The sequence below is a fragment of the Amphiura filiformis genome, chromosome 7, assembly GCF_039555335.1.
Source record: "Amphiura filiformis chromosome 7, Afil_fr2py, whole genome shotgun sequence".
NCBI classification, from domain to species: domain Eukaryota; kingdom Metazoa; phylum Echinodermata; class Ophiuroidea; order Amphilepidida; family Amphiuridae; genus Amphiura; species Amphiura filiformis.
Genome location: NC_092634.1, coordinates 30,999,916 through 31,241,666, shown reverse-complemented (window position 1 = coordinate 31,241,666; position 241,751 = coordinate 30,999,916). Strand labels below are relative to the sequence as shown.

The 241,751-nt window shown below is 37.0% G+C and overlaps 4 protein-coding genes across 7 annotated transcripts; 1 reads left to right on the top strand and 3 right to left on the bottom strand.

Annotated features, from left to right (window-relative positions):
- Positions 1-31,816: 31,816 nt before the first annotated feature.
- On the bottom strand, positions 31,817-189,504 carry LOC140157020 (protein C-mannosyl-transferase DPY19L3-like). 3 transcript variants are annotated; one of them, XM_072180078.1, is made up of 18 exons: positions 189,426-189,504; positions 161,189-161,335; positions 160,397-160,700; positions 57,015-57,105; positions 54,701-54,825; positions 53,680-53,825; positions 52,538-52,661; positions 51,670-51,804; positions 50,470-50,601; positions 49,334-49,438; positions 48,232-48,305; positions 47,055-47,213; positions 45,945-46,212; positions 39,829-39,885; positions 37,615-37,697; positions 36,826-36,958; positions 35,550-35,705; positions 31,817-34,484 (listed from the first exon to the last, which is right to left on the bottom strand). In XM_072180078.1, the coding sequence occupies exons 2-18, from the start codon at positions 161,266-161,268 to the stop codon at positions 34,329-34,331; spliced, it is 2,328 nt and encodes a 775-aa protein (XP_072036179.1). In that variant the 5' UTR covers positions 161,269-161,335; positions 189,426-189,504; the 3' UTR covers positions 31,817-34,328. The 3 variants fall into 3 exon arrangements, with proteins under 3 accessions (XP_072036179.1, XP_072036180.1, XP_072036178.1); XM_072180079.1 differs by lacking the exon at positions 189,426-189,504 and adding an exon at positions 165,708-165,815; XM_072180077.1 differs by lacking the exons at positions 160,397-160,700; positions 161,189-161,335; positions 189,426-189,504 and adding an exon at positions 78,305-78,911.
- A 484-nt stretch (positions 189,505-189,988) lies between these two features.
- LOC140157019 (autophagy protein 5-like) lies at positions 189,989-217,224 on the top strand. 2 transcript variants are annotated; one of them, XM_072180075.1, is made up of 8 exons: positions 189,989-190,138; positions 207,149-207,278; positions 207,889-208,016; positions 208,957-209,035; positions 209,956-210,118; positions 211,064-211,155; positions 212,524-212,635; positions 213,048-217,224. In XM_072180075.1, the coding sequence occupies exons 2-8, from the start codon at positions 207,171-207,173 to the stop codon at positions 213,191-213,193; spliced, it is 828 nt and encodes a 275-aa protein (XP_072036176.1). In that variant the 5' UTR covers positions 189,989-190,138; positions 207,149-207,170; the 3' UTR covers positions 213,194-217,224. The 2 variants fall into 2 exon arrangements, with proteins under 2 accessions (XP_072036176.1, XP_072036177.1); XM_072180076.1 differs by having other exon boundaries at positions 189,989-190,143.
- Positions 203,618-206,482, bottom strand: LOC140157018 (D(2) dopamine receptor A-like). Its single transcript, XM_072180074.1, has one exon. The coding sequence runs from the start codon at positions 206,395-206,397 to the stop codon at positions 205,255-205,257; it is 1,143 nt and encodes a 380-aa protein (XP_072036175.1). The 5' UTR covers positions 206,398-206,482; the 3' UTR covers positions 203,618-205,254.
- Positions 217,225-230,071: 12,847 nt separating the features above from the next.
- On the bottom strand, positions 230,072-232,441 carry LOC140157017 (uncharacterized). Its single transcript, XM_072180073.1, has one exon. It carries the CDS (start codon positions 232,172-232,174, stop codon positions 230,381-230,383), a length of 1,794 nt encoding a protein of 597 aa, XP_072036174.1. The 5' UTR covers positions 232,175-232,441; the 3' UTR covers positions 230,072-230,380.
- Between the last annotated feature and the right edge of the window lie 9,310 nt (positions 232,442-241,751).

The following is a 241,751-nucleotide window of genomic DNA, read 5'->3' as shown; positions in this document are numbered from 1 at the left end:
ATACTGGCCTTTATATGGGCATTCTCACTTCCAGGACTAAGGTCTCATTCTTCATTACTGCATAAGAATTGTGCATACTGATGTTTGTGTTATGCAAAACCTACAATGCAAAGTTCATAATCAATGTTCAGATGGCGCTAGTCAAAATTGTGTTATTTTGTTGAACCTATATATCCAGAAATTGAGAATGCTCATATCAGTTTATGGTTTTTAATGGTCTAAATGTTATGGGTGGTTTAGGGTAATTTATCATAGATTGTGAATCCTAAGGCAGTTTCATGGTCACACATACCCGGTACATACAAAATGTTTCATTACATTGGGCCATTTTTTAGTTGGAAGTCTATAGACCCTGCACTACAAGCAGGTTGGACTCATCACCTGTGATGTATGTCTGCAATCATAGATTGAATACATTTCGCCTATTGCATGTTTCCGTCATATGCGGGGAGAGCCTCAAACTGGCAATAGACATGAAGGGAAGCATTACGTAACTTCACGCAATGTTATATGACTGGTTCCCATTCATGTATGCTGCCAGATCGGGGCTCTCCTCGCCTATGGCGAAACACCTTGGTCTGGGGCGGACATTTTATAAATGAATTTAGTAGAGCAGCAACGACACCACTTGCATTACATTCCAGATGTTAAATCTACATCATATGCAAAATTTGAGGAAAAATGAACGAGTCAGTTTTATTTTAGGGCCATTTGTCTATAACTGGTCTTTACATGTAGCCCTATGGAGAGAGTGCCCGTTGAGGGCGCTATAACCCCCATTTTAGGAACAAAAATGTGATTTTAAAAAAACTGACCCGTGCGAATGTTCTAATATTTTCAGAGTATGTAGTATGAACATGTAGAAATATAATCAAGTAGTTGCCCTACCTGCTCTTCTCCGAAAAAATAAAAAGTCCTATACTTCAATGATAATGAAACCTAGGTGGGAACCATGCAGTGGGTGAATACTGCTGTTTACAAAGATACTAATCTTACAGGTGCAAGTGATCAGCATAATATGAATATTCTATAGAATTACGATCCAGGTCTTTATCCCTGTTCTTTTGACATCTATGATTCAATGCCCCGGGTACCGTGTGAACATACTAGTACAGTGTATGGATTTCAACTGGAATAGCTCATTCTGGAAAGTCTCCATTAAAACATAAAAAGACACCTTATTATTAATAAAAGTTCTCACATAAAAGCCAAACTTTTTTTATAGCAGCGACGTTTCACATCTTATCAGGATGAAAAGTCACCTCCCTATTCCAGAATAATACAGCACTAATTTTTTGGCTTTAAAAATATTATCCTGTATAGCCAAATAAATCAGCTTAATCATATAGTCCTTTAGTTCGTTCTAACTAGCAATAAACATTTTGATAGTTTTGCAATTTAAGGGGAAATGGGCACCAAGCACATGATTTCTTACAATATAATTTGTAGTCACAAAATTCAAGGACTTGGCACGAGTCTTGGCATTTAAAATTTGGAGCATAGGCTTTGAGTTTGATCAGAAATTTGATATTTTATGATAATTTCTATAATTGGTTATAAAAGATTGTTATTAGAAAATCAAGTTTTCCAAAAATGGGAATGTATGTCTTGAAATCAGTTTTACGAGTCTTTGGGGTTGATTGTCACAGCATACAAAAAACCCTTAAAATGCACATTCTTGGCCACCTATTGCCAAAAATGGACTAAAAATGAAATTTTGACTTGCAAGACAGTAAGCAACTAAAAAGGATTTGGATTTAGCTATATTAGTGCTGTATTTTTCTGGAATGGCAAGTACAAAGTTTGATAACCATGGATAGAAATATTTGTAATGACAGTTTGATATTACTTGACATTTTGATCAAAAGTTTGAAATTGTGATCAATATTTTGAGATGAAAACTTTTGAGATGGTAGTCGACAAGCTGAAGAGTTTGAAATTGTTTGGTTGTCCTCGACTGACTGACCCTAGGTCTCTATCTGACCCAAAACATTTTAATTTATTTTTAACTTTTACATACCATCGCATTATAATTAGGGAAATGTTGTTTATTTATGTTGAGAAGTAATTTCAGACGACCGACTGACCTCGTCTTCCACAGCCTTAAAACTAGTCCAACCTATTTTTTCTTAGTTACTAGACCATCTAAGACTCAGATCACTCAAGAAAGATTAACCACACCTGAGCACCTACTGGTCGATTGTAGGAATTATTTGGGTTTCCTTCTTGTATATGCAGGGTGATTTACAGATAAAAACGGTCTTCATGGTCGGACTACGAAAAACCTGAGCGCTTGAGAAAATGTAACAAAACTTGATACCCAACCATGTGTGAGGGTTCACTATCCTATATCCAATCCATGCTGGTCCCCTTCTATGTTCTTCACACATGCAGAACAAACATACAGAACCAAAATGACATTGCGAATCAGATGAAGGAAGGTGGTGTTTCTGTAAATGTATATCTACAAATAACTGAATATCTGTTATAAACAAGCCAAATCATCAAATTCTATGTGCTGGAAATCTCAAAAATTTGAAGTTGATGCATAGACATGTGAACATCCATTGTGGTTAAAGAATTAAGTATTATCTTATGCCTATTTATTGACCATGTTGGAAATAAGCTCAAAAATATCCACGAGCCATTGGGGCTGAAAATCTACGGGCCCAGTATTGATGAAGTGGGTATCAAGTCTGATATCAACAGTACGTAGATGCTTCAACAATGTTGATATCAGCAGTAGATAGCTACTTTATCAATGCTGATATCAGCAGTAGATAGCTACTTCTTCAAAGCTGATATCAGCAGTAGATAGCTACTTCATCAATGCTGATATCAGCAGTAGATGACTACTTCATCAATAATGATATCAGCAGTAGATAGCTTTTTCTCCAATACTGATACCAGCAGTAGATAGCTACGTCACCAATGCCGATATCAGCAGTAGATAGCTACTTCATCAAAAAGCTCCAGAAACTAAAGTTCAACTGAAAATGATTTTTGTTCCTAATTTGTCTCTTAAATTTATAGGCCTGATATTGACTGAAATTTTAATTGATTTGCAGTGGTATTTGCCCCTCTGCCCCCCCCCCCCTCCCACACACACACCAGTTATTAATATGTGCATGGGAGCATATAAATTGTTTGAAAACTTTACATATTATAACGATGCAACGTTGAAATAAGTTGGGTAAGCGTAATGATCAGCTCAGCAGAAAAAAAACTGTTCAAACCATTAACAGGCCAACATAATAATGATGCTAATTCAAAACATTTGTGACCGTACACCACGAATGAGCTGTAAATGTCCTCAATTGAATACCTGAGTGGAAGAAGGGCCCAACTCCATCAAAACTGTTTTTGAGATATTAAGAAAAAACTCAATATTTGGAAAAGTTTTATAGGCAGAATGTTTTCATCTTCAGAGAACCTTTAATACATGAACATACAATATTACATACAATCAAAATTATATATAATGTTTCCATGGCAACGGTACAGGTCTTAATACGAGCTGGAGTTGGGCCCTTCTTCCACTAATATACTGCAAGTGCCAGTTCCGTAAGCAGATGTGTTATAAATAGCTACAGAAATTTGGTAATTATCCATTAATTGCACATGTAGAAGCATGTAATATGTTAGCAAGAAAGTTAATTGTAGTGAAAAGCAGATTTCATGGATGAACAAAATTCCAATATTTGTGGAAGATGGGCCCAACTCCATGGAGTTGGGCCTTTCTTCCATGAAAACCATGATTAAGTGTACTTGAAAGACTATTTGGAGAGTTGGTTTTGGCTCATCTTTCACACACAAGGAAGAACAATCTGCTGGCAATAAAATGCTGGGTCTAACTCATTTTTGTAAAAAATTGGAGTTGGGCCCTTCTTCCACTCAGGTATTCAATTGTATTCTGAGTTACAGTGTAAAATGGGCATGAAGGTCGTATTCATAGGTACTCAATTTGGTGCTACGTGTACCTCATTTAATGAGATACACGTAGCACCAAATTGAAATACCTATGAATATGACCTTCATGCCCATTTTACACTGTAACTCAGAATACAATTGAGGACATTTACGGCTCATTCGTGGTGTACGGTCACATTTGTATTTAAGATTTAAAGTACTGAAATAATGGTTTTCAAAATGGAAGTGTTCTAATAATGAAACATAAACAATGGAGGCCAACAATTTATAATTTGATGGGAAAACATACTGGCAACAATCCAATGTTCCTGTGAATTAAATCCTTGAATGGTCAAATTCTTTACAAATATTTTTACATACATGTCAAGTCGTGATTCGTAGCCATGGTAGTAGTGAGCACTACCAGCCGAATTATCAAATTCTAAGAGCTATTTTGATTGGTTAAGAGGGCTATATCATGTATTGAGCCAATCAGAGATATTAAAGAATGCTTAGTGGAGCTGAAGGGGAATAAGCTATTTAGAGTTAAAGTGCTTTTGATGGGTTACTCAGATGATTTTCACATTAGAATTAAAGCCATATTATAACATTTCTGTAAAAATAGATTAGCATTTATTTTCCATAAAATGTTAGTAGGCATGTCACAGTGGCTGCACAATACTTCTGCCACACTGTGCATGCAAGCATAACAGTAAATTGAAAAGCGCGCGCATGAAAGTTGTTCAATTTTGGCAAACATCCATGCCGAAAAATTAATTTCCTCATATGTGCTATTTATCACAATTGTTTGAATTTTTGATATATGGTGTGTGAAACCTTTCTGTGACTACCATCGGTTTTTTTTAAATAAATATCGTTTCGCTTAAGAGCTACTACCTATTTTTATGGATTGTTGAAGATCCTCATAAATCAATAAATATAGGCCTTTTGAAAAATCAAGATCTACCACCATTTAGCTGAAATACTAATCTTTCTAAGCATGTAAATTATTTCCGTCGACAAATCTAATGGCACACTTGAGGAAAAACGATTTGAAACAAAACATTTTTAAGTGAGTTTAAAGGGAGTAATATTCCAAACCACAATAGTTCTGTTATTGTGTGTGTCCAAGGCCACACCATTTTTGTATACGCTGTATAATAGAGGGCTGTTCCGCTTACCGCTTTCTCTTCCCATGTTAATCCAGATAACAAAATGTTAATTTAAGGTCTCATTGCAAATGAATTTTTATTTTTACTTTTCGGATTTGGCTTTGAGCAATGGTGACACATACCATATTTACAGAAAAAAATGAAAATTCTATTCCAGACACCGTCAAAATGTCAAAGTTTGTATATTTTGTATTATATTAAAGTAATTAACTGCAGATTCTTTACTCAACATCATAACAGGTTCATACCTGACAAATTCATGATGAATGAAAAGACTTTCATTAAATATCGAAAAAAAAAAATTACTCATGCCTAATTTACATAATAATATCATGAATACATAATTAGCTGTAATAAGCTAATTTGCATAATTGATTACTTTTTGTGTCTTTTTTGTTACCAATTGAAAGAACTTTGTATACATATGTTTAGGAAAAAAACCGCACCCTGATATCATGTACGGTTTTCTTTTTGGCATCAATTTTGCATATTAATTAGCTGAACTTAGTCATTTTTTGTTATTTAATTTGTCTGAAGATTGGCCGAATTGCTAAAATAGTATATTTGGTTAATTTATTATAATTATTCAATGATATATTTTTAAATTTTGTTTTTTTTAACGAAGTAAAAAAGATAGGCAATTAACCTGTGATACTTAAATTAACGTTGCTTTTTCAAGCAAGTGTCCAAATAAACCTTCAAAATCTCGAAATGTGCCAATTTTGTCATTATAGCAATTTGTGGCAGATTTGCATTCCATTTATGAGCATCTTAAAATTGACACTACGTCACAATGCATTGACCGATTTCAATTCGGTTTTTTGAATTTTGATGCTTTAATAAAGGTCATTCATGTAGAAACATTAAATAACGTGTTTCTGCTGCCCTTATTTTTGAGGTGATATACCTAATGTTAGCTTTTACTGTCAGATATGTCCCTTTTAATTTTGAGCCTAACAAGTTAGGTAAGCATAGAAAATTGAAATTTACTACTAGCGCCCATGCATGTTATTCCCGCCGTTGTAATACGGTACGATCCTCTGGTGTGTGTGTATGTGTATCCCGCACACTGTTTTTGAGGGTGTTCTCCTCAGCAAATGTTATAATATGGCTTTAACTAGTAAGTGGCACTATTTGTAAGAAAGACAGTAGTTATCAGTTGGTTAACATACAAGTTGCTCAGAAAGTTGAGTATGAGCCCAGTTGAATATGTATATTATTAAATAATTAATAATTGATAATTGATATTTTATTGCAAAGGTGGACATTTTATTCTGTTATTATATTATGTGTTCTTATTTTGTATACTTGTGTTTGTATTAAATTTGATTGAGAATTGGAAATAAATATATGTATTGGTCTTACTATTTATGCAAACCTCTTGAATGCTGAATTCATTGACAAGGGCAGGGGCAGGCAGGCATGGCTAGGGAACATTAGTAGTTTGTAAACTATGGACACTGGCCAATGCCGAAATTTTTCATGCAATTATGAGCTCTGATTGATAAATGTAGGTTAATGGATTGTGCCATTGAACAAGATAATTTTGGCTCATAATGAAATAGATTGACCCCTTAATAGGTGACCTTCTTACTCAAAGACCATGACGCCCTATATTTGACAAAGCTATATGCCTTTTTTAATTGGGCTCTTGTGAAATATATAGATGAACCCACGATAGATGACCCTTTTGCTCAAAACCATGACGTCCTGTTTGACAATTAAATCTAGATGCTTTTTAGGCTCATTGTTATAGATGACCCCACGATAGACAACCCTCTTACTCAGAAACCATGACGTTCTGTTTGACAATTAAATCTAGATGCTTTTTAGGCTCATTGTTATAGATGACCCCTTGATAGACGACCCTCTTACTCAAAAACCATGACGTCCTATTTGACAAATCTGGATGCCTTTTTGGCTTTGTTAAAATGATGACCCCGTGATAGATGAGCCTCTTACTCAAAAAAACCTTAATACCTTATTTGACAAAGGTAGATGTCTCACTTCCAAAGGCATGGTTCAAGGATCAATACGGAAACCAATAGCTTGGTGATATGCACTTTGAAGTGGGGGTATTATCATATAATATGGTTGAGTGACTTTTGACCTTAATTCAGGGAAGAATTGAAAACTTTTGCCCGGAGGAAATAACATGTTGAATTGGTTCACCAACGGGGGAATAATAGACAATATTAGTTGTTTTGCAACTATTTCTTTTATATCGTGTTCCTTCTTGGTCTAGTTTAGAAAGGTATTCATAAGCTTACATATTTTTGACTACGCTGCACGTTTCAATGATTTCTGCAGTGAATAATATCTAGCAACTTATATTTATGGGGATCAAAGTAGCACTATTGAACTATACCACAAAACCTGTTCAGCAGCAACTAAACATCCAAAAACAATTGTCATTAACTACTGAAAATATTTGGACAAAGTGTTTAATTATTGGATTGAATTTGGGAACTAAAAAAAAGTTCTCTAAACAGGTGTTCAACTGAGTTACTGCAACATCAACATTGACTGATTGGTTTGTGTAATACGTATGGTCGTATGCACATCATCTACAAAGCTCTCTCAATGACATACTGCGAAATGGCAATGTTTGACATGGTTATTGTAACTGAATCGAGAAGTTCAGAAGAAATACTGGAAGTATTGGATAAAGTCATTACAATATAGTAGGAAAGTTAGTGACATTCTTGAATCGGACTATGTAACTTAATGAACAACTTCTTGCAAGCAGTGCTTGACTTTGACTCAGTTACATCTCTGTAGTTCTATCAAGAAGCTTGCTTCAATGGTTATTTCATCAAGTTCTTGACTGAACCAATATGGTACAGTATTAAGACATTTATTGTAACATGACCATCGATATATAACTGTAACTACTTGCAGAGAAGATCCTAGCAATCTAGTTTCACAGGTTTTCATCAGCACTTAACTCGAACTACTGCAGAGAAGATCCCTACTATAGTAGTCTAGTTTCACAAAGTTTCTATCAGCACAGAACTTGAACTACTGCAGAGAAGATCCCTAGTATAGTAGTCTAGTTTCACAGGTTTTCATCAGCACAGAACTTGAACTATTGCAGAGAAGATCCCTAGTAGTCTAGTTTCACAAAGTTTCTATCAGCACAGAACTTGAACTACTACAGAGAAGATCCCTAATATAGTAGTCTAGTTTCACAAAGTTTCTATCAGCACAGAACTTGAACTACTGCAGAGAAGATCCCTACTATAGTAGTCTAGTTTCACAGGTTTTCATCAGCACAGAACTTGAACTATTGCAGAGAAGATCCCTAGTAGTCTGGTTTCACAAAGTTTCTATCAGCACAGGACTGTGTCTATTAGTTTCACAGAGTTTCATCAGCACAGAACTTGAAAAACTGCAGAGAGCATCCTAGTAGTCTAGTTTCACGAAGTGTCCATCAGCACATAACTTGATCCTAGCATTTTATTTTCACAACATTTCTATCAGCACAGAACTTGAACTACTGCAGAGAAGATCCCTACTATAGTAGTCTAGTTTCACAGAGTTTCATCAGCACAGAACTTGAAAAACTGCAGAGAGCATCCTAGTAGTCTAGTTTCACAAAGTTTCCATCAGCACAGAATTTGAACAACTGCAGAAAAGATCTCGAACAGTGGAGAGAGGAAATCATCCTGTGACTTCAGACAACACAAGAACTTAGATTGCAGCTTTGATTCAAGTAAACATGGCCACAGATTGCGACCAAGATAGGTGCATCTTTGCCCTCAGAGTTAGCTATGTGTTTCTTCAGTTAATGTGGTGTGGACAAAATGCTGTGTGGGCATATACTGGGTAAGTCATCAATATTATCTTATATAGTATGTCCAACCTTTTTTATCCGGCCATGATGAACCAAGCATAGGCCAGTTGAACAGGGGGAAATGCATCCAGTCTGGGGAAATAGCTGGAAATGCACCTAATCGGGCAGTGGCGTGCACAAGGGGGGCAGGGGCACAGGCCCCCCACTTTTGTTGGTCATTCGGGGGAAATCAGTCATTCCCCTGAAATGATTGATTTCACCCGCACCCTACACTCCTAATCAGACTCCATTTGGGGCCGGGGATTCGGGGGAACTGAACAACTTGCCCCCCCCCACTTTCAATGCTCTGGTAGAGGGTGGCTGCAATCCTACTGTCTATGCTGCAATATGCAATGGCAATAGCAGTTAATAACATAAAGAATTTGTTCACAAGAACACAGGGCTGTTAACTTTTCATAATTACTTGGAGTGAGATATTTTCCAAATCGTCATGCTATGAGGCAATGTTTTTTGCGACTAAAGAAATTGTTAGGGCCTGACAACGTGGCAAACAGCCTGGCAAAAACATGCTTGCTCCCCCCATCGGCCTGCCAAAAATTGTTTGCCCACTACCTCGGCCTGCTCAAAGATCTTTGCCGCCCCCCCCCCTCTTTGCACATGCCAAATTTTTGGATCCCAAGTTGCTAAACCTTAACATGATCAAGATATATATTGCGAGCACAGCGTCGCAGCAGGCAAATTTGCATATTTTGGCGTTTTTGTACTGTTTTCCTAAGCCTTTTTAGAACGCTTTATTTAAAAGCCCCTGGGTGTGTGCCAAAAATCGCTTGTTCTCCCCCTCTTGGCTTGCCAAAATTGCTCCCCCCACTCGGCTGACCAAAAATTATTGCCCCCTCCCATTTTTTTTTTTTTTTTGCTAGAGCACCCAACAATTTAAGAAAATGTGAGGGAGGGGGTAGATACAAAAACATTTTCTCAAATTATCTTTTTTCGTTAGTAACTACTTTTAACCATATTGCTATTGCAGTTGCAATACAACATCGTCCAATGCTACCAGAGATGCAAACATTGAAAAAACTGCTAAAACATGCCTTATTTTCACTAATTGTGATATTTTACTATCGTCATGATCATGGCATAAGAAAGTGCCCAAAATCTTGAGACACACAAAATGCCTGAGAGTTAACAGCCATACCACTGTGAAACACATTTTCCCTGTTTTCGAAGAAGATTTAATCCCTTTATTGATTTTAACCAAATAATAACCGTGATCTAAGCTTTCTTATGTGTATGTTTCATTATGTTTAGATCAAAATTAAAAAAGGCCTTTTGATGCACCCATAAATAAACATTGGCCCAAATATTGTAAGATGACAATATGTATTAGACAACTTGTATTTTAATGTAATTGGGTTTTTTTATAATCCAGGAATGAAACCATTCTTTGTACCAATCTGACCCACATAGACCTGACCCAAGTTCCGTCGATACTCATCACTGCAAATGTGTCAGATCCATGCAACATATCGGTGACTGCCCCATCTGAGAAAGGTTTACAACTGGACATTGTGCAATCGTCTAACTGGTATGTGTACGATTATTTCTACATCAAGACAGATGAGCAGGAGGAATGCTGGGGTGACAAAGATCTTGTAGCCTTCAGAGGACAACCAGCATCACCTTGCAGCGTCAGATTCGCTAGTAAGAACTTTCAGATTCACATTAAGACATTTGTTGTTATTAATGTATCGATTCATTCAATAAAAGATAAGAACATAAATAAGAACCAAACAGATGAAACTGAGTACTAACACTCTTGGTGTAACAAAAATAGTTATGATTATTGTGGTATGTTAGAAAGTTACGATAGTGTATTCACTGTGAGCCCATATAATATATCATTTGATCAAATTTTGGCCAACAATAATGCATTGAGCATTGCATACCATCTTCATTCATTAGGATCTATACCTGACTATGTGTACATTACAGAATTGCCTATTGTTCCCTCTCATTGCCAAAGCCACATTTACCATAAAAAGATTGAAACCAATTGTTTATCAACATCAACAAACACAAGCACCATTCTGATATATGAACAAATCAATGACCCATCTGTTCCTATTGCATTAAATGTCTCAAGGAGAAATGTAGTTTACATTTCTTCTGGAGCATTTGAAAGCCTTCCCCCAATCCAATACCTACTTCTTCCCATGGAAGAAAGAGATAAGAAGGAACCACAACGAACGCATTCACTTTGTCCACTCCCTTTACCGACATTTAGTTGACATTGTTATTCATGAGGATCTACTTTGATCAATACCCCGCGTTAAATAGGTGATTGGTATTGTATTCCATGTATTTACATGTCTTCTGGAGCGTGTGTGAAGGATGATTTGAACTAACGACCTTCCGTGCAAGCACCCTATAGGATTTTCTCTGGTGACGTGATCATCGGTCATTGATGGCCTACATCTTTTTCTTCTCTTTTGCCCAATTTTTCCGAACTTTGATGACTTTTTTCTCAGAGTTGGCAGTCTTTGGCACTGAAACGAAGTTAGCTAGTTACGATTATACACATATAAACTATTAAATTAAACAGGTTTTATGTACCGGACTCAACCGAACATTGTGCATTATTTAAGAACATTTTACATCTATTTTTCATCGAAAAAAGTCACCAAAATCTTACCTTATTTGCTAAAGATGAAACTCAGCAAAAAAACGGCCGATTTTGATTACCTTTTCGATGTTTTATAGGACATTTTCTACACAACACGATCAAGAAAATAGTTTGACTGTAGATCCCAAAACAAAGCTACTTTACATGTTCAGAGCATCAGTGAAATTCCATAATCTTACTTCTGGGTAGCGTTTGTTTGTTCGTGGATGGGTTTGTTATAAATTTTTTCCAGTAATGATTTCGCCAAGCATCGATCGCGGTAAATGGATCATACATAAAAGGAAGTATCATTGATAGCTTTTCTTTTCATGCGTCAATAGGTAAGCGGATTAAAACTTGGCCGATCGAAGTCGTTGTGGTTCCTTCTCATCTCTTTCTTCCATGTTCTTCCATATAACAAAATAAAAGCAATTGACGGAGTATTTCATGGGCTTCATGCATTACAAATACTTGACCTCAGTGGGAACAGAATAGAGAGTTTACCAAACAGTGTGTTTTTAGGTCTTCAATCCCTGCAGCAACTCTATTTACAGCGAAATGTTCTATCTGAACTGGCTCCCCCATTATTTGATAGTCTTTGTAATTTAACAGTATTAGACCTGGACGAGAACCTACTTACAAAGCTTGATGTCAACCTGTTTCAAGGTTTACATAGACTCTCTATTTTATCATTAATTACAAACAAACTAAAAGAATTAAAACCTGGTCTATTTGATAGTCTTAGCAATTTGACAGAATTATGGCTGTATGATAATCAACTGGCAAAACTTGATGTCAGCCTTTTCCAAGGTTTGCATAAATTGTCTGTATTAGAATTACAAAGCAACCAAATAAGGGAATTACAACCTGGCATATTTGATAGTCTTGGAAATTTGAAACAATTAATGTTGTATGAAAATAATCTGACAGAGATTGATGTCAGCCTTTTCCACAGTTTGCATAAATTGTCTATTTTAGCAATACATAAAAATCAATTAAGAGAATTAAAACTGGGCATATTTGATAGCATTGGCAATTTGACAGAATTATGGCTGCATGATAATCAACTGACTAAACTTAATGTCAGCCCTTTCAAAGGTTTGCATAAATTGTCTATATTAGCATTACATACAAACCAACTAACAGAATTAAAACCTGGTCTATTTGATAGTCTTGGCAATTTGATAGAATTGTGGCTGTATGAGAATCAACTGACAGAACTTAATGTCAGCCTTTTCCAAGGTTTGCATAAATTATCTATCTTAAATTTGCACACAAACAAACTAAAAGAATTAAAACCTGGTCTATTTGATAGTCTTGGCAATTTGACAGATTTAGAGCTATATCAGAATCAACTGACAGAAATTAATGGAGGCCTTTTCCAAGGTTTGCATAAATTGTCTATCTTAAATTTGCATACAAACCATCTAACAAAATTAAAACCTGGTATATTTGATAGTCTTGGCAATTTGACAGAATTATGGCTGTATGAGAATCAACTGACAGAACTTAATGTCAGCCTTTTCCAAGGTTTGCATAAATTGTCCATATTAGCATTACATACAAACCACCTAACAGAATTAAAACCTGGCATATTTGATAGTCTTGGCAATTTGACAGAATTATGGCTGTATGATAATCAACTGACTGAACTTAATGTCAGCCTTTTCAAAGGTTTGCATAAATTGTCTATATTAGCATTACATACAAACCAACTAACAGAATTAAAACCTGGTCTATTTGATAGTCTTGGCAATTTGACAGAATTGTGGCTGTATGGGAATCAACTGACAGAACTTAATGTCAATCTTTTCCACGGTTTGTATAAATTGTCTTTCTTAGATTTGCACGCAAACAAACTAAAGGAATTAAAACCTGACATATTTGATAGTCTTAGCGATTTGACAGCCTTAGAGCTGTATGAGAATCAACTGACAGAACTTGATGTCAGCCTTTTCCAAGGTTTGCATACATTGTCCGTCTTATCATTGCATACAAACCATCTAACAAAATTAAAACCTGGCATTTTTGATGGTCTTTACAATTTAACAGCTTTATGGCTGTATGAGAATCAACTGACAGAACTTGATGTCAACCTGTTCCACAGTTTGCATACATTGTCTATCTTAGCATTGGATAGAAATAAATTAAAAAGAATTGAACTTGGCCTATTTAATGAACTGTCACAGTTGGCTTTACTTACTCTTAATGATAATTTAATTTCAACTCTTGATTCTGGATTGTTTTCTACATTAATTGGATTACAACGGTTGGAACTGGACAATAACAATCTGAACACTTTAGAGCCTGGGGTATTTAAGTCTCTCGGCAACTTGACACAGTTGTGGCTGCACTACAATAAACTGACTCAGCTAAGCAGAGATATGTTTCAGGGAGTATATAATCTGGAGTATCTTACCTTAGGTGAGAATGAATTAACAAATCTTGAGTCTTTCTCATTTCAACATTTAATTAGCTTACTCTGGCTAGACTGCAGCAATAATAAACTTGTGTATGTCCAAAAAGATGCATTCATGCACACATCAAACTTACAATTAGTTGACCTCAGGTTAAATCCTCTTGGAAAGCTAACACACGAGTCCTTTAGTGAACTAGGAAATAACACAATACTATCAGTTGATTCTCCAGCAGTTTGTAAGTGTATCATTCATGAAGATACTGGTCCCCTTTGTGCTGCTGAGAAAGATTTGACCCCATACTTATCTTGTAAAACATTGCTATATAGGGAAGTGATCAGAGTGACAGTGTGGATACTTGGTTTGTGCACAATTATTTCAAATGTTGTAGTTCTAATTTGGGGATGTATGCAATTAAGAAGCACAAACAGAGATGAAATAAAACAAAAATTACTAATTGTTAACCTGGCTGGTGCAGACCTTCTCATGGGATTCTATTTGCTCATCCTTGGTGCTGTTGACCAACAATATGGTACATATTTTCCATTGCATGCTGAAAAGTGGAGGACAAGCTCGTTATGTAAATTTGCTGCTGTATTATCTGTTTTATCAAGTGAAGCATCTCTATTCTTCTTGACGCTAATTAGTCTCGATAGGTTCTGGGTATTTCAAAATATCACAAGATTCACCAGGCAAGGCTTGCTACCTACTCGCTTGTCCAAAATAATTGCAACAACGACAATTTGGATGTTAGCCATTGCACTGAGTACTATACCACTAGGCTTAGGAGATGAAGACTTTGAGTTCTCACAAGTTTGCATTGGGTTACCTTTGGCAAGACGTATCGAGTTTTACACAGAAAGAGATCCTCTTTCCATCTATCTAACTGACCCTGACAGAGTAAGCAATGTTACAATTCAAACGCTGAACCAAACAGGAACGAATCTAGCAACATACTACTCCATCAGTTTATATCTAGGGCTCAATCTTTTTTGTTGTATTAGTCTAGCAATTTGTTATATTTCTACATTTTTTACTGTCATACACACACATACTGTGGCTCCGATGAGAATGAGCGTCTCTCGCTGGAGAAGAGAAGTAAGAATGGCCCTGAAGATGGGAATCATCGTTCTTACAGATTTTATGTGCTGGATGCCGATAATAATCCTTGGAATTCTTGTCCAAACAGAGTACACAAAATTGTCCCCAACAGCATACGCATGGGTTATAGCATTTGCCTTACCAATCAATTCAGCTGTGAATCCATTTTTGTATGCAATAGGCCAGATAGTGTCAAACACTTTAGATCGTAGAGAGAGAAATCGAAATCAGAGAAATAAAATAACTGTTCCAATTGCAGAAACAAAGCTTTGATTCATTGTGGAAGTAAAATTTATAACACAATGACAAAGTCACTCTGGGTTACAAGCTGCTCATATGGTTTTTCTTCTGATGTATTTGAGCTTGCATGTTGTGATTACATGGTTATATGTGTAATAAAGTATGCACAAAAAGTAACTCAGCTGTTATAAATACGCCTATAGATTCAGAACTAATAATTGTTTTGACAATATTTCAACATAGCGAGAAGGATGATTTATTTACGCGCATTTTGATACCCCATTCGTCAAATGTCGTTCAATATTAACAACACAGTAGTGCTTTTACCGAAAAATACCCGAATTTAAAAGTTGCCGTTTACAGCAATCAATGGTTATAATGCCAGCACTGTAAACACGTAAAGCCCGCCATTATCTTCGCGCTTACTTCAAATCAATACAAATAACTGCAACTTTTAAATTGGGGTATTTTTCTTTCAAAATACTGCTGTATTTTCAGTATTGAACAAAATTGGACAAATGGGGTATCAAAATGCGTAAATAAATCATCATTCTGTTTATGTTGAAATATTGTGAAAACAATTATTAGTTCTGAATCTATAGGCGATTTATAACAGCTGAGTTACTTTTTGTGCAGACTTTAGATTATTCTTATCTAGTAAGGCGGTCACCGGCCGTCTTTCACGGTTTGTAAAAACAGAAGAATTTTTGGTTTGGGTGGTTGGAGGAAGATTTACCTTTTCGGTAAATCCCATAAGCCTTTGCAGATGACCTCTGATGTCGTCTCGCTTATGCGCACATCATTACGGCGCACTTCACAGCTTTCAAATACACAGTATAGTAACAATGCTCGCTAAACCATGTGCACATTGGTGTGCCGTTAATGACGACATCTCAGGTCTACCCGCAAAGGCTTATGGGATTTACTGAAAAGGTAAATTGTCTCCTTCGAGGCTTCGAGAATACTTGGCTCATGAAAGACATCACTCAGTATACTCAGAGAAAAAGAAGATAGAGAAGCGACACTCCGTACAATTAACGTGCAAACGGCCTATACCGATGTGAGGACAGAAAATGTGAGTCTCGGGCGTGGGCCAGACTGTATGAACGACGAGTGTCAGAACCACATAATTAACTGGTTGTGTAGGAGACTAGCACGAGAGTCACATTTTCTGTCCTCTGCTGACCTCCGGAGTGTCGCGGTCCTGGTGTACTTTGCTTCACCTCAAGTTCAGTAGTGACGTAGGTGCGTATTTCGCTGGTCCCAGTTTTGAATCACATGCATAAAGCACAGTGCATAAATGCACGCGTACAAGGCGATTTGATGGCACATACACTTGCGTCACTAACCGCAAAAAAGCTTTGACATCACTACCAAACTCGAGGTGAACCAAGGTAGGTGCAGTACAGCCTGAACTTGTGTCGTCCAGCATGTAAAACCAACAAATCCATAAATAGAAGCAAAATTTACTTTGAAGATGGCAATTTCCACATTCTAAAAAAAATGATTACGAGTCATCCATTGAAATAGTAGTGTTTTTTTCCAGAACTTAAGGGCTCAAATCATGCATTCCCAGCTTAATTCACATTCGAATGCACTGGGCCTTAAAAGTGTCAAGTCAGGTGTCCCAACAATAGATAGCATGGTGTATGTTTTTGTAGTAGAAATATTATTGTTGAATGCACTTTTGTATAATTTGTTTATAAATAAATACCTGCTTCAGGGGTCAAATTAACCAAATTAGCAAGTAAGAAGTAGTTCCAATGTGTTGTATTTGTCTAAAACTTTATAAAATAAATGTTAAAAAAAACTGACTATTGCTTGTGCTCATAACACCTTCTTGGTACATTTTTATACCTTTCCTTCCCTGTCACATATTGTGTCATGTGTCTGTCAATAGACCCCCTTTTTCTTTTTTGTAGAAATTTGCACCAAATCACGCATTTTGAACACTTTTTACATTTTTGTAGCAATGGTAGCTTCAAACTGGCAAATATTTGCTAAATTTTTGCCCATTTTTCATGGTCATACCCAATTTTTAGCATTTCCATACATAATGGCCCCCATTTTCTTGGAGCTGCCACTGAATGACACCCTTTTTTTGACAAAAATCGACTCCAATAGATGTATAGTAAGTATGTCACAGGTTCGTCACTTTCATATTCAAGTGCCCCCCACCCAATATATGGTCTTCAGCTATCTATTTATTTTTTAGAGGAAGATGTTTAGCGTTTGTAACATTCATTTCATAATTTGACAATTTGCAAGTCATGTGTTTTGTGACATTGTTTACGGTATCTTTTCACCTTGCAAGTCCAAGTTACACCAAGCTATAGGCTACAGAAAAATTTAAATTATTTGATATCAGGACATTCCTCGTTTTCAAAATGCAATTCAATGTGTCTGATGTGCTCTCAGGTCCCACAATAAATACATGAAAACGTCGCTATCCCAACTCTTAAATGTTTTCTACTAATTTCTATTCAGTTTATTTTATTCAGTTTATTTTTAAAAGCCCATCTACTAATTTACCTTAAATGTTTATTTTATCAGTTATTAATCATACTGATGAAGTGTGCGAATTGTGGAGGACGAATAAACAGAAAAACTAATAAACAGAGAAATTAAGAAAGCTCAAAACATTAACAGATGACCAAAAACCCGTAAATTGAAAGAGCAAGTGAGAGGGGTAGGAGAGGAGAGAAGAGGGGAAGGAACTTCAGATTGCAGAGGAGAGGGTGAACATGTGAACATAATGTACATAATTTCCTGTGGACACCCCACTGGCTACACCGCAGGCCCGCAACATCATCAATGGCATTACTAGCATGGTGATTTGCAAGTCTGGAGTCTTTTAAAAAAGTGTCACATTAATGTGGACCAGTTTAACATTAAAGTTTTTAATTTGAGTTTGGACCTGTTGTAAGCCTATCCTGCGTATTAAAATGATTACGATATGAGAGACATGAGCTAGAGGGGTGCTTGACCACTTCAAACACTGCTGTTCCATGTAACTTTTTATCCAGCCTAATTTCCCTTCCCCTCACCTCTCCTTAAAACTTAATTACAAAATAAAGTGGTCATAGATGGAGAATTTTGTTCTGCTCTCTTTTGTTCTATTTTAAATTACCCCATTCAGCATGATGCAACTTCAATTTCCTCCAACTTCAATGAAAAAGAGAGCTTTTCAAAAGTGACAAAAATTTACATTGACTTTTACCTCGAACCACACAGATTTTGAACACAGTTGAGTGAGCGTTTATCTGTCAGGCTGTAATGAGCCTGTATCTAAAGGCAGGGGTAATCGCCTTGAAGGAGGAAATATCCGAATTGGTCACTTTTTAAACTTTACCTTTTGACATTCAAATAGCTATAGGGGAATAAAGTTGCATTGTGCTGAATGAGGTATCAAAATATGCAGAACAAAATACACCATCTATCAACCACTTTATTTTGCAATTTAGTTTCAGTGTCACTGAATAGATTCATCATGTTTGTATATCACCAGATTGAATAAATTTCTTGTGCACAAAACTAGGTCAATAGACATCTTCAGAATGATGATCGTAGATCCTCACACTTCTGGTTTGCCGGATCTGTACTGATACTTTTTACAGGCAGTATACGTTATCAATGCTGATATCACTAACTTGCTTCATCAATACTAATATCAGCTGTATTAGACAACTCCTTCACTAAATACTGAACATCAGTTTCTTACAAGTCTTGTTTTTTGTTTTCTAGTGCACACCTTCATATAATATTGGGCTATTTCATTTAAAATTCATACTACCACTGTGCAAGATTTTGGAAATATCTTCCACAGGAGGAGTATGAATTTCAAATGGAATGAACACATTAGGCAATTCCATTTGAATTTGCTACACCCTCTGAGGAAGATCCAACCTGAATTTTCCACAGACGGAGGGTGAGTTTGAAATTGAGTTGGTTAATGTGCTAATTCCATTTGAAATTCGTACTCCCCCTGTGGGAGATATTTCCAAAATCTTCCAGGGGTAGTTTGGATTTCAAATGGAATAGCCCATTTACCCTAGGTCTAAAATTGAAATTGTTTTATGCATTGCTAGATGAAACATTAAGATTGCATTTTTCCCATTGGTGTTGATGCATATCATTGTATTAACCCTAACACCCAAAAATACCACAGAATACCACAATGAAAAATTCAGCGCATGTGTGAATCCCAGGGTCTGCGATGACGCAATCACCCTAAGTGTTATTATGCTCACGGAATTGCTGCCCGGGCGGCGATAACCCATGTAGCTACCGGTCCGTGATCGTGTGGTTGGCATGCGGGGGTCAAAGGTTCGAATCCCGGGGGTGCCAAGTGACTTCTTTCTTCATCTTCTCTCCTTTTTCGTATCTTCTTTAACTTCCAATATCAAAAAGCAGGGTTAAGTGTTAGGGTTAATAAAACTTTATACAAATGACTCTGAGTGACCCTTTTCACTAATGTATTTATTGATTTGTACTAATGATCTTTGTACTAATGAACTTCATTATTTACCTGACTTGTCTGTATTTACCTTCATTATCACTTGGATCAGGCATATACCCGCATATCAATAGTTAAACATACTAATTCAAACAGTCAAAACACGCAAACATAATTTCATATCTGGTCATCCTCATATAATACGACAAAGTCTCACTCCCTGATACTAATATCTAACAAAGAGAATTAAGATCTCTATTTCTTGTGATGTAACTACAACAGTTGCTAGGAACCAAAGTTACATGATTGAGATTTAGCCATTTATGAAATTAAACTTTGTACTATAGATAGTGTAAAATTTTTATCAGAAGTAAACTTTAGAAAAGTAGATAATTTGGTGATAGGTAGAAAAGTTATTTTTAAAATAGCAGATACTGTTTCATTTCATTATAACTTGGCACTTATGCATCTGCAAAACTGTCGGGTTTAATTTAATTTTCAACGTATAATGGCAGCTTCATATATTTCAAGTGCTGAAGATGAATTATCATGTCCGCTGTGTGTGGAGTTATTTGTGGATCCAAATACACCCAAACAGTTGGACTGTCCGCATGTGTATTGCCAAAAATGTCTCGCAAAAATGGTGAAAGGTGTATGTGTAATTACATGTCCAGAATGTCGTGTGTTAACAAGAGTTCCTCAAAAAACGCCAGTTAGTGAAGGTGGTGTAGCAGCTTTAAGGACGAGTATTCGATTGCGCAACTTGGCAGAAAATCATCTTAAACATATTCATCAGCTTATGAGCGACCCATCGTCAAAAGAAACAGCAAAGACAAAAAGCAGCGTACCAACATGTGAAGTTCATGATGATGAAAAACTGCATTTCTACTGTGTCACATGCAAAGTGTTGGTGTGTCAGGCTTGTGGGTTCTTAGATCATGATAAATCTACTCATGAAATAAAAGGAGTGAAAGCTATCTATGCAGAAAAACAGCGACACATGAAGGACAAAATTAAAAGTGCAAACATTGAAGCAAAGAAAATTGAGCATTCAGTTCAACAAGTTTTGAAATCCACAGCTGAAACTGAACAAGAAATTGATCATGCCATGGAAGTTGCTGTAGCCAAGGTGACTGAGAGCGGGAAAGCACTGAAAACTCAGTTAAGAGAAGTGAGCCAAAAGCAGAAGAAGGAACTGGACAGAGAGAATCAAGCTTTGGGGAATGTGATAGCGGAAGCAGGCAGAGTTATGGAAAGTGCAACACCTTATGAGTATGTGACTAAGCATGATCAACTTGAAAAAAAGTTTCAGGCGATACACTTGGGTGGAAAAGGCACAAAGGAGGTAGACCCTGCAATGCAAGCTACAACCTCTTATAAGTTTGTTTCAGAGCAAGTTGCTGGTTTGGGCAAACTTGTACCTGTAAGGAAAGTAAAACTGACTCAAGTTATTAATCTAGTTGAATATGCCAGAGGCAGTGTCAGTGGGCGCAATGGTGTTTTAGCTGTTTGTCAGGAGATGATCGAGAGGGTACAAATTTACCTTAAAAAGACAGGTGGATATAAGCATGAATTTGATCTGAATGTGGAAAATGCATGTGATGTAGCAGTGACTGGTAATGGAAAGTACATGGTTGCCACACCCACATCTATTGAAATGTTTGGTCCTAGAGGAAAGCATGAGAGCATCTTCTATGAAACAAAGGGCAGGGATGATGTTACGGCCAAGAGGAGTGTCACTACTGACATAGCTAGAATGACATCTATTGCTGTGCTATCTAATGGCAGAGTAATAGTTGGAAGTGAAGATAAAACTCTTGTTGTTTTTGCTCATAATGGAAGAAAACTGAAAACAATTGACCTATGTTATGTACCCCAATGCCTTACTGCTATGAAAGGCTCACAGGTTGCATTGTGTGATCCGAGAGGCTTGCAAGCATGGGATGAGCCAAGTAAATTGTGTGTGTTGAATGTGGATACATTAATGGTCCATCATAGTATTGATATTCCAGATATAAGATATGTGTGTTATGATGAGGTATCTGATTGCTTGATGATTGGGAGTCAAATACTGGGTGGGACTGGGAAGATACATCAATACTGTGCGAGTCCTTGGAAATTGATTACAACATTTGACACTGGTAAAGATATTCCAGCAGCCATGACCTTTACAGATACAAATGACCTGGCTGTTCTTTTTGGAAATCCTGATACCATGGATAATATCGAAAGGGCCTTGTCTCTAATTTACCACGACAGAGGAAATGAAATTCAACTGTATAAGTGCATTGGCTAAACAGGAAAGAGAGCATTGAATGACTGGTAGAAGTAATATGCTATATGTGACGTGTCATGTCAAAATCAGACACTTTTGGGCAGGTTATAAATTTTGAGGTTCTTAAAATTAGTGTTGTAGTCGAGTCCTCGTCATCTGAGTCCGAGTCCAAGTCCTTGGCGTCCGAGTCCAAGTCTGATGTCCGAGTCCGAGTCCTCAATGTTCGAGTCCGAGTCCGAGTCCTTATGTCTTCACCAATGCTTTATCAACATAGGCCTATAAGCTCCTATAACTTAACCAGAATTTTAGTTCTATTCTATAATCTATACATAATTTGCTAGTCCCACCTAGCATGCCTATTGTTTTGGGGCTGTGCAATAATTATGCAGAGCCCGGGGAGGAGTGAAATGCTTATCCCCTCTTAGCCTGCCAAAAATCACCCCCCCCCTGGCCTGCCAAAAATCTTTGCACCCCTCTGCACAAGCCATTTTTTTGGGATCCCAATTTACAAACCTTACGCTCGTAAATGGTTTAGATATTATGTTGCAAACGCAGCGAGCAGGAAAATTAGCATGTACGCGTTTCCGTACTGTTTTCTAAGCCTTTTTAGAGCGTTTTACTTGAAAGGTGCCCCATATGTGCCAAAAATTGCTTGTTCCCCCTTCTCGGCTTGCCAAACATTTGCATCCACCATCCATTCACATGTAAAGGTGGTACGGGTAGCCTATGTGCGGCGGTCAAGGGTCCCTTTTTTAGGCTCTCCGGCAGTTCCTTAAGACCCACATTTACATCATGCAAATCCTAACACTCTGAAAATTGTAGCTCTTTAGCTCAAATTTGGAAACATTTTGAATTTGTTAGCTCCAATGCCTGTATAATTTGACCCAATTTTAGTTCACAGACCACCACAAAAATGTTGAAATTTTAGTTCATCAAGCCCCTGTTTTGCTCCCAAATCAGTTCTTAGTTCCTAAAGTTCGGCCAAAATTTAACTTGAGTGTCCCAGGGTATTATTATTCATGTACATTCTAGACTTGCGTCAAACAAAGCAGTCATGTCAAAACAAACGGTTATGATTACAATCCCTTTAACCAATTAAGATATAACTGAAAGCAATCTTGCTTTTGGTTGTACTTTTATTTACAAACTGAATTTAGTTTAGAACTGAGTCCGAGTCCAAGTCCTTAGCCTCCGAGTCCAAGTCCGAGTCCTTGAAAAAAGGACTCGAGTTCGAGTCATGAGTCCTCCAACACTGCTTAAAATATATAGAGATATTTTGCTCCATAACGCCATTTTCGCCAATGAAATCGCACATTCCTTAGCGAAGATAATGAGTTTGTAAGTTATGGTAATATAAAATTGGAAATTGAGATATCGGCCTTTAAAAATATTATTGACAATGTTGAGAGTAGGAACTACCTTGAAAAATGTCTAAAAAAATACAAGATGCCAGTTATATTCCGGTTTGAAACTATCAGACAATATTTTTAACATATAATAACATCACAAATGTGATTGGACACTACGAATGAGCCGTAAACTTGGCAAATTGTATTCTGAGTTACAGTGTAGAATTTGCGTGTATATCGTATTCATGGGCATCTCAATTCGGTGCGACAAGTATCTTATCAAACACTGTTTAAACCAATCAATAATCCTATTGCTGAAGAGGATAATAAGCTTCTACCTATTTCTATAGAAATAGATCTTGTCTTTGTTTGCTTTGGCTAAATCCTGTTCAAGTGGTGGATAACAAAGCATTGTATTTTGTCTAGGTATATATAACCAACAATTAACAATGAGAGGACATTCCTGAACCTCGTTGACTTGGGGATGATTTGAAATGACCGCCAAGTATGACTGTTTGATATTTATTACCAGAAACGTGGAAAAAGAGACACACATAGAACCGAAAAACAAAGGTACAATTTTGTTGAAGGAACAACAAACCATAACCCCGCTTCTGGATATCGTTTGAAGTCAATTGATATACCATTTTAAAGCTTATGATTTATATTTTCTAAACACGAAATAAAACAAAATTGACCGGGGGCTGAGTTTACGGCTGATTCGTGGTGTCCAATCACAAATTCGCAACAAACCCAAATTGTGAAAAAATCACCCTGGGCAGATTTTTGGCTATTTCTCCATTTATAATTACGATCCTGCCCAAAAGTGTCTGCTTTTGACATGACACGTCACATATTTATCAGCAGTAGATATCCACTTGAGCAACATTGATATTACTGGCGTAGCCAGGGGGGTTATAGCCATCTAATGACAACCCCCCCCATCATGGTCGTCGGTTCATCATATATTGAAGCCTGTCGGAACACTAAGGGTATTTGTTTAATAAAATTGGGTCAATGGTAGACAAATTAGTGTGCACTGCTAATGCAAAGTGATGAAATAATGAATACAAGCAGCCCAAATACTTCCAATATTGGATGTGACCCTTTATTTTTGCCTGCTGATGTATAAACCTAAAAGAATGTAAAATAATTTTGGAAAATTTCTCTCTTGAGTCTTGTGCAAAGTTGTTAAATATCTGAACCACTGTGTAACATCATTGCATTCCTTTCAACAATGAAAACAAGTTATAGATTGTCTAATTCAACAACTCTTCCTATATGTTTGTACAGGAGCCAACCACTGATGAATCCACACTTTTACAGTAGGTTATACACAAATGCAATCGCCCTTACGTGTTACATGTGAGCGCGTAAAATTTGTTATGCCTGAAACATGTGTGCGTATACACGCTTGCAAGTTAAATTCAGTATTTTGGAGATAGCGGCTAAATATTGCCATTTTATTCTATAGTTTTCTTGCTGATATCAACAGAGTATTCACTGATCGATTTGTCAGGCTGAGTAGTAATGATTAACTGACATTCCTCATGAAATAATCATGTGAATTATACATGTATGATATTTAGCTTGTTTTCGTCGTTGAAAGGGATTGCATGGTTTAAATACTGCAATAAAACTAGAGCGAAATAAAACAACAATGTGTCTTTTTTAAGAAAAGGGACAAATTTTGTCTCAGCCTCCTGGTATTCTGACTTTAAAAGTTGGCACTTCAGCCACAAAGGTTGAGGGAAGTGTGAAAAATGCAATTAAAAAACTCCACATCGCTGTTTCTGACATTAAAAAAAATCAAGTGGTAGTGTTTTTGTCAAAAGCTGACAATCTTTAATTGTGGCTTTTTATGATTAGGAGATCATTTCTTTTTCCGGTCCATTGCCACAGGCCACAAATAATAATGTTTATATTCTTATTATATTATTAATGTATAGCGGGAAAATTTGTTAATTTGCGCTTAATAACTGTTTGTACTAGATGGCGAACAATTAATATCGCAAAAATATCACTCTTTACAATATCCTTAAAGACGGAATCTAATTTCACACATTCCTGCACCTCAATGACAGCCATAGCTGGGTTCCTGTCGGCTCCATCCCACCTGAAATGTAAAATGATACAGACTAGGCGGAGAATTTAAACTGCATTCCATCACCCATGTTTTATGTAGACAAAAAAATGGTGAAAGTTTATAACACAATACAGTTTAAGGCCAGAGTAATGGAAGACACATTCGCTCTACTGACCGAATTTGAGATTTTTGATATTTATCAACACTAAGATGTATTCTTTAACTTGAAACTGATAAATTACAACTTGCTAATATTTATTCGTATTTTTGCTTGATTTATTTCACTCTTTTCAAATCTAAAAAGTCACATGGCTCAAGACAGCTTAGTAAATTGGCGGAAATAATGAGTCAGAAATGCTTGCGAATCTGCGAAATATTGTGATTACTGGCAGCGATCACGCGTCAAGCGTGACGCTGGCGCAACTCTGCGCGTATGTCCAACGAGTCAAAGGCGATTCGGTATGTTGTTCACGCCAGCAAATGTGGTGTAAACAAAACAAAAAATTTGCAGTCAAAATGGCACTAAGATTTTTAATTATTTTGAATTTTGACGCACTGAAAGCAGACATTATAGATTCATTGGTGCAAAAAGATGCATATTTAGACCATGCACCAGATACAGCTTTTACAAGTGTGAAAGTCTTACCGTTTTAAAATTTAAGGACGTTTTGTGCAGAATTTTGACATTTTTTACTAAAACGTCGATTTCTCAGAGTTCACTTTTGACAATATTACGCGATTTCTGTGACAAGATAACTCGAAAAATATGCAAGCAAAGGGTAAACTTTTTGCACTATCCTTTAGAGTACATCAAAGTCTAGGGAAGGTTTTTTTATTTTTTCAAAATATTTGTTTTAAACAAAAATATACACCATTATGTGCAATTTTAGCTTAATAGAGTGACAAAATGGCTTTTTTCACATGTTTTTTCAATATTTCAAAAAAGAGACGAATTTCAAAAAATAAAAAACCTTCCCTAAGTTCATGTCTCTTCTTCATGAAAAGCTAACTAATTTTTTTTTTACTCCGAACGGATTTTTTTCTAAGTTGTCACAAAAAAACTGGGGTAAAAAAGTGAATTTTTGTGATTTTCTCAAAAACTTGAGATTTTTGAACAAATCTGACGTCACCATGGGATTCCTTGAATCATTTCCTTTCCAAAAATGTATAGTTTTATATACTTTGGACATACAATTCAGAAATAATGAAGCTCGAAAAGGTCCATGTTCTCTCCCATTACTCTGCCCTTAACATCGATTATAAACGGCTTTAATCCACCCAATTGGGCAGTCACATCATCAGTTTGGTGGGGAAGGGACCCAGTATAATAAATAGCCAAATGAATTCTGACCATCACTTGGCTGTTGGATTCGTCTATACATAGCTGCAGTTTTAACTTGTTTTGTATTTGTATACTTGCATGCAAGAATTTTAAATAAAAGTGTGTTCTATTGGACATTTTACGCTTCCTGTCATTTGCACCAGTACCATCCCAAACTCAGATAATTGTCAGCACATAAGGCCTATGTAATGAAAATATTAGTTTCCCGTCACCTGCCGACAATTTGACCTTAACTTTCATTATTTTCAAAAAAAAGTCAATTACCTGAAGATTGAGATGGAAATAATCAAAATTGAAACTCTCAAAATGTCTGACACCCCCCGCAGTTTTTCTTAGTTGTTGGGGTTAAGGTAGAAGATGTGGTAAAGAATGGTAATTTAAGGATTACCTCATCATTTTTTTAGTGATTACAAAAATTGCAAATTTCTTTTCATTTTAATAAAAACAAATTCAAATCTTTTCTCAATCTGTTGCAAAATGTCTGTAATGATGATCTTAGCATTAAGGGGGTACTACACCCCTGGCCAATTTTTTGCCTATTTTTGCATTTTTCTCAAAAATTATAGCGCATTGGTGACAAGTAGGATATGTATATTATTGGGGCAAGGACTACAACTACTGCACTGTAAATTCAGCAACTCAAGGCAAGTAGTTATTAATTTAATGATCAAATACTGGTTTTCCCTCATTTTTGACAGTAACTCCACAACTATTGTCTTTGCTGAAATAAAATTTCCAGTGCAGTAGTTGTAGTCCTTGCCCCTATAATATACATATCTTACTTGTCACCAATGCGCTACAATTTTTGAGAAAAATGCAAAAACAGGCACAAAATTAGGCAGGGGTGTAGTACCCCCTTAATACCTGTTTTGAGATGGTCTTTCATCAACAATAGGTAATAGCCAAGTAAATAAAAGTTTTGACAATAATAACATTTTCCGAAATAATGAATAATGAAATCATGACCTCATTTCACTGAAAAAAATGTGATGGGAAACTAATCATTTCATTTCATAAAACTAACAAGCAAACAAACAACACAGTCCATTAGAAAATTCAACTAAAAGTTTATTGTAACTTTTCTTCAAACTCAACATTTCACTATACAATAAAACCCCAGATCCATACTTCCAATTTATAATTTTTCCCAACAAGATAAAATCTTAACATTTTAAAAGATCTTAATAAATTTAATTTTCAATGTTTTTTACATGTTTGTTTTCACAGAGAGTATATCCAGAGAGTCCCAACTTAGAATTTGGTCATTTCAGTTGAAATCCATACACCCCTATAATAGAAGGCATGACCTTAATCTTCTACACAGGGAGTGTGAATTTCAAATGGGGTTATGAATGGGTGACTTCATTTGAAATTCACACCCACTGTGTGAGAGATTAAGGTCATGTCTTCCATAGGGGGTGTATGGATTTCAACTGGAATAGCCCATTGCCTGTGCATAATGCAATAGGAAATCCATCATACTGGTTTGTCAAGCATGGGAGCAAAATAGTGTACCTCTGGCATTTAATCGGAAAAAGCCTGAAATCAAACAATTTGCATCTTTGAGCTCGAGTGCTTCAAAGGTTTGAACACTGTTGGCATAACATATTACACACAATATGCAAACAAGCACTTACTTTAACCCTAACTGCTCAGAGTGCTACAAAACACTGCAGCACCAAAAGAATATGCTACCGCACATAGCCCGGGGGTGCCAGTTGAACCGTCAATGAAGTCATCACCGACCAAAATTTCGCGGTAAAAGGGTATCTTTTTAAGATAGGCCACGTCCCGTGCGGGACGCGAAAAGGGTCTCAATTTTGGTGTTTTCTGGAAAAAAGGGTACCTTTTTTACAATAGATATGTCAGCGTTTTGGGTTCATGAAAAATCAAAGTCCAGCATTTGACGTCAGCCGCTGTTTTCGCTCCTGATTGTAAACAACTTCTTACTTCCGGGTCTGTAAGTGTAATATATTAGTCTCGTGCCCGGTCTTGTACCATGATTAAAACTCGGTGATGTTTGTGCATGCTGCCGAGCGGGCTGCGTAGAGACGGGCGTAGAGACTACGAATTTTGTACAAGTACAGATACTGTGTAATTGGAATGGATTACGACATCCGTTTGACTGCTGAACCAGATATGACAGGAACCATGCCTTTTGGAAATCGTGAAGTGACATTTGCCATCGCTGTTTGTCACCCGCGCAAAACCGAAGTTAAACGGGGAAAAAAAGTGCTTTATATATTTCAGATTTCAGAGCTTAGTGCGGATCATGGATTCGGCCCGGGATTCAGCACTGAAATCAAAGGTAAATAGCTACGCTTATTAAGAAAATGCAATCACGTTTTTCATCGCTTTCGCCGATGTTTCTTGATTTCTACTCCCGGGGTTCTACTTCCGATTGTGTGCCGCGGGTTGTGTACCATTCAAAAACACACCAGTCCAGAGGGTGCAAAATTCGGCACACACATGACCAATTGATAAGCTTAAAGTTGGTAAGCGTACTAGAGTGCAGGTAACATTTTCCGACAAGTAATAATCCTCGGGTTTTTGCTAAAAAAATTTCAGATTTCAGAGCTTAGTGCGGATCATGGATTCGGCCCGGGATTCAGCACTGAAATCAAAGGTAAATAGCTACGCTTATTAAGAAAATGCAATCACGTTTTTCATCGCTTTTGCTGATGTTTCTTGCTTTCTACTCCCGAGTTTCTACTTCCGATTGTGTGCCGCGGGTTGTGTACCATCCAAAAAACACACCAGTCCAGAGGGTGCAAAATTCGGCACACACATGACCAATTGATAAGCTTAAAGTTGGTAAGCGTACTAGAGTGCAGGTAACATTTTCCGACAAGTAATAGACCTGGTGAGTGTGTATTTGTATGTACATTTTACAAATATTGATATACAATTTCTGTGTGTACTTTAGTCATTGAAAACTGTGATCATCCCAAGGGATCATACACCACAAATGACCAAGATGGATTATACATCATGCAAAAGTATTGTGAATTTAATATGGTTCATGTATTTATTGCCAAGAATAGGAAATAAAACTTTTCCACTACAAATAACCTGTTGGTGTATGATCTTCCCAGGATGTACTTGTACTAATTGGATACCAATGAAATGATTGCAGCTTGTTTGTTGTGTATGACCACAATTTTGTGTTAAGGATGATATTCCAGGCTATTTCATATTTACTAGGTAAATATTGCTTTCTACCTTCGTCAGTGAAAAGGGTCATTGGGACATGTAAGGTCAGTGATATGGTAATTTGTTTGCACCATGGCTGTGGTCAGTGATTTGGGTATCCTTTTTTCATAGCAGGTCAGTGGTAAGGGTTACCTTTCAGCCCTTGGGCATGTCAGTGTTTTGGGTGAAAAATAAAAGTGTCTGGTCAGTGATGACAACATGCAATGGTATATGAGTGGCACCCCCGGGGCACATAGACCCTGGCATCCCAAGCATGCCGAGGGGTGCGATTGCGCAAGAATCTCAGGGTGCTCCAAACTTGAGGGGTTGATGGTTTGAAACCAGGCAGAAAGGACCACAACATCTCTCTCCTCTTCCTCTTCTTTTCTTCTTTCAAGCACCTCTGCCCACGAAAGCAGTTAAGTGTAAGGCCTAAAAACCCATTTTTCCATTGTTTATTCATCCCGGGGTTAGGGTTAAAATAAATAAAGAGGTACACTATTTTGTCCTCCATGAGCGACACACAAACATGGCGGAATTCAGACTCTTTTGATCTAAGCTCTTTATTAGATTATTATGCCCACATTAAAATAATTTTGTTGCTGTCACAGCATGTTCGACATTCTGATCCAACATCATGCTGTCAAAACAAGACTCTCCCTGCAAATGCATGCGCAGTATTGTTTTAAACGTTCTCAGTGTGTTTAGAATAATTTCCGTAATATACTTAAAACATAAAAAACAATGAACTGATTCCATTTTATATATAATTTTCACAACAAACATATGGCACAAGAGTTTTTGTTTAAAATTGAGTAAAACTGAGTAAAAATTTCCTCAACTTTTGCATTAAACAATTTTTGCTTCAAACATTCCAACAAAGAAAGTTCATTAGGCTATAACTGCAGTTGAAATTCATACACCCACTATGGAAGACACAACCCTTGCCTCCCACACAGGGGGTATAGATTTCAAACAGAGTCACATCATCCATTCAGGTAACCCCATTTGAAATTCACACTCTGTGTGTGGAAGATTTAAGGTCATGTCTTCCATAGGGGGTGTGGATTTCGACGGGAATGGCCCATTTGTAAATTTGTTCACGCCACAAATGGGCTGGAAAGTTGTCAAAACTTATTAGAATATTTAGAATTGTTAGGTGTGCTAACATACCATCCGGGCATATCATACAAGTGATAAAGAGGGGTGTGATTGGTGCTTTTTGAAAAAAAAACCAAGGCAATGAAATTATGAGCGGAGCGAGCACAGCGAAGCGGAGCTTTCGCCTGTTATGCCGGGGGGTCCAGGGGCCCGCTTAAGGGCCCCTGGTGGGGGTCGGTGGGGGCGAAGCCCCCCGAAGCCAGAAGGGTTTTACACACTTGAGCACCACTGGAGATGCAATTTCATGGGGTAAAATGCAAAAATGAGAAACTGTTAAAATACTTCACTTTATAGTATAAAAACATTTATTATCTGTGAATACATACTTCCAGTATCATATCATTCACATACACATGAGAAGTTGCATCACCATTTTTGCACAGTACAGTGTGTCTATAAATCATCCAGTCAGGGTTCTAAAGAATTTTAATTTTAAAATTGGAGATTTTCTCATATCTGGAAACTGAAAATTCAGGAAATGTGACATCTCTGTTAAGTATTTAGCTCTTGGTCCAGGGCCACTCCAAAAGCGACAAAAAAAAAAATTAAAAAAAAAAATTAAAAAAAAAAAAAAAAATGTTTTTTTTTTTTTATTTGAAAATCCGAATTTTTTTAATCCCAAAAATCCGAAATCGGAAAAATCACACCCCTGGATAAAACAAACAATGACTTGAGAAGAGTAAAATTTTAGTCAATTTTGACAGTTATTTGTTCATACAGAAACTTTCAGCAACGTACAATCAAACATAGCTGCGCATTTGTGTTGTTTTCTTCCTTGTTATTAATTTTAATATGAAAAATTGATCTTATGACAATTTCATAGATTCATTGTTCACTTTTTAAGCCATTCGATTTATTGTTTTGCTTTTGCGGAATAACTGATAGTGCCTTTAGCATTCTATTACCTTCAAGACCTATTGTTGAAGATTGCGCACTGTGATTTGTCAAAACATGTCTTCGGCAGTAAAAACATTTAAATATTGGGTTTGGCTGCTCCTCACCCATTATTTATGTTTTTACATGTAAAGGATAAGGCATTACCCTTTATTTCTTAAGTAAAAAACTGTCAACTTTCCAGCTCTTTTGTGAGGGAGCCATACTCCAACTAGACCAAACAAATTCTTTCCAGGTTTATAATCATCACCAATTCTACTTAAATTCCTACTTTACTATAAATATTCTGTAAAATAAACAACAAACACTATAAAAAACATGGTAGTACATTGCAAAAATATGTACACACATTATATCTGCATAAAACCCAATATACATAAAACATGCTAATTGCACAATTTTAAATTTCAAACATATTATCCAATATCCCTTGTGTACATTCCATCAAATTGGTTATCATTGCATTGAAAAATGGACATAAAAAAGCTATAGTTTATATAGCGCAATTACATAAGATCAATGTGCTTTACAGAATGCAGCTGACAACTATGGCCCAAGATATACCTTATAAACTAATATCGATTTTTCCCTCAAAAAAGTAATCTTTACCTCAACTTCCAAACATATTAACAAAAACTGCATAATTGTGACACAATCTGCTCCATGGGGCCAAAGAGGCATTTTTTTAAATTGGCCTACTTTAATTATTCCCTTATATAAACATTAGGCTTACATATTACTGAAAACACTAAGGGTCAGTTCCTCAAAGCATGGCTAGTGGTCAGGGTATTGGTGGTATTGGATGCATTTTCTAGAAATTAGAAAATGCTTTAAGCATGTTTTAAACAGATTAATTGAGTAGGGTAAAGTACACTGATCAATATGCCTTTTGTTTGGAGCAAATCGGACATACGGTTTCCATAATAGTAAATACATCAATTTATATTTTCTTTGTATCCTATTGTTTTTATCAATAATCAATAAAGTTAATGAGCTAAAATGACTGGAAAGGCTCATTAATATTTGCATAATTAATGAGCTAATTTGCATAAATGATAATTAATTATGCAAATTAGGGGGCAGCTTCACTATATAATACATTAGCACATATTAGAAACAATTTGGACTAAGTTTGAGGCCAAAAGTATGCAAAATAAAAGTGATTCTAAAGTTTTGTGATAACTCTTTTCAAATGTATTTTATTGTTTTTTTACTCCATATATTTGCCTTCATCTCAATTTCAAATTTGCTGCCTTTGGTTTCATGGACAAGATTATGTCACAAAATTTACCAACAAATTATAAATCACATATATGTACATCAGCTATTTAGGCTCTAAGCACCAGATTGACTATTTCAAGCAACTTTTAACAAATCTTTTAAAATACTATTTTGTACTATAAGTCATACTCCTCTAATTTCAGCAAAACCTTGAAAATTTGTCAAGAAAACACACCACCGATTGACCTACATGCACCCCCTATAGAAGATCTGGTCTTAATCTTCCACAAAGATTGCAGATTTCACATGGTGTTACCCATTCAGAAATTCGGGAACACAATCTGTTGGTAGATTTGGTGGCATGCTCCCTAAAAAGTGAAACCTAACTTGGTTATCATGAGCATTTCAGAATTCTCACAATTCTAAAATTTTTATTTTCCAAAACCAGTCTGAAATACACTACACTTAATTATCCATGTTGAGTTCATATCAGACCCATGTTGAGCCCATAAAATAGCTATGTTGAGTTCACATCAACCCATGATGAGTCCAAATCACATCCATGTTGAGTTCATATCACACCCATGTTGAGTACATATCACATCTATTTTGAGTCCATATCATACCCATGTTGAGTCTATATCACACCCATGTTGAGTCCATATCAGACCTATGGTGAGTCTGTCACACCCATGTTGAATCCATATCATAGCTATTTTGAGTTCATTATCACACCAATTGAATCCATATCAGGCTATGATGAGTCCATATCACATCCCTGTTGACTCCACATCAGACCCATGTTGAGTCCATATCACACCCATGTTGAGTCCATATCAAACCCATGTTAAGCCCATCACACCGGGCCATGTTGAGTTCATATCAGACCCATATTGAGTCCATATCACACCCATGTCCATACCATAGCTATTTTAAATCCATATCACACCTGTTGGCTCCATATCACACCACATTGAGTACATATCATACCCATTTGAAGTCCATACCCATTATGTCTACATGATACCTGCCACCACACTCAACTTTAGCAGATGTCATAACACTTGATATATCCTGAAAGTCTTATTTTCAAACACTTTTCTGAAGTGTCTTGTGTATTCGACTAATTCATACTTGATCTGGTCACAGAAGCGTGGTGCCTTTGGTCGTTTCAAGCCTGGTTCCGATTCCTCTGTGGCGCCATCATATAACTGGAGGAGAAAAATATGCATAAATTATCAACGATTTGTTTATTTTGCATTAGACTAATCTACATTGTAGATTTGTTTTCTTGAAGAATTTGACACCTGTGTGGAGAGGGTTGACAGTTTTGTTAGCAATTTCAAGTATATTTTTAGCATTTTGTAATAAAATCAGAACAAAATACTGATAATTGGTACTAGTTAAAAAAAGAAAAGCACAGTGATTTATAGTGCGCTATACACAAGCATAATGCCTAGACGTTGATCCACAAGCCTCAGCACACTTCACAGGGTGTCGCTGATCACTATGGCCCCACATCATTCCATAAACCATTTAATAACAACCACACATGGACTTTGCAGCTTCAAGAGCACACACCCTAGACATTCCACATATGACCATCGCAACCAGGATCAGCTCCCCGAGTTTTGTACGGGTTACAACGAGACAATTAGCAGTAACTTCCTTGTCCAGGAAAATTTCAAGCGAACTCAATTTTTCACAAGAGCATACTATACCACCGCCAGGGTTCGAACCCGCAGCCTCTCGCACCATAGTGGAACGCCTTATCGATTGAGCTAACTTGACTGCAGCTCTATTAATAAATATCCCAATATGAATATGTTTGTGAAGGTTGTCATTCATCCAGGTATAATGAAATATAAAATTAGACTCGTTAAAACTATTCAACAGGACTCACGGTTTTGAGAGGCAACGGTTTCACACCTTATCCTAGGTGCATCTTCAGGGAGCGCAGGTGGTACGAAAGAGGAGTAAAAGAAGTGATCTATGTCAAGAAAGAACAGCCTTCACTCAACAGGGGAGACGGCCTGCGTCACAACTTGGCGGGGGCCTACAATTCCGTTATTAAGAACATTCCAAAGAAGTTTGGCTCTAAATCTACGACCTCTGGCAACACCATCTCGCCACTGGTCAGTGACCAATTGCCGACAGATCAACAGACGGCCCGAAGATGCACCTAGGATAAGGTGTGAAACCGTTGCCTCTCAAAACTGTGAGTCCAGTTGAATAGTTTTAACGAGTCTAATTTTATACCCCATTATGAAACTTACATGTTGATTGGTAATATCTACAATATCTGGTAGCCGAGTCCCGGGGTCGGATCTTGAGTAGCATATACTGTCTTCCAGTATGATGTAGTTGGTTCCTATCTCCTTATGAATAGCATGAACCTCCTCAGGCCCAACACGGCCATAGTATTGGTATACCTGGTAAAACAAAAGGAGGAATTGTTGGTTTCAATAGGGACTATATCAAATTTACAGTACAATTATGAAAATTATTTTTCTTAATCAATTCATTGAGCCTAATCTTTAAATCTGCAGTTTCCACACTAAAGTTTAGTCATATTAATTTAAATATTGACCACATTGGTTGGGGAAGGGGAAGGGGCATGTGGAAAGGAGCTTGAATAAACTCGACATGATCAAATGGTCTAACATTATTTTAATGCTAAACCTTACAAAAATAAGCATTTCTGACATAATTTTACCGGTTGAATTTCATACGGAGCATAGCGGTTTTTTTGTGACATTACCGTCCCTTATCAGAAAAGCAATTACCAATATCTGATCCATACATTGCTAGAATGTCGCACGCAGTTGACCTGAAGGCAACATTGTCGCTACGTCGCTAGCCATGACTGGATGCTAGTGTGATTGTGAAAATGCTGGTATACACCAGCGTTTGATTACTAGGCAGGGTCTTAGCTAGCCACCCGTCTAGCCGTCATTTTAGACCGCCAGTTTGCTCCTGGGACGGGCAAAATTAATGCCTTTGACAGATGCTATACTATAAATTGTATGTTTTGAGAAGCTAATTGACCTTTTTAGTAGACCCAATTTGTAGAACAAGGCCATATCAGCACATATTTGAACTCTTTGATATTTGAACTCTTTGAACCCCCAATGGGCTATAGATGTCTGGTAAATGTTTTAAAGGTCAAATTAGGACAGGCAATTTTATTCAAATGATGGGCAACCCTCAATTTCTAGCTAAGATCCTGTTACTAGGGATGTTTAAATTGCACCACTGCACGAGTATGATATGCCCTTAAGGGCTGCGAGGATGCAATAATTTTTTTTTTTTAATCTGCTACAGTCAGTCTACTCTGAAGTACAAAGTACAGACGCGGACGCACACATTGTGCCGACTTTGAAGGCACGCATACCTGCAGCAGACATGTAGCACTACGCACAACGCGCTGTATACGCAAGCGTTGTCACTTTGTGCTTCAGAGTGGACAAACTGTAGCTTGATTTTGTTTTACAGTTTAAGGGTTTGTAATTTTGCAGATGAAGTCAGTGTACAATCCATGAATGCTCCTACCTTTCTTGTCATTTCTCTCAATTCCTTATCTTCATAATGAGGATGATTTGTTAACCTCCTCCCAGTGCACAGTTTGACTCCAGCTAGCAGCTGCATACTACCGCTGAATACCGCTGTCTTTGGGGTCTGTTGACTGTGAATAAAACACAAATAATGATTAGTGATGTGAATCTTCATATTGAAGATGGTTGGTTAACTCTTCTCCACCCAGGTGTATAAATGGGTGACGGCGATGGAGTCTGGCCTAATCGCTAACGAAAGAGAGATGGGCACTCTGTCCTGTAAAAATACAGGTTCAGTTCCTTTACCTTTAATTTTTACTACTTGTTTTAATGAATTTCATTGATACAAAGACAGACTCTACTAATTTTCATGATTGGAGAAATTGATCAATCATAAAACACAAGTTTCAAACAGTTTGAAATTCATTATGATCAAATGAGCATTTTTACTACATCGTCAGTTCAACACTTTTTTAAATACTGGGATGGTTGAACATTCCTGTATTAAGATTGAGCATGTGAGGATTGTGAGGATTGAATTATAGAGGTTGTGCATATGACATATCATACCGTAAATATGGCGGACTTCTCAAATGCATTCAACAAAAGATTGCAATCTACTGTGACAGTTCGTCTCACACACATAGCAAATGCATTATGATCAAATAGGCTGATGGCAACATTTGATTGAATGGACTGCACTGTGCCATGATTATGGTGAAGGACACCGGTTCAAATCCTTTGTTTGGAGCCAATTGATAAAAGCATGCAGGGCGGCTATACTTACTTAATCCAATTCATGAGTTCTACAGTGTCAGGATCATAGAATTCCATCAGTTTTTCCAGCTCTGCTGTGACATCAGGCAGAACCTGTTAACATAAAATCAATGCGCATATAAATATCTTTTCATCAGGCCTACATAATTGTATCAATCTCTATTTACCGTAGAAGTAGTGATGTAACAGGATTAATTACCATATACAATGGGTTTACAGTATTTTTGAATGTATTGCCCTGCACTATACATTACGCCATACACATGATAAAAACCTGGATTGTAATTCTATAGAATTTACACATCATGCTGATCACTCACACCTGTAAGATTAGTGTCTTTGAAAGGAGCGGTATCGTAGTCATCATTGCACACATACACAGGTGATGAGTGCATCCTGATTATACAGGGTGAGTCAAAAAAACTGCAATAGAGCAAAGAATCAATATTTATGTAAGAACCAGGTCGAACTTTCCCAATATTGAAAAATTCTATAAATGCTACACTCAATGGCCACTTTCTGTGAAAATATGAAGTGAATCGTGACTACCGTTTAATTTTTATGAGTCCTTTTGCTGCGATACCCAATTTCGTTATTTGTCCACGAGGTACCATGTGTTTTGAATGAGAGCACACAGTCCACGGTAATTTCGTTATTTGTCCACGAGGTGCCATGTGTTTTGAATGAGAGCACACAGTGCACGGTAAAGACACCATATCTGAAACTGACTTTAACTTAAATGAGGTTGTTTTTGCGTTATATTTTTTTTTTTTTCTGTTCAAACAAACTTTCTAACATTACTTTAAGTCCTTCATACCTCACTCGACTCCAACACCAGTTTGGTTTTTTAATCCCAATATGTCCAACTTTTTGGATATTTTGAAATTCACTCCACTTCAATTTGCGCGCATTTCATTTTGACATTTGAAAAACTCGCCTACAAATTTGTATATTTTTGATAGAGAATAAACATCTTTAAAGTAAAGGTAAAATGAAAATAACAACAAATAATGTTTCTTCTCCTTAAACAAGACCAAGGGCAATAACACTTTGAGTGCTCCATTTTATTTTAATGCCAATGAGGTTAAGAAAATAGAAGTTGTTCCAAATCTACCTAACACAGAGTGGACTGACATTCAAATTTTAGATGTCTCTTGGACAAACATTAAAATTGGGTAGCGCTATAAAATGTGTCATCAAAACAAAACGGTAAATGCTAATTCCCTAATTTTTTCACACAAGGTCACTGATGAATATACCATATATAAAATGTTTTAAAACCTAAAAAGTTCAACTCGGTTCTTAAATAAAAATGGATTCTTTTCTCTATTGCACTTTTTTTGACTCACCCTGTAGTACAGCTGGGCAATACATTCACAAATAGTGTAAACCCATTACTTAGAGAATAAATGATAGGATTTTGTCTTTTGCCTATCCAATATCGTGTCATAATGGATGGGCTGGCCAATATTTTGAGTATTACGATAAAAATATTGGCAAGCCCATCCATTATGACACGATATTGATAGGCAAAAGACCAAATCCTATCATTTATTCTTATTCTTATTCAGTTTTAATGTAATTTTTGCAAGAAAAACTGCCTTTTTTCAGAAAAAAATAAAGTTACTTTTGTGAGGACATTCCCGTTGTTTTAAATGAACGAAACCATTACGAATATCTAAGCCGCATTTAATCGCGTTCTTAGTTCTCGCCGCCAGATACGCTTGAACGCATTATCGCGATCATTGAGGAGCAACAAGCGTGCCGCCGTTAAGTGGCGGCGCTACCCTGACTAATATCACTATCAACTATTGTGAGATATTATACACCAGAAAACCAATCAAATTACGTGAATTCTTTACAAGACGCACCCATTGAATAAGAATATGGTATAAATCCTGTTACATCACTTCTATGGTGAATTGTTCTGATTGTAATTGACTTATTCCTTAAATTAAAAATTAAATACAACTGATATAAGTTGATTGCAGACTTGAAATTATTGACATTTTCTACTTTTATCAACTGTCTTCCTGAATCAGTCATCACAACTCCTAAAACTTAACTCAAACAAATCTTTAGTACAATATTCCATCAAAATGGGACATCAAAATCAATGGAACATCAAATGCTGCAGTATCATAAAGTTTACACTAAGTTCATGAACTTTGTACTACACTAAGAAGTTGATGTTTTCAAGAGAATATATCTTTTTGATACTTACGATACTTAATAATGCACAGAAAACTATTATAGCTGCCATATGTCTTACACATTGCACCTGAAAACAAACAGAACAAACATTGGTATAATATCTGAAATGATATAAAGGGTTCACAAAATATAACTCCCCCTCTAAAATTACAAGAAATTTCTTTGCATAACTTGACATAGATTTCATTGTTTTGAAAAATCTAAAACCCTGTGAATAAAGGAATCATTTCCCTACCCTCCCAAAGTTCTTTCATTAAAAAATCTTTTTGTTTTGGCCAAAAATAATCACATTTTCCAACAAGAGCACCAATGGCGCTGTGGCTCTGTGCTTTATGGTGACAGTGAAAGTCAAATGTGCAACAGGTGAAATCATTTGAGTATATGTGACATATTACATTCAATGGGTACATCTGGTCGGTTGGTAGCTATCTCATTTGCAGAGCATACAATGATACATCAATCAATTTTGGGAATTACTATTTAGCCACATGGATCAAACGGGTGGAATTGGATGGAAAAGGGTCCAAATGGGTCTAAACTAATCAAAATGTATCAAAATAGGCCTATGTCAAGAATAGTGTTAGTCTGAATAAGGATTTGGCTCTAATTGGTGACTATACCCACCAAGTTTCAGACTAAATACAACAGTCAGAGATGTCACAAGCTGACCCAAAAAAATCCTGAACTTGCTAAGCATAGCGAGCGGAACTCTTGCCCAGCACGGCCGGGGGGTCCCCTTAAGGGTCCCCGGTGGGGTCCAGATGGTTTTTGCACATTTAGCACCACAGGAAAGGCCATTTCAGAGGGTAACAAGGCGGTTCTCGAACCACGAGTCTCGCCTGCTTTTGTGACCGCCTGCTTTTGCGATAACTTTTGGTAGAGAGGTAAATGAATTTGGCGGTTATCGGCTGGGCACGATTATCTGATTGATGGCAACTGTACCTACCAAGTTTCATGCCCATGCAACAGTTTTACTAATATGACCTCAGATGACCTCTGGTGGCCCTGAAATGACCTTCTAAAAATTTGGCTCTAAATGTTGACTGTACCCCCCGTGCTAAGTTTCATGCCCATATGACAGTTTTACTCATTTGACCTCAGATGACCCCTGGTGGCCTCAAAAATGACCTTCCAAAAATTTGGCTTTAAATGTTGACTCTACCCACCAAGTTTTATGCCCATACGACAGTTTTTACTAATTTGACCTCAGATGACCCCTGGTGGCCTCAAAAATGACCTTCCAAATATTTGGTTTTAAATGTTGACTGTACCCACCAAGTTTCATGCCTATACGACAGTTTTTACTAATTTGACCTCAGATGACCCCGAAATGACCTTCCAAAAATTTGGCTTTTAATGTTGACTATACCCACCAAGTTTCATGCCCATACGACAGTTTTTACTAATTTGACCTCAGATGACCCCTGGTGACCTCAAAATGACCTTCCAAAAATGTGGCTTTAAATGTTGACTGTACCCACCAAGTTTCATGCCCATCCGACAGTTTTACTAATTTGACCTCAGATGACCCCGAAATGACCTTCCAAAAATTTGGCTTGAAATGTTGACTGTACCCACCAAGTTTCATGCCCATACGACAGTTTTTACTAATTTGACCTCAGATGACCCCTTGTGACCCCAAAATGACCTTCCAAAAATTTGGCTTTAAATGGCCGGGGTTCAGGGGCCCACCTTACAAATTTGCAATCAAATTTGGCAATACCAAAGAACTATTTCATCAAATAAATCAAAACAGAAAGATGCTTCCTTTACGAGTTATCACTCATTGAAAGTGCTACTTTGCTATACTTTACATGGAAAGCGACTATCTTAAAGTCGTCATATTTCCTTAATTACATGACCTATCAAAGCTGTTATTTGGATATGTGATGCACAGTTGAAAATTAATTATTAAAAGATTTGGTGACCTCAGTTGACCTTTGACCTTGTATGTGACCTTTGACCTCACGAAATTGGATAAAGTAAGTTGCGCTGAAAATCTAATCAGGTCGAGAACCTCTGGCAATCAAATTTGGCAATACCAAAGAACTATTTCATCAAAGTAATAAATCAAAACAGAAAGATGCTTCCTTTACGAGTTATCACTCATTGAAAGTGCTACTTTGCTATACTTTACATGGAAAGCGACTATCTTAAAGTCGTCCTATTTCCGCAATTACATGACCTATCAAGCTGTTATTTGGATATGTGATGCACAGTTGAAAATTAATTATTAAAAGATTTGGTGACCTTAGTTGACTTTTGACCTTGTAATGTGACCTTTGACCTCACGAAATTGGATAAAGTATGTTGCGCTGAAAATCTAATCAGGTCGAGAACCGCTGGCCACGCAACTCCCCACCAAGTTACGTCACTGTACCCCATACGGATCTCCAGATAATCTGTTCACAAGGTATTTTGCTTAGTATGCATATATTATGCAAATTAGGTACTTAATTACCATATTTTACGCTCAAAATATAATCAGGTCGAGAACCTCTGGCCCCACTACTCCTCACTAAGATACGTCACTGTACCCCATACGGATCTCCAGATAAGGTGTTCACAAGGGTTTTTTGCTTGATATGCATCAAATACGCATTTAAAATTATGCAAATTAGGTACTTAATTAGCATATTTTGCGCTGAAAATCTAATCAGGTCGAGAACATCTGGCCACACTACTCCCCACCAAGTTACGTCACTGTACCCCATACGGATCTCCAGATAATCTGTTCACAAGGTATTTTGCTTATTACGCATAAATTATGCAAGTTTTTACCAATTTGACCTCATATGTCGACCCCTGGTGATCCCGAAATGACCTTCCAAAACTTTGACTCCAAATGTTGACTGTACCCATCAAGTTTCATGCCCATCCAATTTTGACCTTCAGAACAAATCAGAATCGATCAATAGGCCCTACGCCACAAGGTCATGACCTCCTGCTTGTACCCCTTTCCCAAAATTTGGCTATAAATGTTGACTGAACCTACCAAGTTTCATGCCCATATGACAGTTTTTACTAATTTGACCTCAGATGACCCCGAAATGACCTTCCAAAAATTTCACTCAATGTCGACTGTATCCACCAAGTTTCACGCCCATCCAGTAGTTTTTACTAATTTGACCTCAGATGACCTCTGGTGACCCCAAAATGACCTTCCGAAAATTTGGCTATAAATGTTGACTGTACCTACCAAATTTCATGCCCATAGGCCTACTAGTTGTTATTAGTTTCCGAAAGCAGCCATCGGGTCAAATAATTGATCTTTGTAACTTTTTTCTGATCAGGGAATACTAAAAAAAAAAGTGATTTCCCCACCCCCTGCTGACATTGATTGCTTGCCATTCCTTTTGATTTCTCTCAAAATTTAGCTCATGATTAATATTGCACAGCCTATAGTAAAAGATGAAACTTTGCAACTTGCAATCAATGATTTCTGAAACCACTAAATTTCAGTCACATTTGAATTCAATTATTATTATTATGTACATTATTATGTTCATTATCCAACATTATTTTGACCTTTTCTATTACTGCCACCCCCCTAATGACCTTGTGAATTATTCATTCATAACTGTGACGACCTTGAGACAATCCAATCAGAACGGATCAGAATCGATCAATACGCCATAGGTCATGACCTCCTGATTGTAAACATAAAACAAGCAAGCTGCTGTCCAAAATCATGGCGAGATCGGGGACCATCGACGTAACATCGATCAAATAAACCTTGGTCTTGAATTTCATAAGAAGTCCTGGCCTAAAAACCATGTTGTTTTTCAAGAGAAAACATATCAATCTTTGATATTCTGAAGTATAAAATTGTTGTGCAAAGTGGAACATCGTTTATTTAGACTGTTTTTGCTATGGAAAAATACGGAAATTGTTCAATATTGCGAAGTGGGGTAAAGTAAAATCTCATTGAAAATATAATTTTCCCTCAGCATCATGTCCACAATATGATTAAATTGACTTTTTAAAACTATATTCTAACAAAACTACAATGAGTGTGATGAAATACGAACATTTTTCATGACTTTCGGTCCGTGTTTTGCACAAAAATTGAGGTCACAAAAATATGTGCACTTGCGCAAGGAAAAATAGTCCACTAGGAAATTCATTTACCCGATTCATTAGTTCAGATTTATTCAAGATTCAGACATGTTCTTGACCATTTTTGACATTCCTCAACTATTTCTTTATTTAAATTGTAAAGAAATAGTTAAGAAAAGTTATGAAATAGTAAATAACTTCTGAATCTGAACTGAATCTTAAGAAATTACCCTCCGTTGGTTTCCGGCACTTTTACGCAACTTAAATTATACAGACCAAAATAATCTCTAGCACACACGGGGTACCACAAAACAACTCGTTCATCGTGGCTTTTTTACCAAAAAATCATATTTTATCGACAGTATTTGAAATCTACCTGGAGTGCAATCGATTAAATAATAAATAAGCAAAATTTAGAAACAAATTTCAAGACCAAATATCAAACAGACAAACATCCTTAGCATGAAAACCAACGCCCGAATTGGCTCTCTAATTGTTACTATCACTCAGGCCCTTTTAGCTTCGCTCAGAGCCAAAAATGATGCTTTCAGAAAAAGTTGCACTTTTCCACATCCTTTACATTTAATGTACAAAAACATTCTCGATACCAATGTTCTGATTTATTTAATGGTGTTTTTGTTTTCTTTAATCCTTATGTATACGATTACCCAGTCACCCATGCAATCATGTTGCAGTATAAAACAATGACTAATTAACATGTACGGGGTTTTTCTAGAAGATTTTATTGAGCCGGTGTTTCAAAAATGGTAAAATTAATTTAGGAGTTACAAAACATTTCTTTGCATAACTTTCATTTTGTTGATTTGAAATATTTAAAAACCTGTGAATAGAGGCATCGTTTTGCTACCCTACCAAAGTTATCCCTTCTCAAAATCTTTTTTGTTTTGGTCAAAAATAATCACATTTTTCCAAAATGATGCTTTAAAAAAGTTGCGCTTTTCAACATCCCATACATGTAATGTACAAAACTTTCTCGGTATCAATGTTACGATTGATTTAATTAGTTTTTTTTCCTTCACCTTTTTGTCTCTGAACTCTTAGTCACCCATGCAACCATCACGTAGTGCAAAATAATGATTTGTTGAAGCTAATTTTGACATAAATGAGGATGTTGAAAAGTGCAACTTTTTCTGAAAGCATCATTTTTAGAAAACATGATTATTTTTGGCAAAAACAAAAAGGTTTTCACACGAAAGAACGTTGGGAGGGTAGAAAAACAATTCCTTTATTCACAGGTTTTTAAATTTTTCAAATCCACGAAATGTATGTCAAGTTATGCAAAAAAATGTTTTGTAATTTTAGGGGGGAGTTATTTTTTGTGAACCCTTTATAGCTTGACATATATATACTGCATAAGCTGTTGAATGAACAGACCTACTCCCCATTCCAGAAAAATACAGTGCTTATTCTTTGAGATTAAAAAAAAAAAAATTATCATCTTCTGCCAAATGGAACACAGCTCAATAATGGACTGGAACATGATCCCATTTTTCATAACTGCTGGAGAGCCTGAAAATGGGACCCTTGACTGCAGCACATACAGTACCACCTTTACATGTCAGTGGCCTAAAATTTCAATAGGGTTATGTTTGCCGCAGAAGGTAGGCATGTTGCCTATGGGGGTCCACAGTAAGTGAGGGGTGTGTTAGCGAACTCAAAAATAGCGCGACTGTACACAAAAGAGAGTTTGCACATAAGCGCTGACAAGTTGAGCGCTCTGTGTAAGCTCAGATGAGCGATGTTGACAGGTCTGAACGCTGTATCGGTGTCAGCTGAATTCAAGTACACTTGGAGGGCACAGGCATGGAAGATTCCAGTCTGTGTTTATGAATCTATGGGGTTATGAGATAAAAAATTATGCACTTTCACTTGATACCAAAATCTGCATTTTGATGGGGTAAAGTGGGGTGATGAGGCTGTCAATCAGGTCACAAAATCACTATGCCGTAAGTCTATGTCTTGGGGTAACTTTGCAAGACCTTGACAATGCATAAAAAATACACTACCAAAAACTACAAAAATACCTTCCATATCTAATATACTCACAGTGATTTCAGATTTGCTTCCAAATTTTGCCAGAACAGCTTCCCACACAGAATATTCGCATATGCCCACAGCAGCCAACACACACATGTGCGGAGTCCATAAGAATTTAAACCTCATCACAGCCAGTGCCATGATCCCAAAGAACACTGATTGGATTGTGTGATAGACTAACTCTGGTCTATGCGATAGAAGATGAATGGTGCCCTCTTGATGGATGGGTACTTCAGTGTCGTCATCCTTCTTGGCTTCTTCTTGACGTGAGTAGTACCTGCAGAGAAATGACATGAAATAAAACATGTACCCTAGTATTTCAAACAAGGAGTGCCATTTTACAGAACTCCCAGTTGTGTAGCATAGATGTGCTAACAGCCTGCTAGTGGTTAAGTCAAGAAATGTTCATTAAAGACAAAATAGGACAATTTACATGAAACTGTAATATCTCTGCTTAAGTAGAGAAATTAGCTACATATATTGAACGGGGCTTCAACTTTGTCAAAACTGTTTTCCTTGTTTTTTGTCACATGTATCATTTCAAAGTTACATATAATGGCAATTTTAAGGACTTTCCTTCACAATTAAGCAATTTCTACACAATTTTAGTTTCTTTACATTTTCTCTGGGATCACTGTGAATGGGGCCTTTAACTGTAATTCTGTTACCTCCACAACCCATTATTCAAAATCGTGCACTGTGATTTGTTGAAATACGTCATGTGAAAGACCTTTAATTACAATAGAGTGGCCAGGGCAACAAACTTTAAGCTATTCTCGCATAACAGCCCGCATAGCAAAGCGTGATGCAGTATAAAGCACTGTAACACATTCTACGCAAAGCATTATGCTTGGTTACGCATTCAATATTTCCACAATACTCTATGTCACTTGCGCTTTGGCTATGTGTACGCGCTCCACCTTGAAGTAAATTATTTGGGCAAAAAAGTGATATTTTCTCTTTAAATCAAACTATTTTGTGGTAATAGAATAGAAATAGTTAAGGGTGAAGCATTATCCTTTACACGCTAATAATGTCTTTTCGGCATTAAAAACAATGAATACTAATTTACGTATGCATTACCCTTTATTTCTTAAACATGAAGTTCAAAGTACTCACTTCCAGTTTTGAAAGACAGCGATGGCAAGAATGACAAGGTTGCTGATTAGCATGGTGGCATACACTGGGAATACTAGTGTAGATGTCAGCCTTGTGAATGTGTCTAATGGTAGGAATTCAAAGGCTCCGTTGCTTAGATACATGAGGGCATCAAAATCTCTATAAAGAGGAAAAAATACCAAGGATTAGCATGAGAAAAATACAACAAAAACTATAATACATTTAAGTTCTTTTGAAAATATTGTAACTAACAGTTGAGGATATTATCTTCATGTAAGCCTCCGCAGAGTTATTTGTTTTGTTTGTTTGTTTGTTTGTTTACCCAGGTTGGTCCGTGAGGGACACATGCTAATCCATGGGAAATCCATGGACCGTTCCAAGCTCATACTATAAAACAGCTATGGCCAAAATACACAGGGCAATTTCTATTGCAAATGAGTTATATATATGATTCTTAAACACTCGAGAATGTTCCTGCAATCTTATTGGTTCTTACCCGTGTGATATGACACGATATCACAGGGTAAGCTGCAATGTGCATCGACGAGATCGCATTCTCGCTTTTTTAAGCAATGGGAGGCGCACTGCAACAACGGGACTGATCGATTTTAAGCCCTAGGTAATTCCTTGTAAAATGTAGAATTTAATTTGATTAAAATTTTTAATATTTTTATTATTTTGAATTGAAGTGTTTAAGAATGAGAATAAAGGTATTGTTTTTAGCCGCTGTCGTGCATCTATCGTCTCATATAACACAGGCGACATCATTATTTTTAGCGTAAACTTAAAATAATGATGTCGCCCGTGTTATATGAGACGATAGATGCACTCCAGCGGCTAACAACAATACCTTTATTCTCTAAGTATAATGACAGATTCACCTACACTACTCATTCACAACACTTAATATAGGATTACAAGGTGGGACCTCCAAAATAAGAGCATGTCTCTACTTTGTACATTGCTCAGGGTATCAATTTCACCTTGCAAATCCAAAATACACAGCGCAATCCGGTTGCAAGGTCCTCTGAGATGGTTTGCAACAGGCTTATTGCTTTGAAAATTGTATCATGTATCGTATGAAAACCCAAAAACATCCCAACCAACCGACCCTACCTAGCATGTCCATTCACCTATAGAACAGTGTTTTTTGCTTTGTTTTTGTCGCCTAACATACCTTGTATTTCCCCAGTGGAATTTGGAAAGTAGAAACTTGAAGATGTGCTGGTCTGCATCCAAGTTAATTGCAAACTGTAAAAGGACAAAAAAAGATCTATTCTATCAGTACGTAGCTCGTTACAGTAAGGTTGAATATTGTCTGCACATGTCAGCGCTCAGCTCGGTAGTCATGTGACAATGTCCTTAGCTTTTCAATCAGTGTGTTGCCTCTCATTATTATATACTCTCAGTATAGGGTATGATAAAAGCCCAATGGGCTATTACAGTTTAAATCCACACAAACCTATGGAAGACATGACCTTAATCTCCCACTATGGAGGTGTAGATTTTAAATGGAATCATCCATGCAGGCAACCCCATTTGAAATTCACACTCACTGTGTGGAAGATTATTGGGGGTGTATGTATATCAACTGGCATATCCCAATACAACAAAGTTATTGCAAATGTGACCAGTCAGTTGAAAGCCATATACCCCTATGGAAGATACAGGGGGTGTAGATTTCAAATGGAGTCACCCATTCAGGCAATCCCATTTGAAATTCACACTCCCTGAGTGGGAAATTGAGGTTGAGTCTTCCATGGAATAGCCCAAATGGTATGTAAGCTTGTCACACAAAAAATAATTCAACATGAAATGAAACAATAGAGCTAAATATTTTAGGAAAATTCATAACAATTACAAGTTTTCATTACTATAAGGCACAGTATTTTATACCACACAAAACTGTTACAATTTGGACAAAAACATCCCTTTTTCGGCATGTAGTATTCACAAAATTTATACAATTTCTTTAAAGCCACAGCTAGAAACAACAGATGTGGAAATTAGGAGTATAAACTAACCAGTAGATACCTGTTGTAGTCCTACTAATTCATGGCACATTGGATGGCGGCCCAGGGAAAAGTTAGCAAGTATTTGAAGTAATTCTTGGCCAAGGTGGAATGTACGTATTGCACACATGAAAGCATGTAGCAGTGGAAGGTGTGTGCATGCTAACTTCTGGACCACATTATATTTGTGTGTTTATCAAGGAGCTACAAGCTTGTTAAATATTCCAGCTTGGCCAAGAATTATTTAAAATATCAGCTACTACATACCTTGATAAACATATTAATGACCACTGCCAGGCCCAATACAAATATGATATGTAAAAGAAGTCTACCCAGCCTCACTCCTATACTACACGGCAGCAGCTTAGAACCCTGAAAGAAAATCGGTATCAATCAAATAAAAGAGATGAAATTCACACACGGACAACAAAAGGTGTACTGCCTGCACCCTCCAGAAATTATTAGCAAGACCACAAAATTGTATGCTAATTTGCACATTTGAGCCCATGCATAAAAAATGTAAATATCAGCAAAATGCTTTTATAATTAAAGTACACACTTTGAATCCAAGTTTCCAAGGCACAAATGACAATAGGTATGCTATTTTGCCTCTATGAGCAACATGCAAACATAGCAGAGTCGGCTTTCTTTGCAAATCAATGGTTTGGCTATTTTTCTGCCTAGCATGCAGAAAGGTCACAGGTTTGATTCCCATGTTGGTTGCATTATCTGATTTTATGATTTGCACCATCAATTTTATTGTCTCAATGGGTGGCTGAAGTATTCTCTTCTATTGTTATGATTATAATAATTTTCCTATTGTTATATGAAATTGGTCCCTAGTTTACTTTATTGTTCTGGTTCACAATTACCAATTTTATATTGAATATATTGAAGCATATTAACCTTGAATTTTCCATGAATGTCCCATATCATACTAGCAGTAGCAACAAGTGACAAAAAAGGCCTTACTGATCAAAAGTCATGAGCGATTGTGCAATGGTACTAGCGTTTCAATTGTGACTAGCAAATATATCTAAGTATTTTGGCTTTTCCGATCAAGAAAAAGTAGACTCCAAAATTGTGTCACAAAAATGCTACACTCATTGCAACTACTTTTAAAATATGATACAGATATTAGTAGTAGTTGAGTTTGGATTACAATTCCTTGTGCTTAACCAAAAGACTGAGAGTAAAATAGAAATAAAATTAATTGAATTGGGATATGAGTTGTTCCCTTTCTCAAATAAACAAACAATGCAGTATACTGCTCCCAAAAACAAAATGTGTGTAGCCTACAGGGAAAAACTTGCTTTTGTTAAGTTTTTTTATACCAAATTTCTGGTTGTAGTACATTGGTTTTTTTCAGCCTTTGAAAAAGAGAAGATATGTTAGAAACTCACCTGTAATTTGATATCAATTAGAGCAGATATTATAAAACTTAGTACTAGTGAACCAATGATCATTTCATTGAAGAATTGTAATATACAAAATAAGATGAGAGATACAGCCTGGACTTGTAGTAGTCTGGTAACCTGAAAAGAGAAGAAACAAACAAACATTTATGAAATAATGCAAAAGTTTGGTTAGTTGGCAAAAATAGTTATGAAATTTATGTAAAGGAGCATTTATTTTAGGTTTTTTTTTCATTTCATTTCATTTCATTTTAATTTTAAACATTCAGCTAAAATACATCAAAAAGCAACATTTCATTTCATTTAATTTAATTTTAAACATGCAGATAAAATACATCAAAAAGCAAAGTAAAATTACACAATGCCTACAAAAGGAAACACAGTAAAATAGACCCAATGGGCAGCCTGGAAGAGTCATTAGCATCAAAACACTGTCACCAAGAGGTGTGACTCCTCCAATCCACTATGGTATTTCCTGGTCCACAGCTTCAATACCCCCGGACCTTTCTCCAAGCTAGTCAGAAACCTAGGACTACATAATGTGCATGTACATACCCTTACTTTTAGATTCAGACTATTCAGTATTTTCTGGCTGTTGACACTTGACAGCTAGAAATGTCTGAATCAACTGAAATTGCCGAACTTAGGTATGCCATGATAGGCAATGTTTCCAGCAACACATTGTTTTAAACAAAAGGCAACATCAGCAAGTTTCAAGCAACTTGTTGTCAGGTAGTTACTCCATTTTGTTTCCAAAATATGAAAGTATAAGTATCCTAACGGAGAACCAAATCAGTACAATCCCCAGGTAACCAGTTAACTTAAGTCAAGTTAGCTCAATCGATAAGACGTTCGACTATGGTGCGAGAGGTTGCGGGTGACTGCTAATCGTCTCGTTGTAACCCGTACAAACTCTGGGAGCTGATCCTGGTTGTGATGGTTATTTGTGGAATGTCTAGGGTGTGTGCTCTTGTAGCAGCAAAGCCCCTGATTTGTTGTTAAATGGTTTATGGAATGTGGGCCGTAGTGGTCAGTGACAACTTGTAAAGTGTGCTGAGGCTTGTGCCAGTGCGTAGCACACTATAAATCACAGCACTTTTTTTTAACCAGATAGGATAATAGTTGTATAACTTAAAACACTTTGTGTAAATAGGCCTGTACCACTGGATGTGTTTCATTAATACTAACCTTATTTGGCGGTACCATATGTAAGGCTGTACACCCATAGAGAGCAGCAGCTTGAAGGAGAAAGATAAACTGTGCAAACTGCCATGATAAGACAAAGAAGAAAGAACTCAAGAGAATCCCACCTAAGGTGACAAGCTGAAAATAACAAGAAACAAGAAAAATAATAATCATATAAACTATTTCTTAAAGAAAACAAATTAACTTAATGGCTATGATATTGTAATGTTTTCCATTTTTTGTTTTTTAATGTACTCAAATAGCAAATTTACCTACAGGCCAATGTTGTGTCTTCTGTTCCTATATATATACCCACAGTTCAAAACCAAACCTGCCCCTGTTTGTAAATAGCCAGCAACTTTGGACGTCCACGGTTGCACAGTGTGTATCCTAATGTATGCCATGTTTGCAGGTAATTTACAAACATGCCCACCCCACCCCCTACAACACCCCCTGTAAGCACTGTGTGTCATCTGCCAACCGGGGACACAAACACACAGTTTGAATTTTTTACTGCCTAGCTGGGGACTTTTTGCAACATGTTTTACCTATCAGGGACTTCAACCTTACCCCACCCATCCACACTAGTACCCTGTTGGAAAAAAAATCAATTTTGGGCATATTTAAAATGGGGATGGGGTTATGTCGTGAAAGTTGTGACAACCAGGTTTGTCGCTGGAGGATGACCCTGGTTTTCATGAAGTCCCCGATTGGTATTAAAAACACAAAAAATATTCCTGAAGGATGGGAAAATAAACACACCACACTCCCTGTATGGCTTCAGCATATTACATAATTACCATATGAAGTTCTAAAACTGATTTCCATTTCTTTGATTTCCAAAAAAAAAAAAAAAATGTTGAGAACTTACTTGTCTCCTGGTTGAAGTTGTTGGTTTCAAGTAGTATGTGATGAGTGCTATTTGTAGATAAAGTAATGGGAACCCAAAACTTTCCCTCAGCGGTATGGTGTACTCAACCCTGGTGGAGTCACCCCTGAAATATTGTTGAGACAATTCATATTCAAGTTAGAGGAATGAAAGGTGCTATTTAAAACAGTGCTATTTTTGTACATTATGTGGCATTGGGCCATTCCTGTTGAAATCCATAGTGATACATCCCCTATATGGAAGACATGATCTTTATCTCTCACACAGGATTTCAAATGGAGTCACCCATTCAGGTAACCCCATTTGAAACTCACATGCCCTCTGTGTGATATTAAAATCATATCTTCCATAGGGGGTGTATGGTTCTATGCATAACCTTGAAGGTTTAGCTTCCTAGGTTCAAATACCAGCTGCTGCCATTAAATGTTGTGCATTGTGCATGTGTGTGAAAGGTATTATAAACATATCCATGCATAGGCCTACTATAGTAAATACCAGAGAACTTCAGCGGTGGCATGATGTTGCATATAAATGTATACGCGCGCCATGCAAAAGAGTCACAGACTCTGTTGCCACGGCAGGAAATCGGCCAATCAGACATCGACCAGGTTCCGATCAATCATAGCTAATTATAATTAGCAAATCAGAACCTCACTGGTATTTACTATAGGTAAGTCCCTTTCACTGTAGCCTCCAAAAATCACACAAGAACCGGGTCGCCTTGGGCAGGTTGGTTCTCTGATGACATTGTTTTTTGGAAGCCATAGTAAAAGCATGAAAGTAGCAAACCCTAAAAGGAACCTATATATTGTAGAGCTAACTGATAAACTCAATACTTTCTTGTTGAATATATAGAGAGCAGTGACAAGGACCCCAGCCAGTCAGGAACCACTAGCCTAAAGGTCCTAGGTTCCAATCCTGACTGCTGCCATTAACACTGTGCAGATTTAGATGCATTGCATAGACTCAACACTTATTTGTAGAATACATAAGTAGACCCTAGCCAGCCAGCCAGCCAGCCAGCCAGAACAACTGCCCAATCCATAACTTTGAATGTTTTAAGGACCCAGGTTCCAATCCTGTGTGTTACCATGTGTTTAGGGCAGAATACATTCAATACTTACTTGTTAAATATAAAGAAAGCAGTGGCAAGAACCCCAGCCATCCAGGAACCACTCAGTAACCAAGCTGTACAATACAATGCTACCACATACATGCCATGTAAAACAAATACTGAATCTATGTAGAAAAAGATGGGTTTCAAGTGATCCTGAAAAAAAAGATGAAGAAAACACATACATTAAATGCACAACATTTAAGCACTTGCAACAAAAACAATTTAATATCAGTCACATAACCCTAACACTCCCAGGTATTACAAAATACTATGTGATATATCCACTCCGCATGCATGCATCCCAAGTGATGCGATGAGGCAATCACCCGAAGCGATATAAATGAACGGTTTGATTGGCCAAGCCAGAGAAACACCTGTGGCTACTAGTTGCCGACCTTGTGCTTGTCAAGCAAGGAGTCTCGGATCCAAATCCGGACCAAAACAAACAACTTCTTTGGTCATCTTCTCTCTTCCTTACTTCATTCTTTCCTTTCCATTCGCCAAAAAGCACTCAGGGCTTCAGGGTTAAACACTTACAATAATGTTGTTTGTGTAAGACTGAATTGACCAGCAAACTACATCATGATACCTTTAAACTTGATGCAGTGATGGTGTTGTAAGCTACAGTAGTTGCTGCTCAACAAAGACCCTGACTAGGTAACTGCTATTGTCAAAATGTCACAAGTCCAATACCAGCCTATATGCTGCTAACAACAACTTATGTGTCATTCCAGTTGAAATCCATACACCCCTATGGAAGACATGACCTTGATCTTCCATACAGGGGGATGTAGACTTCAAATGGAGTTTCCCATTCAGGTAGCCCCATTTGAAATTCACACTCCCTGAAAGATTAAGGTCAAATCTTATATTGTTGGTGTATGGATTTCAACTGGAGTAGCCCAATAAGTCAAGAACCTGCTGAAGAATTGCAGGATTGAGAAAATTATCATTTTTGAAACTTTTTTTCATTTTCACTGTCTGCCATAACGATGAAGGTTTCTGTATTCAGTAATAGGTATATTTACCTGCACAAACGGTAGTGTCTTGTACAGCACAGCCAGTATAACTTCTTGGTACACATTGAATCTCTCCAGTACATTGATAGTTCTCCAGCTTTCTGTAACATTGTCCTGAGTTAAATCTACCAAACCTGTTGGACAAAGGAGAAGTAACAATAACTGTAACAAAGTCCTGTCTATTATGTGTATGTGTGTAGGAAAGGGAAGCATAAGCAGGGCCTACGTGGTGCAAAATCCTGCTCAACTCCTTGCAATTTGCACTTCTCTGTGCAATAAGAATTGGTCCCGCAATTTAATTTTTCTGCACAATCCACCAATTTCATGCCAAATTTCAGCAAACTATATAGTTTTTCTACTTGCTTTCTGCCATTTTGCTCATAAAAATGATCTGACAACCTAGATGAAAACCTTTTAAAAGTACTCTTCAAATCTGTGATGTCGTCAAACTTATGCGCAAATTCCAGCAAAAGTAGAGGTTTTCCATGCAATAACAGAAAATGACTTTATTGCCAGTTATTGCAAAGTCAGGATTAGGATTTAGTGTGTTTCTGACTTTCATTGGGCAAAATAGAATAATATTTTTAGGTGCGAACAGCACCTCATGCATTAACCCCGTTTTCAGTTCGTTCGTAACAAATGTTCCTTCATACTTTCACGCTGAGCAGTGGATTCAATCAAGGCTTGTCGTTGGATGATACGCCAGGCCGCAGCGGCGGCGATAATACTCTGAACTGCGGATGTTAAAAAATGTGTGGCCTATCGTTCCTAAGCAACGCGTGGCATAAGCGCTTCGGTCGGCGTACACATGATGCAACACGCTTTGACCTTCAGGAGTCAGTATAAGGGTGCACACCACCAATATCAGAAGCTGGGCAGCGATTAGGACACGAGGGCCGGTCTGCAAAGGCACTGTGCACACTTATTGCTCAGCCAATTACTCGAGCGATGCGATCAATATACTAGCCAGCGAGCTTCCAATTGCCACAGCGCATGCGTGAGTGTTGTCAGCGGTAGCCTGACAACAACATCCACATCGACGCCATTTTATTTTCTTCACGGGCTACAATGGACCATAAACAGACTTTCTACTTGACTATGAGACTGTGACCTTTTAAAAATGTTTTTCATAATTACAAAATAAATCTCTAAAATATTTGTAAAAAATGCAAAATCATTCGCAATATTAACGGCAAAGATATGCTTGTTTTTGTTTACCAATAATTACGAAATATTCGCGAAATTTTGATACTTATCAGTGACATTTTGATCAAAAAATTAATATTATACCGACCGTGAACCAAACATTTGCGGCGTGAACGCATGGCCAAGTATATTTACTTCATAGATATAGAAACACTTTAGAATGGAAAATTTGACAAAGTCGTGAATTTTGACCAAAACACGGAAGCATTTTGCGGCCGATATACCTGTTGAATTCAGCAACCCGTGGATAAAGTTCCGTGTAAATGCAGTGCCAATATTGAATTACCGAATTGAGCTAAACGTTTATCATGCGGTGTATAACTAAATTAATTTAGTGCAGGCCATGGCACTTCTGATCAAAATATTTTAATACCGTTAATATCAGCCCCAGTCCCAGCTTTTCATTTAATTTGTTAGTTTATTTTGGCGAGAAAAGAATCCCCCCCTAATTTTATAAATGTATGATTTAATAGTAGTGATACGAAATTTCCACTCTTCCTCGCTGACCTGTTTGTTTTCTTGCTGTATTTATTTACGTTTATAGTCGATGGGCAGTAGCGATGCCAAAGCTCGGATGGGGGGGGGGGGATCTGAACATATCCCGAAAATTTAACATCATAGCTATATAATAATAGTCGAAACTATGTTGTACTATGACTCTAAATTATAATAACAATGACCTTGTTAACACAGACAAAGGTACTAACGGTCGTGGTCGATCGCGGCACTTGAGAATGGCACTTGACATGGTTGAGGAACTGTGCAATCAATAATTGATTGGACTGTTATTGTGAGCAGTATAGGATAGAGGGCAGTGCGAATAAATGTCCCACTCCATCCCTCGTGAGGAAAGAAGGAAAAGAGGGATAAAATGAAAGGGATTCATGAAAGCTCAAGAGTTTTTCTCATGTTATGAAGGATTACTTTGACAAGATCAATTGAGAGTTTGTGAAATGCAGTTTTCTTCACCATCTAATAAATTTGTCTTTATTATACAATGATCATGGCAGTAAAAAATGTCAAACTTGAATACAATAAACTAAGCCCCTTCAACATGATCAACCCACCAAGTGCTGTATTTTTCTGGGATTGGGACTAAAACAATGACAAGACTTACCTTGTGATATTGATGGTGCTTCCAATAGTTGCTTGTAGTAGGAATAATATAGACCTGATTCAGTACGGAAAGATATCTCTCTCTCAACCTCCTGTAAAATACACACAAAAAAAAAAACAAAGGGAAAAAACTTGTTAGTTATGTACTTTATGCATTAAGATGAAAATTATACAACAAAAGCATCACTGTTTTAAAGCATTTGCAAGATTTGAAATAATATATTGATTGCCAGTTTAATTATGTGATGCCTATATATATAGTCTGTTGTACTCTGCACTAAAGAACTGCTTTTCAAAGTCCTTGATTTCTCTTTGGGGTATCCCTGACATCACACATTTACCAATATGAATTGAACATGGTGATATGTCAATTACAACAGCAGATCACATAGTGTCCAATCACAGACAAGTGCATGGCAAAGCAGTGTGCTTTTAAGCCTGCGACCTTTAAAATGGCTGCAAAATCAAGAAAGACATTTTCTCTTTAGCAAGATTATCTTCAGTAGATAACATAGAATATTCTGTTGTGCCCAGTTCTTCTTGGTGGACAAAATCACACACAAATCAGTTGGAAACAAACTCCCTGGGGTATTCCCACTGTTTTAGAATGCCTTTATCAATGGTTCATGATAATACTGCTATCTTCAGTAGATAACATTGGATGTTCTGTTGTACCCAGTTCTTCTTGGTAGACAAAAGCACACACAAATCAGTCTGGAATAAACTCCCTGACGTGTTCCCACTGTTTTAGAAAACTTTTAGCAATGGTGAGTGGCAATGTTGCTATCTTCAGTAGATAACATGGGATATTCTGTTGAACCCCAGTACTTCTTGGTGGACAAAATCACATACAAATCAGTCGGGAATAAACTCCCTGAGGTGTTTTCACTATTTTAGAATACCTTTAGCAATGGTTCACAGTAATATTGCTATCTTCAGTAGATAACATAGGATGTGCAGTTGAAGTCCTATCTTGCTTTCTGAAATCACACTGTTTTAGAATGCCTTTGGCAATGTCAATGACACATTCATATTCTCCCTGTTTAGCAACTTTACATAATGTTATGCCTAGTAAGGTTTCATTTGACTAATGTTGCTATCTTCAGTAGATAACACACGGAATGTTCTGTTGAGTGTTGAACCCCATATGTACTACAAATTCACCAACAAATTATCATAAGCATTCCCACTGTTTCAGAATTCTGTTTGCTTAGCAATCATAAGCAATGGCACTGAAATGGCAATATTGCTATCTTCAGTACATTGTAGATAACAGGGAATGTGTTGATTTCCCTACATTTTGTTTCACCTTAATGCTGGTTTCATACTCAATTGCACAGCGGTGACCAGCGGCAAGCCGATATATCGATCAATCCACCGCTTTTCCCAAGCGGCAGCATCGCTTGCAGTTGAATTCAAGTAAACTCGGAGTGGTGCTGCTGTGATGTATGAGAACAAAATATGATTTTGAAGCAGTGCAGACCGGCAACAATGGCTTTCAGAGTCATGAAGCATCACACTGTTCAGCGGCAAGCGGCAGAAAGTATGAAACCAGCATCAGTTTGGTATGACATCAATGCTTTTATGTGGTTGAGCTGCAAGCTTGCCAACAAACAGCCCTTGTATGCATGTGTATACACTCAGTGAGATCAAGTTTGGATGCGAGGCTCTATACTGCAACCAGACAAATATGCACCTCTGCTTCTTGATTGAAAAAAGCTGAAAAACAAAAAAATGCCCTATACACAAATCCGTTTGGTATTAATTATGACCTGGCATTACTGATATATGTTCCCATTAATGATGGACACCATGTAGCAGGGATATAGCAATGGCTCCCAGTTAACATGGTTAACGCTCAATGGATTTGTATACATACAAACAAACACATCAAATTGACAGCTGCCATTCAAAATCACAACTTTATGCTACTTCGCACAAAGCAATCATTACATTTGCTGGAACAGTCCTTATTGTGCTTTGGTACAGGAAAATAGTACCTTTCATTTTGAATGCAATCTTGCACACTGATTTCACCAGTGGCATAGGAGGAGAGAGACAGGGGGTACCCTTGTTATACACCTTGCCCTGGGTAGGGGGACTTATCATTGAGAAAGGGGTATTATCCATGTCCAAAGATTCACATTAATACAAGGTTAGACTTTTTGCCATAATAAACAGATTCTCTCAAAGATATCACCTAGGCCTATAGATCTAGTTTCATTATGTATCATTTTGCTATGGAATTACATGTCAAATATGCCCTGATTTTAAACCTGGAGAACACCCAAGTTTCAAAAAGTGTTGCCAAACAGAATTTGAACATAACAAGATGGGAAAAAAACTTTTTCTCTATTAAAAAGGTAAAACACAGATTCCATCAGAAACTTTTCACACACAGTTCAAATATCGTAATAGTTCTTCCCATGAAAACACTTTCCCTTGAAAACAGCATCCTATTTGCATGTGCAGCACCTGTGGCCAATATAGACTGTAGAAAAATAATGACTATTACCATATTATAATAACAAAACACACTCAATGCCAGACCCAACAGCGCATTTTTTGATATCAGATTCCACGATTCAATGCAGACAAAGGTATTTGATTTTATATACAAATAAACATGAGACAATATGGATGTGCTTTATCAACTAGATGGCACAACCCCATAACGTATGCTATGAACCACAATGGCCTCATCCCAAAGGCAGAGTCCCTATGACCTCAATTAAACAATCATAGTGCAAAATTTGACCTCAAGTTGCAGAGGATAAGTTTTTGTACCCAAATTTTCAAAGGTCATTCAATGAATGTACAAATATATTGGGGTTAAAGAACTGTGCACTAATAGATGAGAATGTTTTGGATCCTAGTGGTATCCCTGAAGGCGCACACTAATGATCCTATAATATCCCATTTTTTCTGGCAAAGTTCTTACCTGCATATTTCCATGTATGTAATAATGAAAATTGTTTCTTAAATTTGGGTATGAGGTTTCACTCCCAAATATGTGCAAAGTTCAGTAAAGTACATATGAGTTAACATGATAATGAACTTTGTTCCTGTGTTGTTGTGATTATTGAAATAAAGGACTCCCAGAGGCTGAGTTCCCATGAAAAAGCTGGTCCTGGAATAAGTTATTGTGAAACATTTTATTTTTTTCAACAATTTTGCACCATCGGAAACATGTGTTTTCATTGGTAGAGCTCTAATCACATACAAATTATGGATTCTTTGACAAAATATAATAACTTCAGGACATTGCTGTTACAGTCTGGTGTTGGTAGATGTCTGAAACATGGGTAATTTATACACAACATGGGAAAGCACGAAATAAAGCAAGCAATAGCATTTGTTGGTAGAAGAGGGGAATGTCTGCTATTTTTTCTTAGTGAAATCCAGTGGTATATCCAAGATTCTTTCAGGAGGGGGTGGCAAATTTCAAGGAGGGATTTGACGATACCATTGAATTTTGGCATATGACTTAAGAATAGTATCATGACAGCCAATATCCCACCAGGTCCAGGCATCAAAAAGCTAGCGGCTGCTAGCAAAGTAGCAAGTTGTACATTATGAACACCATGGAAGTACTACATTGTAGCTCTCTAGTACTTCCATGGGACACATACACATAGCTGATCTGCAGACCAATTAAATGAATTAATAACATACATTATCAAGATCAGATCCTAAGATCTATGAACCATATTTTTCACAGTTTATGATTTCATACATAGTTTGTCATTTCTCCACTGAACCCATTTCACCTATCTTCCAATGACCCCTAACCATTTGCATGAGGCCACCACCCAATGTTCCATAAATACAACTTTCAGAAAATCATCAAAATGAACTTTTAAATTTGGTGCATACACGAACTCCATACAAATTGTTAACATAATTGAAAAAAAAATCCAATTTAGAAAAGGTGCATAATAAATGGTTCTTAAACATATTCAAAGTTAAAACAACATGTAGAATTCTACACAAGATTTACCTTTTCCACAAATTCAAAACTATAAAGCTGTCTGCGATTGATAGACAGTTTAAACTTAGAATCCCACAGGATAGTTTAACATAATGGCATCATGCTCCTATGATCTCATCAGCACATACCAACCCAAACACTCTGGTATGATCACACAAACCCTGGATATAGTGCCTAATGTCTTACTCATGGTTCTAGGCACATATTACAAACATTGCCAGTCAGGAATAGCGTCAGTTACAGGTGATGTCGTATGTTTGCTTGTTCTTCTCTTGACAAAATCTAAAATTATTTTTTATTTCAATGTGTTGTCTGACTTGAGACTGTGCCACATGATTTAATACAGAGTGTTGACATTTTGTGATCTCATATAAAATGAGATGTGCAAACAAAAAATGATGTAAAATAAAGCATTAAGACATAAATAAAAATGTCTTTTCTCACATTCTTCTGGATGATCTGATTAAAAATAAAAATAAATAAATAAATGTTGGCATTTATACAGCGCCTTTCATGTGTATCAAAGTGCTTTACATTCAGTATGCTGTTGTTAGAATATGTTAGCTGCCATACAATGGCAAAGGCATGCTCATACCTTTGGGCGGCGTTCATTGAACAATATTCATAACAGCTCCCCATTTCACCCCTGGGTAGAGAGAGGCAAGCGAGGTAAAGGCCTTGCCCAAGTGCACAAGAAGATGGCCCTATCTGGGCTCGAACTTGCAACCCACCGATTGCAAAGTAGAGTCTGCACCGCTGCCTAATTCCATCATGATCAACAACTGCAGGGCACAGCTAATTCTACAGACATTACAAAACGATGCCTTGAGAAAGGTCAAAAATTCAGAACCAAAAATCCTCAATGCAGTTTACTTTTGATTGAAAATTCAATCAGGAAATTTAAGAGAGCATTACACATTTTGGTCTGCATGGTACAAGTAAGCAAAAACAATCAAACAAAACAATCAAATTAAACAAATATTCACAGAAGTAACATTTTATAGTTATCACATTTCATTAGTATGAGGCCTATGAGAGCAATTAGCATGATGACAACTGGAGGGTGAAGTTCAAATGCAGGACAAGTTATTATACAGTCCACTGAACCTTTTAGTTCTATGTAGGCCTACATGACTTTTATGGTTCTGAAAATATTTGTGATAATAAAAACATTATTACAACTTTGCCCATTTTGGATACAAAATGATTTGGTAATTTGTTTTCCATTTTTTTTTTAATCAACCAAAAATGATCCTATCAAGAGACTCTACATCCAGGGACTCTCCAATTCCATGCACAATCATAATTGATAACTACATCAGTTACAAAATTGGAATCCTTCTTCAAAAGTAGGAAAAATATAGCTTTTGGAATTCATATTTTACTTTAAACACAACAATTTTACCTGAATAGATTACTGCTTTACAAGTATGTAGGACTACAACAAACAGTCATGAATGCGATACAAAATAAGACTGTAAAAGTCTGATAGTTGTGGGTGACATCTTCAGATTAGCCCTATAACTTATAAAGCCTTTTGATTTTTGATAAAATTCCTTCAGAAATGATCTTGAAAACAAACAACATGTAACAACATCTTTAAAAGATAAGCATATGCATGGTAAACAAAATCAGGAAGAGAACAGAAGCCAGTAGCCAGTGGGAAAGGGGCAGATGCCCTCAACCCCCCCCCCCCCTGCTACTTTGCCACACTAAAAAGTCATTCCTGGTTTAGGCTCTACACAAACATGGTATTCCATTAAAACATCATCAGCAGAGTGGGTTCATCTCTCTTGGCAGTGATCCTATTTGCAGGAGACCATGAAATCACCCCAATAATACCTTTGTGGGTTCATCGTAAATTCACATAGCAATAGCTATCACAGGCCGTACATTCACAAATCATGACAACATCAGTATCTCAATATCTGCTGAACCAATACTAGGCTTGCTTGTACTCATTTAAATGCGTTTTGAATGCTGATACCAAATATGGTGATAAAATAGAGAAATTCCAACATTTTTACCAAATTTGTAAAAAATTCAACGCAAGTTCAATAGATGATTGCAGGTAAAGAGTTATCAATACTGTACATTTGACAACAATTTAGTGCTCATTTCTCATGTTGGTGATCTAAGTAGACCAACGCAAGGTATCACAACAAGATGAGCTAATGGTACAAGGGAATTACTTTGCAAGAGGCATGTTTCTCCCTTGCTACATAGTGTTAAGTCATTTCATCGGTAGAAATTGCAGGACATAAGGGTGCACTGGTCCTGAAAATTGACAGAAAAATTCAGTGCTACAGTCAGCTTTTTGAGACCAGGGAGGAACAAATTGTAATGTACTGACATCTAAATATGTTAACACCCAATTAAACTGATTCCAAAAATTCCAAAAACTGAAGAAATAAAAACACATGATTTTTGGCATTGGAAACGCTTACTTTTTCAGATAATTTGACATGAAGAGTATTCTTTCATGTGACTAAGCTATCAAAAGCTGTAGTCTAACCATCATCTACAAATTCTTTTACTGGCAATTGGCATGTGGCGAAATGAACAAACGATGGACCGTTGGTCTGCCCCCTCCACCCTTGGCTGTACCACTGGTAAAACAAAAAAGAAAATTATGGAAGAAATTAGTAAGTTACTGTATTTAACTACATTATTTTCCCTTCTCTTTAAAATATGAGGGCAATTTTTGCCATTGTTAAGTATTTGTTCACATTGGCTATTTTGAGAAATTTAGGGGATTCATCAGTCATCCTTAGCCCTTGTATTGCATTATTTTTCTTGCCCCCAGTTCGCCCACCCATCCCCCTTTTGAGGAAAAAACCCAAAATCACACAAATTTACATTTTTTGCGGCAATTTTGTGCAAAATTGCTTGATTTTCCCCCTGAAATCCCCCCGATAAAAATTCTTGCTGCCGCCACTGCTCCTTATAGTACTCTCCAAATGTATATATAAGGTATAACAGTACCTTGTAGGCCTTGTTATAACTTACACCTGCAACAACCGTCACAACCAGGAAAAGCTCCCCCAGTTTCCATATATAGGACAAATGTCAACCACAACTTTCTTGCAGACAATACTTATCCAAACTAAACCTAAACTGTACCGTCATCAAAATAAAACACACAAAATCTCCTGAACTACTACAAAAATATCCCTTGGCATAATCCTTCACTCCCATACCTCAACCCATTCCAATTATCCACCAAACCCAACACCGTTTTTCCTGTGATAACAAATGTAATAGATCTTATCGATAGAAATTTGATTGTATAAGGCTTTATGACGGCCACGAGTCCTGTCAGATGAAATCAGTTCTCACAACGTCTAATTTGTCTGTATTTGTTTAGTAATAGAAAAGCCAATCGAAACCCTGGGCCACAACCAGGCCAGAAACAGGCATTATTGTAATAGAACAGTCATCTATAAACGCTTATTGACACTAATTCTATGGCATTAGGAAACACAATTTGTTCCTGGAATTATTGACAAATCAAGATTTGACAACAGATATATTGAACATTTTGTTCTGCATTTTGTAACAAAAGTGTCATTTCTAAAAATATTTGACGAACGTGTTGACTGTGTGTTCTTGTGACCACTCTTGTCAATCATTTATTATAATTGAGAAATGATGACCAAATGTTTGTGTGGTGGGGAAGGCATGGGGATAAATGATGTAAAATCAACCAATTTTAGTTGGGGCCAAAATCAACCAATTTTATGCAGAATTGCTGCAAAAGGTGGACATTTTCATCATTTTGGGTTTTTACTGGGCATATGGCTGTAGTCTAACCATCATCTACAAATTCTTTTACTGGCAATTGGCATGTGGCGAAATGAACAGACGATGGACCGTTGGTCTGCCCCCTCCCCCCTTGGCTGTACCACTGGTAAAACAAAAAAGAAAATTATGGAAGAAATTAGTAAGTTACTGTATTTAACTACATTATTTTCCCTTCTCTTTAAAATATGAGGGCAATTTTTGCCATTGTTAAGTATTTGTTCACATTGGCTATTTTGAGAAATTTAGGGGATTCATCAGTCATCCTTAGCCCTTGTATTGCATTATTTTTCTTGCCCCCAGTTCGCCCACCCATCCCCTTTTGAGGAAAAAACCCAAAATCACACAAATTTACATTTTTTATGGCAATTTTGTGCAAAATTGCTTGATTTTCCCCTGAAATCCCCGATAAAAATTCTTGCTGCCGCCACTGCTCCTTATAGTACTCTCCAAATGTATATATAAGGTATAACAGTACCTTGTAGGCCTTGTTATAACTTACACCTGCAACAACCGTCACAACCAGGAAAAGCTCCCTCAGTTTCCATATATAGGACAAATGTCAACCACAACTTTCTTGCAGACAATACTTATCCAAACTAAACCTAAACTGTACCGTCATCAAAATAAAACACACAAAATCTCCTGAACTACTACAAAAATATCCCTTGGCATAATCCTTCACTCCCATACCTCAACCCATTCCAATTATCCACCAAACCCAACACCGTTTTTCCTGTGATAACAAATGTAATAGATCTTATCGATAGAAATTTGATTGTATAAGGCTTTATGACGACCACGAGTCCTGTCAGATGAAATCAGTTCTCACAACGTCTAATTTGTCTGTATTTGTTTAGTAATAGAAAAGCCAATCGAAACCCTGGGCCACAACCAGGCCAGAAACAGGCATTATTGTAATAGAACAGTCATCTATAAACGCTTATTGACACTAATTCTATGGCATTAGGAAACACAATTTGTTCCTGGAATTATTGACAAATCAAGATTTGACAACAGATATATTGAACATTTTGTTCTGCATTTTGTAACAAAAGTGTCATTTCTAAAAATATTTGATTTAACGTGTTGACTGTGTGTTCTTGTGACCACTCTTGTCAATCATTTATTATAATTGAGAAATGATGACCAAATGTTTGTGTGGTGGGGAAGGCATGGGGATAAATGATGTAAAATCAACCAATTTTAGTTGGGGGCCAAAATCAACCAATTTTGCGCAGAATTGCTGCAAAAGGTGGACATTTTCATCATTTTGGGTTTTTACTGGGCATATGGACGGGCAAGAGTTCTGATGGGGAAATTTCCCCCTCCCTACCCCTATAGCATCACCACTGCGGACCTCAAGTCCTGTCAGCCCAAATTAGTTCTCATTTGTTTAGTATAGAAAAGCTAAAACCAGCCAGGAAAGGGCATGAATATAACATAGTGGTTTATGTTTCAATATGACACATTCATTATGACTACTTGTAAAAGGAAGCACAAAATTTGTAAGCTGATTTGCTGACAAATCTAAATTTGAGTACACTCATCAATGCAGAGATTGAACATTTTATTGGCTTTATGAAATTTTGCATTTGATTTATACTTTTTAGCAATTATTATGCCAAGTAAACTAAATAATAAAAAAAAAAAAACTAAAAACCTTCCAAAAGTGTTTCTTATTTTTGCAAGGCTATTGATTTCTTATTTTTGCAAGGCTATAGAAAGCATCTCTACTTCCTAGACATATTTTAGAAAAAATACAAAATACAAATATAATTGAAGGAACCTCAAAAAAGGAAGCAGGAGGGGATATGAAACGTTTATTTTTTATTTGGCTTAAGTTTTCAAATAACAACTTTAATTTCTGCTTTTTTCTTTCTTTTTCATACAAAATGCAACCTTGTAGCAACATTAAATCTTGTGAAATGTTGTCAAAACTAGACAATTTTATATTAGCATCTCCGCAACATAAAATTTATTGTACAATGGATTTTATTTGTAAAATGTAACACTGGGTAATAATCAGTACAGCAAGATGCATTTGAAGATGTAATTTTACTTTCAAAATATGTAATTTTACTTTCAAAGAGGTAATGATATACTATTATCAATGCATGCAGCATTCTAATAGTAAAACCATAATAATAAATATATTCAAATTACTGAGATAAGTATAGTATTTTTGCTGATCTTCTTTAACTGATTCAAATTGAAATTTGATATTTTATACCAAAAAAAGGACTTATTGTTATTTTTATTACCAATTTATACTCACAAAAGCTGAATACTGCAGAAATAGCTCAGCTATTAAATCAGCCATTACTCCAAAATGAATAAAGCCTAATCATCACAAGAAAATAATTCTATTAAATCTAATCTGCAATAAAATGGTATCAAATTATCATAGTAATAACAATATCAAATTAAATCTATTTTATGTTCCAAATTACGTATAATCCCCTGGAGTGTGTTATTTAAAGATTATGCTATAAGGCCAAATAAAAAATAAAACATGTTTCACGTCCCCTCCCGCTTCCTTTTTTGAGGTTTCTTCAATTTTATTTTTATTTTTTGAAATTCAGTTATAACTTTTCAAAAAAATATGTCTAGGAAGTAGAGATGCTTTCTATAGCCTTGCTTATATAGGCTACAAGAAACACTTTTATAAGGTTTTGTGATAGTTAGAGGGGGCCTTTCTCTCAGAACAACAAATAAAAAGAGGCCTCCTCCTTTTTCCAGGCATTATTGTATACGATAAAACAGCTCTAATTATAGGTATTTACACCAATTTTGGGATAAAAAATAAACAATATAAAGCCCCCTCTTCCTCCTTTTTTTCAAAAAAACCGGACGTGAAACATGTTTTTTATTTTACTTGGCCTAATGAATTATAATGGAAAAACTTTTATATGTTTTGTTAGACTATTTTGTATCGTTGATTACTGTATACTCAGTAAAATTATTGTCAATACAAATCTTGTTCTTGATTCTGATTCTATATGGAATATGGAATTTACATATGTTACATTGTAAAGCGTAATCTGTCTGTAAATGGTTATTTCTGCTATGCCTATTTTTAAAATTGAACAATTAGGGTTGAGATCAGGGGCGTCAGGCAGCTTTCTTGGTCAGGAGAGGCAAAATTAAATTGGGGGGCACAGACGAAGAAAAAAATTGCAGTTGCATCATACAATACATTATACCGGTTTTGTATTTAGAGAGGCTTTATTGGGACGATGCGCGTGTAGCGCGCAATAATTTGTATTTTGCACTATTTTTGCCCATGATTGGGATGAAAAGGGCTTTATTGTGACAATGTCTTGCGCAAGTAACGCAAACATTTTATATTTTACACTATTTTGGCCCATGATCGGGTGAATTTTGGTGGAAAAGGGCTCCTTGCCCTTTTCTTTTCCTTTGCCCTCCAGATTTTCTCTTTTATTTTTTGTCAGAGGGGCACTCTTTTCTTTCATTTTTGTCAGGGGGGCAATCTGCCCCTTGCCACCCCACTGGCTACGCTACTGGTTGAGATTTCTCTTCAAAAATAAAATGGAAGTGAGGAATAAATATGCATAATTTATGCATTTTAGTGGTATTAGAGACTGGGTGGAATCAGTTAGTCATTTCTTGTTACCCAAAAGGCTATAGAGCAAATACTGTGACTTCCAAAAAGGATGGTTAACATGCAAGTTTTACAAAAACTTTCATTTCCTGAAAGACGTAAAAGTTTGTAGAAACTGGGCCTCTCCTGTTTGGGTTGTTGTCAAGTTCCTATTGGAATATCATTTAAAACAAATGAAACAAACATATCATGTACCGGTATTCAAATCAGATCACTAAAATATTTCTATCTTTTATCATATTCTTTTTACAATATTTTTCTTTAAACATTAAATAGTTACATGGATCCTTGACGTATAAGTGAAATATTTACACTGGCAGTTTTATAGGTTTTGTGACTCCAAATATGTGACAGAGTGCCAGACATTGGTAGTATATTTATTCATATTTTGCCACATCTGAAATGACAAGAGCCGCCTTTTGTGCCAAGTATAGTATTTGAATTTCTTGGAATCTTTGAAATCAAAGACTTTGAAATTTAAACATGATCCATAAAGGGTTCTAAAAACTGCCCGGAAAAACTGACAGGGACAGACTATTGAAAATGCATCTTGGGGTGGATATGTTATGCACAGTGTACATATTAACTCTAAAATGGCATATGTTGGGGTTTTTTTGCTATCAGAAGGGAAAGAAGGAATGGACAATGAGAGAAGATGAACAAAGAAGTCACTTGGTACCAACATGATTCAAACCTTAGACCTCTCACATGCCAAGCACAACATCACCGACCGGTAGCCACGGGTGATTGTGTCATCACATCACATGGGATGCATGCATGCGCAGTGGTTTTCCGTGTAAGATTTTTTGTGGTTAGGGTTAACATGGGTAAGTGGTAGTTGTTGAGGCATTTTTAGCAAAATATTGGTATTATATGTACTGTCATATAAGCACCCTCACAAGTCAACCTATATAAGGCATTAGACACAAATTAGTTTGATCTTTCGATAGACCACCGATGCTTGGTCGATCCTTATTATTTATGAAATCAATTTATTGACTATTGTAAATTGTGATAACATATCAATCCATGCTTGTATTGATATTGACCATACAAATTTAGCATTAATTCTGATTAATTAGTTGATAGTTCATTAATAACAAGCATCGAAGTAGCATCAATGGTCGATCAAAAGATTGAACAAATTTGGTTCTGGCCCCTAAACACGACATGGATTATACATCCTCCCACGAATGCTAAGATTATCCTCCCTGAATTCCCTCCCCTGTTTAAACTTGTTTGCATCCCTGTGCAAACCACTGGTTGAGTACCCCTGTAATTCAAAATAGTCATTGTTTCAATCTTTTTTCAAAATCCATCTTTCATTAGATAGAATGATGAATTAGTCTGAACCGTGCAAGTCTGCGCATTCATGTGAACATGGTGAACAAACACGCAAGCTGGAGTCATGATGCCAAGAGGCACGTAATACACATTAGTAGAGTTTATGGAGGGGAAAGGATGGCAACATTATGCCCTTAAGTAGTCTTGAGGGATATAAAGGGTTGTTGGAAGGAATGCCCCATGTAAGATCCTGTTGACTTTATGGTTGATTGATATGGGTTATATTTGTGAGAACAATGAACAATATTCAAGAGACCTGGAAAGTTTGAAGGGAGGACAGAATTCTCCCATCCAAGTTCACCAATAGTGCACAATTTTACTAACAGGGAAAGCTTTATGAAACTTTTACATAATTTTGATTGATTTGTTTTTCAAAATAAAGAAATACATTATAAAAATGTCGCTATCTCTGTGACAAATTTGGTTGAATTTCCTGGGAAGAACTAACCATTTTAGTGACTTTGATATCAAGACAGGGGTTCATCCACAACCATGGAGTAAAGTGGGATATGCAAACAATTTTAACATGGGGTTTGAGCAAAGATATGAGGATGAGTTTTAAAAAATGAGGGTGCATTTCAATAAAGGTTGAGAAACTGCTCAAATACAGTACATTTGGCTTGTTTGAAAAATGCAATAAAATGCAAGACAAAACGAAACTTTTAGTATTTGGCACCATTTCATCACATTTGGCATGTATAGCAAATACATAATTTAAGACTCCGAACAAGCTATGCAGAGCTATGTTAAATCATGCATGCCAAATTTCCTAGTACATACAACACATATTACATGATGTGTTTTTATATAGTTTTTTTTTTTAACTTTCACCTGTGGTTTGGGTTGTGGTCAACTTTCAAACCAACATCCTATATCAAATTAGTCCTCCATGTAATTTAATTATGTAATGTAGATATTGTTGCCAGTTTAAATTTGTGTAACTTTCATGAGTTTAACACTTGGCTTCATCATGTGCAAATGTTCCATAAACCTACAGCCCACTTGACATGTCATGTCATTGCCCAGCAGTATGCGCACAAATTATGGCAATTTCCATTGTTCTTTGCCCTGCAGTGTGCGTACAGCATCGTAGTTTGCTCAGGGCATGTGCATTTTAAATCGCCCACCACATTTCATATATAGTACAAGAAAGCCATTGAACAGTGTAGCAGTTCGTTCAAGCATATCGATAGACCAGTCCCTCGCCTTTGTTGATAAACAATGATGTCAAGTGGTCTATATACATGTATTAAAGCAACTCAATAATATTGTTGGCATATTTATATTTTCTACTAAGAGTGTGACTGAAGTCTTAACAACTTAACTTGAAAGTTCTTCACTTTCAAGTAAAAACAATTTTGAATATATCGCGCTGCACTACAAGCAGGTTGCACTCATCACCTCTGTATGTCTACAATCATAGTATTTAATACAACGCCACTCTTTTCAAAGATACTAATCTTACAGGTGCAAGTGATCAGCATGATATGGTTCAATGCAGAGGTACCATGTGAACGTAGTTAGTGCAGCACAGTATAATCAAAAATTGTTTTCACCTATTGATATGGCAACGCATCTGCACCCCTAAAGCAACTTGCAAAAGAGGTCATCACTAAAAATCATTTTTGTCCAAACATTAACCTCATAATCCTAACCCCAAATCCTAACCTTAATCCTAAAACCAAGAAACTGTAACTCTAATCTCTTAATCCTATCCCTAATCCTTATCCTAGTCCTAAATTCAGTGGCGGCGGGAATTTTTTTCGGGGAGGGGGCATGGGGGGGGCAAAGTGAATTTTTTTTTTTTTGGGGGGCAAAATCAACAAATTCTGTGCAAAATTAATGTAAAAAGTGGACATTTTCGCAATTTTGGGTTTTTACTGGGGAAATGGGGGGGGGGTTAAGAGTTCTGACTGGGGGGACAATTTTCAGTACTTTGCCACATTTGCCATAAAACCCACAGCTTATCATTCAGATCATAGAAAGTTGGATTAAAGATAGGCCCCCAAATTAACATTACCTGTAAAGGGGTAAACTGAGGGCATCATGCCAATAGAGTTAATTAGGTTTCCCCCACAGCACATGATTTGCGCGCACTATTGTGATGCGAAAATGAAAAGGAACCGAGATGGTCAGTGACTTCAATGAAGTCCCGCTTAATGTAAGGGTTGTGACCTTCCTGTTAACTGCCACACGAACCCCTTCACCACATATCATCTGAATCCGGATGCAAGCCCAGGCTGTCAACACACCAGCATGCAACATGTGTAAACTAGGAAGTAAAAGCGTTGAACTGGTCAACGATTGCAATTACAGCTAATGGGGTGATGACATTCCCCCTCACATCATCATGGACTGTAGAAATGTCTACAGTCCATGCTAAAACATGCAGCATATAGCTACTAGGGGTAAAATAGTATAGTCTGAGCTACTAACAGGTATTGGGAAGGAGGCCGGATCGCGAAAAGAAAGAGGAAGAGGAAGAAGGGGAAGATAATGAGAAGAAGGAAGATGAAGAGGAGGGAGAAGGATGCAAAGATGCATACTCTTGAAAGCTGTTCCTTTCAAAGTAAACTGCTTGTAGCGGTTCTAAAGCATATATATTCGCAATATTAAACTGAGGAAATTACCCATTTTTGTTATTAGAAGTGGACCAAGTTAGACACTTCTATGACCTCACAATAACTGAGGAGACTGCCCATTTTTGTCACTTACCCAAGCTTTCAACACACTGGTATACAACATGTGTGAATGAGGAAGTAAAAGCAATGAACTGGTCAGCCAACAGGTAATCATGCAAATGGGGTCATGACATTCTCCCTCACATGCTGCATGGTCCAGGAAGAGGAGGATGCAAAGATGTGCGGCTTTTAATGTAAAGCACATTCACATTATTAAACTGAGGAGACTGCCCGTAGCCAAGATGGGTGTGACACCAGTGCCCCCTGTGAGAAGTTCCTCCCCCCAGTGGGATGTTGGCCGCCCTGATATTTAAGATTGTCAGGCCTTTTTTTGTATTTTTAGCACATTTGATGATCATTTTCATCAAAGTTTGCCCCCCCCCGTTGCCCATCCTTTCAAAAAAGCGTTGGCTACACCACTGCCCATTTTTGATACATTCAAACATGTCTCTGACCTTTCAGTTTCAACAGCCAAACATGATCCTGATGATTGTCAGATCAGGAAATTAGCTGCTAAATGTACCCACTTGCTAAGGGTGTAAAAGAAATAAGGGAAAAGAGTGGAAATCAAAATACACAAAATATGGTGACAGCTTATTTCTCTGATTGCTAATGGGCTATTCCAGAAAATAGATGCACACCCCCTATAGAGAAGTTCGGATATCCGGACTTTTTGTCCAGTCTGAACTGTTGGAAATCCAGACTTTTAAAGTGCCCAAAGGCAAAAAAATCCGGCAGAACAATAGTTCAAAATCAGAAATCCTCAATTTGAGAGCTCATTTTTAACATTTCCGTGATTTTTCCATCATTTGATTGGATTTCCAAGCTTTTTCCAGTAACATTGGCAACTGGAATTCCAGTCGTTTTCAGAAAGCAGACTTGGAAATGCGGACATTTCTTTGATTGAAAATTTACTCCTCTATAGGGGGTGTGCACCTAATTTTTGGAATAGCCCAATGATGTTACAGAGTCCTAATGTGTACATGTATCCTGTTGTTCTTGTTTTGCATTTTATGCACAATGGATTGTGGATATGATGCATTGAATATCAGAGGATGATTTAAGGAAGCCCCATCATGCACTGTAAAAGTGTTATCAGTAGAGTTTCAACTGCCACTTTACTTTTCAAATCCCATTGAACTCTGTGCAAAAGATGTTGTTGTAGAATTGCCCTTGTGTCATTATTACTTGGTCGATTTCAGATCTAAAGTGATGTATGCATGAAGGATAATTCACACCTTCTGTAGATAACATAAAATGTGAAATCGACCAACTTTTTGAAGGTGTTTTTATTGTAAATATATCTGTCCAAATTCAAATTTTGCCATGCACGTGTGTATGCAGTGGGCGGGCAGTGGTGTCATGTTCACTCACACAGCTGTGCTAACCGCAAGACTTGCTGGGAAGTGCTTAAATCATCCTGATTGAATATTATATAAATTCAAGAATCACTACACATAAAACACACACACACCCCCACACCTAAGTGCTGCTAAATGAGGACATTTTTGTCTAGTGACCAAAGTACTTTTCCATGATTTTCCTTTTTTTTCATGACTTTTACAGAGTCCAATTGAGAACCCTGTCAAATTCTGGTCAGGGATGAACAATGGACATTTTCCTTCCTGGCCAACTCAAGAGAAGGAATAAATAGAGCGTTGAGAACCAGAAAGCTATAACTCATAAAAGAAACCTGTTTTATAAAGGTTTTTCTGGTTCTCAACCCTTTGTGATTGGCCCTGAAAAATGTTAAAATATGTTCATAACATGGGAGTATGTCAATGATGTGCAGAGAGAGACTGATGAATGGTAGTTTTGTAATGTGATCTGTTTATGACAAATCATTCTAAAATTGATTTCAACTTTTGCTATATGAAACCCTGGCATAAACTAGACCATAATATGCAAAATGGTCCTGAAAATGGACACCAGTACTCAGGAACCCCAGCTCATATCCTGGTCACGGATTACCATTTTTCGCCTCCTGAATCTGCCTTGACCGACTCCAGCGAAACTGTGATGGGTCCAAAAATCCTGGCCAATAATAGATTTATCCTTTATATAAGACTACTAGACACCAAATTAGCTTATTGTCAAGACTTCATTGAGGGATTAGACAGCTTTATTCTGTAAGCTGCATAATCCCGGTCTTCATACTAGAATAACTCTGAAGGTGTACTTGAAGGTAAATATTGAAATAGATCTCATCAAGCATAAAATCATATGTCCATGATATTCAGAGAAAGACAGATGAATGGTAGATTTGTAATGTGATCTGTTTACGCTAAATCATTTCTAGCACTCTTAATTGATTTCAACGACTGCTACGTCAACATTCTCTACATGATTGACATTTACTGACTGACTAGAGCATCGCAGACCTACTTACACTTTATTACATTATTCAAAACATTGCAGTTTGGATGTACAAAAATGTTTTGCAATCTTGTCAACCCTTGACGCATACCGGTAATCCGCATATCATGTCTGTACTGCAATACTTACAACACTATGGACCACGATGGTCTCATCCCAATGGCATTGTTCAATAACTTCAATTAAATAATCATAGAGCAAAAATTTGACCTCAAGTTGAAGAGTATGAGTTTTGTACCCAAATTTTCAAAAGTCATTCAATGAATGTGCTTATGTATTGGGGATAAAGAACTGCGCACTGATGTTCGAGCTTGTTGTGGATCGTAGTGCAACACCCGGTCAGACTGACACATCATTCACACCAAAAAAAGGAGTTAACACCCTACTCTTTTTGAAACTGACTATAATGGTTGATTCAATCATTTCCCACCAATTCTCAAAGGTTCCCCTTATTGTATAAATTGTCACATCTAGACACAAATAAATGGGAGCCACAAATAAATCCACCAAATCTGAAATCTTTTTAGAATTTCCAACACTACAAGGTATTACCTCTAAAATGGCTACCTTTAAACATGCCAGAAAAGTTAGGTTGAGCTAAGTATAGATCACCCAATCATCCATTGTTGACGTACGCACAAACATCGGACTGATGAGACAGACATCCTATGCCACAGACACACGTTCATTAATGACAGAGTGGTATAATTGGTACATCAGGGTGATCAAATGGAAAATAAAATCAACTTCAGCAGGGTGAAAGATACACCTCAAAATATTGCAATTTAATATTTAATTTCTGTAACAATAGCATTAAGGGGTGGGGTATGAACGTTTGGACAGTATTTTTTGTGGGACATGAGAGCACATCAGACATATCGAATTGCTTTCTGAATATGCAGAATGTCCTTCTGATATCAAATAATTTTGAATTTTTGAAATTCGCGATATAATACACATTTTATGGCAAATGGTTAAAAATTGATATTTTTGATATTTAACAGTCCTCGAAGTAAACTTAATGAATCTAATGATATGTACTTAAAGTGTATGTAGCTGGGATGAAAAGCCGACGATCAATTAAAAATGTTGACCTTTCATATTAAAGATATGGATTTTTTCCCCAAAACACCCAAAAAAAATTAGGTCTTTTCATCTATGTAATGATTCAGGCCTGGTAAATATGTTCCATTTCCCAGAAAGACACATGAAAGATGAGCCAAATTTCCCACAAAGATCATGAAGATAGCAGCACTGCCTACAAATTCTTATGTATTTCAACATTATAGGGGGAATTTATTGGGGTAGGGCATTTATTAGGAACAGTACAATATTTGGGTTTTTTGGGAAATTGTAGCTCAAGATTCACAAAATTGAGCCAATTTCTCAACAAATTTCTTAAAAAATAACCCATCTATAAACAAATTGTCATGCAAAGAGAAGCCTTTCTCACACCAAAAGACCATTCAAATACTAGTAATGCCCATTTCATTTCTGCGGCAAATCCCTGTATAGACTTGTTTGCATTTAGAAACCTCAAGTTCCCTTGTAGGATCTATGACCAGATTAAATAGACATCAATACAGGTGCTGACAGTATTTCCAATCCCTCAAAATTGTTTTGGAAACATAAAACACCCATGAACCTCACAAAATAAACACAATATTTCCCCTTTTCCCCAATGTTTATAACCTACTGGGCCTGCTTCACAAAGACATACAATTGAACTTATGCTTAACGGACCGTTCACAAACACTTGTTGGGGGGGGGGCCTGATTTTCGTGTCAAAAGGGTGGGCCTGAAATTTGTGAGACCTGCAAAGGGGGGGGGCATTTTGTGATGAAATTTTTTTCATTTTTTTTCAGGCCCCAAGTGTTTGTGAACAGTCCCTAATTTAACAGGGTTTTGTGCTGACCTGTAGCCAGGGGGCAAGTAGGCAGACCCCCCCCCCAATTTCGGCCTCCTTGCCCATAAATTAGCCTGTAGTCTGTTAAAATTGATATATTTGTAAAATTCATACCTTGAAACTTACCAAATCATGAAATGGCTTCAGTTGGGCTTCATTTTGATTCCTGAGGGGGGGACATCCCTTCTCACACACACCGGGACACTCTTGTGCTGCACAAGCATGGTGTGCAGGGATGACGTACTGAAGTCCATAATTTCTGGCTATGGGCCTGGAGTTGTGTGTGATATAGATCAAATGCAAGATCACTAATAAGAGTTAGTGAAATGGATCCTAGAAGAAGGATAACCTATGCCAAGAAACACATAATTCCACTGTGGCATCAAACATATTCAAAATGGAATGATTTTTGTCTCTTTATGATTTCTGAAAAAAATCATCCTCAAATTATTCAGAACTTTTATCATCTTAGGAATAAGGTGAACAACCTTTAATACTAACTGAGGAGTGCATTTACCCTATCTTCTGCAATGTTTACAATTTAGTACATTTACCTTCAGAATATATTTATAGAAGGAATGCCTGGGTAATGAGAAGGATTCGGTCAATGGAAGGCAGGCAAAATATGTGATGTTTGCAATTTTCATCAACTCTGGCCAAAGGCAGTTGGACGCATCAATGTTTGACTGACACCAGACATCATTGATAAAAGATAAAAAGATATTGAAATTTAAATAATGGCATTTTCACACAAAATCACATTGAAACACACCAATTGAGGAAGCCCCGCCAGAGCAGTTCTTCATCATTGGATTGTATTAGTGAGACCAAAAATTCATTTAGAAGTACTTCTATTGTTTCAAAGATGGGTTACATTACGGGGTCAGCTTCACTCTTAAGAAAAGAATCAATTTCGAAAAATATCCCTAAATTAAGCAAATTTCACAAATGGCTGATACAGAAGAAAATAGTAATTACCTTGAATTACCAAAACAAACAAAAAAGAGGAAAATGATAAATTTCACTCAAAAAAAACTGCCAGACTAACTGAAATAATATTTGACTTGCAAATTTCACAGTTCATCAATTTTACAATTTTTTTTTTTTTTTTTTTGGAAATCTTTTGAAAGATGGTTCACCCTACCAGGGTCACCTTTGTTCTTGAGAAAAGAATCAATTTCCTAAAAATATCTTGTAATAGTGACAATAATTGTAATAATAATTACCTTGAATTTATTTAAAATGATAATTACCTTGAAATTAGCAAAGAAGAGAAAATGATATATAAGAGACATAAAAAATTGGTTGATAGCTATTCTTACTCACCCAACCCTAAAAAGCTGCTGACCCGAAAGTTAATCCCATAAATTCAGGGGAAAAATAGTTGTCCTCTCTTGTCACTTTGCAACAAAAAATGATAATAAATTATTGTGTAATGGTTGTAAAGTTCAATTTAATTTCAATAATGTCCAAAACTCTGTCACTATATTGTAAATTCAAAAAGTAAAAAAACTTTTTTTGGCCCTTTTATTGCAAACATTTTATTTGCAAAGAAAACAATAATTACCTTAATATTGGAGAACCACAGCCGGTTTTCATTCAGCGTGTTGAGATACACAGCATAATTATATCCAATATACAGAGCTATCACTATCCCACTCAACAAAGAAAGTCTGCTCAACAGCACAGAGTGCTCCGCACCCGACGATTTGTGAGTTCTTCCATTCCTACAAAATCCGTTCACACCGTTGTGTTTCCTATTTGCACGTCCCGTGTTCGTATGATGGTGAGCACCCCCGTTGATACCACCGTTCATATGCTTTCCATTTGCACGTCCATTCAGATGATGATGAGCACTCCCGTTCATATGTGTATGCTTCCCATTAAGATGCACTGTCTCATTGTTATTATTATTCAGTTTACCATTAGCTTGTATTTTATGGGTCCTTGTTTTTCCATTCTGTAGTTTAATCACCTCCTTACCACTACCACTCTTCTTGGCATCAGTTTTAGGTTTGCCATTCTGCTGGTGATTTTTATGCTGTTTCCTCGACATCTTGATTATATCCTCTTGCGATCCACAGAAGAAGAATTTTTGATCAATATTTTCAAATTATGTACATTTCAAATGTATGCCTTTGGATATCTACATGACATACCTGCTTTTCGCCTCACCACAATCGTTCAGAGCATATTCCAATATTTCACATCCACAAAAAACAAACAAAAACATTCAAGTAATTCCAAAACAAAAAATCCAGTTTCTGCTGAACTGTGGGCTCAATTTCTGCATACAATTTTCGGTAATAGCATTCACTCCGTAGCTACCACTGATCTGTCCACAATATCAATAGTTGCAATACAGTCTAATTGTCGGTCAGTTCCAGTATTCTGCTGTTATATATGTAATATATCCACACATTTCACTGAAGCATAACATAGCAACATTTCCAATTTTCTTCTTTCATCTAGATGACTTACTCTCAAGTTAAATGTAATTTTCCGCCTTCAAATGATTTATACTTCAGTCTAGTTCTTGCAACATTTGCCCTATATTGCATCCACCTAACATTTCACTTTTCCCAAAGATTGACAAGCACACATTCACATATCCTTATGTTTCTCTATATAGTTTTCCACCTTGCAGTGATTTACAAGACAGTCTGGATCAGCCAACCTTTTCACAGGTTGACTTAGTTCTTACACCAACTCTCAGACACTCCTACACATGGTCGGTCGCTGTGTCGCTAAACCCTCCAGGGCCTGAGGCTGTAAACACGCAAATGATGACTCCAATTGGTGAATACAAAAGTTGCCTAATTATCCAAACTTGTTGACTTACGCTAATTGCACATTTGTGATTGACAAATTTGCTGTGATTATGATTAGATCTCTGGGTCTAAAGGTTTTTAAGTTTGCCTATTCACAGTTGCGAAGATATTGCATTGATCTCAGCCTCAACTTAGTGAAACTCACAGCCACGTGCAACGCATTAAGATCCTTCTTGATCAGGTGCACCTGTACACCTTTGTAACCCGTAGTCCTATATATAGATAGATATCTCTGATCAGGAGTTGACACCTTGTTGCTCATACCATATGTGCTACAGAAAAAAAGGAGTATATTCCCACCAAGAAATTCTGTGCAAAACTTGCTTATCTGACGCGCTACTCCTTCTATATCCTCGTATGGAGTTGCCGAACAGAACTTATTATTCCATGTATTGCACTTATATCCTCAGTTACTATTCCAGCAATACCAGGATGTTAGGAATGGCAATATTGAACAAGCTGATGTGTATTCCAATATCGGTGTGTATCTCCACTCCAATGCAAATGATACGATTTTGGGTGCTCATCCAGCAGGACTACACTATTACAATACCCATGTATTTACACACTTATTCCACAGCCACTGACAAATTCAGCTGTCCACCAAGTAGGACTACACCAGTGTTAAGACTACAATAAATGTGTAAAACTCAGGTAGCATTCATGTATCTACGGCTGATAGCTTCACATACACGTAACTATCCAGGCTCACAATGCCAGTCAGCTGCCTATTGAGAAAACTTGGCTAACTTTCCAAGTCACCACATGCAAAGTGAGTCTGCTGCGCTGTGCTGTGGAAAGTTGCCAGTATTGGCTCGGATCATTGGCTGAGCTGCTCCGTTGTTGGTGATCGGTGGTGGCTGCAGTCACACGTGACTGGAAAATAAACCATACAACAAGTTGAGCATATTAAATCAGGATTTTTGACTGATGATGAGACTTTAAATATGCATTTAGTCCATGTTGGGTGAGCCATGCAAAGAGTTGTCAAAAGTGAGATTAAGTCATGCGGGTAGGTGACTGGTGGTGTGTAGTGGCCAAGTGGGAAACGAGGATATTTTTGTGGTGTGTGATTCAGAGAAATGGATGATATAGTATGTATCACAAAAATAACAGATGTCTGTCACTAGTATGAAGATCACAATCCATATATGAGAAGGCAACTTCTGGTGACTTTTAAGAAATACAAGAGGTATATATGCATCATATGTGGTGGTTCCAAAATTAAAGTTCATATTAAAAGGGGTGGTGCAATAATTATGTGAACCCTTAGTGGTTAATTATATGGCAGAGGGAACAAATTTGTTTTAGCAAGCCTGGGGCAAGCATTTTTTGACAGTTAAGGGCTGGGGTATGAATGTTTGAACAGTATTTATTGTAGGACATTAGAGCACATCAGACATATCGAATTGCATTCTGAATACGAAGAATGTCATTCTGATATCAAATAATTTTGATTTTTGAAATTAGCAATTTAATACACATTTATGGCAAATCATTAAAATTGATATTTTTGATATTTAACAGTACTTGAAGTAAAATTTATCAATCTGATGATTTATACTTAAAGTGTATGTAGGTGGGATGAAAAGCCGACGATCAATTGAAAATTTTGACCTTTCGTCTTGAAGATATGGATTTTTTTCCCAAAACACCAAAAAAATTAGGTCTTTTTGGGAAAAAATCCATATCTTCAATATGAAAGGTCAAAATTTTCAATTGACCGTCGACTTTTCCTACTACATACACTTTAAGAATATGTCATTAGATTTATATAATTTACTTCGAGGACTGTTATATATCAAAAATTTGAAAAATATCAATTTTTTATAATTTGTCATACAATTTGTATTATATTGCGATTTTCAAAAAATGAAAATTATTTGATATCAGAAAGACATGCTTCGTATTCAGAATGCAGTTCGATAGGTCTGAGGTGCTCTCATGTCCCACAAAAAATACTGTCGAAACGCAATAAACGCTCATTTTAGATCCCTTAAACAAGGGTGGGGAAGCAATTTTTGGCACATTTGTTTTGGGCACCTTTTCAACATCACACCCTACTATAAACCAGTGCTAGGAACTTGCAATATGCAAATTTTCTGCTGGCATCACATGAGACAATTGAAGGTCATAAATTTTGGTTACCAAAAATCTGGCATGTGCAAAGGAGGGGCAAAGATATTTTGACACATCAAAAGGGGGATGGGGCAAAGATTTTTGGCAAGTTGAAAGTGGGCAAGTAATTTTTGGCCAATTGTTTTGAGAATGATCTCCCACCTCCCCGTACACATATTTTTTGCACAGCCCTTTTGACAGTCAGAACTTTTATAATCATAAAATCTTCACCATAACATTTTGGAACATCTTTGTAAGTTTTCACAGTAAAGTTCATGAGAAAGTCAAAACTATTATTTCAATCTTCACCCTCAAACTTTTGGTAAATCTTCAAGAGTATTCATAGCGATAATTCTCAGAAATCTTTGTCATTATGGTTCAATATGACACCACTGTTAAAAGAGATAGTGCTGTGTCTGTCTGGAATTTGGTTAAGTTGAGTTGTGAGGTCTGTTTTAGGGTGAAATGAGTTGTGAGGTCGGTTTTAGGGTAAAATTTTATGGGGTTGGTTATGTGGGTGGAAATTTAATTTCATCCTCCATTAAAGTTTTTTTAATACTTCCCCTTTTAGCATCGCTCTTCATTGAATACGAACAAAAGAAGCGTTGATTGACTTCAGATGTTTTATCAGGTCTATTTGAAATTTCTTAAACTTTGGAAAGAGAAAATAATTTTGATTTGGTTAACAAGGCAAATGATGCAATGAATAATTACAGCTTTTTGAATAGTAATGTTGATATCGCAGCAATTGATACACATTTTATTCAAAATATAAAACCTGGTGGTGTTTCTATCAAACATATGTGCTTTACATGCTAGTCATAGCCAGGAGCCATAGGCTTCAACATAACAAATCCATGTTTTAAGATATTTTCTCACAATATATCAAGAGCTATCTCAGGAACCACTGAACCAATACTAGGCTTGTTTGTACTCCTTTTTATGCATTTTTCATGCTGATTCCAAATATGGTCATGAAAACGTACAATTCTGAAATTTAGGCATTTTTAAAGAAAATTTTAACTTGTCTGCAGTCGACACCAGTAGGGAGGGGGTTAAAATATGGGAAGGTTAGTTTATGGAAGTGAGTACAACATATTAAATAATATGGCAAGAAATCCAAGCACAACATGCTAATTAATAACTTGTTATAACTATGAATCACAGATATTAATGTTCATATTTACAGATAATTTAAAGCACATAGAATTATAAAAATCAATGTCTCAAACAGTGCAATGGCTTGTTTGAAGGTAAAAAAGATTCATGCATTATGTAGGCCTATATTAATTTATTTACAGTGATATTTATATTGTCATGAGTTATGTATCATGTTATGATTAGTAATGAAGTGGTGACAGTCATAAATATTATCTGTACATAACATAACATGGGACTTCATATCATAAGCTTACAATTTTATCAATAATATATGTCATAAATCTCAGTTCATTGCATTCATAATGTTCTATCAACCTACTTTTTCTGAACTTACTCATGCCCCAAAGTTACTACTAGTACTAATCCAGCAAACACTAAATGTAAAATTTTCAAAAGGGCACATAATGTTGGCAGAAGTATCTAAATACTGCATCATATAAAAGATTATAATTAATATGTCTTAGTACCGGTAACATTTTCAAACAAACACAACATTTTATTATTCAAGTGTGGACAAAAGAATTTTTACAGTAATATTTTAAAAACATTTTTGTGTAAATTGTAGGCCTAAATGAAAGTGTTCTTAATCTTTAATAACCCAAAATCTGTAATATCTTTTTGAAAAATCTCCTACTAACTAAGGTTAGTGGAAGTGCTTGCCTATGTAATTTGCTTGGGACCTATCCCAATTTATTACTACACTCACTACCTAAGCTTAGGAACCGGATTGGGGCTCAGCCCCTCAATAATTTTAGTGCAGGGGCTCGAATATCCTTCAGCTCCCCCCCCCCCCCACCCAGAATTCCAGAATAAGTGAAAAATTAGTCATCATAAACTTTTGCAAAGTTTTCTGACTCCAAGGGAGAACCCCCACCCCCTCCAGCATCTCCAAGAATGGTTCATCAATAAACATTCATTTTTTCAGCCCCCCCAATGCTGAACATCTTCCTAAGCCACTGCACTATGACAACATGCCCTATATACATTGTATGTCCAGGTGCCAACCCCATAGGCCCTACACATACTCCACTACTCCACGTTGCCCCTACAAACATAATAACCAAATTCACTTTGACATTTCTAGACACAAGATATCATCTTCTATTTCAAAGACTAAGAGATCACATTACTAGTAATAATAGATATAGATGCATGCAATAAAAAGATCAGCACACACATTTCTATTACAATATTCCCAATACAGCTACCATAAGAAAATCAAATGCCAGGCATGTTTGTACTCATTTTTGAGGCAAATTTAAATTTTGATGATCGAAATGTAAATGTTTTACAAATTATTTTTACAAAAAGATTCCATGGGACACATCCATGGGTTGCGCATGGACAAGGTTATATAAGCCTGCCTATAGTAGTAGTACCTGGTATCATTATTGCGGAATTTGAAATGTAAGTTTACTTGTAATAGATACTTCAATGCAGGGTACTGTTTTTTGCAGATCTTCTATTTTTCACAATTCAACATCAACACTATCAAATGCACAAGTTTACAAATGTGCACAATATATGTTTGTCATGAACCATTTTCAACAAAGATCCTGCAATATCAGTATTTTTACAATGTCTAATAGTCAAAATTAAACGAAGCAGACATTTTCTTCAAATAAATATAACAGATCTTCAGTGGCATTCCAAATTACGGATCTGTTAGAATCCCGGGGTTACATTTGATTGACTGTCGTACTGTTACATTCAAGTATGTAGGCTAACACCAATTTCTTGAACACTAAGTTTAGTAGCTGGCGTTTACTTTGATACGAACATTGACAGTTCCTATAGATTACTACACAAAAAGGCTTAATGATTGTGTTACTTTTCGAAAGCTTTCGTAGAAAATTTAACTTAATTATCAACTTCAATACAATTGAAATGGTTATATTTATACATATTTTAATGTATAAATGCTTTGTACCGTGTCAAATTCCAAGAAGGGGGAAACTCAGACCTGTCCGAAATGCCAAAGAGTTAAGGCCTAATTCAAATTTGATTGGTTCACAGCTGAAAGGTATTAGAGTGACGATCGAATGTTACAAGAAATGAAACAAGCACACTTTGATACGTTGGTATCTGTTTATATGAGTTTTCATTTCTGTTTTCTTGTAAAGTTTCAAAATCAAATTTACCCACTTTAGAATTTGAGATGCATGAGAATGTATGAGACAGGAATGAAAAAATGATTACAAAAAGTTCAAATCTATTTCTTAGAACATTATTTCTTTTTAAAAAACATACTTGCACCATGTAAAAATGTAAACATGTGCAGGTATTTTGACACAATTAAAAAAACATTATTTCATTTTTTTGGAAAGTGCCCAAGCCAAATATTTTGTTTGTATATATAATACACAGAGGTATCTTGTTTATTTTCATCACTTTAATTTTTAAAGTGTCTAGACTTATAAAACTAGGTCCAGGGGAAGTGTCTTTTGCTAAATATATATCACTGATGACATAACTGTATTTAAGAATTTCAATTTCAGGATTGAGTATTTCTGTCTGGTATCAAGTATAGAAAGTATACATTAGCCTAGTTCAAATGCCTTGAGAGTCAGTTTTTTATCTGTTTAGGCAAAGTAAAAAATAAAACATGTTTCTCGTCCAGGTTTTGAAAAATAGGAGGAAGAGGGCTTTTTATTTTTATTTTTTATTGAAAAAAATGCCCTAAATTGCCCTATTTAGATGCCTTTTATCCTTTTTATAGCGTAAAGATTAGAAGCTGAAAAACATGAAGAGGCTCTTTTTATTTTGTTGTTTTGAGATATCAACCCCTCTGGTCATCACAAAACACTTCACAAATGCTTCTAATACTATTGTAAAGGCTTATAAGAAGAAGTTGCAACTTCTCGAGTATCTTTACAAAAAGTTATGACAGAAAGATTGCAAAATAAAAAGAAAATTGCAAAATCTTCAAAAAAGGAAGCGGGAGGGGACGAGAAACATGTTTTTTTATTTACTTGGCCTTATGATCATATGAATGTTATACATACATCCCGACATACATACGCCTATCAATCAAATTCAGGCTCATCAAAAGGAACCATCTTGAACTAGCCACATTCAGCAACTATGACGTCCCTCGAATAGTGCGAGCAAAGCAAGCATTGTCGGGACTATCATAAGGGACGCACCATTAGACTGCAAAGTGGGGGTTAGGAAGTTTTGGGGAAAAAACTTCCCTCACTACATGAGCAAAAAAAAACTTTCCCCACCAACACTACATGTAAAAAATAAAAATAAAACTTTCCCAACCTAACTGTGTATAAATGAACAAAAAGAATTTTAAAACAACTTGCCGCCAAGAAAAAAACCCAACTTTGCCGCCCTTTAAGTCTAATAGTGCGTCCCTAACATATACAGTTCCACTAGTGAGAGTCTGTGCTTGGAACCATAGACCCTAGAAAGGAACAGGAATTACAAAAACATTTACAACAAGGTGCACATTTATTCTGTTTTGAACCAAAGGGTTGTCAATCACATCTGGGCCCACTGATGGAACCTGTCTATCACATTCAAAATGGATCTCAACAAATCAGCAGTTGCAAAATAACTGACGAAAATATTTGAGCAATTTGTATCGAGCAATTTGATATGGCACATCGATGAACCAAGAAAAGTAGGCCAACATATTATACAACATCCCGGTACAACATCTTACATTTTAACAAAAATTATGAAAAAAATATTATGACTCAAAATGGTTTATAAACCAGATCAAAAGAACTGAACATTTGCAAGGCAGATGATGACAACACTATTTCAGATCCTAGCCATCGACATGTCTGTAAAGATGTGAATGATTAGAGGCATTTCTTGTTCACACTTTTTGTCATTTCCTTTTTTCATTGTAACCTATTAATATCCCCTAGATGATTAAGTCTGATTAAGATGCTTCAAAATGTGATCATTTATAAAAGAAACATGTGGAAATTTGTAACGGAGAAACACCACCAATTCACATCACCCTTTTACCTTCTCGCTAATTTCTCTGTAAGGTCTATTTACTTATTCCCTGTAAAAACTGTCCAACACAATAAAGAAATTTTCAGAAAGTTTGAACTAACCGTGTCAAGTCTTGCTGATAAAAGATTTTAAGCCCATATCATTCTTTTTCATTCTAGGTACATTTTCTCCATAAAGTCAAATTGCCATACCAAATACAATCTTGATACTGCAAAAAGTTCAGGACTCACTGACAAGACTGAAGTTTATCATTATTTTAATTCCTTATCATTATTTTAGCTTTGTGTATTCTCCATAGGTCGTTTGCCCCAAGAAAAAACTGCCAAACACAATACAAATCCTTAAGTTGCACAGAAGTTCGAGTTAACCCTGTCACGTTTTACTGAGAATGATCGTTCCTTTTATCCCGCTAGCTTAGTGTCCTATTTACCCCCAGTCAAAACTGTCCTGAATCAGAAATATCTTGAAAGCCTCAAAAGTTTGAATTAACTTTGACACATCTTGCTGTGAAAAAATTCAAGTTCAACTGTTCTTTATTTTGCCATTTTATAAATATGATCAAAGACTTGTTCTTCAAAAATAAATCCCCCAGTTAAAATATTATCCTTAGAGACCTGTGCCTTTGAGTAACAAAAATCAATTTGAGTTGAATATTCAGTCACTTCTTGGTTGGAGACAGTGTTGCCAATCCTGTGATTAGGTAGCCCAATTGGGTGATTTTTGAAGATTTTCCCCGCTACTTTGACCATTTCCTATCGCATATAAAGCAATAGTTACAAACAAATGGTGTCTTTTTGACATTGGCTTCGAGACTTTCTGTAGTTTCCAGTCCATAGAAACCATTATATACCTCATATATAGATTCCTGTCATCTGATTGGTTGAAAGTGCAGTCATTGAATTAACTATGCCCGCAAAATGAACTATGGACCGGTCACGTGCGTCACGATCAAACTGCGCGTTTTTCCCAGCGTAAAATGATATTACGCACACGTTAATGTTTTTACGCGCTATAATTACGCAGAAATCCAAGATTTTAATCTGTGTGCCGTTCGCATTGAAACTATTAATTTCTCTTCCCAAAATCGGATGTTTTAACCAAACAGATGACAAGAATCTTAAGATTTGGTATATAAAACAAATATTGACTGCTTTTTATGCGGGGCATGGTTAAAATTATAGGCCCGTCATAGCAGTCAATATTTGTATAATGGTTAAGAGAAAATTGGGTGACTAGTGATTCAGTCTGAAATTTGTTGGCAGCCCTGGTTGGAGATGGTGTGAATGACATTGAAAATAAACAATAACATACATAGTAAGATACCTGATAAGAAACATCCAAGTCTAAATATTGATTGAAAAATGCCTCTAGAGTTTAACACTGAGAAATTGAAGTGGACATACACTTCTAGTGCCCGTTTCTATTCATCGTTATGTATTCTTCTCCCGTGCATTATTTTCGCGAACTACCCTTCACAGCCGAAATTATATAAACCTGCACGCTAAACAATGCATTATCTAAAACCTGCACGCTAAAAAACACATTCTACATAATACGCGCCCGCTCAAATACTAGAAATACTACTTTCACATAACCATATAGTAGAGTTAGGTGGCGCTTTCGACACAGAGGTCACATAACTATATAATTGTCTGTTCGATATATATACCAACAAAAAAGTACGAATATACATTCTGTGGTGTTAAAATGGTATAGTTACAAGCGGTGTTCTAGAATAGGGTACAATTACCGAATAGGGTGCAACTTCGCTAGACTTGAGTCCAGTCCTCGTTTGGAGTTTAGGGTTAGGGTTTGGGGTTGGGGTAGGGCGGGCTTGTAATAAGGCTAGTAGAGTTGCACCCTATTCGCAATCGCTGGTGCAGGTACATCATTGTCATAAATTCTGATTAATGTAAAATAAATCAAACATCAAATGAGAATAATCGAGCTTCTATTAATTAAAAGGGCCAAAAACAGGTGGATCCTAATTATACAAGATGACACCATTGCAAAATATTCAGCATTTTACAAATGAAATACATGTAGGCCTATATCTAAAATAACATAGCGGGCCCGGAAACACACACTAGCGCATAATATCATGATCATGCTTTATAATACCATAGGCCTCCAAACACATGTGTTTGAAGGCCTATGATAATACTGAACAAATTGTTAAATCCCAATGTCGTGTGTTTTAATATAAGTAGATTTTAAAGTTCAAATTATAGAGCTACAAAGTCCAGTTGATATTCACCGTAGTACTAGTCGGACATCTAAATCGATCGTTTCCAGGTGAACGGGTTCATTGCTCTAAATGATCACAACATAAAGTCAATTGGTTACAAACCATGCGTGAATAAGTTACTAAAGTATGACGTATGGCGCAATCGATACCATTGATAGCTAACTTATACGGGATTGATTTTCTTTACCAGTTAAATGCTACGTAGCTGGTCAATGTCCTGACGGTGTTTTTAAAATGTAAGATATTTTCCCTAATATTAAAACTAATATAATGAATGCAGCAATTAATATTGCCTATTGTTTTAATAGGCCTACACTCAAAAGTGTATGACGGATAATGTACTCGTGCAAATGCATTAGTCAAGATAATTGCACTTGCCATGGAGTTATTGCATTTAGCTCTTGAGCCTATCGGCTCTCGAGCTAAATGCAATAACTCCACGGCGCGTGCGATTATCTTGACGAATGCATTGCACTCAGTTCATTATCCTTATCATAATGGGCTATAACTATTCCACCCCCTACACAACCTCTTCAAACCTAGCCACAGTTTGTGGCCCTCACGGACTTAGCGAGCACGTAGCACGAGCACCCGAGCGCGTAGAGTGAGGCGTTCAACCAAAGTGCTTTAGCGCATGCTGACGCAACCTCTATGGATAGTATATTAAAGCAACAGAGCCCGAAGTAGTGCTATTCAAACCAAGCCTACATCATCTGTAACTTTTACTTCGTCTCAATTTTGCATCTCGCGTTTAAATATTTAAATCTCAAACTTGCATTTTAAATGTTCAAATCATCTCAAGTTGCCGTTCTTCCAAATTCGAATCATCTCAAATTTAGACATCAACTTTTTTTAATCGTCTCAAATTTATACCCTGAAAATATCAACCCTGAAATAGGTCTATGCTTCAAATTCTTTGATAATCTCAAATTTGCACTTCTATAAAAATTATCTCAATTTTGAATCAGCAGTGATTAATAATTTCAAATTATCTCAAATTAATTGCAATTTTTTTTAAGTAGACCCAAGTTATAATAGTTTGCACATTGAACCTGTTAACTACACTTGAACTTGAGTCTTCAGATCATCAGGTTCTAATGGTCCAAACCCTGTGACATCCTGCTACTTGGATCATATCAGTTAACACCATGTCTTGATCAATTTTAACATTTCACAAAAGCCGTCTTAATCATAATTATCCCCTGCAAATGCACTGGTTCATACTGCACATGTGCAAATGATTTGTATGAACACGAAACAAACAAGTACTAAATAAAGTGCAATAATGGGCGGAATGACTTTCCAAGTAGTGTCGGTCGGTAGGGATTTTTTTGGAACAGGCTAAATGTGATGCGATCAAGCAAAATCAGTCGGAACTCGGAAATACTGATTTTGAGATAATTAGCCAAACAAAGGAAATATTTCCTTTTGTTTCCTGGTGTTTTGGAAAACTCTTTAATTGCTCATGAATATCTTTGAAACTGGTTGTTCAATTTCAATGGGGTTTTCTGCAAAATCCAGCTTTGTAAATGCTGTTAACTATCCTATAAGAAACTGAAAGTTTAATATTTCTGAGGTCCAACTGATTTTGCTTGATCGCATCACAAATGACCCTTTAAAAAATAACTGAATAATAATACTAACAATAAAACGGCATTTATATCTAGCGTATTGTGAACCACAGATTCCTCAATTCGCTTTACAGTATTAAAAAACTACCAATATGAAGTTAACTTAAATTACATAAAACGAAGCTTGAAAAAAACCTAAATGTTTTGCAAACATATTTTGATCATTTTGTGAACAAATTTCAGGCAAAATAAATTTAATTCTGCATAAAAGTGGCTATAACTGTTGCTTTCTCTCCATCTTTTTCTTTGTCTGCCTCAGTCTCTTTTTCTGTCTCTTTTTGTCCTGCCTCCTCTTTTTTGTCTATCTCTTTCACTGTCTCTTTCTCTGTCAGGCTCTTTCTCTTTTTTGTTCAGTCTCTCCTATTATTACTCTTTACCTCCCGCTTTACCTACTCCTCTCATACAGGGATTTATTTCACCTTCTCTCTGCCATCATATATTTTAAAAAACAGATTCTGAATTAAATTTAATATTACCGTATTCGTCCGAGTATAGTCCCACGTTCGAGTATAATCCCACCCCCCCATTTTTCGAAAAATTTCAGAATTTTTTTTTTTTTTTTTTTTTTTTTTTTTTTTGGTTTTGGAACTAAACCTAGATTTTAGGATCATTCATGACCTAAAAAAAAAAAAAAAACAAAAATTCAAGATATTTTGTATTTTTAATATGAAAATTGATAATTTGTATTCATGTCATACTCTATTAATGATTTCAAAATGCATTGAATTTGAATGCATTTTGAAATCATTAATAGAGTATGGCATGAAAACAAAGTTTTTTTTTTGTTTTTTTTAAATTTGAGTATAATCCCACCCCCCAATTGTGAAAAATGTTCACATAAAAAACGGGTGGGACTATACTCGGACCAATACGGTAATGGGTCACTCCATATGAAATCAAGGAGGCGCCCCACCTGACCCCCTCAGATTTGCTTTATATTTTAGTCATATGTTGTACCTGTAAAAATATTAAAACCTGCTAATTTGAGGTCTGTAGCTCTTACGGATTTTCTGTGGCAGCCATTTAAAGTTGGAGTAGGGAGGTCTAAATTTGGACCCAAAAGTTGCCCTTCAAATAAATGTCATCTTTGGGAGTCTGTGCCTTCTTTATAAAAAGAAAGAGAGGTCTGAAACTTTGCATACACACTAACTGCATGCCCAATTTGTCAAAAAATAAAAAATAAAAAAATTCTGTAATTATGCTGTTGTGTCACGGGGTCATTAAATATGCAAGAAAAAATGTAATGTTTTGTAAACTGGCAAGTTTAGCCCCTAAATTCACATTTTTGTCAGATTAATTATTTTTGTTGTCACCGATGCTATATATAGGATAAATACAATGCATACCCAAAAAATTGGGGTCACAACTCATTTACATTTCGAACAGCGCCCTCACGAAGATGAAATTTATTGCAAATTCAACATTTTCAGGGGGCCCAAAGTCGATGTGGTCCACCTTCAAAATTTATAAAATATCACTTTTATATAACTACTAGTCTTAAATTACAACTTTGCTAAGTCCCAGTAATTGTATAGGTTGACTTCATATAAAATGACAAGCCCAAAGTTGACCATTTTCTTATGATTGCATGTAGTGCAAATGTGCGAATCGGAAGGCTTGAAAGTCAAATTGGCCACAATATTAAAAATAAATGATTAGATGAGTAGTTATTGGCCCTATTTACTTTTATTTCCATGTCGTTTTCAATATATACAGATTTTCTATGGTAGCCATTTAAAGTTGGAGTAGGGGGATCTAAATTTGGACCCAAAAATTGCCCTTTGAATATATTTCATCTTTGGGAGCCTGTACCTTCCTAATAATAAGAGAGAGAGGTCTGAAACCTTGTATACACACTAATTGCATGCCCAATTTGTCAACAAGTAAAAAAAAATGTCTGTAATTGCGCGTTGTGTCACGGGCCCGGACACGGGGTCATTATGGAAAAAAATGTAATGTTTTGTAAACTGGCAAGTTTAGCCCCCCTAAATTCACATTTTTTGTCAGATTAATTGTTTTTTGTTGTCACTGATGCGATATATAGGACAAATACAATGCATATCCAAGACATTGAGGTGACCATTTATTTACATTTCCAACAGCGCCCTCATGCGAAGATGAAAATTAATGCAAATTCACCATTTCAGGGGGCCCAAAGTTGATGTGGTCAACCTTCAAAATTTATAAAACATCACTTTTATATGACTACTAGTCTTAAATTACAACTTTGCTCAATCCCATTAATTTTATAGATTGACTTCATATAAAGCGACAAGCCCAAAGTTGACCATTTTCTTATGATTGCATGTACTGCAAATGTGACGAATTCGGAAGGTTTTAAAGTCAAAATGGCCACAATATTGAAAATAAATGACTAGATGCATAGTTATTGGCCCTATTTACTTTTATTTCCATTTTATTTTCAATATTGGGGCCAATTTGACTTTCAAGCCTTCCGAATTCGGCACATTTGCACTACATGCAATCATAAGAAAATGGTTAACTTTGGGCTTGTCATTTTATATGAAGTCAACCTATACAATTACTGGGACTTAGCAAAGTTGTAATTTAAGACTAGTAGTTATATAAAAGTGATGTTTTATAAATTTTGAAGGTGGACCATCGACTTTGGGCCCCCTGAAAATGTTGAATTTGCAATAAATTTCATCTTCGTGAGGGCGCTGTTCTAAATGTAAATGAGTTGTGACCCCAATTTTTGGGTATGCATTGTATTTATCCTATATATAGCATCGGTGACAACAAAAATAATTAATCCGACAAAAATGTGAATTTAGGGGGCTAAACTTGCCAGTTTACAAAACATTACATTTTTTTTTGTATATTTAATGACCCCGTGACACAACGCACAATTACAGAATTTTTTTTTTTTTTTTTTTTTTTTAATTGGGCATGCAGTTAGTGTGTATGCAAAGTTTCAGACCTCTCTTTCTTTTTATAAAGAAGGCACAGACTCCCAAAGATGAAATTTATTTAAAGGGCAACTTTTGGGTCCAAATTTAGACCCCCCTACTCAAACTTTAAATGGCTGCCACAGAAAATCCGTAAGAGCTACAGACCTCAAATTGGCAGGTTTTTAATATTTTTACAGGTACAACATATGACTAAAATATAAAGCAAATCTGAGGGGGTCAGGTGGGGCCTCCTTGATTTCATATGGAGTAACCCTAATAAAAATAGCATTATTCTTGATTATGTTCAATCAGTTGAGCTAAACATTATGGCTGTGTTTATGATTAATTTGAATAAAATACAGTATATTGGGATGCCACATTTAATATCAGAACAAGAAATCATTGTTCAGAAAATCTTGGATGGATTATAATATCAATCATGCATTATTTAGTATATCCATGGCTTACTGGGGTAGATTTTCTAATAAAGAATGTAATTCTGAGAATATGTTCTGGCCATGTAGTTCACATTCAGACATTGTCAATACAATTTCTTTCACATGAATTGAGTAAATACATAAGAAAATAAATGGAATTCACTCAGGAATTATGTGCATGAAATGGGATGGATTTGGGAAAATGTAAATAAATGGAGGGCTAGCACCAAAAAAACTATATGCCTATATATCAAAGGGAGTGAGTGTAATAAAATCATAGGCCTAATATTTTCCCCAAAAGTGCAAACTTCCCTGATTTTAGAATTTTGATGGGGGCATAAGGTTGAGAAACTGTTTTGTTTGTAATTTGCTCAACTTTTTATAAGTGTTTTTTATTTTCATTATTATTTATTAAGTGCAAAATAGGCAAACAGGCAAAAAAAACCTTGACCAAACTGAAAACTTTGGTACTCACAGTATTGTGTAAAAATAGCTTTGCCTAAAAAGTTCCTTTACAAATTTGCAAGTTCATAAAGGCACCATGGATTATCAAAAAATCTATGAATGCACATACCAACTATAAACAAAGCAATATTTCAATACTTATGGACTAAGTAAGACAATAAATTAGCACTAGTGGACTTAGACAATAAATTTAGCACTAGTAAAATTCTTGAAGCATTTGAAAATTAATTTCGGTCAAGTTTTTCACCAGATTCTCAGCATGCTTGGGATGGACTTTGTTGTCTGTTGTCCTACTGATATACTGGTTGTCCTGTTTACTAGCCTGTGGTTAAAGTAAACATTTCTTGACCTGACCATCCAGGCCAATGTCCTGCCTAGGGTCATCTCATTTAGGGACAATGTACTCTGAAATAATATAATGACAGTGATGTGACCATATCATGTCACTAACAATACAGTCATGACAGTGACAGTGTGACATGCTTGACAACTTGTCTCAATCAGTCAATGACAGAAAAATGACATGTCAAATTTTCAAATTGTCTAAACCTACAAAAAGGCTCCGGAAGATGATAAAAATTGGAGGGGGGCCAAATTATTGGGGGGGGGGGCAACAATACTTTTCCAAAGCCACCAAAATTATTGGGGGCGACCCCTCTGGTTCTACATGTGTACCGTAAAATGGGGTAACTTTGGGCACTTTTCAGAGTTTTTATACCACTGCTTCCAAACAAAACCCATTACATTTCTAATTATCTCATTTTTATGACATTAGGGTTCCATTCTACACCTTGAAGTTGAAACAGTTTTTTAATTTATTTTGTAAGGGTGCCCTAGGGGTTAAAAATAGCCTGACCAAAGTTACCCCGCATTTGGGGCAACTTTGGTCAGAGTATTACATTCCATGAAGAAAAAAAAATCAAAAAAATTGATCTTCGCTGTAAATGGGCAAGTTGTTATTTTTTGTGACATTTGACCCCTTACAAAATTAATCAAGCACACATTTTTGCTCACAAATATCGATTTTTATTTTTTCTGAAAAAAATGTAAGAAAAATGCTCATTTTGGTCCAAAATCCTGATTTTTTCGTAAATTTCGAGGAAATTGGACATGAGCGACTATTATTTCTTCCAAATATATTTCTTAACAAATTGACACCAAATATGACCAAAAACAATATTGCTGTCCGAAAATATGACCATTTAAAAAAATATATTTGACCGACCAAAGTTACCCCGCTGACCGAAGTTACTCCATTTTACGGTAGTATAGTACAGGCTGTATTCATTTATTGGAGCACATCAGTATTTATGTTTTATTGAAAAGCCTCTTTCTTCCCAATCCAACATTAGATGTCCATTGTTTTCTGACTTTTAATAACATGAATCTACATATTAGGTGGGTCTTTATGTTTCATTTTGATGTGGCGGTCTTGTTCATGACTGGAAACAAGAGGATCATTTTGATACAGCCCGTATCTACCTCCTGGTGTTGACTGCAGACAATAAGTTGTAAATTTTCTTTTAAGAATTAAAAACATCAGAATACATATATTTGTCACCATATTAGTAATGAGCATGAAAAATACATTAAAATGAGTACAAACAAGCCCAGTATTGGTGCAGTGGTTCTTAAGCCAGCTCTTCATATTTTGAGAAAATATCTCAAAATTTCTGATGTTGAAGCCTTATGGCTAGCACACAGAGCATTAACATCTTCAAATGTTACTAATTATATATCGGAGACATCTTTTAATTCAATTAGGTGAAACTACCTATTTAATGCTTGATACTATCTGTTACGGATGATCCATGTTTTACAAAACAGGAAAGATCCCATGCCAAAATATGAACTTGTCAAAACCTTTGATATTATGACTGACATTCACAGCCCAAAAAAGATCATTTTCTCAAAGTATTTTCTTGTTCCAATGTCTGGGACTGCCTGAAAATATATGGCTTTCACTTATAGTTTCACTTATCGGCAATAATAAGCACCACCACCTCCAGAGTTTAGAATTAGATTTAAGTTTAGGCAAAAAAAAAAGTTTGTTTCCTGTAGCGCGCATTTCATTTCGTTTTTGACAGCTTATTGTGCGCATTTGATTTTTTTTTCACTTACAAAGAAAAGAAAAGAAAAAAAAATATGAAACACAACTGGAGTAAACATTTACACATTACACAACAAACGAGCAGAGTGAAAAACTTTTTTATGTGTCGGATAAACACACTGTAAATTCTAATTCCAATTTGCAGCGGAAAGGTTTTTTTTTCCATTTCAAGACCTAGATTCAAAAAAAGAAAAAAAAAACACATTTCGCATTTGACTTTTTGGACCTGCTACAGGAAACAAACATGTTTTTTTTTGGCCTTATGGTTATTATTTTGAAGTTTCCCTTACCCCTCTTCCATATAGACAGGGCAAGATAATAGAGCACTTCATAGGCTTAGGAGCCAGGGGACTTAGGGGCACTCAGCCCCCTCAATAATTTTGGTGCAGGGCTGGAATACCTTTCACACACCCCCTGCCCCCACACACAATTATCCTAGGTTAAGTTAAAAATTGTGATTAAAGCCTTAATGTACGATCTTTTTAAATGTTTAGATTTTTCTTTTTTTTCTTCTAAAATGATAATATGCAATCATGAAAGTTCCCAATACATTTGGACGTGAAAAACATTGGGAATTTGCAAAGAAACAACATCATAAACTTCACCTCTATCACTCGAAACATCTCGCACTATTTGGATTTATAGGACAGCGAGTGCAGCCTCAGAGTTAGTCTCCTACGCGGCCAGTTTGGTTATGTGGAGGGAGCGTAACCAAGCTAGTTTTGTAGGAGACTACGGTTTATGATAAATGGCCGACATAAAGTCATAATCTAAAAAAATTATGACTTTATGTCGGACCAACAGAAAATCGTCCCGTTTTACTACAAATAGGATGAATTTGACAGTTAGCTCATAGATTTAAGTTAGAACATGTGTAAGTATTACAAATATGCCAAAAAATCGGTTTTGAAAAAAATAAAGGTAAATTCTGAAAAAAGATCGTACATTATGACTTTAAGTAGAGGAAAATGGGTGTTTGTGACCTATATTTTGCAACATTTTCTGACACCAAGGGGGGGGGCTAGAGCACCCCCCATGCAGCCCACCTAAAATTGTTCAAGTTTCAGCCCCTCCCAATGTTGAACATCTTCCCAAGCCAATGCACTTAATGTTCCTGGATATTTTTTTTCTCAAGGAAAATCAGTTATGTTGACTCATCTTTGCACTGATGTAAATGCATGCTCCCGGTTAGTAAATATTTTTTCGAAGACCTGGGCACTGTTCTAATGAAAACCTCTCAGGAGCTCATAGGTTCTCTCCTGAATACTAATTATAGACTTAACTTGCATATAACTCCTTTATCTGTGTTAATATTCCCACTATTGTATTTACTATTCTTATCCCAACAGAAAGTAGACACCTAATTCTGACGCTGATTTGTCACTCTGATATTTGCTTAACACCAATTCAAATTGGGACTATTTTTCTTTGATACCTAATACAATATTCTCACATTTATGTCACATCTTCCAAACATGCAAATGTAATTATTCAAACTGTTGGATCTTACTGCTGCTGGGAAATTTACAATGTAAAAGTAAATTCTGCATACACTTAAGGGATCGGATAGCAATGAACATACTATTTTTGGTGGGACATGAGAGCACATCAGACACATCAATTGCATTCTGAATGAGGAATGTCCTTTGGATATTAAATAATTTTGATTTTTTTAAATTCGTGATATAATACAAATTTAATGGCAAATGATTAAAAAGTTGATATTTTTGATATTTGATAGAACTAGCTCCTTTCTCAAACCATGATGCCTCTTGAACAGAGAGCGAAATGAGCACCGTTGACGCCTCTTGAACAGCGACAAAGCGAGCAGCCCAGAAGCCTGTGCTAATATTTGACAGTCCTCAAAGTAAACTTTACAAATCTAATGATGTGTAGCTGGGAGGAAAAGCTGTCCATCAATTGAAAATTTTGACCTTTCGTATTGAAGATACATTTTCTCCAAAAAGGCCTACATATTGTAGGTCTTTTGGGGAAAAAATGTACCTCTTTACCCACAAAACAAAATATCTTCAAATACATACATTATGCACTCTTATCTAAATAAAAGTCTTTTGACAAAAAAAAAATTCTGCTGATTTCCAAAATATCAACTGTAATGCAGATTCTTGCAACCACATAAAAACTAAAACGCTAAGTAGAAGCATCGGCATATATCACAGAAAATGAACAACAAGCAATGAACCAAACTAACAAACAAATCAATCATACAAAATGTAAAGCAAACATCGAATGCATTCAATACATACTCAGAATAAATGGCCTCAGCACTTCAACATCTTCTGCACCCATTCATGTCAAACACCAATGCGTAGAGAAAGACATCAGCTCTACCAGTGATAATGAGGATGAGAGATGCGGGAACATGCAACCTCCTCTCCTCTCCTCACACTGTGTGCTCTCATGGGAGGAGATGACTAAATGACTACAAGATGCTCTGTGTGTACACACACCTTAGTGTTTAAATAACCAGGGCCAAAAGTGAGTTAAATAATTACGAGTTGTACATGGTTTTGGAGTTTTAAAGTGAGTTTGTGTTATTTAAGACCCTGGATGTTTTCATCTGTTGGGGTATGACCCAAGTGAGTAAAACTATAGTGAGTTGCAACTGTATTGTAAAGTTTGAAAAGTGAGTTGTTGTTATTTAAGACCCTGGGTGTGTTCATTCTGTCTGTTTTAGGCATGGCCCGAAGTGAGTTAACAATTGTGAGTTAACTTATTTTGGATTTTCAAAGCGAGTTTCAGTAATCATGATAATAAGAGCCTGTGTGTTTTCATCTGTGTGAGATAGGACCCGGAGTGAGTTCAAATGATTGAGTTTGAACTTATTTTGCATTTTCAAAGTGAGTTTCTGTAATAAAAGTCTGGGTGTTTTGATCTGAATGAGGCAGGACCTGAGTGAGTTAAACAATTGTGAGCTAACTAATTTTACATTAGTAAGTTCCAGTAATAAGAACTTTGGTATGTTTCTTCTGTGTGAGGTACACATAAGCTGTCAATGTTTGCCAAATGGCTGGGCAGATGGCAAATCATCAACATGGACTCTCTTTGCATGAAGTATATGAGTGGTGGATACACCCAACTGGTGAAAGATATGAGGCTTCATTCTATAATGACTAAATAACTCAGCATACCTTGCTATAACTGACCTCTGTATTATGCCTGATGCAAATTTGTCAATAATTGTAGGAGTTGTCTCGTCTATCAGAAGAGCTTTTACAATAAGACAATAGGCTATTCCAGTTGAAATCCATACACCCCCTATGTATTAAGACATGATCTTAATCTCTCACGTAGGAAGTGTGTATTTCAAGAGGGAGTTACCTGAATTGGTGACTCCATTTGAAATCTGCACTCCCTGTGTGGAAGATTAAACTCATGTCTTCCATTTGTGAGTGTATGGATTGCATCTGGAATAGCCCAATACAACTAAGTTATTGCAAATGTGACGCATCACATCAAAACAGTTGTCTTCCATTTTTTTCTTTCGGTTTTTTTTTTTTGCTTAAAACTATTACACCTATAAACACACTGATGTCGGGCAGTATATTAATTTTACATGATAAATATGCTACAAATTTCTTCCATTTCTTTACCATTTCATCTTTCATACATATTTTGATTCTTTACTTCAATGCAGATTCCGACAAAAAACTTCATGTGTTTGGTCACAAATGAATATGGTTTGGTATAACAAATGACTCACTTTGTTTGATTAAAAACCAAAGCCAGAAAAATGTGTTACCCTTGTCAATTACTGGTGTGCCCCTGCAGCACATTTTAGTCTCAAAATGATGCATGATGTATGCCGAGAAACAGCCTCGTATATTATTACATGTATGATTCAGTTAACATTTGCATATATTTGCATACTTCAAATGTGCAGTAAACGCAATCGGATCCACCACCAAATTTGGCACACTGAATCATGCATTGATTTTAAATGATTACAATAAAAATTTGAAAAAAAATCTAGTCAAACGGTGCAGGAGGCAAAAAGGACAAAATGAACAGTCTTGGGGATGAATCTAGGAATTTTCTTTTTGCCTAATAATTGTGAAAATGTCAACGACCTTCTCAGACATTGCAATTTGTATTGTAATGAAGTTAAATCAAATTATTTATTCAATACTTGATAAGCTTGGTAATAAAATTATAATCTATTGCATGATGATACAGTTAGATGGATCTAAATTGAATTATATTACTGCATTTGTTAAGATTGTATGGAGGGGTTCTATTCTCAATTGTAGGTAATCTCAAAATGATGTATAAAATGCTGAAGTACTGTGGTATTAGATTATAACATAGTGCTTGAAGCATAAGTGTGTTTAAAAACTTGATAACAAAAATAGCTTTTATGCAGACTTTCTTTTATCCTTTGAAGTTCTTTGAAGATGTATGACAAATTGTCGAACACTGCTGCAAGGATGTATTAAATTATGAAACTGAGTCACCCCTTACACATTCCTTAACCAGTGACCAATGCACAAGATCAGTTGATAAAATCAACATTGAAAATAAATAATTGTTATGAAGAATGATATAAAACTGTCTAATACTATTTTTGAATATCGGTCAGTCACCCCATTCTCTACGTCTTTATGCATAATAGGTCTTAACTGTTACATTCAAGAAGGGATTAACTTATTTATTTCAATATCTAAAGGGGAAATAGATAAATTAAATAAATCTTGATTATATACAATCAAAATTGCCCAGCTTAAAGTTTTAGCCTTGTACATGCTCAATGTATTTTAGCATTTCGATATTGATTTATAAAAATATAGATATACAAATAAAAAATTTTGATCATCTCAAAATTTTTCATAACTATCATGTAGAAACTGATGCATTAAATTATAGTGCTGTAATCGATTGTCGTAAGTATCGATAGTCGGAAAATACATAGACTTCCGACATGTCGAAACACTCAATGTCAGTATCGATACACAAACGACATGGCACACATGCTTAGATTATCTCAAATCAGGTCTCAAATTACCGTCAAATACTCAAATTACCGTCTCCCAATTTAGTTTTAGCTGTTAGGCTTCAATACACTTGTTGTTAACTTGTTTCTGGAACTTACTGATAATAAAATTGGTAAACTCAAATCCGTGTTTCAAACTGCGCGAGTATCGATAATAGTATCGACATGTCGGATGTTTGCCTCCCGACATATCGATACCCAGAAAGCTTATCGATTACAGCACTATTAAATTAATGTTAGATACATGAGAGAATCCTGTTCTGTCGCAGTCCATTAATTATGGAACCTGGATCAAATTTAAGCCTAAAGAGGATTTTTAGGAGTATCACTATTACTCTGTGGAACCTAGCTAATATTATAGCTCTGAAATGAAATTTAACTTTCAACATTACTGTTCTATATTATGATGTGGTTGACATTTCTGTTCGAGCCTAGAAGTCGCTACAAACATCTTATTAGATCTCTGAATGAGATGCTACAGTTGATTGATATGTTATGTATCTCATCATACAGGAATATTTAACTCTCTCCATGCCAATGTCGACTGCAGACGAAAAGTTTCAATTTTTTTTAATTAAAAATTTTAGAAATGGAAATTTTAATTACCATATTTGGAATCAGCATGAAAAATGCACTACAATGAGTACAAACAAGCCTAGTATTGGTTCAGTGGTTCTTAAGATAGCTCTTGATATTTTGAGAAAATATCTCAATGAATTATTATGTTGAAGCTATAGCTAGTACGCAAAGCATTAACTACATGCGAGTAAACTGCAGTGGCGTCACATGACTTTTGCAATCAAGGGGGATGTAGAAGGGCAACATCTCTCTGAGGGGGCAAAATTGGGATTTATCCAAAGACATCTGTATAAAACCCGGTGCCTCTCCAGCAGGGTGTGGAGGGGGCTCCAGTGCCCCAACTTTGAGTCGCATGATTTGCTTGTTTTATCTTGTTCATGCCCTTTTATAACTTCATACATCAACTCCCATTACCTCTCTTTGAAAGCTTGACATAATTCACACATAATCCTCGAATTACTAATCCCGCAGAGAAATAAAATCCTCTTAAATATGATTATTTACTTTCGTCAAATCCTACGGCTTATGAAGATTACCCTTATGACATTTGCATAATGACACACTGATTGGTACAAAGCCATGGTACAATATTGCAATTACAAATACATGCACGTATCCACCCCAAGCACAGACAAAGTTTGAATTTTTTTATTTGCCTTATTGTAAAGACACACAGGGTTTGGGGCAAATGGAGGAACTTTGGGGGAAAATGAAGGGAAAGAATGGTGGGGCAGTTACCCCTTCCCTCCCCTTTGGCAACACCACTACTAGCAAGGGTTGAGGATCCATCCCCCTTTGTCTATGCCACTACTAACAAGGGCTGAGGACCCCAGCCCTTTTGGCAACACCACTGCTAGCAAGGGCTGAGGATCCTTCCTCCTTTGGCTATGCCCTTATCCTAGCAAGGCTGGGGACCCCTTCCTATGCCACTGCTAGCAAGGGCTGAGGATCCTTCCTCCTTTGGCTATGCCCTTATCCTAGCAAGACTGAGGATCCCTTCCTATGCCCCTGATGGCAAGGGCCAAGGATCCCTCCCCCTTCAGCTACACCACTGTTAGCAAGGGCTGATGATCCCTGCCCCTTTGGCTATGACACTGCTAGCAAGGGCTGAGAATTCCAGTCCCTTTGGGGACACCACTACTAGCATCTAGGGCTTCGGATCCCTCTTCCTTTGGCTATGCCACTGCCAGCAAAGGCTGAGGATCCCTGTTCTCAATGTCCACCCCTACACAGTTTTCTCATGTGTGTTCACAATTGATGAAATACACACAAATACAGTGGCACATACACAGAGTTCCCTGCATGTTTTAAAGCATGACTGGTCACAATCAACCATACCTGGTAAGCTAGATATTTCTACCAATGTATTTTATGCGTACACCGCAGATGGAAATGATAAAATACCAAGAATGATTATGAGAGACAGACTTATAGCAATCTGCTCAGATCATATAGCTGTTACTCAGTTCCTTCCTCCGTCATTTCAATTTCAAATGTTTACACATGTTGCTGGTGACATTTTACAAGAACATGCATGTAGTTAATCCACTTCATGAACTCTCATTCAGTATAAAATCATGAAGAACTATAATTATCACATAAAATTCACTCATATTTTGACTATAGCCTGTCGTAGGGTGAGTGCAATATAATTATAGGGATGACCACTGTCAATAAAGTTTCCACTGGAACGATTCTTCATTTACTGTGTGCGTGCACTCACACACGTATTGTCTATGGAGAAACTGATCGATACAAGAATTCCCAGGCCTGTTAAATGGCATACATACTTGTTTTGATCCAAATGTAGGCCTATATCAGGGTGTTTCAAGAAATTCCTGATTCCACCAGAAAACATTAACCAAACTTTTTCCTGTTGGGTCAGTGAATAGAGAGGACCTTCCTTCATGAAGAGATCAACTTTTTTTAATGAAAAATTTAATGAGATGAGAACTACAACAGGTTGAAGTGACACCATTCCGTGCATCAGGTGTTCAAACGCAATTATCTCCGAATTTTGAGTGAATCAGACAAGCAAACTTACATACTCATAAAATTTAACTATTTTTGAAGACAAAATGTGCAGGATGTTAAGAAATTTAAGAATGTTTAAGCCTACCGCGGCCCATCTCAAATCTTTTACTTCCCGTGCACTTCTCACTAACATGTCCATTTCATATGCTATCCATCATGGCTTCCATGCACACACAGTGTATTGCTCAATGTAGTAAAGATAACCTTTGAGTTGAGCAAATTTCTCAAAATTGGTAGTGATTAATGTTACCAAACTTATGCCATGATGAAATATAATAATTTTTGAAGATAAAATGTGCTGACCTTAAAAGATTGAACAATGTTTAAGACTACCGCTATTCATTTGAAATAATGCACTTATTGTTCATCTCCTCTATGGAGATATTTTCCATGGCGGCCATCTATGATCATGCTTGAGGTTTCACCAAACAAACCATGGGTTTTGAGGTCTTATATTTTTTGTTGTATGTCAACAAAATCGATTAAATTTTCAGGATGATCTTATTTTCATGTTGTTATAAGCAAATATAATGTTCCAGATAACGCTAGTTAATATACATTAAGAAAAAGTACCTTAAAGTTGCACTTTCTGTTAGTATTCCTTTTTGGACTTTAACTTTTTAACATGTTCTAGCAGCCCTATATAAAACCGTGACACTTTCGAAAGGCCATATCTCTGGAATGAAACGTCCGATTAAGATTATTTAAACGCAAAATGTTTCTTTCATCAATTCCGAGCCAATAAGTCAGGTCTGAATCAATTTAAAAGTACTTCAATTTTTAGTGGACATGCCTAATAATTATATAGTCAGTTATATGAGCCATTTTTGGAGAAATTATTAATGAATTATTCACATAAACAAATTCACACATTTTAAGCTATTTACTTAGAAGCAATTAATTAAATTATAATTAAATAATTATTAAATAATTAAACAAACAAAAAACAATAACTAAACCAAATTAAAACACAAAATACTCTCAAAATCTCAAAATGACCAAAATAGTTGCTACGACTACACCAGGCACAAAAAGAAACTCGTCAGTTATATTCATCCTTGCTGTTCAATAACTTGATAATTTTGGATTATTCTGAAATATACATTTTGTTAATTGGACTTTGCTTTCTCATTTGACACCATGTTAAGTGAAAAGCGAACAAGAATTGACTCAAGATATGCGCCTCCAAAGCCTCAAACCCCAAAATCAAAAGTTGCATTTTCAACGATTTTCAATGGTAACGCATCGTTGTATTGCACACAAGCACCACGGGCCAATCAATAAAGCACACAGTGTAACAGGCACAATTGAATCGTTAAAATTGCAACTTTTCATTTTGGGGTTTGAGAGTTTGAGGCGCATATCTTGGTCAATTCTTGCTCAATGTTCACGAACAGGGTGTCAAATGAGAAAGAAAAGTCCAATTAACAAAATGTATATTTCAGAAAGTTATTGAACAGCAAGGATGAATATAACTGACGAGTTTCTTTTTGTGCCTGGTGTATATTACACTTACCCCGCGATAAGACCTACATGTTATTTGCGATAATTTATGGTTTTTCAAGTATGTGATCAAAACAATTCAAATGCTAACAGTAATGAAGATGAATTTAACTGTTTATCTAGTATTTTAGATTATAAATTACAATATAGAATATGACCTATCACAAAACAAAATAAACATTGAACTTGATTATTAAATGCTCCACAAAAATACATCAACCTATAAAGAACAAAAGACTGAAGAGAATACGCTCATTGTTATATAAATACATCAAAGGATATTCAACATACAACAAACAGGAGCTGATTGTTCCCAATTAGGTTATGAATGTAAACAGCGATTAGTAACAAATGTAATAGTTTCCCTCCATCAATCTAATAACAATGTCCAGGACCGCATGTGGTTTGCAGCAAGGGCGGATCCAGGACTGCTTCCCCCCGGGGTGCTCTAAAATAAAATCTTAAGTGTAAAAAATGTGCGCGAAGCGGGCATCTCGTCGCGCTTGCGCGACGCAGGGGGGTGTCTGAGGGGGGATGTGCCCCTCAGAAGTAAGAAACTTTTGCAAAATGAAATCCTACTTGAAGCGATTTGGTGGACCATTTTGACACTATTAGTGTGTAAAATTTTAGTTTGAAAACGCCTTGAAAATTTATGAAATGACGGGCATGAAGCCTTTTGTGGACAAGTTTCCTGTAATTGTTGTAGGTCTGAAAATTGTTTTAAACATAAATTGGCAAATGTTGAAAGCAGAAGCTAATACTATTATGGCTATTTTGTGTATGGACTAGGCAGGGGGGTGTCTGAGGGGGGATGTGCCCCCCTGAGAAGTAAGAAACTTTTACAAAATTAAGAACTAATTGAAGCGATTTGGTGGACAACTTTGTCACTATTAGTGTGTAAAATTTTAGTTTGAAAAGAACAGAAATTTGTGAAATGACGGCCCGTCCATGAAGCCTTTCGTGGACAAGTTTTCCCTATTATTGTCGTCTAGTGACTTTGGTAACAAAATGTAATCAGTGGCGTAACTAGACATTTCCATTTGCGGGGGCAAACATAATAAATGAGGGGGCAGGAATCCAGCACCTTTTGGCGACAAAAGAAGTGTATGGTACAAATGCGCTCGCAGCGCGCGAAAATTTTTACCATATTGAAGCTAAACTGGTGACATATGGTAAAAAAGTGAAATAAATGCGCGCGAAGCGCTCAAAAATTTGTGTTTTTTACGGTTAAAATGACCATATACGAGGTCAATTAATAACTCTTAGAAGTAGGCCTACTTTAACTGTTTCATTTGGGGGGGCAAACAGGGGCAAGGGTTCAAAATGGGGAGGGGGCTCCAGCCCCCTCCCCTGCCCCCCGCTGGTTACGCCACTGAATGTAATAGCCCGAATATCGGCGGGCCTGCAGTAATTTCAAGCTTTTGGTACAAGGACCCGCCTTCAAGCAATGCCTAAAATAATTGCAGGCCTATATTATAGGACCTACTTGACTCTTCCGATCGACCCGACTGTGCGGTCTTTAGGCATGGACCTATACTCAATACGTGCAATTATTTTAACCTTTTCTCTCCTCCTTTTCGCCTTTTCTCTTCTCTTTTCTCCTTTTTTACCTCTTTTCCCTTCTCTTTTCTTCTCTCATTTCCTCTTTTTGTGGGAGAAGGGCCCGCTCCCCCTAAACCGCGCCTGCTGTAAAGTTAGGGGTCTAGGATGTTGGAAGGGGCAGCGTCCCCTTGCCTAGGGAAATTTGGCATTTCTGAACTCAATTCGCGCGATTTGGTGCATACTTTTTCCTTCCTTCCATCCTTTCTTTCTCTTTCTTTCTTTCTTTTTCTTTTCTTTTCTTTTTTTTTTGCGATTCATACCCCGGGGTGCTGCAGCCACCAAAGCATTCCCCCTGGATCCGCGCTTGGTTTGCAGCCATGACAAAATCAGGATACCTGGAAATTGTACTGAATTAGTAAAACATACTCCGCATTGATGAAGAATTTGTGCTCTAGCTATTTACAGATCTAAATCCTTTGTAAATTTGGCGAGCATGCAAATCCTGATTTTATTATGGCCCAATATTACATTTTATTGATTTGATAGTTTTCTTAGCCAACTAGTTTCCCCCCTCTACTCCCTATTCTGAAGTGAGGGATAGGGTTAGGCTTGGTTAGGGCAGGGGTTAGGGTCAGGGTTATAGGATTTAGGTTATAGTGAAGTTAAAGTTAGGGTTAGCATAAGGATTAGGATTTACAATACTAACGAACATTTGGACTATCGACCAGTAACCCAAATAAAATTGCCTTGGCAGCTAAAAGCACCCCTTGGAAAAGAATCAGAAAAAAAAGTCTACTGTCATCGTTCTTTTCTACTTCTAAACTGACATAACAATTTAATAATTTGTCTCTCAGCAAAATGAATGTTTGTACAGTGCTGAATGACTAGAAAGCTACCAAAATCCCTGCAAACTTACTTTGATCAAAATCAATATTCCTTATTATGCCTAATTGTATCAGAAATATACAATAAAAGTTGCATGTTCAACATCTGACATAAGGGGAACATTATACATATACATGAACAAATATGACCGCTATGTTTCCCATTGTAAAAGGTTGGAAAGGAAATTATGTTAGTGTCAAACGTGCAGACCATAATGATGACAGTATTTACTATAGACATGTAATGTAGTGCTGAACTAATACTTTGTATTTATACAGAAGGCGCAAATAAACCAAAGAAGGTAAACATGTGGACTGCTGCAAACAGAATCATTCAAACTTAGCAATTGTTGCAATCTGCCTTATGGTGTAAAAGTTATACAGAGTGTTCCATTTTTGCAATTCTGTCATAGTCTCTGATCTGCTTCAAGGGGCAAAAGTGTGAAAAATTGGATTGCCCGTAGTGTTTTGAAATGCAGAAAACTTCCCACCTTTGCAATAAGCTGCAATACATAGTTATGAAGTAACAGTATCTTGAATAGAGCTGCACCATGATGTTCCCAGAGTTGTAACAAGTTAAATCATTTCATGGTTGAGTCAGGTCATTTATAACAATACCTTGAGTCGAGTCAAGTCAAATTACATCAGTCACTGTACAATCTCTATGGGGAAATTTGAAAATCTGAGTCAAGTCATTTCATTGTTGAAAAGTCGAGTCTTGAGTCATGACATGTTACAAGTATGGATGTTCCACAACATTTTGAGTGAGTAGCACCAGAACCAGTAAACTGAGGTGATCCCAGTTCCTTTTTGTCTTGTTCTATAATCAACTGAATATATTTGCCTACAATTTGTTTACAATTTCAGCAGGACTTTTAAGGGCAGCTTATTCAGCACAACAAACTCGGAAAAGGAGATGAAAATGATGGAAGATATAGAAAGAGAAAGCAGATTTCACTTCATCCAATCCATAGACTATCCCTCAGGTGATGCCTCTCCTTACCATGCATACTTCACACCATTATGCTTAGATTGCTTAACACCCTCAAGTAAAATTGTCACTTCTACAAGAAATATCTACCTTAGGAGAACCCCTCGTCATATTATCCAAGACCTTTGATGTGTATTAATGTTTTCCATTCCTCCTTGATATCAATGATGTGTGACTAGACAGGGGGATCATGTGTGACCATGTCACTAAGTGTTACAATATTGTTTGATACACTGTGAATAATGCATATAATAGCAAAGTCCTTGTCCTGGCACTTTTCATTAACCAATGCCATGTAAGTCAGTTGCTTCATTTAGTTTACAAAAGTTTTGCACAAAATAAAAAGGAAATTTAAAAAAAATTTCATCAACACATACCTGAAATGTTCATCAATCATGAAGCAGTATTGGTTCAGTAGTTCTTGTAGCAAGCCATAAAAATTAAAATGTTAGGAAAACTGAATTTCAGGACAGGCCCTACATAACTTTTCACTAGGATGTCGAACATGCTCATCTATCAGTACACAGTTCTTTAACCCCAATAGGCTTCCACATGCATAGAATGACCTTTGAATGTGTTGGATACAAAAACTCATACTCCACAACTTACCATCAACTTTTAGCTGCGCTTGGTGAATGAGGTTTATTGAACTTCACCATAAGAGATGGGAAAACATTTTGGCTCGTGGTAAATGTGTGGCAGGTAAATTTAATACATGCCTGGGCAATGTGACTATAATTAGGAAGGTGTTCATGATTCATACATGATTGCCATCAGGTGCACAAGACAAGACTAATGCTTGTTTTCAACACGTTCGTATCAGCAATCTCACATCATCTACTGAGGTACTCCATATAATGGGAGGGTTGTCTTGTCGCTTTGCTTCAGGCAATGGTTTTAAAACTTGCGATTTATTGAGAATTGCAGGCAATGCCCTGTGTTCAGAACTTAATCAGAAGTTGAACTTGAAGCTGCTTGATTGCAATCACCATGATCACTCTGGCATTCACCTTGATTACAGTATATTGGGCCCTATGTAGTCAAAGCAGGCTCTAGATTCTTGACTTGTTCTGTAGTTTGTTCGCTTATAACTGGCAAAAATTATTCGGCTTTTATATTACTGCTTGCATCAATGAACCCCTAACTTACAATCCTAGGCTACCGTGCTTGTCATTGTAATGATTCAAATTATAATCTCAACAAAAAATAAAATCTGGGTTTTTTCCTGCACCAAAGTATAAATCCTGCTTTTTCTGCAAAAACGTTGAAATCAGCCCTTTCTTGAACAATTTTTTTTAAAGGTCCACTTTTTAGCCCCCTCATCTCCCCTAAATAAATCCTAATTACAGACCTGGACAAAATGAGAGAAGACTACTCTGCATGACCAGTAGCGACTAATGTCTAGACATTTGGTCAATGTAAGCAAGATCAATTTTCTTAAATATTGTCTTCAAGACAAGCAGTTCTTATACTTCTATATGATATGGATGAATCTTGCAGACAACAATGACAACAGTAATCCTAGCCTATAGGTCTGATCAGGGAAGTGAGATAGGTCTGATGACTTGTTTCCAATGATTCTTGATGTTTTAGCCACTGATTCCTCATATCCTGTAAGTTTGAAATACTTGGAACATTTACAAAATATGCATGGGGCATTGCGTCTACAGCTCTCTGATGAATTTGATAGTACAGACTTTATGTGGCGATCATTTTGATCTTGGTTCAAAACTCAAAAGGGTGATCCAGTTGACATAGTCAGATTACACACCCATTACACTTCATAGCGAATCTTGAATGAAAGATGAATAATGGAAAATACAACAGATGAAAATTGGCTCTCAGATATTCGGACTGTTGATATATAGATAATAACCAATATATCCATTATCCAATTAAATTGATATTGCCGATATCACTTGCTGAAGAAAATTAATATATCCAAGTTGCCGATAATGAAAAAAAAAGTATCGAAAAAAGGGGGGAAGGACTGAAATTGAGCTCCGTAAGTCGCTGGAAGATAGCTGGTGCATTTGTGAGTCCAAATGGCATTGCACTACATAAGTCACTGAAAGGTGGCTGGTGCATTTGCGAGTCCAAATGGCATGATGCGTCCTGTTGCATAGGTTCTATCGACACATGTGTCGATATCATAATAAAATACCTTGAGTCGAGTAGAGTCAAATTACTTGAGTCACTGTACAATCTCTATGGGGAAATTTGAAAATCTGAGTCGAGTCATTTCATTGTTGAAAAGTCGAGTCTTGAGTCATGACATGTTACAAGTATGGATGTTCCACAACATTTTGAGTGAGTAGCACCAGAACCAGTAAACTGAGGTGATCCCAGTTCCTTTTTGTCTTGCTCTATAATCAACTGAATATATTTGCCTACAATTTGTTTACAATTTCAGCAGGACTTTTAAGGGCAGCTTATTCAGCACAACAAACTCGGAAAAGGAGATGAAAAATGATGGAAGATATAGAAAGAGAAAGCAGATTTCACTTCATCCAATCCATAGACTATCCCTCAGGTGATGCCTCTCCTTACCATGCATACTTCACACCATTATGCTTAGATTGCTTAACACCCTCAAGTAAAATTGTCACTTCTACAAGAAATATCTACCTTAGGAGAACCCCTCGTCATATTATCCAAGACCTTTGATGTGTATTAATGTTTTCCATTCCTCCTTGATATCAATGATGTGTGCCTAGACAGGGGGATCATGTGTGACCATGTCACTATGTGTTACAATATTGTTTCATACACTGTGAATAATGCATATAATAGCAAAGTCCTTGTCCTGGCACTTTTCATTAACCAATGCCATGTAAGTCAGTTGCTTCATTTAGTTTACAAAAGTTTTGCACAAAATAAAAAGGAAATTAAAAAAAAATTTCATCAACACATACCTGAAATGTTCATCAATCATGAAGCAGTATTGGTTCAGTAGTTCTTGTAGCAAGCCATAAAAATTAAAATGTTAGGAAAACTGAATTTCAGGCCCTATACATAACTTTTCACTAGGATGTCGAACATTCTCATCTATCAGTACACAGTTCTTTAACCCCAATAGACTTCCACATGCATAGAATGACCTTTGAATGTGTTGGATACAAAAACTCATACTCCACAACTTACCATCAACTTTTAGCTGCGCTTGGTGAATGAGGTTTATTGAACTTCACCATAAGAGATGGGAAAACATTTTGGCTCGTGGTAAATGTGTGGCAGGTAAATTTAATACATGCCTGGGCAATGTGACTATAATTAGGAAGGTGTTCATGATTCATACATGATTGCCATCAGGTGCTCAAGACAAGACTAATGCTTGTTTTCAACACGTTCGTATCAGCAATCTCACATCATCTACTGAGGTACTCCATATAATGGGAGGGTTGTCTTGTCGCTTTGCTTCAGGCAATGGTTTTAAAACTTGCGATTTATTGAGAATTGCAGGCAATGCCCTGTGTTCAGAACTTAATCAGAAGTTGAACTTGAAGCTGCTTGATTGCAATCACCATGATCACTCTGGCATTCACCTTGATTACAGTATATTGGGCCCTATGTAGTCAAAGCAGGCTCTAGATTCTTGACTTGTACTGTAGTTTGTTCGCATATAACTGGCAAAAATTATTCGGCTTTTATATTACTGCTTGCATCAATGAACCCCTAACTTACAATCCTAGGCTACCGTGCTTGTCATTGTAATGATTCAAATTATAATCTCAACAAAAAATAAAATCTGGGTTTTTTCCTGCACCAAAGTATAAAACCTGCTTTTTCTGCAAAAATGTTGAAATCAGCCCTTTCTTGAACAATTTTTTTTAAAGGTCCACTTTTTAGCCCCCTCATCCCCCCTAAATAAATCCTAATTACGGACCTGGACAAAATGAGAGAAGACTACTCTGCATGACCAGTAGCGACTAATGTCTAGACATTTGGTCAATGTAAGCAAGATCAATTTTCTTAAATATTGTCTTCAAGACAAGCAGTTCTTATACTTCTATATGATATGGATGAATCTTGCAGACAACAATGACAACAGTAATCCTAGCCTATAGGTCTGATCAGGAAAGTGAGATAGGTCTGATGACTTGTTTCCAATGATTCTTGATGTTTTAGCCACTGATTCCTCATATCCTGTAAGTTTGAAATACTTGGAACATTTACAAAATATGCATGGGGCATAATGCGTCTACAGCTCTCTGATGAATTTGCCAGCGAAGTGGTTACACAACTCCCTGGTATTTATTGTGCATCTTTTGGAATGATAGTACAGACTTTATGTGGCAATCATTTTGATCTTGGTTCAAAACTCAAAAGGGTGATCCAGTTGACATAGTCAGATTACACACCCATTACACTTCATAGCGAATCTTGAATGAAAGATGAATAATGGAAAATACAACAGATGAAAATTGGCTCTCAGATATTCGGACTGTTGATATATAGATAATAACCAATATATCCATTATCCAATTAAATTGATATTGCCGATATCACTTTCTGAAGAAAATTAATATATCCAAGTTGCCGATAATGAAAAAAAAAGTATTGAAAAAAGGGGGGAAGGACTGAAATTGAGCTCCATAAGTCGCTTGAAGATAGCTGGTGCATTTGTGAGTCCAAATGGCATTGCGCTCCATAAGTCACTGAAAGGTGGCTGGTGCATTTGTGAGTCCAAATGGCATGATGCGTCCTGTTGCATAGGTTCTATCGACACATGTGTCGATATCATAATACATTTATGAGTAAAGTTGGGAGGAAAATTGATTTATCAATTTTTATCAATATCGAGTGGCCAATATATTGATTTTTTTTAAATCCTGACATTGACCGTCCTTACTCTCAGATGATAACATATAATTATTCGCTAATGGAAGTGATCAATTAAATTTATGTACTTGACAGCTATAACGGCATTAAGTAACTACAATCCACATAAATCTTATTGTCAACAGTACACAAAGCTAGCATTTCTCAAAAGCAATTTATTTTTTGAATACTTTTCAACCATTAAACTACCTCAAGCATTTTACTAATGGAAATACATGATAGCCTACACATTATTCAAAGTCAAAATATGGAAAAGTATCCATTTTGGGAAAAAAAAGAAGAAATTAATAACAATACTGACACAAAATAGCGCACAGCTTTCTATTTTTTTTATTACAAATGGAATCAGTAAACAAGACTTGGGCCGATCGGAATAAATTTGAAAGTGGTGCAGCCGAAAAAAAGGGGGGGTGAAACTCCCATCGGGGTTTGAAGGAGCAGAGCCCCTTGTGGGGCCAACTACAAGCCTGAGCACTTTTGAAAATGAATGTACAAACCTATGACCTTAAAAATCAAATGATCAACCATAAACATGTGTTCTTCAACTTTTTTTGTCAATTTTACCATGATTATTATTATTTGGAAAGTATTGAAAAAACAGGGGGAAAAGGACTGAAATTGAAGTCCATAAGTCGCTGGAAGATAGCTGGTGCATTTGTGAGTCCAAATGGCATAGTGCTCCATAAGTCACTGAAAGGTGGCTGGTGCATTTGTCAGGCCAAATGGCATGATGCATCCCGTTGCATAGGTATGGATTCTATCGACACATGATATCATAATAAATTTATGGATGAATGTTGAAGATATGAGTAAAGTTGGGAGGAAAATTGATTTATCAATTTTTATCAATATCGAGTGGCCAATATATTGATTTTTTTTTAATTCTGACATTGACCGTCCTTACTTTCAGATGATAACATATTTATTGGCTAATGGAAGTGATCAATTAAATTTATGTACTTGACAGCAATTATGGCATTAAGTAACTACAATCCACATAAATCTAATTGTCAACAGTACACAAACCTAGCATTTCTCAAAAGCAATTTATTTTTTGAATACTTTTCAACCATTAAACTACCTCAAGCATTTTTATGAGATAGTAAATGGAAATTCATGATAGCCTACACATTATTCAAAGTCAAAATATGGAAAAGTATCCATTGTGGGAAAAAAAGAAGAAATTAATAACAATACTGACTCAAAATAGCGCACATCTTTCTATTTTTTTTATTACAAATGGAATCAGTAAACAAGACTTGGGCCGATCGGAATAAATTTGAAAGTGGTGCAGCCGAAAAAAGGGGGGTGAAACTCCCATCGGGTTTGAAGGAGCAGAGCCCTTGTGGGGCCGACTATAAGCCTGAGCACTTTTGAAAATGAATGTACAAACCTATGACCTTAAAAATTAAATGATCAACCATAAACATGTGTTCTTCCACTTTTTTTTGTCAATTTTACCATGATTATTATTATTTGGAAAGCACTATCAATCTAATAATCAATCAATAGTAATGAGACCTGTGAACTGTTCCTGGTCCAGGAAACAAACAGTTAACTAGAGCAACTGTGCCCTTTGCAAGGGCACGAGGTAAGTTAGGCGGATGACTGTGACGATCTGATCAAGCAGCAACACTGTGCTGGATAGTATTAATGTTAATAAGATTGTTTCATTAATTGCTGTTATAATAAACCTTAATTGTGGAAAGCTGGCATTTTGAAAACTTGACCTTTGACCTCTGTATGACCCCCTTAATGACCTTAAATGAATTTTAAAATATTTAAAACATGTTAAGAATGTCATAAGGATCATTGCATTTAAATTTCAGCTCAATTGAAGCATTTTGAAAACTTGACCTTTGACCCCTTTATTGCCCCTTAATGACCTTAAATGAATTTTAAAATATTTTCCAACATGTTTAGAATGTCATAAGGATCACTGCATTCAAATTTCAGCTCAATTGGAGCATTTTGAAAAAACTTGACCTTTGACCCCTTTATGACCCCTTAATGACCTTAAATAAATTTTCAAACATTTTAAACATGTTTATAATGTCATAAGGATCATTGCATTTAAATTTCAGCTCAATCAGAGCATTTTTGGTTAAAATGACCTTTTTTGACCCCTGTGACCCCTTGGATGACCTCTTTATTTTAAACAACCCATAACTTTTGTAGCCAGTTACCCAATACTGCTTGTGAGTGAGTTCGGCCGAAATCCGATAAAGGCTGTGGATGTAGTAGCAAATTGTGAGAAGAAAGAAGAAAGAAAGAAACGACAACTAGAGCAACTGTGCCCTTTGCAAGGGCACGAGGTAAGTTAGGCGGATGATTGTGATGATCTGATGAAGCAGCAATACTGTGCTGGATAAGATAAGGATCATTGCATTTAAATTTCAGCTCAATTGAAGCATTTTGAAAACTTGACCTTTGACCCCTTTATTGCCCCTAATGACCTTAAATGAATCTTAAACTATTTTAAACATGTTTAGAATGTCATAAGGATCATTGCATTTAAATTTCAGCTCAATTGGAGCATTTTGAAAATCTTGACCTTTGACCCCTTTGTCCCCTTAATGACCTTAAATGAATTAAAAATATGTTTAAATTGTTTAGAATGTCATAAGGATCATAGCATTTAAATTCCAGCTCAATTGGAGCATTTTCAAAAACTTGACCTTTGACCCCTTTATGACCCTTAATGACATTAAATGAATATTAAAATATTTTAAGCATGTTTAGAATGTCATAAGGATCATTGCATATAAATTTCAGCTCAATTGGAGTATTTTCGGTTAACATGACCTTTTTTGACCCCTGTGACCCCTTGGATGACCTCAGACATTAAACAACCCATAACTTTTGTAGCCAGCTACCCAATACTGCTTGTGACTGAGTTTAGTCGAAATCCGATCAAGGATGTGGAAGTAGTAGCAAATTGTGAGAAGAAAGAAAGAAAGAAAGAAGAACTAGAGCAACTGTGCCCTTTGCAAGGGCACGAGGTAAGTTAGGCGTATGACTGTGATGACATCATCACGCAGCAATACTGTGCAACGTTAAATTTGACCCGACCTTTGTCTTCGGTTGACCTTTTCGGTTTCATATTCTGAGCAACGCGTAAATTTGACCTCGGATGACCTTTTTGGTTTTACACTCCCCAAGGGTTAGGGATCATTTGCCGCAAGTTGCAGCCTGATCGAGCAACTTTAAATTTGACCTGACCTTTGAACTTGGATGACCTTTCCAGTTTCATACTTCTCAAGTGTCAGGGATTATTTTCCCCGAATTGCAGCCCAATTGGACCAACTTCAAATTTGACCTGACCTTTGACCTCACATGACCTTTGCGGTTTCATACTCCCCAAGTGTCAGGGATCATTTTCCCTGAATTGCAGCCCAAACAGAGCAACTTTAAATTTGACCTGACCTTTGACCTCGAATGACCTTTGCGGTTTAATACTTCCCAGGGATCATTTCCCCGACTTACAGCCCAATTGGAGCAACTTCAAATTTGCCCTGACCTTTGACCTCACATGACCGTTGTGGTTTTATACTCCCCAAGTGTCAGGGACCATTTCCCCCGACTTACAGCCCGATTGGAGCAACTTTAAATTTGACATGACCTTTGACCTCACATGACCTTTGTGGTTTTATACTCCCCAAGTGTCAGGGATCATTTCCCCGACTTACAGCCTAATTGGAGCAACTTCAAATTTGACCTGACCGTTGACCTCACTTGACCTTTGTGGTTTTATACTCCCCAAGTGTCAGGGATCATTTTCCCCGAGTTACAGCCCAATCGGAGCAACTTGTAATTTGACCTGACCTTTGCCCTCGCATGAGCTTTGTGGTTTTATACTCCCAAAGTGTCAGGGATCATTTCCCGACTTACAGCCTAATTGGAGCAACTTCAAATTCGACCTGACCTTTGACCTCACTTGACCTTTGTGGTTTTATACTCCCAAAGTGCCATTTTCCCCGACTTACAGCCTCATTGGAGCAACTTCAAATTTGAACTGACCTTTGACCTCACATGACCTTTGTGATTTTATACTCCCAAAGTGTCAGGGATCATTTTCCCCGACTTACAGCCTAATTGGAGCAACTTCAAAATTGACCTGACCTTTGACCTCACTTGACCTTTGTGGTTTTATACTCCCAAAGTGTCAGGGATCATTTTCCCGACTTACAGCCTCATTGGAGCAACTTCAAATTTGACCTGACCTTTGACCTCACATGACCTGTGGTTTTATACTCCCAAAGTGTCAGGGATCATTTTCCCCAACTTACAGCCTAATTGGAGCAACTTCGAATTTGACCTGACCTTTGACCTCACTTGACCTTTGTGGTTTTATACTCCCCAGGTGTCAGGGATCATTTCCCCCAACTTACAGCCCAATTGGAGCAACTTTAAATTTGACCTGACCTTTGACCTCACATGACCTTTGTGGTTTTATACTCCCAAAGTGTCAGGGATCATTTTCCCCGACTTACAGCCTAATTGGAGCAACTTCAAATTTGACCTGACCTTTGACCTCACTTGACCTTTGCGGTTTTATACTCCCTAAGTGTCAGGGATCATTTTCCCCGAGTTACAGCCCAATCGGAGCAACTTGTAATTTGACCTGACCTTTGACCTCACATGACCTTTGCGGTTTCATACTCCCCAAGTGTCAGGGATCATTTTCCCAGTTACAGCCCAATCGAGCAACTTGTAATTTGACCTGACCTTTGACCTCACATGACCTTTGCGGTTTCATACTCCCCAAGTGTCAGGGATCATTTTCCCCGAGTTACAGCCCAATCGGAGCAACTTGAAATTTGACCTGACCTTTGACCTCACATGACCTTTGTGGTTTAATGCGGTCATATTTCAACATTTTACTTACCCTCACCCCTTATTCACCATTATTAAGTCATCTGTAGAAACTATATAGTGGGATTATTGATTTTCATAAATGCATCATGGGAAGGCGTGATGCAGTTTTAGCCAAGATATCACCCCCCACACACACACCCACCCCCCACACACACACCCACACCCTATAGCCATCAGTGGAAATGATGTAGCTGTTTATATCTAGCATACAGGCATCACATCACAAGTTACACTCAAGATATGTAACAAAATTGGCATCTGAACATACCTCAGTTTGTTTCGTGTGCATCGCCCACTTGGGGTTTCATACACCCCAACTGGGCTGTTCCAGTTGAAATTCATACAACCTCTCCGAAGACATTATCTTAATCTCCCACACAGGGCGTGTGAATTTCGAATGGGCCTACCTCAATGGGTGACTCCGTTTGTAATATTCACTCCCTGTGTGGACGATTCCAGTCATGTCTTGCATGAAGGGTGTATGGATTGCAGTTGGAATAGCCTAAATTTACACGTTTTGATGTATGGATTGCAGCTGCAATAGCCAGGCAGCGACTGGTATGATAGAGCCGGCAACTTGTGAAACCGCCCGGCCGTATGACATTTTCCACACGGTTGACGATGGAAATTTACTGAATTTAGAGAATGCACGGCACTCACCACCTGGCAATAGACGAATCCAGACGAAATTTTACACGCTTTTGAAGCACAGACAGCAGAACCATTGCCTGTGGTTATCTCTTGTTTATCAAAACACTAGACTAGATGTCTCCATGTTTTGCCCCTAATTATAATGGGGGTGCGGCACATATGAGGCAAAAATGACCATTTTTGACCCTGTGACCCCTGGATGACCTCCGATATTAAAACATTTTAAGACTTTTGTAGCCACTTACCCAATACGGCTTGGCTATGTTTGGTCCACATCCGATCACGGATGTAGCACTAGTAGTCAATTGTGAGAAAGAAAGAAAGAAAGAACTAGAGTAACTGTGCCTTTGCAAGGGCACGAGGTAAGTTAGGCGTATGACTGTGATGACATCACACAGCAATACTGTGCAACGTTAAATTTGACCCGACCTTTGTCTTCGGTTGACCTTTTCGGTTTCATATTCTGAGCAACGTTAAATTTGACCTCGGATGACCTTTTCGGTTTTACACTCCCCAAGTGTTAGGGATCATTTGCCGCAAGTTGCAGCCTGATCGAGCAACTTTAAATTTGACCTGACCTTTGAACTTGGATGACCTTTCCAGTTTCATACTTCTCAAGTGTCAGGGATTATTTTCCCCGAATTGCAGCCCAATCAGAGCAACTTTAAATTTTACCTGACCTTTGACCTCGGATGACCTTTGCGGTTTAATACTTCCCAAGTGTCAGGGATCATTTCCCCGACTTACAGCCCAATTGGACCAACTTCAAATTTGACCTGACCTTTGACCTCACATGACCTTTGCGATTTCATACTCCTCAAGTGTCAGGGATCATTTTCCCCGAATTGCAGCCCAATCAGCAACTTTAAATTTGACCTGACCTTTGACCTCGAATGACCTTTGCGGTTTAATACTTCCCAGGGATCATTTCCCCCACTTACAGCCCAATTGGAGCAACTTCAAATTTGCCCTGACCTTTGACCTCACATGACCGTTGTGGTTTTATACTCCCCAAGTGTCAGGGATCATTTCCCCGACTTACAGCCCAATTGGAGCAACTTTAAATTTGACCTGACCTTTGACCTCACATGACCTTTGTGGTTTTATACTCCCCAAGTGTCAGGGATCATTTTCCCGACTTACAGCCTAATTGGAGCAACTTCAAATTTGACCTGACCTTTGACCTCACATGACCTTTGTGGTTTTATACTCCCCAAGTGTCAGGGATCATTTTCCCCGACTTACAGCTCAATTGGAGCAACTTTAAATTTGACCTGACCTTTGACCTCACATGACCTTTGTGGTTTTATACTCCTAAAGTGTCGGGGATCATTTTCCCTGACTTACAGCCTAATTGGAGCAACTTCAAATTTGACCTGACCTTTGACCTCACTTGACCTTTGTGGTTTTATACTCCCCAAGTGTCAGGGATCATTTTCCCGAGTTACAGCCCAATCGAGCAACTTGTAATTTGACCTGACCTTTGACCTCACATGACCTTTGCAGTTTAATGCGGTCATATTTCAACATTTTACTTACCCCCCATTATTTACCATTATTGCATCATCTGTAGAAACTATAAAGTGGGATTATTGATTTTCATAAATGCATCATGGGAAGGCATGATGCAGTTTTAGCCAAGATATCACCCCCCCACACACACACACACCCACCCCACCAACCAGTTCCGATACATTTCTTCAAGAAAGAAGAAAAGTACGTGTGTGCAGTACCAGTGCAGCACAAAAGCTTTTATAGTACTAATACCACTGCATCACTAACCTCACAATATTCAGATCAAATCTGATTGAATGAAGTCATTTCCCACAATAGCCTATTTCACAACCACATGTAATAGCTTCTAATACCATTGCCATCTCAACATGTACATGTACAAACAACTGCAATCACACCTATTTAAAGACATGACTATCTCAAGCAATGCATAATACTGTTGTAGCTGTTTATATCTAGCATACAGGCATCACATCACAAGTTACACTCAAGATATGTAACAAAATTGGCATCTGAACATACCTCAGTTTGTTTTCAGTGTGAATCGCCCACTTGCGGTTTCACACACCCCAACTGGGCTGTTCAGTTGAAATTCATACAACCTCTCCGGAAGACATTATCTTAATCTCCCACACAGGGCGTGTGAATTTGAATGGGCCTACCTCAATGGGTGACTCCGTTTGTAATATTCACTCCCCTGTGTGGACGATTCCCGTCATGTCTTGCATGAAGGGTGTATGGATTGCAGTTGGAATAGCCAAAATTTACATGTTTTGATGTATGGATTGCAGCTGCAATAGCCAGGCGGCGACTGGTATGATAGAGCCGGCAACTTGTGAAACCGCCGGCCAGTATGACATTTTCCACACGGTTGACGATGGAAATTTACTGAATTTAGAGAATGCACGGCATTCACCACCTAGCACTAGACCAATTGAGACGAAAATTTACACGTTTTGAAGCACAGACAGCAGAACCATTGCCTGTGGTTATCTCTTGTTTATCAAAACACTAGACTAGATGTCTCCATGTTTTGCCCCTAATTATAATGGGGGGTGCGGCACATATGAGGCAAAACTGACCATTTCGGACCCCTGTGACCCCCTGGATGACCTCCGATATTAAAACATTTTAAGACTTTTGTAGCCACCTACCCAATACGGCTTGGGTATGCATTTGGTCGAAATCCGATCACGGATGTAGCACAAGTAGTAAATTGTGAGAAAGAAAGAAAGAAAAAGAAACAGCAAGAAAAATAAGTTAGGCTGCACGCCTAACTTAAAGAAACAAACAGCAAGAAAAAAATAAGTTAGGCTGCACGCCTAACTTAAAGAAATGGCAAGAAAGAAATAAGTTAGGCTGCCCGCCTAACTTAAGAAAGAAATAAGTTAGGCTGCACGCCTAACTTAAATATGGACTGGTAAAGACACCGTAAAACAAACCCAGACTCCATTGTCACAATGCATGAACCCTATCACAAAATCGGATCTACTATATGTATGTTAGCTATATTTGTCTCGTACCTTCTGCAGAAACATAGGCTGTTTATACTTCCTGCTTTAATCTACCAAAAATGTGTTCATATAATTTCTAAATCTTATAACACTTTTTGCAAAAACAACTGTCAAATTCTGGCAAATAACCAAACTTTGTTATATCTGGGTCAACTTGACTTCAACAGAATTTGTTTTTGTTTTTGTTCATCTGGTCTTGGTTCAGTGGTTCTTAAGCCATGGTTCTTTTTATCTGTGTCAAGGGGCTTGACACAAACTTGCACCATACACTGCACTTGAAGTTCTATGTGCACTACACAGACAAAAATTACAAGAGAATGTAAAATACTTCATTAACCCTAACACCCTCTAGTTGCTTTTTGGTGAGGGGAAGGAAAGAATGAAGGATGAGAAAGAAAGAAGAAGAGCAAAATGTAGAAGAGAAAACTTTTTTCCCGGGTGCGGTTTTGAACCACCGACCCCTCGGGTGCCAAAGACGTGCACAGGCCTACCTTGCCACTGGGTGTAGCTTGCCTGGCCAAGCTTTCCGTTACCATATGACTGTTCGCATGATGACACAATCGCATCACGTGGGATACCTGCCTGTGCATATGCTTTTGGAATTGAGGTTTTTTGATGTTTGGTATGGTTAGGGTTAATAATAATCAATGAAATTTAGCAGCATGCATTCAAATGAGTGCATATATTTTTGCAATTGGACCGGTAATGTTTCCGTATCTTTTACTTTTTAAAACCTCATTGTAATTTACCTGTGGCTGTGACTATTGACTTAAAGCCTTAATGTACGATTTCTGTCAAATTTTTATTTTGTTATTCTTTATTCAAAATGTTGAAAGCCTATCTCAAAACCACTCATCCAATGCCAGGCATGCATGTAAACAATGTACACCATTTTTGCAAATTATACTCCAAAAAATCAAAAATATGATAAAAAATTCCTACAAATATCTGACCTTCGGACAAAGCATAATATTAAGGTATTTAAGGGTTAATCTTCATGCAAGATAGATCACCTGTAATTTCATACAAACAATTCTTTTATTGTTACCCAAAACAACAATAGATACCAGTGTAAATATCCTGTAACCAAGAAGATAACAGATCCATCAAAAAATGGGCTATTCCAGTTGAAATCCATACACCCCCTATCAGTGTTAGAAATATGCCTCAAAAAGTTACAGGCCAAACGGACCTGTAACTAAAAAGTTACCGGCCAACCGGGCCTGCAACTACACTGCTAGTCAGAAAAGTTACCGGCCAAGCCAAAAAGTTACAGGCCAATGGCCGGCTGACCGGCCCTATTTCGAACACTGCCCCTATGGAAAACATTACCTTAATCTTCCACATAGGGAGTGTGAATTTCAAATAGGGTTACCTGAATGGTAGACTCCATTTGAACTCTACACCCCCTGTGTGGGAGATTGAGGTCATGTCTTCCATAGGGGGTGTATGGATTTCAACTGGGATATCGCAATGTCAACCTGTTTTGTTATCTTGTTTTCACTAAGTTCATTCCTTGCCAGCCATCTGCTTGATCATTGAGATAACATTTCTTGTTTCATACATGTTTTCCAAATAATTATTAAATTGCTTATTTTAAGTTTTCACACTTTGAAATTTACCGATCAAAACATACACAAATTAGTGCAAACATCAGTAAATAGGGCATGGAAATACTAGCAAGTTGAATTGCAGGGCATATTTTGCACAACAATTTTTCATTTGTTGCAATATTTAATACATCTTTCAAACTGTGTTTACAAAACTTGTGTGATTGCAACATAACTTGGTGGTGCATGGCATAAAATTTCAATAGTGCTTACACCCTTCTATTCTTCTAAAATAAAGCAAAAGTATCCTTCCCTCTAATAAATGACCCCACTATTTTTTTAATCAAATTGTTCCATAAATGCTATCAAAATAACATACATCAAACATTGATGGCCGATTTCACCCTATCTATGTGGCAGAGCCCATTGTTATCAACAGTGTTTAGTATAAATTGTTTGTGGAGCACAGCAGCATTTAACATGCTACAGATCTTGCATAAAACAGCAATTGGCAAAAGCAATACTACTGGATTTCAAAGAACTGTTAAACATGGTTTGCAATCGCAAGCCTAGACAATATCCAGTATATTTTTTAAACACGGCTGTTTACACCAACTAACTAAGCTTGGACCAGGCCCTACCGGGAGGCCCTATCCATACAGAAAAATCTTCCAGAGCCTCCGAGCAGTATACACAGACTCAGTGATCCCTCGTTAGAAGGATTTGGCAATTTTAGTAGCTGTGAGTAAAATTTTTGGCCCAAGGAATAGGGGTCCAGGGGTCTGCCTAATGGCTCCTGGTTGGAAAAACCTCTTTTTTTTCCGTTTGGAGGCCTAGCTCCAATTCTTGGAAGCCCTGGGCCAATCGTGCGCAGTAGCGTAGCCAGCCGGGGGGGGGGGGGGAGAACGGGAGAAAAGAGCGAAAGAAGGGGAAGGAGAGGGGGAAAGAGAAAGAGAAGGGAAAGGGGAGGAGAGGGGAAAGAGAAGGAAAGGGAGGGAAAATGAAAAGGAAATGTAGGAGAGGGAAAGTAAAAATAGGGACGATACTGATGTTTGTCCCATCGGACTGACAATGCTGGCTACGTGCCTGATCGCGTGCCATACGGTCATAGTGGGAACACGGAACAGACTTACGATTTATTTTGTATGAGTCTCAACAATAACTTCACCTATAGCTGTCAAGTCAATTATTCAAACAACTGCAATTGATCATTACTTCATGAATCGACTGTTCCTTACACAAAGAATATGAATGGATATTATGATCCTGCCTTAGCCCTGAATAGACTTGTTTACTTGGAACATGATATATGAATCAAAAGTAAAATGAACTTTTACAAAGGGCAAGTCGAAGTAAAAATACAACATGATCACATATGGGTCACATGATTTGGCAGCACATTTATCATGTTATTATTTTTGAGAATTCTGCTGGCACTGAGATAGGGTCTTGTGCAATGTTGCCAGTGTCGTAGTTTTCCAGCACAGTTTGGCTCACACTTTCGAGATTGTTTGCCATGTCCAAAAGATTATTCTGTTGAACGTTAAAAATGAAAATAACTGATACTCCTGCTGACAGCAAGGGTATATGCACTCAGTGGCGTGGACTTCTTTTTGAAATTGGGGGGAATGGGGTTGGAAGCATGTAAACATTTTGAAGCTAAACTACTCACGGTGAAGCACGGTGGCCCAATGGTTAGGGCGCGAGCTTCATGATCGGAAGGTTGCGGGTTCGAGCCCCACCACGGCCAGTGTGTTGCGTCCTTGAGCAAGATAGCTTAATTCCCAATTGCTTCACTCCACCCAGGTGTAAAATGGGGAGCTGCTGGGGTAATCACAATCTAAGTCGCTGAGAGTACCTGCGCATCAGTTGCGGACTTGGTGAAGCGGAAATGATTCTGATATATCCTAATGGCAGCGGAATAATTGTTGAAGTGTGCTGATAATTAGGCCATGCCTAGCTGAAGCACACATTAAATCAAACAGCATTTATTTATTTTATTATTTTACTCAAATATGGTGCAAGGTGGAATAAATGTGCTCGAAGTGTGCAAAAAATTACACTTATGGGGCTAAAATGGCAAAATATGAGGTTTGGTCAGAAACCAACATAGAGGCATCAACATTGGGGGTGATTTTATGGACCACCACCCCCCTCCCCCGGCAAAATATTGGGGGGATTATCCCTCATCCCCCAGGATCTACGCCTATGTAGGCACTATCTTAGCTAAATTGTTAACTTTGACGTCACTAAATTTAAGAATTAACAAGATTTATACATTTTAGCTGTTGCAGTAACCTACTGGACTCAGAAGTAGATCAGATTCCTAAATTAAGGTTATAATTTGGAACTCACTGATACACTGAATCCCTAGTAGGCTGCTGAAGCATGGTTAATGGTCGCTGAAGGACATATTCGCTGGCGCAGTGCACGTTAGAATATGACTGCTGCTAGGTCAACTGGCTCACACTTTCTTTCTTACGAACCACTGATCGAAATGATCACAACACGAAGACTATGGCATATCATGATTTGGAACAGGTGTATAAGCCCAGACTTGAACCAGTAACCAATATACCAAGTTGTATCGCAACAGGCGAAATTTGGGCGAAAATTGCACTGCGATAGGGCTTATTTCAAATGCTGATTGTGCCACTACTGGGGGAAACACAAAGGGCAATTGCCCCACCATAATATTGAAAAGTTCAGGCAACACTACTGGTCTTCAAAAGTACCACATACAGATTTAATTTCTCAGAGGAAGGAACTATAAATGAATCATGAACAAATGCTTTGAATTCTAATCAGTACAAACCAGGGATTTGTTTGAAGTTGGCAAGAAATGGTAGAACGCAGGAAATTTAGCACCGATTCTTAAAATGTAAACTGGGATACTGGTTACCTGGGAGGGTTTACAAATAACAGAAAGCTATTTTAAATTGGGTAATTATAATAGTTTTTTAATTTTAAAGCAGGTATTATGCACTGATTGTAAATAAATTAGGACATACTCCTTACCTGGGGGTTTCGAGGCATTTCTTGAACAAGGGCCCAAGGTATGAATAGGCAGTTTCAAGTTCATCTACCTAGCAGAGCTACACAACTTGTTGGTTGATACTTATTTTTTTTAATCGGCAATGGACGCTGATAATTTTAATACCAGCAATACCAAAATATACCAAATCATAACTGACCCAAAATGCATTGAAAAACAGGTGCTACATTTTGAATTTTTTGGTCTTCAAAAATGTAAGTTCTTAGCTTAAACCAAACATATTAGAAACTGCCCAATTTTGTTGAAAAAATGCAATAACCTGGGCATTTTTAATTGAAATCACTGGAAAATCAATAGACTTTTCTTGGCAGTGTCATATCGATGAAGGCCCTATATATAGTATGGTGGTATCAGAGTCTAACGATATAATCAGAGTCAAAAGATACACAGGACATTTGAAATTATATTTTCTCTAAAACCAACCACCTCATGGTGGAAGAAGAAAAATTATCCACATAATTTTAAGTTCTTTGAACTATCATAAGCCTTCTAAAATATTTCCATAAATATATTGAAATTTCAAAAGCTTATTGAACTTCCTACAACATACCAGCAAAAACCTGTTAAGAATGGAGGGCACAGCAATGGGCTGTTACATTTGAAATCCTTACACCCCCTATGGAAAACATAATCTTAACCCTAACAGAACCTGTGTTTTTTTGCTATCGGAAGGAAAAGAAGAAACGAAAAAGGAGAAGATGAACAAAGAAGTCACCCCGGGATTCTAACCTCGGACCCCTCGCATGCCACACAGAAGATCACCAACCTGTAGCCACAGAGGTAATATGCTGCCCCAGGCAGTAATTCCCTGGGTATATATGACTTGGGCTGATTGCGTCATCGCATCACGTGCAATGCATGCACACACAATGGTTTTAATAGTGAGCTATAGTGAGACTTAAATTTGGTTAGGGTTAATCTCCCACATCTAGGAGGTGTAGATTTCAAATGGAGTCACCCATTCAGATAACCCCATTTGAAATGCACTATCTGTGCGGAAGATAAGGTAATTTCTGCCATAGAGGGTGTATGGTTTTAAACTGGAACAGCGTTTCTAGCTCAGCAAGATGATACTTCCATGGTGGAACATTTGATCATCTCTGTGGAATTAGGATTCTGCCTCCCAGTGATCACCTTTACTCACAAGGAAATACCTGTCTTTACCAGAAACAATATTTCAGCTGCCCTTTAGATGAAATTAATACCCCAATATTTTCCACAGATTTCGCCATATAAAAACTGCTGATGTTCGAATAAAAGTACAAATTGTAATGGGGTGTCTCAAGAACTGCTGTCCTGAACATAGGCGTGTTTGGACTCATCTGAATGCATTTTTCATGTAGTTTCCAAATATGGTCATGAAATTGGAAAATTTTGAAATTTTTATAATTTTTGTAAAAAAAGTATTTCTCGAATTTAGTATTTCAACATTCACAGATAAATGGTTTCTATTATACTAATAATGCACTGTAGGCAAATGCTGGTAAACTGACACACATCATTTTCCCCTCATGGTTTCTAAATATATAGGCCAGGAAATTGCTTTATGTCTTGTAGATTTATTTATAGGCACATCAACTGCCTTTTCTTACATGTGAGATTCCTTCAAGGACTCATCTAAGCACAAGATCAGCTCAGAGAAACAATTGCAAAGTTTGATGGTTTTTAGAAACACTCTTTTACCAAACTATATCTCAATCTATGTCAAGAATTCACAAGCCTGCCAGGGAACAGATCATTCGATACCACTACCACTAGGATCCACAACATGTTCATCTATCAGGGCACAGTTCTTTAACCCCAATACATTTGCACATTCATTGAATGACCTTTGAAAATTTGGGTACAAAAACTGATACTCTGCACCTTAAAAGGGCATTTCGTGATCCACAGCCTCATCCCCCCACATTTCTCAAAAAAAGTTGAGATTTTTACATCACTGGAAACCTCTGGCTACATAATGTTTATGTACAAAATATTTCTTGCAGATTAATTTTTAAGATATCGTGAAATTTGAATTTCGTTCTGGTGCACCAGAACGAAATTACAACGCATTGTCTATGGAGCAGTGTAATACACATAATCATGCATAACTCATGAACGCAAAAATCGAATCAACTGAAATTTTGGGAATAGGTTTTTTCATGAATATCTAATGAAAAATGACATAAATAGAGGATGCTAGGATCACGAAATACTCCTTTAAGGTCAAATTTAGCACTATGCATGTTTAATTGAGGTTATTGAACTATGCCATTGGGATGAGGCCATTGTGGTCCATAGTGAGATCAGTCGATAGCACTACACCTGTAGGACCAGTGTGAGTTTCACCTGAATACTCAGGATGTCTTTGGTTTCTCTTTACTTGATCCCCAAGAATTAGCTTCCGGGCAAAAGATATCCACACCTAAACCAATGTCCATTTATTTAGAATTCAAAGTTTATCATTGTCTGTTTAAACCAACTATGTGGCCTAATTTTCGTTAGTCCCATCAGAAAAGACTGAAAAGATATCACACTGCTAAATATGGGTAACCTAGTTCTCGGGTTTATATAATAATATAAAAAATGTCAGATTAATATAGCGCCTTTTTCCCGGGCTTTTTCCAGATCTTGAAGGATTCAAAGCGCTGTAATTTCGCTGCCATCATCACAATCAGATAAGTCGCATCAACTAGGCCAGTTGCAGCCGAACTTGGGGCAGACCTATCCGCACTTAGATTGTAACATCCACCAATTTTCTGGGCAGCTCAAAATTCCATAACCAAACAACTAATCACCGATTTCTTTTTTAAGCAGGAGGAAACCGGCGATCCTAGAAAAAACCTGAGAGAGGGAGCATGGAATCGGGATAGACCAAATGCACATACAGTCCCGACTGGGGCTTGAACCCAGGACTTCAGTGGTGCAAGGCCAGGGAACTACCGCTGCACCAACGCGCTCTCCCACAGTTCAGTTGCTTTTTAGGTGGAACATAGGGCATTTTCTGGAAATCTAGGAAATGCCCAGAGCATGTTTTAAAGAGATTAATTGAGAGGCATCTTTCTCACTCAGGTCCAACTACACAGGCATGCTTCCCCAGATAACTGATGACCCACCTCCCCTCAGTAACTGATGACCCACCTCTTATTAAATAGGTAGGCCTATATCAAAATTTGACTACTTTTAGAATAGAATATGAGCTTGTGGTTCACATCATACTTTTAAAACAACAGGGCATTAGATATGACAGCTTCCTACCTCAAATTAAGTAAAATTATTGGATAATAATGCTGGGTTTTATTGAGGGAAAATCAAAACCATACTTAAGTAGTTTGGGCTGCAGCCAGGCACCACTCTTAATTTTACTAAAAAGAAATATTTTATAGTAATATTAAAAGCTTTTACAAGAGGACAATGTACTGTTTCACACAATTTATTTTCTGTATGTTCATTTTCATAGGTTTCACAAAAGGCATAGTGCTTTGCATCTACATCAATATGAATATTTTTTTTTTTTTCAAATTGTCCCATTCAGATTTGTATCTTCCCATAAAAATGAGAACCAGTGGGAATCGAACCAGTGATCTCAAGAATTTTAGAGCTTTACTAAATGCACCGCACAAAACTATAGCAGATAATATTTGCATGGTAAGTCTTTACAAATTCTAAGACAGAATTACAGATACTAGTTTACGTCTGACATCACTGTCAATCAAACTCCACGCAAAACTTGACTGGTTACATGTAAAAGGAAGGTTGATTCATCTAGTGTTGATTGGAGAAAAGTAATTGCAGAAAATGGCAAAAATTGCAGTACTTTTACAAGGCAAAAAGCAACTTTTGTAGGCATTGTTGATGTGGTACCTTCAGAAAGTTTCCTATTACTAAGACCTAACCTTTGAGACAGTTAATTTGTATATTTGAAGGTGCAAAATTAACCATAAGGCATGCTGTTTTACCACCACATTCAGAAACTATATCATCACCACACTCATAAACAAACCATGCCTGACTTTGATTGACAGATGACATCAGATGCAAACTAGTCCTTTTAATTGCGTCTTTGATACTAGTGATGATGGCGTTTGTCCTTATGAGAGGACTGAACGCCCAGGATGGAACTTCACAATTTCTTATCGCTAGGATTCTGATCGCAAACAAGGAGATGGCTTAACATTATCATTATCACAGTGAAAAACTCACAAACCCACATCCATTTGTACTTTCTCCAGAATTGTAGGGAAAATAAATCTTCCTGAACTTTAAATATACTGATTTACTAGGTATGCCTTGAATTAGTGTGTGGCCAGGCCAGTCTGTAGGGTAAACACTAATAGCAATAATAGATCAGAATGCCAATTGCACTTTTTGGCGTGTGCAAACCTGTTGTATGATAATAAAGAAGTAAGACTGTATTTCATTTGTTGTTATTTTAGTAGACCCCCTGCCAATTCCAAACTAAATATCACTATACAATTAAAAAGCGAGGTCAACGAAATCTTAAGGTAGTGTTTTTCCCTTCTTATTTCCCAAGCAACTTGAACTTCAACAGATTTTTAACAAACCATGTGACAGGCTTCAAAATAATCTTCAAAATAAGTTGCAAAACCTGCACTTCACAATGTATAAGGCAAATGTCATTTGTACTTGCTAATGCAAAGTGAAAAGTGCATTTTGTGATCCACAGCCTCATACCTCCACTTTTCTCAAAAAAAGTTGATATTTTTATACCACTGGAAACCTCTGGCTACACACTTAAAACTACGGGGTCAAAAAATGACCCAAACGGGGTCATTTTTGACCCCAGCATAGTTATCAACTAAACACCATACCACTAACGGGGTCATTTTGACCCCATTGGTCGGGGTCATTGCAATGACTACGTATTTGGGTCAAATAGTAACCCCATTGGGGTCAAAATATTACCACATTTCGGGGTCAAATGAAATGACCCCTTCAAAAGGGTTACCTTATTGGGTTACTTAATGACCTCATTTCGGGGTCAAATGAAATGACCCATTTGAAAGGGTTGTTTTATAGGGTTACTCAATAACCACATTTAGGGGTTGTTTGGATTTTTTTTAGTAGGCCTGTGGTCATGCTGGTCCCACCAGGACATAAGTGTGTTTCTGCACAGAGAAAGCATTACATAAACAGCAAACTGCAAAATGCGTCTGTGTATCACACTCACACACAGTCAGTCATCGCCTATGACAGTTCACGTATTATAAGCTTACATGATATAAGCTTATAACAACTGCAGCCAAGACACCAGCCACGACAGCATGAAATTGAATCTGCGTGCATAGACAAGGGTCTATGCATCCTTGCAGTCTCACTTTTCAACTAACTTTTCATATTCCATCATGCAGACAAGCACACACGACAATCCGCTGAGCTGCACAATCAGAACAAATATGGCGGCTGATGTGACCACGCGGGAAGCCGATGCACACCGTGTGTGCAAATAGTTCCGAAATGCAAGTCATTATAAAGTTGACAAATTGGGTAACTTCGGTCAAAAAATTAGTTTTATTTATTAATCAACAAACATTAATTGCAGCTCATGTTTAAACTCATTTATGAATTGAGATTTTCAAAGCGGAAGATTGAAACTGATATCAATGCGCCACGGTATCGGCAAAATGACCACTAAGTTTTTGACCACGTTAAATCAGTGGCTAAAATGACCTCGTGAATGTGGTCAAATTAAAACAGTACAACCCCCTTGAAGGGTCAAAACAACTCCAAACGTGGTCAATTCAAAATGACCACGGAAAATATAACCCCGTAGTTTTTAGTGTGTACATATGTTTATGTACAAAAATGTTCTTGCAGATTAATTTGTATGGAGCAGTGTAATACACATAATTATAATCATGCATAACTCCCAAACGCAAAATCGGAATCAACTGAAATGTTGGAAATAAGCTTTTTTTGTGAATATCTACTGAAAACTGTATAAAAAGAGGATGCTAGGATCACGAAATACTCATGTAAGTTACACATAGTGATAACTTTAAGAAAGATTCAGAAACTTTAAAATAACAGTCTAAATCAGTGCATATAGTTGCCCAAAAAATGACACTAAAAATCCAAATTTTGAATTCTATACACTTAATTCATACTGATAATAAAATGAATAGATCAATGAAATTGTTTTGAGCACTACTGAAGATTTTTAAGTTACAGTTTTACACACATTTTTTAAGCATAAAAATATGTCATTTTGTTGAAATGTTTTAAACAAAACAAGTAAATAACAATTTATTGAAGACTATATAATATATTCAACACTTCAGCAAGAATTGTGTATTTCCCAAGCAAAGATTGCAAGTTCTCAAAAAGCCTATTAATAAATGGTTTGCACTTCCCTGTTCATACAGAGTGAAAACATAGCTTTAAATCCATGCAAGTTCCCGGTTCCCTATAGTTCACAGAAGAATCCCTCAATTTCTACAAGGACCAACAAAATATAATCCCTGAAAAGAAGTGATCAACACTTCTAATCTAGCAAATAATGTTTTGGGTTTTTTTTTCAAGCTTCAAGACAGCAGTCTGATACCCATCACATATCACTGATAAAAATCAGTTAATTGCTAATTAATTACATAATCTGATGACAAATTCATTACGCTTAATAATTAAAAGGAAGTCATTGATGGTTGATAATATTTTTCTTGGCTTGCGATAACTGTTGTTTGCGAAATTGCACTACACTTTCTAATGCTACAGATATTATTTTGTAATTTCAGTATATAGGCCTATGCATTGTATAAATAGGCCACTGAAAGTTGATACTCCTGTTGGATGTTTTAAATATGGGAGGCAGTCACGTTTCATTATTTGGTAAAACCTCATTTTAGCACTGTTTTGAAATGTTAGCTAGGCCATAGAGTGAGAAAGTGTGTATTTTCTTACCCTAATTTACAGTTTAGAAAGTATTTGGCTATTGTGTACAAAAAATACAAAAACTTAGTAACATCAAATTAAATTGTGAAGAAATCAAAGATCATGAGAAGGGAATGCTTAAAATTTCATTATATATATCATACCTGTTGGCAAGAAATTATGTGAAAATCATCAGAAAGATCAGAGAAGTCTTAAAGGAGGATTTCGTGATCCTAGCATCCTCTTTTTATGACATTTTTCAGTAGATATCCACGAAAAAAGCTTATTTCCAAAATTACAGTTGATTCCGATTTTGCGTTTGCGAGTTATGCATGATTATGTGTATTACACTGCTCCATAGACAATGTGTTGTAATTTCGTTCTGGTGGACCAGAACGAAATTCAAATTTGGCAATATTTTTGCTAAACGAATTAATCTGCAAGAAATATTTGGTACATAAACATTATGTAGCCAGAGGTATCCAGTGGTGTAAAAATCTCAACTTTTATTTGGAAAAGTGGGGGATGAGGCTGTGGATCACGAAATGCCCTTTAATTACCATTTTTATTATGCTATTCTTTCAAGTTTTTCAGAAAATTTACATTGTTAACAACATAATTTAAAAAAATGAAAGAACTAACATAGCCTAATGATATTCATATTGAACTGCTGATAATTAACTAAAAATGTAGCACATACATGCAGTGTTTAAATAATAAAGCAATAATTAAAATCTCTAAACTGTTGTGCATGTTCCCTGTTTTTTTTTTAATTGTTTTTTTTTCAATAATTTTGTAGAATCATTTTAATTCAGCATCTGGAATTGATGATGATAACAATACCTTAACTTTTTATTAATATCAAGAATTTAACAAATCAAAATGCAAACTGCTTACTGCTTACCTGCTTAAGCACCTTCTAACTCCAATTTAACAATGTAACACAAACTATCTCTTCACTACCAGTACTTGTCACCAAAAATACAACTGTTCAATCAAAGCGCAATTTCAACCAACACCAATTCATTACAATAATTGAAGCATAACCCAGTTGGCCGTGTATGCGCATGTATGCACGCACCAGACATATACACACACTGCTGGCATGCTTATCTATGGTTCCAAGCACTGAGGCAATGACTGGGCCCGTGATTGACTGATAGTTGGATTGTAAAAAGTTAAATTTGCAGCAATCAATTTTCACAACTTCAAAAGTTGCTCAAAACTTTGCACTGGAAAAGTCGATATTGTCAAGATTTTATACTAACACATAGAACTTAAATGGATTAGTTTATATGAATTTCTACTTCTGATGCACTAGTGAAATGAGGAGAAAATTCTTTTTCTACAGAATCAGATATGTTAAATTTTTTGCTGATTTGCTGCTACAAGCACTATATGGACCACAATGGCCTCATCCCAATGGCATAGTTCACTAACCTCAATTAAACACTGGTAATGCAAAATTGTACCTCAAGTTGCAGAGTTTGATTTTTTGTACCCAAATTTTCAAAGGTCATTCAATGAATATACAAATGTATTGGGATTAGAGAACTGTGCCCTGATAGATTAGCATGTTGTGGATCCTCGTGAAGCCTATCAGTCATAAGACACAGGAGCCAGATCAGCGACACTGCACGCAGCAGGCCTGGGGAGATGGCCTACTCACTGCCCCAGTTATATACAAAATAGTTGAATGATTGACTGACTGACTGACTGTAGCATGGTGAATAGACCCCAGGAATAGATCAACAAGGGGGAAAAGCGTATTTGTGTGAAAAGTACATAGTGACCTAAGGCTCAACTTTTTTTCAAAAAGTTCCCCAAAAGACTTCAAGGTAGATGTATGCTACTGGAAACAGGCTACAGAAGTAAAGTAACCTATACAGGCATTTTTATGTGCAGTGCCATAGACTAAAAATGTGCGAGCACCTGCACAAAACTAATCAGATAACTTTATTTTGACCTGTAAATGATTAGAATTATTATTACCCACAGATATTCTAATTAATGTTCATGTAAGAAACTGGTAGTAATAAATGTTGACAATCTGAAGGAAAACTAGAGGCAAATGGTGGTCATAGACCACAAACCTAGCTGGGGCATGTTGGTGTTGTGGAGGTATCTGACCCCTGCAAAACGTTCCAAAAATGTTCCCCTGTCATGAGGCTTGTTGTCACCGAGTTTTGAGTCCGGTACTCCTCACAGATGTCCAGAAAATGCAATTCTAAGATTTGACCCAGATGACCTTTGACCAGACCCCTGCAAGATGTTCCATAATTCACCCCTGGTCATAAGTTGTCACCGAGTTTGAGCCCTGTACCTCTTACAGATGTCCAGATAACGCAATTCTAAGATTTGGCCCCAGAATGATGTCTTTTGAGCTGACCCGTGCAAAATGTTCCAATATGTTCCACAGGTCATGAGGTTGTCACCGAGATTGAGCCCGTACCTTACAGATGTCCAGATATTGAAATTCAAGATTTGACCCCAGCTGACCTTTGACCTGCCCCCTGCAAAATGTTCCAACATGTTCCCCTGGTCATGAGGTTGTCGCCGAGATTGAGCCCCGTACCCTTACAGATGTCCAGATATTGAAATTCGAAGATTTGACCCCAGCTGACCTTTGACCTGATCCATGCAAAATATTCCAAAATGTTAATCTTCTCATAAAGTATATTGTCACTGAGTTTGATAAAAAAAATTCGGGAAAAAAAAAAAAAATTCGGAAAAAAAAATTTCGGAAAAAAAAATTTGAAAAAAAAATTTCGAAAAAAAAAAAATTTCGGAAAAAAAAATTTCAAAAAAAAATTTCGGAAAAAAAAATTCGGAAAAAAAATTTCGGAAAAAAAAAAAATTCGGAAAAAAAAAAAAAATTCAGAAAAAAAAAAAAAAAAAAAAAAAAAAAAAAAAATTTTTAAAAAAAAAAAAATTAAAAAAAAAAAAATTTCGAAAAAAAAAAAAAAAAATTCGAAAAAAAAAAATTTCAAAAAAAAAAATTTCACAAAAAAAAAAATTTTCGGAAAAAAAAATTAAAAAAAAAAATTTGGAAAAAAAAAATTCGGAAAAATAATAATTTCGAAAAAACAATTTCAAACAAAAAATTTCGGAAAAAAAAGAACAAAAAATTTCTATTTCCCTTCATTCTCTTCAAAAAAAATCCCAATTTCCCTTAATTCTCTTCAATTTCCCTTAACTTCCCTCAATTTCCCCTCATTTTCCCAAATTTCGGACTGAAACTCTTTTTCCAGTATGGGGCGGTATAGGCCCTCCCCTCACCAAGTATCATAGCCATGCGACAAACAATGTAGACGTAACAGTATTTTTTAGCGTTTGTTACTAACGGACTAACGGACGGACGGACGGACTAACAGACGGAGAGACATGGTGACTTATTAATAGAGCTGCTACCCGCAGCTAACATCCGCAGCTAAAAACAATGATTCAAAAAGGCCAAATCATATCTTCACAAGTCAAATAATTCTTACATAGCATCAAGTCAGGGTTTCACAGTGGTTTGTTTCCAGCGGAAGAACCCGAACGATTACAATACCTAGCTGGGGTGTAAACCCCAGCTAGGTAAAAAACATGTGCAATTTCACTTTGTTGCCAGCGGAAGAAAACGGGAAGATTACAGTGGTTTGTTGCCAGCGGAAGAACCCGAACGATTACAATACCTAGCTGGGGGGTGTAAACCCCCCAGCTAGGTAACAACACTTTTTCCCTGATAAAGGCCCATTCAGTGATTTGCTCATCCGGACGATTGTAAAAATCATCAAAATTCAGATTTTGGTACCTTTGTCATTGTCATAGATGTTCTAACATAGCATGCAAGGTGTTCAGCCTACAGCTGTGTATTTAAGAGAAAATAAGACATTTTATACCAATCTGTAATTTAACTTTATCTAAATTAGCTACATGTATTTGAATGGGGCTTCAACTTCATCAGTACTGCTGTTTTCTTTATTTTTTGCCAAATTTGTCATTTCAAAATACCAAATGACAATTTGAATGACTTATCCTTCACTTTTAAGCGATTTATAAACAATTTTAATTTTTTTACACTTGCGCTGGGATCACTGAATGGGTCTTTAATAGAGAAGCAAGAAATTACATGATTTGTTGTACGTTGCAAGCCTTGTCAAGCAAGTCTAGTCTTCTCAATATTTAAAGTTGGAAGTCTTTGTTTCCACTAGTTCCCCTACCAGTCAAGCAAAATGCTAATGACATCCTTTTCATATTTCACCAGCTTTCGTATTATGAAATTTATTAAATCCCATCGGTAAAGCCTCCCGTTTTTTCAGGCTAAAGACGGAATCATCTAAGCAAAGAAACACAAACTTCATTCCAGATCCCTAATCCCACCAGCACATCCAAGTCTGAAAACATTTTTCATGTTGCGCTTCAAGGCGCTGTTAATCGTCCATGAAGGATCTCAGGAAGGAAATCATTCTTGGATGTCTGGGGTTACAGGGAGGCAATAGAGAGAGAGCAAGAGAGGGGGAGGGAAGTCTGGCATGAATCCCAATCTTGAATGAATGATATGTAACACATACTCAAGGTTACAAATTAACCAGAAAATGAAAGGCCAATTCATAGGCCTATTTTAAGTGATTTATAAAGCCCAATGTAGACTTCATTATTGCACTTTCAACCACCCTGTACCATTTCTTTTTGTTGTTTGAAACAAATTAATTTGGCACATTTTCAAAATTTAGTATAAATACTTTGTTTTGAAAATGTTTCCTTGTATGGATCTATGTCCAATAATTAGAAATAACATCCGGAACTCGTTGCGGACGTACGAATTGACAAAAATCAGAACGTACGTCCGCAACACAAAAAATGTACATCCGCAACAGCTGAAATCGAGTAATTTTAACCTGTAAGATAAAAAAAACAGAGTTTTGTCTTTGATGTGTTTCTTTAGCTTGGTCCCTCATGCAAACAAAACTGTATTAGTTTCCATTAAATATCTGTACACTTCAGAGTAATTATGACTGAAACACATGTACCTCAAAAAGTACACTTTCTGTGAGTACGTCCGCAACGGGGGTGTTTTTGTGACCTGTCATGCAAACCGAGAATGGGATTGGAATTAAATTTTCAGGTTTTGTACTTCTATCAGAGATACTTCTTATACAAAATCCCTATGCCTCCATAAGTTAGAAGATCTGGGTCCTCAAAGTCTGTGAAATGTACATCCGCAACGCCGGAACTCATGCCCATTTGTAGTATCTCACAATGAAATTGAAATATATTCCATATGATACAAAGTTCCTCCACATTCAAAATGCGTTGCTGTGGGTACATTTAAACGCTCATGCTATGTTGATAATAATCACCCAACTGTCCTTGATTTTTGAGCAGTCAATTTGAAGTGAACAGCCATTTGATATCGCAACTTGAAAAAAAATCTCCGGCGATGCTCAGAAATCCATAGCACAATGACATTTTTCAACATGGAGGGCATTAAAGTCTTAAATTTCATTGCAGCAAAAATATTGCAGTCATAATGTAGAGTATACAGTGGGCATAAGAAAGTGTGCACGGAAGAGGCAGAGACAGAAGGAAGAAATATATAGACATGTGATACGCAAATGAGAAATAGGGATTTAGGGAGGGATGAACATATCAATAAATATCAATAAATAAAGTTTAAACAAGGCAAAAGAAAGACAATAACAGCAGGAAAAGAAACAGATATACATCAATGTATGAGACATATCACATGACTCAAACAGATAAAGACACCAAATGATGAAGCAAAACATAGGAAAACAACAAGTCCTTTGCGAGTGTGTAAAGATGTGAAGAGACAGAGAGATGGCTTGACAAAGACAAAATCAGACAGTGAAAGAGAGTCAGGCAGCAAAAGAGAGTCAGAGACCTAGGTCAGAGACAAAGTTGAAACAGAAACAGACAATGTTGACTCAGAGACAGGAAAAGTTGAGTCAGAGACAGGAAAAGGTGAGTCAGAGACAGGAAAAGTTGAGTCAGAGACAGGAAAAGTTGAGTCAGAGACAGGAAAAGTTGAGTCAGAGACAAACTTGATTCAGAGACAAAGTTGAGTCAGAGACAAAGTTGATTCAGAGACAAAGTTGAGTCAGAAACAAAGTTGATTCAGAGACAAAATTGAGTCAGAGACAAAGTTGATTCAGAGACAAAGTTGAGTCAGAGACAAAGTTGAGTCAGAAACAAAGTTGAGTCAGAAACAAAGTTGAGCCAGAGACAAAGTTGAGTCAGAAACAAAGTTGAGTCAGAGACAAAGTTGATTCAGAGACAAAGTTGAGTCAGAGACAAAGTTGAGTCAGAAACAAAGTTGAGTCTGAAACAAAGTTGATTCAGAGACAAAGTTGAATCAGAGACAAAGTTGAGTCAGAAACAAAGTTGAGTCAGAAACAAAGTTGAGTCAGAGACAAAGTTGATTCAGAGACAAAGTTGAATCAGAGACAAAGTTGAGTCAGAAACAAAGTTGAGTCAGAAACAAAGTTGAGTCAGAGACAAAGTTGAGTCAGAAACAAAGTTGAGTCAGAGACAAAGTTGATTCAGAGACAAACTTGAGTCAGAGACAAAGTTGAACTCGTCAGAAACAAAGTTGAATCAGAAACAAAGTTGATTCAGAGACAAAGTTGAATCAGAGACAAAGTTGAGTCAGAGACAAAGTTGAGTCAGAGACAAAGTTGAGTCAGAAACAAAGTTGAGTTAGAGTCAAAGTTGAGTTAGAGACAAAGTTGAGTCATTCCGTATCAAATCAACCAATGGGTTGGCAGGTCACCCCCTCAGATTTTGCTGAAAATCATTTCTAGCATACCTCTATGGCAATAATGAACACATGGAAAAAATTAGCACTCAACTCCAAGCGGTTTCGGAGATACGGCTTGTCAAAATTTCACCCAGACCCCCCTTTTTGCTCTCGCGAGTCGCGTCGTTGAATTTGTTGCGTTTTGGAACACTCATATTTTGCCTTAAGGAAAAAGATATTAAGCTGAAAATTGCTACCTAGAGTGACTTTAACCCAAATAAGCAGAATCTGGCCTTAAAAACAGTGTAGTTCATCCACTTTAAAAGTTACAGGTCTCCCAAAACCCCTTTTCGTTTTGTCATATTTCACCGTGTACGGAACAAAGTTGATTCAGAGACAAAGTTGAATCAGAGACAAAGTTGAGTCAGAAACAAAGTTGAGTCAGAAACAAAGTTGAGTCAGAGACAAAGTTGATTCAGAGACAAAGTTGAATCAGAGACAAAGTTGAGTCAGAAACAAAGTTGAGTCAGAAACAAAGTTGAGTCAGAGACAAAGTTGAGTCAGAAACAAAGTTGAGTCAGAGACAAAGTTGATTCAGAGACAAACTTGAGTCAGAGACAAAGTTGAACTCGTCAGAAACAAAGTTGAATCAGAAACAAAGTTGATTCAGAGACAAAGTTGAATCAGAGACAAAGTTGAGTCAGAGACAAAGTTGAGTCAGAGACAAAGTTGAGTCAGAAACAAAGTTGAGTTAGAGTCAAAGTTGAGTTAGAGACAAAGACAAAGTTGAGTTAGAGACAAAGTTGAGTTAGAAACAGAAAAAGTTGAGTTAGAAACAGACAAAATTGGGTCACAGATTGATATATTAAAATGGTCACCAGTGCAATTATTTTGACTTCAAAACTTCTTTACCTTGAAAACAATTGAAGCAAATATTTGAAAACTCCCTCACATGCTTTCTTACTTCTTTCCCATTCAAAAGTTTGGAACTTCCCCTACTTTGTTTCGCTGTCTATTGTACCAATGTGAAAACTGTGCTTTTTGTAGTCTGTCTCTAATCTTCGTGTATTTTTCTGTAAATCTTTTCACACAGACATGTAGCACTAATTGGATCATTAGGTCATTGTCATCGTAATCGCATCCCGCCAATTAGGCAATCTATAGATTTACAAGGTAAGTAATTTGCTGCAATTTCACCTGATCTAAAGAAGTGTTGTCATTGATTTATCACATTTGTGCATCGATCCTTGCAAATATTTGGGGTTGTTATAATCCATAGACAGTAGAGATCCAGGTAAGTCCCATCACATGACCAGCAATAATATTATGATAAATGAAATACTTCCAACAAAATGTAATAACACAGAATTCTTCAATTTTACACACGAAGACAATTGGCATGGTATTAAAAGCAGAATTCAAGATTTACATAATGAGTCTGTTGCATAGTTCATACTGCAGTGATTGTTTTGATGAACTCTGGTAATTAAAGTTAAATATTTCACAAACTTGGTGATACATATATGATTTATGAGTTTGTGTAATGACCCCTTAATTCAAGGGGTTATGAGTGCTTTCTTCTCAGATTCTTTGTCCTCAGTTAAATTGGACAGTAACTCCTCCCACATTGTTTATAGGATGGGTATAGGGGTTATCATAATGTACTGGGTACAAGATATCCTGCTCCACAAGTTGAGGTTAAATTTCAAGCCATGGATGTTAAAGGAGGTTAAATAATGAACTGCATGCTGGAAAATTGGACCATTTTGGTTCCTGGTAAGACTGAGAATAGTATACTTTCTGGTGTATACAACTACATATATTGCCAGGGCCTTGCAACTCTTGTACCAAGGCAATACAAGAAGGTGTTGCCCCGGGGGGGCCACTCAAATATGAGAGTGTACGCATGCGTGACCAAATTTTTTTCGAACACCCCCTAAACAAGTTTTCCTCTGTGAGCAAAATGACCCCCTAAACAAGTTTTTAGCGCTTTCCCCAAAAATTTGACCCCTAAACAGGTTTTTGTCTAATTTTGACCCCCTAAACAAGTTTTTGTCTAATTTTGACCCCTAAACAAGTTTTTGTCTAAATTTGACCCACGTTACAAGTTTTGATGGATTTTGACAAATTGAACAAATTTGTAGGCCTACTAAGTTAGTAACTTTTCATTGAACACTAAAACTGAGTCCACCTCCTGGATATAGGCCTACCCCCCCTCCGGTATACCATACCGTAGGTCCTACCACTTTAAAATATAAATAATTCAGATTCGTAGCTTGTTACATGAATCTGATTGGATTCTCGTAAAGTAGTTTTGTGAGAATATACCAATATTTAGCGTAATTTATCATCATAGTTTATCCAGGCGCAACGTTAAAGCAGTTTTCACATCGTATTTGGTTCCGAATTCGGCACCTAAAGTTGATTATCGTGTCCTGATATCAGCGGCCCTTTTCATGCTTTCTACTGCATATATAATTTCCTAAAGTAATCCAGAGAAGGGGAGACTCGCAAATCTACCAGCAGGAGTAGTGAATAATGTGAGGAATCTATAAAGGTCCTAAAATCTTTTTGAAATACATATGATATTTTCATTCCGGATTTTCGTCTCCCGTTTGTCCACTGAACTATATACCCATCATCATAATCATGACGTCATTAATTAATATGCACGTTTTTTAATCTAAACGGTATTTTACATAGAAGTACGAGGCCATGGTTAAATCACATGAAACACGTCATGAAATATATTTGCATAACATAGTGCTTTAAACATTTATACTACACTGGAATAAACTTTTTCGGAATCGGAGTTTCAGCAGATTTGAAAAGCGGATTAAAATGGTACCCTAAATGCGTTACAAACGATTTTAAAACAACCCCTTTTCATGAAAATCACCGTTTTTGACCCCTTAACGCGTCACGCAGCAGAACGTGCCCAACCGAAAAAACACCCCTTTTCACGCGTTTTTTTGGTCACGCATGCTTACATCATTATATTTGAGTGGCCCCCCCGGGGGTGTTGCCAGCGCAAATGTACCTGTGTAATATTACATAAAAAAGTCTTTTGAAGCAGAAAAATAACACTGTCACTGGACAGGAGTTGCATATTAAACGTGAGTAGTGATTACACGTATAACTATAAAGACTTTTAAATTAACATCAAATTGGCCAGGGTGAAATTGGCACCAAAAAATGACACCGCCGTCAGTTTTGACACATGGTCAAATATTACGTCACTGTCCTCAGATTGATGTGTCAAGTCTCCGGTCCATCCCACTATGTGCTCTATCTGTAGTCTGTGATATTTCCCAATAAACGATACATACTAGTTGCGTTCACATTGTCAGACGTACACCCAGCGGAACTTTGTCAGCACAAGTTTCTAGGAGTAGCGGTAGGCGCAGACAGGAGTAGCGGCAGGCGTAAATTTGGATATTTTACTCCTGGCAAAAGTCAGGAGTAGCGAGCTAGGTGTATCTCCACCAGGCGTATTTTGTAATATGAACGCGGCTATGCCTGGCATTCAGTGTCCCGGTGTAAGTATTTTTGGTCCGAAGCTAAGAAATTACATTTCGTGCGGTTGAAAAGGGTTACAGAACACTGGGGTAAACACCAGAAGTGGTAGCCCATGTTTACGCTAACCAGAAGTGAATGCTTGGTGGAACTGGCCGGTGTAGTGCTTGTGTGGACACACGGGTGGAGTGGGGAAAATGTATGTGGGAATATTTATTCTGCATACTAATGCATACTTTCTAAAATATGCAGAAGTTACCCAACAAAAAGGTATTAGAGCATTTTATGCACAGTAGGATGGCTATTCTTTCAGTAAGGAATAATAATGACACTATACTTGAATGACTCTTTGACCAATGCACTTTTTCAGTCAAATCTCGTAAGTCACCTGTTCATAGACTGTAGCCTGTGTACTTTTAATCACTGGAGAGCATCCATGTATGTATTGCGTATCTAATCGACTCAACAAGCAGGATAATGAAGTTGGGGAAAAAGTGCAATTGCCTTCATTAACAAATGACTTCGAGTGTACTCAAGTGTATCATGAAAGAAAATACAACTCAAGATTTTACCCTTGAAATATGTGTGTAATTTCAAGTTTTCGGGAACATGAATGAAATCAATTTCAAGCTCTCAAATTGTAATTTGATGGCATAGATGATAACATACAGGATTGCTTTGATTGACAGTTTTCAACAAATTGGGGGAGGCAAATATTGAAAATTCACCCAACCTTTTTGTTAACCATTGGTTTCTATGGGACTGGAAACTGTCAAGTCACAGAGAAAATCTTCAAAAAGTCGCCCAATTGGGCTACCAAATCGCAAATTTGGAAACTGTGTAGATAATTGAGTTGAAAAAAAGTATATAATTACCTTCAAATAAAATAATTAACAGGCGTAGTCAAGTGTGCCAAGAAAGAAAAACAAAACATACCCTTAAAATATGTGTGCAATTTCAAGTTTTCGGAACATGAATGAAAATTTTAAAGCTGTTATTGAAATTTTGATGGCATAGATCGATAACATTCAGGAATGCTTGATTGACGGTTTTCAACAATGTATACCATTGAGCGCCGTGCATTACTTTTGCCACTGTACCCCATGACTTTGCACAAATGGGTTAGATGCACTGCTGAATTGCTTTCTTGTGGATTTACTCATGAAATATTGACAATATGTGATACAAGAGAGCAAAATGACTTATTTTCAAGCAAAATCCATCTCAATGTTAAAAAAAATAAAATATATTATTATTTGCCCATGTACTTGCAAAAATATGCTAAATCCTGTCAATGGCAATGGGTCAGCGGCATGTCCATTACCTGTGGTATGAATGACTGCATCATCATAAACAGGGCTCGGCCGCACAAAGATGTATATACGTCCATTAGCATGCCATATGAATGACTGCATCATCATAGACAGGGCTCAGCGACACAAAGATGTATGTCCATTACCTGCCATATGAATGACTGCATCATCATAGACAGGGCTCAGCGGCACAAAGATGTATGTCCATTACCTGCCATATGAATGACTGCATCATCATAAACAGGGCTCAGCGACACAAAGATGTATGTCCATTACCTGCCGTATGAATGACTGCATCATCATAAACAGGGCTCAGTCGCACAAAGACGTATGTCCATTACCTGCCATACGAATGACTGCATCTTTAAGGTAGCTGCCTCGGATACAACACCCTTGCAGAAAAATAGCTCCTGTGTCAAATCAATCAGGTCTATTCATTTAAATCTTTAACATAACAAAGAAAAGTATTTTCCCCACCTATTTTAAGAGTCTTATAAGAATTGTAACAATTCTTATGTTTTTCTTTATTTTTTGAAAATTCCCTAAATTTTGACAGTTTTTGATTTTTTTTGCCCACTTAAGAAGGAGCTATGGTTTCCAAACTTTCAGGGATGGTAAATAAGCTTAATATCTAAATTCTCTCGTCAGTTTTTTTTGGATCAAGTGTTTACTTTTTGAAGAAAATTATTTTTTCCATTTTTTATTTTAGGGAATGTTGGAAACACTGTAGCTCAAAATAGAAACACTTAATTGGAAAAAACTGATGAGATAATTTAGATATTAATCTTATTTAGGGACCGTTCACAAACACTTGTAAGGGGGGCCTGATGCAAAAAGGGGGGCCCTGAACATTTTTGACCCTCCTAAGGGGGGGGCCTGAAAAAAATGACCACAAATTGTCCTGGAAAAGTTGAGTTTCTATGCTTTTCTATGGCGTTGACCCATAATTTTCATGTCAAAAAGGGGGGCCCTGAAATTTTTGAGGTCTGTGAAAGGGGGGCCCCGAAAAATTTTCGCGATGAATTTTTTTTGCATCAGCCCCCCCTTACAAGTGTTTGTGAACGGTCCCTTACCATCCCTGAAAGTTTGGTAACCATAGCACCCTTCCCTGTTGGCTAAAAAAAAACCTAGAATTTAGGTAATTTAGTGTTTCTAGAAAAAATCATTAAAAAGTACCAACATTCCTTTTAAATATATACTTTAAAAGTAACACTAAGTTAGAAAATAAATTTGGTTTGTATTATCCTGTGATATATTGACAGCAAAATGAAACTTAAAACTTTTATATACAACTGCTATAAAGGAGAGAAAATCAGTTTTAATAAAATCTTTGTTTTCAAAAATGTGGCTATTTTGAGAAATTGGCAAAGTGCAAAAAGCCCTTCCCTGTAGTAATTCAATGGGATTTTGAGATGACAAAAAGTTGCATAAATCAAAAACGCTTTTTTGGAAAAAATTAAAACTTGGCAAATCAGGTTTTTTTTATCAATACACACATCCTATATAAATTTCAAGGAGTTCTGAATGTAATAGCCTCAAAAACTCCCCTATTGATAAAGTACATTGACCTATGAGCACCCCCTCTTCAATTAATGGATTCAACCAAGCACAAGGGATCTGGCATCACAATAGATCAATGACCAGGGTTGCCAAACCCGCTATTTGGTAGCCCAATTGGGCGACTTTTGAACATTTTCCCCGCGACTTTTGACAATTTCCTGTCCCATAGAAACCAATGGTTAAGAAAAAATTTGGGCGGACTTTTCAACATTGGCTCCCGTGATTTCCGATAGTTTCATGCCCCATAGAAACCAATGGTAAAGAGAAAAATTGGGCAACTTTTCGATTATTTGACCCGCGATTCGGGCTGAAATCTTTTGGCAACCCTGGCATCACAATAGATCAATTACATCATCTGCAGCCTTCAGCCATCAATGGCCATGGAAATGTATTCTTCATCAACACAACTTTTCCTGTTTTTATATTGTTTCAGGTATGCCAGATATCCTTGTCTAATTTTATCATAATTATGCCAATGTTCCACATTAAGTTATGATGGTTGCAAAAATATGTTTGTAGTTTGCAAAGTTTTGATAACTTTTAGATAACTTTTTGCAGTTTTGTCTGAGCACAAATGAATTGAGATTCAGTTAATTGATTTATTTCATACTTTTCTTTTTGGAATTTCCTTTGGTCTTTTTTATTCCAAATTGCTTCCAAAAATATTAAGTGATTTGATATTTTGTTCTTACATTTTGTATGAACACTTAATTCAAAATCCTAAGGTAACTTGTCATGTTACAAAACAATTTTGGTTTTGTTTGAAGTTCACACTCATGTTTAACTTTCAAGATCATCTATCACAGTTTGAACTTATAATTATTATTTGATTCTTACTTTAGTTTACATTTTCATCTTTATGTTGTTTATTTCAATAACATTGAGTGAGATGGTGATCATATATTGTGTTTATTATTTATATGTTTTATGACACTTTTATAGAAAGAATTGGTTGTATGCTCGGCATCATTCAGGGCAAATTTAAGTGTTAGACAAAGCACTTAAAAAGGCATGTGATGCATATTTGATTGTCATTCTTTCTGGTATAAAAGAGTCAGTTTTGTGTATGCATTTTATTATGTTTTACTTTTGTATATTATCATATTTTATATTTTTCTTATTTCTTGCATATAATTTGAGTAAATGATGGTGTACTTGATAAGGAGCATGGTTACGCATGCATTCCCTTCCACACTTTCGTGTGTGGACTCCAAATCAATAACCTCATTCCTCAGAATATAGCCAATAGATTCAGTGTTGCCAAAACTTTTCAGCGTCAAGGCGCGGCGCATTGACTCGCCAGGCCGCGGTAAAGGATTCTCAAGTAGCCCAATTTTTAAGCTTCCAAAAAGCGCCCAATACCGGATATTTGGGCGGATTTACCCGAATTTAGAACGCAAAACACCCAATTGGGCGGAAAAGCACTTGACTTTAAAACTACCGGTACTTACTGGGAAGTTACTGACCGATCAATAAATGGTCACAAAACCCATTGTAATTTCAATTTGGAGCTTCAAAGACTCAAAACCTTTATAAATCGGCTAAATTGAAAGGAAAATACATCAAATTACTGCCATGCCTGAGACTGGCAAAAGTAGCCCAATTTTAGACAAGTAGCGGCATGCTTTTTTTAGTAGCGGCAAGTGATCGCCAAGTAGCCCAATTGTGCGCCTAAGGCGTGGCGTTGGCATCACTGAATAGATTGTATTTACTTAAGTTGATTCAGTGAAAAGTTCTTTTACTACATGTAATATTAATAAGAACATTTAGGCCTTACATGGATATTACAACAAGTTAAGCTTCGGTCAATTTCAATGTGTGACTCAACATGTTAAAGTTTTAAGGACTTTATGTAAATGAACTTGTATGTTCTCTGGTTCTATTGAATGATAAGTGAGCCATTGTCACTCGTTGCTATGGGCCAAATGTTGCTATGACTTAAGTGGAAGTCATTGTGTTTGAAGTTTATGAGCTCTTGAAATTTATGGTCTTTTATTAGTTATGATGTGCAAAGTACTTTGTTGATTTTTAAGATTTGAATATCTTAAGATCTGTGGTTGGCATAGGTTCCTGTAATTAGGGCCTCTAGTTTTATTACAAATTAGCATGATTGGACTTGAAAACCAAAGGAAAGCTTGGTTTTAATTCGAACTTGTCTTTATCTTAAATAACCAACCATGAGATTGTTCTTTTAGTAATTTCTATGCTTCATTATTTTGATTACCTTAGATATTTTGTTTATGGTTTTAGGCCAAGTAAAAATAAAAATATGTTTCTCGTCCAGGTTTTTAAAAATTACGAGGATGAGGGGCTTTTTATTTTCTATTTTTTATTGGAAAACGTCGCTAAATACCTGTATTTGGCACCATATTTTGGGTATTCGAAATAAAGATTGATATCTGAGAAAAAGGAGGAGGCCCTTTTTATTTTATTGTTTTTAGAGGTAGGTCTTGTGGTCACAAAACTCTTCTTAAATGATGTATTATGCATTTACAAAGCTGTAAAAAAGTTTCAACTCCTGAAACATCTTTTTCAACAAGTTATAACTGCAAGTTTACATAATAAAAAGAAATTTTCAAGGAGGGTGCGGACGAGAAACATGTTTTTTTTTTTACTTGGCCTTACCAACAAGTTGTTTGGATATGTCTTTCTAAGACATAATTTATCAGATCTAGTAAAATGATCTGTGTCTTAATCATTTTTCTTGTTTCTCTTAAGAAAAATGTTTCTTCTAACATTTTGCTTATACATGATTTATTTGTTTAACATTAATATTAACATGCATGCTGCTCAAAAATTCATCAATGTGTTGCAAAATAGACTTGATGCATACAGTCTCTTGTGATCTTTAGAAAAGGGTGTGCTGACCATACAAATCTATGGTGAAGTGATTTTATGATTGCCTGTAGCAGATATTGATTTTCTCTTAACTTGGTGCTTTTGGTGCTTCCAAGTATTTCTAATTAGGGTAACTTGCACTTAAATCTATTGAGCTGGCATGTATGTTCAATTAAAGGACTTAACTTTAAGTTTTAGTGTTCATTGATTCTTCTTTTGTTTTGGATTCCTTTTCTGACATTTTGTTATGATTAATAATTAGTTAATCCAAAAATATATTAAAAACAAAAGAATGACATCATCTGCAGCCTTCAGCCGTCAATGGCCATGGACATGTATTCTTCATCAACACAACTTTTCCTGTTTTTATATTGTTTCAGATGCAAATAAATTCTTTGAGAAATGCAATACCAATCCATGTTTACCACTTCGTTCTTATGGGCATCTTTATGAACATTTATATGACATTTTAAAACATATCCGGAAAGGCAACAACGCGAATAACACCCCCACGGTTAATCTAACCCGAAGTAAACATCGGTTACATGAGCATGACACCGTAGCCGATAAAGCCACCTTAAAGGCAGGGCTCAGCTGCACAAAGACATGTCCATTACCTGCCGTATGATTAACTGACAGGGCTCAGCGGCACAAAGACCTATGTCCATTAGCTGCTGTATGAATGACTGCATCATCATAGGCAGGGCTCAGCGGCACAAAGACGTATGTCCATTACATGCCATATGAATGACTGCATCATCATAGACAGGGCTCAGCGGCACAAAGACATATGTCCATTACCTGCCATATGAATGACTGCATCATCGTGAGACAGGGCTCAGCGGCACAAAGACGTATGTCCATTACATGCCATATGAATGACTGCATCATCGTAGACAGGGCTCAGCAACACAAAGACGTATGTCCATTACATGCCATATGAATGACTGCATCATCATAGACAGGGCTTGGCGAAACAAAGACCTATGTCCATTACCTGCCGTATGATTAACTGCATCATCATAGACAGGGCTCAGCGGCACAAAGATGTATGTCCATTACCTGCCGTATGATTAACTGCATCATCATAGACAGGGCTCAGCGGCACAAAGTAAAGACAAAGCTGTATTTGATATTAATCATGTTTTTTACATGAGCTAAACATTGTAGATCTATAGAAACTACACAGGAAGTACTACCATCATATCCTATAAGGAAGTATACAGCTACGGGCAATTCCAATTGAAATTCATACACCCGCTATGGAAGACATGACCAAAGTCGCCCACACAGGGGGTGTAGATTTCAAATGGAGTCACCCCTGCATGTAACCCTGGGATTTCACACTGCCTGTATAGGGATTTCAACTGGGATAGCCCTGTAACTCACAACTTATCATTACCAATATCAGCCTTTGAAGAAACATACATACATGCACCACAGATAAGTGTAATGTAGGCAAGTACAGAAACTGAACTTGAGTGTTGATCATCCACTATCTCGCAAATAAAACCGATTCATCACTTAACAACACTATGAATCAAAGTATGGTGGAAGACTATACCTTAACATATGGCCGGCCTCTTGCACGAATCATATTGCTACCAATCCTGATCGTAATTGGCGTAGTCGGCAATCTTCTGGTCTGCATAGCCGTTTGGAAAACTCCTAAAATATGCAAAGTTATCAATTATTTCATCGTATCTCTTGCCGTTGCCAACCTGCTGGTTTGTACCATCGTGCTACCGCTGGCTATTCATCAGGAATTCAATGATATCAAATGGAAATTGGAGAGATGGGTGTGTCATATGTGGGTGACTATGGACATCTTCCTCTGCACCACATCTACATGTATATGGAATCTGTGCCTCATTTCAGCGGACCGATACCTTGCTGTGGTGAAGCCTAATCAGTATGCCAAGTGGTGTACTCCTCGTAATGCTGCGATTTCTATTGCTGTTGTTTGGACTCTGGCACTTATTGTAGCACTTATGTTACATTTCAGCTCTGCTAATATCGAAATAGAAACCTGTACAGTAACCAGCAGTCCCGTCGTTACCGTACTCGGCACGTTATTCGCCTTCCACACCCCGTGTGTTGTCATCCTTATCCTGTGCTGGCGAATTTACATCACGATTAAACATTTCACGCTGCGTCGACGCACGTCTACTAAAAGCAGTGTTGGTGAAGACAGCAGTGCTGGGGAAGACAGCAGTGCTGGGGAAGACAGCAGTGCTGGGGAAGACAGCAGTGCTGGGGAAGACAGCAGTGCTGGGGAAGACAGCAGTGCTGGGGAAGACAGCAGTGCTGGGGAAGACAGCAGTGCTGGTGAAGACAGCAGTGCTGATACATCTGTGAAGCACACCACAGTTTCTCCTAGTCCCAGTATCTCAAGAACCAACAGTTTCAAAACTGTTGATATAAATACAATAGACAGATCTATTGATGAGTTAAGCAGTGATGGAACTGCACGCATGTCGACACGGAAAAGAAAGAGTATCTTCAAAAGGAGCAACTCCATATCTATTTGTAAAGAGAGAAAATATGAAATCATGCTGGCCATAGTTGTAGTAACCTTCATCGGATGCTGGTTGCCATTTTTTGTAGTTTACCTACTGCAGCTTAGCAACTCAAATTTTCCATTCCAAGCATTTAATGCTTCTACTTGGTTAGGATGGAGTAATAGCCTAATCAATCCTTTGCTCTATACCATTTTTAACCAGGACTTTTGTAAAACATTTCAACTGAGATGAGAACTTTCACTCTCGTAACTATACAGATCATTTATATAGGCTAAAAAAATATATTGTTTGGTTACCATTCCAAGACAAAAATTTGGAGAGTCTGTAGGTTGATCCTTTTTTCATGGGTTCTTCCTCCATTTTTCTTTCATTTTGAAAAGACTAGTATCTACAAATGCTTGAACATTTTATGGTAAAACTTAATAGGACTGAATTTAAATGGAAATATTTCTTGTTTTTAATCAAATATGCATATTAAAATGAATAATATGAGTGAATAACAAATAAAATGTCCTTGATACTGTCAAAAATTAAAAGGTGACTGAAAAAAACCAACCAACGAAATGAAAGGAAACATGCTGTTTAAAATAATCATGATGGACTTGGTCCAAATGTTGCACAAAATTTGATGGGCGTCTTCATATTCATGAAGGATTTAGGGATGGATTTTTGCCAAACCAATAAACCATAGTGTCACCATGAGAACTGATAAGACATTTTACTCTTGTAAGGCAATGAAAACCCCTCTGTTCTAGCTACAGGCAGACAGAGCAATTTGGGCAAGCTTATTATGAAAACTTCCTGATTTTTTTTTTTTCAAAATCAAACCAATTTGGCTGTGTGTCACAATTTTAGATTTTGTGCACAAGAATGTGCAATTCTGAATAATTTGAGTAATTTTGGATCCAAAATGGAGCCAATTTGGGAAAAAATACTTCATTTGGCACACCGTACCCAATTTCCAGAGAGAGTAAACACTGCTCTGAACCCATGTCAGGGGAGGGGAGAGGAGAGGTGTGGAGGGAGGGAGAGGTTTGAGGGAGCATGTAATGCATCCTCCCACCCACAAAGAGATCCACTTCTCTGAGAACAAATAGAAAATGATGAACTATCACAGAAAAATTCCTCAGTTTTCTCCTTTTATAACATACGGACTAAAGGACTCAAAAAGTGTATTTTTAGAGGGGAAATCCATGCACATATGTTCTACCCCTGAATAATAACAAAACAATACAATGCAATCTGCCAACCCCCTTTAAGTACCCAGTTATTCATGCCAAGTCTGAAAGACAGGAAAGCTATGTTTGACTCACCCCCAGAGCTCCATCATCAGTGTCTGTCTTTGTCAAATACAAGGCATTTAGGCTATTCCAGAAATTAAAGGCACCCCCCCCCCTAAAGAAGACATGGGATTCCCAAAAAATTTCACCATTTTTTTTGCTCTGGGGATCCCCCCCCCAAAAAAAAATTGTCATTATTTTCACAACCCTAAAGAAGACATGGGAATTCCAAAGAAAAAGGCACCTTTTTATTTTAGACTTGAGAATTCCTCCCAAAATTGCCTGTCTTCTTTAGGGACACTGGGAATTCCCAATTTTTTATTGCCATTTTATTAGCAGAATGGCAATTCCCATTTTTTTGGATAAACTTTTGGTCTGGGATTTCCCAAAAAATTATTGTACAAACTTAACATGTCTTCTTTAGGGGGTGCCATTAATTTCTGGAATAGCCCATTGTCACTGCAACCTGATTTCGCTGCTGCCATTGAAGAATGAGCTCACCACTTAGCAACTATGTAAACCTGTAGATTGTATGTAATTTTACTTTTCATCACCCTGCCAAATATACAACTCCTATAACACTATTAAAAATCCCAGGTAAACTTGAATATTAAAGCAATAATTTGTGATTTACATGAAGAATAGATTCCTATTTAAATATTAGTTTTTGCTGATCACATTGTCCGCTTTTAATTTTGAGCCAAACAAATGAGGTAAAATGAAGAAAATTGCTATTTCATTCCAGCGCCTATATACAATGTGTGTATTAGATCGCCGATCGTATTGTTATGATTATTGGTAGAGCTTCACGCAGCTGGGATGTTCAAACAAGGCGTAAGACGATTGGCTATATACACACAGTGTATACGTCAAGATGTAAGATGAATAGCGAACAGTTTATACGTCACTAATTCAATGATACACATGCACGCGATGTGTGTTGCATGTTGTCCTGGGCAAGATTAGGCTAACATTCACTGGAGGTGGAGGGACACAGAAAATATGGCATTACTAGCACTATTGCCCTGTTACAATGATCTTTCAAAGTAAAATGCTAATACACATTTCAATGCATCCAAAGGTCCAGGGAAATTAATGAGGAGTCATTGGAGCCGCAAAAAATAATAGAACTGACAATAATTAGAAATATCACAGACACTTGAAAGAATTCAAAATGAAATTGATGCCTCCATGCTCAAATACAAGAATCTACTGAAACAGTTACCAAACAGTAGTTTATTGAAAGGGTTGTCCTAATAAATAGGTCTATCACCGAGGTTGAAAATGATGGACAACTTGTTGACAGGTCTTATGCTGGTTTCATACTACCCTGCCGCTTGCCGCTGAGCGGCGTGGCGCACACGTATTGCAGACAAACGGGCACAATCGAGGCTTGTCATTGGTTGAAACGCCCTGCCGTTCGACGCAGTGGCAAGCGGCAGAAAAGTATGCTGGAGGCTTTATTTTGCATCCTCATGTTCACATGTTCACAGTGATTCATTTCCATTGTCAGTAAACAAACAAAGATGAACTCCACACAAATTGGTAAACAAACACCTGGATGCACTTGACATTCACAAATAGAAGGTTAATTTACAGGTTGATTTGGCACCAAAATACCATCACGAATGTCAATGCCACGGCAGAACAGCATGCCTTCCCATGATGCATTGGTGATATTGTGCTATAAAATCACACTAGGATCTACAGCATGCTCATCTATCACGGCAGTTCTTTAACCCTAATACATTTGTACATTCATTAAATGACCTTTGAAAATGTGTGTACAAAAACTCATACTCAGCAACTTGAGGTCAAATTTTTCACTATGATTGTTTAATTGAGGTTTTTCACTATGATTGTTTAATTGAGGTTATTGAACTATGCCATTGGGATGAGGCTATTGTGGTCCATAGTGATCTTGCTATTGTCTGCTTTATAGAGCATCAGTAGGGTCAAATACATCTTAAAAGTAAACCTCAAACCGCATTTTTTGGCATGTAAAAACAAGTCAAAAGAAGGAATATAGTTCTCAAAAACTTTATTGTTGGATTTTGGCAGTAACAAAGCATTCTAGACAGTGCAAACTATGCCTTATTTATAAGACTTCTAATATTTTAAATGACAAACAATTTGAGGATTTTGAGACCATTTTTGTTGTGGAATTGGAGCACTTTTAGTTTCTGACCCCTGTGTAGCCAAAAATACTGACCGCTCCCATGGCTTTGACTTTTTGTTTGTAACTCAAGAACAGTATTTTACAGATACATGTAGGTCAAACTATACTTTTTCTGAATCCTTGCGGTGAGAGGAATACTTTGGTATTTCAAAATTGGGGTAAGTTTGAAATATGATCCCTGTGTTGACCTTTGACTGTCCCCTATGCTCTATGGGTCACTTTTTATTTTGGGAACATCTTGAATGTGGTTTGGGACCATCTAAGGAACCTAATGGTCACAAGTTTGGGTTAGTCCAGCGGATGCAAAGGCAGTGGTGCTAGCTCCCTGTCTATTTAGCAATATTACAGAATATGTACTGCTTATATTAAGATTCTAAAATAATGAATGATGGGATGGCATTTTCCTATGCTGTGGAGAATACCTTGCCGGTGGAGCGTGCCCTTTTCAAAGACATTGTTGTCTTGTTATGCACATGGTATGGTCATGGTAAGGTGGTTGTCAGTGTACCATTTCCAGCAAAGCAAATTGCAAAACATAAATGTACAGGCCTTCTTGCAGTCACATGTATTAGCTGTGTATTTTGTTGACACACATACATTTTAGAAGCAGGTACATTTGTAAAATAGGTGAGAGGTAACCTGCATGCATGAAATGCTCCTGAAGAGATTGCAGATTGGCATTATGTTGTTATCTTTATTAAAGTTCCACCAAGATTGTCAAATATGTAAAATTGAAGAATTTTCAGCTAATAACCGTGTTAATCAAATTCACCTGTGACAATCTCACTGAAAAGTCCGGGGCGATCAAGTTTGGGTCCAAATTAATAAAATGTTATGAACAAATACATCATAATTTCCTCAATATTGGCCCTCCTTGCACCCTGATACACACACTAAACTATCATGAGTAACTTACCCATTACTTTTGTTCCATTTAAAATCATTCTATTCCATTACCTGGTTGATCTACATGCCTAACCTGTGGATTGTTTATACACCTAGAGGGCGCTATGACCATTTCACTGTTAAACATTTAAGTTAAGGGGGTACTACACCCCTGTGGTAAATTCGTGACTATTTTTGCATTTTTCTCACAAAATAATAATACACTGGTAACAAAAGTTATGTATATTATTGGGGCAAGGAATCCAATTACTAAACTGAAATTTCAGTGACTAAAGACAAGCGGTTCAGTTTATATGATAGAAAATGAGGTACATTCTAGTGGTACCTCTTTTCTTATCATAAATAACGAACCGCTTGTCTTGGGTCACTGAAATTCCAGTGTAGTAATTGGATTCCTTGCCCCTATAATATACATAACTTTTGTTACCACTGTGTTATTAGTTTTTGAGAAAAATGCAAAATAGACACAATTTATCAAGGGTGTAGTACCCCTTAATAGTATGGAATTACAGACATGCCATCACATGGCAGCATGCCTGTATAACATTTTTGCAACCAACAGGAGTATACAGAGTTCCATGTTTATCAGCTGATTACATTCTCAAGAAATTCTGAATAATTGAGACCACGTTTATTTTAATTTTAATCATAGTCGATAAAATGAACCACTTTTGGTGACACTTTCAAACAAAAAAAAATCAAATCATCAAATCTTTGCAAGACTGATCTTCCTCATACTTTGTTCCCTTAAACCCAAAAAACAAATGGTGTCCACCGCAGTTGGCTGGAATAGTTGACTGACAATTTAAACAAGACACAATTAGATCCAGGGGGGACAGGTTGGTGTATTGGTCCAAGCATGAGTCCATTTGGTGTTCTAAGCATTTGCCTGTCACACTGCAGAGTCCACACCACCAGATCACACCACCAAGGTAAATGACTGGTAAGAAAATCAGTGTTTTTATTGTGAGAACCACACCAGGGTTGATTTAATGGGAAAAAAACTTAGAAAAGAAGGTTGATGTGCCTATTTTTTTGTGATAGCTGTACTTTGTGGATGGTTTTCTGAAATTTGAGGCACGTTTTTTGTTCTTCTTCACCAGATGACGTCACTACATAGAATCAGCGTGCTGTAAGATTGACAGGATGTACATAGTATTCGACGCGTCACTGCGAAAAATCAAGCCGGTTACCTACCCAATATTTGTTGGTTATATGGTACAAGATATCATAAACATTAGGAAAATGGTGTTTTGAATGAACCAGGGAGGTTTAACATTGAGAAAACGATCAATTCCTCCATACCTTTTCACACAGAAATGAATAGAAACTCTATTTGGTGGCGTGGAACCTGCACCTGGCCCCAGGTTTAATTCCACGCAGTGTCCTAAAAAAATCACTGACAATTTGAATTTTCTCCAAAATTGACCAGTTTTGAGACCGCTCATTGTGTTTTTTCCTTCAGCTAATGATGACTGTCTGTCAAACCCCTGTTGAAACAGCGCATCCCTGAGAGGATCATTATGGAGTTGACTATTACACGTAAAAACAAAAAAAATCCAATATTTTACTGATGATGCAAATGTCGAGCCAATACGATATCCGATCTGAGTATTGGTTCAGCCCTATATAATATAAAATTTTTATACACCCAGTTCTCGGGCACAATGTATTAGTATTGACATGGGCTGAAAGGGAAAGACAATGCTGATGGCTGTGGTGTGGTGTTCACAAGCAATGGTTAATTGTTGTTCAGTAAGAAGGAGAAAACTGATTCTTACTAAACAAAGTTGTGGAAATTGCTAAACATTGCTCATCTGATTTCTCATCAAATGTTTTACAATAAACTTACTTAATTCCCAAAGTTTTTAAAAAGAAGTTAAGGTAATACAGACTAGTTCAATTCTGTTGAGTAACTGAAATCAGACTTGTCAGTTACACATACTGTTCTGCCCTCTCTAGCCCCAGCAGACCTTTTGATATTGGGGGCACACTTTATTGTACACTGACAGTGAAGAACTGGTCTCTCCACAAACCATGACACATGAATTAAAAGGGTCTACTACACTACAGACATGAATTCTCAGGCAATATGTATTAGTATGATAGTATACATGTATGTATTATGCTGAAAGGGAAAACATAGCTGATAGTAATACTGCTCACACAGTACAAGCAAATACATTTTCAAGAAGTTAATTTTCAGCAATAATCATAACTGATTCTGACTAAAATGTATCCTGAAAAAAAACCAGTTGTTTGACAGATTAGAGTTCTTGTCAAACCAGGGCATAGATTTCGTCTTGGTTTGCAAGAATCAAAATCCTGTATGATACAATGAGAGAAGTTGATTCTCGCAACCGAATCTTAAGAGAATCATTAAGAGAATCGATTCTGTCATTCTCGTCAAAATCTAGGCCCTGCAAACCATGCTTATTTCCTGCTACGGCATTGTCAAGCCATGCTCATTTTATATAATTGATTGATATCACATAACATGACCCCAATTTAGGGTTGGTCATTTGGCACTATTTCTCAGTTCTCAGCAACAGGACAATAGACTCGCCAGGTTCTGTTCCGAGAATAATCGGGTTCCACTCAGGCAGTAATTAATTCATTGTTTGCTATATATGCTTTTGTGATGATTTACGTCTACGATATCTCTTCACATGTGCCTGCAAGAACCCAACCTGATCCGATTTCAACCAGGTTTGAGGCAATTCAGATTTGAGATTGGATTGGGAGAGCAGTTGGGAATCAAAAGACTGAGGAAATTAAGGTTACACTGACAGGCTTAATTCAGTTTTTGTTCTTCAAAGATGGTAGAATGAGCTACGGATGTTCAAATCTCTCTTACTAAACTGATCAATTTTTATATTGTTATTGTGCATTAATTTGTTCGATTTTTGGTGACACTTGATCAGAAAAGCTACTGCCGATACATAAACAATTCTCCGTAAACAAAGTTGTGGATATCATCAGAATAGGTTCTTGCCAAACCTTGCTCCTATATACTGATTCTTTGTCTCATGATATCATAGCATTTTATCGCTGGTGTCACTCATCAGTGACAACTGTAGATTTAGAGAAACACTAGTACAGACTGTCAAACTAACAAAACAAACCTGTCAACATTACCTTATACTGCATAGCAGGACATTTTCCATTAGGGTTATATTTTGTGCTTCTCACAGTTTTTAAGCCATATTATAACATTTGCTGATGTGGACGCCCTCAATATTTTTCATAATTCTGTTTTTTTAAAAAGATTATATGTACTTTAGTAAACTAACAAACCCTACAAAAATCAAGACTTTAGGTGTTGTAGTTGTGTCGAAATTCAAGATATACGCCAATCAAAAAGAAGTCAAAACTGTGAATGAAACAAACACCTAAATTCTTTATAGCTGTTAAAGCTTTCACAAATTTGAAACCCCTAAAATATCATGCTATGCAGTACCTCAACACTTGTCTTTAATTCACTTACCATGATATTGCTAAACCAGAGCCTGTTCTCATGTAATCTGTACAAATAAGATGGGATGGCGATACCGATGGCAACGGCACCTACGATTCCAACAATTATGCTGATCTTTGTCAAGAACCAGGACATTGCCGACGAGATCTCGTAGGAGTCCTCCACTTGTACGTCATCGTCATCCTCCTCTTCCTCATCCAGGTCCTCTCCTTCGTCTTCATCTTCATCCTTGTCTTTATCTTTTGCTTTCTTCAGATGTTCCTTATGAGTCTGTTTTGGCCTTGCAGGTGTCTGCTCTGTGTCTGCATTATATCTGTGACAATAATCAAGTTAACGATATCAGTGATCAGTGTTCACATTCCATCCCAGGGTCTGACCTTAGGTATCTGTTTCCTACTAGCCCTTTGGGCCAGCGAGATTGTAAAGCTTCTGGCCCGGAAATAGATTTCGTGGCCCACCTTTCTCAATATTTGACAACCAAGTAAATTCCATTTTTTTTTTTCGGGAGATATCCCTACTTAAGCAAATTGTGGGGCATCATATAAATTATATCTAAGTACATCAGTTAAAATAGTCCAAAACAGAAATGTTTTGTAGACTCCTAACCGGAGCGATCTGAGTGATACCCTGGTGTATGGAGTCTTGTAAACTTCAAAAGAAGATTTATAAGTAGCCTTAAATGGACATAACTATTAGCCGGTTCTGATTCTGGGATTTTTATGTGTTTTGACGCAATTTCTTCCATGGAAAAAAGTATATAGTGAAAAGGGTGCTTTGATGTAAATTACACAAGTTCTTTACCCATTATGACTCTCATCCAGCTTTTCATCTCCACCAGGGCCAGGATCCTTTGGTGTCTTTGTACGTCTTTGTCTCACCATCTTGTACCAGCTATGGACAAATTCCAAGTTGGGTTGCCTGGTCACATTAGATCCAATTCCAGGAAATCTGTCAAATAAACAGCAATATGATATAATGGCATAGTGTCATTTAGGGGGGAAAGGGGTATGTGCCACACCCACCCACAATAAAAACAAAAAAATTTAAAATCGCATTGAAAGCAAAGTTCAGACATCATTATTTTGCATCACGTCATGTAATTATCAACAATTTTTATTTATTTATTTATTTATAACATTTGGCCAAAGCCAGGCTAAGCCCAATAGTGCTCAGAGGCTACTAAATTCAAGGGATGTCATCCGGATATGATGGGACAGGAATATGAGAAGAGGTCCGATTTTAGATGCAGGAGGAAAACCGAAGCACCCGGTGAAAAACCTGTGAGGACGAGCATGGATCGGCAACCAAACTCACATGTGGCACCACGGTGAATTGAACCCCGGCACAGCGGTGAGAAGCGAGTGAGAAGACCACTACACTAACCCGCCCTCCCTATATGCAATGGTTTGAGAAACACAATAATTATTTCAAATCAAAAAGATCAAAGCAAAAGTAGAAATGTTGCGACATATAATTGGGCTTACAAAAAAAAAGTTCTTTAAATTTCACTGAAAGTAGTACTCATTTATTTCAATTTCACATGAAGCAATGATTTGAAAAACCTACTGGCAACCCATCACATGGCATTACTAAATATGCTGTGCACATTAGCCGTTGTTTCTTTCATGGAATTGGAATTTTTGATATGTATGTACTTTGTAATGTTTTTTATAAACACAGGCAAAGAAAATCCACATTGTAAACCCCAACTGCATTTTTTTTATTTCACTTGATCACTTGTGTTCGCAATTTTTTGTTAAAAGGGAAGATACCCCTTGTTGAATCACACACACAAGCAACAAAACATCATTTTGTGTAGTTGCAAAATCGATACTTGAGGCTTGAGTTGTGGGGGAATTCCTTGTTTCATGCTATAAGCTGAAAATAATGCACCCAGGAAATCAAATTTTTCGTCGCCTAATATGATGGATCATTAAATCCTTTGTTAAAGATAGATAGTCCTCATTCATAGTATTCCTTCTTTCTATGCTTTATTAAACACCACCATGTAGATATGCAAAGTATTAAGGGTTCCAAAATGAGCGTTTATTGCGTTTCGACAGTATTTTTTGTGGGACATGAGAGCACCTCAGACCTATCGAATTGCATTCTGAATACGAAGCATGTCTTTCTGATATCAAATAATTTTCATTTTTTTGAAAATCACAATATAATACAAATTTTATGACAAATTATAAAAATTTAATATTTTTCAAATTTTGATATATAACAGTCCTCGAAGTAAATTATATAAATCTAATGATATATTCTTAAAGTGTATGTAGGGAGGAAAAGCCGACGGTCAATTGAAAATTTTGACCTTTCATATTGAAGATGGATTTTTTCCCAAAAAGACCTAATTTTTTTGGTGTTTTGGGAAAAAAATCCATATCTTCAATACTGAAAGGTCAAAATTTTCAATTGATCGTCGGCTTTTCATCCCACCTACATACACTTTAAGTATAAATCATCAGATGTATAAAGTTTACTTCAAGTACTGTTAAATATCAAAAATATAAATTTTCGCCAGCCCATCGGGCTGGTACCTATTTCTGGGATGGGGTCAGTTTGCTCAAGAGATTATTTTTTATTGGTATTGGAATGACTTTTGTTTAAAACTTTTTGTGGTTGAATTTTTTTAAAAATATTTTAATTCGATTTGTAAGGAAAAGTAAGTATGTTTTGCAGTTTCAACGAACGAAAACGAGTGAGTATTACCAAAGTTATGTTTGAACTAATTAATTATGACTTTAAAAGTTTAAAGGCCTAAATGTAACAATAATAGTTAATATATATAGCATCATAGAAAATCTGACATCACCTATGATGTCATATCAGTGTCCTTGACCGGGGTCCTTACTCCTTGACCACTGAACAGCGTGATATCATGTTGATAACAGATCTATAGAATCAAAATCTTCATCATATCCTCGGATCATATCACAGATTCTCAACAATCTGTGATCATATGGACCATATTGATGTGAAAGTAGTTATCTATCATATCCTGTGTCGTTTTATGGATAAAAATGACTCAAAATGTTATTGATGAAATGGTTGCTATCATAAACATCAGTTTTGTCTTTTCAACGGAAAAAATCCGATGCAAAATAAAGTTTTTAGGGCCTAGCTATAATATGGGCATAATTTATGCATATAGTATTGAACAATGTACCCCATTTGACATGCACTTATAGATAAATAAATTGTCTTACTTTATTAATTTAATAACTTCTTTATTATAAATAAAATGACACATAACTATTTGATTCATAAAATTACATTCAACAAAATGATTGAAGAGAAAACACAAAAGGCACTAGGCAGACTGTTATAGAATGGAGTATGTAAGATGCCATGTCCATAGCTTCATGAGGAGTTTCCGACTAGCAATCAACATGATCAGCACATTCAGAAAAACACAGTTTAAGAGTGAAGATTGTAGTGAGTAACCAGTCCTTTATAAATGTGCTGGCCACTATCTATTATAATATAGTAGGCTTAAACTATACATTGCGAATTAATTAAGTTATTTTAAAATAAAATGTACATGTAAGTTAACTCAAACCGCAGTGTATATATCGAAAGCAGTGAAATCGGACATTCCTAAGCGAAGATATTGAGTTCGTAAGTTCTGGTATTACAAAATTGGAAATTGAGATATCGTGGGTAAAAAGCTGAAAAGACAAAAAAAACCAACGACAACAACAACAACAACAACAACAAAACAAACAGACCAGAACAATTTGGAGTACATGTAATGAATTAAAAGAGTTGACATGAGATTAGGAATTAATGTTTTCTGCTGTTCAGTGTGCATGTTCTCATCGTTGATGGTTTGGTGGACTGTCATGTAGATGTAAGCGTGATCCTAAAAATGCCTGTCACATTGACCAAAACTAATTACAAGACCTCGTCTACATTGAGGCTGGCTTTCCCTTTTAAAGGGAATTTTTATTAATGATTTGCCATAAAATGTGTATTAAATTGCGAATTTCAAAAAATCAAAATTATTTGATATCAGAATGACATTCTTCGTATTCAGAATGCAATTCGATACGTCTGATGTGCTCGCATGTCCCAAAATAAATACTGTCCAAACGTTCATACCCCAGCCCTTTAAGCAATGAGTGAAATATAGTAGACCATCAGGCCAAATGCCAGTAAAAAGCTGGTTTAATCAAAAGGTTTAATCCAGTTGTAGGCACACATGGCATGCAAGAAATTTAATCCAGTTGCAGGCACACATGGCATGCAAGAAATTTTGATACAAATTCAGCAACAAAACATAGATAAGTGCACTTCAACCGTCAGCATCAATCATTTTCAATAATGTACAATGTAAAGGCATATTTCGAAAAGCCTCAGAAAAGGTTAACTATAAAATTTTATTTTCATATGAAACCTTGACAAAAAGTAAAGCAGCAAAGTACAACTTGATCAGATCCCTGATCACCCTTCAGACCACAACTTGTCCAAACAGTGAGTGTGTTTAGTGCGAGCTGATCGAGAAGAGGCGAGTAGCGCCAATAGGCAGTAGATGGCTTGTAATAGCGCAGAAGCTACTGTCCACCACCTCAGCCAGACCTGCAACCAAGATTTATTTGGGGGTCGGGGTTGATCTTGAAAATTAGAGCACGGGGGGGGGGATATTGAAAAAGTGGACCTTTTTTCCAAAAGTTACGACTTCTTGAAAAAAAAGGCATAAAAAACATTTTTTGCTCACTACAATCGCAAATAGGACATTTTGTGTCAAAAAAGGGGACTTTTGGGGGACTTCGGCAATGGGGGTGTGCCCCTTACCCTCTCTGGTTACAGGCAGTAGCAGGGTTCAAATTTGTTAAAAAATTTTGTGTAGCAGTTTTTGGCTAATTTATCATAATCAGGATACTTCCATATTATACTAAATCACTATAAAAAGTGCTATACAAATGCAAAATTGGGTAGCAGTTGCTTCAAAATGTGGAGCAAACTGCTACGCGATACAGCCGAATTCGAACCCTGGGCAGTAGACAGCATGTGAGTAGTGCAGAGGCTCTTTACTATCTCTAACGGCAGTGCTACAAAATGTGCGACTGTGAACATAGCAACATTCAATTCTGTGCCAAATCTCAATATGGACAGAACCCTTATGTACTAGCTACATGTCACATAATAATTTATTATAAGCCTCATTTTTAAAATAAAATTCATAAGCTTAAGATACTGGAGAGAACCCTCTTCCAACGAAGGTGAATAGCAGTGCACGGTGTCGTGTTATCTATACGTGCACTATGTACAATGTATGAACACATACCATAGACCTACATTTATTACTTACTTGATATATCCTGTAGATTAGTGTCAATCTTTAACTACACGTCAACCTTAATAATATGCTGTCCAATATAGCCACATCCACTAACACACACAACACTGAATTCACTAACCAGTATCAAGGTCTATGATGCAATGAAGCATGTAATTCATACTACCTATGAACTTCATGAAAAGTCAATTTTCTCATTATTGCACTGGCCTTTTGATGTCAATGCCAAAAGCTTCCATGACAATGGCCTTGGATTTATTCCAGCAAAATAAACCTTTGAACACTTTTCATGAATTGAAAGTGATATTTACTAAGCATTTGAACAAGGATAAATAAAATACCCAAAAACTTGATAGATAGCACATGTGCTTACTATCGAGTGCTTTTGAAACAAGAAATTGTACCAAAGTCTGGCGCTTTACCAACTGAGGTAATGGGGTTGAGACACACATTTGCAGGTTTACTTGTTTGTATATTTAACCATGTGTATCGATGATTTGCTCAAAATCAAACACTTTTGTGGATGTGGCTCTTCATGTTTGCATATAATGTTTTAAAAGTGCTCGATAGTAAGCACATATGCCAACTATCAAGTTTTTACGGTAGAGCATTTTAATAAAACCTTGCTTTTAAAAATTAATGGTCTAGTTTCAAACTATTTACAATGAATTGAGCTACTAATAATTGTAACTTCTTGCAAAAACCTCAAAATGCATAGTGTATCCTACATCAGTGATAAAAAAAACAGTTGATCTACAACAGGCTTCCTCAAATAGATTTGTTGAAGCGCCACATGAAATAAAAAAAAACCTGCAAAGCGGCACTCAAATGCAGCGAAGTCGTGGGTGGAGTCAGTGCCCCCCTCTGAAGCTATCGATTTTTTTTAATTTGAGGTGAAAATGACGCCATTTGGTGCAATATTTTGTACTATTTTAGCCTGTCTTTACAAGGATAACATGGGAATCGCATTGTTTGTTTATTTTTTTAAAAATCTAAACGGCGCCATGCGCCACTCGGGAAGCAACGGCTTGCTACATATGGTGCGCGCGCCGCTATTTGCGGAGCCCTGATCTACAATAAAATAGTTGGCACACTTTGGCAATTATGTTGGAACTCTTCAATGCTGCTCTGAGAGTTCAGTGAAATAAGTATACCCGGTAACTATGTTTGATGAGAAGTACAAACCTTCCCCTTTCCCTTTCCCTCCCCCATTCCCCTCAACCAATGTTGGGGGGACTGGAGAGCCCAATGTCAAAATTGCTTTCATCAACATTGAATTGGGGGAGAGGGGCAGCGATTACAGTTATTATGCCAGAGTGTGCCAACATTAATTTCTTTGATGGTAGGTTAAATGTCATCAAAAATTGTGTATTGTAATGTCCCTGTTTGGATAGTTCTAAACAGTGTTCTGGAGTTCAGAGGTGATTATTGCAAGTAGGATGCAGTGGCATAGCCAGGTTTTCAGAACCAGGGGGGGGGGAACAACTTGTAAATGTACCGACGAAAATATTTTTTGCCGACAGGAAGTTGTGAATTGTTAGGGGGTACTACACCCCTGGCCAATTTTGTGCCTATTTTTGCATTTTTCTCAAAAATTATAGTGCCATTGGTGACAATTAAGTATATGCATGTTGTAGGGGCAAGGACTACAACTATTGCTCTGAAAATTCAGCAACTCAAGGCAAGTAGTTATTGATTTATTGATCAAATACTGGTTTTCCCTCATTTTTGACTGCAACTCCACAACGCTGTCTTTGCCGAAATAAAATTTCCAGTGCAGTTGTAGTCCTTCCTTGCCCCTACATGTATAATATACTGTATTCGTTCATAAGCGCCCATACCCCAATAAGCGCCCACCCAGGGTATTTTTAATTTGCTAAAGGATACAGTGAAATAGCTTGAGGATTTGAAGTCCTGTGAAAACTTGCAATACATTTACTGCATCAGAAAAGCTACTAGATTGTCTAAATTTGTCTAATAAACGGCCCTTACGAAAAAATTAGGTAAACACCCAAAATGACTTTGTAAAGCGCCCTGGGTGCTTATTGGAATGAATACAGTACATATCTTACTTGTCACCAATGCACTATAACTTTTTAGAAAAATGCAAAAATAGGACAGGGGTGTAGTACCCCTTAACCCCAATTTTTTTATGATGTATTTGAGCGACATGTTCTTTGTTTCTTCATCATGTACCGGTACATACAATATTGTCTACTGTTGACCCCCAATTTTTTTTTGGCCAAGACCCATTATCTACCGACGGCCTAAGATGAACCAACGGCAATGATGAGTGGGGGGGCACCGGCCCCCCCTGGCCCCCACTGGCTACGCTACTGTAGGATGTGCCACAGCAAAAGAAACACGGTTTGTAATTAAGGTGGCCCCCCACACAAACAGGACCGTCGCTAGACCATTTTCTCCTATTGGGGGATTTATCCCCCTCATCCCCGGGATCTACGCCTATGCTGATGAAGGGCGTGGTGGGCCTGTTTCAAAATTATCGTAATCATGTAGGACGGAATTTGATAGAATTTGTGGCTGCCATTTTTGTTCCAGAAGAAGTGGGTTACTGTAACAGTGCATGTATATGGAGAACTAATATAGCTACTATGGTATGTCAATAACTTTTGAAATACTTGTCGTAGCTTTGCGTACGATTTCAAAAATTGACTATGTCGGACGGAATCAATAGAAATGGGGATCCCAGGCTTTTGATACTTCAATTTTTATTCTATCGAAAGTTTTCCTAATTTCACATAAACTCACAGTCAAATGAATAGACTAGTAGTTATATATTTACTTTTTCATACAAACTTTATTCATTTTAAATCGTTGCCATGGAAACAGCAGTCTCTGAAAAAGAGGGCATGTTGGACGGAATGCTCCATGTCGGACGGAATGCAAATGTTGACCTTTGAACTGATTGTTGAATTTCATTTTTATTTTTGTACTATAGGCTTGCACTTGAAGCCCCCTAATTGTTTTGATATAAAATATTGGAATTTATTTGTTCAGATAGTGCTGGTAGAAAAAAAGGTCAAAAAATTCCGTCCGACATGCTAGATTCCATCCGACATGCTAATTCATCTTGTTAAGGTGGTATTGGATGCATTTTCTAGAAATTAGAAAATGCTTTGAGCATATTTTAAATAGATTAATTGAGTAGGGTAAAGTACACTGATCAATATGCCTTTTGTTTGAGCAAATCGGACATACGGTTTCCAAAATACATCAATTTATATTTTCTTTGTATCCTATTGTTTTTGTCAATAATCAATATAGTTAATAAGCTAAAAGGACTGGAAAAGCTCATTAATATGTAATTTTTGCCAATATTTTGCTAAAAATCAATGCATAAATGTTCAGGGTACTTTTATTTTGCATACCTTTGCCCTGAAACTTGGTCAAAGTGTTTCTAATATGTTCTAATGTATTATATAGTGAAGCCGCCCTCTAATTTGCATATTTGCATAATTAATGAGCTAATTTGCATAAATGCTAATTAATTATGCAAATATGCAAATTAGGGGGCGGCTTCACTATATAATACATTAGAATATATTAGAAACACTTTGACCAAGTTTCAGGGCAAAATTATGCAAAGTAAAAGTACCCTGAACATTTATGCATGGATTTTTAGCAAAATATTGGCAAAAATTATATGTAAATGAGCTTCTCCAGTCATTTTAGCTCATTAACTTGATTGATTATTGATAAAAACAATAAGATACAAAGAAAATATAAATTGATATATTTTGAAAACCGTATGTCCGATTGACTCCAAACAAAAGGCATATTGATCAGTGTACTTTGCTCTACTCAATTAATCTGTTTAAAGCATGTTTAGAGCACTTTTATAATGCCTCCATAACCACCTTAAATTAAATGACCATTTACTATGAAATTATGTATTTCAGAAGAAATACTGTGTTTAATTAAGAAAAATGTACTAAATTGCATCAATTCTAAGGTATAAATTGCAAATAAAATTGAGATTAAAATTTTCATTTGGAGATAAAAATGGCAAGAAATTGTGGTCTGTCCGACTGTATCACTGTTAATTTCTATTTTGTATCATTATTCTATTTCTTTAAGAGCCAGTCTCCCTTATTATGTACCCAAATCAGGGGGGTTGTGATACAACAAAAAAATTGAATTTTCTCTAAAAAATAATTTTGGTACATATTAACACCAACAACACTCATGTAAAGTATGAGCGTGCACAGCGCCCTCGTTCAGCTTTAAAAAATTCTTGAAATTTCACCCTCTCTGAGCCTTACTTGCAAATGGTAAACTTTGGAGGTGCGTAACATCATGCGCCATCATTATCCCAACCTGCATTTTGCATTTTTTTTAAGTACCAAATGGTTACATTACAAAAACCAAGAAAAAAGGTTGGGATCTTGATGGCGCACAAAATCAGCAAATCCAACTTTTTGATGAAAAGCGCCCTCGTGCAAACTTCAAATAACATAACGAGCTGCGCCATCAAGATCCCAAGTCCGAACAAGTTTGAAATTAAAGACCTCAATGGTAAGTTTCATTTTTCAGCAAAAACTTTGACCCGCAATAAAAATGTGCGCCAACATGATCCCATCTTATTTTTTGGATGATTGGCTAAAGGAGCTCATGTATAACTGATTGCAAGTAAAATTCATGTCAAATTCCGTCCGACATGCTTTCAAATTTACATACCCTTAAACAAACAGGGGAAAAGTGAAAAAAATCATACAATTTTTTAATGGAAAGTGTTATTTTGTGAAAATATAGATACGAAACAACCCTTAAATGAAAATAATTATAATCTACAATACAATTATAAAATCTGGTAGTTTGGTGACCAATTTTGAAACAGGCCCTGGTGTGGAGGTGATGGGTTGCGCACATACTTTGTTGATCTTGCAAAATCATTACTTCTTTGTCTGCATCACCACAACACACCTGGCCAACATCATTGTAGGTCCAATCATAGATCCTGGATATGTGGTCCAATACCAGCCCAACCCGCCCAATAGGGGCTATATTACGAACTTATTGTAGTTTTTAGCCCTCTCTCTCATCTCTCCTCCCTCCCACTCTCTCTGTCCCTCTCCTCCCTCTCTCTCCCCTCTCTTCCCATTCTCTCTCTTTTCCTGATTGCCAGGTGGGTGTCGCTTCCCCCCATGGCGACAGCCCTGCACACATATAGTACATAACATTGAAAATACAAATAATATGCAACATGGAAATAAGCTCATCTTTGTTTTGTTTACACATGTTTTGCTGGCATTTTAAAAACAACATTCTGAATGCCACTTTACTGTGTTGGACATACAAGCATGACATTATCTTCTTCTTCTTCTTCCCTATAAGTGCCTCCCTCATATGTATGAGTATTATCGCACTGCCTACAGACAAGCTGTACTTATTTTTTACTCTGGAACCTAGAGTAGATGAGTGTATTTTTGAAATCGCGCACGTAATCACAATATTTCACATTCATGCATTCCCGACTGATATTTCCCGCCAAGTTAGGGAGCGATCGTTATTTATGGCAGGGGGGAATGGGTAAATTTAGGGGAACACGAAATTTTTTGTGGTCTTGAGGGGGAACCTGAAATTTTTAGTTGAACCAGGAGGGGGGATTGTTAAATTTTAAATGGAGAAAATTGGGAAAACAAGGGGGGAACGCGAAAATTTTGAGCGGACGCGAGGGGGGAACGCGAAATTTTTTGTCGATATTTTTGCCAAAACACCCATTCCCCCCCCTGCCGTAAATAACGATCGGTCCCTTACTTCAGCTGTCTTGAGCCATGTAACTTAAATTGATTTGTTGTCCGGCGGACAACCATAAATCTGCAGCCAAAATTTGTACTGTATGTGTATCTTTTATCACATATCACGTAGGCCTATAGTATAACCACGTACCTACACACTGATATTCATGTAAATAGCGAAAACTTGTACGGACAACCAAAAACTTAGACAAACAACCAGAAATTGTAACCTGGTTGTCCGTGGGACCATCTATTTTTCCTTAATTCAAACACTGGTTTCAAGTGAAAGAATATTAAGATATCTCAAATTCAGGCGTGGACAAATGCATCTTCCCTTATTCTTCCCTAATGTAGGCCTAATTTATTTCTACTTTGTTTCTTGTTAAATTTCTACTTTGTTCTTTGTTAAATTTCTACTTTGTTTTTTGTTAAATTTCCACAAGTTGTTTTTTGTTAAATTTCTACTTTGTTTTTTGTTAAATTTCTACTTTGTTTTTTGTTAAATTTCTACTTTGTTTTTTGTTAAATTTCTACTTTGTTTTTTGTTAAATTTCTGCTTTGTTTTTTGTTAAATTTCTACTTTGTTTTTGTAAGTCGGGGAGTGTTGGAGACTCTTAATGTACAAGCGCACTCGGAGAAAATAGGTGTCGCCCGTCAATATTATTTTGCCTTGCTGCAGGCACACTTGCATGGTTTCTGGGGGTCAAACAGCGCCCATCGCGTGCTTTTAAAATTCACCATGGACTATTATAATGCTTGTATTATAGTGCAAGATAATAAGAAATCATTGCTGCTAGTGCTGAAGCAGCCTCTTGTTTTCAATGAAAATGATCTCAAGCAGCATGTACAACTTCTAAAAATTCTTCTAAGGTACACTGTGTGTATTCCGGTACTCATATTAAAATTACCAGTGTTGTATAGTCGAGTCATCAACATCAAAGTCCGAGTCATCAGCTTTCCTGGTCCGAGTCATTCTTTCTTTATTTTTGATATCGAGTAAATTTTTACAAACACGTACAGGTCCGGAACACAGGTTGTGCTACAGGTCCGGAACACAGGTTGTGCTACAATTTCACCACACGTACATAACATCACTTTCCAATATCTGCACTACTATGTTAAAATCTCTTTACATTGCTCGCATAATTTACACTTATTCTACAACGCTTTTTCTTGATACAAACAAATCACCACCACATTAATTTAATTATATACCGTACTCTAGATCTGAATATTCCCACCATTATCAGTTAGTAGCCATACTAGCTCTTGACTATATTCTTATTTTGCTGTACATTTTAGACTACCGTACTTTACACTGTATTAAAGGAGTATTTCGTGATCCTAGCATCCTCTTTTTATGACATTTTTCAGTACATATTCACGAAAAAGCATATTCCCAAAATTTCAGTTGATTCCGATTTTGCGTTTGCGAGTTATGCATGATTATGTGTATTACACTGCTCCATAGACAATACGTTGTAATTTCGTTCTGGTGCACCAGAACGAAATTCAAATTTCGCGATATCTTTGCTAAACAAATTAATCTGCAAGAAATATTTTGTACATAAACATTATGTAGCCAGAGTATTCCAGTGATATAAAAATCTCAACTTTTTTTGAGAAAAGTGGGGGGATGAGGCTGTGGATCACAAAATGCCCTTTTAACTCTCAACTTGGAACCACTTCTAGTTCTATGCATCTTTTAATCATTCTCAATTATTTAACCTACTCAATACATTTTTGTACATGGATCAAATCTCCATTGATAATTATTTTACCATCACTTTTGTATTTACAGTACAAGACACAATGACCCTGCCGTGTCACGAGTGATCACTCGTGGTACCGCGCGTGACCGATCGTGAGCGTGAGTGAGCGTGAGTGACCGTGAGTGAGCATGAAGCCGCTCACGAGTCTTCACGACCTTCGCCGGTCGTCGGGGACAGTCAGCTGCTGGTGAATTTCGTGATTTTTCCTGACCTCGTGGATCGCGTGAAAGCAATTCAGATTTACTACCGTTTAATATGCAAACATGTAATCTCGATTCGATCGCAATCAATGACCGCAACGGTTAACAGTTATATTCAAGGACAATGCAACCCAGGCCTCAAAAGAAACATTTTCTTGGCTTTAATTTACTGTTTGTTGTTATGTGGTTTTCATCTCAATATCAAAGTTCAAGTTGCGTGTACCCCGGCATCGAGACATTATCAACCAGGGAGTCGTGGCGGAAGCATCGACAGTACAGTCCAGTGATATATAGATGGAGGCCAGCCGCGCAACCCCGGCCAGCTGAATGAGCGGTAGCGTAGTAGCGAGCCTAGATAGCGGCCCGATGCTAGCGGGCCAGGTAGCCAAACTCTTCAGTCGTAAGATATATTTTCGCCGTGTTGAATCTCCACTCGTTGCACTCTAGGAATGCTAAAATTAAATAAAAATGAAAGCAGTTTCTTAAAAGGTCCTATTGGTGATTCGATCCTTGGAGGTTGAGCAATAATTTGAATTCGATCGACACATCGTGTAGGTCTACCCGCTTTAAAAATCAACAAGAAGTTCAACTTGAAACATCAAGGGATCAAGTTGAAGGTAAATTTATTTTGATATTATAGACATACTTCATGTGGACCTAAATTATCACAAGACTTGTGATAATTTAGGCCTATAGGCCTATCTTGCACATTTCTTACCTTAAATTATATTGCTTGTATTGCTTTAAATCAGGCAAGACATAATATTTGTACGTTTCAGCAGTGTTTTTCGTATTTTTTTCAATCGTCCGATGACGGCATTTTTCTTGTCAGATACTTGTTATGCTTGTTCTCCATCTCATCATGACAACACATGCGCACCGATGGTATTGGGTCATTAATTTATTTTTTCCATTTTCCATAGACCCAAGAGTGAATGTTGCATTTCATTTCCATTTTAAACGTAGTCATCGTTTTATCTTTGGTATATATCCTATGTCCAAAAAAGCGTCACATGGATTGAGTCAAGGATCAGTGATGGTATCCCTTGCGCGATCCATGGCCATTGCCCTGCACTGCTGCTCGCCTGCCCGATGTCTACCATGAGCCGAAACATCATCTTTCTTGTTGCTAACCTCACACGAAGCCTATCGGAGATCAGTGAAAATCAGGGCGAAGGAGGCAGCGTTGTTTCGCCTTCGTGCTGATATTGTTCCAAATATCTTTAATATTCTGGCTGACTACACTAGAAAATTCAATTCAATGAACACAGCCTTGACATAGATCCCGCCAGCGCTCAGCGCGGCGGGCCCGCCAGGGAATCCCAATTCACTATCATTCAGGTACAGCAAGATAATGTAAGATAGTAATGTAAACCTGTATTTTAGCTAGAGTATCTCGAGCTGAGGTACACCATCGCAAAAATGGCTTGAAATTTTTAAATGTACCCCGGGAACCAGTACACCAGGCCTCACTTGCAATACATGTACAATTAAGTACCATGGCAACAGCTGGAATATTGCCAACAAGCCCATACCATTGGTACATGTACCATGCATCGAGTTGTAACCATGGTAACGCCGGGCGGTGGTCTTTGTGGTCGGATGTCTGGTATATCATGGGTATGGTATAGATGTACATACAACCCGGGACGTACAACCAAGCACAGTGGAAACGAGTTCATATCACTATCAGGGGCTGTGCAATACTGCAATAGTTATGAGGGGGGGCGCTAAGATTTTTCGGATTCACTTTACTTCCAATAAGGCCAAGTGAAATATAAAAAAACATGTTTCACGTCCGGGTTTTTGAAAAAAAGGAGGAAGAGGGGGCTTTTTTTTTTTTATCGCAAAATCGGTGTAAATGCCCATAATTAGAAGCTATTTAGAGCTGTTTTAGCGTATAACAATAATGCCTGGAAAAAGGAGGAGGCCTCTTTTTATTTGTTGTTCTGAGAGATAGGCCCCTCTAATTATCACAAAACCTTATAAAAGCATCTCTACTTCCTAGACATATTTTTTGAAAAGTTATAACTGAATTTCAAAAAATAACAATAAAATTGAAGAAACCTCAAAAAAGGAAGCGGGAGGGGACGTGAAACATGTTTATTTTTTTATTTGGCCTAATTTTTCCCAATCCCATTAGAAATCTATTCCACCATATGCGTAGATCTCGGGGTGGGCTAAATATTAACATTTGACTTTTATTGCTAGTTATAGGACTTCAGGATTAGGATTTAGCTATGTTTCATTTGGCAAAACAGGATAATATTTTTTTATTCAAAAAAATTAGTTCAGTATTTTTCTGGAATGGGGAGTACACAGTGGCGTGTAGCCAGTTTTTCGGAACGGAGGGGGGGGGGGTGGGATGGCCACCTTGCTATATTTTTTTGCCAACGGAACGGCAGTTGTAAACTGTTGACCCCGATTTTGGAGGGCCCAGAGCTCAAGAATCTAACAAAAAAGGGAGGAAGATTGCAGTGGCGTGCACAGCACATTGAAAGTGGGAGGGTGGGGGGGGGTTGCAGGTTGTTCACTTCCCCAGAAAGGAGTTTGATTAGGAGCAACTTTTGACGTTTTTAACGTTTTTCCCCGAATCCCCCGAATGACCAAGAAACTTTTCCAACAAATTTTCACTGCACGTTTAGGGGGCTGGCATTTTCTCGGAAGGGGGCGTGGGGGGGGCCAAATTTACAAAAAGTCAGCGCCAAGAAAATTACGAACCCCTATTTCGACAACAAATATTTTATGACCTCCCTCCACCCACCACTGATACACCTTACCCCCTAAACAGGCTTAAAACACACTATCTGTGGTCATCTTGTGACTCCCTACATTTTGGTCATCAAAAATATAATGACCCCCCCCCCCTATTTTTCTTTCCAAATATTTATGACCCCCCAGTATATTTGGGACCCACTCCTTCCGAAGAAAATGCCAGCCCCTTTATATACCAATATCTGTTTCCCTCCCTCTCGCTGCTCCCCTCCCATAATTCCCGATACCGTCACTGCGGATAAAACATTTTGATATTGAATTTTAAAAGTCAATATCAAAATTATGTTTGTAAACACGCACACCTGTGTTGTCGGCGTTCCGTCTAGTTACCATGGTTACATGCACATGGTCCCCAACCGCTCCCCAATATGATAGGTTATCAACGGGTCAAGTATGTTATTTACATGCACTCTGATTGGGGATTTTCCTGTGTTGTCGCGGTTTTTGCCACCTAAAAATCTATTGGGAGATAGGAGTCGTCCGTACTATTGAGTTTTCATTTTCGATATTGTTACTTCACATCTTTCATTTAGTATCGAAAGTGTTTAATTTTTATTCGCCAAAAAAAATTAACGTTTCCTCTGATCGTATTAACTTATTATACCAACATAAAAGGTTGCCATATAGTTTAAGATCTAGCTAAGCTGTTACTTCACATCTTTCATTTTGTACCGAAAGTGTTTACTTTTATTCGCCAAACGTTTCCTCTGATCGTACTTATTATACCAACATAAAAGGTTGCCATATAGTTTAATTATTATTTTATTATCATTATTATTCATGTGTTAGTACAGGCTTTGGGACAAGCATTTAATATCTGCAGAAAGTATCCAATATTCCAATGTCTATTGCAAATGTTGAAAGAGTAACAAATAAAGTCACTACTACAAAACAAATATTCTCTGTGTTGAAAACTTGAAATCAAATACGAATTTTGAGTTTTATTTTTGCCTTTTTGTTTAAAAAAATTAAAAGAGATAAAAAAAATGAATTTCTTGATTTTCAAAGAGGACAACGCGCACGATTTTACTAACGCGCGCGGCAGCTTTGAGACACAGGATTTAATTAAGATGGCATAGTACAATGCTATTAAATCAGGAAATAAAAGAAATATAGTACAAAATACTTCATTGTCCGCGATGCGGTTAATGGTGCTGCATCATCCGACGGGATTTTCTAGTAAAATACCATATTGATTTGTGTGCTTTGTCCGAAGGTTAAAATGGTCCAGTAGCTTGGACAATATCTTTTTCAGTTTGGCCCGTTTTTATCTGCTTTCAACAGCAGGTCATCAAAATTTACAAGGTGATAATAAGACATGCGTGTTTAGTCACGTTAATTAAATCTGAGCCTCAAAGCTTGTGAGAAATTGAAAACCTAATGCGGAATGCGTTGTATTATTATTATTTTATTATTATTCATTTATGTGTCAGTGCAGGCTTGCGACAAGCATTATCTGCAGAAAGTATCCAATATCTGTTGCAATAGTAGACAGATTAAGGGATCTAAAATGAGCGTTTATTGCCTTTCGACAGTATTTTTTGTGCGACATGAGAGCACCTCAGACCTATCGAATTGCATTCTGAATACGAAGCATGTCTTTCTGATATCAAATAATTTTCATTTTTGAAAATCACAATATAATACAAATTTTATGACAAATTATAAAAATGTTGATATATAACAGTCCTCGAAAGTAAATTATATAAATCTAATGATATATTCTTAAAGTGTATGTAGCAGGGAGGAAAAAGCCGACGGTCAATTGAAAATTTTGACCTTTCATATTGAAGATATGGATTTTTTCCCCAAAAGACCTAATTTTTTTTGGTGTTTTGGGAAAAAAATCCATATCTTCAATACGAAAGGTCAAAATTTTCAATTGATCGTCGGCTTTTCATCCCACCTACATACACTTTAAGTATAAATCATCAGATTTATAAAGTTCACTTCAAGTACTGTAAAATATCAAAAATATCAATTTTAATGATTTGCCATAAAATGTGTATTAAATTGCGAATTTCAAAAATCAAAATTATTTGATATCAGAATGACATTCTTCGTATTCAGAATGCAATTCGATATGTCTGATGTGCTCTAATGTCCCAAAATAAATACCGTCCAAACGTTCATACCCCAGCCCTTAAGTCACTGCTGCAAAATAAATTTTCTCTTCAAAACTTGTTGAAAATTTAAAGGTAAAATAGGAATTTGTAGTTTTATTTTCACTTTTTTGTTTAGAAAAAGAAATATTGTAACATAGTTCGTCAATAAAATTTCAACGTAAAGTAATTATCTTTAGTTTAAGATTGTATGCTATTTTATACAAGACAAAAAAATAGGCTTAGTTCTCTTGAGATAATAGCAACATTATACAAGGCTAATCAGGAAATGAAAGAAATTACAACATGGTTTTTCAATAAATTAATGTCAAAATTGTACAAAATAATCTTTAAAGTCCGCTGTGATAATATTAAGATAATATTAAGAAATTATGATGTTTAACATTGTATACTTGTACTTGCACAAGGTTCGTCAATATTAAGATGTCAACATGAAAAGATTATTTTTAGTTGGTAGCCCAGTTGAAATTTTTTTTGGTCGGCCAAGATTACTTAAGTTTGGAGCTTTTCAGTTCCTGTAAATCGTTTGTCGGTCTTTTCGCTTCCTCTGTTTATTAATGACTCATTCTAAAATGTGCGAAATGAAAATGAAAACATTGTCTGCGATATGTGGTACTTGTGGTAGGCCTGCAAAAATACTCAATTTCGGCGATGCGATACAAACATACTTCCTCAATGGTGCTCCGTCACCAGAAGGAATTTTCTAGTAAATACCACATTAGTTTGCGTGCTTTATCCAAAAGTTAAAATGGTTCAGTAGCTGGGACAATAAATTTTCAGTTTGGCCCGTTTTTATCTGCTTTCAACAGCACTGGTCATCAAGTCTTTTGTGATATATAAGAATTGTGTGTTTAGTTCTCTGACTCTTGAGATAATAAGTTCTCTGACTCTGAGATAATAAATAGGACCCGTTTCACACCATATTGAGGGATTTGTTTACTAAAGTACCTAAAAAACACGGCTGATTTGATAGCTTTTGATTTTTTTTCGAATAGGGACCCATGTACAGGGATTATTTGCCTAAAAAAACGGCTGATTTCACACAGTTGACCATTTTGGGATTTTTTTTCTCAAGTCGTGACTCATGTTTGGGGTATTCAAAAAGCGACCCATCAGAGCGGCATCTCGCCGTATACCTTATACCATGCTTATACCGGTCCCCGGGGGGGGGGCACTTCCATTATGGATATGCATCATGTGCCTCGGATAGGCCCCTATTTCAAACCGGCTTGTACCCAATGACCCCCTTTTGTGTTATTGTTCTACCTAATACCCAATGACCCCTTTAAAAAAATTCAGGTACTCAATGACCCCCCTTTTTCTATTTCCTGCTACCCAATGACCCCCCCCCCTTTTTATTCCCAAAGTTAGGTGGTATTTGTGTTTTAATGGGATACAAAAATACTTCCTCAATGGTGCTCCGTCACCAGAAGGAATTTTCTAATAAATACCACATTAGTTTGCGTGCTTTATCCAAAAGTTAAAATGGTTCAGTAGCTGGGACAATAAATTTTCAGTTTGGCCCGTTTTTATCTGCTTTCAACAGCACTGGTCATCAAGTCTTTTGTGATATATAAGAATTGTGTGTTTAGTTCTCTGACTCTGAGATAATAAGTTCTCTGACTCTGAGATAATAAATAGGACCCGTTTCACACCATATTGAGGGATTTGTTTACTAAAGTACCTAAAAAACACGGCTGATTTGATAGCTTTTGATTTTTTTTTTCGAATCGGGACCCATGTACAGGGATTATTTGCCTAAAAAAACGGCTGATTTCACACAGTTGACCATTTTGGGATTTTTTTCTCAAGTCGTGACTCATGTTTGGGGTATTCAAAAAGCGACCCATCAGAGCGGCACATCCCCGTATACCTTATACCATGCTTATACCGGTCCCCGGGGGGAGGGCACTTCCATTATGGATATGCATCATGTGCCTCAGGATAGGCCCCCTATTTCAAACCGGCTTGTACCCAATGACCCCCCCTTTTTGTGTTACTGTCCTACCTAATACCCAATGACCCCCTTAAAAAAATTCAGGTACTCAATGACCCCCTTTTTCTATTTCCTGCTACCCAATGACCCCCCCTTTTTATTCCCAAAGTTAGGTGGTATTTGTGTTTTAATGGGATACAAAAATACTTCCTCAATGGTGCTCCGTCACCAGAAGGAATTTTCTAGTAAATACCACATTAGTTTGCGTGCTTTATCCAAAAGTTAAAATGGTTCAGTAGCTGGGACAATAAATTTTCAGTTTGGCCCGTTTTTATCTGCTTTCAACAGCACTGGTCATCAAGTCTTTTGTGATATATAAGAATTGTGTGTTTAGTTCTCTGACTCTGAGATAATAAGTTCTCTGACTCTGAGATAATATATAGGACCCGTTTCACACCATATTGAGGGATTTGTTTACTAAAGTACCTAAAAAACACGGCTGATTTGATAGCTTTTGATTTTTTTTCGAATCGGGACCCATGTACAGGGATTAAAAAAATAAAAAAACGGCTGATTTCACACAGTTGACCATTTTGGGATTTTTTCTCAAGTCGTGACTCATGTTTGGGGTATTCAAAAAGCGACCCATCAGAGCGGCACATCCCCGTATACCTTGTACCATGCTTATACCGGTCCCCGGGGGTAGGGCACTTCCATTATGGATATGCATCATGTGCCTCGGGATAGGCCCCCTATTTCAAACCGGCTTGTACCCAATGACCCCCCTTTTGTGTTATTGTCCTACCTAATACCCAATGACCCCCTTTAAAAAAATTCAGGTACTCAATGACCCCCTTTTTCTATTTCCTGCTACCCAATGACCCCCCCCCTTTTTATTCCCAAAGTTAGGTGGTATTTGTGTTTTAATGGGATACAAAAATACTTCCTCAATGGTGCTCCGTCACCAGAAGGAATTTTCTAGTAAATACCACATTAGTTTGCGTGCTTTATCCAAAAGTTAAAATGGTTCAGTAGCTGGGACAATAAATTTTCAGTTTGGCCCGTTTTTATCTGCTTTCAACAGCACTGGTCATCAAGTCACGTGTACGGTACTTTCCCCTTTCCCACACATCACAGACACAGTCTAAATATAGATCGGGGGTTGACCTGACCTAGATAATCTAGCGACCCTGGAAGCAAGCACCTTCACCACGTGCGGACCAATTAAAGGGGTGAGGATATTTTATTGTTAAATATTATTTTCATGATCGAATTAAACTTTCAAAGTTTCATTTTTCTTTGTTTTAAAATATCCACAACAACAAGAGATACTATTGAAACTATTGATGCTATAAATAAAACCGTCAAAATATCCAACAAAACAAAATCTGTGTGGCTTATTGCGTTCTTCATTTTATTTACCATCAGTTGATTCATGTTTTATGTCTGATTTCACACTCATCATAATATTGACAGCCAAAGCACAGCCCACACCCATTTGCCTAATTAATTATTCATTAGCTCAAACCAAGATCCCCCCCTCAACTTTTCCAGGTGCAGCCGACTCCATTATGTCTGGCTCAAGATTTGTAGTCGGACTAGAAACATTAAAGGTGGCACTAATTTGGAATTTAAGAGAGAAACAGAGAGGGGGGAGATGGAGATAAACGGGTGGGGAATGAAGTAACAGAAGAACTTGGAAGGGAGGGGGAAGAGGCAAATGGCAGGAGGGTGAGAGAATGAAGTAAGGGGGAGAGAGGGAGGTAGTAAATGTTACATAGGAAAAGTTATTTTATTTTAATAAAATTCATTTAAATAAAAATTATATGCTTGAGAGCCTAGTCATTTATAAGAAAAATTATACTGACTCTTTGACTCAAGATCCGCAGCGCTAGGAAGCCTGATGGGGGTGGGGTGCCCTTCGTCAGTGAGGACATATTAAAAGGTCATTGTATCAGGCTCACTGCATAATGTTCCCCTGCTTTACGCACCTTTACAATGCGGGGGGGGGGGGGGGGTGCATGTGTGTAATGTCATTGTCAGTGCGTTGGGGTGGGGTGGGGTAGGGCGTTTGCCTTCCATGCATTACTTCCGAGGACGAAAAACGTGGACCTCAGCCTCTTGCTCAAAGATAACCTTCTCTCCTTCCTCCTCGTCCTATCCCTCTCCTCCCTCCCACAAGACACTCATTCTACTCTCCCTCTTGTTGAAAATTCTAAATTACATTTTCTTTTTAAATTTAATTTAAAAAACTTTATCACCTTTATTTTGAGGCTAGCAGTGCCATACCAGTCAAATCCAGACAAACGGGATAGCACGTGGCACTGGAAATGTTAATGAATATTCACTTGTCACTCGATATTCATTGGATGTTTGGTTTTTTTAATTCATTTTATTGTAAACAATATCAAACACACATGGGTCACTGTAGTGGGCGGGGTTAATAGGATATTATTGTCAATTTATTGTAATGCAGGGACTTGATTGGTAGGATGCTGATCAGTGACCTGATAGATCGGTGATCTTATTGGTCAAAACATACACTTACATCTTGTTTTCCCCCGACTATTTCAGTCCCAAATCAAAGCTCCCTGGGCGAAGCGCTATTAAAAACGCCCGCCGTCCCGAACTGAAAATAATAACAGGGTATGTTTGTGCTGTTGTATCATATGTTACACTCCCTCTGTAGCATATCGTTGCTGTATAATAGCACTGCTTGGTACCACGTGGAGATATAGCAGGGAGTAGCCTCACTTCATAAGGGGCTGTGCAATAATTATGAGCCCCCGGGGTAAAATTTCCAAACAGCTCGCCAAAAATCGCTTGCCCCCCCCCCCCCAAAAATAACGGCCTGCCAAAAATTCTTTGCCCCCCCCCCCCCTTGCGCATGCCAAAATTTTGGGATCCTAATTTACAAACCTTAAAGGAGTATTTCGTGATCCTAGCATCCTCTTTATGATATTTTTCAGTACATATCCACGAAAAAAGCCTATTCCCAAAATTTCAGTTCATTCCGATTTTGCGTTTGCGAGTTATGCATGATTATGTGTATTACACTGCTCCATAGACAATGCGTTGTAATTTCGTTCTGGTGCACCAGAACGAAATTCAAATTTCACGATATCTTTGCAAAACGAATTAATCTGCAAGAAATATTTTGTATATAAACATTATGTAGCCAGAGGTTTCCAGTGATATAAAAATCTCAACTTTTTTTGAGAAAAGTGGGGGATGAGGTCGCGTTATGCTGGTAGCGTTATCGAACTTTACTTTGATCGGCATGCTTGGATGTTGACTTTTTAATATGACCACACGCACCACACAGGCGCCGTTCCGTCTTACGTTCCGTCTGGTAATGTACTATCACAGATATTGGTACTATGCACTCTGAAATACTATAGCTGGGGATTTCCCCGTGTTGTCGCAACCGTCCGAGTGAGTCGTAGCTATTTTCAGGGGGTATTTTATTTGATGTTTTCTTCCAGGTTTCCTTAATAGTGCATATAGATTAAATATTTCGTGATTGTTTAATTTTTTTAAATTGAAAATGTTGCAATAAAAATCAGCAAGTTTTGACAAGTTGGTCAAATTTTTAATACAATGACATTTTTTACAACTCGATTGCAGCATGGATTCGGAACATGTTTGTTTACATCATGTGTACGCGGTCATGTTTAACATGTTATACCATTGAATGAAGAGTTTGTATCTCAGACACGTAGGCCTACCCTCATATTCAAATAAAGACGGTCACGACCGCATTCCAGAAATATCTCAATACGCTCACGTTCTTCGAAGTCGGTTTGTTGGGAATACCCATGCATAGATGATGGAATTCAGCTTAATAATACACAAACAAAAATGCATGTGAAACGTATCAATGAAAAAATTCAAATTGAGTAAGTGTTTTCAGGTTGGTTGAACTTTGGCGCGTGGGGAGGGACCATTTCCTGGGGACCATTTCTCTCGAGCAAAGCAGCCTCCGGGGTTGGCCTACATTTTATGATTGACATTCATAATCATATAGGCCCCCGGGTCAGGTGCATCAAGATGATTATCATACAATGACAGCGCTCGCTGCGGTCAGGGAACCCGATCGCAGTTGTCCAACATGGAGGCTTGGACTTCATACATCAGCTGTACATAGCCGTTTCATCTTTCTTCAGATTCGTGTGCATTCCTGGATCTGGTCTTTTAATTCAGGACTTCAAATCTTGGGCTTTGGCGATGTCATGTAGTCTTTCACAATCTCAGCATGTTGCATTTGGTTACTTCACTGGGAATTGCAGGGCTGGGTGGGTCGATCCTGGTGTGGTTATCTTCCCGGGCAACCTTGACCTTCATCATCAAGGGTCTACAATTCAATCGCATTCACGGGCATGGCACTGCCAATCTTGGGCTTCGGTGCACTTGGACTTGGATGTACACGATAAATTATGTGCAGTGCAGTTTGTGGTTCTGCAACGAAATGTCGAAAGGAAATAGAACAAGCACTGATTTAAGGAATATATTGAGATGAAAGAAGTAGCCTCCTATGGTCGATTCAAACTCGGAGTCGGAGTGCCCAGATCAAACCAGGGATCATGATCAAAGTAAGCTACGATTTTGGTTCACGGCAAATCGTATTGAAAGCAGAAAATATGGTAGGCGTAGCCTGCAGACGCACAGAACGTTTGTTTATTAAAAATATTGCGTCGCCGATGAAACAAAGGTTTGAATGATGCAAAGTGCTCAATTTATTTAGAAAGACGATCATGTTTTGGTGTATAATTTGGTAAATCACCGTCAAAACGAGCCGTAAGGCCATGTCAAGCGCTCGTGCTCTGAGAAAGTGTCGGAGATTGCATCATCTGTTTTGACACTGTACGTCAAAAATAGCGATAAAAACGTGAATTTTGGAACAAAATATAACGTGTTCGATGAAATAAAACTTGAGGTATGAAGTATAGCTAAAAACATGTTCCATCTTGATGAGCATGATGAGAAAGATTCATTTGAAATCAAAAATATCACTAACCTTATGGCGCGGCGACGGTGGTCTTACAGAAAAATCGCTGAAGTGACAACAAAAATAAATTGTATACGAACACTTCATATCTCTAAATCATAAAATGCCATTCAATTCCTGAGAAAGGAAAACGAAACCGTCACGGTGGAGCTGGAGGTACAATGTATACCAATTTATCAAGTTTAATATTTGAAATCAAGCACAAACAAAATCGAAATGGAACTTGACGTTTGTACTGGCTTCGGAGAAAGGAAAATAAAATACCCCCGGGAAAATACAGAGCCAAGCATGATCAATATCGTAAGCAAAAGTATAGACCGAGTCAGTCAGGTATCAAACTAATCATGGAATAGGCCTATAAGATAATATTTTGTTGTAATAATATTATTAAATAATATAACGGTCGTAACGGTCTCTGCTCGACACTTCATAAACAATGTCAGTTAACCGTGCGAAAAAATGTATCGATCAATAAGATGATAATAAGCTTACCAAGTGCAATCTTGTTGCCTCACGACCTTTCATGCTTTACCACGAGCCTAGGCTCACGAGCTTTCACGCCAGATCATCATACCGATTTTGCTGTGAGCCTTAAAATATAGCCATCACGAAAGCTCACGAAGCATGGCAGTCACGAGCGAGGTCACGAGTGAAACATCGTGATTCACGCAAAATATTCACTCGTGGTCACGCGTGTGGCTTGGCAGGGTCATTGTGTCTTGTACTGTATGAGAAAGTTTCTGCTTTTCTGTCTCTAGGTAAATTGTTGTTAAAAGCAACTCGCAAACTTTATTTTTCTTGCAAAATTTACTTTGAATTTGAGCCTGATGTTTTTTCCCCTTCAATGTTGTGAATTATCTTAATTTGCACACAACAGTTTATGCTTGCATTTACTAGGGTCCATTACATTTTTGGTTGGTCAGTATTGATATTTTTTGCAACCGACGAATACTATTTATTCTGTTAATGTTGAAATTTGGATGAAATATTTTGATGAGTGAACTGTATCTTTTGAGTACCGGTAGGTTGCCTATATTTTGAACAGTCAAAACTTTTGTTGAAGTGCAACATTTTAGCAACATTTTACTTTTAGCAACATTTTACATACATGTGTTTACTTCTGAACTTCCAAGCTTTACACATAGCCCGAAACATCATGGCCCTAGTTGTGCCTTCCTCACCATAGGGCCATTAAACGTGGGGCTACCTGAACTCATGTCGCGGTGATGACGTCACACTGATGGCCTCTATTTGTAAGAAGAATTCAAACCATCAGCATGGCAACGATAACGGTAACAAATCTGGTCATTTTACGTCTTCAAATGTGCTCAAATTTTACAAACATGCACCAAACATGTTTTGTTTGTCTTGTCTCATCATCAGTGAATCCGACTAGATTTTGAATGCAATGGTCTCTAGCCTCTAATGTGAAGCTCATCGCATCAGTGAACAAATTATTGGCTACACTTCTCGATCAAATCTTGAGCTATTGTGACTTGTGAGACACACTCTTTACTCAAATTGTACATATGTATTAAAAGTACAACTACTAGCTACAAGAATTAAATACAACAACTGCAGAAGTTGTCGTGGGTTGTTGTGGGCCAAAACATATGTTTTAGGCATCAACCAGATCTTCGATGGAGGGGTGCGAAATTACAAACTAAGCGTACTGCATGCTAGCCGTCCACGTCCAGCGCATATTATTTTGCACAAGGTTCAATGCACATGCTTGACGTCGCGCACGTACATACACGATGGTTAATGCTGTCAAAGGAAATTAATGCTGCGTATGCTAATTAGCGCTAATTAAATATTCAAAGTTAACGAATTTGTCTGTCGAATGAATTATTTTACTAATTTTATACAAATTAAAGTCAAATTGTATTTTATAGCTAAGTTTGTTTAATGTTTACATGAAATAACCCTAAATAAAGATGTTTAAGGTATTAATCTTGATTAAATATGCTAATTAATTGCTAATTAAGCAAATTCACTATATAGGCCTATATATGCAATTTTTGTACTGGGAAATTCCTTATTTGTTCGTTATTTTATGATTTTAAAAATAATTATCTAGTCTTCTAGAAGAAAAAAACTATAATTTAAAATTGAAATATTTAATTAATGCTATCTTTATCTTATAATTAGCATACAAGGTGTGTTTAAGTTCATAGGCTATGTCTACACTATACTTTTCCCATAGAGCACTGTGTAAAATCTGTAAAAAGCCTTCAAAATGCTCTCAACCTGCCCACATTATCCCTACTTGCTGCAAAATGCGTAATGCCCTAGCCCCATGTGTTTGATATCATTGCAAAGAGGACCTTCCAATATGTCTAAAAATCACAATCATCAAAGATCATCAGGGGGTTAAGCTTAAAAATGGCTCACAAAGTCAAAAATAAGTAAAATTACACTAAAAATGGCATAATTTCAAGCAATTTGGCTAATTTTAAAGCTTTTTTCACCATTTTTTTTTTTTTTTTTTGGGAATATATTGCTTACGATAACGTTTCTAGATTATTTCCGATGCTTTACCCCCACAATGCAATGCGAGACCCGGAAATGTGCACAGGTCGCCATTTGTGGTGATTTCAACAATCTCGATTTTCAAACCACTAAATTCACAATTAGGCCGGATAAAATTAATGTTTTGGTTCTCGTCCAGAGGATTTTCATGAATTGATGAGGGAGGAGGTGTTTTTTTTGTTTTGTTTTTTTTCCAATGTAAAATTAGCATTGTCAGTAGTTTTCGGTCTTCTCCAACAGTGCTCGAGGAAACGATGAGGCCCTTTTTTTTTTTTTCAAACGTGAGATTCTGAGGATAAACCCCTAGAGTACCACAAAAGACTTGGAAGTGATGCTTGTTCTCTAATAAACTTATTTATATGTACTTAGCGGGATACCCGCGCTCAGCTGAGTCCCCGCTAGATGGGGCGCTCACCATAACAGGAATAATTACTGAACAGGTAGAATCATTGAAAAGGTACATTTTATTTTTCTAAACCTGTCTCTTCTTTACGTCCTCTCATAGCGTGTCTGCGGGCGTGTTTACCCGTTATCATAATCCTGTACCTTTTTGTCCTTTATTTTTCCTTCTTTCCGTATTATCATGTCCACTGGTCTCTGGCTCGCAGTCGCGTGGCTCTGCGCCGTTCTGCGCCCATTGGTGTAGTGCTGGCGTTACGCACGCAGGCGCCCGACGCTGCTGCCGGCCAGCTGCAGTGACGCGTGAGCCAACAACCGATTTTCATAACAAAAACCCGCTTTTACCCATATTTTCACTGTTTTTGGAGCCAATTCTTGACCGTTTTCAACCAAATAAAGTTTATACACGTTCCCGTATATTCCTCGATCTCCCGTATGAATTTGGCGACATTTGGATCGAAACTGACGGAGCCTTTATACAGGATACACAGATAGATAGATAGATAGATAGATAGATACAACATTCCCCTATTTATAGTAAGATGAAGATTTCATAAATCATTCCAAAGTCTAAAAAATTGAAAAATCTAAAAAAAAAAAAAATCTGACAAATCCCAGAAATTGAGGAGGGAGGGGACGAGAACCAAAATATTAATTTTACACGGCCTTAATTTATGGAACTTTTCCAAGCTTTTATTCAAAATTTGAATTAATATTTAGTTAAAACATACTTTTAACTACACTAGCATTAAATTCTAGCAAAATATTTCAAGTATTAATGGAACTAGGGCAATTCTCCGAGAGCAAGTTTTTACATGTTACAGAATAGCAGCACCGATTTACGTGTGCTGTGTGTCATCGCTATTACATGTTTAGGAGTGTCATTCTTTTCTGGAAGACCACATTAGCACATACTGTAATGGAAGCTTACAATAAGTATTATTAGTAATTTAATTCTTAAAACATAATCTATTTTCGAATCTATTCTTTTACTCATTCATGCGCATGATTTTTGTTAATTCAATGTTACTCTTCAACAATGTTCAATGACAATGTTACTCTTCCAAATTCTGCACTTTTTTGGTCAACAAACAGATCAATAATAATATAAAGTCACCATGAACGCGGTTACGAACACAATTTAATATGCACGTAGTGTATAGCTGAGTGTTAAACACAATGGGAAGTATAACAACATTAATTGAATGATAAAAGATGAATTATACCTATCAAACTTCTTGTTGATTTCGTGCAGCACAGGTCAACTCAGCTCAGCTCAGCCTGCCCTGGATTTTTGTTGTTTTGTTTTTATATTTCGCGTACAGGAATATTACACTTTAGAAACAGGCATGCACAACAAAAATACAATTTGGGTTCTTCTTAATCTTCAGTGATTGTAATTAAAACTTTTGCAATAGAAGGCTTCCTAATAAAAGTAAATTTCGTTTGATAACCGAAAATAATCCGTGTTTCACTAGATGAAGTTAAACAAATTATTAGACATAAAACTCCCTGAAATGGGAGTAGACTTCTCTCCCTATTTCTATAATGGTGGGACCCAATTACTGTTTTTAAAATATATTGTACTTTTTCCTAAAACTAATACCAATTTTTCAAGTCTTTCGGTGTTTTTTCAGTAGATTTCATCAACTATAGGAATGATAACGTGTATTCCAAATTGTAAATGCAAGAAACTGTTAAATATGATCATATGGATCATACATGAAAGAAAAAATTCACATGCCAGATGCCCGATTCTCTAGAAACCCTTTTAATTTGTGATAAAAAAATGGCTGCCCCCATGACAGAAAAAAAAATCCAGCCCTCCATAGATTGTGGCCTTGCCGCGGTATTTTGATTGATTGAGGCTCCTTTGGGTGTATATTTATCGCTACAAGTCCAGATAAAGAAGCCCCACTTTCGTAGCATTTTCAGCCAGGTAAGGTGAGAGAGCCGTAAATGTTAGATTCAATTTCAAGGATGCAAGTTCAAACACGTCGGTCGACTAGTGCCGTACTATTAGTATTTAATACGCTATGTTTTAGATTCGAGAAGGATGTCGGTATTTACATCCGCTGTTTTACACGTTATTTTCACCCTTTTATGACCGTCTAAAATTCCCTTTGTGAACCTATAGGTGATAACCACTTACTTCTCACTCTATTGCAATACTTCAGGTTTCTCTGTTGCAATACTTCAGGTTTATGCATGCAAGACTTATCTTTCTAAATTTGACAAACTTCAAAATGCAGCTGGTAAGATAATTCTCGGTCTTCCTCGTAGGTATCCTACCAATGTTTTGCTTCGCACCCTTGGGTGGCAAAAGCTTCATGATCGTCGCTCCATTCATTTGAATGTCATGGTTTTCAAAAGTCTTACATGCAGTCTTCCTTCCAACCTGTGCAATATTTTTAATCATGCTCATAAAACCCATAACCACATGACGAGAGCATGCTCTCAGGGAAATCTGGTCCCCCTTCATGCAAAAATAATTCTGACAAACGCAAATTTATTTCAAGAGGGGTGGTGTCTTTTAATGAATTACCTCAAATCGCAAAAAATCCCCTTCCAGTAAGTCTCGGAGCATTCAAGCATATTTTATATTCATAACACCATTTTTATTCATTACTTTTCTTCGTGCAATTTTGATATTTAAAATGCTCCTTCACTATAATTATGTGCATCTAATGTAATCCCAGCTGGCATGGGTATTTAAATGTATTTTTACATAGTGTTTTTTAAGTATGTTGTATACATGTGCAATTCTATCTTATATTATCTGTATTTTATATTTAATTTTAATGTATGTGTTTTAAAGATTTTGATGTATTTTGTTTGACCCCTGGGCACCCCTGAAAAACAGTGCTTGCACTGATGGGGTTTCCCCAGGCAAAATAAGAACTAATAAAATAAAATAAATAAAATAAAATTCTCGATGTGCACTGAAAAAAGTGAAATTTCTTGGCCCTTTCTTGCGAGTCAGTTGGAGAGTTCCATACCCACGTTTAGTGCCGTACTATTACGCTGACTTTCGTATTCGGCGAGGAGGACGATTTCGACCTCCTGGTTTGTTTACAAACAGAGAGGTAGACAAAAAACCATTCCGCGTGTCCAAACACTCAAGTATCAGAAGGATGGTCCACAATAGCGTGATTCACGTAACCTGAATAGGGATTAAAAAGCTGTCACGTAGAACCATGTGCTTCTATTGTCCAATTTTCCATCAAGATTTCATATGGAAACAGTTCAGACCCAGTACAACATCATGTCAGAAATTAAGTTAGGCGTGCAGCCTAATTAATATTTTGTTCTGGGTCTGATTATTCGGACTAACTCACATTGTCCTGTCAAAATTGATCATGGTTGACCCGGTATGACCTGTGTCATCTTGCAAAGGATATGGTTCATTCCATTATTTCTTGAGGGAAATTCTAGGGAAATTCCACCCGCGTCCTGGATGAAATGGTCAGCACGTCCATCAATGTGATAGAAAACACCCCTATTTGAGAAATGGATGATCAATATGCATTACGTATGAGGTCAACTCAATCAATTAACCTTTAGGGCCAGCCATTTTGCATTTAAAAATAAACAGGCAAGACACGACGAGATTGTGCTCAAGACGTGACTACAAATTGGGTTTTTTTAACGAATGCAGAACGGCCTTATACGTCGATTGTACACCCAAACCTTGTACTGTATACAAGCAACAATTTGGAGAGCTCATATATGCAGGTGAGACAAATTAAACTCAAAAGTGACATCAATAACACCATGCCCAAACGCAGTAGGAACACTTCAGTCGATTTTATAGTATGTATAATCGACTGAATATTCGGTCTATCGGTCGACATAAATTTTTTAAATCATAAATAAATTCAGAATAATGACATTATTCTGAATTTATGTGAATGTCACATTCATGATTATCTAGGTATCCCAGGCAAACCTTAGTCAAGGATTCTCGAGTACTAATATACTATAGGATAAGCCACTCGTTTGCGCAAACGAAGTCAGTCATTCAGCCTATGCGCCTTCATTCATGTAGGTATGCCAGCGGCAAACACATTTGTGACCATCCACCACAAAGTGGTAGTAAAGTCGGCTCTAGACCATTTTCTGTTTATTGCAGATCTTGAAAGAATGCACTTTCAGCTTTAAAATGACACCTCAACCAGCTTCATCGGACATCTGGAAGTGAAGTTATGGTTCATCAAAGGTCAACTTTCTTATAGTTATATATTTTACATAGAAATCCATATACTGTTTTTGATTGTATCTCAAAATGGAAAATGCAGACTTTACGACCAGTTTGTGGTGGATGGGCACATTTGCTAGTCAGCCAAATTCGCCGACAATGTCAATGCACAATCAAACTTTCACCATTGGCACTGTACAAATAATTCAGAGAACACACCAGGTACCACCACCATGATGATCAATTGCACAGTTGGGAAACCACCAACCAACAGTACACACAGAGCTGCTCACATTACAACCCCATGCACTGAACTGACCAATCAGGTGCATGGATTTTCAAGATAATTTGTTCTGGACTATGAAAAATGCTCATGCATATTACTTTTGTCCATCAACATTTGACTATCTCCACTTGTACTTCCTACACAAGTACATGTAGCTTGAATAAACCTTAAACTTCCGTAGAAAAACTTTGAAAACCTCACAAAAACTTGTAATTTTTTACAAAAAGCCCTTGAAATTTGAGTAGTGTTGGTTCTACTTACATCAGTTACATGTATTTCAATGGGATGTAATTTGAGCTGGTGATGTCATTGGGTTATAATGAGCTGTGGTTGATTCATTTGCATAAGTTGAATTTGTACAGAAGTTTGCTTGTGCAATGCATTTTTACATAGAAATTTAAAACAACTGGCCGAAGAAAGAAACCTACATAAATATGTTTTCTATACTTCACTTGACCCAAATATATGATTTTTTATGGTGATAAGTCACTCGCACATGGAATTTTAGAGGATTTTGATAGCAGTTCCATTTAAAAAGCTGCTATCATCATGAGATTAAGATCTAGAAACACCCCCGAAATGCCGTTTTGGGGAATTTTGCTAGCTGAAATTTTTTGACATTGTTTGTTGAAAGTCAATCCTTGATGTAACTTTGCTACGGAAAGTGCTATGAAAAAAAGGTTTTCAGTTTTGGCTTTCTTTACTCAAGGGCTTTAATTTGATATATAAAATGATGCAGTTTGATGGCAAATTTGAATTCACCTAGCATACCTACTTCATGCATGTGATCGACTTCCTCGACAGTCGTTCAAGATTGAGGAGATTTGAGCCTGACGATGTTAGACTTGATCAAGACGGACTGTCGTTTGTACTGTAGCGGTCTAAATGTGCATATTTCGTACATACAATTAGCTCGAAAATAAATAAAACAGGTACCGAATGCGTCTAATTTTCTCTCTACTAACACAAAATGTAATGAAAAGGGTATTTCTTTCCTAAAACAAATAAACGTACTTTCAAATTGCGTTACAATCGTATGTGTACTTGCACGTCTGGAACTAAGACTAATTTATGCACTGAAATGTTCAAGAACTGTCAATCATTGACGAAAGCTGTCAATGCAATACAGGGTAAGTTCCTTTGACTGTACGCAAATTAAAAATGTGGACAAGTGCATAAGTTTTAGGCTGCGCATTGGATTGCATAGCAACCGGCATAGCAACCGTCAATCAAAGTCAATCAAACTGCCGGCGAAGTGACTTCAATTTTTATACAGGGATTGAATACGAGTGTCACGGCCCTGCCTTAGTTAACACATTTGCTAGTCAGCGAAATTCGCTGAAACCGGGGCTCAAACACAATGCATATTTACATAGAAATTTGAATTTTTTTCGAGAATAGGTCGGTGAAGGAAACCTACATAAATATGTTTTCTATACTTCACTTGACCCAAATATATGATTTTTATGGTGATAATCAGGTCGCATACATGGAATTTTAGAGGATTTTGATAGCAGTTCCATTAAAAAAGCTGCTATCGCCATGAGACTAAGATCTAGAAACACCCCTAAATGCTGTTTTGGGGAATTTTGCTAGCAGAATCTTTTTGATGATAGTCAATCTTTGACAAGATGTAACTTTGTTACGGAAAATGCTATGACAAAAATGTTTTCAGTTTTGGCTTTCTTTACTTTTAAAGGGCTTTAATTTGATATGTAAAATGATGCAGTTTGATGGCAAATTTGAATTCACCTAGCATACCTACATGATCATGATTCAAAGTGCATGTCATGTGTGAGGAAATCGAATGGTCCTCATGATTGTTAAACTCAAGCTGCTAGCTATAATGTTTTGCATATTTGCTTCAAATAACAAATTACGCATACTGCTAACCATTCAGCGTTTTTGCATAGATTTCTATGCATAAAACACACTTCACTTGCCTTGACTTGAAGTTGAGGTTTCTCATACGTGCTTACCTCAAATGGTTGAGTATTATGTACGGGCTTAACATGCACAGTTTTTTACCTATGCACGATCCTGGAACCTAGGTAGGATTGATTGCAGATATCAGAACCGGGGATGGTCCCCCTTCTCTTTTCGAATAGCTCTGACACTTAACATGCACAGGGTTTGACTCTTCCTGTGTACACAGGACCAACGGCTTTACGTGACTTCCGAATCACGGACGAAGCACATACACTGCCTATATATCTGCACGTGATAAGCAGTGTATGGGGGCGAGAAGAAATTCTTTAATTAAATTCTTCAATTAAATGTCTGAACTGAATTGAAGGATTCCTGACCATATAGGAACTTTTTGGGAGGGAAGAGAATTTTCACCCAAGGCTCGAACCCTCGTCGATCGTATCTCCCGGCCGGCAGCGCAACACCTTAACCACTCGGCCATCTCGCCCTCTCGAGAAGTCTAGCCAAGAATAGTGATATTCATAAAATTTTTGAAGTTCAATATTTTTAGCTGAAAGATAAATTTCATTTGAAAGCGAATCAAATTACCTAAACAATAAGGGGTCGATCATGTTTCTTGTGCATATACTTTTGAAGTTACAGACAAAAATAGTGTCACCAAATTGTCCAAAATTGTGTGTGTGAAATTGTGACAGGCACATGTACAAGGTACACTTCTATACATGTGACCCTAGATGACCTCCTATTCTTTACTGTAAGAAAGCTGTTTTTGATGGTCTTGATTTACACACAAAATGCTTTTGAGCTAAAATGAGTGTCGACTTGGTGGAACATAGATTGCTCTATATGTGAGTTTATTAATCTAGTATTACCGTATGCCAGTACCAACGTAAGTCAACATCACTTAGGTTTTGGTTGTCAAAATTAATTTTTAGTGATTTTTCCCTTGAGCCCCACAGTAAAGCCATTTTTGGACTGTACATGCACATTCCACTTCCCAATGAACGAATAGCGCCACCTATAGTGTGTGATGTGAGCCTGCCTACCAAGAATTTGCTCAACGATAGCTTCACATTCTAGGCTTATGTAGTAGGCTAGAGACCATTGCATTCAAAATCTAGTCGGATTCGCTGAAGCATGACACCGTGTAAAGCAATGGAAGTTCAGAAGTAAACACAGCCAATCATGACAGGCGATTGCATCAAAAATGTTGCTAAAAATTGCACTTCAGCAAAATTCTAGACTGCCCAAAATAGGCAAATCTTGTTCAAAAGATACAGTTGACTCATCGAAATAACTTCCATCCAAATTTCAAAATTAACAGAACAAATAACCTCCGATGCAAAAACTTTCACCGCTCTCCGCCCGAAAAACAATAGTAACACACTTTAGCATCGAATGCGTAACTATCGTGTGCAAATTCAAAGCTAGAGTTCTAGAGTAACTTGAGGTTGAGTTGACGTCAGTCGAGTCGCACATGCACATGCGGTGATGTGTATCCAGGATGGTCATGGCATGGTTAACTTAAAACGCTATTAAAGTTAAGGTTGATCGAAACGTCTATCCTCAAACCAGGCCACTGATAACAGATGATGGATTGAGGATAGAACGTGGTGTATCTCAAAATGCTTCAGAATCGGTGATGCATGACACTATCATGTAAAGCAATGGAAACTCAAAAGTAAACAACGCCGATCATGACAGGTATAGTGCCGGAAAAAGTTGCTCAAAATGACACATACTCTATAGCATGATAGTACTAGGTGAAATGTGAATTTTGGTTAATCTCTTAAAAATTAGCAAACTTTGCTCTGCAGATTCAGATAAGTCATCAAAATAAATTTCAGTAGTGGTAACATTATAAACTTTAAAATTACATTTTTGAAAATTGATGACAATTACAGTTCCACTCTCTATCCACACAGTAAAGTTCTATCCTGTCGTCAACTATCCTGTCATCGTGGATAGATAAATTTAAAATTTAAAAGCCCAGTATTCATTGCCCTATTTTTTTCTGCTTCAATGAGTTTTCCTGCCATACCATGCATACACCACTTTTTTTAGGCGGGCTTCTAAGGGAGGCAAGTTCCTGGGGGCACGGCGGCCGAGTGTCCATGCTGCCGGGCGCTGTATCTTCCACAGGGGGTTCCCCCAGTGGGCAGCCACTTATTGCATTACGCCCAGAGATGGGAAGCCATCTCTCCGGGCTCATGGGTAATGTCGGTACGATACTCGATAGTGACTGGGGGATACAGATTGGAATTCACTCAGTCCCCCTACGCTCACCTGCTAGTATCAGAGGTCCACATTAAAGCCATCAGACGGCCCCCAGCGTCGAAAGAAGTCCGGCGACTGGAGACCCATCCTGAACCTCAAGCCGTTTCATCAGGCCAAAGAGGTTCAGGATGGAGACTCTCGCCTCAGTGCTGTCCTGTCCCATCAAGGGGATGTGGGCAGCATCACTAGATCTGAAGATCTCGCAGATGCCTATCTGCATGTGCCAATTGCTGCTCACCATCACAGGTACCTACACTTCAAGGTGCAGGGACAGACTTACCAGTTTTAACGTTTTTCATATGGCTTTGGGTACTCCGTTTACAGACTCAGAATACACAACATATATATTCTTAACCCACCGTACTTTCAGTGGGGAAGGGTTTAGGTCTGTGTTCTCTCTGTATATTAGGTTCCCTTTTGGGGGAACATTTTCGGACTTCCCGATCTTCCCGATCCTATCAGATGCTTGCCAAACTTGCACCTCCATCCGTCGGTACTTGCTATCAATCTTTCAGATGTTGATGCAAGAAGTTTCTTAACATCGGAAATAGTCAGATCGTCTGGCAGAGATGCCAATCTTCCGATTTAAATCGGAATTCCGATTTTTTGTATTTTCCCAAAAATCAGATTTTCTAAAAAATAAAAAATAATTTTTTTTTTTTTTTTTTTTTTTTTTAATTTTCAAAAATATTTTTGGCCAAAAAGCAAGTTATAGACCCTAAATTACTTGTTATTCAAGGTTGAAACCATAGAAATACTGCTATTTCAACAAAAAAATTGCCAATTTTATTTTACAAAGTTGGATAAAGTTGTACATTTTGATTACTTTTGCTTCTATTGAACAGTCAGGAACACATTGAATTAATATACATTGCTAGCTGTTCAGTAGAAGTAAAAGTAATTAAAATGTACAACTTTATCCAACTTTGTAAAATAAAATTGGCAATTTTTATTTTTTTGAAGTAGCAGTATTTCTATGGTTCTACATTAAATTTCTACATTAAATAACAAGTAATTTAGGGCATATAACTTTGCTTTTTTTGGCCAAAAATATTTTTTGAAAATTTAACAAACAAATAGGGGTGGGGTCAAAAATTTGATGAATCATCGTTTTTATATTACGCATTATATATATCCATTGCAGCCATGTAGGCCATGTTATTAGGCCAAAAAATACTTTGGAAAATGGTCTCTCATGTACAAAAGTATAGGAAACTGAACATTTAAAACCACTTTTTTGGGATGAAGGAAGCATTTTTTTCAAAAAAGTCTAAAACTGGTTTTTATGTTAAAATGGCCTTTTGGGGTGCTAATTCTGCTAAAATTGCCTGGGCTTAGGTACCTAATTTGCATATTTTATGGTATAATTTTGAGAAAACAAGCCTTGAAGAATATTACATGTATAATAGATAGTCTTCAATACTGCTATCTAGGCTTGTTTTCTCAAAATAACCTTATTTTTTAATCCATTTGAATGTAATTTTACCCTCAGAAATGGTGTCTCCTGCAGTGTAAAATGTGTAGAAACCCTCTGGCTTTGGGGGCTTCGCCACCTCAACCCCACCGGGCTTTGCCCCTGGACCCCCGGCGTGGGGCGACACTTGATCGCTTCGCCCCTCACGTTCGCAAATTTCAGATTTTTTTTTCAGAACCCATTGGCATCTCTGGTCCGGTGTACATGTACGTAGTCTACTCCAAAACAGAAATGTTTTGTAGACTACTAACCAGAGCGATCTTACCTTTCCAATGTTGATGTCCAATGCCCCTCTTAATCTTGTCTCAGGCCCACTCTTGTCCTGTTTCTTGCCTTTTAATAGGTTGTTTGTTCTTACGTAATCGCATTTGACTGTCATCAGTGGGCTTGTGATCTGATTCACTACTTTGCTTTGTATGTAATTGGTTTGAAAATTATGGCATTTGTCATTTATACTATGTATTGTTGAAGTTGTGAAATAAATGTTTCTTGAATTGAATTGAATTAGTCCCTGCCCCAGCCACCACACGGTAGACTGTAAACTCGCACCGCTACAGAGCCTGAAAAAAAGATCCCACGAACCACAAATTGACACACGTATGGGCGCTGCCATGGGGTGCTAACAGGTGCTGGGGTGCTAATGAATGCGTCGCCAGCACAAGCGGCCAACGCGATCAATAACGCATATAGGGCGCATACAAGTGCGCCTACGCGGCCGGTAGTTCCAGGATACGCGATTACAGGGTCAATGGCCGCTTCCACGCAGTAACACACTTCTGAATTCAACTGAGTGTCAGGGCCCTGCAGCCACCCCCTACAAGTTTGGCACCGGTTAGGGGAGCCCAAGCCGGATAAGGGATGATGGTCTGGTGTGACGTCACCAATTGGGTGATTCCACCAGGGAATCAGGGGTTATTTGTTATTTATTCATTTATGTGGGACAAAATTACTATTGTTTTCCGCATCTCGGGATCGATGCAAAAAGTATCATCAACATCGGAAAGGTAAGATCGCTCCGGTTAGTAGTCTACAAAACATTTCTGTTTTGGAGTATTTTCTGCGAGTTCAGGGGTTCCTGCAGACCCCCAGCTTTTCAATCTAGCGCTGCCACAGACATACTATTTATGCTGCATTTGTGCAACTCTGACTCACTAAACTCTACTACGAACCCCCTACTTTCAGATTTTCTGCAAGTTTAGGGGTTCCTGCGGACTCTGGAGCGCTTTGTTCTAGGGCTACCCCTGCATGTGTGAGTCCAAATGACCTTAAATTAATCCATGCTTTTGAAAAAAATACATTCTTACTTGCCAATTCATGTGAAAAATAAATAACCGGAAACAATTGCTTTTAATATCCACATCCACGAGGCAAACCTGGTCTTGATTTCCAGATCAATAACCAGGCGGGCACACGGCTAAACACTATGGACCACAATGGCCTCATCCCAATGGCATAGTTCAATAACCTCAATTAAACCAACAACCATAGTGCAAAATTTGATCTCAAGTTACAGAGTATGAGTTTTTATCCCCAAATTTTCAAAGGTCATTCAATGAATGTGCAAATGTATTGGGGTTAAAGAACTATGCCCTGATTGGTGAACATGTTGTGGATCCTAGTGAAAGTAAACCATGTGGGGTGCCTCACTTCCGGGATCTCAACCTAGAATTCCCAGAATCCCAGGACAATGCTATTATTACTACTTTTAGTTCAGAGTACCAGAATCCCTGGGCAATATTAGTACTTTCAGTTCATTGAATAGATTCATCAGGTTTGTAGATAGGCCTATACAGTAAGGAAATTTTATTCAAATGAAAATTTCCTTACTTTCAGTTCAGTTTATTAGCCAAATATTATTAATAGATTTTATATAAAACGCTATCATCACCAATTATATTTAGTACAAAATTAGATTGCCAATGTTATACATGACAAATATAGGCCTATAAAGAACTTATAAATGATTGAAGAATACAATGTGATAATTATGATCAACTAATTAAAGGGGCATTGCCCGATCACTAATTAGCCTCATCCCCAGAACACCAGATTTTACCGGAAGTGGTATAAAGTTTGGTATCAGAAGAAAGATACTATTTTTCTCATTTACCCTGTAAAATTTCAGGGCTCAAATATATGTATTTTGAATGTTATGAATGAAAAGGTGCACCTTTTTGGTTGACCAATTGATTAATCAATCCACAGTGTTCCTATGGGGCTAGAAAATTACATTTTAGCTCTCATATCAAAATGAATTGAAACACCAGTGTGAAACTTCATAGATCGGAATTGGTGGTAATGGTCATTCAATCAAGAAGAAAAGTTTATATAGTTAAATCGGGCCATGCCCCTTTAATAAATGTTACAAGTGATTAATAATATATAGAAAATGCATTCAATAACAATGATAGACCTTTCTAAATCATAATCATTGAAATAATAATCATACTGCTGCGTATTCACATGGCTACAACTGGGTACCGTAAACAATTGGTGTGGACTGGGTAAGGATAATATTTAATATTAATTTGCTGCTGACTCAATGATATAAATTGATATTTGGACACAATTGGGGAACACAGCAAACATATAAAAAAGTATAGTAAATAGAAATAAACAAATTCCAGCGAGGCGTTTTTCCTCTCTCCTTGTGTGGTATTCTTCGAATGTTACTCTATTAACCCCCTGAGAACTACCTGCCAATCTAACATTGCCTTTGATTGGTCAGTTACATGATATTTTCATTTTAATCACCAATCAGAATGGAGCTTTGTAAATAATTCACACCAACTTTTTTGTGTGGATAAATTATTCTAACAATGTTGCTGATTGGTCCAATTGATAATGAAAACTTCTTTTTGACCAATAGGCAAGTAGTTCTCATGGGGTTAACTGTGTTACCGTATAGGCCGCACTGACCTTTGACAGCTCCAAAAACAATGGATTATATACATAAGCCTTAGCTTTTATTTCAGAATTAATGGTAATTAACTCTAACTGAACCAGGGTTTTTTTGGCAAGGGAGAAGGAAGGAAGAAAGAAAGAAGAAGTGCAGGTTTTGAACCATGGACCCCTTGGGTGCCAGACTCGGGGGGGTCTACCTTTCAAGAAATTTGGACCCATTGATATACCAAAAGTCACAATTTTCGGCCAATTATGCAATCGTATCACATGGGAAACCTGCACTGGCATGTGCTCCCGGGGGTACTCAAGTTTGGTTTTGGTAGGGATGTGCATGAGATTTTGGAAGTAGACCCATAAATATACCAATTTTTCAAGAAATTTGGACCCATTGATATACCAAAAGTCACAATTTTCGGCCAAATTTACCCAAAATTGTCTTAGTTTTTACAAATTTTCCCAAAATTTTGGCTAGATTAAGGAAAAATTGGGCTGCTTTCCGAAAAAATTGAGACAATTTTGAAAAAAGGACCCATTCATACAATGTATACCAAAATAGGCTTTGAAAAAGGGGTCATTGATATACCAGAAGGCTGAAAATGCTACCCATGTTTGCGGCACGTCCCCGTATGGTCATTTGTACTGAGTACCCCCCCCCGGGCAGGTGCTTTGTGCAGTGATCTTTTTGCGAGGTTCAGTTCACTTAGGGTTAATGTTATTTCACCTTATCTGCTTACACACAATAACCTATGAACTTGGTAGGGTGAAAGTCTACGTATGATGACCTCTTGTGTCATGTCATTTGCATATATTTACACTATGAACCACGTAATTCTAGTTACAAGAATCAATATTTCAGTTTTTTAGCATGTACTTTTCAAAAATATACAGATATGTACATGTACATGCATAATTTTGCATATACATGTGACCTACTCCCACAATTATAGAAGAAACAGTCCATTAATCATGACAAAATTCAAAAGAAAACAAACAAAGTTCTGGAGGAAATATTGATTTTTGATGACCAAAGCAAGGAGCCATAAAGTAAGGATTTCAAATCTGGAATATCTCAGAAAATGATTTTGTCAACTTTATGCTCATTTGTGGGAGCAGGTCACAATATGGATTTATAATGTGCCTGATATACATTTACATTGTAGCTCATGGCGCATGAACAAGCTATAATGCCACGGGCATGAACAATGACAAAAATTTAAATAAAAAGCACAAAGAAACAACTTACAAGCAAAATATTAAAACCAAGAATGCAAAAATTAAGATTTCAGATTTGGAAATAAATATGTTCAATTCACAAATGAAAATAGGGGTGCATCTTTTAGAGATCCAACAGATAGATTTTTTTTTTTTTTTGAAAGAATTTTTTTAATATTCCTGATCATCCAGATCAGGCCTCAAAGGATAAGGGGAAATGAGGCGACCAACCCACCCCTTCCACTACCGTTCATGAATATTGATGGGTTTTAGTAGTGATGGAACAACATGCATGTGCACACGGAAAAGAAGGATAATCTTCAAAAGGTGCAACTCCATTGAATTTGCAATTTTGAAACATCACCAAATTTTAACAAATTGTTGACATCTGGATGAATTAAAATTCTTTTTGTAATTAACCACATTAACTAAAGCTAAGAATATTCTAAACAGGTTCATAGCAATGTCAATAATCTTGTGCTGTGTTTAGATATAAAGACTCCTTATTTCTTAAAGCCTTAATGTACGATTTCCGTCAAATTTTAATTTTTTTATTCTTTATTCAAAATGTTGACAACTTGACATAATATTAGTAACAACTGCCGGGAAGGGTTGCTGTCCATTTTAGTTGGAAATAACAAGGTAAAGTGAAAGAAACCCCACTGGTTATTTTGACCATTTAAGATGCAGTTCTATGGGAGGACATATTATCATATTTTTAAAATTATGATAATATGTCAGACTTTGCTCTGTTGACCTACAAAGACAACAGATTTGGCCGATTCCATTTAGGTGCAAGTTGGGACATGTGTAAACATTACAAATATGCAAAAAATCAGGTTTGAAAAAAATTAACCAATTTCATATTATACACTAAGCCAAAAAGAAACTTATAATTTTTCACAAGGTCATATCTTAAAATCCTCTCCATAAAAATGAACAAAATTGCACACAGGATTACTTCAATACTCCATGCTGGTACTCTAAACACTGGTCAGTAACCAAACAGTTGTCCAACTGACACAACAGCAAAATGCACTGACATGCAACACCTTCCTGGACCACATTCACAGCGCAACAGATTTCTTTGGCTGGGTTCCAATTATTCGCCTGTACATGAACAAAATTACACACAGGATTACTTCAATACTTACTCTAAACACATGTCAGTAACCAAGCAGTTGTCCAACTGACACAACAGTAAAAATCACTGACACGGAACAGCTTCCGGGATAATATTCACAGGCGAATAATTGGAACCCAGCCAAAGATATCTGTTGCGCTGTGAATGTGGTCCAGGAAGGTGTTGCATGTCAGTGCATTTTGCTGTTGTGTCAGTTGGACAATTGCATTGTTAGTGACATGTGTTTAGAGCAGAGTATTGAGGCAATCCTGTGTGTAATTTTGGTTAATTTTGATAACAGGATTTTAAGATATGACCTTGTGAAAAATTATAAGTTTCTTTTTTTGGCTTAGTGTATGATCATACATTATGGCTTTAAATCAGACACTTAATTTTGGCATTTTATCTACAAGCTGCACATTTTGTTGGATAGATGTAAAGACACCAGAGAAGATGTCTTACCCTTTCCAGAATCCTTTGTAACATGACGTATCACCTTAATACATCAAATTACTTGATTCAAATGACACTCCTATTAGTTTGTACAGGTTCCCTTTGTTTTTATATTGAGAATAGACTGCAACATGGGTCGGTAGTCAAGAACTAAAACATATTTTTGCAAGATATGGATGTTTTTGTCACTATCAACCCATGTTGCACTAGTTAGATAGCAAATTAGACCAAAAAATTGAAATGGAAGAAATGCATTGTGGGAAGTATAAGTTATCTTCTCTGGGTGACACCAACTTATGGAGCGATTAATACTGAATTGGGTATAACTCTACTAGTCTCATTTCAAGACGACTTACTACCCCAACCATAAACCCTAACCCTAAACTCTGTAAACAAGACTGGACTCAAGTCTAGCAAGTTATACCCAGTTTGGCAATTGAAACTTTCGTCTTCCTACGTACCTTTCTAACTACTTTGATGTTATAGTTTCAATTTTAAATGTTTAATTTCTTACAAAACAGTAGGCTTCATTTGAGTTCATTTACTATTGAACAGCCATATTGTCTACAGCTACATGTGTTTGGTGCACTCTAGCTGTGATCAGTGTGAAAGGTCTCATCTCGGTTGAAATGTTTTAGATAAAATATCCTTTTTCATTTAACATCCATGATAGTACAAATATATGGTGCTCGCTAACTATGCCGAGTGAAAGCTTTTCATTTTCTCATCTGAAATTTAAGTTTTACAAAGTACATATAACCTGTATTTGAGTCCTTTAACATCCATAGTGTACATGTAAATACATGGTGTTCTCCAGCTATGCCGAATGAAAGTTCTCATCTCATTTGAAATTTTAAGTTTTACTAACAAAGTAGGATCCATGTGAATGTTTTTCTGAAGTCTTTTAGTTGAATATGGTGAAGATCATCTAGGATTGATCAGGCTGTTACACCATCATAACCAAGTAGGCTCATTTGAGGCATTTTTCATTAAACACTCATAATATAAATGCTCAGTTGTTATGAGAGTGAAAGTTCTCGTCCCAGTTGAAATGTTTTACAGTGACAAAGTAGGATCCTTCTGAAGTCTTGGTCGAATATGGTGTAGCTGTAGATCATCTAGGATTGATCAGGCTGTTACACATCCTAACTCATTTGAGGCATTATTCATTGAACAATCATAATATAAATGCTCAGTTGTTATGAGTGTGAAAGTTCTCGTCCCAGTTTAAATGTTTTACAATGACAAAGTAGGATCCGTTTAAATGCTTTTCTGAAGTCTTGGTTGAATGTGGTGTAGATCACAGGGTTGATCAGGCTATTGCACCATCCTAACCAAGTAGTAGCATTAAAAGCTTGGAATGGCAAATTGGGGAGGCCTAGGCCTAGCAGGTAAACTATGAAAAATGGTAACCAGCATCCGATGAAGGTTACTACAACTATGGCCAGCACAATGGCATATTTTCTCTCTTTACGAATAGATATGGAGTTGCTCCTTTTGAAGATGCTCCTTCTTTTCCGCGTGGATATGCGTGATGTTCCGTCACTGCTTAGCTCATCAGCGGATCTGTCTATTGTATTTATATCGACAGTTTTGAAACTGTTGGTTCTGGAGATACTGGGACTGGGAGATACAGTGGTGTGCTTCACAGATGTATCAGCACTGCTGTCTTCACCAGCATTGCTGTTTGTAGACGGGCGTCGACGCAGCGTGAAGTGTTTAATCGCGATGTAAATTCGCCAGTACAGGATGAGGATGATCACACACGGGATGTAGAAGGCAAATAATGGGCCGAGTACGGTAACAGCCGGACTGCTGGTTACTGCGCAGGTTTCTATTTCGACGTTAGTAGAGCTGAAATATAACATGAGTCCTACAATAAGTGCCAGAGTCCAAACAACAGCGATAGAAATCGCAGCATTGCGAGGAGTGCGCCACTTGGCATACTGATTGGGCTTCACAACAGCAAGGTATCTGTCTGCTGAGACAAGACACAGATTCCATATAGATGCAGTGCAGAGAAGGACATCCAAAGTCACCCACATATGACACACCCATCTCTCCAATTTCCATTTGATGTCGTTGAATTCCTGATGAATAGCCAATGGTAGCACTATGGTACAAACCAGCAGGTCTGCAACGGCAAGGGATACGATGAAGTAGTTGACAACTTTGCGTATTTTAGGAGTTTTCCAAACAGCTATGCAGACCAGAAGATTGCCGACGACACCGATGACGATAAGGATCGGTAGCAATATGACTCGTGCAAGACGCTGGCCATACGTTAGGGTAAAGTCTTCAACCATGCTTTGATTCCTAGCATTATCAAGTGATGAATCCATATTTGCGAGATGGTGGATTATCGACACTCAAGTTCAGTTTCTGCACTTGTCTACATTACACTTATCTGTGGTGCATTGATAATACCTGTTTCCTCAAAGGTTGGTATAATGGTAATGATAAGCTGTGAGTTTTTGTGTCTAGCTATGCACTTCCTGTAAAGGTTCCTGTATTAATAAGAACAACACCTAGCGGACATTGCCTTGTTCCATTTCACCTTGTTTTGGTCTATTTGGGCACATGTATGTAATCTATTTTTACGCTTCATTAAAGAAGGGTATCAAAATTCAAATTGCTTTAGAATTACAAAAGCCCAGGGTATGGTAGGACTTCCTGTGTGTAGTTTCTGGCTGTGCAAGAGCAACATATCTAGCGGATGTGGCCCGTTTCCATTTCACCTTGTTTTGGTCAATTGGGTATGTATTTTTTTTACACTTTTCGCTGAAATCCTATTAAAAGGTATCAAAATTCAAATTTCTTTCTGCAAAAGTCCAGGATTTCTGGAAATGGTAGGAATCGGTTTCCTTTTAAGAACATTATCTTTGACTCTTGAAATGGAATCATTTTCAGTTTCACAACTTTTAGCCCCATTGATCCCCACCCCCAACAGTGTGTTGTCAGTGTTGGGTTAATGTTGTGACTTAGATGGTTTGTCTGTCTGGCTGTCCAAGCTGAAGCAAAAGCAATAATCCACTCTGCAGCTATGCATTAACCAATCAACTTCTAACTTTTCTCTTTCTTTATTTTTTTTAGATACATTGGTATTGTTCTCAAAATGGCTGATGATCGTGAGGTATTGAGAGAAGTATGGGAGGGTCGTATTCCTGTTGCTTTTCACCTGGCAGAAGATGAAGTGGCATCAGAACAGCCTGAGCCATTTTATGTGAGTATCACTATGGGCCACAATGGCCTTATCCCAATGGCATAGTTCAATAACCTCAAACAACCCTATGTTAGGAAATCAGGATTGAGCAGAATACCAATTGATTAAAATCTTCTCAGAGAAGTTTTCTTATCCTTCCCAGAATCCTTTGCAACATATCCTTCCCAGAATCCTTTGCAACATGACGCATCATCTTATGACATCAAATGACACTATTACTTTGTACACGTTTCCTTTGTTTTCATATTGCGAATAGACTGGCTAAATATGGGTTGATAGTAAAAAAAAAACTTATTTTGCACGATCTCGATATTCTCTGTTCATTGAGGTACTTCTTATTAACCCATCATCTTGCACTAGAAAGCAAATTGATACAGAAAATTGAAATGGAAGAAATGCATTGTGGGAAGTGTAAGATATCATTAGTCCCAGGTTCGAATCCTGGATGGTCAGTGGAATATTTTTCACTGGCTATCATGCATGTTGTGTGGTTGTGATCCAGTTATTTGGATTGTTAACTTGAGTCAAATTTATTGCATGAAAGCTATATTAATGTTACAATTCAAATTGTCTTTGCCTCATTAACACTTGTATATTTCTTTGTATGTAGTTACTTGTGTCCCGCCAAACCTACATCACACTTGTTGCTGACAAAGTTCAGAAGCACTTCAAGAAATTCACAGCAACTGACGAGGATGATGAAGTTTGGTTTGAATATAAAGGCATCCCACTGAAATGGTAAGACATTACATAACATGCTAGTTTGTAAGAACTAACACCGAACGCTGCTTTTTGCTATCAGAAGTTAAAGAAGAAATGAAAAAGAAAAAAAGATGAACAAAGAAGTCACTTTGTACCCCCAGGATTCGAACCTTGGACCCCTCGCATGCCAAGCACACGATCACTGGCCGGTAGCCACCAGGGTTGCGCTTTTCTGAGCGATTCTCTGAGCGTATAGCACTTAGGGTGATTGCGTTAGCGCATCACGTAGGATTCATGCATGCGCCGTGGTTATCATCGTGGTATTTATGGGTGTTAGGGTTAAAATCTTTTTCTTAGTGAAACTGATAATGTAGAGTATAATTTTCTGAAAAGAAATAAATTTAATTGAAGTAGAGTATTATAATAATAAAATGTTAATTAATGAAAAATATTACATTATAATTTCTGACAAGATCAAGGGTAATGTGGTATGTTATGTGTGAGAGATTAAGGTCATGTCTTCCACAGGGGGTGTGTGGATTTCAACAGGAACAGCCCAATGTTGCTATTGATTTTGAGTTTAATATTGGTAAAACAGGTGATACATTCTTATGTTTTTCCTTTGTATTTGAAGTTAAGGAATCACTCATAACTTTGTAACCCATGGTTCAATTTTAATGGGGTTGGACCATACTTCAGCATTCTGAAAATGTGAATGAATGAATAATGAACAAAAATTTTAATTTAAAATTGTTGACATTAGACTTGTTCATCGTATGACATTATGTTCACATGTATGCATCAAAAGCCTTTTGTACTCAATAGCATTTTTTCAAAGGTGGAGTTTTATTCTTACTTTGAATGGTTGAAAATCACATTTCTAGAAACGGTCCAATTAATTCCTTTTATTCAAATGAATTTTGTTATCAAAGGTATATTTGATTGATTGATTGATTGATTGATTGATTGATTTCAGGCATTACCCATTTGGTGTCCTGTTTGACCTGTATGCACATGATATTACTCTACCATGGAATATCACACTACATTTTAAGGTAAGTGATAGAAAATAATACTAAATTTTACTGTCCTCTACTGTGTGATCAGGTCCAATATTTTGAGTAGTGCAGATGGCATCCACTACGATAAAATTATCATTTATTCTCAATTTTTTCATATAATTTATCATTTATTCTCATTCTTAGTCGGTTATATATTATTTTTATAACTAAACACTGTTTTATTTAGCAAAAATTAAGTTACCATCATGAAAACTCCCCTTTTTCTAAAATGAATGTTTTAGTTGTGCGTACTCATCCCCGTATTACGCTCTAGAACGTGTTACATAATCGCGCTTCGACAAACATCTTCCGTGATGATGCGGTTGCTGCCGTCTACCGTGTGATAGACGGGATCCAGAAACCAGTGAAATTCAGCGTTACAAGCTAAATCACAGCCAATGACTAAGAATATTGGATACTTGGTGGGTTTGTGAGTGTATTTCTGGATGTTTCTTCATCAGAAGACAAAATATTTTTCTTACTTTACTTACATTCTGGTTGGTAGTGAGTAGTTAAAGTAAAAAACTGTATTTGATCATATTTCTGAAGTTGTTCATTAGGAATGTTGATTTTAACTGTAAATTTTGTACATTATGAACAATTCCATCTAAAAACGAAGGTGATTTACTCACATTTTAGTGATGTTTCACCACTACACTAGTGGTTTCATCAGACTGGCAACTCATCACACCTGATTGTCCATAAAAGGAAACAGTCAGATGTGATGAGTTGCCAGTCTTATGAAACCACTAGCATGGTGGTGAAACATCACTTAAACGTGAGTAAATCACCTTTGTTTTTAGATGGAATTGTTCATAACGAACAAAATTCACAGCTGTATTTTATCATCTTTGCAAGATATTTCTGCCTTGTATTCACAATTGGATTCATTCTATACCTTCTTTTCTTCTCAGAATTTCCCAGAAGATGACTTGCTTCACTGCAAAAGCAAAGAAGTGATAGAAGCACACTACATGTCATCATTGAAGGAAGCCGATGTGTTAAAGCACAAAGGACAGATTATCAATAACATGCAGGAAAGAGACCACAAACAACTCTGGACAGGATTACAAAATGGTAGGTGTGATATTTATTCCTTAGTTAATTTGTGACCATAGAGAGGGAAAACTGATCCTTTCCAGAAGTAGCAATCCTGGTTGACGTCGTTGGCTATAGAATAGAGAAAGCTTAGCTTCTTTCAGGAAAGATTAAATTCCACTTGTGTTCGCCAATTTAAAAAACTGAGAAACTATGATTCCAAATGAATGATTTATCATCCCAGAGCAGTGTCTTAGTGACAGTTCTTCTCATCTCATGTTTGGCAGTGACGTCACTACATCTTTTAGGTTGGGTGGCCTTAAAGCCATAATGTGTGATTTGCTTCACAGCGACGCCCTCAATTTTACTCGGATTTCTACTTTTTGCATAATTATAATGCCCAGTGGTGTACTAAAATACCACGTAAAAGACTAAGCCTGAAGTGCTTTAATAACAGTATAATTTAACTTTTTATATTAAAACCGGGTCGACCCGATTTTATTCAGAGTTCGTCGATCTATTGCTTGCTATCATCTCCCGTGGATGTCAGCTTATGTGTACACAGGTCGAGCGCGATGCTCTGTGTAGTATTACATGTTACGATACTACGCATTGTAGGCGCTGGAATGAAATTGCAATTTTCTTTGTTATACCTCATTTGTTTGGCTCAAAATTAAAAGAGGATAATGTGATCAGTGAAAACAAACATTTAAATAGGAATCTATTTTTTATGTAAATCACACATTATTGCTTTAAATCATTCTAGGAATCGCAGCATATTACGCTTAATATGCTTGCATGTAAAAGGCACCTTTTGACATCACTAACACACTCAAGGTGAGAAGAACTATAGCAATTGAGTTTGAGCCAATGTTCTCAGAGGTTTCCTGTACTATAGTTGAATAGAAATTGATTCCTATTGACACACACATTCAACTTCATAATTTTTATTTCATTTTCATATCCATATGTTATTTTTTACAGATAAGTTTGACCAGTTTTGGACCACCAATAGACGATTAATGGAAAGGACCAATAATGAGCCATTTAAGCATATTCCATTTAAAATATATCAAGTAAGTACAGTATGCGAGAGACTAGGATGATTATATCAATAAAGCAATTTAGGTTATCTTGTAGAATACCCTACAGTTCACACACAAGTGTATAGCACTGTATGCACCATTGTGAACTCTCGAGACATGGGTGTCAACTGCAGACGACAAGTTTCAATTTTTTTAATTCAAAAAATTCAGAATCGTACATTGTCATGACAATATTTGCAATCAGCATGAAAAATGCATTAAAATGAGTACAAACAAGCCTAGTATTGGTTCAGAGGCTCTTGAGATAGCTCTTGATATTTTGAAAAAATATCTAAAACTTTGATATTGATGACTATGGCTACCATGCAGAGCATTAAAAGACCCCATTGAAAACCTAAAGTTAGGTGGTATTGTATTAATATAAGAATTCCAGAAATTGAGTGCGATGTAGTATCTTTTGTAAACATGAAAATAATGGGGAGATGCAGCCTAGCCTATTTATGTTCCTTATTTTTCCCAACCGAGGTCACATTTTTCATCCATTAAGGATACTGCAAACAAGAGAAGATTCTGGTATCGTAGTATTGCAGCAAACGGCATACATTTTGTATTTGTATCAAGTTACGTCCCTATCGTCTTACCTTCACAAGCTGCATTTGTGAGCCCATGAAAGAGAGCTAAAGAGGCAGCAAACTGGAATCTATTTCACTATTTTGTTATCTATCTACCTCTCTAGTGGTCTTTTTTTTAAATTATTGATTCCCTATTCAAAACAAATGGTCAATGGAAGTTCTCCCAAGTAACACCAAAAGAATCGAGACCAGTGAAGATTCATGGATTCTATTGAGATCTTCTCTACCATGAACCGTTTATTTTGATTCTATCTATACTCCAAAATATTGTGATTTAATTTCTGCCTGCATGTTTTGAGCTGTTTACATTGATTTTATGAAGGTCAGGCAAACTGACATACATATAGTTGGCCACTAGACACAGTAATAAGAGTAGGAAATCATGACTAGTGTTACTTTTCTGTGAACTCGGGTAGTACATGTACAGGGGTATGAGATCTCAGCCAGTAATCGAGTGACCAGTGTTCAATCCCCCTGATTTTTATGCTCTCTCAATTTATTATATGGTAGTTTGCCCAAGTCATTTAAGTCATAATTTCTTGGACTTGCATCATTTATTTCCAATCCTCGCATATTGTTGTGTTAATTGACTTAATACATACGCCTTGCTTTTTTGTACTTTATTTTGTTTACATTGCGGTTGAGTGTACATGCATATTCACATTTGCCGGGAATGTATTGGAACATTCATCATGTATAAGATGCTTTATGCATAGAGCTACTTCAGATTGAATGATGCAATGTGTGTTTATATGTTCTGTTGCAGGAAGATAGAATGTTCATACAGAAACTATTTAAACCCAACACAGATGAAGGAGAGCCTCTCACTTTAGATCATCTGCTGAAGGATACGCTGCCAGATATCTTTCAAAATGGAGGCAAGTGTTACTTAATTTCAGCAATATACCTGTATTATTAGACCTTGATATTGACAATCGGACGATAGAACAAAAAAAAACCCACATTTTATCGCCGCGCAAGTTACATAGATAGGCATAGTGTATCTGCACGTTAATAACTTGTGCAACTATGCGAGCAGAGATGTTGTGGCATATGTACCCCACTGGTTTAGCAAAGAGTTTTTCTGCCAAATTGCGAACATTATTGAAATAGTGAAATAAAATGCATAAAAAATGCATTTGAGATTTACCAATCTGGATTTTCTTGGCTTGTATTTATGAAAAAACATTCATATCAAAAAACCTCAATTCCTCGAAAGAAACAACGTCTCGAGTATGCATCCATGTTAAATGCCTTTATTCATTGTGTTGCCTTTTCCCTGGTTTTCAGGTGCTGACCAATTCCGTGTATTGATCCAAGGAATCGAAGGCCCGCGTGAAACCCCAGTGCAATGGCTAAGTGAACATCTCAGTCACCCAGACAATTTTATGCATATTTGTGTGATACGGAAACCACCGATAGAAAGTGAATTGTAGACGCTACGGAAAGGAAATTGCACTTTGTGGCAGTGTACTAATTGATTATGTCAACATGGATGTAGCACCCATACCAAGAACAGCGGTGCTGCTTGACATGGTGGAAACGAATTGCATGGATGGTCATGCTTGCAGAGGATTACATGTTGATATTCAATATAAAATTTTGTATTGTCTACCCTCCCAAGTACTTGTAAAACTTGGATGTGCTTTTCCATAAAGCATGATTTAATTTTGCCAGAAGCAAGAGGGTGTTTCTAGAGTAAGTAAGTTGCATCTCAGTCAGGATCTTCTTACTGAAGTGTAGGCATGGTGGTTTGCTCTGTAATTGAATATGGAGTGACCAAGTAGATGTATCTTTTTTTTTCATTAAGAAACAATTTTTGAAGAAACTGCCAGTGAATTGGTGAATATTCTTGGAACACCGTAAAGCTGAGACTTCCTTAGCTCACAGTCAGAGCTTTTATTGTTGTTTCCACATATATGTTCACATGGAATCATGCCAGGATTGCCTGAAGATGAAGCAAATCTACCTGTGCTATTAGGGGTGTAAACATACTGTGAATTGATTGACTACAAGTCCTTAATATTATTGTTACTTGAGGTACATTGTAATGAGCAAGTAAGAGATGGCTTGCCAAGTCCAAGTACTAACATAACTATGTGTCAAATTGTATTTCTGTGTGTTTTCTTGTCTTATATACTATACATGATGTGACTGCAATGTTTATAAACAAGGTGAGGTAGTGGGCTACTTTGCTGCTCAATAACCATATTGTCCTATCTGATTTGGCATCAGTTTTTCGAGCACAGGCCTTCATTCAATAAAACATAATGCATGCACATACTGCTGAGCTAGTTGCAATCAACATTACCAATGTACTGTTTGGTCAGAATTACTGCATGAGACAGGACCACAGACGCATTATGCAGTATGATAATTACAAGCTCTCTATTTCAGCAGGGGCCAAAGTAGATTGAAGAAACAGGGGCTACTTTGCATAAAATGTTATCCAAGATGAACAGGTCTTTGTCTTTATCAAGGTGAAATTTCACATCAGCCAGGCCAGTTATATTGAGGAACTAATTGCCCTTATAGTGGAGAAGATTTCATGACCAATGACAATTTCAGTTTCAGTGCAGGTAATTTGTCTGTGTATTTTTCTTAATTTCAACCCATTTATTTGAAAATGATCCTTTCCTCGATGGGGCTTTGTCAAAATGACCCATTTTGATATTTCAGACTGTAACAATATAGTACTACAATGAATTTGATATTTTGGAGTTCATGAATGAGTGACAAAATAAGCCATCAAAAATTGCCATGTTTCATATTAGTTATTCTTGTGATTTCTCTATTCTGTTAGGCATGTTAAATGATGGACACACAATCATGATAATATATATATATTGTAAAGTTCATGACCATCTGTGTGATTTTGACCTACAGTTACACTCTTGGACAATGAACTAAATAATTAACCCCACGTGGCAGCTATTCATCATTACAACCAAAAATAATACTCAAATTTGCAAATTGATACAACCTCAGCTATCTTTGAAAACAAATTGAATCGGAAATCCTAAGATTCTACTTGCAATAGAACCAGCAACCTAAGTACGGTATATGTTAATTAACATAAATAAATCCAAGTAAGGTAAATCATCCACAGTTAAGTGCTCAACCAAGAAGGGAGCTGGAATACATTTAAAATAGACTTGGTGATTTATTACAGCATTATTTACAATATTGTTTCATGCAAGCCAGCCGAAGCCGACCTACACTCGTCAGAAATAACTAAATTCAGACATGTAACTTTTCAGGAAATTTCCTGAATTCCGGAAATTGGGTCATAAAAAACACAAATTCCAGAAATGCTAAAAAAGAATATATTTCTGGAATTGGATAATGATATTTCATCATAAAAAGAGCACTTTTTTTTAAAGGGCAGGTCATAGCTTATTCTCCGGACAAGCTCCCTTAAACATTTGATGCCACATTGCAAGATCTCTGCCATCTGATCAATTTTCAGGAAATTAACATCGCTTGTAGGAAGCATCCCAGTTATGGCTGCCAGTGAGTTGTAGAAATGTGTGTCCAATCAAAATCATGTACATTAAGTAACATAGGCCAGTGTGTGACTTTACTGTACAAATAAGTATACAATTACTGAATAGGGTGCAACTTGCTAGACTTGAGTCCAGTCCTCATTTACAGAGTTTAGGGTTGGGGTTAGGGTAGGGCAGTCTTGTAATAAGACTAGTAAAGTTGCACCCTATTTGGTAATTGCTCCCAAATAAGTTATCTCTCGTTGGCTCTAAACCCAGTGAAGAAGCAAACTTTCAAGGTCTATAAAATAGTGTAGAAAAAATAATGTATATTTGAACTTGTTGTGCAGTGGTTTACCATTGTAGTTCATTATTTCTCTCTATCTCTCTCTGATCTAAGTGTATATTAGTATAGGATAAAAAAAGTGCAATATTTCAACCCATATGTAGCCCAAACCTTTTATACAAACTATCTAGTCCTAATGAATGGTGGTAGTGGTAGCATGCCAGCTAGGGCAAGAGTAATATGAAGCTCACAAATTTATTAACATAATTTATGTGTATTGTAGTAAAATGATCCCATACCATATATGGGTTGTCATTGGAACATTCCATCTTTGAATGAGGGATGTTTTGTCTACCATCCCCGCTACCATCACATAAATACAAGTACAGTGTAGTTGATGTTTTACAAATATTAACTATGAGTGCAATGGTCAAAATATAATCAGGATGTGAAAAATGGACTGTACCAACTCGTGAAATGGAACGATCTGTCTTTTAAGAAGTGATTATATTTCTACCATGACACAAATTTAAACATTTATTATTTGTTTTATACTGCTCATACATAATTCTGTAACTTTTCAAGAATAGTTCTTCTGAAGAAAACAACATCTTAAATTTGTGTAATTGTAGAAATGTAATCACTCAGTGAAAGATGGATTGTTCCATTTCACTAACTGTTCAATGGATAAACCCATCTTTCATATTGTAATGATCATACTGTTAATTTTTGTATGCGACATGTATATATTACTTATCAATAGATGTAAAATTTCAGTATAACTGTTAGGTTTCTACTGGTTGATAGAATTAGCTTTAAATGTAAATGACACTCTTATCTTGAATAAACTGGTGAACTATATATATAATATCAAATAGGCTTGATGAACATTGCCTTACAGGCCCCAGCATCTACTGCATCTATATTGGGTTATTCCAGTTGAAATCCATTCAACCGCTATTGAAGACATGACCTTAATCTTGGGGTCGTGTAGTTATTCTGAAGGACTACTATTCTGAAGGGTCTTTATTCCAAAGGATCAGTACTCCAAATTTAAACTAATTCAGAAGGTTCATTACTCCAAAGGGGTATTCGAATTTCGGAATAACAGTCCTTTGGAATAACGATCCTACTTGCCATAAATTCTGAGTAATGACCCTTCGGATTTATGAGCCATACTGTAAATTCTGAGTAATGACCCTTCAGAGTAACAAGCCTTTAGGGTATTGACCCTTCAGTATAACGAACCTTCGGAGTAATGAACAGTAACCAATCTTTCACACGGGGGTGTAGATTTAATTAAATTTAATATAGATGGTATTAGTAGTGTAAATCAAAGTATACAATAACTGCTGAATAGTAGAATATTATGTCATTCGTCTATGGCTGCATATTTTCAGCATTTACTGTACTTGGGTGAGAACATATGAAGAGCTTTGTTGCAAAACCCCTTACATCCACTTGAGCAATTTTGAGAAAACATCAAAAATCATGAAAAAAGTACTGATAAAGGGGGTTTGCAACAAAGCTTTTATACTTATTTTGCTTCAAGGATTACAAACTTTGTATTCAAGTTCAATAGAAAAATAGATGCAACTCTATTTGAACTGCATCTTAAAGGGATACTAGTCATTTAATGTTGACACTCAAAAGGTTACGACTGACTTGTCAATATTTTGATACGATATATGAAAGTTGTAATCAGCCCTTCTTTCAGAGTTATGTCAGAGTTAATGGCTACACTCACCAAAAACGGCTGATTTTACATGGGACTTCAGCACCCAAAGGCCACCCCCCCCACCCCGGACATGCCACTGGAATGCATTCTACATTGGGGTATTCCAGTTGTAATCCATACACCCCACATGGAAGACATTACTTATCAGCCACACAGGGAGTGTAGATTTCAAATGGAGTCCGTCACCCATTCAGGTAGCCCAATTTAAGCCCTGTGTGGAAGATTAATATACATAGTCATGTCTTCCACATGTGGTGTATGGATTTCAACTGGAATCACCTATTTTTCATTCCAGTAGAATGCAGAATGTATTTTACATGCATTGGATACCCAAGCACGGGAGGCGGAAACCTGGAAGACCCGCTCTAACCTACGTAGACATTCTGAAAGATGACACTGGACTGGAAGCAGCAGACTTCAGGACAGCAGTGGAGGACAGAAAGTTGTGGAAAGCCATTACAGTTCGAGGACACCACTCGAAATAAGTCAAGTCAAAACAAAAGAATAACCATAAAATGGCTCTGTTTTAGAAGTATAGAACTTACAGTATCGTACTCATGTGTTCATAGAAATATTGTTCATTATAGAGAATTTATAATTATATCATGCCAAATAAAATGTGTTATATGAAAATTAATATTACTATTGAGCAGGTGTCATCATTTTCCCAAGTCTCCTTTTCCTCAATCTACGAACGACCGCGAAGGTCAATTAATGGAAACTGAAAGGGATTATCAGTGATTGACCAGAATAACCTGAAATTAAGATATTTGCATTGAGGAAGGATATCCAGCTCTGCTTAGTGCCTGTATGTTTGGGTGAAAAATATGGCAATTCTTTTTTAATCACACTGCCTTTAGAAAGGTACATATTAAAGCCATATTATAACATTATCATACAAAATAGATTAGCATTTCTTTGTCATAAAAATGTTAGTTTTACTGTCAGATATATCCCTTTTATTTTTGAGCCGAACAACTACGGCAAAGCAAAGAAAATTGAATTTACTATCAGCGCCAGTATGTAAGCCAACACGCACCACTCCTTCGGTCATGTTATGGTACGACCCTTTGTTGTGTAGATCACCGTCTCGCACGCCGTACGCATTGTGTGTGTGTTATGAACATCGTGTATGCGTTCGACTAATAATTCCATCGTAATAATAAGACGCCGGTTCCGGCGCTTTATTCAAAATCTCGGATTATGACAAAAATACAGCACCTAGAGTCTTGATATTTGCAGGGTATATTGGTTTGATAAAGTACAATATAATCGTGTAAAAAAATGAATTTTAAAAAATCAGTGAGGGCGACCTCAACAGCAAATGTTATAATATGGCTTTAAATCAATATCATATTAGTGGTTCAGGTGCGAGGTAGGTTGGGGTAAGGCAAGCTACTTAGGGGTGGGTTAGGGTGTGGTGGGAGGGTTTGGTAGAGTGAAGTGGGGGAGGTGGGTTGGGGTCAAATCAGTATAGATTGTTGCATGATCATGACATTTGGTGGGAATGACCACAGAAGCAAGACAAATATCAAGGTCATTTTGAGGTCAAATCACCACAGATTGTTGCTGGTTCATGAAATTTGATGGAAACGACATACAAAGTGAGACAAAAAAATGTCAAGGCCATTTTTGGGTCAACTGGGGTCAATTTGCCATAGATTGTCACAGGTTCAAGACATTTGGTGGGAATAACCACAGAAGTTAGAAAAAATGTCAAGGTCATTTTGGTGTCATTCGAAGTCAAATCGCCATAGATTGTTGCATATTCATGAAATTTGGTATGAACGACCACCGGAGCAAGACAAAAAATGTCAAGGTCATGTGGGGTCATAATATCTGGAGTTAACTCACCATAGATTGTCAAAGAGTCATATAATTTGGTGGGGATGACCTCCGAAGCGAGATAAAATGTCGTGGTGGGAGGGTTGGTTAGAGGGAGGTGCAGGTGGGTAAAGGTCATTTTGAAGCGAGATAAAATGTCGTGGTGGGAGGGTTGGTTAGAGGGAGGTGCAGGTGGGTAAAGGTCATTTTGGGGTCATCTGGGTCAAAATGACCATAGATTGTTGCAGCTAGGGTCATGAAATTTGGTGGGAAACAACCACTGAAGCGAGACAAAAAAAATGTCAAGGTCATTTGGGGGTCATCCAGGGTCAAATCGCTGTAGATTGTTGCATGTTCGTGAAATTTGGTGGGAATGACCACAAAAGTGAGACAATATGACATACACACTGTTTATATACAGTCTAATCAAGAGTAATACCTTTATTAAGTTACAAACACTAGTATAAGTACTGAAAAAAAAACCTTTAACCTACATGTTTTTCTAAACATTCTGAATACATTGTAATAGTAATTACAGAACAAATTTGAATGTCAGGTTATAAAGGGTATACACGTATAATGAGTATAAAACAGTGGCGTAGCCAGGATTTTGGAACCGAGGGGGCACAACTTGTAAATGTACCGACGGAAATATTTTTTTTAAAGTTGTGATTTGTTGACCCAAATTTTTTTGGCATGGTTTGAAAAAGTGAAGAGCAAAAAAAAAAAAAAAAAAAAGGATATATAGTCGGTACCAACATAAAAACACACAATTTATTTTTATGTAAAATTCAATTTCATTCACAATTTTTCATCATTTTCTTTATAATTCTCCCGTTTTTTCTGTCATCCTGGGTATGAAATACATGTAGTCTATTGTTAACCCAATTTTTTTTTCAACGACGCATTCAGTCTACCGACGGTCTTGAGTCTACCGGCGGCCATGACGAAAGCGGGGGCACCGGCCCCTGGGCTTCCCCCACTGGCTACGCCACTGGTATAAAACATTTTAATAAAAATCAAAAACATTTTGAAATCTTGTTACAAATCATTCTAACATGTTACGTTAAATGTTGACAAAATATTTTTGCAACGTAATGAGGCAACTTTTTCATTATTCATCATTTTCCACTCTTAATTTTTTCATTACATTAAAGTCATAATGTACGATCTTATAATATGAATTTGGTTAATTTTTTTCAAACCTGATTTTTTGGCATATTTGTAATGTTTACACATGTCACAACTTGCACCTAAATGGAATCAGCCAAATTTGTTGTGTTTGTAGGTAAACAGAGCAAAGTTCGACATAAAGTCATAATTCAAAGAATTATGACTTTATGTCCTCCCATAGAACTGCGTGTTAAACGGTCAAAATAACAAGCAGTGTTTCTTTCACTTTACCTCGTTATTTCAGCTCAAAATGGACAGAACCATTCCCGATAATTATTACTAGTATTAATTCAGCATTTTGAGTATAATGACAAATTTAAAATTTGAAGGAAATCGTACATTAAGCCTTTAAATAAAAAAAAAACAGGCATTTATACAGTACTTAATGGCTATTACCTATATTGTTGATGAAAGACCATATCAAAATTGATATCAATAAAATACTTAATGCAACAGATTGAGATTTGAATTTGTTTGAATTAAAATTAAAGAAATTAGCAATTTTTGTAATCACCAGAAACATGAGGTAATCCTTAAATTTCCATTATTTACTACATCCTCTCCTAGTACAACTAAGAAAAACTGCTGATTATGATCAGCAGGGCATATCAGACATTTGGAGGGCTTAAATTTGGATTATTTCCATCTCAATTTTCAGGTAATCAACTTTTTTATTGAAATGAAAGTTTTGGCCAAAAAGAAAAGGTGATACAGGTAGGTGAATATGAAAGTGCTATACCTGTAGCTACCAGAGTTACGACACATCTATCGCTGGCAATTTTTTTCTAAAAAAGGGGGTCATTCAGTTGCGACAGTGGGGTCATTATGTGTAGCAATGCTAAAAAAATGCATTTACTGTGAAAAATAACTTTCTGGGCAAAAATGTGCACAATTTTGTTAAAATTTGCCATATTGAAGCTAAAATTGCTACAAAAAAATGTAATAATTTCACCATGCACCCAGCACTTTGATTAAAATGTGCTATTGTTTGTTGGCGGTCTGCTTGTAAAGCTTTGTAATGTGTTAACACTGCACTGGTTGGGTGTCAGTGTGCGAAGCTGCCAATTGTGCAAATCTTTGCAATGCTGAAGCTTTAAACTGATGCAAATTATCATTCAATTTCAGGCTCTTACCGAAAAATGCCAAAGGTACAATGTACACTACATTTGTATTTGCCCATAATGAACCACAAACCAAAGTGGCAGATTCAGTGTTACACACGGGGCAATTTTAAGTTGGTACTCTTTGGATATAATCTGTTTGGTTCCCCCAGTAATTGTCTCCTCCCTATTTAACCATTAGCACTTATACACATTAATTTTATATCCATCAGGATAGAATCTATGTTTTTCAAAAACAACTGCCAGCTCATTTGTATCTGTAAAGGTCATATCTACTGGAAAATCAGTTCCAGTGTCAATGGATGAGATCAATTTCCAAGGATTCACACTGTATTGCTGTATCTTCCCATGTGTTTCCCTTAGCCTTCCACTCCCAATCATCAAGCAATCAGATACCTCATCATAACACACACATCTTACATCTGGAATATCAACACTAAGGACTAATGTTTCTGAATCCACATCCCCTACATGAACTTTATTCAACAGATCACACAATGTGAGCCTTTCATAGCAGTAAGGCTACTTGGTTCAAAACTTAGTGGAATTAATTTCAGGTTTATTCCATTCGATGATTCGGTGCAACAGTAAAGAGTCTTTGAACATTCATCTACTATGATTACTCTACCATCAGATAGAACAGCAATAGATGACAGTTCCCCGGGGGGCACTGGTCATTGACGGGGACAGTTCATCATCCTGTGTTTTATACATAGCCCTGATACTCTCCTGTAGGACGAAACACTTCAACAGAGGAACGTCTGGCAACCAGGTACATGTACTTTTCATTAGCTTTCACTGCTACGTCACATGCATGATCTTTCACATTCAGTTTCAATTCATGCTAAGTAGGACATTTTGTTACCAAAGAAACCCGGGAAAGAAACACGTCAAAATAGGACACACATAATAGGACTGAATGGGTGCTGATCCTTTTCGCTGTGTTACCTACAAATGTACATTTATTAACAGCATGTCCTACCTAATTTGTGCATACTATTCTTTGTTTTGGATTATTATAACAAGACAAACAATTTGAGACCATTTTCATAGCTAAGGATATTTTCTGTTTGACCTGTGTGGACACCAAATGTTGGACTTTGACCTTTTATCTAATAACTCCAGACTGATAAGTTGTAGGGCAAGCACATGAATCCGTAAAATCATGACCAGCTACCAGATGAATAATTTAGAATTGGTAACATACCAGAACGTACAAGTTTTTAAAAGTTGATCCCCAAGTAGACTTTGACCCTGGATATTTATGAATGCCCAAGAGTTCCCACTGGCCACGTGCCATAGAGCCTAATGGATCTGTGGCATGTGCCCTATTGTGCACCCCGTATACACCTCTGTCCTTAACATTAAAAAACATAAACAATTTTAGTCATGCCTATGCCTAACTTTATACTCACAATCAGGCCTTTTAAGTCGGTACACTTTGGATATAATCTGTGTGGTTCCACCAGTAATTACATTGATTGTCTCCCCTCTGTTTAACCATTAGCACTTATATACATTAATTTTATACCCATCAGGATAGAATCTATGTTTTTCAAAAACAACCGCCAGCTCATTTGTATCTGTAAAGGTCATATCTACTGGAAAATCAGTTCCAGTGTCAATGGATGAGATCAATTTCCAAGGATTCACACTGTATTGCTGTATCTTCCCATGTGTTTCCCTTAGTCTTCCACTCCCAATCATCAAGCAATCGGATACCTCATCATAACACACACATCTTACATCTGGAATATCAACACTAAGGACCTCTCTTCCTGAATCCACATCCCCTACATGAACTTTATTCAACAGGTCACAAAATGCAACCTGTGAGCCTTTCATAGCAGCAAGGCTACTTGGTTCAAAACTGAGTGGAATGAATTTCAGGTTTATTCCATTCGGTGCAACAACAGTAAGAGTATTTGAACCTTCATCTCCTACTATGATTACTCTACCATCAGATAGAACAGCAATAGATGATAGTTCATCATCCTGTGTTTTATACATGTAGCCCTGATACTCTCCTGTAGGACTAAACACTTCAACAGAGGAACGTCTGGCAACCAGGTACATGTACTTTTCATTAGCTTTCACTGCTACATCACGTGCATCTTCCACATTTTCATGTAAGTGCAATTCATGCTTGTATTCACCCAATGTCTGTTTACGGTAAATATGCACACCACCCTCCAGACAAACGGCAAATACGCCATTTATGTCCCCACCAATTTGTATGTCCTCACCAATTTGTATATCACCTAGCTCTATATCTATATCTATTACTTGAGTCAGATTCATTTTTCTAACAGGTACAAGTTTTCCCAAACCACCAACTTGCAATTGCTCTGAAATCAGCTTATAACAGGTAGCTTGTGTTACAGGGTAGACTTTGTTCTTCCTCTTTCCAACCAGTTGTATCTCATTGAGTTTTTCTTCAAGTTCTTCATGTTTTATAACAAACTCATGGAGTGTTGAACTTTCCATAACATCTTCAACTTCAGCTACTTTAATCCTCAAGGCTTGCTTCTCTCTCTTCAGTTCTGCTCTTTGATTTTGGCACCTCAGTAACTGTTCTTCAGTCCCTTCTCTTAATTGTGCTTTCAGTGCCTCGCCCTTCTCGTTCACTTTGGAATGAGCAGCTCTCATAGCATGATCAATTTCTTGTTCAGTTACTGCTGCAGATTCTTCAACTTGCCTCTCACGTTGCTGCACATACTGAACTGAATGCCCAATTTTCTCTGCTTCATAATTTGCACTTTGAATTTTGACTTTCATATCTTTAAATTTTTCTTTGTAGATTAAGGCCACATCTTTAATTTCATGCATTGTATCGTCATGATCTTGATCCAATTGCACACATCTATCACAAACAAACATCTCACATGTCACACAGTAGAATTGTTGTTCTTCCTTGTGAACTGAACATTTTGGTACACTGGGCTGACTGGCTTTTGTTGAAACCATCTGCAAGTATTGTTCTGCCATTTTACGCAAATTATTGTCAGTCTTCAAATCTGACATGCCGCCACCACCTCCTTCGTATAATAGTGTTACCTGGCGACATTCTGGACATGTAATCATTACATCTTCTTCCACCAGTTTTGTCAGACATTTTTGACAATATACATGTGAGCATTTCAACTGTTTGGGTATATTTGGGTCCACAAACAACTCCACACATAACACACATTTTAGATATTCTGCTAATTCTGCTGCCTCCACTGCTGCCATGTTTCGTTTCCTATCAGTATTTGCACAACTTTAGAGCAAATTCAGTCTTCTTATATCATATCTAACTCTGAGCTCTGATTATAGGTGCACAATTACCCGTACCCGAAAAGCACTATTTTAAATATTATGTAACTTTGATAGACGGCCTTACCCGGGGGGCCTTACTTGCGGCCTAACAAGTGGTACTGTTATTATTGATACATAATAACTCACTCGCGCATCAGTAGTACATAGACCTAGGGCCTATTACTTAGTATTAGCTGTATACGCGGTACTACCATATTGCCGGGGTACGGGCTGGGGTAGGCCCTACAACTAGTAGAGAGTAAATCCCGGGAGTAAATACTAAACAACGCAATTTGGACATCAGTCTGACCAAGAAACTAACATGTGCATGGTACAGAATTCAGAACGTCAGAAGTTCACAGATATATTCACACAACATAAAAGGTTCAGGCTCTTCAGGCGTCGCGGCAAATGGCCTTAACCACCTGGCCTGACATATAGCATATGTATATAGGAGCTCATAGGCCTAGGTAGCCGAACTTTAGCAATATATCCCGGCAATATAATATAAATACTAGTAGCCTACTGCTAGCGAGTTCTCCTGGTTGCTAAACAGACAGGACTGATAAGCCGATTACCAGTCTAAAATCGCCTTGTTGATCAAATAAACCACTAACATACCAAAACTAAAATAATGGCAACGCACGTGATTTCAGGAACACATGTATGATACGTCTTCAAGTGGCACCAGGGCCGTGACACTCGTATTCAATCCCTGTATAAAAATTGAAGTCACTTCACGGCAGTTTGACCGACACATCGGCAGTTTGAGTGACGGTTACTAGGGAGTTTGGTACCATCGGTATGTTGATTGACAGTTTTGGGTAGTTTGGTACCCTAATTTTTTCCAAGATGGCGCACATCGACTGCCAATTATTCGGACCCTTTCCAGCAAAAATGCAGCTTATTTAGCCAGTCTCGTCATGGGGTCATCGAAGCAGGCGCGGATTCAGGGGGGCCCGGCGGGCCTGGCCCCCTCCTCCCAAAAAAAAAAGAGGAAAGGAGAGAAGAGAAGAAAAGAGGAGAAAATGAGAAAAAAGAAGAAAAAAAAGGAGAAAAGGAGAAGGAAAAGGTTAAATTGCACGTATAGTAGGCCCATGCCTAAATCGCAGTCGGGTCAGTCTATGTGATTATTTTGCTTGAAGGCGGGTCCTCTGCCTAAAAGCATGTGAAAATTACGGCGGTCCCACCGATATGTAGGGCCCGTCACATTTTGTCACCAAAGTCAGTAGGCCTATTAAGACGGACTCCGAGCCGACTTCAATTCAACACATGCATGCTTTAATTGCGAATCTCAAGTCTTAGGCCTATAAAGTGTCAGTGTTACATTTAAAATTTTACAAACCTTTTTTGTTTTAAAACGCAATGATAGTGTAAAAATGGTCCACCAAATGGCTTCAATTAGGTCTTCATTTTGCAAAAGTTTATGTTTACATATAAAGCAATATAGGGTAATTTATTTATAAAGGTTAAAACTTGTCCACGAATGGCTTTAATTGGGCCTTCATTTCGCAAATTTTCGGCCTTTTGAAACATAAAATTTTACACAATAAATAGTGCAAAATAGTCCACCAAATGGCTTCGATAGGCCTTCATTTTACAAAATTTTCTCACTTCTGAGGGGGAACATCCCCCTCAGACACCCCCTGCGTGCGCAACTTTATTGGTACATAATTATAAAGCAATAATTCACACAATAAAAGTCAAAACTTGTCCACACTAATGGCTTCAATTGGGCTGTTTTTCTCAAATTTTAGGCTTTTTCAAACCAAAATTTTACACAATAATAGTGACAAAATGGTCCACCAAATGGCTTCAATTGGGCCTTCATTTCGCAAATTTTCGGCCTTTTGAAACATAAAATTTTACACAATAAATAGTGCAAAATAGTCCACCAAATGGCTTCAATAGGCCTTCATTTTACCAATTTTTCTCACTTCTGAGGGGGAACATCCCCCCTGCGTGCGCAACTTTATTGGTACATAATTATAAAGCAATAATTCACACAATAAAAGTCAAAACTTGTCCACACTAATGGCTTCAATTGGGCTGTTTTTCTCAAATTTTAGGCTTTTTCAAACCAAAATTTTACACAATAATAGTGACAAAATGGTCCACCAAATGGCTTCAATTGGGCCTTCATTTCGCAAATTTTCGGCCTTTTGAAACATAAAATTTTACACAATAAATAGTGCAAAATAGTCCACCAAATGGCTTCAATAGGCCTTCATTTTACCAATTTTTCTCACTTCTGAGGGGGAACATCCCCCTCAGACACCCCCTGCGTGCCCAACTTTATTGGTACATAATTATAAAGCAATAATTCACACAATAAAAGTCAAAACTTGTCCACACTAATGGCTTCAATTGGGCTGTTTTTCTCAAATTTTAGGCTTTTTCAAACCAAAATTTTACACAATAATAGTGACAAAATGGTCCACCAAATGGCTTCAAATGGGTCTACATTTTCCAAAAGTTTTAACTTCTGAGGGGGCACATCCCCTCAGACACTCTCTACGTCGCGCAAGCAGTTCCGGGATGAAGCCGCTTCGCGGCCATTACTTACATTTCTTTTTCAAAAATTGGGCCCCCCCTCTGACTGCTCTGGATCCGCCACTGCATCGAAGAGAATATTTTCCTAGCATATTGAGCTAACTCCTGAGTTATTTGGTTTTTCACGATATGATAGTAATGGAAAGATTCGACCAAATGTTCGCCGTTTGTCGCCATTTAATTTTTTTTTAAACGATGACGTAAACATGCATCATCTCTTCCACGGGTGATACACTCCTACACAGCTATGCGATCACATGCATGAAGGCGCATAGGCTGTATGACTGACTTCATTTGCGCAAACGAGTGGCTTATCCTGTAGTATATTAGTACTCGAGAATCCTTGGTGGCACTCCCGTGCGTGCATCAATTAGGCTTAAGATGGGCCTATATCCCCTATTCGCCACTTGCACGGTTCCGCCATTATGCACTATATGCGGGGAGAGCCTCGAACTGGCAGCATACATGAAAGGAAGAATTACGTAACCTTACACAGAATGTTATATGACTGGTTCAATTCCCATTCATGTATGCTGCCAGTTCGAGGCTCTCCCCGCACATAGTGCATAATGGCGGAACCGTGCAAGTGGCGAATAGAGCACTATATTATGCACTATGTGCGGGGAGAGCCTCGAACTGGCAGCATACATGAATGGGAATTGAACCAGTCATATAACATTCTGTGTAAGGTTACGTAATTCTTCCTTTCATGTATGCTGCCAGTTCGAGGCTCTCCCCGCATATAGTGCATAATGGCGGAACCGTGCAAGTGGCGAATGATAGCCTATTGACCATTGCTCATTCCAGTGACGCTAGTATATGGACAATATAAGTGTGCTTTTTCATAAAATATTGTAAGGAACACTTGAGGTTTTGACTTTTAAACCCTACATTTTGGTCAAAAAAATGTGATTGGATCCCGGATTGGATAGCCTAGTATAGTTTTCAACCGATTTTCCACATTCGCCTTGCTATAACATTGCGTTATTTGTTAAAGCCTTATTATAACATTTCTGTAAAAATAGATGAGCCAATCCATGTCAACTCCAGGGATGTGCACCGCAGCACCTCTTCAATTTTTTTTCTTTTTCTGTGTGGTGGTAGATATTGATAAGAAACTAAAATCCTGAAAATTTGAACTTCATACTCCATTTGAAATTTAGGGGGGTCAGCGTAAAAATGTGTCGCAACGCGAAAGACGATGTTTAGAGGTCCATAAATGTATAAAGGGAACCCCCTACAACTTTGAAAAGTATGTATCCTGGGGTACTTTTTGTGTAGAATTCAAATCTGGCATCAGAAAACTTGTAACTCCTTTATGTTAAAAGTTATATGGCCCTCAAAACTTCGACCATCCAGGACCAACTTCGGGGTCAGAACTCCAAAAGTAAAATAATAGTCATGTCAAAAGGAGACACTTTTGGGCAGGATCGTAAATGGAGAAATAGCCAAAAATCTGCTCGGGGTGATTTTTTTCACAATTTGGGTTTGTTACAAATTTGGGATGTTATTAATGTTTAAAACATTTGTCTGATAGTTTCAGACCGGAATATAACTGGCATCTTGGCTTGTATTTTGTTGAAACTTTTTTCAAGGTACGGTAATTCCTACTCTAAACATTGTCAATAATATTTTCAAAGGCCGATATTTCAATTTCCAATTTTATAATATCATAACTTACGAACTCAATATCTTCGCTTAGGAATGTCTAATTTCATTGGGGAAAACGGCGTTGTGGAGCAAAATATCTCTATATTTAAGATAATTATGTAAAAACCTCAAAATAACCTGCCCAAAAATATGACACGTCACATTCTTTTGTATTGAGGCCAAAAGCTAATGCTCTTCAACTTCAGATATGCCCATTTCAGACCAAAAAGTGAGTGAGTAAGTAAGTAAGTTAGATATACTAATATAGGCTGATACCATTTCATGGTTCAGCAAAATTTGTGACCAACTTTTAGAAATATGCACCATAGACATGACGATTTTAACACGCTTGCACGTAATGTGTATGCATGCTTCAGTTAATTTGCAATCGCATACTGTAAAAGTCCCGTGTAAAAGTATGGATTCATCACCGTTTAAGAAAGGTAAAAGAAGAGTTGTTGAAATTATGGACAAAGTGGTCTAAACGCAAGACCTACAAAACCATAAGTGTAAAATCTGGATAATAATTTTGTATTCTAAATGTGGCCAAACTTATACATGTACATGATAATGACACAAAGACACTTTAATGTTGTGTTATCTTTAATTTATATACAAGTACCGTAATATATTCTTTAATGATTTGTTCAAACAAGATATAGCATGTTATATACACAGAGCAAAACTCCTTATTGAATAGCCTACTTGTTTCCAGGGGGCACTTACTGAAAATGGGTGACGGGGATGCATGGCCACATTGATCCCCATTTTTCTACTCCCTTATGACCCCTCCTTTGTTTTGCTGTCACCTAATGACCACCTTTTAACAGATAAGCTCTTACCGAATGACCCCCTATTTTTCTCTAACATGACCAGAATTTTGTAATTTTTTCCAAACATTTCACTAAATTTAGACTCCTTGTGACAAAAATTGCCCAGATCGCACTGAATGACCCTCATTTGAAGGGGCTTCTCACCAAATGAACTCCATTTTCAGGGCTTTTCACCTTTTTGGCATCAACACATTGAAAGACCCCATGTTTTCAAAACAAAAGGTCGACTGCTGCCCCATTTTAAACCTATTATTTTCACTGTAGTAGTAATAGGGCTTTCGTAGAATACTTAATATTCATGAGGTGGGCGTGGCTAATTAGCATATTTGAATAGGGGGCAAATGCAAATGCACCGGGATGGGGAGGTGGCTTAGGAGGGTCGCCCGACATTCTCTACATTAAAACGTATTCGCCATTCTATGGAATGTATCAATCTCGGTATACTCGTTAAGGGTCGAGTTACACACTACCTCCCGGGGTCGGTATACTCGTGAAGGGTCCAGTTCCATACTACCTCCAGGGGTCGAGACATCAAAAGGTCGATGAGCTTTTTAATTTATTTTTTGTCTTTTTTGTTCTATACTACATATTCAAGTAAATAAAAATTAACATACTTGATACTTCTACGCAACCATTCTTGCATCTCTGTTCGAATCTAGTTTAATCAATGCACTTATACACATTAATTTCATATGCATCATGCATGTACCCATTTTTTTCAAAAACAACAGCCAGCTCATTTGTATCTGCAAAGTTCATAGCTATTGGTACATCCTCAGTGTCCATTGTTGTGATCAATTTCCAAGGACTTATAGAGTATTGCTCTATCTTCCCTTTCCTCCCCCTTTGCATTCCACTTCCAATCATCAAGCAATCAGACACCACATCATAACACACACATCTTACATCTGGAATATCACTGACACTAAGGACCTCTTTTTCTGTATCCAAGTCCCACACATATACTTTTCTATTAACCAAGTCACACAATGCGACCTGTGAGCCTTTCATAGCAGCAAGGCTTCTTGGTATACAACATAGGTTGATGTTTTTCACTTTTGTCCCATCATGCCTAAATACAGCCAGATTGTTAATTGTACCTGCATTTCCTTCTATTACTTCTGTATTTCCGACTATTACTCTGCCATCAGATAGCACAGCAATAGAAGACCGTCTATCCTTGACAGTATCGCTGATCGACTGATAGACAACATTACCAACCGACTTCTTGGCACTTTTCTTGTTTTTGACATTATCCTTGCCCTTTGTTTCGGAGAAGGTGCCCTCATGCTGCCCTCTGGGATCAAACACTTCAACAGATGTGGGTGTGGCAACCATATACTTTCCAGTAGGAGTCACTGCTACATCACATGCATCTTCCACGTTAATTTCCAATTTGTGCTTATATTTATCTGTTGCCTGTTTATTGTAAGTAAATAATGTGTTCAACTGACGCACAGCTAAAACACCATTGCCCCCACCAATGTGTTGAGTATCGTGCACTATGGCCTGAGTCCGATTCATTTTCCTTACAGGTACAAGTTTTCCCAAACTGCTAACTTGCTCTGAAACCAACTTGTAAAAAGTTGTAGCTTGGCCCTCCTTTTTTCTCTCTTCAACCAGTTCTGTCGCTTCAAACTTTTCTTCAAGTTGATCATGCTTAGCAACATACTCATATGGTGTTGCTTCCATTACGCTACCTGCTTCAGCTACCATATCCCCCAATGCTTGATTCGCTCTCTCCAGGTCCTCCTTCTGCTTTTGGTATCCGAGTAGATGCTTTTGATTAAGTTCTGTTAACTGAATTTTAAGGGCCTTCCCACTCTCATTCACTTTGGCATGAGCAACTTCCATGGCACGATCAATTTCTTTTTCAGTTACAGCAGTGGATTCTTCACCTTGTTTCGTAAGTTGAAGAACTTGTTGAACTGAATGTTCGTTTTTCTTTGCTTCATCGTTTGCATTTTGAATTCTGTCCTTCATTTGTTGTAGTTTTTCTGTATAGATAGCTTTCACTCCTTTTATTTCATGAGTAGATTTGTCATGCTCTAAGAGCACACATGCCTGACACACCAACACTTTGCATGTAACACAGTAGAAGTGCAGTTTTTCATCATCATGAGCTGGACATGTTGGTACTTTGCTTTTTGTATGTCCAGTTTCTGTTGTAGATGGTTTTTCAGTTTGTTTACGATGATTTTCTGCCAAGTTGCGCAATCGAAGACTAGTTCTCAAAGCTGACACACCACCTTCGCTTACTGGAACTCTAGTTTCCATGCGACATTCTGGACATGTAATTACACATACATCTCCTTTCACCATTTCTGTGAGACATTTTTGACAATACACATGTGGACAGTCCAACTGTTTGGGTGTATTTGGGTCCACAAACAATTCCAAACACAGTGGACATGATAGATCTGCTTCAGCATTCTCCAAATAAGCTGTTGCCATTTTGAGTTACATGTATAATAATGTATCGTCACGAAATCATAGGTTTATCCTGTGAATTGTCCTTAAAGCTCCTTAAAATTAGGAACTATTGGAAAGTCCTTCTCCAGAATATTTATACATGTATTGCTATCAGCCAACCTTTTCTATATAATTTTTGCCTGTAAACTTCCTGTTCGTAGTCTCAGCACGGTGCACGAGCAGTGTATGTGCCAATGGTATAATAATATTCCTTGAACATGCTGAATCTGTGTGTTAGCCTCTATTGTTCTCAAGTTGGCATGCTCATGCAATGTAAAGCCAAACAAAATAATAGTTTTGTCTCATGTCCCATAGGAGTTTGAAATCTAATGCGATATGCGGTGGTTTTTTTTTCATAAATTGAACAACGCCAATTGTGGGTATTTTATAATATCAAAATATAATGTAAATACAATTCTATATGAGCGAGGAGAAAGGTTGTTGAACTGTTCTGCACAAAATGATCTGATTATTTCTAACAAATTCTTCAAGCAGACAAAATAATGAAAGCAGAGAGCAGTCAAGTCCAAGCCACTAAGACAGAATAAATATGATACAAAAACTTCGAATCTGCTACCAGAAGTTCATTTGAAATCCAAAAAGGGGGCAAATGTTAACCTCTTCTAAATGTACCAGACACAGACCTCGAGATAGAAGACCTATGGGAATCGATGAAACAAAGCTTCAAGGAAACATCTGAAAATCTGCTTGGCCTCAAAAAAAAAAAAAAAAAAAAAGCCTTGGATTACAGCAGATGTACAAAAATTGTGTGATGAAAGGAGAGAGATTAAGGAACTTCCTGAATAGAGAGATCAAAAGGCAGTCAAAACAGTGTGAGGACACCTATATCAATAATATATGCAAGAAGGTAGATCATTGACACCAAGCCTCCAAAACTAGACAGGTCTACCAAACAATCAAAACCCTATAACAGGGAAACAAACTTTCCGGATGAAAAGTGTACTACAAAGCAGGAAATGTTTGTTTGTTTGTTTACCCAGGTTGGTTCGTGAGGAACACATGCTAATCCATGGAAAACCATGGACCTTCTCACCGATGAGGAAACAATATGGGATAGATGGAGAGAAAATCATTCTGACTTATATAACATGCCAGGTCCAACTGACTCAAGTGTGCTACAGACATTATCCAATTCTCAATCCGTCGATCCTGAACCAGCAATACTGAGAGACGAAGTAGAATTAGCCTTAAAACTCCCGAAGGAAGGGAAATCTGCTGGACACGATGGTATCACAGGAGAGGAATTAAAAGCGGCTGGTGATACAGGGATAGACATTAAAAATTGTATTTTTAGCAGAGAAGATCTGGTTTTAGGTACACTGATATTTTAAATCGATTCCACCTGACAAAAGACACACTTTTGGTTGACTGCATTTGAATTGAATGTCAAAGGTTACGATTTCCAGTCACTGTTTATGCAAATAACCAAAACCTTTTGAAAATTATCCTGGCATGAAGATCATAATAAGTTGTACATTTCTTGTTTCTTTTATTGTACATTTGAATGATCATCACAAAGATATAGCAAGAACAGTATGCAGGTTAATTTTGGGAATATGTGACCGTCCACGGCGAATGAGCCGTAAATTCCTCCCCGGTCAATTTTGTTTTATTTCGTGTTTAAAAATAAACATCATAAACTTAAAAATGGTATATCATTTGACTTCAAACGATATCCAGAAGCGGGGTTATGGTTTGTTAAACTTTGCTCCTTCAACAAAATTATAGCTTTTTACGTTTTTACATGTGTCTTTTTTTCCACATTGCTGGCAATATATATCAAACAGTCATAATTGGCGGTCATTTCAAATCATCCCCAAGTCAACGAGGTTTAAGAAAGTTCTCTCATTGTTAATTGTTGGTTATGCATACCTGTACAAAATACAATGCCTGATAACCCACCACTTGAACAGGATTTAGCAAAAGCAAACAAAGACCAGAGCTATTAAAAGTTCTATAGCCGGCCATCTAAGGTAGAAGCTTATTATCCACTTCAACAATAGGATTATTGATTAGTTTTTGACTATCGAAATGAGTCGGATGTCGGGCCAGCTTAAGTTATCGATGAATACGACCTTCGTAAACATTTTACACCGTAACACAGAATACAATTTAGGGAATTTACGGCTCGTTTGTGCTGCCGGGTCACATATTGTCCTTTTAGGACATTTTCTGCAAATGTTTCGGGGTTTTTTCTATGCCTGCAAGAAATGAATCAATTCTGTGAAAATTTCTCTGGCTTGCTGCATAAAAATGCCAAAAATTCTCACAAATTTCTCACAAATGATTGCTGTGTAGGTCATGTTTACTTTTCGACACATATCAATTTGTAAGCGCTCTTTAGCAAAGTCATAGTTCGTTGAATTTACAACCGTTTGACAAAACAGACGAAAATTGTAACCTTTTGCACAAGATTTGCAATTTAAAGAGAATTGACAATTGCCCATTAAAATGAGGCTAGTATATGGACAATATAAGTGTGCTCTTTCATCTAATGACATAAAATTTGAAAAATATTGTAAGGAACATTTGAGGTTTTGACTTTTTAACCTACATTTTGGTCAAAAAAATGTGCTTGGATGGGTAGTTTTCATTAGATTCACCACATTCGCCTTGTTATAACATTGAATTGCGTTATCGGTTAACCTAATGGTGAAATAAGTTTTTTAGGGGGAAGTGTTAGCTTTCGTTTGATAAAAAAAAAGTTCTAATTGGATGAAGGGAACACTTGAGGTTTTGACAAAAACCAATCACATAATCATATTTTCTACTATATCTCATACAGCTCTTATGATGCTATGCACTCAACCGTGTAGTATAACACAGACTGCGTACAAGGCTAGACTCGCTGTGCTGGAAATATCTGCGTGCTCTGGTGTATCAAGGTGGAAATTGTGCGTAGATGCATTTATAAGAGAAACGTTTTTAGTCAAACCTTTTCATATTGGGGTATCAGCCCAGGTAGGGGGGGGGGGAATAAAGATGAACTTTGCCGTGGTACTAACCATGCTTTGTAAGGAACCAACAGGAATATAAAGTCACAATATAAAGACAGATTATTATAATAAAACACATAGACATTTTATATTTCGTTTTCTTGTATATGTATTTACTTAACAACCATAGCTGTCTGTAAGAACTTGACCATAGGCTTCTATTTTGACATAGGAGAGAGGGCCTGAAGTTATTTTACCTGGTATTATGGGGGTGTGAAGCGTACTCAAATTGGACAATTTAAGCTCTCAACATGGAATGGAAATTTATTGTCAACTGTGAAATTGTTCACTCTGCAAATTGTAAGCATGTGGCTCAAATATCACTATTATAATATTAATTATAATATTATTATCATTATTATCATTATTATTATTATTATTATTATTATTATTATTATTATTATTAAGCCCAGTAGTAAGTATACGCTGGGTGGTAACCCTGATTAGGATAGGATGTACACATTTTTCATCTTTAAGCATAACATGTAGAAATCAGCGCTCATAAATATTGAAGAAAAAGTATGTGCACGCAGCTGGATTGGAACCAGCGACTTTCAGATCACTAGACCAACACTGATCACTAATTCCTAAGGGCGAGTTTCTCGACTGGTGGCTTAGTAGCCTCAGGGTATTTCAGGATACAATGCCATATGATATTGAAATAGCCTCCTTCCTATCTAACCTACCGTAAAACCTCGTCTACAAGCATATAGAGTGTTTATGATGAAAGCTAAATTAATTCAGGCGCCATTATGAAGTTTGAGCAAATACATTAAAGATTCAAGCATGTACAAACAAGTATTATTGTAAGACCAATCTATTGTATTGGCATATTTACGCTTGTTACGTATTAATTTAGCTTTCATCAAAAATACTATATATGCTTGTAGACGAGGTTTTACGGTATTTCACCAAATGCACTTGTAGATTATAATATCACCTCCATAGAATGATACCACCAGGTCATTTGTATCCGTAAAGGTCATGATTCTTGGAATATTACTACTAGTAATATCAGAAGTTGTGATCAATTCCCAATGACTTGCACAGTATTGTTCTATTTTTCCACTATACTTGCTATACATCCTCGGCCCCTGTGCCAAGCAGACCCTTTTTCCAATCAATAAGCAGTCAGATACCGCATCATAACAAACACATCTTAAATCCTGAATATCAACACTATGGACCTCTCTTCCTGAATCTACATCTAGAAACACACACACACTACTTTACCCATCCACGGCGCCTTACATACTGCAACCTGTGAGCCTTTCATAGCAGTAAGGCTATATGGTACATACCTTAAGGCAATTGATTTCACTTTTGATCCATCATTTTTAAATACAACAAGTGTCTGCGAAATTGAATTTCCTACTATTACTATGCCATCAGATAGAACAGCAATCGTGATTATTCTGACTTGTCTCCTTCGACACTTCTGGGAACAGGGCTGCCTTTTATTTGATAGAAGGTGCTCTCATGCTGCCCTCTGGCACCAAACATTTCAACAGATGTGGGTGTGACAACCAAGTATTTTCCATTAGCAGTCACTGCTACATCACATGCTTTTTTAACATCCAGGCTCAATTCTTGCTTATATTCACCTGTTGCCTGCTTATGATAAATATCTACACATCTCCACCGACAAACAGCTAAAACACCATTACTCCCATCCATTTCAGAAGCTGGTACCTTATTGTCTATGACTTGAGACTGATTTATTTGCCTTATAGATAACCGTTTTTCCAAACCCCTCACTTGTTTCGTAACTAACTTATAAGAGGTTTTAGATTGCATTACATATTTTGTGCTCTTTCCCGCCATTAAGTGTATCTCGTCAAACTTCTCTTCAAGTTGACCATGCTTTGTCACATACTCATAAGGTGTTGCACTTTCCATAACTCTGTCAACTTCAGCTACTTTATTCCTCAAGGCTTGCTTTTCTCTCTTCAGTTCTTCTTTTTGAATTTGGTACATCAGTAGTTGCTCTCGAGTCTTTTCTTTTAATTGTACCTTCTGAGCCTCCCCACTTTCAATCGCTTTGACAACAGCATCTTCTGTGGCGCGGTCAATTTCATGTTCAGTTTCCGCTGCAGATTCTTCAACTTGCCTCTCAAGTTGCAACACATGCTGAAGTGAACGCTCAATTTTATCTACTTTTTTGTTTGCACTTTGAATTTTGTCTTTCATACACTGAAGTTGTTCAGTGTAGAAGGCTTTCACATCTTTAATTTCATGCGTCGTTCTATCGTGATCCAATAATCCACATGCCTGACAAACAAGTACCTTGCATGTGACACAGTAGAAATACAGTTTGTCATCCTCATGAATTGGACAATTTGGTACACTGCTTTTTGCCTGGGCTATTTCTTCTGAAGATGGGTTGCTTATCCGTAGCTTTTCAGTTTGTTTAAGATGCTTTTCTGCCAAGTTGCGCAATCGAAGACTAGTCCTCAAAGCTGACACACCACCTTCGCTTACCGGTGTTTTGCGAGGCACTCTAGTTTCCATGCGACATTCTGGACATGTAATTACACGCACACCTCCTTTTACCATTTCTGTCAGACATTTTGACAATACACATGTGGACAGTCCAACTGTTTAGGTGTATTTGGGTCCACAAACAACTCCACACATAGCGGACATGATAATTCCTCTTCAACACTTGCAATATATGCTGCTGCCATGTCTCTATTGAGTTAAGTATCTTCACACACAAATTTACAGGTTTATCTTGTAAACTTTGATAAATATCGTTTAAATTTCATGAAGATCGGAAAGTTCTGCTCCAGAATTATTACGCTGCTATTATATAGGCAACCTTTTTCAAAACTATCCAGCACAGAGCACTCCTACCTCTCGTAGCTATATACCGTGTGTGCCATTGTGGTGTAACATTACCTGAATCTGAAGTGTATTCGCCAACTCAACTTGTTCTCAAGTTGACATGTATATGTTCACTTAAGTGTGGCAAGAAAATATGTAACACAAAATAAAATAAGTCAGATATCGGTAAACATGAACTTGATGACAAATCTTAAAGGAGCTAGTTTTTTTCAAGGAGTGAAGTATGGGGTGTGTGTGCAAAAAGGTTCATATCTTGTACTTAAAAAAATAATTTTGGTTGAGATTTCATGGGACATGATGGAAAAAAGGGACTGCTGAATTCAATTTTATTACCACCCGTACGAAATAAATAAACATTCAATAGTTACTACTTTTTAAAGTTAATCTGGACACTTGTCGTGGCTGTATATAGAACAAAATGTCGAAACTATTGCAATTCAATGCTGAGATGATCATTTCTGTGATTTGACTTGCATTTTGTATATTTCATGGGACTAACCAGGAAAATGTTTTCGGTTTATCATCCTAATCTTTTCAACACTGACTGTAAGCTACATTCAGGTATGGCTCTCTGTATACAGTTGAAACGAATATCAACATTGAGGACCTCTCTTCAAAACAAAACAAAAACAAAAAACAAAACAAAACAAAAGAAACAAACAAAAACACAAGACAAGACAAAGATGTTTAGTATGGTAAGTATGGTATACCAACCCCATATTTATAAGGTCTTAGCATGCAGGTCAAATTTAAAATTACATTTTGTGTCATTTCTTGGGCCATTTTTATCACATTGATACTGATATTTCATGGAAACATTTAAGCTGACTGGCCCCGACAAGAGGCACATTCTGGCTGACTGCATCACACAATGTCAAAGGCTACGATTTGACATCACTGTTTATATGCAAATAACCGAAAACTTTTGAAAATCATCCTAGCATGAAGATCATAATAAGGTGCATATACTTTGTTGTATATCATAAAGCAAGAACATTTTGTATGCAGGATAATTTTGGGAATATTGTGAATGACATTGCCATTGATTTTAGGACATATTCTACAAATATTTCTTTTTTCTACAAATTTCATGCTGCATAAAATGCCAAAAATTACGATTATTGCCACCTAGTTAAAATTCCATGCCATAAAAATATTGCACTTTTAGCTAGTACCACTCCTGGTTAAAAAAAATACAGTTCTAATATTTTGGAATTAAAAAAATATTGTCTTGTTTTGCCAAATGAAACATAGCTAAATCTTAATCATTTAGATATTTCTAACTGACAATAAAGTCAAATTTTAATATTCTTGCAAAATGGGGGGGGGGGGGATGGGCCAAAAACATGCAATTTTATAAGTCAAGGCTAAGTGTTAGCTCATTATTTTAATATTTTATGTTATTTTTGATAGTTGGTTGAGATTTACGACTAATTTTACATCTGACATTTTTGTGTGGAGTATGTTGCAAAAAAAAAAAGAAGAAATTATGAAAATGATTAGAAAAAGTTTTTTTCAAATAATTCGAATACATAACTTGAAATTAGTCTTTGTACAAGTCTTTGGGGTTGATTGTTACAGCATACGAAAAACAGCCTAAAAACGCAGGTTTTTGGCACTTATTTCCAAAATTTGACCAGATATGCAAATTCCCCAGTTAGAACTAACTAAAGGACTAGAATTTAACTATGTTTCATTTGGCAAAACAGGATAACATGTTTTAAATCCAAAAAAGTTAGTACTGTGTTTTTCTGGAATAGGGAATGATAGAGGCTGACAAGGAGCTCAAATATTCTCATCTGTCAGGGCACAGTTCCTTAATGTCAATATGATGTACATTAGGGGATATTGACCTTTGTATTGGGGACAGAAACTCATGCTCTTCAACTTCAGGTTATTATGAACCCTGGAATTACAGAAACTTGTGACAGCTAAATATTGGTCTAAATTTAGTATGTAAAAATATACATATTTTAATAGAATGGAAATGAATCCAACTGTGACCTTAGATTTATGTAAAAATTTATTTTTATTATTTTTCACTAAAAATAGTTGAAAAATTGATAATGCCAACTGTGACGTCAGAATTAAGAGATGAGATCTTCATAATATCCTGTGTGATCTGGCTGGGGATTATCTACTCTTCTGAATGTATTTGGACCACACCCATGACGACGCTGCCCTGTTAACTGACTTAATGTCTCTTCTGTTGAATGAAGCCGATCTCGCAACCATTTCTGGAAAGATTGTGCAACAAACCACGGCAACCGTTTTCGAAGGGGTAGCAAGAAGCTTCCCAACCTCTATCATTGCATTCTCTCTTTTGCCATCCAGATCAGCCCTAATGCACCAGTCGTTTGCTGAAGAAAGGATGCTCGATCTTGAACTGGAACTGTATTATCTGGACTGAGAGCCCTCCTTCACAAATGATATGTAGCGCTTGATGTTGGTTGGTCCTTGTGATGAAGCCGCGAAATCAGTGATTTTGCACAAATTGTATTTATATAATTGTTTTCAAAATTTCACATCTGGTATCTTTAGCAGTTTTCTATGTAATGTACATGTATTAAACGTTTGTATAAACACTTTAATAATTATGTTTATTGATATACTTTTAAACACAGTTTACACTCTTAAAACGATCTATTCATTGTTTATGAACTAAATATCTATAGTGCCTAACTTTAAACACTATAGATGTTTAGTTCATCAACAGGTGTCTAATAGTTGACGTTTTGTATTGTGTTGACCCAAATCTTTTAATAACCGTATGTCTATAAGTTATTTAAGGGTATACGATGTATTGTTGGTCGAAGCAGCAAAAAAAAATGTAGTTCACAGCATCTTGCGAATGGTAGTGAGCTTTAACAAAAATTGCATTGCTCAATTCATAGCGAGCGTGTAGAAGAATTCAAATATCACAGATATACTTTTGTAGGTCCTGTGGTTCTTGAGTTATGTTGTAAAGAGGGCTGAAACAATAACACTTTTGTAAAACGTACATAACTCATTAACAACAATAAATTAAGCAAGTTTTCAAGGTATGTGATTTGTAGAATGAACTTTTGCAAAACACCAAAGTGTTATTTTTCAATAATATATGGATTCAGATAATGAAAATCGATTTATTTTTTTGGCTGCTTCGACCAACAATACCTCGTGTTCCCTTAAACGTTTTGTTATGTCGTTTTGAAGAATCTGTTAAAAATCGTCCAAGGTTTATTTCTAGTTTTTTCCTCTTGTCCTATTCTCCATTGTGATTCAATGTCGATGTCGACAAGATCTGTGTAGTATTTCTTCTGATCGACCACTTCAATGTCCGCATATTTAAAGACTGGATATGTTTCTTTCCTAAAACAAAAAAGGATCTCGACTCCAAGCATTTTTACGTTAGTTATCTTAGGAAGTGTGACTAAAACGTCATATATTTGCCTAACCCAACGTTCTCTCTCATCTTTCTCGCCTCTAGTATTGTTTGGTTGATGTATCTCCAAGTATTCAAGCTCGTTTTTTTTCTTTTTTGGCTTAGTCATGGACTTTTGTATGTATAAAAATAGTTAAGAACATCCAAGTGGGGAAAAATACATTTCTTGGAGTCAAAAAATTCTTCAATATCTGACGACCCCCCTGAAAACCCCATGTCCCGATGTCACGCACCGAATTTTAGTGATTTTGTAGTATTTTTGTTAGCAAGT

Excerpts from the sequence above, each read along its gene's own strand:
- LOC140157017 (XM_072180073.1), bottom strand. The coding sequence starts at position 232,174 with ATGGCAACAGCTTATTTGGAGAATGCTGAAGCAGATCTATCATGTCCA.
- LOC140157020 (XM_072180077.1), bottom strand. The coding sequence starts at position 78,793 with ATGTCGAGGAAACAGCATAAAAATCACCAGCAGAATGGCAAACCTAAA. Across the intron at positions 48,306-49,333 it reads TCATTAATATGTTTATCAAG|TTTGCAATTAACTTGGATGC; the intron begins GTATGTAGTAGC and ends GTCCTTTTACAG. Across the intron at positions 39,886-45,944 it reads GAAGCAAATCTGAAATCACT|GTGCAATGTGTAAGACATAT; the intron begins GTGAGTATATTA and ends GTTTGTTTTCAG.
- LOC140157018 (XM_072180074.1), bottom strand. The coding sequence starts at position 206,397 with ATGGATTCATCACTTGATAATGCTAGGAATCAAAGCATGGTTGAAGAC.
- LOC140157019 (XM_072180075.1), top strand. The coding sequence starts at position 207,171 with ATGGCTGATGATCGTGAGGTATTGAGAGAAGTATGGGAGGGTCGTATT. Across the intron at positions 211,156-212,523 it reads TTCCATTTAAAATATATCAA|GAAGATAGAATGTTCATACA; the intron begins GTAAGTACAGTA and ends GTTCTGTTGCAG. Across the intron at positions 212,636-213,047 it reads AGATATCTTTCAAAATGGAG|GTGCTGACCAATTCCGTGTA; the intron begins GCAAGTGTTACT and ends CCTGGTTTTCAG.